This window comes from Alligator mississippiensis, chromosome 1 (genome assembly GCF_030867095.1).
Source record: "Alligator mississippiensis isolate rAllMis1 chromosome 1, rAllMis1, whole genome shotgun sequence".
Lineage (NCBI taxonomy): Eukaryota > Metazoa > Chordata > Crocodylia > Alligatoridae > Alligator > Alligator mississippiensis.
The window spans coordinates 85,328,499-85,616,856 of record NC_081824.1 but is presented as its reverse complement, the minus strand read 5'-3'; the positions used below and the strand labels follow the sequence as shown (position 1 = coordinate 85,616,856).

The 288,358-nt window shown below is 44.1% G+C and overlaps 4 protein-coding genes across 18 annotated transcripts; 2 read left to right on the top strand and 2 right to left on the bottom strand.

The window, feature by feature from the left end:
- Nucleotides 1-53,980: 53,980 nt before the first annotated feature.
- Nucleotides 53,981-62,918, bottom strand: PRDM13 (PR/SET domain 13). The gene is made up of 4 exons (XM_059732326.1): nt 62,749-62,918; nt 60,732-60,863; nt 60,524-60,644; nt 53,981-56,824 (listed from the first exon to the last, which is right to left on the bottom strand). The coding sequence occupies exons 1-4, from the start codon at nt 62,887-62,889 to the stop codon at nt 55,530-55,532; spliced, it is 1,689 nt and encodes a 562-aa protein (XP_059588309.1). The 5' UTR covers nt 62,890-62,918; the 3' UTR covers nt 53,981-55,529.
- A 16,441-nt stretch (nt 62,919-79,359) lies between these two features.
- TSTD3 (thiosulfate sulfurtransferase like domain containing 3) lies at nt 79,360-129,604 on the bottom strand. 8 transcript variants are annotated; one of them, XR_009463873.1, is made up of 8 exons: nt 129,458-129,604; nt 125,801-125,971; nt 124,109-124,268; nt 87,947-88,053; nt 84,573-84,665; nt 82,929-83,481; nt 80,721-82,204; nt 79,360-79,602 (listed from the first exon to the last, which is right to left on the bottom strand). XR_009463873.1 is itself a non-coding variant. In XM_019486381.2 (4 exons), the coding sequence occupies exons 1-4, from the start codon at nt 129,576-129,578 to the stop codon at nt 105,004-105,006; spliced, it is 468 nt and encodes a 155-aa protein (XP_019341926.1). In that variant the 5' UTR covers nt 129,579-129,603; the 3' UTR covers nt 104,351-105,003. The 8 variants fall into 8 exon arrangements, 2 of the variants coding, with proteins under 2 accessions (XP_019341926.1, XP_006276134.1); XR_009463872.1 differs by having other exon boundaries at nt 79,360-80,818; nt 82,095-82,204; XR_009463870.1 differs by having other exon boundaries at nt 79,360-82,204; nt 82,929-82,999; nt 83,230-83,481.
- On the top strand, nt 95,519-117,990 carry CCNC (cyclin C). Its single transcript, XM_006276065.4, has 12 exons — nt 95,519-95,674; nt 97,976-98,082; nt 102,030-102,114; nt 102,627-102,696; nt 103,441-103,492; nt 106,398-106,453; nt 108,185-108,220; nt 109,731-109,822; nt 113,000-113,067; nt 113,511-113,590; nt 115,628-115,746; nt 116,676-117,990. Exons 1-12 carry the CDS (start codon nt 95,643-95,645, stop codon nt 116,728-116,730), a joined length of 852 nt encoding a protein of 283 aa, XP_006276127.1. The 5' UTR covers nt 95,519-95,642; the 3' UTR covers nt 116,731-117,990.
- Nucleotides 129,605-143,122: 13,518 nt separating the features above from the next.
- On the top strand, nt 143,123-280,152 carry USP45 (ubiquitin specific peptidase 45). Of its 8 annotated transcripts, none has more exons than XM_059732264.1 (18): nt 143,125-143,211; nt 158,598-158,707; nt 159,708-159,724; nt 169,221-169,324; nt 172,746-172,846; nt 193,686-193,834; nt 202,735-202,830; nt 205,540-205,670; nt 241,275-241,362; nt 251,388-251,469; nt 252,484-252,575; nt 258,136-258,192; nt 259,377-259,523; nt 263,231-263,918; nt 267,235-267,332; nt 272,269-272,355; nt 272,768-272,921; nt 274,989-280,152. In XM_059732264.1, exons 2-18 carry the CDS (start codon nt 158,608-158,610, stop codon nt 275,117-275,119), a joined length of 2,322 nt encoding a protein of 773 aa, XP_059588247.1. In that variant the 5' UTR covers nt 143,125-143,211; nt 158,598-158,607; the 3' UTR covers nt 275,120-280,152. The 8 variants fall into 8 exon arrangements, with proteins under 8 accessions (XP_059588273.1, XP_059588247.1, XP_059588253.1 ...); XM_059732249.1 differs by having other exon boundaries at nt 143,126-143,211; nt 159,708-159,877; XM_019486383.2 differs by having other exon boundaries at nt 143,126-143,274; nt 159,708-159,877.
- Nucleotides 280,153-288,358: the final 8,206 nt, after the last annotated feature.

Genomic DNA, 288,358 nt, shown 5'->3' with positions numbered 1-288,358 from the left:
TGGAGGTAGTAAATCTACGGATCAAAATGCACAAACAAATATGATTTTTAATTCTTTCTATTAGTTCAGGCTTGAGTCTACTCTATAATCATTCAGGAGATGGAGAAATGAATAGTATTAACAAGCAATGAATAGTACTATCAGGCATCAGACTATCTGCAGCAGCACAGAGCTTGGCATGGAATAATTTACCTAATTACAAACAAATTCTGAGACTGCTGCACAGGCAATAATCATACAGTTACCCCATGTGCAAAACAGACCCAGATTATTTTAGTGCAGGACTTGGAGCTACTGAGTCCCAGTGCCATTACCACAGAACTAATGCTTGTCCCTAGTGAAAGGTACAGGGTCTAAGACAGCAAAGGCAGACACTGGAGGAAGGACCAGTGAGGCATAGCTCCTGATTGATAGCCAAACTATTTCTTCATACGCTGCAATTTGCAAACCTCTAAAAGAGAACATTTCAGTTAAATTTTCTTTATATTGCTAACTGTTTTCAGATGTATACTTAGCTGAGAAAAACAATTCCTGAGAAATAATAATTATTTCTAGTTATTCGTTTCTGTGAAATAAATAACTGATATTTGAGTGGGGATCTGGGTACTGAAACCAGGAGAGAGAGAAATGTTATTAACTGATTTTAATGCCATGGTTACATCCTTTTGCCCAAGAAAGCCTGGACTTGGGCTAACCTAGAGGAAGCCAAAATTTCACCTGACTATAATGGTTATGAAAGGGAGATTAATAGCACTGACTCATGCCTTGTACATTGTAGACAAGGCCTGCATCCCCATCCCACACAGGCCAGCCAGTGAACCCCCATGCCTTTCTGCGGTCCCGCTGCTATTCTAATTCAAGGCCTCTATTGCCTGAAAGCTGCTAACAGTCAGATGGGTGCCACATTATGTGGTGGGTTTTTATGTCAAGAAATATGAGCTGTACTGTGAAATCCAAAATCCATTTGTATATGTAATGTCAGTCAGTATTAAAGCCCAAAGTATCCAGAAGGAACAAATGGTGCAAAAGGATGAACTATCTGACACTATTGCTTAAAACCTAAAAGAATTTTTTTTAAAGGATTAACTTTCAAAGAGTCACCTCTCATAAATTAGCTTACTAAAGCAAATTAACCATTTTAAAATGTTTTCTTCTTTTTGCTCCAGCATATTTAAGTCAGGACAATCCTGTATGTACATTCCTATGGTATGTAGTGCTGTCAGACAGACCTTTAGTGTCGAGGTATGTCTTTCAGAGATGCATGCTTACTTGTGAGTCTTTGCACAACTTTACTTCCTGGATCACAATGGGACTGAAAATGAAATTACTAAACGACAGTCAGAGATTCTGTACTTAGAATATGTCTATCACAGCCCAAATCTAAGAAGTTCAACAAGGGAGAGAGTCTAATTTCACAAGATTTTCACTCAGCTTGAATACAACTTAAATAACTTTATACTATACCCAAGCTTTTTGAGATTCACTTATCTTTAACACTAAATTACTTCACCACCTATTCACTCTATGCAAGTCAGAAAGTAAAAATTTTAGTGTCACCATATTCCTAGACTTCCTGCTCTCCTCTTTCACCTACAGAGGCCACATCAACACGAGATGCTAACTGCACAGTCGCTACTGCCCAGTCATTTAGTGTGTGTATAAACAAGTACTAAATTACTTCACAGTAACCTGAGTCACTGTGCAGTAGCACCAACAAACATCTTTTTTTTTGATAGCCTAATACTAATGTGCAGTAGCATTGTGTCACAGTTTTTCCCGCACAACAGTACTGCGCAGTAGTATCAGGCTACTGAGAAGTCAGCTTCTCGTGTAGATGTGGCCAGAGTCACTTAAACTGAACAATCATGTAGTGAAAATGTAGGACACGGCACAGTTCACAAAGAATGTCTTTTGGACCCTACAAAAAAAATAACAGGCCAGATTATGCCTGGAACATGTGAAGTGGAATGTAAAGAATCCTGACAAAAGGGCCATGCAGAATCTTAGTCCTTTCTTGGAAGGAGGGAGCCAGGTTTGAGTAGGAGACTTCAAGAGATGGGGAGAAGTTGATGCCACAGGCTTCCCCAGGCTACGGAGAAGGAAGCACTGTTGCAAAATCCTAAGAAACAGTTTAATAGTATCTGTTATCTCTGTTACTGAAGACTGAACCTTGGATCTGCCAGTGCTTAAAGTTTTAACACTTAAAGAAGTACTTAACTTTAAACACCCAAGTAGTCCTACTGACTTCTCTGGAAATGGAAATATGCTCAAATGTTTCTCCCTCTGTGCCTGATTCACAGAAAAGAACACATTCTGAATGGTAGGTTGCATGCATTCCCCACTTCACACTGAACAGCTCCTGATGGATTGAAGTTCCTCCTGAGATGGAGCATGCTGCATGCAGCTTTTCAATGAGCCTGTCAATCACAATCTGCCCCTACATGTTTTAGTTCATCATGTCTGCTGGTAATTATTTTTGGCAGGTACAATTTGAAAATAGCACATGAAAAGAATCAGTCAATACAAAATAGAAAGAGTTTTATTTGTATCTAACAAATATGTAAAAAAATAGAATCTGATACAAAGAAATGTAATATAATAGGGCATTTTTAAATCACGTCCATACAAGAAAGGAAAACCCAAGGCAGAATGTGAATTAATTAACTCTATTGCAAGTAAGTTATTATTGTAAGAAAAGTCAATGAATTCTGATCAATGTGTAATCATTCACTGCTTTCAGAAAACGTGCACTATTTTAACTTTGATGAACTTGACTAAATGGTACGCTGTCTGAATAGATTCTTATTTGTGAGGGTCCATTATGTATTGAAAAAGCTTTAGGTATTGAATAAACTCTCAGGGCCATAGTTCCAGACCCCTACTAGTCCTTTAATAATATACTCATTATCACAGAGGCAAGATGTTTGTGATGGTTTCCTTAAGTCTATATTTCAAAGCATGAGACTAGAAAACATTTTATACCATGTTTCACAAAGGCATCACTGGGCAATTAACAACTTGAAAAACAAATATTCAAGAGTTTGTGGATATACAGACTTTAGCCCTGGCCTTATATACATTCAGTTCAACAAATTTCAGGTCTGAAGAGTATTCTTCAAAACTTAATTGCCAGATTAAGTTGATCTCCAATTGTGAATCTAGTCAAGAGAAATCAATATCCAAAAATGAATCAGAGAATATTCAGTGTCTTTTCTGAGCGAAATATTCCAGGTCAGTGTGAAAACTTATGCATGTCCATGCACCATTGAAATCAGCAGAGGTTCTTCTGTGGACTTCAATATGAGCATGACTAAGTTCTTAGTATGATAATTCTGCAGACTTAGAAATACAAAATATTTTTTTTGGTACAAGTGGGAGAAGCAGCAGCAATAAATAAAGCTGTTTTATATATGAAATTCCAAAAGAATGCGTAAGCAACATCATTCTTAATGCACCAAAATAGAATTTAATGGGAATATTGCCACAGGTATCAAAGAAGCAGAACCAGACCTGAGGATGATAATGTCGGTGTGGGAAAGGTCATAAACAAAGTCAAATGCTTTCATATTAGCAATCGATAATTTAGGCAAATTTGCAAATTTTCCATCAGTGTGAATTTTAGTAAGGAAATATAATGTATTCCCTTCACTTTATCATTTATATAGCACATTTCAGCAGCATATTTATTATAATTGTTATTTACACTAAAAATCTAATTATCCTGCTAAATTAATTCATTGTATAAAGGAATCCTTGTTAAGAAGTAGCTATGTTAGAAAAACCTAGCTTCTGCAGAACAGTTTTGCAGGATATTCCAAAATTTCAAAACAGTTTCCACTTTTCAGTATATAGAATGAACTTCTCATGTGAACATTTTCATGACATTTTATCAACATTTTTTACCAAAATTAGTGTGTACTTACATTTACTAAAATAGATTTTTACTAAATAAAACTATGCAATATTAATAATCGAGCATTATTTCAATTTTAAAAAAACAAATATTGGTTTGAATGCCATAGAAAAATGAAAATTTTTAAGGATTTAAAAATGTTTTCAAGAAAATATTCCACTTTCAACTATTTTTAATCAGGAACTTATCTTGTGCAAATATTTCCACAAGTTCTAGCTCAAAATATTTACACAAATGATTTAGGTTAATAAACAGATGGTTGAGAAAAAGTCTGAAGCTAAATATTTTTTAATGAAGTGGGGTTAAATGTATCAGATTGTTCTTGTTACTGACCCTACATCATAAACATTTTCAGAGTGTTTGAAAGGGAAATAGGATAGAATAAAAAGAGAACCATTAGAGAAGGCTCTCTGTTGCCACTTACCAAAAGAACAAGCATCTAGGTTTTAAAACCAGAATGAAATCTTGGCCCCATTGATTTCAACTGGCAGGTTTACATCCCAGTATAGGGGAAACCAGCTAACCAAAATGTAAAAAATCATACATTGTATTTTAAAGTACATTATTATGTTCCTTTAAAAAAAAAATGTTATTTCATGCATACTTGCTGGGTAGTCTTGTGTGCCATAAACTGTTTTTTGTTATTTTCGGAAATGTTTGAATTTCAAACTATTACATACTTTGTTCAGATTAATTTCCCCATTCCCAAAAAGTATCCAGAAGCATAAGAGCATAAAACTGATGATCTCATATATTATTTGCCTTTTCAATCAATAAACCAGTTTCAGGTTGTTTGCTATCCACTATAAGTGACATTTTGGGTTGGTTGGTTGGTTTTGCCGGAGGCTAGTCCTAAGGACCTGGCTTTATAAAAATATCTCACACTCAGAAGGAGGCTCTCAGCCCTGTTGTGGCACCGGCATCTGCTTTGTGTGCGTAGATGTGCAAAGAAGCTTAAGTAAGTGTGGGAAAATAACAACTGCAGATCAGGGTTTGCCATAAGGCAAGACCTAACACATAGCTCTTTCTGGTTCACCACAAACAGATGGAATAATACATAATAGGCCTGGGCTAAAGGTCTTCTGTTCTATTCTATTTCTTATGAATACACAGTTAAGATATTACCAAAGTTTAAAAGGAAACACTTTTGAAGGAAATATCTACTTAATTGCGGGGCCTCTTGCTGTTAATTATTTTAATTAAAAAATGGCAAATGCAATGCTTAAAATGTGTTCATTCCATTTACTTTGATATTGATAAATTCATTTTCATAAATTTGTAGAGCAGGGTTATCCTGTCACAACAATGAGCAATATTTGATTAGCCAAATGCACCTCCTGCAGCCCAGAATATATGGGGGTTATTTGTATGGACCAGCAACAAAAAAAAACTAGCTATGGTTCCTTTATGGTATTTCAGCCCCCACATCTTCATGTCAGCTGGCTCTCCTAGGGACTCAAACAGTGGTTCTCAACCTTTCTTGTACCAGGACCCATTTGTAAACATCAATGGCCAGTCCTGACCCAGTGCCCCATACTCCTGTCCCACTGCTCCCCACCCCCAGGCCTCAGCCCCCCAGTGTGGGGCAGCGGGGGCGCAAGCAGCCCCTTGCAGGCTGGAACTCTGCCGGCCTGCAAGAGAAAAGCCACGTTTTCCCACATTTTTTCCTTTAACATAGAAAGTTTGTTGATCCATTTTTTAAGTTTGTTCATGACCCTTTCATATATTCTTGCGACCCACTTTGGGTCATAACCCAAAGGTTGAGAAATGCTGGACTAGGAGATCAAACAGGGAGAAGAGGTGTTACCTCTGCTGTGGGACTGGCCAGTGAGGCTCAGGTGAAACACATTGGCCTCCACATACCTAAGGGAAAGGTATGTAAGCCCTTCCCCTGCAGCTAAAGCTTCTCTCATGCTTACACCAGCAACTTACACCACTGAAACTAGTGCAGGATGGTGTAGGGGTTGGTATCCTGTGGGCATTCTGCTAGTTTTTACCCTTACAGACAAAGTAGCTAGGGGTAGGGGTTATCACTGCAGTTCTAGGGTCTGATGGGGTAGATCAACAATGTCACAATTTAGCAGCGTGCTTTTCCTTTCACTTCCATCATGTTTCAGTCAGAGTAGTTACACTGATTTCAGTGGCATTATTCTTGATTTATATATGCCAAGACAAAAGAACAGGTTCACTGTCTTCTCGTGACTTGAATGAAAATAAATATCCTTTACAAAGGAGTGAGTTTACAAGTGGCAGCCTCCCAATTAGCACAGGCAACAACAGTCCAATTCTGCTGGCTTCTATTAATTTTAAGGTTGTGATCTGTTCTGTGTCGTTAGTTTTTTGTTTGGGGGTTTATTTTCTTTTTGGAGGGGGGGCCATTGTTTAGGGCAGTGATTCTCAACCAGGGTGCCTTGAGATCCTTTCAAGGAACCCACAGGGTGTCACACAATGTTAGCAAACATAATTCACAAGATAAGGCCAGAGAGTACAAATGGAAATTCATGATGTTAAAACATTGGTAAAAATATTCTGCCTGTCATGGTCTTTCTGACTTCTTTGCAACTGAAAAATTGCTCTAGTATTTTTCTGTAGTCAAAAAATATGTGAAAACTAGGAACTGGCATTTTCTGAGAGGTGCCTTTGGTCTAAAAACATTGAGAACCACTGGTTTAGGAGTTCTTGGGCTATGACACAGCTAACTAAAGCAAACGTGTAGTGGGAGTGCTGCAGTTACACTGTTTTCAAACTCAGGTGATGGAATCAGCCTAAGCTGTTAAAATATGTAGTACTAAGCAAGGTAAAATAGCCATATTCAGCACTCCTTTGTGGAAGGAATGAGTCAAACAAACTAGAAGGGAGTACAAGGATGTATTATACAACAGCACCACAGGTAGTAGTCACCACAAACCAGATGTCTAAACATTGTCAAGTTTTGGGTTTCATCCAGGGGAAAATGTGTTTTTGTTGTGGGGAAAAAGGGGGATGGTATAAATCAGGTCAAAAGAGAGTTTTAAGAAGGATTTGAAGGAAGACAATGATGTAACTTCGAATATGGTGTCATAGCATGAGGTCCCCAGGGATGGCTGTGATGCCCCTAGGGCTCTTTGATAGTGTCAATTCTGCCCAGCAGGAGCTTTCTTTGCTCACCTGCCATGTCTTGTTGGTATAAATAAATAATAGGGAGGCTGCCCACAAGTTTCTGTATGGTCATGATCCTGTTGGACCCCTCAAAATCCTGCAGGTTCTTGGACCCCTTGTTGGGTCCCGCTCTAAGCTGGTTCTTCACAGAACACCCCAAGCCTTAAGGGCTAGACATGTAGCTCCAATGCCTCCCCTTTACCACACCCCATGCCTCAGAGGTGGTATATGAACATCATCTCCCTGATAAAGTCTTGGCCCACCTCAGGCACCTGTTGTCACTGGACTCTGGCCCCTGTCACTGTGCCCTTCTGGCTCACTGCAGCCCTCTCCAGCACTGGGGATCTACACAATAGTGAGTCCCAATGAGGCCTCCTCCTTCCCTATTAGCCATCTCCTAGTCCATTGGTATAAGAGACAACAAAAAAAGCCCCTGGGCTACAACATAATAATAATAATGGAGGCCACACTCTGCCCTTTGAAGAAGATAAACTTCTCTCTTATTATTGTGTGCCTCCTAACCCCAGGTACCCTATGAGCTCTATTAATCTTGCAGGCAGTAGCCCAATCTATCAAATGTCTCTAAGTAGTCCTTTCCTGCAAGAGCTCCTTCCCCTGGCAGCTGCCAGAGAACTAAACCTCTGCCAGCCCCAGCCCTGGGGCTTATATGTGCCCAGAGCCCTGCCTCCTTCCAGTCAGCTGACTGGGTATAGGTGCCAGCTAATTTCCTCATTAGCCTGCTTCCATGGCAACCTGCAGCTGTGGAGCTCTGCCTCAGCTCACCAGGCTCTCTAGCTAGGCTGTTTCTGTTACTAAAGGAACAGGATCACCTGAGTACCCTGCAACAATGTCTACACCACAATGCTAGCATGCCTTGATACATTCACATGGATCCCACCACCCACTCCCCACTCTCTCATATTTATGCAAAAATCTATACATTGATATCTACAGGGACAAACTCTATAGCATATGATTGTGAACTCATTCCCTGAGGAATGTGCACAAGACTCACAGTCTTGTGTTTTATAATAATTCCTAATGGTGAATGCACAGAGGATCTTCTTAAGTCCCTGCCTCCTAGGAAACTGAGCCTTATGAAAATAAATGATATGCTGTCCTAATTAAGCAGACATAATTAAGTAATTCCACTTAATAGAAGATAAATGTGGCTACTGCTAAGCAGTTAAATACATTTAGCCAGATGATAAATAGGTGTGAAATTCTAAGGTCCAATCTTCTAGCATGCAAACTCCTAAATAAAAATTAAAAAGTGTGTTTTCCCGTGTACTTATTTTGGCCATAAAAAATGCAAGGGGAGATCTGAACATGGTCATAGTTCCTATTTGTTCATTCACCTTGCCATGAGTGGCAGTCTCTGCTCAAGAGAGGCTTTGAAGTTGAATGGCAAGTTTCCAGAAGTACAGAAAAAAGGTCCACCAGTAGTACTACCTGCACTATCCTGGCTCAAGATAATGCTAAAGGTCCCTCACTTTTTTCTACCATATTCATACAGAATTTTTATTTGTTTGAAAGCGTGAGACTAGCCATAGGAAAGGCATAAAATGAAGATTCTTCCACAGTGTTAATGATATTGCTATGCTAGCTCCATCTCGTGAGTCTTCCAAACAGGTTCATAATGACAAGCAGTCTTCAAGTCTTCAGACTTCAAAATGGCTGCTGCTATTGACTATGAACCTCCTTGAACTTTCGAAGAGTCATATGAAGAATTGTCAAGAGCTACAATCCAATCCAGCTAGTATCACCAGTTACATTTATTTTTCTGTTTGTACCAGAAGAACGTAAATCTATAAAATACTGCCATTGGGAGAGAGTGGCAGCAGCACAGATATCTACTAATTAACAATTTCCCAGACAGATTTGACATATGTATTTTAATAACATCATTCTTTAATATTTTACTTGCATGTCTTCACAGAAGATGAAGTATTAAATAGGTATCAGACAAGATGTATTCTTGCCAAATTCTCTTGCAACAGGAATAAGTTAGCTTTCTGTATATTAAAAAACCCATATTCTTTAATATGGGTTTTTTAATATAAAATAATATAAAATTCAAACTTTTAAAAATATAGCGGATGGAGAAGTGCATAGGATACATAAGACTTCTGAGCGAGTATGCCTGAAATAACATTTTCTTTCAAAAAGTAACATAAAAAATATGTTAAAATACAACATATGAGTTTTACATTTTAGTTAGCTGGTTCCCCTCTGCTGAGATGAAAACCTGCCACTTGAAATCAATGGAGCCAAGATTTCATTCTAGTTTTTAAACCTGGATGTTTGCCCTTTCGATAACTGGCAAAAGAAAGACTTCTTTAATGATTCTCTTTTTATTCTATCCCATTTCCCTTTTAATCACTTTGCAAATATTTGTGTGTGGGTGGACTACTAATTTACATTGCATGCAATGTAAATGATATGTAATACAAAATGTAAATACAAATGTTATGTGTTACCCTCTGACGCAAAGCACACTAAATCCATACATGTAAAATAAGGAAGTATTTCATATTCATGTGTATATCATATTCCATCTTGCTGCAGGGTTATAAAATCTTGTCGTCTTTGGGTTCCAACGTTCTTGTCTCAGTTTTTGTTTCCATATTGTGATCACTGAGGCCATATTTTGCAGCATTCTGCATATGTTTGGCACATTTTGCCATAGTATGTCTGCTATGCTCAAGCAGCTACATACAGTGGAAGCTGTAACGATCTTATTACAGTAAGATTTTTTTTAAATCTGTCTATAAAAGATTGTTTTATGAGGGTCTGAAAATAAGTTAGTATGGATGTTTGGTGTCAGACATATTTTGAATAGAGTTGCTTTCATTACAGACTACATGTTAAGTTATGATTTGCCTGGGTGCATGAGCGGATCGAGGATTTTGAAAAGGGGAGTGCAGATGGTGTGATACATCCTCACATATCACAACATGTTTTCTTCACTTAAAAAGAAACTAGAGGCTTTACTAATATGCTGGGGACCTAAGGCTATATTATTCAGTTTAAGATCAAAGCAAAAAACAATTATAACTTTATTGGAATGTGCAATAACTGGATATATCAGCTATATTGTATAAAAACACAACAAACTAGGAAAAAATAATAAAAAATCATTAGTCCTGTAGTTATTAAAATAAAATTTCTCTCTCTCTTTTAGATTCATAAAACAATATCTAGCCTTCTTGAACATCTTCACAGTGTATCCAGTGCTTCACTGAAAGTTATTTCCACACCTAAGTCAATGTTCACCTGCGTTAACATTTCCACACCTGAGTTAATGTTTTTAACTAGAGTTAGAAACAGTGTGCAGAGCTGTGAAACAAAAGCTAGATCACCAGGAGCAACTAACAGACAGAAGAAAGGATAGATTGGTTCATCAAGGCCATTAAAAAGGAGCAAGGGTCATTAACACCTGTGGAATAAAGTGTTTAGAAGGAATCAGGTCGATTATAATGAGCCACGGAGTCAATTGACTCCCCCACTGCTGCCTGACTAGAAATGTTGCTACTACTACCAGGCATTTGGTTTTAAACTTTGGGAATCAAACAGGGGTGCAAGTGTACCAGTGCCTCCCCTGCCCCCTCCCCTGCTCCCTCCCCCCATGACAGGACAGAGTATGGAGAATGCCATACTGGTAGACAGAGTATGGAGAATGCCACCATCTTTGAGGGGGAGGATGGCATGAAGAAGGTTGATCGCAACCATCTTAAAATGCAAGGCGCACCCATTCCCATGAGCTTTTATTAACCTGTAACACTTAGACTCACCTTGAAATCGTGGTTCTATCTTACATAAATCTCATAGATTCATAGATTCGTAGATGCTAGGGTCGGAAGGGACTTCAATAGATCATCAAGTCCAACCCCCTGCATAGGCAAGAAAGTGTGCTGGGTTCAGATGACCCCAGCTAGATGCTTATCTAACCTCCTCTTGAAGACCCCCAGGGTAGGTGAGAGCACCACCTCCCTTGGAAGCCCATTCCAGACTTTGGCCACTCGAACTGTGAAGAAGTTCCTCCTAATGTCCAGCCTAAATCTGCTCTCTGCTAGCTTGTGGCCGTTATTTCTTGTAACCCCTGGGGGCGCCTTGGTGAATAAAACCTCACCAATTCCCTTCTGTGCCCCCGTGATGAACTTAAAGGCAGCCACAAGGTCGCCTCTCAACCTTCTCTTGCAGAGGCTGAAGAGGTCCAGGTGCCCCAGTCTCTCCTCATAGGGCTTGGCCTGCAAGGCCTTAACCATACGAGTGGCCCTTCTCTGGACCCTCTCCAGGTTATCCACATCCCTCTTGAAGTGTGACACTCAAAACTGCACCTGACCAGCTGCAGTCCAACTGTGGTCTGACCAGCACCTGATAGAGGGGAAGTATCACCTCCTTGGATCTGTTTGTCATGCATCTGCTGATGCACGATGAAGTGCCATTAGCTTTTCTGATGGCTTCGTCACACTGCCGACTCATGTTCATCTTGGAGTCCACTAGGACTCCAAGATCCCTTTCCGCTTCCATGCCACCAAGCAGGTCATTTCCTAGGCAGTAGGTGTGCTGGACATTTTTCCTCCCTAGGTGCAGCACTTTGCATTTCTCCTTGTTGAATTGCATTCTGTTGTTTTCCGCCCATATGTCCAACCTGTCCAGGTCTGCTTGTAGTTGTTCCCTGCCCTCCGGCGTGTCCACTTCTCCCCACAGTTTTGTGTCATCCGCAAACTTGGACAGAGTACACTTCACTCCCTCATCCAAGTCACTGATGAAGATATTGAAGAGTATCAGTCCAAGGACCGAGCCCTGCGGGACCCCACTGCCCACACCCTTCCAGGTCGAGACCGACCCATCCACTATGACTCTCTGGGTGCGACCCTCTAGCCAATTCGCCACCCACCGGACTGTGTAGGCATCCAAGTCACAGCCTCTTAACTTGTTTAACAGTATGGTGTGGGATACCATATCGAAGGCCCTCCTGAAGTCTAAGTATACGACATCAACCCCTACTCCTGTGTCCAGGCGTTTTGTAACCTGGTCATAAAAAGAGACTAGATTAGTCAGGCATGATCTACCTGCTACAAACCCGTGCTGGTTTCCCCTCAGCATAATTTGCCCTGCTGGGCTCTCACAAATGTGAGCCTTGATAATTTTTTCAAAGACTTTGCCTAGGATGGAGGTGAGACTGACTGGCCTATAGTTGCCTGGGTCCTCCTTCCTCCCCTTCTTGAAAATGGGGACCACACTGGCCCTTTTCCAGTCCTCCGGGACCTGGCCCGTGCGCCAAGAGTGTTCAAATATTACCGCCAGTGGCTGTGCAATGATGTCAGCCAGTGCCTTCAGTTCCCTCGGAGCTCATCCGGGCCTGCCGACTTAAAGGCATCCAGTTCCTCCAAGTGGCTCTGCACCATCTCAGGGTCTACGCATGGCAGTTTGGTGCCTTGCTGCTGCCTCTCTACAATCCCAGTGAGAGCCTTGTCCTGCCCCTCACTTAGGAACACTGAGGCAAAGAATTCGTTGAGGAGTTCAGCCTTGTCCCCCCTGTCCATCACCAATTGCTTCTGCCCATTTAGTAGGGGTCCTATTCCTCCCTGGGCCTTCCTTTTACTCTCTATATATCTAAAACACAATTTTTTGTTATCCTTTACTTGGGATGCCATCCTCAGCTCCATGGTAGCTTTGGCCCGTCTAACTGCCTCCCTACAAGTGCGAGCAGAGGAGGTATACTTCTCTTTGGTAATCTCTCCCCGTTTCCACTTTTTATATGCTCCCCTTTTAGTCCGCAGGCTGCCCTGGATTTCTCTGGTCAACCAAGGAAGCCTCCTGGCCCCTTTCCCTCTTTTTCCTCTCATTGGGATCGTCTCCCTCTGTGCCCGAAGGATCATTTCCTTAAGGCACAGCCACCCTTCCTGGGCTCCCATCTCTTCAAAACTCCTACTCGGCAGTGCATCCTTGACTAATCACCTGAGTTCATGAAATCAGCTTTCCTGAAGTCTAGCACTTTCACCCTACTAGTTACCTTACCCACTTGACGTCTTATGGTGAATTCTATTATTTGGTGATCACTGTTCCCCAGGTGACTACCAATCTGTAGGTCCCCTACCATATCATCCCCCGTTGCCAATACCAGGTCCAGTAAAGCATTCCCCCTAGTGGGACCGTGTACCTCCTGCATCAGGTGGAGGTCCTGTACGCAGGATAGGAACGTGCATGAATGGTGGGACTTTGCTGTCTGTGTCTCTTCAGAACCTCCTGCAAGCCATGCAAATTCTCTCTATTTAAGTACAAACTTATGCTCTTTCTTAACAACAGTCCCCATACATGTTAATGACTAAGGTTTCTGGCATTTTAATGCTAACATAAATATGAAGTGCATGACAACTGCACTATAACTGAATAGACAAGGTTCTTTGGGTGAATCTGACATCTTTTATTAGACCAACTTAAATATTTGGGGAAAAAAATTAAGCAAGCTATTTTTTTTCCAATTATTTAAGTTGGTCTAATAAAAGATATCAGATTCTCCCAAAGAACCTTATCTGCCTATGTCCTTAGACCAATACGGCTACAGCCTACACCCCTAAAACTGAGTAAGACTTCACAGAATATTTGTTATGTGCAAACACACTTCCACCTTAGTCAAATACTTTTTTGCTTTGGGAAGATACCTGGGAAAGTATGAAAATCATATCACAAAACTAGTGCTACAAGAGAGATATTTTGTCATGGAATTCTTTTTAATATTCGTTGCTATGCTTCCTTCTCCCCCCGGGCATGACTGCGTTACCGCCACAGGATTCCAAAACCTTAACACTTATATGTACTTTAGAATTGATTTCTTCAGATACTATAATTATCAAGCTAGTAAAACAATGTGAACAGAATTTTTAATTTTACATTCTTCTTGTAAGATATAGAAGGATTTGTTCTAACCTTTATCATCAAAAATACAAACACCTAGTTTTTCCAAAGCCTGCTTTGATTTTTTTAACCTTGCTGTGTATCAAAGTGCAAGGATGAAGCTTTGTTCCTGCTGTCAAGACAACCACTGCCTCTTCAGCAAAAGAAAAAAAATCAAAGACTTGCAGAATGCCAGTTGAATTTGGACCTGAAGGCCGCAGTCGCTAAGCACACCTGGTACTCCCAACAAGAGGAGGATATTCAAGAAAATTGAGGCTTCAAATGAGCTTCCACCTAACAAGCTATAATTTCTCTTCATAGAGTGGAGGAAAAATGTCAAAGGAGAATTCAACAAGATAGTCCCTTTGCTAAATCAGTGAGGAGGCGCTCAAGATGATCTTCAGAATGCAGCAAGACAAAAGCCTCATTACATATAATTACGACTTACCAGTACCACAGATTGATAACAAGCTTCCTCTGCCAGTCTTATCCTACCATTATTAAAAGAGGTGATTAAACTAATTAACAAATCAACTTTTCTGTGCTGTATTGAATTCTTGACCTCCAGCAAAATAAAACAAGGTTAGGTAGTAGAGGGATTAAATAGCAACCTTGGGACAACACAATGTCTAAAGTTTAACAACAATACACATAAGGCATACAGGATAATTATTAGTTGTTATATATTTCAGAAAACTAATCAATATACATTGTGTCATAATATTACAGGGCATGATGCCCCCAGCTGTGTTACAGTTTCTCTAGAGGTGATTAGGGTGATAGGTCCTAGACCTCTACTTTACTTAAACTGGTTCCCCATGGCATCACTATAGTTAGAATAAGTCTCTGGCTTCAATACCTCCACTTCTCCCCAAAGTTAATTCAGTACTTCCAAGTGAGATTGGATCGCCATTAAAGATTCACCACCTTGGAAGTCTGACAACCAGCAGATATTTGCAATGACACTGGGTAGACTTTTCAAAGGCAAGACCTTATATTAGTCAGCAAGAATAGCTACAGAAACTTTTGAGTTTTCTTTGCCAAATTAACCCAAATGCATAAGTCTTCTATAACTGGTCATGTGCCCCTTGCTTGCAATTAAAAGGGGCATCTTAGCACAGACTTAAAAAATATACCACATACCTGCAACAAGCCTCCTTGGCCTTGAAAGCCAAGAAGGCCCCACTAAGAAAGCCCCAATCACATTGATTGTGTGGGGCGGGGGGAGGGATGGGGGGGCTGGTGCCTCTTCCTCTATTTCTCTGGGCAGAGAAAAAAATGGTTGGATCAGTCATTATTACCATATTCCAAAATGCTTTCATGGGTGTCATTATTAAAAGTTAATGCTCTGGTCATTGATCTCCACGGTATCTGCAAAATAGCTCTGAAACAAAAATTCATAACAGTCTAGAGATGTCTATTAGGGCTGTGTGAAATTTTGCCAGCTGTTTTGTTTCGACACTGTTTCAACCAATTTTGAGGTTGAAACAGCAAAATCAGAACAAAACAAAGGCTGGCTGTTGAAATAGCCTTGAAACAAAATGAGGCTAGTTGAAACATTTCAAAAGTTGAACATTTAGACCATAGGCTGGGAATAGGAAGTCAGTCCATATCAGCTGATTTCCCATCCCCTGTGCAAGATCTGGCAGGGGACGGGAAGTCAGCCCAGCTAGGCTGACTTCCCAGCCCCTGCACTAGATCCCCATCCCCGGCTCTAAATCATGCCAGGGGTGGAAGGCAGCCCAGATGGGCTGCTTTCCCATCCCCCACCACACTAGATTGCACTGGGGACAGCGAGACAACCCAGCTGGGCTGCTTTCCCATCCCCTATGCTAGATTGCACTGGGGGCGGAAGGCAGCCCAGCTGGGCTGGTTCCACATCCCCTGTGCTAGATCGTGCTGGGGGCAGGAAGCAGCCCAGCTTGGCTGCGTTCACATCCCCCATGCTAGAATACACCAGGGAATGGAAACGCAGCCCAGCTGGGCTGCCTTGCCACCCCCGGTGCAATCTAGTGTGGGGGATGGGAAAGCAGCCCAGCTGGGCTGCCTCCTGCCCCTCACATGATCTAAGGGAATGGGAAAGCAGCTCCCAGACCCCGACATGATCTAGCTCTGGGGAAGGGTAGTCAGCCCAGCTGGGCTGACTTCCCATCCCCAGCAAAATGTCAAAACAGCGTCAAAACAGTCTTTCTGTTTTGACAGAATGAAACAGCTGTTTTGACTCAAAATGAAATTCAAAATGGAGCACTGTTCCGTTGAACCATCAAAACTCAAGGCAAAACGGAACAGTGCTGCTTTCCACAGCCCTAATGTCTATGTGACCCAAAACATAAATCCTTATTGTTATGCCATGATAGTGTCTCTGGAAAGAAGTTATCCTCTCGTGGGTAAACTGTGTTACCCCCATTTTCATAAAACAGAAATCTCCCACATTCTCCAGAACCTTAGGGTATATACAAGTGTTACATTTAGCTCAACCAAACCAGAGCTAGGTCAATCTTAATACCTGCTTGTGGAAGAGTTCAAAGAGTTTATGCCGGCCAAAGAATAGTGCATCCAATCTAAGTTAGTTCACCTCAAGAGATACAATAACTTTGATCAAGAAAGTGTTGATCTAATCTGGGAAGGGGTTAACTCAGTCTAGCAAACACCCACACATTTGCTGCACAGCTGTTCATCCCAGCCCTGGAGCTGTTCCATTCCTATACCCTGATCATGCTGTTTTTAGCGCCCCAACCCCTCCCCAAAATGGTCAACCTCCACCCCCCACAGGCCTGCCAGCCCCTATCCCACCCTAGACCCACCAAAACCCACCAGACCTGCCAGAGAGGCAGAAGGAACCTGCCTACCTACTATCACCACTGACACTGTTCTGGGCTGAACTCAGCCCCCACACAGCCTAGCTGGAGTGGGACAGGAGTTCCCCTCACCTTTATGGAAATTGACACCTGACAATCTGCAAACTTTTTTTAACAAACAAACTTTTTTACTGACATATGTTCTACATAACATAAATATAATACTTCTGCCAAGCCCTGGATGGTAGTGACAAGAACAGTATTCAAATTTAGGGGTTTAACACCCACCATAGTAAAAGATTTTGGTTGTCAGTAAAAAGTGTGCAGGTTGTAAGTAAAAAAATATATATTCCGAAACCCCCCAACCACACCCTGCCCCCACCCCAGCAAAAGAGTAACAACTTTTTCAATGCCTGGAGGTAACAATAGAATACTGAGCACTGGACAGCAAGCAGAGACAGGCATGTGCAGAGGGAAGGGATTCTTACCATCTGGGGTTCTCTGCTTTTTTCACTTGAACAGCAGTCACTGCTGAGGCTTCCACCTCCATAACCTCATGAGCTCCTGCCACCACTACTGCTGCTACACTCTGAAGGCAACTCCTGCTGCCCTGTTTCCACCCCACCTGCTTCCCCCAGATACACTATGGGGAATAGGGAAGGCCAGGCTCCTAGGGACAGCCAGGAACTGTGCAGAGCTGCCTTGCTGTGGCAAAGACTCCTGAAGGAGTCATGCTGGTATCCCCTCATAGTCAGGACCTGGGGCTGATGCCCTGCTCACCCCACCCCAGTTAATCTACTGCTTCACCATCCTTACTCCTGCCAGCCCCACTCCCCCTGTCCCAACTCACAACCCCTTCCACTGTCTCTCCCCTTCCCAGCCCACAGCTTCATCCTGGCTCTACCATCAATGTGAATGGCTGTTAGAGGCAGAAGATAGACAAAGAGACCTAGCAGCAGCACATGGCTAGAGATGGGGAAGAGGTCTAGCAAGCTCCAGTGAGCCAGAAACCCCTGACGAGTTCCATGCAGAGTGCTGCACTCCCACTCAGACACCTGGTGGCACTGCTGTGCTCCATCTGTCTTTCAACACTGCTTCCAGCTATTTTCCTCTGATGGAGCTTAAAGCTGCCATGGCTTTGTGTTTTTACTGAAGGCAATTTTTTTTATGGATTTTTACAAACAGGCATTTTTAGAAAGGAGTTTTTATGGGCTGTCTGTAAATGTCTGGACAGTTGAAAATCCTGTCCAGAACCCAGGGGATGAACGTTGCTGCTGCTCAACCCCTCCCCCCCAGCTTTTCCCTTGCAGCCAAATTCAGTGATGGACAGTGAGGGAGGTCAGCTCCAGTGTTCACTCTCTGAGTTCCAGAGATGCATTAACACAGTTTCTAGCAGCTGCACTGATGAACCAGTGAGCTCATAGAGCTGACTTCACATGCATCATGTGGCTGCACTTCCCCACACATGCACACTTTCCTCGTGATCTGCCCAAGGCTGTGTCCACTTGCTGTATCTCATTCTAATAGAGAATACCTCAGCACAGCTTCTACATCTCATTTGGGGTTTGGCCTACAGCTCTGAGCACTGAGGAAGCAATGAAAACATATTGGAAGACTGATCTTATCATAAGAATATCCAAGAAGAACCTACCAGTTGATGATCCAGTTGTAGTTGCATGACTAAAAAGACAATTATGAATTCTTCAACTTTATTTTCAATTCTGTAATGTTTATATAACCAGAACTTTGTCTTCGTAGTACAAACTTTTCCAACATATAATCTGGAAGACTTTTATACTTTGTTTTGAATTCAATTTTAAAAGGAATTCTGGGTGTCTCTACTAGATTTCTGTCTCCAGAATTACTCCAATTACTGTTTCTCATAATGCAAAATATTTTTTCATCACCAGGGACTATAAAGTATCCTAGTTTTTAATCTTTTTTTTTACTCTAGTTGCTGACACTGTGGTATTTTATTGCCGTATATAATACTGAAGGAAACAAGCAGAATAAATTCAATACTCTGCATTATAGCAACTTCCATGTGCAATGTTATGAGACATCTGCTAAGAGGTATAGAATCCTAGTTCTATTGAATTTGATGGAAGCTTTGCTACTGAATTCAGAATAGTCAAGATTTCACCCAAGAATGCTACATTTTTGGCACAAAAAGCTAGATCCTATAAGGTGCTCAGCACTCTCACCTCAAACCAGAAAAACACTTAAAGGTGTGCCTAATCTTAACCATGCAAGTAGCTTCACTGCAGTTAGTGGAACTATACACATGCTTTGTAGAGCTGTGTGAGGCTTTGGTCGCCAATTTCATTTAGAGGCAATTCGGCCTGATTTGAGGGCTGAATATCTGAATCCAGATTAAATCAGGAGACCCATTAAAAGCTCCAAATTGATTTGAAGCATTCAAATCGATTTGGAAAAGATTTGGAAAAGATTCAGAGATTTGGATCGGCCGGGGAGAGGTAAGCACAGCTGGGTGGTTCTAGGTTCTCCCGCAGCTCCTCCAGCTGTGCCTGCCTCTCCCCCAGGTGAAGAGAGTCACGGGGGAAGCCTACATGGCTGCCCTGCCCAGCCCCAGCCTCCCAGCACTTGAAAAGAAAAAAAAAGCCCCTCACTCACTGGCTGCAGCAGTCACCCGAAGCCCAGTAGCACTCAGCCCCAGTGGCCCCAGCTCCCAGATAGCACTCAGTGCCCTGCCAAGCCACGCTGAACCCATGCCATGAGGCAGCTGCCACACGGGTACCAGGCAGGCGAGGTGATCCCTGCTGCCCCATGCTGCATGGCAGGGGGGCTCTGCTATGATCACCCAGGGGCCCTGATTGCCTCTGCTGCAGCTGGTGAATGCAGAGCTTTTTTTTTTTCCTTCAAGTGCCAGGAGCCTGGGGCTTGGCAGGGCAGCCATGAGGGCTTCTCCCATGGCTCCCTCCACCTGGGGAGAGGCAGGCACAGCTGGAGGAGCCATGGGAGAACCTGCAGCCACCCAGCTGTGCCTGCCTCTCCTAGGATGATCCAAATCACCAAATCTCTCCGAATCAGTGCCAAATCTTTCAAAGCCGATTCAGCCAAATCAAATGGGGACAGTGATTCAAATCACCAGATTGAATCACTGTCCTCTGAATCAGCCAAATCCAAATTGAGTAATTCCCTATTTGCACAGGCCTAATGCTTAGGAAGTTAAGCCAAGCACATTCTTTACTGCTTTGCTGAACTGACCCACAGCATCCAACTAATTTACAGAAATGATTACTCTATTATCTTGAAGTAACATTTCTTTGCTCTTTTCACTAAGCTCTTATACTACATATTATTTGGACTTTTTTGTTTTATTTGGATTTTCTAAGAAGGTGACATGAAATTCTACTCATACATAATTGCGACAACTGCAACCTCTTCATGTAAGAGCAGAACAATTAAGTACTGTACTTAAGAATATGGGTCAGAATTCTTTTCCTGTTCTCTTAAGAAGGATTATATAAACTTCTCTCATTTAGTATAAAATAAAAACAAAAAAAGCTAAACAACAAAACAAAAAACCAACCAAACAAACCTTTTATTTCTTTGTTTTATTATTCATATTTGAGTCTTTTTAGCTGTGAATTTAAAGAAAAACCTTGGAAGAAAATTAAAACTTCTTTTTTAAATGCATGACAATTTGTTGATATTTCCAAGCTTTTCAATATGACTGCATTCAAAAATTGAATGTGCGCTGTTTAATATCAAGCAATTGTTTTAGTACCATTTCAAGTGTCTCACTGTGTTCATGTTTGCTAATTAAATGTTTTATTGGACAATTACAGCCTAAGTTGTGCAAAACTTCATCTGCACCTGCTTATTCTATGAAAAGATGTCCTTGGACCATCTCCAGTATATTAAATGGAAAACCATTTGTAGAAAATAAGACAGTCTTTTACCTGTAGGCTTTAGCATGAGTTACTATGTATAATAGTCACCATTCACTGTCTAGTTACAGCCCATAATATGAGCATTTCTATAAGATAAAAGGGGAGCACCATTTGAACTCTGTTCAGGTATATAATGATCTGATGCTCTTGACATATTGATAACTAAGTCCTGTTCTATCTCCAAAGGGCTGTAGGGTTGAAGATAAAAGCCTTAAAAAGGCCCCATTCTGCTATTCAGATTGAACAGAAAGAGTCAGAAGGGACAGAAGGGTCAGAATCCCTGCAGAACCCCACAAGACAAAGTTATATCTCTCATTCATTAGCATCTATATGAAGGATTTGGGATAAACATTGGGAAAACATAGGCTGTCAGCATCAACACCATTCAAACAACACATAGGTCTGTATCATATTTATATGATACCATCTCAGCTTCCCAGGGCCAGCAACACAGAGACAGCTGTGCAGGGGCCCAGAGAGCCAGCATGGGATGCAGCATGTCATCCTCATCATCCTCCGCATCAAGGCCTGGCCCCACCCACATGTGGACACCCATGCCATCCACCCAGGGCCCCAACTGAAGCCTGGAGGAGATTGGTAACATTGTGGTACTCTTGGGCCAATGTAGAGGTCCAGAGGCAGTTCAACTGGGGCAGGCCTTCAAAGGCCCTCATTTATGAGGCCTTGTCGGGTGGAATGTGGCAGTCAGTCAGTGTGGCAGTACCACATGAAGGTCAAGTTTTCGTGGGCACAATGAGTGGCCATGACTGACAACAATCATCAGTCCAGTCATGCCCATACAACCATGCCTTTATGCAGCAACTGAGCAGGATTTTGGTGCCCCAGGACCCAGGCCACAGCCCTGCAGTTTTTGACCCCACCTCACTCTGAGCCCTCTGGTGACCACATCACTGGAGGGATCCTCAGGCACTCAGCGCCCTGCCCTATCCAGCTCTCCAAGTGCTATATCCACTAGCAGGTAAGGGAGCCCTGGCCAGCGGCTGCCTCAGCTGCTGCATAGCCCCAGACCCCACCACGAGGAACGGCTGGCTATGTCACCACCAACCATCAGTAGTGCAGCTTCTCCCTGGGGGTGGCCCCTCACTGGGTGCTGGCCCACCACACACCACAGGCTGAGGACACCAGGTACAGCCAAGCACCATCACTGATGAGGAGGCCCACTCTGAGCCACCAGCCTCACCAGCCCCGGATATGTGGTAAGTCCTGCACTGGGGGGGAAGGCCCTCCCAGCCTCACTCTGAGGAGGCACCAGGAGGATCAGCAGCAGCACAGCATAGTGACTTGGGAACCCCTCAGCCTGCACAAACAGCTCATCGCACACTGCCTGGGGCACACACAGCAGGGGCATGCTTGAGGCACAGCAGCAGTGTGATGAGGGGCTGGCCCTGGGGTGCCTCTCCATAGGGGTCCCCAGCAGGGAGGGTGGGAGTGTGGCCAGCACCTCACCCCATTTATCTGGTAGCCCCATGCCCCCCAAGCCCAGGAGCTGGGGGCTGGGCAGCAGTGCAGCAGAGCTTTTGGCCTGCATGAGGAGAGGTGGGGAGCAGAGTCTGGAGCCATGGCAGCAGGTGCTGCAAGCAGCCTGGCCTGTCCCACCCTGGGACAGGCCGCAGGGGAGGCAGACTGCCTAAGGCCACCACCCAGCAGGCCACTGGCCCCCAGAGAGCAAGCATAGATGTGGGGTTCAGCCTGACTTACCATGGTTCCTGGGCCCCTGTGCACAGCCAACCCCTGATCTGAGACTGGGAAGTGCACAACCCCTGGTGCAGAGCATCTTATCTCTGAAATGTTGCAAACTCACAAAAGGTTTCTGTCTCTTGCCTCTGCAGGGCCAGCATCTGGATGTTGGAGAGAGGCCATCAGCCCCAGCAGGCATGTTGGCTTAGGGTTGCCGCCACTCAGCACTGGAGCCATCCGCATGCACCAGCTGTGCCAGTGGTGCATGCAAGACTGGATCCTTCTGCTCCAGTGGCTGGTGGAAGTGGCCAAGGAATGGGAGGAGTGGACTCCCGCCTGGTGGGAGGAGGACCTCGCCCACCAAGAAAGGTGGTGGGTGGAGTATCTTATCTGGGAGACTGCCCAGAAGGATACACAGGACTGGGCAGAGTGGGAGTTCTGTGCTGAGCTCCTGGCCCTGGAGCAGGAGTGCCTCAAGCTCCTCAGGCAGCAAAATGCCATTCAGGCCCAGGCACTACAGGCCATTGACAATGACCGCCAGGCCCTGGGTGCCAACCTGGGCCTGATGGTCTTGTGCATGCCATCCACTGCCTGGCCCCTACCTCTACCACACATGGCCCTTGGTACCTGCCTACTGCCCCACAGTAGGCCCCTGCCTGGGCCTGGGAGCCTCCCACCCACAGAAGCCCTGGCCCAGCTCTCTCCCTGGGTGCATCGCTACCCATCTGGGCCCAGGCCTACCACTTGCCCCAGCTGCACATAGGCATGGATCCAGAGGTGCCAATAGTGCCACAATGGGATGCTGGCCCTGCTGGCCCTGGACTCTGGCAACCAGAGGGAAAGCTGCCTGCCCCAGAGGAACACCGGCTGCATCGCCCATGAATGAGCCTTCCACCTGCCATGGTTGCCACAGCCCCCAGGCCCATGGGGGAATAGCCCAAGGCCAGGGTGCTGGCCACCTGCCCTGAGCTCTGCCCTCTAGGCACCACCACCCCACAGCCCCCCACTCCAGGCCACTAAGACAGACTCAGATTCTTGTACATAGTTTTGAAACTAGAAAGAGGGCTTTTTATTGTTGGTGTGTGGGGAGGCTGGTAGAGGGGCTTTGCTTGTAGGGAAGGGAGGGGGATCCATTGGTTGAGGGTGGAAGGGGCTCAGTGTGTTAGGGAGGGAGGGGAAAGGGGGCTCTATGTGTTGAGGAGAGAGGGGGGAAGGATGGGGGTTGGTGTCATGAGAGGAATAAAGCTTTATTGTTTCAACATGTGCCTGGCATGAGATTGACACTGGGAGGGTAAGGGGGTCTGTGGGCAGTATAGCAGGGGGGCTAGAGTGGGGAGTGCTCCATGAGGTGGTCCACCAGAGCCTCCCACACCTGGTGTTCTGGCCCCCCACTAGCAGGTGCACCTTTTGCCTGAGACCTCACCAGGGGGGAACCACTGCTGCCGCTGCCACCACAGTTTGTGCTCCCACCAGAAGGTTGCCTCTACCTGGCAGGCCTCCTCTACCCAGGCCTCCTGGAACAATTCTCCCTGGGTCTCACAAATATTGTGCAGCACACAAGCTGCAACTATGACCCAGGGCAGGTTGTTCTTGGTCACTTTGAGACTGGCAGTGAGGGAGCACCAGCAGCATTTGAGGTGGCTGAAGGTGTGCTTGATGATGGTGTGGTTCTGGCCCAGGCACTGATTAAAGTGGGCCTGGTGGGGGTCCAGGTGACAAGTATAGGGCGTCATCAGCCACAGCAGGAGTGGGTACTTTGGGTCCCTGATGAGCAGGGGTGGGATGATGATGGCACCCAGCTGCAGGTCCTTGACTCCCAGTATGAAGAGCCCGCTATCCACCAGCACACCCAGTCCTGCATTCCTGAACATGAGGACATCGTGCATGTTTTCTGCCCAGCTGGCACTCACATGGGTGAAGGTCCCCTGGTAATCTAAGACTGCCTGCAGGACCATGGAGTGGAAAACCCTGCAGCTATAATAAGGGAGGTCTCCACGGGACGGCCAGGTCACTGGGATGTGGGTCCCATCCAGGGCCCCAGTACACTGGGGGAACCTAAGTGCATGGAACCCTGTGATCACCACCTGGGGATCACAGACATGGAGGACGGTGTCTGCCAACACATTCTGCCAGCACACTGCACAACTCCAAGATGAGCTCCCCAGCAGTGGCCTCCCCACCCCAAACAAGTGTGCCACATACCGCAGGCTGGTGGGTGTGGCCAGCTTTAGCAACAGCAGGGCCTGGCACATGCCAATGTCCTGGCACTCTAAGTGGGACTGGAGCAGGTCAATGAAAGTAGCCCGGATTATCCTAAAGTTGTCGACCCACTGCTAATTGTCCCAGTCCTGTTGTAGCCACCAGTGCAGCAACCAGTGCTGGCTGGATACTCTATAGCAGTGATCCTCAAGCAGGGTGCTGTAGCACCCAGAGGTGTCTTCCAGATACTTTGAAGAGTGCCTCAAGGTGCAAGGTGATAAAAGAGGTGTAAGGAAATAAGTAGAAAAGGGAGGCTCAAGCTCGTCCATGACTGGCCCATCCCCCACTCCCACTGCCGTGCCCCTCTACAAGGAAGGAAGCACTATAATAAATAAATTAGCTCTTGAAATTATGTGCCACTCAATTCACAAAAGTTATGGAAGGTTATCCCAAGTTGAATGAGGGATGCCTTGAGTTGAATGAGGAATGTTTCAAGTCCAATAAAGGCTAAAAACCACTATTCTAGGGATTGCTGAAATGCTAAATGAATAAGGATGAAGATGTAAATGAGGATAAGCATTGGGCAACAACTGGGAATGAAGATACAGTGATGAAAATTACCACATATGAGGTGGAAGCAAAACAGATTGTTTACTGTGATAAAACTGGAAGTCCCAGATAAATCTCCTTCCTAGAATATTGAAAGAACTGAGCCAAGGAATAATATCTTGTCAAGAGCAGATCTTCAATTAATCTGTCAATCTGGGGTTAGCATGCTATAAATGGAGATGAGCAAATGTATATCCAATGTTCAAAAAAGGGGAAAAAACAACCTGGGAAAATGCAGGCCGATTAATTTGACCTTTGCAAAGTATTACAGTAGGTATTGAAAGAAAAAGCAATCACTGATATGAAAGTAAATAGAAAACTAAACAAAATATAGCATGATTTTATCAAACGAGATTTCTGCCAAAACAATCTGTCATCCTATCATAAAAGGATATCTGACTTAGGTAAGAGAGCACTGCAGTCAACCTAATATATCCATACTTAAGCAAAACATTTGTTACTGTGTCTCTCAGAAAAAACATGGCTAATCTGGAGAATATGGTAATTAATACCAACATGTAAAGTGGATAAGGTGGTGGCTAAGAGGGAGATTGCAAAAGGTTATGCTGAAAGCAGTTACCAGTGGTATTTCCCAGGTGTCAGTCTGGGGTTCCATCATGTTTAACAATCTCAATAGCAACTTCTGTGCAACAGCTACACAAGTGCTCGAGAAATCTGTAGATGACAAATCTGGGAGGTCTTGCAAATACTGAGCAGGTTCTGATTATTATACAAGAAAAATTAGATAATCTTGTGGAGTGGAGTAATAAAACTGCTCTGAAGATTAATAGTATGAAGTGCAAAGTCATGTTCTTAGGGACTAATACAAAGAACTTTTGCTATAAAATGGCAACTGAAAGGCTGGGGCAATGGAAGACATGTACTTAACTGAACATAGAATAATCATGAGCTGCCACTATGACACAATATAATTTTGGAATGGTCGCCTAGGGGGCAGGGAAAATGAATTGCACTAAAATATTTAGGTTAACTAGTTTGTGAGGGGGGTTGGGGTGTTCTTAAAGCAATAACCAGTACACATAATAAATACATGATTTCAAGTATTTGGTTTCATCCTAAGGAAGATGTGGGTGGTCTCGTGCAAGTCCACATTACAGGGCTTCTGCTGCATTTTTCCTGGACTCTGCAGGTCCAGTTCCTCAAGAAAATCCATTATTTGGTTCCATGATTTCTTTCAAACTTCCCTGAAGCTGGGCCATTGGCCATAGCTAGAAATGGGAATTTGGCTGGAAGGATAAACAAGCCCTGCACATCTGCTCCTCCTCAAACTTCAAACATCTCAGGTGCCTGGCTGAAGGATCTTGTTCAAACTGATTGGTCAGATTAGTAAGGATCATAGGCTTTTGCCTTCCTGTTTACCATATATCTATCTAGTGTAGATTACAAATATACTCAGATGGCCCAAACAGTTCCCTGCCGCTTCAATGGCCAAGGCATTTGCAGTGCCCTTGTCTTCCGTGCTCTTTACCTACAGCATGCTGTATTTTTCCTCATATCGGGAGTTTTTATGGTTGTAATGAGTGTGAGAGGAATCAGAATGAACAGTTGTATGGCTGTTTTTGGACACAAGATATGTGAGCACAGGGGACTGAACTCAATGGCCCAAAAGGCTCCTTCTAGCATCCAGTGTCCCTACACTTCTGAAATCTAAATTAATCTTATCCAAAATAAATTAAGGAAGAAAAATTAAATTAAATTCTCTAAGACTATCTTGATTAAATGAATAAAGGCCTTTGATTAGTTCTTGGAAACAAAGCATTACAATGGCACAACACATCCAGCCTTAACAAAGATAGTTGTCAGTTTTTCCTAGAAGAGGTTCAGAAATACAAATAACCTGAGACCAAACCAATACATTGTGATTAGAAGAATGATTAAAATAAAGCATTCCCAGTTCCTTTCAATAATGGCTTACAAACAAATTAGTTTATGGTAAATTTTGGAATAAAGTCAATGAAAAATTTTAGTGGTTTGCTTTATGGAAGGCAGACTGTCAATCTGGAAATTACAGGTTCAATGATATGAAACCACTGTTATCAAATAATTTTTCTTGTGGTATTTATCAAGGTAATACATATGGTTCTTTTGGAAGAGATAAAATCTTATTTATCTTATCAGAAGTTTAACACTTGGCTTCACAAGATCTATGGTACTGATATGGATAAAGAGCAATCCTGTAAAAGAAGATCACTTAACAGATCTCTTTCAGAAGGCAAAATAGCCAAATAAATAGGGTAGAAAACTAAGACCAATGGGGGGTTTATAACTAGGGGCACAGACAGAAGTACAGCTCCCCGCTGTAACCAAGAGTACTTTGCAGGAAATGTTTTGAGTTACAATGACCCCCCAGACCAAACAGAAGTTCACTTTCAGTTTCAGTGGAGAGGGGAATCTAGCTGCTGTATTGGAGCCCCCCTCACCAGCTTGGTGGAGCTCCAATACACCAACCTGACCCTCCGGTGGGGGCTGAAAAAGCCCCAGACTGAACTCCCTCTTACTCCTTTTTCCCACTTTGATTCTGAAAACAGCTCAAGGCTGGCAGGAAAGCAGACAGATGTTACAGAAGACACTCTTTTTTGAAGTATCTTCATCCAATGAGGGTTCAGATTTTTACCCAGTCACCTTTTTTTAAGCAGTTTGCAGCTGTACACTTGTGTTTGGTCACAGCTCTAGACCACTTTCTATGGCCAGATTGGGTGAAAATTATTTCTGTCTGAGCCCTAGATCTGAATCAGAACTGGTAAGAATGTACTATTTCCTACTGTAACATCTGAGTTGCCAGGATTGCTTATCCTTCATTTTTCCCCTGAACTGTAGTCAGAGTGATGATTTTTGGCTTTAACTGCTGATGTATGGGAGCCAAAGGTGACAAAAACAATTCACTAGTAACTAAGACGGTAGTACAGTACCATCACTTGGTGCATTTCTGGATCCCCTTCCACATAGAATGCCCTAATCAAGCTAGTATGCCAGGACATTGCATTCATGAAGTTCAGAGTTCTTCTCAAAATCTACTACAGTCCTAGAAGAATTTATCTTAATAATAATTACTTGGAAGGAAAGTAATTGGGGTTTGTTGATGCAGCAAAGGGAAGGTAAAATTTAAATTGTCAGTAAGTTTAAGCTAAAAATGAGAAAACTTTTTAACCATCAGAGAAACAAGGATCTAGAATGGCATTTCAATAGGTGTAGTGGGCACCAAAAAAACCAAAAACCTGGTTACTTTTAAAATGGTTTATAATAGGAATTATATAACATAGTCACCTACAATAGCAGGGTACTGGGCTTGATGACCTTGGGAGCTCTTTATATTCCTGTGCTCTTAAAAACACAACACTACCAATACAGTTGGTATGTCTATCACCATTACTATTTTATGTTTTCAATTTAATGATTTTGCAGTGTTTGTCCATTTTTTACTCTTTCAGAGTGCAAGCATTTTAGACCAGTGGCTGTGTCCTCTTATCCATTTGGGACATTGTAGGCAAATACTGAAAACATGCAAAAACTATACTAAAATATTAAGGTGGGAATGTCAAATACTCAAAAAATAAGGAATTCCAGAACTTGCTTATAAGTGTAACCTTAGTTCAACCTTCCTTGTGTGTATTCAGTATAATGGCCTTATCCACCACAAAATAGAAAATCAGTAAATATGACTGAGGAAAGATTGAACCTAGCTGTCTTGGATCTCAATGTAATGTCTCCCCTAAAAGAGAATGCCCATTTTAAAACACTTGCTTCATTCACTGATCATCCTTCATAATGAATAAAACTGTAACATTGAAGAATATTGTAAACAATAAAGGGTTTGTGAACATGTAATTAAAAGCTATGGTAATGCATATATACAAGGTGGGCTGAATGAAGTTAACACGGAAAAAGCTGAGACAACTCTAGATTCTTCCCGACTCATTTCAAGCATTCTTGGAGGTTAGGGGGATGGGTGCTTCTAGCACTATGCATCTGAAATTCAGTTTAAATACTTGAAAGTCTACCCACAAAGAAGATAGAGAAATATTATTTTCCCTTGCAATAGAAGCCAAGACACATAGCAGAGTTTAATCTGCAGTAAAGCAAATTAAGATGTCAAGACAAAATTCCTAGTTATAAAAGCAGAATAACTGGCTGGGAAAGCTGTAGAATCTCCTTTACTGGAGGTTTTCAAGACTCTGACCAAGTATTTATCCGAGATAGTGTAGGAATAGCAATCACTGCATTTATGTAAGGGGCTGGTTGAGATCAGGAATATCAAACTAATCCAAGCCCTCAGGCTGGATCCAAACTACAGGGCTCCTCATGGGCTGGACCTGGTGGTGGCAGTGGTAGGGTTAATACAGCCATCACTTTCCCCCTTCTCCCTGTTTCTTCCCACCTTCCCCCAAAACCACCAACATACATCCCCAACATAGCTTAATTACTAGGAATTCAACAGTAGGCTCCATCCCCCCTCATCCTAGCCCCAAATTGCCAGCCCCTCCAACAGACCTACAGGCCAGGTGAAAAGACTCTGTGTGCTGGTTTTTTGACAACAGAGCATTAGGTAAGCTTTATCTGTGTTGCTACCACTCTACCTGCAAGAATAAATTCTGTACCCACTTCCTCTGGTTCTTGTCAGGGTCCTATCATGCTGAGGGATATATTTCTGTTGCCATGTCATTCAAGCGTGACACACACAGGAATGCAAGTGAGTGCTTCTTATTACATGGGCACCATCACTTTATATGGATCAAGTTTGTAAAGCTCTTAAATATCTTAAGGTCAGCATCCAAAAATTCTGGGCGCTACTCTTTTTACCTTTCAGGCTCAGTAAATCTTGCACTTCTCACTACAAATCCAGACTCTTTTTAAGCACTGCCCTTCTTCCTCCACCACACATGGAAAGTTAAACTTTTCCTTTTTGTTCCAATGATCACCATCCTTACTCAGGCTGTGACCACTTGGAAGTTTACAATAATCTCCTCTGCTTCAGCTTCACTATTTCTAGCAATGTTCACTAGGTAGGGGGAGAATACAGCTGCCAAAATTGTCTTCCTTGCTTTCCTTGTTCTAATTTATGTACTACATTTTCATCAGAAAGTTAACTTGAGTAAAAGCCATGTTTCCACCCAAAAATATGAAGCAAAAATAATGTTTCAATCTGATCACCACAGAAACCATAGGAAAAATAGGTCTAGATTGTCTAGGGTAACCCGCTCTTCAAGGCAAGATCATCCCTGTCTAAACCATCCCCCAAAAAAACATTTGTGTAACCTGTTCTTTAAAACTTCCTATGACAGAGGTTTCATAACGTAAGGCAATCCGTTCTGGTGCTTAATCGCCTTCACAGTTAGAAAATTCTTCCTAATAACTAACCTCAATCTTTCTTTTTTAATTTAAGGCAATTGCTTCTTGTTCTGCCACCTAGAGATTCAGAAAATAGTTGATCTCCACCCTCCTTAAAACCACGCTTTCGGTATATGAAGAGTTATTAAGTTTCCCCTTCAGTCTTCTCTTCTCTAGGCTAATACCCTAATTCATCCAATGTTTCTTCATGTATCATCATTCAAACCATCTAATAGTTTTTGCCAGCCTCCTTGGACTCTTTCCAAATTTCCACATCTTTCTTGAAGAACTCCAAATGAGGCTTCATAAGTACTGAATAGAGTGGAAGAATCACTTCCCAGGACTTAAATGTGATACTCTTGTTAGTACATCCCAGTATACTATCAGGTTCTTTTGCAACAATATTACACTGTTGACCAATATCCAGCTTGTAATCACTTTACTCTCCAGGTCCTTTTCGGCAGTATTGCAGCCTGGTATAGATTGTAGCATATAGACCACAGTCATGATTACCTCACCCCATAAGAAAGGCAAACATTTTTTCTGTCAGAAGCCATGTTGTAATTAGAAAAAGATAACCAATATATCATAAAATCTCCAACAATGACAAAGTTGCTGGAAAAAACATGAGCGTTTGTCTATATATTTTCTATTTCATTCTTCTTAAATCATGGCAGTTTCAGGTAATTGAAAACCGCCAGTTATTGTTAAAAGACAATTAAAAAAAAAATCAAGGACCATTTCTTCTTAATACTGGCAGATTTCCACTAGCTTGCTCAGAATTCGTGTTTCTATGGTCTGGGTTTGACAGACTAAGAATACACCCAGCTGGTTTTCAAACTAACATGTTCAATAGTCTGGGGAAGGGCTGAGAGACATGTCATAAAAACAGCTGCCTCTATCTCCCCAACCAGCCAGGAATAAGCTGAAAAGAACAAAACCTTGAATGAAAACACCTCGACTTTTTATACAAGGACAAAAGGTGGTCATTATGCATACCAGGAAGGTTCTTTTATAGATGGTAATTACGTATAAATTGGAGAGTTATAATAAAAAAAAAATCATTTCTCTCTTCATTTATTTAAAATGTGATTTCTGCAGCCATTATATAATTACTGGTATTTTTCAGTAACATTATTAAGAACAAATGTACTACTGTTTCTGAAATTATCATAAAGATGCAAATACTGAAAGTTCCTTATTAGAATTGGTTGTTCAGCATGAAGAAAGGAGAAGGAAAAATCATTTCTTGAAAACTGCAAACTGAACTTTTTTCAGTGATGAAAGAGGATCAATCTCTACCTTTTTACATTCAAAAAATGAATTATTCTTGTTATCTTTGACACATTATTTCAAGCTCTCCATTTTCCTCAGGTTCCCATCATTTCAGAAAATGTTCACAGACTAGTAACCCTGAGCAAGAAGTATAGGATAAGTAATACAAACATCAGAGACATTCCTGAAATAGCTCCCAACTATCACTTTTGCTCTTTCTCAGGAAGGATCAGTCCACCATTAAGAGAAATGTGATGTGATATATCACCGCTAGGTAGAGCATAAGTGTGCAACTCCTAAGATGCTGATAGCTGAGCAACTGTATGTAACACCTAACTAAAAGGACAAGTGAGAGGGAATGACCATTTCTTATATAAACAATAAAGGCTCTGACTGAAACATACCTAGAAGATAGAGCTAAAAAGAACAACAGTATCTCCTCTTCTTCAATGTGTTTACATACTGCCTTCCTGAAGAGAAAAGGAGCCTTTACCCTAGGGAAGTTTCTCATTGGATGTAATCCATTGTCTATGCCAGTGGCCCCCAGCCTTTGCTGGCCCACAGACAACAATACTAAGCAAGTAAAGTGCTGCAGGCAACATCATACTTTGTTCTATCTGTCAACATGTTTTAATTTTTTAATTTCCTTTGGCTATAAGCAATATGTTGCCCATATGGTCTATGCTTTTTCCAACATGGAAAAAGATGTGTGACTGCTAGTGAGACCTGAGGCTATTGATTACCTCTGGATATCTCACAATTTGCAGCAAGTTCCACTTCTCACGTCCTCTTCAAGCAGAATGTTGCCACCTCTTCACAGCAAAACTACAACCCCTGGTCAGGCAAACAGACAAGTATAATCAACCAAGAGAGGGACATTTTAATAATCAGGCTCCACACAGCAAGATCTTAGCCTATCCTTCATTTTTTCTTAGCTTCCTGTAGAATCTCCACTTATTAGAATAATCTTTTGAAGATAAGTGCTCTAAATTACTCTTGAAATCAGCAATCCCCTTGACAGCAGCAATCCCCTTGAAATCAGCAATCCAACAATTCTGAAATCCTATCCTTGAAATCAGCAATCTACTCCCTACTTTTTCCCACACACAAATGTCCATGCTGGGAAAACACACAGATCGCAACCCCTGCTTACTCCCCCATATAACTCCCTCTCTTCATGATGATCACTCACCACTAAGATTTAAGTCTTGCCCCTTGCTCTTCATCAGAAAGTAGGACCACACCTGTAGTATCCCAGAAGTCTGAAAGAAACCAGAGGCACCTCCACAACTGTGGCCTCCATCAAGAATCCCAAGTAACTCACATCCCAGTTTCAGCCATGTTACCATAGATTAACCATAGACACAATTTTCCCAGGCTGTTTCATAGAAAAAATAATACAGCCCACAACAAGTTAGGAAAGGACTAAAGTGCACCCCAATAACTCATCACCAGTTTGTCCATTTTCTTCCCCCTTCCTCTCACCTTAGACTCCAGACATGTGAAATGACAAGGTTTAGAGGTTGGTAGATTTTTGCCAGAGACATCTGAACCCATTCCTTTGCCCTGGTTCTGCACACAAAGTATCCCCTCCAAACATGTTGAAATTACCCCGGTGATGCTCTTTTCTCTTTCAGCGCAGGAGAAACTATAGACTGGATTTTTAGCTGGGAAGCAGAGGAAGATTAAATGTAAGCATCACCCTGAGAGTGAATGAGAAGACAGATTGTCAAAGCAAGTTCTGTTTTTCTTTTTCAAACAATGATTTAAGTATAGCTAAATACATATATTTTTTCTAACATAGAATTTCCCATGAAAACATCTGATCTTCCTTTCACCCCAGCAGTGAGATGCATTCAGAAGCTTCTGTGGCCTCAGAGATTCTTCAGTAGAGACCCCTTTCATTGTGTTCACATCAAACACAAAATTCATTTACAAATGAATGTCATTTTTTTCTTTGTTCTATTACAAAATGCATCTTCTTTACACGTAGAGTGCTTACCAGTTTTCTATAGCTGGTGTGGGCCATACTTGGTACCTGCTACTTGACACAAAACACTTGTATCAGCTTGTTACAGCCCTGAAGTCTAATTTGCCCAGGTACCACTTTCCCAAAGATAATTTTATATTAGTAGTACCTGGCTAAATTAAATAATCAGGAAAAATATTACTTGAAAGCTGAAGGAAATGAATGGTAGATTATTTAAAAGAAAATATTTATATTAATAGGAAACATAGGGACACACAAAATATCTAAGAACTTATAGTTTTTGAGCAAAATAGGTCAAGTGTATCCTTCTGGTTCAGAATTGGAAGTACTACTCCCCAATGTATCTTCCATTTTCCCCTGCAAAAGACCATGGAGGAATTTTGTGTTTAACTTGTCCCTTTAACTCACATTTAAGACCACCATTGTTTTGCTTTCACTAAGTTTTCACCTGAGGCTAACTAACTAATCAGAAACACATTTTTGGTTCCTTTAATAACTCTTTCTCCTTCTCTCACAATATCCAGATTCCAGGTATATCATAGTGGATCCTTCTCTACACCATCTCCAGAAATTATGTACACCACTTGTCTATGTTTTGGGTTCTGTATCTTTTGTCAGTTTCTACAGTCCCTTCCTCTCTGGTCTCCATTTCTTTTAACTTCCATCCTTCTGCATGATCTGCTACTAAAATCTACCAGTAAAACCTTCCTCTTTTCAGTATTCTGCCCTTGTCTTTCCTTTTATGGAATATTTTTGCTGGATATCTTTTGCCTTCTCTGTCAGAGTCGAGCTTCTTTCCCTTCACCTTCAGAGACAAGATATGTCCAAACTCTTTCTAAATTGGAAAAAAAACATTAGAAACAGATGAACAGTGCGAAGACATGGTCCTCTCCAAAAATAGATGCCACTTTGAAGATTTCTAGATTAATAGATTTGCTTATGAGTAGAGAACCTGATTTATAGAGAAAAGTGTATAAAACATAACAGAGAAAGTTATGGCCACAAATAAACTTATACCAGTGCTATCAGACAACATCACAAAGTATAAATGCTGGACAGTCAGATTTAACTGACTTATGTAAACTGAATCACTTCTTTGCTGAACAGTATTTTACTATAAACATTTATAGAACTGTCTGCCAACATGAAACCTAAATTCTAAGAAAGTTATGGAAGCAGTTGAAATTGTTGCCCTGTGGGGTCAGGCTAACTCTCAGGATCTCAATATTGCGCTATTAGACGGGAGGGTGTGACACAATTGCACATATACAAACACACATATCAATTAGGTGCATACACATGCACACATACTACCAACTCAGGCACATACACATCCAAACCAGCCTAAGCACATGCATACCTATCACCAATTCAAGCACATACACACTGCACACACCAAAAATTAGTCAACAATCAGTTGTCAATACCTACACGCTCCATACACATACATGGATTACTAATTTGTATATCATGCACACAGTGACATTTTATATATATATATATATATATATACACACACACACTCACCAGTTCACACACATACAACCCACCTACACATACACACAGGTAAGTTCCTAACGTGGATGGTACAGTGTGTGTATGCGTGTGCTTGGAGTACCTGGGATACTTGGGGGAAGGTTAAAGTGAGAGAGAGAGAATCAAAGTGTAGGGAGCAAAAGTTGCCAGAACTGGGATTAGAACCAGTGGACTACAGAGAAGCTGGCTGAGAAGCTAAGGCTTGCGGTTTACTTAATGTCAAGTAGCCCCGAGTTACTTGGGCTCACCTGGTGTTAGGGTGGAAGCAAGGAAAAAAGCCTGTTGGCAAGAAGGAAACAGCCAGGAAAGAGAGAGAGGCAGAAACCTGGGAGCTTGGGACTGGAAACTGAGGCTGACAGGTGAGAGATTGGGGAGCAGAAAAGTGGTGGCAAGGAGGAAACAGTCAGGAAACAGACAAAAACCTAACTCAGGGTTCCAAAATAACAGGTTTATTAAACAGACAACACACTACACTGCCCCATGAAGTTATTGGTTCACACATACACACACACACACACACTCACAATGGCAGCAGGAGAAAGAGACTCAGTGGAAGGGTTGGAGCCCAGGTGGGGAAGAGAAACAGAGTCTAAGTCCTTGGTTGAAGAGAGGGTAGGGGTGATAGCTACCAATCCAGGCTGGAAAGGGGTCTTTGTCCAGCAGGTGTTGTCCAGACAGGGGTCGCTGGCAGGGCCTCTGGGTGGATAGGTGGTGTGGCATGGTGCTGGTCCAGATGGAGAGGGTGTCCCAAGGAGTCAGTCTTCACTACCCCTTTTTATGGGGCAGACTACTTCTGATCTCCTATGGGGATGGCCTGTCCAGGCAAGGTCAGTCCTGTTCCAGAGGGCTGCAGGTGTTCTTACTGAGCATGTGCAGCCTTGGCACAATGGTGGGTTGCCTCATCTTTTGTTTCTTGAATGCTGAGGGTGGTTCCAAGGGCTGGGTCCCAGGTATTGGTTCTGATGGTTTGGTCATTCAAAGGGAGCTATTTTTAGACCTGCTGCCATTGTCTCTCAAGAACCTTCATTCATCCCCATTCATCCAGAAACCAATTTACACAGGAGGGGTAGGTATGAGTCATAGGTTACAACATCAGGGGACACAAGATGGAGGCTTGACATACAAGATGGAAACTTGACATGACTTATGCTAACGTATATATGTAGGCCTAAATCATATAGTATCAGTAAAACAGTAATATAGAACAGTCAAAATCAATATAAATATAATAATTATACAATATAAAGGAGAAAAAAACAAAACAAATACAACTTGCTACCAAAATAAAATGTTGAAGTTTATCCTATGTCTTAGCTCACTTATACTTATCTATAGGGAATAGAGAGGGAGAGAAAAAGTCAGAAATGGTTGGGGAAGGGGAGGGAATACATTTTAAAAGAAAAAAAAAAAGAAAAACTGAGGGTTTTGCTACAAAATAGTCTCCTTTGCATAAAATGAATGGTTTGTACCACAAAAGTTGTAGACCAGTGGTTCTCAACCTTTTAGACCAAGGTCGTCCCTTGTTAGATCCAAGGTACCCCTCAGAAAATGCCAACACTTACCTTTCACTCATTTTTTGACTATAGAAAAATAATAGAGCAACTTTTCTATGGCAAAGGACTCAGACATACCACAACAGGCAGGTCAGAATGTTTTTAACACTCTAGAGTCCAAGTTTCCCAGATTCTCTGCATTTATCTTGTGAACCATGCATAGATGTTTGCACACCTCACAATGCTAATATTGCATAGCTCTCCATCCAGGGCATTCTTAAAAGGATCTCAGGGCACCCTGGTTGATAACCACTGCAGTAGACAAATCAATGTACTAAGAGACCTTAAGATTTTAATGAGTTGTAAACAAGTACCTCAAGTACCACACCTTCCAAAACTGGTTTTCAACCCAATGAATAGCAAATTTACCCCATGTACAAATTAGGGTCATATATAGATCAACATAGAATTTATTGATACAGGTTCCATCTGTCCACATCTCCTCCCCTATTCAAGTGATTGGCCAGGTAAATAGAATCCCACAGTGCTTCATGGTCTGACCACCACCATCACAGTAAGCCAAATGCTCAGCTCTCCCCATTCACCTTAATTATTCTGGGGTCAGGGTACCGTGTGCTCACTCCTTTAGAAATAAGGCACAAAATTGTGATGCCACCATGGACCACCTCCTTATTGATAGTGATATCCAGCACCAGATATTTGTTCAAGCTAAGTAGGTGAACTTAAAGAAGTAGTGCTGAAACTTGCCTTCGATATTTCCTTACGCTCTATCCCACAGTAAGTAACCATCCCTATCCATCACTTCAAGACTTCAGCAAGCATTTCATAAACAGCAGCAATGAAAAACTAATGGAGTTTGCCCTGGCTTTCTCAAATGGGTATTGCCTTCGTCTGCCTCATACTTCACATAAATCAGTACCTTATCCTTCAAGGCCTGAAGAGTCTGAGGATTAGTGAGAGAGGTAATGAGTTTTGGATTCATGCTAACCCCACCCCACTGCTCACCTCACCCCCAGTGCCTCCCAGAAACTAGGAATTTTGCACAGGAGCCCCAGAATTCATGATCCCCCATCACAGTAGCCAGGCAATAAAACAAGGAGGGCAATGACCACCAGGAAAGCAAACTCATAATCACAGGTTCTCCTGAATCTCACTGGGGACATTCCCTGGCAATAAGTTCTCATAAATAATGAGAATTTTAAGTTTTGTAAAGCTAAGGATAGAAGAATGATTCCTTTCTACATTTCTTACCTTCTAGGGTCAACACATTCATTTGCAGAGTCCTCAAAATCTCCATTGCAGACTGTTGCCCACTGTATGGAAAGCATGAGGAAAAGGAAGACAACAAAAGAAGAATGGTGGAAAAGCTGGCCATCTTACTCAAGTGCTGCTCCAGGATGGAGTAGCACAAGAGCTTCTGTATGTGAGATCCAAACCAGAAATTCGGATCATTTTCAACCCTGACAATCTACTGTGGCAATGAGCAAAACTATGAGTGTGGGAGAGGTCATGGAGCTGTTGTAGAAAAAATAGCTGGAGAGGGATGCAGAGCAATAACCACTCACACTTGTCCCACCAAACCAAGTACTCAGAGGCAGAGTTTCAGCTTCTTCTGTAGCCCCTGGTGTTTCCCCAGAGGCCACATCATATACCTACTACCTTGCATGGTACAGGAGCATGCTCCTAATTATCCCATTTGCTGCAAATATACAAAAGCTCTCATAGTCCTCCAACCACTTTTTGGGAAACACCCAACCTCCTTTGACCTCTAATACCCACATGGACCTGCTGCCATGGCACTCCAAGCCTAAAGGCCCCGTGCCATGCAGTGGCTACCTCTTCTTCAGACCCTGAGTATCCAGAATTCGCCCATATGTTCAGCCCCACAGGGCTAAAAAGTTAATAATGCTGGGTTGATAGTCCACCAAAAATACTTTTCACATTTTAAGGCACTTTTTTTCTGATTTGTACAGTTTACTCATTTAAAATAGAAGCATGTATTCATTTAATGACCTGATCTGACCTGTTGGTGGCTTGATCAAAGCAATTGGCCAAGTCTTCCTTCCAAGGGTCCCCTGCCCTTTAGTTGCTGAAGTACAACACTTCCAATCATTCCTACCACCAAGACAACCAGTCAGCTTCAATTAACCACCCCTTCTCCAGTACCTTGCCCCTTGTCTCACAGATGTTGTGCAGGATGTATCAGCCCGCCACCATGGTGGAAAGGTAATGCTCTAATACACCCAATCAACCACTGAACTCCACCTGGCATCAAGACAGCCAAAGTGTATTTAACTGTCACGGTGGCAGGTAAGCTTTCCTAATTGAACACCCCAAGGAGGGCATAATCTAGACCATTGGGAATAAGGAAGGGATAACTACTATAGTTATCTCAGTGCAGACAGTACCAACAGCAAACATTTCTACTGCACCAGGAAGTCATGGAAGACCCTGGTATCTTGCACCTTGGTAAATCTCCCCACAGTGACGTGCATGAATCTCTCACAGTGATCCATGTCATTCTTCAGCACAATGCAAAAGTATTCCTTTCTACATACCCCAACCTATACTAAGGAGGACAAAGAATTGGAATGTACTTACCATGAATCAGGCCAAGGCAATTGAGGAACCCCATATAGGTGAATATATCAGTGATCTCTTGTGTGGTTAAGAAGGCTAAGAAAAGACAGGTGCCTTGTTGATAGCAATGCACACCTCCTTTGTGGAATGTCAGATCCAGCATGTGGGATTTAACCACAGAGCAGTAGCAGTCGTTGCCCATTTCCAAATTACTGCTGTCACCTGCTTCTCCATGTTCAAAGGGGTTCGTGTGTTTATAGTCTTCCTCTACAGCCCTGGGCCAGCTTTACACACAATTTAGAAAAATGGCCTTTCTCACCCCTGCTGATTATCCCATATCTGTAGCATTATCTTCATCCACTAGCGCATATTTTTCTTCTGTACCTAGAACCTGTAGCAGACACTCTGGAGATGGTCCCAAGGCAGGCCAACCTGATTTGGGTCCTAGATTTCTTCTTCCTCCAGCAGTGCTGAGCAAGTGATTGTACCATATTACATACCACATTGCTCCAACTATTCATCTCTTAGAGCTATACTCACTGCAGCCCGTCTCACACAGTTCTAGTAAATGACCTTTCTAGTAAGCTACTTCATACAGCAGGGCAATGTGGACAAGAGACACAATGCAAGTACAAATTTGGTGCTATGACACCATGTACCTCCCAAGGACCCAATGCCATTAGGCGTTCAACGTGGACAACTCTGAGGCGGTAAGTATCCATTCCTTCCTTTGTGTGACATGAAATGATGACAAAAACCTTGGTGGTCTTCCTGCCTGACCTGTGATGAGCAGAAGTAAAGGCCAGAGCTTTTTGTTTTCCTTGGATAAATTTCCCAGGAGATACAACAAGTTCTATTCCAGAAGGCACTAAGGAAGCAAGGCTAAGAGGGACACTAGAAAACCCATCTTCTTGCTATCTAGTGGTAAAACAGGTTAGGGTACACTCAGGCAAGCTAGGATTAGGTTGATCCAAGTGCTGATGTGTACAGACATTCAGGGAGGTTAAATAGGACAAAAAATAGCTAGCCGAATCTAAAGAATATCTGTACACATTTGGGTAAGCAGTTGGAAAACCCAGACACTCACCCAAGCCCCAGGACTACCCCCTACCTCCCCCACCACCACTGACCAGGCTATTTTTAGCCCACTCCCACTCCCAGACAGACAAACCCCCACACAACTCTGCAGACCCACCAGCCACCCCCAGTCCTGCCAACCCCCCACCACAGACCCACTACTCTCTCCAATCCCACTCTCCTCCTCCCCCACCCTAATTTACTTCATTGGGTTCCCAGCATGCCTCCTGGCACTGCTAAAACATCTACACAAGCAGAACCTGATCTATGATTATGTCTCTTAAAGTAAGATGAACATGTGCATGTACCCTTTATCACTACCTCTTAAGCCAGCAAAACTGAGAGAGCTGCATGTCTGTTTGCTTCTGCTGTGGTAGAATGTCATGTATAATAGAGCATATTAATAGACTGATGTGGTTCTCAGTCAGAGAAACAAAAATTACCGTGTGGGAGAGCTGTGGAGGCAAGGTTGATGGTTGTTAAGAGTATTCTGGGTAGCTTTGCACAAACCATCCCATTTGAACAGTTTTCTTGAAAAATTATGAGAACATCAGCTGCTGTTTTAAGCTTTGAAGAAGTCTCTAAATAAGTTTGCTGATTTTATTAATGGTCTTTAAATTCCAAGTTTACCAGAGACTGCTCTAAACCTTGGGTTATGGTACGGATAATCTAATTGTTCCTCAAATGGGAAATAAAGACACTAGATAAAACAAGTGGTACTAACTAATGACATTATCCTTATTACTAAATGTGAAGAATCACTTGAACATTTGTGACCTACATAACTTTTAGGTTCAGGATGTACTTAAGATCAAGTAATCACACACAAGGATTTCCAAGTATTTAATAGTTAAGTGGTGTGCTCTCACCATATCATTGGGCACCATTACAAATCAATAAACATTGTTCTTTCACTAGGGTCACAGGGTCAGGCAGAAGCGAAGTCAGTACAAAAGCTCTCACGAAATACATGGATTTGGATTAAATTAGATTTCATTTGTTTTCCCCAAAACAAGAAGGAAATCTCTAGACCACAAATAATAAAGAGATAAATGTATTTTCTTTAGTTGTAACCACAGTTAAGTAGTAGTTCATTGGTTCACTGTCTTTAAAAGTCTATGTCTGTTCACAGCATTCATCCACCCCTGAAAGCCCTAGGTCTTCCAAAAAATCTTTTCCTTTCAATACCCAACTGTAAAATGTCACACTTATTCTGCCACACATATAACAAAAAATGTTCCAGATTATAACTATCACTATACTGCACCATCATGGTCACTTCTAGTTTCAGGATGACAGAACTCAAATGCTCCTATTCCAAGAGTCCACAGCCCCTAGAAGCAGAACTTAAAAACATTTCAGACATTAGCAATATGGAGCCTGTTTCACTGGATACTTTAGTTTGCTCTACACTGAGCAAATGACAGTAGAGTTTTTTTCAGTAGATGAGCATGTAGGTGATTCACATGCCAACTAGCTAGTTCAATCTGACCCCTATTTGAGTAAATCTTCATACACAAAATATAAAACATGAATGCATGATTGGCCTGATTCTCTTCCTACTTTGTATGTTATACCAAAATAACTCCATTGACTTCAAGGGCAGAATCTTCTTTCATACTCTGCAAAAGGAGAATTAAAACCCCAAATCAAGGACTTTTTCTGCAAAAGAAAATGGATCCACATGGAAAAAAATCAGAGCATGGAGTAGGAAAAGAGGCAGCATGGGCAGAGCAAAGCAGGCAAGAAACGGACTAGAAAATGCAGACAGACAGATGGGAGCCAATTTGTGCAGGGCCTTGAAGGAAAGAACCAGGAGCTTGAATTTAATGTGGAAAGCTAAATCCAGAGAGGTACCTTGAAAAATGTTGTGCATGTGAAATGATACTTAAATGCTTTATCAGACTAGAGTTGAGCAATACTTTCATTGTCTTGCTGAGAGGATGATTCAGGTGATCCAAACCTCAAGACTATTTTAATTTTGTTTTCCCATCTGTGGAGTCATTATGCCACTATTGTGACTGAGGTCTTACTTCTGGGCAATTTCATCAAAAGAAACCCACCTGGAAAAGACTGATATAGACTATGCTTAATGATTAAGCTTTCATCAGCTATTTTAACAATTGCTTTTCTCAAGAGATTAAGAAAAATCTGTCCTTGAACCACAAAACCTCACATATATCCACTTTACTGATTCACAAGCCTAATAATTCTCACCTACACCCAACCAGTTAGAAACCCTGATCAACCCCACTTCCAGAAAGTAGATGATGGGTTAAAAACTGATGAACAGCTTGTACATATTTCCTAGATTGTTTTCCATTTGTACAGTAGAGTTCCCATCCCCCCACCTCAGAATATCTATAGCTAGCCACTGACCCCAGGCCCTGAGACTTTTCCTAGTACAGACGCTAGTCAGTACAAAACCACTGAAAAGGCTACAATGACAGTGCCACTTTTAACATGAGATTTGGGTATGGAGAATGAACTGCATCCTTCTAGCCCCTCTCCAGGCTATCCAAATCCAGATGTTCCTCTACAGAGCAGAACCTAGCAGATCCTAATGAAGGGTCAGAGCCAGTACCTACTATCTATAACAGAAGTGCCCATCATGAGAGCAGCCCAGGGTCACACCCATACAGGCCACAGGCCCCCTGGGCAGTATGCCACGAGAGCCCCCAGCTGTGCTGCAGGTGCCTCATCCCCTCCTACACCATATGAATGCCTCCCCTCACCATGCCGCATGAGTGACCTCTCACTGCATAGGGCTCTCAGGCTACACTACCCTATGCCCAAGGGCCAGAACAGGAAGTTCAAACCAAAGGAGAGAGGGGAAGCTCAGAGATCTTATATGGCAGCAGCTGGATTGGTGGGGGATTAGCACCTGGGTGGGAGCCTACAGACCATAAATTAACACATTGCAGCCTGGAGCCATCCCATGAGCCGGAAGTTGGACAGCCCTGACCTCTACAACATTTACAAGGTAACGCAGCTAGTATCTTCGAAGGAGCCTCATGAGGTTACCTGCTATATTGAATTTCAGTAACAGCTAAGCGCTTGACTTCCGTGGAATCCTTTGCAAAACTCAGCTTGCAAGCCTAAACTTGTCAGAGGACAGATGTATGATATAAGTAGAAGTGTCCATTTTCTACCAAATGTTTGTCCTGAGGGTGAAAGCAATGAGAAAGCAATGTTAGAAAGCCATGTGACAGCCTAGGCAGGGATGGCCAACCTGCAGCATGTGTGCAGGAAGTGACTCAGGCACCCTCTGTGTGTGGCATGTGGCAGATCAGTGAAGGAGCAGAAAGCAGAGCATCAGATCAAGCAGAAAGCACAGGGTAGGGAGCAGCAAGCTGAGCAACAGATTGGGCATGGGGAAGGGGATCAGAGTAGCACTCAGAGAAGGTGTGGCCCTTATCTTGTGGCACACCTGCAAAAGGTTGGCCCCCGCTGGCATAGATTATGGCAGTAGCAGGACTGGAGCATTATTGTAGCTATGATGTGGACCATCATATACAATAATGGATTTTGGGGAGGGGGGGTATACTTGGTGACCATTTGGGAAGAGACGTTAGACAAACCTTCAGGCATACAGTGAACTGAGGAAGAGCACTTTGCACCTGAAATTTTGTCTATGTAGTGTAATAAAAGACACTAACAAAAAAATCCTTGCCTTCTACGCTATGGCAGTCATGCACAATTCAATCTGTAGCTCTTTTACTTCCAGAGAGGGTCACTCCAGCATGATAGTTAACTAGCAAAAAAATAATAATAATCTAGCTCACACTGCCAATGTGCATCCTATACATCTGTAGATAAAAGGTTCCTTTTTGTTATCTGTGCTGCTATTCAGCTCCTTCTCCTTTTCAGTATATTTTATAAGTATTGTAAATAAAAAAGAATTCTGAATGTCTTGGAATAGGTCACCCTTCAATACACAGGAAGTGTCCAGAAAGGAATGTATGCAACAAAATGTACCAAGGCCAATGGCTTTCTGCAGATCACTGTGTTGCATAATGTATACATTGTACATGCCACGTCTTGCATCATACATTCAAGATATAAATAAATCAAATTGACATATTCACAATCTAGCACCATCTGCTGCATAAAACTGGAAGGCATTTTAAAGGTAAAAAGAGTCTGCTTGTTCCTTTTCATATATGATGAATTTTAGTAACACACTTAGTAACATACATATATATATATTTTAAAGCAAATTTTACTTTTCTTCCAAACAGCTTTCATTTTAAAATGGTGTGATTGACCAAACTAGTTTAAAAAGCAAGAAACAGGCTAAGAAACCTTTCTAATTAAGGATTTATGTTAATTTATCACTTTTATTACTTTATCAAAATTCACTTATTTCCGGGTTACCTAATTAAAAGCAAATACTGGGGAGTAGGAACTCCTAGGAAGTGTGGAAAATTAAACATATATAGAAGAGCTACACATTTCCAGAGCTAAAGTTGTTAAATATTTTTCATTCTGGTAATGCAAATTATTAGTCTGCTATGCAAAATACCTACTTACCTGCACCATCATATATTTGTCTAGAATTTTTATTTTACAAATGTTAAACACATGATCTAACTGTGCGGGTCAGGAGCGATCCGGGCCCTTTTTTGCGCCGCGCGGGCTGTGGCCAGCAGCCCGGGCATGCTGGGTCGGAGAAAACAGGCGGCACGCTAGAATTAGGCACGGACGCTTAATGGTTGTTTAAGATTGTTTACTTACACCGAAGATGGTCGCGGTGCAGGCAGGAAAACTTGCTTGAGTTGCAGATAGAAAAGAAGGGAGGCGGACTAGAGTTCCTTCCCGTGAACATTCTTCTAGCCCATCCGGTTGGAGGCTCTAAACGGTGAGCCCGTCGCGCCAACCGAAGAAAGTACTCGAAGTAAAGAGCTCTGAATAGACTCACACGAAGTTTGCTAGGCTCCGTGGATCCTTTTGCGCACAGGGAAGAGGGATACGTCGAGGATTGTGCTCGGTGTCAGGGAGAGGCTAGAGGCTGATCAGACCCCTGTTGCCTGCTTGAAATACGCTGGGTCCGATAGACTCTGCAGCGCTTAGAGATCTTCACACAGTGTGAAGCCTCCTCCTCCTGGTGTTCGTGGAGTCCTCCAACTTGGGCGGAAACCACTCAAGCTTTTTATATGGCTAGCAAGTCAATCACTAGCCGCCACGTGTGAATAATTTAGATCTAGCCAATGGTGGGGCACAAATTTGAATACGAATGGCGGGAACTCCTTGCAACGTGCATTTCTGTGCTGCAACAAAGAAATGCACCCTGCAAAGAAAGCTACTGGTGGCGGGAATTCTTTTGCACCGGGGTTCTCCTCTGCAGCAGAAAACTCCACCATGCAAAGAAGCTGCAATTTAGCGGGAACAATTTAGCAGTGCTGAAGCACTCACAAAACAAAAATCACACCCTTGGGTTGTGACACTAACAACAGGTCATTTCTGCTCAAGCTGTAACCAACATCTTGTCACTCATCAAATAAGGATTGGAAGTTTCTCCTTCCCATTGTAAAATTTCACTTTTTTAAAACTTACAAAGCCCATTTTGTTTGTTGGTCCTGAACTCAGCAAGCATATTTCATGCTCATTGTTGGACTCCTGGATGTCAAACTCAGGCACATGCAATCAACCAACACTTTCCACTAAAGATGAGTCCATGTATGGTCTTTAAACAAGAAGACTGAATAATAATACAACCACCTTTAACAGACAATTTCAGACACTGGCTAGGACACTAGTGAAGTAGCCATGTGTTCAGTGTACTGTCTTTTCCTTTGGGCAGAAATAAAAATAATTTTAGAAACTGCTATTTCTATATCAGAAGGTAAGAGCACAAACACCCCCATATTCAATTAGCTATTATTCTGTTAACTATACAAATATCAGTGCTGCTCTTGTAATCTATTTCCCCACATATGGAAATACTTATATAATAAGTATAAGCAAGATTTTTTTTTTTTAAAGAAAATTACAACCATATTATATAGGTCCACAGATTTGATAGGTCCACAAATCAAAGTAGAAGCAACTAGTCAAAAGAAAGAAGCTGGAAAATTTATATTTTAATGTAATTAAAGTTGACATTTCTAGACCTGCTGCTGAATGTGGCCATCTTGCTGAAAAGTGAAGAAATGTGAGTGGCCAATGCAAAAAGTTCTAATCCAAGACAAACTGGACAGTCTACTCTGACTGTATGCCACACTGTGCTTTAGTAGTCGTTGACTGACCACTGATTATATTAAACATATTAAACTGTTTCTTTTGACAGTTAGACCAGCATTAAATCAAACTAGAAGTTAACAAAAGTTAGATTTCTATATTCCCTTCATCCAAGAGGCATTGCATTCAGAACGGCTGCTTCCAACATCAGGCTAAAGAATACCCATTTCAATTGTTTTAAATGTCAGATTAGTTACCCTGTGAATTTGGGGCTAAAAAGTGGTCCAGTTGTCCTCACGAACTCTTGGCTAAAAGGACATTACTAAACTGGACTACATCCTGCCCTCAGTGTAGAACAGAATTGCTATTCATGCCCTGCCAAAGATTGTATATGGCTCCCTTGCTGATCTGTATATGCCTCAGTCTTCTTTTTATAGCCAACAGAGTGAGGGCTTTTTGTTTTGTTTTTTGAGGGGGGGATGTTTTCTTTTCTTAAGTATGCAGTTTTATGAGTAGTTGTACATTGATGACACTTTTCTAAAGAAAAAGACAGGAAGAGGCACAATTTCCTGCATGTGCCAACTGTAAAATAAGCAACAGTAGGTAGGACACTAACTCTGAAGCTCCTTTTTAAAACCAAGCGTGCAATTATAGTAGCTACCAAGATGTTAAGTAAAGCATAGGTGGTATCACTGAACAGCTGCCCTCTGCTTTTTCCTTCAGTATTTGAAGGCAGTACTAGTGGGTGCAATTGCAAAGGTATATGGATTTGTTCTTACCTAAGTCTAGAACAATGTTTAATGCATGTTTATAGCACCTCCCACACACACACACTTTTGGTGCACCTGACCCCACTAGCCCCTTCCTCCCTTAGCTGTGGGGCTTATGGGAAAAAAAAGCAGCACTTAGTTTGCAGAGCTGTAAAGTAGGAAGGTGGATGTTTTACACAGATAGATAGCATGGATTTGTTTTGAACTGAGCTTTTTTTCTGCATGGGGCAGCACCTTCCCTGTCTTATTGACAAAAATGGGTCTATTAGAAAGACATTTTGCTGATCCAGAGTTATATGATATATTGTGAAAAGACCATGAATCATAAGCAGATTTCACAATATATATATAAGCGCAAGTATGTGAGTGCAATTTTTTTTCCAGAAGAATACCCTAGTTCTGTGTTTCCCCCACACATTTTTTATTATTTACACTGAAGTCACAACAGTAGCAAAATGAAAAGATTATAGTTTGTTAACCCAACCACACCCTTCACATACATGAAATTGCTATTTTATTTCAAACAGAACAAAATGAGTTTCAAATTAAATCAGTACCATACGATACTACACAAAAGCAAATGAAAAAATGAGAATATAAGCCTTTTATTAACCTTTCAAAGTGTATCATTTTGTAGCAGAACAAAATATTCTAAAAATTTACAAATAAAAGCCTACAGTGCATCTTAAAATACCAAATAATACATAACACTAAAAAGCTATGCAAAGGAACCTTATATTGGCTCAAAATATGCCCTGAACTTTAGTATTTCAAAATGCTAACATTAAATATAGATGAACATGTACTTCAAACCTACTAACATATTTCTTCAGCTATATCTTTCAGCTGCTAAGGGATTTTCTTTTTCCTGTTCCTTGTAAAACAAGTTTATAAAATCCGACATGCTGTAAGGAACCATTTCTCATTGGATTGACTTTGAACATACCTGAAAGCATTTTGTTGCTCCTAGATTTTATCTGCTATGGTCCAGTGAACTCAAGCAAGCTTGAACCTGACCTTGACATGTTCCTGTTTACCTTAAGGTGATAATTCAGGAAACAACTGCTCACAGAAAAGTTTAAAAATCATTCCTTCTGCCGGTTTTAAGGGAAAAAACAAAAAGATTAAAAACAAGCCTTGACCTTCACCATTTCCTGACCTAAAGCTAACTGTTGTTGGATTTCTTTCTTCTCCATAACTTCTGTCACAAAAGACATTTCCACCTGAGGCTTTCTGGCCAATTTATTAGGTCAGGGCTTTTTTCCTTAAGATAATGCTTACCAATAAAGTGAATCATCCTTACAAGTAAACCTAACTGCTACTGCAAATGTAACAACTATAACAAACATATTTCCAGTGTATTTCTACACCAATTCAAAGACATTTATGCATATGGAAAGTAAATTATAGTACATTTTCGCATCATGATATAAGAGTACTATGAACAGATGCTTAATAATACCATCACATTTTCAAACTTGCAATAGTTTTCCAAGACTGAGCAATATATTTAATAGATCCATAAACACAGAAAAGGCAATATTTGGAAATGGACTGGTTTCAACCTGGATTATTATTTCTAGTTAAATACCATATCAGGCATCCCAAGTGAATTATCCATCTGGCTTCTTCTAGTGAAATCAAGGAGAGCGGGAAGATGTGTAACATTTTTAACTGGGTAGTTTTTAAAACACAAAGTGAAAACAAGAAGTCCTTAGGCCTCTACATCCTTTACACAGATAGGTAAATCCTTGTACCAGAGGTCCCAAGTGATCACTATATTAACCACAGTACAAAAACCAAACTACAGTTGCATTACAGAAAATTACCTCCATCATCTTATTCAATAGGAATTGATATTGCATCTCAGAGTGTTCAGTGTCATGGTCTTCAATAGATAATGCAGGTACTCAACATCACATCACTTGTTTGATCATGCAAAGTTGGGAACTTTAGAAATTTGCTCAAAATCATTAAGCAGGCATATGAAAAAGACAAAAATGAAATCCAGTTTCCCATGGCTTGGTACAGTAACCTATCCATTAATCTATGCTGCTTTCCAATATGTATACCATAGTCAACTTGCAACTACAATATTTCCTCACATACCACACCCACATTTTTTCTATGTGGTGTGGAATCGGGGTACATGCCTGGGGGGGAGGTGATTTCTGCACCAAAATAGAAGCATAGAAGCAAGGTAATGCTTTCCATCTGCTTCTTTCCAAGCCCAGCACTTAGCGGAGGCAGAGTCCAGTTTTAACCCTCTCACAACCACTGCTGAATTACAAATGCAGCACTGGCTATGAGAAGATTAAAACTAGCTTTTGCCTGAAGCAGGCAGTCTGTTCCCTGAGGTCAGTGTTCAGCCATGACTCCAGATTTGTTTTTTCATTCTGCCTTCCCAAAACAAAGTATCTTATTTGCAAGTCTGTGGTATGTGAGAAAATAAGATACGTTCCAGAGCTCCTATCAAAGACAGACCATATCATAGAGTTTTATGAACTGCAACTTCTCCATGAGATGGATTTTTTCAACCCTACCTAATAGATTACCAGGTAGCATATATAGAATTTTGGGGACATTTCTGCAACATGGCTAGGGCTGGTCAAAAAATGACCATCAAAACTTCTTTTCCATAACAAATTCTGATGTTGACACACAAGGTTATTTTTTCTATAAAGAATGTCTGCATCTGCAAGCCATGCATTTTTGGCTGAAAACTCAGAATTTCAGGCCCATTCTTCATCAATGTTTAAGAACAGTTTATTTAGCTTTTCATTATTCCCACTCCATTTTCTCCCCAAAACACTCTCTTACTCCTCTTTATACAAAACAAAATGTGAAAAACTGGTCACCTCAATCCCATCATCTTGAAGGAGAGAAAACAAACAACCAATCTGAAAAACAAAAGACAGGCCTCATTTCTAGCCATGAGTTCTAACCACTAGCAAACTCTTTTTTTTTTCCAGTACATAGCAATGGAAGAACAAAGTGATAAATAGGCTGTTTTGAACTCTGACCATCATCAGCTGGTCATAATGTGCAGTGTCTATGTGATATGGGACCAAAAGGAAGCAGGGCCAAACACTAAATGCGTGGAATAACATAGGAGTTGAAATCCACCCAGCCAAGGGCAAAACCATTTATATGAGAAGCTACCTCTCCTATACCGTGGACCTCAACCTTCTCCCAGCCACAGGGGCAGCTGCTGAACTTGGTCTAATTTCAGTTTTAACACTAACGCAGATAAACCTTTTGCATGCTGTGGCTCTCAACAACTTCAAGCCTTCCTATCCACAAGCTCCAAAGAGGACTTTCATCTGTGCCCTTGACTGCAACTTCTTTCAATGAGGGCACAAACATCCTACCAGCACATCTACACAAGATGCTTAATGTGTATTAGACTATGTTTGCACATTAGCACAGCTGGCAAAAAAACATGCTAATGCACTAATGCACAGTAGACTTTGTCTAATGCACACTAATGTCACCAAAAAAGCATTCATATGTGCTACTGCAGTAGCTCCAGTTATGGTGCATTTAGCACCTGTCATTACAAGGCACTTTTACCTGTGCTTGGGGGGGGCAGGGCCGAGTGGGGGAGTGTTTTAATTAAAGTGGCTCTAATTAAAGCACCTCCATATCTCATATATCAGTGTCCCCAGGCTTAAAAATGGCAATGGGGACATTTGAACTGAAGCTTATAGAATGAGCTTTAGTTTAAGCCACCGGCCCCATGTTTAAGAGCAGGGACACTGATACAGGAGAGGAACACAGGCAGCAGGAACACGGTAATTGCCAGACTCCACCACTGGATGAATCGAGTCTGCTCCCACCGGCTGCAATTCCAGGGCATTGGAGCAGCCTCCGGGTTCATGTATAGGCACTCACAGGTACTAAACTTAATGCACGCTAATTACAGCGCACTAATGAACGTGTAGATGGCCCGTCCATTTGCCCCTCTTCCCTTCCTGGCAGGGGGCCACCATTAGCAACTTCAGCTCTGAGATCTCAGAATAGGGTTTGACACCTGGCAAACGAGTCGCCCCCGGGCCCCTCCAAGCCCAGCGGGCACGCCTCTAGCTCGGCTTCTCCAGCCAATTAGGCAGCAGCAACCCGCAGGAGGCGAAGGGAGCAGCGCAGAGGGCGAGGCGCAGGAGCGATCCCTGCCGGGAGAGCTCCGCTCGCTGCAGGCAAAGCTGCTGCGGCTGCGGCTGTTACTGATGCTGCAGCCCCGGAGCTGCAGATCTGCCTCCTCCGGCTGGTTAGGTGACTAAGTGCACTGGAGTCCACACTCCCAGCCCGGCTTTCCACCGAGGGCTTAGGAGGGACAAACCAGAAGCTGCGTCTCAGCCCAGCTGGGTGGGTACCGGAGCGGGCAGAACACACACGTGGGGATCTCCGGTTTTCCTGTAGCCTGGTCCTAATAGCACTGGAGATCTCAGATCTGCCTTTCTGCTTACGGAAAGTTTCCTGATGGTGGGGAAGTGGCAGGGCTCAGATAAGCAGGCACCAGGAGCAGGTACTTCGGGGAAGCCAAACATCAGGGCTGGGGAAAAAAAACTAGCCCCAGCTTTGAACGTGGCTCAGGAGCCACTTGCGAGGAACCCGTGACAAGTGCGGTCCCTTCGTCCCTTTCTGCTGATCGCAGGCGGGGGGTCGAGACACTTGCAGGGGAGCTGGTATCTCACCGTCTGCGCTGAGAGGCATTTGACAACTACATCGACAGCCGCCTTTTTGTTAAGAGGCACGGCCCTGGTGGTATTAAAATGTGCCAACCCCACCACAAATCTCATGGGGAGAAAGGGGAAGGAAGTTGAGATCGCGGCTCACCGCACCAATCAAAAAAAAGCATCAGCCCTATAAAGTGAATGAATTTTGAAATAGCAACCTCAACTCGAATTCTCCACTTGTGCCCGAGTTTTGCACACATCGATTCCCCACTTTTAGAGGGACAGAAAATTAAGAGATCTGTGGCTTGAGCTTTTCCTTTGCCGGGGCGGGTGTGGGTTGGCTTGGCTAAAACGGGGTTGCTTTGGTTGGGTTTCTTTCTCCGTTCAAAGATTGCTCCCATTCTAAAACGGGGGTTCACAGATCATGAATCTGCAGGGCTGGCTGGCACCGCTGGGTTTTTGGGCTGTGACCAAAATGTGACCATTGTGTTTTATCGTTCAAGAAAACCCACGCTTCACCGATACAATCGTGGGAATCATCTCTGTAGTCGGGTCCGGTAGTCTGCCCTGTACTGCTCTAGACCCCGGGAGCTCCTTTTTCCCTCAATTGCCCACAAACAATCCGTGGGTGGAAGATGTGCTGCCCCGCTCCTTGCAGTGCACGCCGGGCTCCCCGTGCAGTGCTACACAGATGTGATTGGACTTCCCCCCAGCCGCAGCAAGCGTCCGATTTAAACCCAGGTCCCGCTGCTCCCAATGAGGTTAATGGCAAAAATCACTGGGAAGAACATCGGGATCCTCTAAATCCAGGGGACAGATCTTTCCCCTTTACTCCCATGGGAGCAGGATAAAAATCCCATACCAGAACCGCAGTGATTTGAAACATTGCATGTGAAACAATATCCCTCATGATGAGAAATGCCCGGCACCCTACATTCCCTGGCACTTTGAGGTATCCAGGTTGTAGCCGTATTGGTGTAGAGGCGAAAGCAATCAGGACTTTTGGTAGCGGTGATATCTTTTATTAGACCAACTAGATGTTTGCAAGAAAAAAAAATTATTTGCAAAAATAAGAATTTTTTTTGCAAACATCTAGTTGATCTAATAAACGATATCACCTGTACCGCGAGTCCTGGTTGCTTTTGGTACTTTTGAAGTACTTAACTGAAATTTAAGATTAAATTTCCTTTGAAAGAATTCAATTCTGGATAGTGTCATTTTGTTTCCTATTCCTGTTACAGAGTTGAATTAAGTACACAAGGGCATCAGCTCAGTACCGACATGTGTATTGCATAGGCTAGGGATCCAGTTATTTTCTTTGGGTGCTAACGCTTAATTTATTTAAAAATCCGGTGAGATTAAGTTGGCCTGTTTACTTACATTACATTCCTCTTGTAGATCCTCTTGTAGATCCCAATTTTTCCGACCCATCTGGGTAGGCAGGAGCGAGAACCCTCACTCCTCCCTATCCAGATGGGTCGGGGAAAAAAAATCATTCCCCTAAAATAAAATGTTAGGGTCAGGCCCCAGCGGGACAGGAGTTGCCCCTTCTTTCCCATCTGCCTGCGTGTCAACATAGCACAAAGATCGGTGGGTGTTGCTTTCAATGGGAGCCAGTCACCAGCAGAACTAAAGGGTTAATAAACTGCTCTTCCCCCCCCCCCCAGGAGTGCGTCTTCCTTGGGACATAGGAAGTGTCATTATTTCTCTGCAGTTTCATTTGTAGCCAATTTTGTTTCAGGCCGTCTGAAATCGGCTCTTTTCTCTGCTGAAATGTCAAACCAGCGGTGATTATAAACAGCAGCGTTTGCAAATCTTAACCGAGCACCTGAGAGTTTTAAATATACACCTTGTACCGATGGGTTTTTTCTACACTTGGCCTTGTATTTAAACAAATACACACACACACAAACGAATTAAAGAAAATGTGGGGGCACAAAATAGAGATGATATTTATTCTGGTTTAATCATCCAAATACTTGTTAGCGGTAAAATATTTTGAGGCCAAATCAGTTTAGGCCCTGAGCCAAAACCCACTGAAGATGATTAAGGGCCTGACTCCGAGGCGATTAGAAGGGGTTCAAAGCAAAAAGAGAAGGTATTGAAGACACTTGAGTGACCAACTAAACAAGCAGTAGTTTGTCAGTAACTTTTATTTTCTTTTTTTTTTTTTAATGGCATGACAAACTGGAACCAAGACCAAAGTACTGTACCCACTGTACATCATTCATTATAAAACAAACATACACCATAGTTGTAGTCTACCGAACAAAGAGTGCGTTCTCTTTAAAATGATACAGCGCGTGCTTGTTTTGAGATCCATGCTCTCCACAGTTATCTTACACGTGTGGCTCAGATAGGAACCTCTTATAAATAATTGCCACTGGATCAAACGGGGGGTGCCTGCCCCAGGCCGCGCGGTGCTGGGCGGGGGTCCTGTGCCTCGCCCCGGGGCGGCCCGAAGCCATTGCACGTCTGCAGCACCAGGGCCGTTGTTCATACCGAGAGGTCTGAAGGCAAGTCACGAGCGACGGGAACAAAAAGAAATGACATAGAAAAGAAGTGTTTCCAAAAGGCACGATCTCCTCCACACAAAGGTAACGATATTAAAAGAGAGAGAGAGAGAGAGAGAGAAAGGGGGAGGGAGGGAGGTGGCCACTCCAATACCACCGGAGCTTGCCCCGCCTGGAGTCGTGCTGCCAGCTCCGAGCCCGGACGCCTGCTCCATCCAGGGAGAGCGGTGGATAGAAGCAAGCGCGCACTTCTCTCCACTGCCTCTGGGCGGTGGGTTTGTTGCAAGACACTCCCCACCCTTCCTTTTAAATACAGCAGCCTCTGCCTAGGCAGAACTGGAGCAGGGAAGCCACATCGCTCTCCCGCCCCCCCCTCCCCGCCCGTTGATCACTGCACACACACTAATCATCCATCCCTGATCGCCTCCCGCACACAGTGATCACCCCATTCCTGATCGCTCCACGCACACTGATCCCTCCGTCACTGATCACCCCAAAAAAAGTGATTCCCCCCGTCCCTGATCACCCCACACACACTGATCCCTGCGTCCCTGATCACCCCATTCCTGATCACCCCACACACACTGTGATCCCCCGCTCCTGGTCACCCCACATAGTGATGCCCCCGTCCCTGATCATCCCCCACACACTGATCCCTCAGTCCCTGATCACCCCACGCACACTGATCACACCCCATTCCTGAGCACCCCACACACAGCGAGTTCCCCGTTCCTGGTCACTTCTGCACACTGATCCCTGCGTCCCTGCTCACCCCAGGAAGAGTGATCCCCCCGTCCCTGCTCCCCCCGTCCGGAGCGATCGCCCCATCTCTGACCTCCGCGCCCGCACCGACCCCCGCGTCCCTGGCCGCCCCAGGCACACAGCACCCGCCCCCAGTCACTGATCGGGGTTCCTGCTGCCGCTCTCCTGGTCGCTGGGGTCGTCGGTGAAGCAGACGTCCACGTCGCTCTCGTTATCAGTCTTTTGGTCGGGCTCCTGGCGCGGGTAGCCCGCCTCACCCCTGTCCTCGGCCGCCTTGCCCAGGCCCTGGCCCGGGTGCCGGGACTTGACGTGCCGCTCCAGGTCCCGGCGCCGCACCAGCACCTTGCCGCAGTACTCGCAGCGGTAGGGCGTGTTGCCCTCGGCGTGCAGGCGGATGTGCTTGTTGAGGTTGCTGGGGTCGCCGAAGGGGCGCAGGCAGACCTTGCACTTGAGCGGCTTGTAGCCCGTGTGAGTCCGCATGTGGATCTTGAGGCCGTACTTGCGCGAGTACAGCTTGCCGCAGTAGAGGCAGAGGTGGCCCGTCTTGGCCTTGCCGCCCGCCGCGCCGCCGCCGCCGCCGCCCGCCGCCGCCTGCAGCCCGTCCAGCCGCGCGCGGCTCTTGTCGGCCGCCAGCTCGGACAGCTGCTGCGTGTGCATGGCGATCTCGCGGTCGATGCTGGCCAGGGAGCCCAGCTCGGCCGGGTGCAGCCCCGCGGCCGCCGCCGGCCCGCCGAAGTAGGGCACGGAGTCCGGGTACTTGAGCAGGCCGCCCAGGTGCAGCTTGAGCGGGTAGTAGGGCGCGCTGTAGAGCAGCTCCCCGCCGTACACGGTGAAGGGCACGAGCGGCAGGCCGCACTCGCCGGGGTACGGCTTGAGCCCGTCCAGCGGCGGCAGCGGGAAGCGCTCCAGCGCCAGCCCGCCGGGCACCGCCGGGTAGCGCCCGGGCCCCGGCCCGCGCTCCACGTGCTTGAAGGCGGAGCCCTCGTCGGCCGCGGGCAGCAGCGGCAGCCCCCGCAGCGCCTTCAGCGCCTTGCCCGCCGCCCCTCGGGGCTCGTCGGCCTGTGTCTTGGCCAGCCCGGCCGGGCGGAAGGCGGAGCGGGCGCCCGGGTGGAAGGCCAGGCCGGGCCCCGCCAGCCCCAGGAAGGCTCCGGGGCCCCGGCCCGCGCCCAGGCTCATGTCCAGCGCCCGCTCCTGCTCCTCCTTGGCCGCCGCCCGCCGCAGCGGCCCCGCCTTGAGGGGCGCGGGTGGCGGCGGCGGCGGCGGCGCGGGCTGAGCGCTGCTGCTGCCTCCCGCGGCCAGCTTGTAGGCGGGCTCGGCGGGCAGGAAGGCCCGGCCGGCGGGCACCACGCAGTGGAAGCGGACGTGCGCCTTCAGGCTGTTGGGGTACTTGAAGGTCCGCCAGCAGTACCAGCAGATGTAGCGCTCCTCGCCTGCGGAGACACGCGCGCGCCGTCAGCGCCGGGCCCGCTCCGGCCCCCCTCTGCCCTCCCCTCGCGCCCCGGAGCCGAGCCGGGCCGGGCCGGGCCCCGGAGGTGGTGGCACTGGGCTGGGGACGGGACAGCAGCTGGGGCCTCGAGTCGGCTGTCGCGGGCCCATCTGTTGGCGCTCGCAGCCCCGGTGGCGTATGTCAGGGAGCCGGCTCGGCCGAACAAAGGCCGGTCTAATGATCATGAGCTCCTCATTACCCGGCCAGACAATCTTCCTATGCGTAGGGGCCATATGCAATGGCTCCTTTTCAAAGGACAATGCCCCGGGTGCCCCCCCTCCCCGGCCCGAAACATTTAGGCTTCCCTGAAGCGGAACAAACCGAAATGGCCCATGTTTGTGTTATGACTTCATGCTCCTTTAAAGTGCGAGGGGTTGGGGAGGAATCCCCTCGTGAGGAATAACTTAAACGCCCCGGCCTGTTTGATCAGCTCTGAAATAGGCTCCCTGCAGGAAACGGGGGGGGGTCCTAACGGGCTCTTTCTTCATCGCACAGCTCCACGTGTGCGGAGATTAAAATGCATCGGCTCGGCAAGGCGAGCTGCAGAGCATCGGCCAGCATGAATGCTCGCCTCAATCCGCTAAAACAAAGGCGGATCGGAGGACAGGAGCAAGTGAAATACTTGCAGATAGTTTTGAGGTGGCTACGATCGTATTAAAGCTCTGGGCTGGGTCCGAGCAGGCAGTAGCAGGTGTGACGTGGGGGCAAACGCCCCTAGGCTAAATCAGCAAGGGCAAGAGGAGCTGTTTTAGACATAGGGTTCAACCCCCTCCCCGAAGAAATGTAACCTCAAGCCAAAGAGAGAAGAGAGTGTAACAGGGTGGGATAAGTGGCTGGCTTCTCGCTGATTGAGTTAGCCCACTAAGCAGGCTTTTAAAATGGCATTTGGTGCAGGAATCAACCGGTGTCCATTCATTCATTCATTCATGCATGCTTTCATTCAGCATCCTTCGGGATAAAATAAAAGTCTCCCCGCGCCAGCCCCTCTCCTCCCTGCAACACTCCAGCGCGCAGTGAATGATGTTTAGCATTATGTGGTTTCTGTCATGCAGAACTCGCTCTAGCTCTCCTTGAAGTAGGTGGTCTTTATAGATCCATGCTGGAATTTAAAAGCGGAGGTTGTGTGTGCTTTTTCGCTCTGCTGGTCTGAGCTGAAGAGAGAGAGAGAGAGAGGCAGGAGTGTGCCAGCCATGGCCCTAATTGTTCAGCTGCAGCGTGAGACCGAACCATTGCAGTAATCCTATTAGCCTGCATTGAGATACAGGTGAATTAGCTTTAATTACTGACAAGCTCGCAGCTCTATGCTCTACCAACCCTAACAGAAGCCTCTGCCTCGTGGCTCTTTCCACAGAAGCTACGTGCTCTTTTCGGAGTAGCTGAAATACCACCTAAACCTCCTGCCTAATGCAAACATACTGCAATTTAAACTGACCATCACTACGGCAAGCTCATTATTTCCGACCCTACTCTGTTAAAATGAGCCTTGCTTATAATGTCAAGCCTAGAACTAGATCGTCTGTAATGAAGCAGGCTCTTCAACAAACAGCTAAGGAGAAATGTCTTCCTACGTTGGATGCTAGCCTCAGAACTAGTCACTTAACACATTTTGCTCTATTTCTTCTATTCTGATATTGCACCGATGCCTTTGAAAGTGCAGCTCTGGCGTTGGAGAAATAGCTTGTCTTCTGAAAAAGTTTGCTGCTGATATTCTATAGTCACTTTTGAATAATAATAATAATAATAGTTGTTGCTATTATTATTATTATTATAGAACATGCTAAGTGAATGTCTCACAGCGGGTCAGATTCCGCTGTCTTTCTCTTACTGGAGGACTGACCCCTCCCCACAAGTGAAAATGAAGGTGACAGCTAGAGACGTCCCAACATTTCATCCTTTAATGTATTTGGGTACGACAGAGGCTTCTCACCAATGCATTATTTTTTGTTACAACTGGTCAAATGCTACTAGCCTCCTCGGGTCAGAATCCTCTTTGGGTCTCAAGAGCTGCGAAAAAAAACTGGCCCAGAACCTGTCAATACACAAGGGAACTTCACTCTCTCTTCCTAGGTGTGCGAGTGGCATAAACTTAAGGTGCTCCTCATTACTGTAATGGTTCCTCTTAACTTCGGGGACAAGCCTGATCCTGAATTCCTTTACAAGTGCTCTTTCCCATCTGGGGCTGACTAACTGCCAGGAGCTGCTCAGCACCAGGCAGGATGGGGCCCTTATGCCTCAGGACTTCATTGGGATATATTATGCTGGGTGGTGAGTGAGTGCGGCATCCGGAGGATGGATGTAACCCTGGAGCGCTGCCTTGGAATACGTTTGTTCTGGGATCGGTCGCTTAGCATAAACTAATCTGCCCGGTATAACCTTTCTGAGCAGCTCTGAGTACAGGCACCAGCAGAGCCACCGAGAAAATCCTGGGCAAAATCGATCTGCAAAACCAGTCAGTCTGATGCCTGCCATGTCCCCGCAGAGATCGGCGTGACATCCTCGCTACGACCCAGCCCTGGCTTGGATGGCCGTGTGAAGGCAATCCTGAAGCCACGGCCCCCAGACCCGCTAGCTACCAGAGTCTGAGCACACGACAGACACGAAGCGGCATTGTGGCCCTACCTCACATTTGGAAAGATCCCCTGACGTTAAAGCCTCTAGGATATGTCTCGATCGCAAGCCCAGCTTCAAATAAATAGCCACATCAAACGGGCTGTCCAAGGCTGGGCACTCATTTCTAAAGCCACTGTGAATATAACCTCGCTAGGACAGCATTTGGGTCGGTGTACGCCGGCCATTCCCCGTTGCAAACCACTAAAGAGGAGCTGGGCATCGTCCCTAATTTAACACATGGAAATGAAGTCTGAGGCTGTGGCTGGAGTGCTCTGAGGTCGGCGGCTGTGGGTGCAGGTGGAATCGTTGTCTTAAGCCAAGGCCTTTCCAGCTGGGGTATTTTTTTTTCCCTCCCCTATCGGAATCATAAGATCCTGCTCCGTGAGCCCTACGGGACATAGTCCCACTGACGTTTACACGTGTTCAGAGCCAGCAGAAGCAGCTGGAGGCGGGGTTGGAGCAGGGGTCCCAATCCCCGTGTCCTGGGTGGGGAGGGCTATCTAAAGGGGCTGCCCCCGCAGGGGCTAGGGTTTCTCATCACTAGAGATCCTGGTTTTCTCTGATAAAAAAAATCCCCAATACTTTTTTATTAAAAAAGTAACACAAAATCCACATTATCTGTGATTAAAAGGAAAGACTACGAATATATATATATCTAGAGATATAGATATAGATCTATTAGTGGTGTTTCCTTTTAATCACAGATAATGTGATTACATCTATATCTATAGATATAGAAATAGATGTAATCACATTATCTGTGATTAAAAGGAAACATCACTAATATATCTATAGATATTGATATATAGTATTGTTTCCTTTTAATCATCGGAAAATGTGGATTTGGGGTTCCTTTTCTAATCCAAAATATTGGGGATTTGTTTCTTTATCAGAGAAAACTAGGATCCCTGCTCATCACACAGACGCTGCTCCTGGTCCATGTGTGGGGGGTAGGAAAGAGCCCCTGGGGTCGGGACAAAGCTCTGCCAGGAAGGGCCCGGGGAGCCTCCCGCCGTAGGCACTGCCCAGGTACCTTTCTCGTCGTGTGTCGGGGTGGCGGTGATGGGGATGTCGAACCACTGCGCCAAGGAGCTGGAGTACCAGACGGTCAGCTCCTCCCCCGGCTGCAAGTCTCGCAGCGCGCGGTAGAAGATCTGTGTAAAGAAGAGAAAGCGCCCTGAGCTGGCTGAGCCTGTGCCCGGCCACACCGCTCAGCACCCGCCCGGGACGGAGGGAGATACCTGTCCTCCTGGCAGATCCGCAATAGCTTCCAGTGTCTGCTCTTGGGAGCTCCTGGCAGCCCGGATTAACCCTATCCACTCCAGAGCGGAGCTGCCGGCTTCATCCACTAACTCCCCTCTCACCATCCGCACCTAGAACACAGGGGCAGCCGCAGTCAGTGCCAGCCCGGGCGGCGCAGCCACACAACAGAGAACCTGGCCCCCCTCCTCGCTGCCCACCCCGGCGCCCTCTGCTCAGCCACGGACATCCAGTGGGGCTGGACGACTGTCTGACGACAGCAGCGACAGTCTGAGCCAGGAGGGAGAGAGGGTGGCAGTTAGGTGGGCAGAACCAGAGTGTGCCTTCCGTCAGTAGCGGCCTTAGGGGAGGGCAAACCGGGCGACTGCCCACACTTTAGGGGGGCCCAAAATTTTGCAACAATGGGGGGAAGCTTTTGCAAGGAAGTGGCTCTATTTGCATTTTAACACTCGACTGTTTATCCAAGTTCCCCAAAGACTGTTTTTAAAGTTCTGCGATACATAGGTGATCAAAATTAAACCTCTAAGGGGCCCCAAATGACTCTCTCGCCCAGGGCCCCAACAACCCTAAGGCCGCCACTGCCCTCTTCCTCACCCTGCGGTCTGGATCTTACAGCCAGGCAGAGCCCTTTGCTCCGGGGGTATCTCCCCAGGGCTGAGCAAGGCTGCAGGATCCTCTCCAGGCTCTGCTGGCCAAGCAACGCATCCAGGCAGGTTGGGAGTGCGCAGGTGAGAGGGACCGGGCCAAGGCCTCAGCCGGACTCATCGTCCTTTGGTGCCCAGAGCCGCGGAGAGCCGCGGGGAAAGGGGGGAAGGAAGGAGGGGGGGAGAGGAGGGAGTGTCGGGGGAGGGATCTTTGCTTGGCCCTGAAGCCTCTGTGGTCCCATCCTTCATAATCTGCTCCGCCGCACAAAGGGGAAATGAAGTGCCCGCTCGCTCAACGACCGTGCAATAAAAGTCAGGGGAACAAAGCCGTCTGCAGAGAGCAACCAACGGAGCCAGATGAGAGATAAATTTGAGGGGCCTGGCAGAGCGTTTAAAAGCAATTAAAGGGCATTCAAGAGCCGAGCGGGACGCATGAGCCAGCTCCGCACCGGGGGCCTGGCAGAGCGGCCTCCGCCCCGCACCCGCGCAAGGCTCAACACGCGCCCGCCGCCGGCGGCTCCTGCCCGGCCGCGGGGTCACCCAGCCGGGTCGGGCCGGGGCCTGGGAAATGGGTGCAGCTCCCTGACCCCCGAGTCCTGCCGGCCAGCGCCCCCTGCCCCCACGGATCTGGCCCTGCCCGGCAGCCGGAAACCCAAGGGGTTCTGGGGAAGGAGGGCAGGGGCCCGACACAGCCCAGGGGGGAACAAAAAAAAGATGCTTGTAAAACCCAAAGCCGGGCGCCGGGCGATTAAAAACCAGGGGGATGCAGCAGCCGTCACGTCCACCATGGCTTGGGCTGACGTTGCCCGCGCGGCTCCGCGGCTTGCAGCCCTCACACCCGGGGGGGACCGGCAGCGGGGCCACGTCCCGGCGCGGCTACATGCAGAGAAAGAGCAGGCGTCTCGGAGCACAGGGGCGCTGGCAATGGCAGCGAGCCCCGAGGGGGGCGAGGAGCAGCGCCCCGCAAACCTGCGACCTGCCGCGACTCCCTGCCACCTAGAGCCAGAGGCGAGCAGCTTCCAGCCAGGCTGCGGGAGATGCTCGGCTCCCATCCCCTCTTCTCGCCTGGGCTCAACGGGGAGCTCAGGGGCAGGCACGTCCACTGGTCTCCGCAGCCGGCCGCGCAGGGAGCCGGCCAGGAGGGCTGGCTTGAGGCTCCAGCCAATGCCGTCAAGCTCCAAGGCGGAGGAAGCAGTCTCGGGACACTGTCTAAAAGCTTCCCGTTCTTCCCTGGGTTTAATCTGGGCTGGCTCTACAGGCAGGACGAAGGGAGAAGAAGGCAGCCTCTTCTCCAGAGCACGGATCCCCCTGATCAAGCCAGGTCCAGCGGTGCAGGAGAGCCCAAAGAAAATACCTTTTTTTTGGGTCCTGGTTCCCTGCGGTCTGACAGGTACTTGCCCAGTTTGAAGACGCCCGGCACAGGACCGAGGCGCAGTCCGGCCGGGATGCAGCTTTCTGCATTGACGCTGATGGCCGGAGCCCGGCTGGTTTGCATTGCTGCCTCTGGGTATAAGCGATCAGGAACCCAAACTACTTAACAGGGCTGGAGTGACAGAGACAGGCAGAGAGAGGGATGAACACAGGCGTATCTCCGCCCGCAGAGTGACGCGACGGTGTGTGCACGCCGGCTTTTCAATGGGAACAGGAGGGGTACCCCTTGGCACGCTGGTGCTCCAGGGCGCAGAGTTTGGTGAGAGAGTCTCGCTCTCCCAGCAGCTGCACAGCTCCCTCCGAGAGGGTCACATGGAGCCGTTCCCTAGCCCTCCTGCATAATCAAGCACTTTGAATGGCTAGCGAACAATGGTCCAGGCGACCTTCCCATTCCTAAAAATCCAATTTGTCAAGGGCAAAGAAAAGGCGCTGGTGAATCAAAGGTCTGGAGGGACCATTAATCCTCAGCATGGGGTATTGTCCCCGAGACAGTTACGATATTTTAAGTGACAAATCCACTGTATAATTTCTCCATAAATTTTGCTTCCTTTTATTGTTCCTCGACAAACCAGTTTTGGAAAATAAGTGACTATTTTAAGTCTACTTGGCTGATTCTTTTGAGGTTTAATATACTTCAAAGATTTTTAATTCTCTTCCCTTGGCTTTATTGTAAAGGAGATTAAACAAAGAGATGGGGAATGTTTTGAGGACTTGTTAACTTCTATTGATTCCTGGCGTGTGCCATACAGAAATTGGGCAGGTACTTGATGGGAAAACACCAGAAAATACCTACACTTAAAAAAAAGGCCGTGTTACCATGTGAGTCGATTGGTTTCAGGCCAGTCATCTATTTAGCTCAGCTTTGATCCCTAACTTTTACTTTCTTCATGGATGAATGACACGAAATATGAACCATTGTTGCTCCTTGAAGGCACCAAGCCTTGCATCCGCCAATGCGATGGGAATGGTTTTATTCGTGTTAGTAGGGAAATTCAGGAGGTGGCTCCACACGTTAACAGACACGGCAATATCCTAGAGGTTACGGCAGATCTTACGAGACCCCTGGTGCCTAGTCCTTCTCCACCTCCCTGCCCCATGTGCAAAATTGCCCTTTGCGGGTGCTACTTTTAAAAATGGGGATGTAAAAAAAAATACAAATAACCCCGTGCGTCTCATGGAAACTGTTCTGCTTTTCCAAAACGACCTGTATTTTCTCTGAAGAGTGATAATAGCGATTTAATGAGCCAAACACGAAGCACTGGGGTACAGCCCAGTTCTCAAGAAGGGCGTGCGGCTCATAAGAGCAGCTCGAGTTGTGGCAGGGAAGGGAGGACAAGTCTTTGGAAGTGGAATTTCCATGGGTATTTGGAGGTCTGGCACAGAAATCGGGATGCACACGTGTTAGCTAAAAGGAGCTCCAAATCGTGTTTTTACCCCTCTCCCTTTTACGTAGGGTTTTTCTGCCTCCTGCCTGGGATGCTGATCTTGAATAGGAGGCGGCTGAACATTTCTTGCTTTCGTGCCATCACCTACCTCCTTAATACACTTGGGGGGGGGGGGGTTTCCACCCGCCGCTGCTTTCCTTATTTTATTTTATTTTCGAGACCTGATCAAGAATGAAATCCGAAGTACTAGAAAAGCAAACTCTTAGCAGCAACACTTGTTCGTCCTTCGCTGCATCTCACGATAAGCGATAGATCATGGACTGGCTGCTACGCAGGGGATCGCCTCCGCATTTTCTCTCCTAGCAGGTTGCCGTCGATCGGAAGAGAATTGAAATGTTCAAGCTCGTATTTCGGAGCAGGCGTGAAACACTCGCCCTTCCCGGCAGTGGCACATCCCGACAGGGAACGGAGAGCGGGTAAAAGTGCCAGAGAAACCAGAGTCAAAGTAAAATCAGGTCGCTCAATCTGCTCTGGCTAAATAAGTCTGTGCGGGGACAAGAGACAACAGCACGGGGCTGGGTGCTGGCTGGGACCGCACGTCTGCCCGGGCAGTGATCAAAGCCGCCCGCAGCCGTCTATGGGGGCTGTTTCAACCTGCCATGGGACGTGCGGGTGCAGTTGTGTATCCAGGGACATTCCCGCACTTGCCGCAGTCCCCTTCTAACAAAGCTGCACGGGGGGGGGCGGCAGCACGCCTGGACCCGGAGCCAAGCGCCTTTGGCCCGGGATAGTTTCTATCTGGAGATCCTGGCTAAAGGGGTGGATCCTGGATGCCGCGGAAGAGCAGAATCAGGCCCTGTGGGATCAGCTAATTTAGAAAACTGGCCTAAGACAGAACTGAGTAGAAGAGGGGTAAGGAGACCGACCCCCACCGCCCCTGGCCCCGAGGTGTGGGCCAGGGGCTGAATGGATGCTGAGCACGGAGAAAAGGGACTTTTACTCGCACACCAGACGGGAAAGGAAGCAACATGAGCCCCTGGCCTGGAGTCAGGGAGGATCCTGGTCCTCCCGACTTCGGGCTGGCAGTGCTGGGGGGCATCTTCAAGGCGGGGACGGGGAAGATGATTTGTTTTCTCCTTCTTAGCCACAGTAGCCTGGACTGCAGCAGGGACGGGAGGAGGGGGGGGTGGAACTGAAGATGACCCCTTTGATCACCAGCATGAATAGGAGGAAAGGATAAACAAGAAGTCGAGGGCAATAAATTTAAGCCATGAACATGTCCCTGTAACCTCTGGCCTGGCGACTTTAGGATGACACCCAGTTTAAATTGCCAGCGCTGCAGAGGTAGGGAGAGGGCTTTTAAGGCACCAAGGTATCCTACTGCTCCATTTGGGAAGCCGCTCAGTCCCCTCCTTAATGAGTCAAAAAGCGTGAACGACACGCGAACAATTTTATCAATAGGACCATGTAAAGGCCGACTGTGAGGAAAGTTATTTATTAATATAGCCAATTGTGGCTGGTTCCCATCCACTAAGAAAAGAAAAGCCCTGCTCTGGAAGCATTCACACCAGTTCTCCAATTTTTATTCTGTCCTGTGGCTCAAAGTTGAAGTTCCCCAAGTGAAATAAATTGTCCACAAAAGAGGAAAGGAACCACATTTTCTTTTATTTTTCCTTCCCTAAAAAGGAAGGGTGAAACCGATCTAATGTGCCCACTGGAGCAAGATGCAGCATGAAAGGCCGGGTGTTAAAAGTAAAAGCAGCCTTTGGAGCAAATGGGATGGAAAATTAAATGAAATTAAATAGCTTGAACGACTGTATTGTCCCTTATTAAAAAGACACATTAATTACATGGTTTCAGCTTTATTCAAAGACAATGTTTAGGCTCAATCAAAACATTCCACTATCGCTTTTATAGACTTAAACCGGGCTGCGAGAAGCACCATTAAAGTGAAATAACTTTTGCCCAGAGATTTGATGAAAGATATTTTCCTCGGCAGCTCTTATTTAATGCCCACCGCTGAACTGCCAATGCCCCTGAGTAACACTTTGGCACAGTGCTCTTTTTGATTTAACAGGTTGCCCCATAATGAGGCATGAATGTTAAGGAACAACAGTCGTCCAAAGAGGCACAGTTGCAGAGAGCAATGTCCCACCAGGGAGCTCCATTCAAACCATCAAACCGCTCCAGCACAGAGAAGGTTCAACATTACATTCAAACCAGCATGAATGCCTGTATACAGGGCCAGCTTCATTATGTCGGAGAGAAACACAGAGGATGCTTTAACAAAATGCTGCAAGTTCATTCAGTAGTCGATATTCTCGCAGGAAAATGAAGCAGCCAGTTCCCGATCTGACCTCTTTTTCCCCGGTACCTTGCAGCCGGGTTTCCCATTGCAGATGATGGCATGTAATGTTACATTTCAAGACTGTACCGGGGGGGGGGGGGAGGCATTTAGCCACAGACTTATTACGTCACATTCCACCCGCTGACTGTAGAGCTCGGCGATCTGCGTCACACTCGAGCACTTTTTCACATCACAGGGCAAAACACAATTTTAACAGGGACCAGAAATGTCTTCTTAAATCACACTTTTTTTTCATTTGCTCTAGAAAATCAATACACAGTTTTGTTTCATAATTTGTCCGGATCTACCGTATTTCTTTCTGGGTTTCATGACTCCAGCACTTGCTACGCAATATTAATAATAAACGCTGGCAATCCAGCGAGGACCATTGGCGGAACGCGACAACCGGGGTTGAAACCTCCTAACCAGCTGTGCGGTGCAGACTAGATGCGGGTGGGATATTAAAGCAGCTTTTGAATAGTAATTACGGTTCTATGGGAACCCCAGCAGATGACATGATCTCAATTTGGGATTCTTATTCTTTAATTGCAGGCTTCCTCCCAGATCGGATTCAAATACATTTTAGTGCTACGTAAACATTCCAGTGTTATGGTCCCAGAGGGTTGGGTTTTTATTTTAATTTTTGTTTGCCTTTTTGTGCTTTAACCCGGCTTCAACTGGAAGCGAAATTTGCCACATAAAGTATTCAAAGTCTGTCTAAAGTTGCCTTTTAACCGGATTCCTTCCTCCCCCCTCTCCGCCTCCCCTCCAGCCCCCAGCGCATCTCTCGGTTCTTTCGGTTGACATGATGCAAATAAAAGTCAGTAAACTTGTTGCTGAATTGCAATGTTTCGGTGTACCTTATAAATTCATACCTTTTCTCCCGCGATCGCCTTAGAATGAGCCCCTGCCTCAATTCGATTTTCCTTGCTGTTGGGCACATTTAGGAGAGAGTCTATTTGTGAAGTTCATTTCTAGGCAAATGTATTCAAGAGCTGATTGGGATGAATAGGACCGGGTGTCAGCCGCCCCTAATTGGGATTAAAGCACTTAGGACCATATGCAGCGAGTGACAGAAATTCTCAGGTCTCATTGTAGTCAGACTTCCACCCGCTTGGTCCCTCTCCCTCGAAAGGAGATTTATAAAGATTTCAGGGAGAAACTGAGGAAATAAAAGAGACACAGAAAATGACCGGGCTAATGCCTCTCTGTGGGACTGCCGGCGCAGCCAATGTTCGTGACAGCTCCTGAGAAAAGATGATTAGAAAGAAAGCTGAGGAGACATCCCTGGACCCTGCTGGGGTGGCGACCAGGACCCTTGCACCGGCTCGCGGACAGACAGAGGCAGCACTTCTGGCTGGGGGTAGGGGGGGAAACACTTTGATCTCTTTTTTCCCAACCTGCACAAACGCTGCTGCGTGCATCCTAGGGATGATACAGGCATCCCCAGCTCCGGTGCCCGCAAGCCAAAGCCTAGCAGAAAATCAGCTTTAAAAAAAACAAAACAAAACAAAAAAAAACCCAAGAAGACCTGGAGGATCTTCCCGGGAAAGTAAATAGAAATAAACTGAAGGCAGTGGGGAGGGCGGCTTTGTAAGTCGCATACAAGGGGAGTGCGTCCGCGGGTGGAGGCCTGGCTTTGAATCAAGTGGATTTTTCGCTTGAGTGACAAGTAGCCCTGCCTTGGCAAGCGGGGGACAAGGATAGGGGCTTGGGTTGGGGGGCGGGGGGGGGTGCGATTCAAAGGCCATGCAAACCCATGGGAGGCCTGCCAGTGGCTCCTGCATCAAGGGTCCTTGATGGTTATGTGAGCAGGTCACTATTGCCGAGTCCGGGCGGAGGGACATGAGTCCGGATCGGCTCCTCAGGATGGCCTGGGACTGAGGCTGGAGGCAGAGGGCAGAGGCTCCGGCCGCAGAGGGAGGGGAAAGGCCCTGCTACATGCACCACACGGCCTCATCATTTCGTGGCCAAACACCAGCCAGCGGGTCCTTGGGCTGCTGCCCCGGGTTAGTGCATAGTGGGAGGGGAAGGCGCCCGGGGAACCCGCTCCTCTCACTCCCCCGCTGTCTCCGGGACAGAGGCGGTGGCAGGAGTGACAAGGAGGTTGTCACTCCCCCGCTATCCCCGTTGCCTAGAGGTTTCCTGCAAGAGCAAAATCAGTAAGTCTGGAAAACCTCGGGCCTCTGCGAGGGGGTAAACCGGATCAATGAATAAGGCAGGGCAGGCCATTGGAAATAGCTGCACAGACGCTGTCGCCAGGACACCTTCTGCAGCCCGGGGAGGACAGACCAAGGGCACCAAAGAAATGGCTACAGCTAGGCAGAAAGGCCCCCTTCCTCCGCCCCTCCGAGTGGAGAGGACAGCAGAGCTCTTGTCTGGCTCCTGTCTTTCAGGCCCTGGAATAGCACAATTTCCAGCTTGCTGCTGCTCCCAACCCTCCATGAATCCTCTTGGTCAATCCCTGTGACTTTGATCTACGGCCACCAGCAGGCCTACACATGCGCTTTAATGCCGATTACCCTATTTTAATGTGCATTACAGCATCACTAAAAAGTGCTATTTATGTGCATTAAAATATGCTAATGCACAGTAAGTGTCACTTTAAAAACATGCTCTTTAGTTAAAGAGCATTAAGAAAGGCTAATCCGTATTTTCCTAGTACCTCACAATGGAGGGCATTTGTACACATGCATGGGCCACAGCACCAGGTGCTTTTACAAGGGCCTGGCACTGCAGTGCATGCATTTGTATAAACTGCGAAATGTTTGTCAATGCTGAGAAAATGGTATGGTATGGCACGGCAGCCATTTTCTGTGTGCTGATGCGCATTTCGCTGCTTATATAAATGAATGGGATGCAGAGACAGGCACCTTGGCTTGTGTGCTCTGCAGACTTGATTTCCAGCTAGTCGGAACAGGCAAAGGTATGTGTATAAAGGACGTACTAGATATAATGTGCATTAACTAAAACGTGTTAATAAAGGTGTAGATGCACCCACTCAAGGGAGCTTTGCCATAGAGTTCAGGGTTAGCAGGTGTAGCTCCATGGGGTTAAGATGACCCACCCCAGCAGAGAGGCTGTGAGTTTTAGACGAGGGGTGGGAGGGGAATACCTGCCTTGGGAAAGAAACATATATATATATTTCAATTGTACTTGCTCCGTACATTGCAAAGCAGCCAGCACAGGCGCTGTGTGGATACAGCGGCCCCGAACTTGCGATCTAAGAAAATAGCTTCCCAGATCCCGCCGTGTCTACGGCATATACAGCTAGATCGCCTATGCTCTGGGCACCTGCGATCTTAATGGCAACTTGTCCCCAGCACTCGTACCGCACGGAGAGAATAAGGGAGCGGGAACAATATTACAGATGGCTGGGATTGATCCATATGCCCCAGCTCGTGAACTGGAGAGAGAGAAATTAGCCCAGGTCCTGCAGTCGCAGCCCAGAATGGGGTACCAGGCAATGGCTGGAGGTGGGTGAGAAATAGGCTGTAGCCTCAGAAGCAGCCTAAATACCAAGGGATACCAGTGGGCTACTTTTATTTTTTTTCTCTGTGCTTGTGTTTCCCCCCTGAACTCCGCTCTATCCGAAGGGGCCGCAGAGCCCACCCCTGGCTTGTCGTGACCTGCCTGTTCACTGTGTCCTGCGCCGCTCAGAAACTCGCTTGTCCTGAGGAAGCTGACCCTTTCCCCCGTGATCTGAGGTCAGAGCCTAAGAGAACTTAACAGCAGTTGTTGTTGAGGTCCTGAAATGTGGCTACGTGGGCGTGGGTGATGACAGTGGAGTCATATAGTCACTGCAATGACTATGCAGTTCAAGATCCACCACCAGCACCACTAATACCATGCACTAGATAACATGGACAGATATTGCAACTGAGAAGAGAACTGGGATCCATCCAGCCCTCTGTATGTTTCTCTAGCTGCCCAATACCTGTAAAAGTGAAAGGGATCCACCGCTGATAGCTCTGCTTGTGGGTGGGTGCTGTGCGACATGACAGCCAGATCCAAGCAGGTGGCCGCCCAGCCAGGACTCATCTGACTCGCGTGGGAATCACCCTGCAGTCAGAAGGTCACTCCTTGGGATCTTGGTTGTATCTTTAGGCCGAAGGTGTTTCCCTGTTGGTGAAAAAGAAGCATGTTATTGCTGCAGGGGTATAGGTTGTGGTAGCTGTGTTGGTATAACTATATATCCAAAGAACCGTGCCTTTTTATTGCTGCTACATTTTGAACACGGAGATCGGTCATCATAGAAAGATAATACCCCTCCCCCTGCAAGTCCAGTCAGAGGGGAGAGGCGCCCCTCTGCAAAACTGCGTTGTAGTCTCCCTTCCCCCCTAGCGCTCTGTTCGACACTTGGTGACCCACTGGTTCTTTCCCAGTCTCTCCAGTTGCCCGTCATTGCAATACAATGTTGTTTTTTTTTCCATGTCCCCGTTTGTTCTGCTGCCTATTGCGCTGAATGTTTGCCGATCGAACCATATACATTTCACCCAGATTAGTGCGCACCTCTCAGCGACTGCCTGGTAATCACGGACCTCTTAGCATGGCCCTTTGTGTGATTAAAGTTCGCGAGTGCTGAAGAATCCCGTTTCCTATCCTTGCCCACATTCAGTGGGAAACAGCACCAGGAATTCTGCAACCAAGTGATAGGCTGCAAGGTCAAATTCCGCCCCCGCCTCCCTCCGCTACCGCCCCTGGATTTCTGCAGTCAGATGGTACTTTTGTCCATTTAGTTGGAAAAGAATGTGAAATCATGATCTACACCAGGCATGCGCGCGCGCACACATACGCACACACACGTGTGTGTGCGCGCATGTGTGCATCATGTCATAGTAGGTATTGCCCTTGGTGGACAATTCTGAGCCTTGACTTTAAAGATATATATGTGCACAAATAGATAGATAGATAGATAGATAGATAGATAGATAGATAGATAGATAGATAGATAGATAGATAGATAGATAGATCTATCTTTATATCTATATAGATATAATACATATCTTTAAAGTCAAGGGTCAGAATTGTCCACCCAGGGCAGTGTCTACTATAACACTAGTAGGAAAGCACGTGGACCCCTTTCTTCACAAGTTCCAAGCTTGACCATTTTTCCTCACACTTTTCTTTCAGCAGGGTAGGAAGGGTCTTTGAGATGAGACTTAAAATCTAAACCTTTGCCATTTCCGGAGGACATCCCTGGATATTGTTCAGGGATTGTGAAGTTTGTCCTAATTCATGTCCAATGCTGTTCAGGGAATGTGGAGATTGTCCCAATTCATGTCCAAAGCTCCTGTTTGAAATCTGCAACTAGCCAAGTCCTAAGAGAAAGAGATCCTTAGAGATGCATACAATAAATAATGAACAGGCCATGGAGTTACATCCTGATGTGCACCATAATATCAGATATTGCCGAGATTGTGGGAAGAAAGTTTTCATATTGAAAAAAAAAAAAAAAGAAAGAAACAGAAGCACCAAAACCCACATGCATTTTCCTATTATGCTTCTTTCTGTCAGGGATGTGGACCCAGTCTGAAGTGTGTATATTACATTTGACCTTTGATGAACCAGTACGAACCAGTATGCTGATTATAAAAGCTACCTGCCAGCTCAATTAACTCGGTATCTTCAATCTACATTAGACTAAAACGCAGAATTGAGGGTTTTGCATGGGATAGACGCGTCCTTTTATTCCTTCCTGTTAAGCATAGTTATAACATTCAGTGGGGGTGGCTGAACTCAGGATCTCTTTGCACTTCATACTTACACCATATGTAAATGAAGACATTAGGAAAAATGCACCAGAACAGATGAACATGCGCCCTTACCTATGAAGAGCCCTTGACTTTGGCCACAGTAAACGTTAGTCCCAGGACATCGCCTGGGATACTTATAGCTGAAAGGATTTTGTTTAGTTGATTGACCAATTGATTGACCGTTAGCTGTCTGTATGCCATTCCTTTCACAGGCCTTCAACCTGTCTTCTGCCTGAAGTCTCCAGATCAGTTCTTGAGTCCCCTCTGCTCCTTAGTCCTAGGTCCTCGTCCTCTTTCCCACCTTGCCTCATCCGCGTGCTTTCCCCCCTTGCTCCCTTGAACACATCTCTGTCCACTCCATCCTCCTTCTTCTTTCCTTCCTTTTGGTTCCCAGAGAATCTTCCTCGGCTACATTTCAAGGCCTCTCCTCCACTCTCAGCCTTGGCTGACCCTGCTACCTTTAATAGCATTTTCACCACACTTTCCTGGCTCTTTTCTGACCTTTCGGACCTCTCTCTTTCCCTCTCTTGCTGTCCCAAAGGGGCCGTATCTTGCTTTCTCTTTTCTTCTCTGTCCACTATCCTCAGGCGCCATCCTTAGACTGGGCTATGATCCAACAGGAGGATGACCCTAAAAGAGGAGCAGTGACGAAGGCACAAAACGAGGAACCCAACATGCAAAGGGACCTGTGGAGATTATAGCAGAGGAAACTGGGGACAAGTAGGGGAAGGTTGCTACTAATAAATACACCTCGGGGAAGGGAACGAACAGCGTAGATCATACAGCTGAGCTGTAGAAATAAACAGGCCCCCCACACCAGGTCTTCCAAAGCCACCTGGTCCCTGGGATGTTCCGAGTCGCGCTTCATGCAACTACGCACGGTAGTTGCCAGGCACAAGGTGAGGACTGAGATCTGAGAACCTCCTCGTGGAAAAGCCCTGAGTGTGATGTTACAGATAGGACTCAGGGAGGGGCACAGCTCGAGTACACGAAAGGAGTTACTGCAGAAATTGAACCCCAACTGCTTGACTGAGTGCTTCGACACAGAGACAGAGATGTGAATGCATGCGCAAGCAATATCTGAGTGTATGTCGTGTGTGTGCATACTTACATTATACATGGGATATATACATCCATTATACATACGTATATTTTACTTGTGAGAAGGGATACACGCACATATACATATATATACTCTCTCACACGTGTGATACATACATACATACATACATACATACATGTTAGATACTCCCTCCTTCAGTAAAATTGTGTGTGTGTACATATACACACATAGGTATATACCCGTGTGTGAGATATATTCTCCTTCCTTAGGTAAAATTCCCACCGACTTCGCGAGAGGGAAGGAACAGTAGGAGGGCGCAGGGGGCTCTCTAAACCGTGCTTTATAAAACAGTGTCTCTGCCAGACATTAAAGATTTGTTGCTAGCTGGCAAAACAGCAACAAATGCGGACAACGAGCCTGATCCAAAACCCACCGAGAAGAGCAGTGGGAGCTTTTCTGCTGGCTTCAGTGGCTCAAGTTCAATGCTAAATATGTACAGGAAAAGACGCATAATGTCGGTGTAAATCAATATATATAATCCATAGATTATGCCGAAACGTAATTCAAATGTAAATTTCCTTCGGGTTTCACAAACTGATGAACAAATATTTGTGAACATGCCTATCTCTCTTGAAGTATTTTTAATAATATATTGCAAGATAGATTATGAAACGCTAACATATAGCTTAATATTAGAGCCATTGAGCTGACCGACAGCATTGGACTTTAGATATCTGCTTGACCCTTTGCGATGAACTGTAAAGAAGAATATTCCCAATTTGAACTCCTTCAGAGTACTGTTTCAGTATTCAACTATTGCTAGGATAGCTGTTGTAGCACCTGATTTACCAGTTAATTTGGGATGATTTAGCACCTACTAGTTATTTTGGGATGATTCCCATGCCTACAGACTACGATGGGAATATTTTCACCGATTCTTTAATAGTAGTCTACGCTCCGACAAGAGTAGTGCTTGGTAGAGTTGCGAGTCTGTTTCTGATTCTGATCCCGGCATAAAATTGTAGGAGGGTGCAGACAGCCGAAATGTCCTGTGAGAGGCAAGGGTTTCTTAGTGTGATATCTTTTATTGAACCCGCTGTATAGTTGAGATAGTCAGATAAGCTTTCCAATGCCATACATTCTTCTTCAGGTCTGACCAGAACAAGCCAAGCTATGTTTCAGGACAATCTCTGGCTTGTTCTGGTCAGACCTAAAGGAGAATGTCTCGCAGTCGAAAGCTTATCTAACTCTATCCCAACTAGACAGGTAGTCTAATAAAAATTATCACCCTAAGAAATCCTTGCCTCTCACATAATTTCTGGACCATCACGGGGGCACCATCACTCTTACACTACCAAAATATCCTGTCAAACTTTCCCACTCAGAAAACCCCTCTGCTATGTTCAGCTTGATTCAACCCGAAGTAATTCTCTATGCACAGCGTGAATTGGTTCCATTTTCCGCAGAAGCTCAGGAGCGGTTGTCATATCTTTTAAAATCAAGGTTGTGTTTTCAGATAATCATAGCTACAGTGTAAAGCCATTTGATTTTCTGATAAACGTTCATCCTGGGTAGCATGCTAGCGCAAGGAGATCATTCTCCTTGTTGTCGCCGTGGTGGGCAGCTTAGCTCCTACATAGACCTCCTTTCATTAATCATCGATACACAAATAAGCATCTCATAAAGAAGGAATTGCCATGTTGCAAACGGGGAAACTGAGGCACGCAGCAAGGAAATGAGTTGCCCAAGAGGCCACTGACAGAGCCATGAACATATAACCCCAGTCTCGTGAATCCCAGCCCCTGAACGCCCTCGTTGTAAATAAATGCGTATTTAAATGCTGGACTCAGAGGACAGTCAGCTTGATTAGGATTTCCCTTCTTAAGATCCCATTGAATTCAGCACTTGACTTGAGCAGAGCTAGGAAACCCATCGGAATGGAAGAGAGGGAGCGATGCAGAAATGGTAGCTGCTGGAAGGAAGATCTCTGCGCAGTGGCACCAGAGAGCAAGGCAAAGCTTGCTGGCTGGCTGGTAATAATCTAAATGGAGAAAGAGATAGGCTTTGCCAGTAAGAGGATGAAAGGGCTGGGAGAAAGCTGCCTTTTTAATGAGGAGATATTATTGAAAGGGGGGGGGTGTCATCATTTCCGGCTTTCTAAGACACGACTATCATCAGCAAGAACAAATAGAAGTTTTGCAAAAACCGAGCCATCAAAAGCTGTTTATTACACTCTGCTAAACATCCCCTCGTGGAGAAATCCTTGGGGCAGGGGGGAGGAAGCCGCTTGCTTTGCTAGGAAATGTGGCTCTCTAATTAATTAATTTGACAAACTGAACGTTTCTTCTCTGGTTGCTGTTTAAAGCGATTTGACTTCTTTAACACAGTAGAGATATTTGAAATAAGGAGCTAAATGGATGCACAGAGTAACCCAGGCTAACTCCGGGTTCTCTCTAATGTGCAGGCGGTGTGGATGAGCCGGTTTTAGGTCTTATTTTAAAGTACACGAAGAGGAAGTAGACTGCCTGCCCCTTTCTTGCTTGTCATATTTCTTCCAACTGAAAGCTGTATTGATTTGGACGGTTTTGTAGTTACGGAGCTCGAGCAGCTCATAGGTGTCATCTGTCAGGAATCATCTTTCTCGTAATTTATATAGTTTTATAGAAATGCCGTTGCCTCCTGTTCATTGTTGTGCCGCTTTTTTTTTCCAGGCCTAAATACGAAGATATTTTAAAATTGCGCCTGAACTGCTGATGGATCTCAGCCCCCATCCTGTCAAATGTCATTTCTGAATTGAGGTATTAGCATTTGTATTTAGAATAAAGAAGAGGCATTTATCTAGCAGTTGCGCGCTCTCTCTCTCTCTCTCTCTCTCTCTCTCACACACACACACACACACAGACGCACACACACACACACACACACACACACACACAGTAGCGATATCACCATCCCTGGAATTAGTATAATTAACAGGAAAGATCCTCTTTCTTATGGATGCTTCTACCACAAACCTATTTGAATATTTTTTTGCCAGTCAAACCTGCCTTCAAAACGATCGGATGTCAGTCAGCTCCTGTTTTAGAGTAATCTTCAGCTTGAGAGTCAAGCCCTGTCTTATCTATTGTTGCTTTTTCTCTCTTGGATAAGATATTTAATACCATCATGTTGTGTGCTGGACTGGATGACTCTGGAGGTCCCTTCCAGCCCTACCAATTTCTCTGCGATTCTCTCTGGTTTAAAGACAGCAAATCCCGCCAGCAGGAAGGAAAGGGAAATAAAGTCGAAAGCATAAAACACTTGGCTCGAGACACTTCATGACCTGTTATCAGTGGCCCTTGCTCACTAAAGCAGGCCCAATAACTTCAGGGGGGCTACTCGCATCTCTATCAAATATTCACATGAATGCCGGATTGGGTCCATTAAAAACAGTTTTACCACTGTTGTGGGGCGGGGTGGGGGGGACGACTGACTCAGAATAGGGCCCTCATGAAGCATATCTGCTTGCTTAAACCACTCTCGGCGGCTTTCCAGAGGCATTTTCACCATACTTTTTTCACAAGCACTTACTCACTCTTCAGCAAGCTGTTGCCACTTGCCAGTTATACTCCTAACTTTCCCCGCTCCCCCAAGTCGTGCTCCTCGCTTGCAGACTAATGCTAGTGGCTAATGCTAATGTCTAATGCTGCTGTCCTGGATCTTCTTACCCCGCAGCGAGTGGACGCCACCAGTCCCCGATGCTCTTGTTCGTGCGATTCTTTTCCGAGGAGGCAGGGAGATCAGGATCTGGGGATCCTGTACTCTGGGGATCAGGACTTTCCACCCCAAGTAAGTGGGTGTTTTCATCCGGTGAAGAAGGCAACATATCTATTATGTTCTAGACCAGTGGTTCTCAACCGTTTCAGATTGAAGGCACCCCTCATTAGGATCTAGGCACCCCTCGGAAAAGGCTAGATCTTATTTTTCACCCATCTTTTGACTATAGGAAAAATACTAGAGCAGTTTTTCTGTTACAAAGAACTCAGAAACAGGTCAGCAGGCTATGGCTACCCATGTGAAATCTCTGGGTTTATCTTGTGAATCATGCTCGCACACCAAGCAGTGCTGACATTGTGTAGCGCTCTGGGGCACCCTGGAAAGGACCTCAAGGCACCCCAGGATGCCTGGGTGAGAAGCGCTGTTCTAGATCAAAGGAAATCGGTCACAGAAGATGACGCTCCTCAAAGAGCAGGTTTGCCTTTTCGTCACATAGCACTTGGATCTGTCCCTCAGTGCGGTTGTCTGGCCCAGTTTGGACCTAGGAGGCCCCACCTCGAACCACTGTGGCCCGTTGCTGCTGCTGCAAACTAGGCAGGTCGCTCTAGTTCCAGCTGCACACGGGGGCGTTTGCCTGTCCAGTTCTGCAGTGAACTGACTGCTGGCCCCTGTTTTTGGGGTCTCTCGCTGCGCCCAGCCCCCGGAGCTGGTTTTCCCATGGGAATGTCATTAACCGTGACCTTGGAGTGGAGGCACAATGATACATCTCAGAATTCCCTATTCCAAGGTCTAAGAGGTGGCAGGCCAGGGAGGGAGGGAGATCGAGGAATCCAGCATCAGACACAAGATTTCTGCTAATTATTGTGGGTGTTGAATACTGGAGAGGGGAGGGAAAGAAAGAAAAAATAAACAGGCATAAGTTCCGTGCCCCAGGACTGGAGCCAAGGGGAGCAGCACTTCTTCCCACCATTTGCATGTATCAGTGAAGACATAAAGATAGCTCTTCATTGCTGCCCCTGTTTACCCTGAACCAATAGCCCTCCAAGAGGGAGGCAGAGCTCTACTGCAGTGTCACTTGTGCATTGCTCAGACCAGAGGCAGACAAGGTTTTTTGGGTAAATGCGGTATCTTTTATTAGACAAACTAAATAGTTGGGGGGAAAATGCTCTTTGCAAGCTTTTGGGCACAAACACATAGGCATCTGCTGGTGTTTTGTGTTCTCCTGGATGGAATAGAAGCCGCTATGCAAAAAATGCAGGTCTATGAAAATGCGAATCCATAACGCACTGCCACCTCTGTATCAGGATTTGGATTTACCCTATTTACCTTCGAAATCATCTTCGAGTAATGTGGATTTTATGCGAATCAATCATTCTGTTTAGTAAGCAGGGTGATGCCGTTATTCTGTGTTACAGGGACGCCACGGTGAGCCCTTCCCCTTGTCCCCGGCTTTCTGCAGGGACAGAAGCAAGTTAATCAGATCAATTAATTTTCTGTGGGCTAAACTTAAGTTCCTCCGAAGTAGTTTTTTTCACAACTGGAGCTGAAGAAAGGATTTTGACTTCTGCAGTGTGCTGTGTTTGAGACACATATTTCAGGTGTCGAGTGATGTTAGGATGAGAGTTTCTTAACAATCCTTTCCTTGCCATCGCAAAGACCTGAGTCAGAGCACCATGCCTTCCTCTCCTCCAGCTTGTATGCGGATGCCAACGTGTACATGCATGTGTACATGGATACGTGCACGAACATGTACATGCAAGCGTGAGTTAATGTGCAGGACTATAGAAAACAGTATGACACTGCTCTGAAACTGCATGTTTCTAGTTTATAGCTGAATCGTTTGTAAAAGATGCGAATGAAAATGAGACAGGCAAAGGTCGGGTCTTCTTTTGCAACTTTTTTTCTTCAAGCATGAGCTATTGACCATTTCATTAATGAAAATTCATTAACTGCTTTCTCTCTTTCCTAGTCACTTGTCCTCGGTCATGCTAGCGACTTTTCGGGACGGAGCTTCTCCTAGCCTTAGACTTGACCGCATGACACATCTGGAAATGACACATCTGGGAATCAACGTTACCAGTAAGCGTCGCAGAGAAACATAGTGTTATAAAAACAACTGTCAGGTCATTTGAAGGTTAACAAATACCTTAGTGAAATAATGCCGCATGCCGGGTTTTCGATAATCACGAAACAGAGCGGAAGAAAAGGGACCAACTCAGGCAAGAAATGTGTGCTCGTAATTGTATTTAATGTAACAAAAGCGACAGAACCGGTCTGAAAACCAGGCGTGGCTGGGAAATGAGGTTTGGCTGAAGGCGCAGAAGTTGGGAGGATGGCAGCATGTGGCCAGCACCTGGGAGATCGTGCCAAGCAAGTGACCGTCTTGATGCCTTCCCCCGGCTCTCAGTAGCAGCCGCCGCGATGTGCCTCAGCATCTTCTCCCAGGGGCCTTCCTGGACTTGGGCGTTATCTATTCAAAGGAGAAAATACTATTCGTGTTGAATGACAAACGTTGGGACACACACACACACACACACACACACCCAAGTGCAGCTACCGCCCGTCCTGTGCAGACACAGTCTCGTCTGGGTCGGGCAGCAGCAGAGATGCAAACTCAGCTGGGGCTGCAGGACCAGGAGCCCTTCCAAGCCAATGCAGTGCAGGATCTACTGGATTCCTCCGGGGGACTCTATAACATCGGGCCCACGGTGGACTATTGATTGATTTCATAGTTTCATAGATTTAGGGGCAGGAAGGGACCTACCTTACAGATCATCCGGTCCAGCCCCCCTGCACTTGGGCAGGAAAGACCGCTGGGGTCAGGTGACCCCAGCAAGATGGGCATCAACATGCTTATCTCCCCCCACATTGCTCTCGGCTGTGAATCCCCGGTAGTGTCAGGAGATGTTGTCGTTTCCCTGTCCCCATGGCAGTGCCTCCTTACCTGATAAGCACAGTTGTGCTCTGGGTGGTGTCCACAGCCTGCTCTTGGGAAATGCTTTCAATGGTGCTGAGCTGCTTGGGCCTGCATGGAACAGCCCCCTCCACCTCCCCCCCCCACCCCTTTCACAGCAGCTTCCTACAGCCCAGAGAGTACCGACAGCTAACGGAAACACAACGTGGGGAGTGGGGGAAGAGGATGGATCTTATATAAAACCGCTTCTTTCTGTGCCCCATCACTTGTTCGTGGCCATCTTAGTGTCCACAGCCACCTCCTCGTTGGTATGCCCGCAGATGGAGGGCAGTGCTCTTGTTTGCACTTTCTCTTGCAGTGCATTGATTTTCACTTGGAGAGATCCGCAACCGGTTGCAAAGGTGAGTACCTTGGATCAGATCCCACGGGGCAGCCCCCTCCCACCCCGTGCCAGGCTGCAGACACACATTGCTAACTACGGGGAGACCCTGGCAAAAGATGAAGCAGGAAGGAAAGAAATTGTCCACCCTCGCAAGTTAAATGAGGAGCTTAGAGGTCGCTGCTGTGTCTAGCGACTGTTTTTGCCAAAGTAGGGACCTCTTTCCCTACAGTTTAATACTGGTCTAGTCCAGAAGTCGCAAAGAGATGGGGAAACCTCACAAGATGAAGATGACCTGTGATCCTTCGGTGTCTCCCTTGTATTCCTCTTGGGTTTCCTCGAGCTGAGCCACGCGTGCTGCATGCCTGTTTGGAAGGGCGTCAGGCCCCGTTTCTGCAGTATCAGAAAAACAGAAGGGACAAGAAAATCACCGATCTGCTTACTCTAAGGGACAAAGCCTGCCCCCCTCCACCCCACCCTCCTGAATGTCATGGACAAGCTCCCCTTGACTTCAGCAGAGCCAAGCTCTCCCTTTCCCCACCAGCCCCTCCGCCCGGGAATCCTGTCTTTATTTTTGCCGAGATGGTTTGAGGCATGCACGAGAGAAGTTTCCATCGCAGCGTCAGGAGTAACGATGCTGCATCCCAGTGCAACACATCCTAACGCATGGCAAGCCAGGGCCTACTCCGTGTTTGGACACAAGTTGCATCTAATAAGAGGCTGAGGCTCAGTATGAAGGCGCTGCGTTGCACTGACTCCCGCCTGTCCGCCCTACCGGATCCGGCCCCGCTCCCCGAGGTGCAAGCTCTGCCGCAGGAAAAAGGCAGTATGCTCCTCTCCGGCCGGCGCACGTACAGCCTGAGACAGCCTAAATTGATGTGAAACTAGGTGCTGCATACACGTTTCAGCCGCAGACGCCTTAATGAGAGAAGGTGGGGTTAATTGCAAGAGCATCTCTGACCCAGAAACGACAATCCTGAGAAGCTACTGTGGTGGAATTTTGCCCATCTTTCCTTTTTTTTTTTAATTGATTTCTAAGTGCGGGTTGGGGAGGGGACTTTTCGGTCTAAAAATATCTCATCTGGATCCTCAGAGAAGAGGAGCAATGAGTAAGATTACGACTTGCAGTAACACCTCAGTCTCCCGCATTTACCTTATAGTATCTATCCGTATATTGTAAACTGAAGTGTAAGTGATCAATAGTGGTCACTACTTCACAGTGTTCTTTTATAGCCCAACGATAGGACCCCAAACTCTGTATTACATTCCACACTACGTCCAGATTAAGGCAAAGGAAGGAAGGACTGTTCTATTGCAAACTAATTTCTCCCTAAAGCCATGGTTCTTCTTCCCCCTCCCTCCCTCCGAAAGATCTGCATCGATCTAACCAGTATATCCGGACCTGGGACTTAATCAGCTGCCGAAGTTTTATTTCGTATATAAAAGTATTATTCATGAGCGCTCACTAGCACTTTGACAGGGGGTCATATATGGAGTCACCATTCCTCCAATCCACCTCCCTCCCTGCAAAATATAGCCTAAAAGACCACCATTACTAGGGGAAAAAACTCAGACGACTGTCACATTACCTAATTTAGTGAAATCATAACAAAGGGCTCCATTAGAAGTGACATCACATGAGCTGGAAGGGGTTTTCAAATCCACTTACACTTCTTTTGCAGTTGCCTATTTCTTCCCTGAAATGTCTCACATTCTCGGCATGTTCTGCGGAAGCTTGACTAAGCTCAAGAAATCTGGTTTTGTACCACTCCTCCGTGCCTTGGGGGGAAATTAAACAGAAGAGGGCAAACGCTCATGTTGATTGTCAGAAATGTGAGGAAATACCTATGTTTCAGCCGTTTGATGTATAAAGAAATTTCATAAACATGTTTAAGGCAATGAGACTATCGTCAGCCAGGATATGAAAGGGCACCGCTCCGTGTGAACAATAAGGGGGAAATGAACAGCTTTGAAAGAGGGGAACCAATATGCGGAGAAACCTCCTGAAGATGTCCGTATCTAAACGATTTTCTATACAATTTGTGGCAGGTGTACTGAAAGAAATACTTGTCTTATGAAGAAAGTATCTATCTATCTATCTATCTATCTATCTATCTATCTATCTATCTATCTATCTCATACATGCATGCATAGACAGACAGATAGATGAATACGTACATAAATGGATAGATAGATACCATCTCGATTGTATTTATCTATCCATTTATGTATGTATGTATGTATGTATCTCATACATGCATACATAAATAGACGGATAGAGGAATACGTACATAAATGGATAGATACTAATATAGATACTAGTATCTATCTATCTATCTATCTATCTATCTATCTATCTATCTATCTATCTATCCTGGAGGTGTTTATTTCTAGAGATGGAATAGTAAATGTATTAAGTATGTTGATCACGAAGGATTTTTTTTGGCTCAGGAAGGCCTGACAGATAATGTCATCCTCCAAATCCGACGAAGTATAATTTTACCTGCAGGTTCTTGGCTGCAATTCCTTCATCCTCTATCTGCATGTCCCTCAGAGCAGCAGCCAGGTCTGGGACTGAGCAGGAGACATGGACACACGCAGCAGCACTGTAGATCTGGTCCATCACATGTTCAGTGCCTTGTTTTGACAGAAGCCTGCGCGCCCGCACCCCCCCCCCCCGCACACACACACTCACACCCACCCACTCTCACACACCCACACACACGTGGCCATGTGAAGCAAGCCGGGGCTCCTGCCGCGCCTGCAAAGTGAGGTTAAGAGGCAGACCCGCTGGGACGACTCACCCTGTGCGGCCGCCCTCCGAGGGAAGGGGCATCTCGGCCTCCAGCCGCTGCTCCGGGCCGCAGCCCCGCGCCCACCCCGGCGACAAGCCCTGGCCGCTCGCTCCCCGTCCCTGCCCCGGGCAGACGCTGCCATCTGCTTTCACAGGGCTGGGTTGCGGCGCGACCCTCCCTTCTTCCCTCCCTCCATGGGCTTCCTCACCGAGCTTCTTCACGGACTGCAGCTGCTGGGCTGCCTTGGCCGCCATGGCTGTCCTGCAGGAAAGAGATCCCCAGAGCTGTGCCCAAAAGCAAGGAGGGCACGCTCCTACTATGGCCACAGCTCAGTAACCAGAGGATTGCCCATTCATAGGGCACCAGAATGGCTGGTGGAGGGATGCCCCTGAGATAGCCATGGCATGAGGCGCACCGCCTCATCCTAAGCAGGGCACTCACTGCAATGTGGCAGGGCCCCTGGGGAATTTCCCTTTTCAGTGACTAAAATGAGTCCTCTGATAGTCATGGTGCGGTGCGTGTGACATGCTGTGTGCTCCATGGTGCCGCAGTTCAGGACCCTTGGGTGTGTGAGGGCTGTCTGGCCTGTCCCCAGGACCGATGCTTCAGGGGTGGCATTGGGTTAGATGTCATGCTGTATGATCTGATGCAGTATTACACTCCATCCTACTGTGTGATAACTTGCAGTGCTGCGCTAGGATGGATTTTCCTGTTCTCAGGGTATCATAGAAAAACAGGGCTGGGAGGGACCTCAGAAGGTCATCTAGTGAGTCAAACTCCCTGCTCAAGGCAGGCCCATCCCTGTCTCAACCATCCCAGCCAAATGTTGTTCACTGGTATTCTGTGCTGCGCCCCTATGTCAGAGAACAATGAGACACACTTTTTTGGGTTGGGCTGACACACATGATATATAATGGCAGGATCCTTCATAAGAAGCTTGATGGTGCTCTTCTGTGAGGGTATGGCAAACTGGGTTTGATGCTTCCTCACAGTGTGGGGGGTTTTTTACTATTATTATATTACCATAGTTTGTAAGAGCCCCTGCTGCAAACCAGGGCCCTTCTGCTGGATGTGGTTTAATCCTTAGTCCAACAAGTTTATAATGAAAGCACTGGACTAGAGAAAACTGGTGAACCAATACAGCTGGGGAAGTAAAAGGAGACAAGGACAGAATCCAGGTCAGCATGACAGGCAGCAGGAAGAATTGTGGCCTTTTGATCCACTCTGTTGTACATGTGAACATGAGTGCCTATACAGCTGTGGGTGGCTGTGGTGTTGTGTGGTAGCACCTGTGTGGCCGTGGCAAGAGGAGAGTTCTATCTGAGAGCTAGCCTGTGGCATAGGGACATTACCCTTTGTATCTGCATATGCTCAGCAGCTCTGTGCAGCTTCAGCAGTGGCTCCTGGTTCAGGTCTCTCAGGACAGAGGTCCTCAGGTATGCATTCTAAGAGACATTGAGAAAAGGGTGGCATTTGTCATCAGTCTGTATTCTCAATGATTTGCTCATTCAACATGCTCCCAGTTACATTAGTCCTGCTGCACCAAGCCCTTTCTTTAGTTACTGACGACTGCATCATCAGTTGCCTTCCAGGGATCTTTCCATTTGGCTCTGTAAATAGTCTCTTATTTCAGCAAAATGAAGCAAGAGGAGCTTTTTTAAAGCAGCAGTTCTAGCCTGACATGACTGGCTCCCTTATGCACAGTGCTACTGGTGAGCAAATGATTGCTTCACATCCTGTATGGTGAGGTATCCTCAGACCCTACTCCCTTGAGCAGGAAATTGGGCCTCTTAGGGAAAGACACACTCCATGGATAGGTCTTTACAGCAATCTACAGTGTAGAGCAGAAATACTTGCATTAACATAAAAGGCGCACAGTCTAGCAACAGCTGTATGGAGTGCAGAACAGACTACTTGGCTCTGCTTCTCTAGGAAGCAGAAATATGTTGTATGATCTCACAGATCATTACACCAAGGCACCACCTTCACCACCTGCTGGGGCTCAGGAGAAGGGTGAGGGCTGCAAGAGCTACTGGGCCCCGGCCATCAGAAGCCCCCTCCTTCTGCCATCCCCCATGCAGCACACACCAGAGGGGTCATAGCTACAGGGAAGCTTTGGCAGCTCGAGAGGGACCAGGTGGCTGTGGCCCAGGAGAGGAGGGAGCTGCAGGGTGAATTGAGTAGGATGGCACTGGCAAGTAGGGAGCTGCTGCCCCCTGCTATAGTGCCAGTAGCTCAGGAGGAGGGATGCAGGCAAGGCCTGAACTCATGCCCCAGGTGAGAGAAAGGCAGTAGGGTGCACTGCACTTGCCTCCCTCTGACTTTTATTCCTGCTGCATCAACTGTCAGGCAATGGCAGCTGCATTTCTAGTCCAGCAGCACCCAAGGACTCACTTGACTTCATGACTCATTATAATCTACTTGAAAAGACTTCTCAGCAGGTTCAGCAATAAAAAGTGCAAAATCTGGCATTTAGGATGCAACAATCCCATGCACCAGTACAGGCTGGGGACCAACTGACTAAGTAGCAGCTGTACAGAAAAGGACCTGGGGGTTACAGTGAACAATAAGCTGAATATGAGTCAACAGTGAGCCCATGCTGTGAAGACTAACAGCATCCTGTGCTGCATACGAACATTGTCAGCAAATCTAGGGATGCAATTATTCCCCTCTATTCAGCACTAGTGGGGCCACATCTGGAGTACAGTGTCCAGTTTTGGGTCCCCCACTAAAGAAAGGATGTGGACAAATTGGAGATAGTCCAATGGAGGGCAAAAAAAATGGTTAAGGGGCTGGGGTACATGATTTATGAGGAGAGGCTAAGGGAACTGGGCTTATTTAGTCTGGAGAAGAGAAGACTGAGGTGGGATTTAATAGCAGCCTTTAACTACCTGAAGGGTGGTTTCAAAAAGGATAGAGCTAGACTGTTCTCAGTGGTGGCAGATGACAGAACAAAAAGCAACAGTCTTAACTTGCAGCAAGGAGAGTTTAGGTTAGATATTAGGAAGAACTTTCTCACTAGGAGGGTAGTAAAACACTGGAACCTTTTACCCAGAGAGGTTGTGGACTCTCCACCCCTAGAGACTAGACAAGGCCTTGGCTGGGATGGTCTAGTTGGGGTTGGTCCTGCTTTGAGCCTGGGTTTGGACTAGATGACCTCCTGAGGTCCCTTCCAACCCTAATTTTCTATGATTCTGATTCATTCTAAACTCTTCATTCCACAGTTAAGGACCCTCTCTTCTCTGTTCTGCAATGCTGCTGGCTGTTTGCTGTTCCTGGTAAATGACACATATTTCACAACTCTGCATATGTTTTAAACTCATTCCCAAGGTATATTTATTTTTGCTTCAGTCTTAACTGAGTAATCCAGCCCTAGGCCCCCAGCCTATTAGTAAAAATTCTAGTATATTTTAACTGGAAAAAATAGTGTTGTTTTCTACCTGATGATGCACCTCACCATTTTCACTCCCCTTTTCAAAATTCTACATTCACCCTGGAAAGAGACAGTGCCTAGTAGCAGACCTAGTGGTTCTCAATCATTTTAGACCCAAGGCCTCCCTCCAAAAAATGCCAGCACTTAGTTTTCACTTATTTTTCCATAGTCAAAGACTAAAAAAGCCATTCTTCTGTTGCAGATAACTCAGAAAGACTGTGGCAGGGCGGAAATGTGTTTAATACCATGGATTCTTATTTGAAATCACTGAGTTTCTCCTGTGCATCATATTTGCACACCTAACAGCACCCCGCATAACCCTTGAAAAGATCTCTTGGTTCTCTTATTGAGAACCACTGAGCTAACCACAAGCAGTGGGATGAGGTCAGCCCTGTGGGCACATGCGCTGTTTTCTTGCAGCCCTATTACCAGGCTGCTTCCTGAGAACATGAAACAAGGGCAAACAAAATGAAAGTCCCAAGAATCCACACAGGTGCTCCCAGACTCAGCTACAGGGGCTCTCACTTTTTATGAATTAAAATAGCTTTTAATATATTATATCAATTATACATATCACCCTAAACTTGCTAAACCAGAGGTGGGCAAAGTCCAGCCCGTAGACTGGATTGGGCTTGTGGTGGACTACATTTCCCAGCAATACCTGCAATGGCAGCTCCTTTCTGCTGCCTTGGGATCCAGCCCTGCTGCAAGGGAACCCTGGCCCAACTGTTCTACACCCACTGCCAGAGGAGGGAGTTGCGCAGGCAGAGGTCATAGCCAGGCAGCTGGGATGAGACACAGCAAGACAGGTGTATGGGGCCATGGAGACTCCAGGATCTTGTGGCAGTGACAGCACGGGGCAGGGCCAGATTAGAGCCACAATCTACTACCTGAATGCCCCTGTGATGGGCAAGGGTTCCATGGGCAAGGGCATGCAGGCAGAAGATCATGGCTCTGTCCTGGCCACAGCCCCATGCTGTCAACACCACAAGATCCTGGCCCCGGAGCAGCTCTCCACCCAGCTGTGCACTCTGCTCGCGCAGCTCCTGGCCAGTCCCTATGGAGACCCCGGAAGCATGGGGGCATGACAGCATGGGGCCAGGGCCAACGTAAAGCGCTGGTTCTGCAGGCCCTGAGCCACACAGGCACAGATTATTGGGAAATGGAGTCTGCCATTTTGACCCACCTCTGCGCTAAACAGAATGCACACAAAAGCTCAGAAAAATAAAACAGAACTTTTTGGATGTACCACTGTTATTTCACAAGCATGCAATATTAGAATCAGCCACCCACTTCATGTACTCTCATCACTCAACAATGGTTGAGGACACAGGTATAAAATCCATAATCCCTCTCAGTGCACATAAATGGAAGAGAATCCAAAGAAGACATGGTTCCCCCTGTAGGAGAAGGGAGAAGGTAAAAAAAATGTTAATTAGGGTTAAGTTACACCTTACACTTAGACTATACTAAGGGCACTTAAAACACAAGTGTCTGTGCATAAAAGCTCCTTAACTCAAGCTAAATGTTCTCTGAGTGTCTCAAAGTTATGCCACTTCAGGGGAAGGTTAACTCAAGCTACCTACTCATGTTAAGGTACTCAGTCTACCTTAACTCATGTTAAGGTACTCAGTCTACCTTAACTCATGTGAAGGTAACTTCAGTCTGCTCTATGGAAATAAAAGTAATTTGCAGGCCTCCAGCATCCCAGAATGCACCTCTTCCAGCTCCCCCCAGGCCCATTAGGGATCCAAGCCAGGTGTCCTGGCTTCTAGCCACTTTTCTGCTCCCCAGCCCTCTAGTGGTAAATCAGAAGTGTTCCAGCAAAAAACAGTATTAACTCTTAACATGCAACTCAGCATGTTTTAACTTTATCACTGATTAATATTTCACTGATTTAATATGGTCTAAGTGTAATGTGTAACATCATCCTTAATTTATGTATCTAGAAGAACATAAGATCTGTCAAAACAATACATTCCTGTACAGTCCTCCATTATGAAGGCTTCTCAATCAACTGTAATTAACTAAATATCAAGTTTTATCTAGTGCAGACCAAGCAAGCTCTCAGTCAGCAACCACTGGGTGTTCTACCAAGTTATAGAGAAATGTTCAGATAGATGGGGCAAAAGGTGGCCCCATGTGCTCTCTCTTTCAGAGAGTGTTCTCTGCCAAAGAAAGGTATGCTTTATGGGGAACTGCCCCCAGATGTGAGGGTCACATCCTGTAGGAGGGGGCATTCAGCAGCTCCCAAATAAACAACAGCTTACAGTAGTCCCCTGCAATCACAGGGAGCCATGAAATCCTAAAGGTCTGCAGATGTCCACAAGAACAATCCTTCACCACCCCCCGCAACACACACACACACACACACACACACACATACACACACACCCCCTACCTACCTGTCAGCCCTATAAGTCTTATGTCCTTTTTCACAAAAGACCAAAAGCCTCAAAAACTACAATGTGCCACAGGGAGAAAACAGGAGAAATAAAAGGTGCCACAAGTGGGGCAGAGAGTTTGTTTCCTGAGTCTCATCTTATTAAAACAAAATATGAAGAGTGACTGGTAAGACGTCTCAACAATCAACAGAAAAAAATCTATACCTTGCTTATTACATAATTAAATATAAAAGAGAATCGACAGAAAGGGAAAGAAGAAATCTATTATGGTTAGATACATGTTGGTTAGATACCAGTTTAGATTATACTTGAGTCTCCATAGTCCAAAGTGACTTTTACCCACTACTCATGTTTGGAACTTTCCCCCAGCTTCATTAAGCATGCTTAATGCATACTTGCCATGTGTCAGTATGGTTTATGTACTCCTCTGTGTCTGGCTCACCCACTAGACTTGCTAATGCCTCTAGACACAACTATACTATTCATTTTCTTTCTCTACTCCCACAAACCTTCAATAGAATTGTGAGACCTCGCAAAATTGCAATGGCCCTGATTTAAGAAGGCACTTAAGGAGGTTTCTTGAATAAGGGTGTTTTACCTTAGACACGAAAAGTGGGGCTTTAACTCTGGAAAACATAAATGCCTGCCACATGAAATTTAATGTTAGGAAAGCATGAGTACTGTACAGTATAAAGGATTTATGGGTCTTTTGTTCAGTCCTTATCAAGCAACACTTGTAGTTCCAAGTCAAAAGGAGTTTTTCTTAAGTAGAGAGGGACGATTAAAGGTTTCTCATGTTGATTGTCTGTTTGTTACCTATGATTATACAATTCTTAAGGTGCCCTGTACTATCATAGTATCTGGTCTCATAGAAAATACTACCTATGCCTTCTACAGTATAGGACCACAATATAGGCCCTCATAAAAACGTCACAATGTAATTACCCTGATTGCAGATTGAAAGAACTATTACAAAGGCAGATTGGAGCAAGAATGGCTTAAGTATTCTTAATATCCACTGGAGGTATATGCTTGTGAAAGTGACATTCTAGAGTTCAGGGGAAAGAGAGAGTTTAACCATTTGTCTTCACCAACCTATTCATACATTAACATTACTCCGTTTCCACCTATAAATAATCATTTTTCATTTTGGCCCAGTAAATTTTGCAAAAGATCTGTTTGAATTAGTGGGAATATAGGCAGGTATAATTCCATAAGTTGTAACTCCAGAAAAGGAGTTATAAGGAGCTCAGGGGCCCAGCTTGGACAGACCTTTGAATCAGGGCCTACTGCCATAAGGAAAACCTATACAAAGTGCACTCAGGGACAACAACATATATGGTCTAATTTCACTCTGATGTCATTTGTATAAAAGTTGAGTACCAACAAGATTGTTGTTCCCAATTTACATTGATATGAATGTGTGCAGAGCAGTGATTTTTACCCAGGATGCCGTGGTGCACTGGGCTGTCATGAGATCCTTTTAAGGGTGCCGTGAGGTGCTGCTGTACATTAGCACTGTTGGGTATATAAACATCTACACATTATTCACAAGATAAAACCAGAGACACCAAACAGAAATCCATAGTGTCAAAAATAGGAAGATCACAACAGCTCAGAATGAGTTCTTTGTAACAGAAACATTACTCTTTAATCAAGAAATAAGTGAAAGCTAGGAGCCTGAATTTTCCAAGGGGTGCTTTGAGTCTAACAAGGTGTGCCTTAGTTTAAAAAGGTTGAGAACCACTGGTGTAAAGAATCAAGACCTATCTATATTTAAAAAAAAGGCAGAGAAGAAAACTTAGTATATACCAATCACAAGAAATTCCATAGTGGTCTCAGTCCAAAACTGTGCTTGAACCTAATAGGAAATATTACTTCTGAGAGACTGACCCAATCTCACTGATGTCAATATTCCAAAAATATTAAAGTTATATGGAAGTACACGAAATAATTGTAAATATGGCAACATAACTGCTATATCCTAACAGTGTTGTTCTAAGCAATCACTGCCTTAGACCCTAACCACGGTGAATGCAAAATTTCATCACAGTGCATGGATAAGAGGAAATGCATGAAAATGCATGAAATCCAGGCAAAGTATTCCTATATAATGAAAAACAATAAAATGCCTGATTTCTTAAAAAAAAAGAAAAAAAAAAGAAAATATCTTCAAGATCCTGGTTGTCTTGTAAAATGATCAATTGTTTTCAACCAGTCTGTTTAGATCTTCTTTTCTATTCTCATTGAACATGCAAATGGTCATCAGACACTAGAGCATATCATTATTTTTTCAGGCTAGCCACTTTTAGAGAAGCATTATATATGGCCTTCTTCACTGGTCTTTAGTTTTCATTGGCGCTTGATTCTTCTCTCATTTACAGAAATATAAATCAGGAATTATTCTACTGATATTAATGAAGTTACATCTGTACAAAACTAAGAAAGAAGAGAATCAGGTCCATTATTGTTAAGAAACTCAAGAGTTTACCTACATAGGCAGTTTACACTGGTGTAAACAAGGTTGCATTAATATAAAAAGAAGGGTGTGCACATGACTTAACTTGCACAGGTGTAACCAATGAGTTGCTTCAGAGATGTTATTCTCTTTGGAACCAATAGTAACTTTACGCTGGAGTGATGTTGTGTGCCTCTGTCTGTGGTCCAGAGATCAGTCCATAGTATAAAGCTAGTTGAACAAGATTTTTTACAGGAAGTCAGCACAGACACACATTTTATCTCAAGCACAGACATCCTCACAGAAGGGGACACTGATGAAAGCAGGACTGATGATTCCTATCAAGAGGTTGTGCCTGACAGCCAGGAGTTTTTCATTTCAAAGGAGCTGGAGTAAGATCCTACACAAAGACTGAGCTGAACTCCCTGAGCCTGCCCAGCTCTATTGCTGAGAACACTCAGGCTACCAACAAAGCTGCAAAGGAAATGGCAGACATCACTGTTTGCTTTTTTATTATAAGTGACTGAGCAAAACCCTTCTGTGACAGAGAGCACAATGCAATAAACATGAAGATTCAGCCATAGTTCGTGGCCATTATGAAGAGGCAAGGTTGTTGATGAACATGTTCCAAAGCTGCCACTCACCTTCTACTTTTTCCCACCCAGCACCATGGTAGCCAGAAGCTTTTCCAGACTTTTGAAAACTCACCTGACTGGGAGCAAACATTCACTAGTTGGACCCTGTGTCACAGCTCATTCCAGTCTGGCAGGGAAATGACCTTCAGCACCCTCTCAAACCAAGGCCCCACCACCAAGGCCCAATGTTCCCACATAGCCCCACAGATGCTGTTCACCTTTGTGTACCTGTCCTCCAAGTTCTTATGTAAAATCTCCCTTACCCTTTAATTTAATCCACACTGCTTGTTCACAATATATTTTAAATGTTCCAGGTTTTCTACTCCTGGCACTGTTTGTTCTGGTACCACTCCAAGTCAGATATTGTTTAATTATAAAATAAATTTATTTCCACACATCCATCTGTGCATCTTTGTTTGCAGAATGCATGGGAATCTGAAGAGGTTCTACATAGCATGTCAACAATAAGCCCACTTTACCTGGAGGCCCAGACATGCATACTGGACATATACTAAAAGATACCTGATATTTAAAATGAATGAAAGTGCACACAGCATGCACAATAAATCCTGCTGATCAACTGCACAAGATCCTGTCAGTAAACTGACATGCACCACTGTATTTAAAATCCATAAAACCAACACTTCATAGCTAGAACATCCCCAAAAGCCTATCTAAACCATTATGCCCTTTCCTCAAAGTAGTTGCACAGGACATCTCAAATAATGTGTCCCAAGAATTTGTCATCAGTTAGGCTGGTCAAACTGTCATAAAAATCTCCAAACCAAACCAAACCAAACCAAATCAAACCAAACCAAACCACTCAGCCTTCAGCAAGGAGAGCAAGGGAGAAGTATGATATGGGGAAGGAAGGTGCCCTTGGTTCTGTTCCTTATTCCCAATGCTGTTCATGCATCCAGTAGTCCTGGGATAAAATGTATAAACACCATTGGGAGCACCACCACGGCTTCACAATTATTGTAGTGGCTGCCTCACAAGATACAAAGTTTTGCTCCCTCCCATTTACTGTTCTAGCCCCAGGACTTTTTAATTCCTTCCCTTCCTGTCTCTCAGTCTCAACAGGATGAATGCAGGATACCCTCAATCCGGCCTAGTGGCAAGAGCATTTTTCTGGGAAGTGGAAGAAATGGCTTTAACCTCCGCTCAGGTTCAGTGAAACCTGGCATGCAAGTATCCCATTTTGTGGGCAAATGCCCATGCCACTTGGCTTTTGGCAAAAGGGAAGTGGCTCCTTTCCCTCCTCTTCCATTGCCCAGGTAAACATCTCCACAGGGTTAAGACTGCCAGCTGATGAAGGCACAGACAGTGTACCCTGAGTTGGGGGCCAGAGCACAGGGATTTCCCTAGAATTTCCTATTGTCTGCCTGTAGATAGCTAAGTATGCCCTGGACACACACACATTGCACATATTTCAGGCTGCTCTATTTTTCTAGGGCAGTGATTCTCAATCAGAGTGCCACAGTAGCCTTTGAAGGGTGACGCAGAACGGGGGATAAACACAGGCTCCAGAGAGATGAGTGCAGGCTCATCAGCAGTGACTCCTCCACCCACTCACTGCAACACAGGTTCTTCCCTGCTGGCTACTCCTCTTTCTTCACAGCCCCTCTTCAAGCAGGTAAGAGCTATAAATGAAGTAAATTAGTTTTTGAAATGGGTGCCACTCAATTCACAGAAGTTATGGAGGGATCCTTCAAGTCTCAAAGGGTTAAGAACCACAGCTGTAGGCTACTGTTCAACTGGTACAAACCCCTCTCCCATTTTTCCTGTTGCATCTTTATCCCTTCCCATGCAGAGGGAGAAGGTGTCCTCCTTCACTCACAGTTGTCATTAAATTGTCCAGTATCTGGAATTTAATGGAGTCCAGCCCGGTGGCTGGTTCCGTAAAAGACAACAGCAGAGAAACAAGGAATTCCGTCCTATTAGAGTACCTGTTACCTTTATGGTAGAGTTCAACCCCTCTGAAGGTTGATCAGGCACTGAGAGGCTGTCAGTATAACTAGTTGGCAGGAAAGGCTGGAGTGAGAAAGCAAGAGTGCCAGCTGCTTCCTGCCCAAAATTTAACTGCTTATTCCAGGGAGTGTCAAACTCACCTGGCTTCATGAGCTGGATGAATGGTACAGGGCTCACCCTACAGACTGAATCATGCCCATCCATCCCCATGCCAGATCCAGCACGCTTGGTGCCTGCTCCAGCTCATTTGGGATCTGCGGCGAAGTGGCCTGGCATCGTGAAAGCTTAGCTGCCACCACAGGAACAAACTACATTGCTGGACTTCTCACTGTGCTGCTGGGGCTCGTTTTGCTGCTCTCACCCAGGCAACTGGTTAAACCAGTGAGAGCTGCAGCACTAGAGCCCAAACAGCACCAGATCTAGCTCTGTGGGTCCAACACCCCTGATTTACACTGCTACAACACACTGAACATTCATAGCAGCACACGCAGCACAGGTTTCCAACAGGTGAGTCTTGTATTAGCTCTTACACACTTACATCACTTTCACCCCCCACACCGGCACAGATTGTTACTTGGGCTTCAGCCCAGCAGAAGGGCCAGCAACAAGCAACTTTACATCAGGGCTACAGGGGCCCTGCCTGGCCTGGCAGCAGTGCTGATGGGTAGATGTGATGATGGTCAGATGTACACGGAGAAAACTCCCTGGGGCATCACTGCCCAGATCCCCTGGGATGGGTCAACAGCCCACTCCAACTCAGAGCTGGCACGAATCCCAGTCCCCCAGTCCCAGGCTCCCATTTCTAGACCCCCAGACCCAAACCCAGTCTCCCAGTTCCAATCCCAGCCTGACTCCCAATCCCCGTTTCAATCCCAATCCGCCATTTCTAGTCCCCCAGACTCAATCCCACTTTCCCAGTCCCAATCAAAGACCAGACTCCAGTCTCAATCCCAGCCTGACTCCCAATCCCCGTTTCAATCCCAATACCAGTCTGCCATTTCTAGTCCCCCAGACCCAATTTTAGTCTCAATCCCAGTTGCAAACCCAGTCTGACTCCCAATTCCCTAGTTTTAATCCCAATCCAAGTCTCCCATTTGTAGTCTCCCAGGCCCAATCCCAGCCTGAATTCCGATCCTCCAGTTTCAATCCCAATCCCATCATAAATCCCAGCGTCACCGTCCCAGTTTTGACAATTCCCCAGTCTCAGCCCCGTCCCCAGACGAAAGCCCAACCCGCGGCCAGGCGGAGGGGGCGGGGCCGGGGGCGGGGCCGAGCGCGGTGCACCCGCTCTTGGTCCCCCGTCCGGCGGAACCCGCGCGCTGGCGGCGGAACTCTTGTCTCTGGGCGCGTTGCCGGTCGGCGGAGTGAGGGCGCGGGACCCCGGCGACCGCCTCCTTCCTCCTCCTGCCGCCGCCACCGCTGCTGCCGCTCGCGAAGCTGCTCCGGCCGGGGGGGGGCAGCGTGGGGGTGGCGGGGCTGGTCAGCCGGGGGGGCAGAGCCGCCTCCCCCGAGCCCGCTCCATGGCGGGGAACTTCTGGCAGAGCTCGCACTAGTGAGTGGGGACCCCCTCTCCTCCCCCTGCGGGGCGCACGCGGCCCCGGGCTGTCGGGGGGGAGGCGGGGCGGCCGTTGGGGGAACGTCCCGGGGGGCGGGGGAGGGGTCCTAAACGCACGTGCGAGTGAGTGTCATGGGGGTGCAAGGCGATTCCCGCCCACCACGTTGCTGGTCCCTGCTGTCAGTGCCAGGGGGTCTGAAAACAGCCTTTCTGTAGCCCCTGGTTGTGGGGGCTGCCCATGGGAGTGACCCCAGGGGAGCCGGTCCTGTTCCTAATGGGGTGGTTTTGGTAGGGATGACCCTGCCTCGATGACCTCTGCAGGTCCACTTCTCTATGATGACTAAGCCTGAGCATGTTTTGCGTGTTGGGTCACCAGGGTCTTGAAACAGCCAGTCGTTTTCCTCTGCCTACTTGCTCTTTTGGAAGTCCTTTCATTTTTCTCTCTCTTGCTGCCTGGCTTGGGAGAAGAAAGCTGACTGTGGGCCAGAAAAGAAATCCCATGTTGGGAAAACTGGAAGGCGCACCAGCAGCTGATGGGTTTCACGTCGGTTTCAGGAGGGTGCATAACACACAGATGAGCTGCTCCCCTCTTCCCCCAACATGCACCAAATACACATGCAGGATCTGTGACTGCAGCAGCTCTCCAAGTCAGTCGCAACCACCTCTTCCTCCTCCCTGGGGGCTGTCTGGCATATTTACCAAAGTCTGGCATACAAAACCTAACTCAAAGGTCTGAACTCAAGTAGTAATACTAAGGGGGAAAAAATAACAGGGACCTAGGGCTAGTAATAGACCACAGTATGAATATGAGCCGGCAGCGTGGTGCTGGAGCCAGCAAGGGAAACAATACTCTGGCATGCATCAATCAATGCATCTCAAGCAAAACCAAGGAAGTGATTCTTCTGCTTTACTCAGCACTGGTGAGACTGCAGCTGGAGTACTGCATCCAGTTCTGGGCACCACCCTTTAACAAGGACATGGACAAGCCTGAGAGAGTCCAAAGAAGAGCCACCCATCTGATCAGAGTCTTACACAGCAAGCCATACAAGGAAAGGCTGAGGGACCTGGGATTCTTCAGCTTAAAAAAGAGAAGGCTGGGAGGGGACTTGGTAGCAGCTTTCTGCTATCAGGGGAGTACACCAAGTGAAAAACTGTTCTCCAGAGCACCTTTGGGGAGAACCAAGAGTAATGGCCACAGACTCTTAGAAGACCATTTCTGGCTCAACATTAGGAAAAACTTCTTCACAAGTTAGGGTGTCCAGACTGCACCACCTTTGGAGGGAGCTCATTCCACAATCGCCTACCCTGGAAATCGTCAAGAGGAGACTGGACAGTCACCTTGCGGGGGGCACCTGACCAAGTATCTTTCTTGCCAAGTGCAGGGGGGCTGGACCTGATGATCTTCCAAAGTCCGTTCCAGCCCCTAACAATCTATGAATTTATAAAACACAGCTGCTCAGTGGGTGCAAAGCCAGCTTTTTAAAACTTGTCTTGCAGTTTTTGCTTTTTAAAAAGCCGTTGCGTTGTTAAGGCTGTCAAAGGAAAGTCTTGGGGAATGCTTGTGTTGGTCTTTACTTAGTATCTAATAATCTGCACCGAGGTGCAAGGTGGCAAAGATACAACCTGCAGAAACATGTAATCTGGTCCATGGGGCTTCAGGAGGGATTGGGAATTTGGGGGCAGGGCAAGGAGAGACAGGGGCTACCACTGAATTCTGGCAGGTATTTCAGAGTATGACCAGGGACATATTTCAATGATGGCTGTGGTTCCCTGAGCTGATGCAGATGCTACAAGCCTTGCTAGAGGCCAGATTGAGCCATAAAATCCAAGAGAGATTTGACATCCCTTATCTACACCACAGAGAGGGGGAGAAGGAGATTTAAAAGCTTTTCCTGCAAAGAAAGTCACAGCGAATCAAATATATTTCCCCTATAGAAAAGTTGGCATAGAATGAGCTGTGTCCAAGTATCGTTAGCACTGGGTATATTGAATTTAAATGTGTGGCATCTAAAATAAAATCTGTATGTAGTATATCTCTCAGACTTTATTTTTAACTAATAACTAATGCATTTGACATTTTTAGCGTTGAGAAGGCCTCTTATTTCTGGTGATTATTTTTCCTCAAAGGGCCTGATTTTGAAAGCCCTAATGAGCATTCATTTTGCAAGAATGTATCTAGCATTACAAGACTCAATTAAAGGGATGCACACCAGCCTGTTTCATCCCCAGATATGAACTATACTTTATTTGTTCACAAGTCACTGTATAATATTTGTGAATTATTTTTTTCCCTCCTAGTTTACAGTGGATTTTGGATAAACAAGATCTGTTGAAAGAACGCCAGAAGGACTTGAAATTTCTAGCAGAAGAAGAATATTGGAAACTTCAAATATTTTTTACTAATGGTAAAATGGTTTTATTTTTGATTAGCTGTCTAATTTGGGTCACACCTATGTATCTGAATTCATGGTTCATTTACCTAGAGCTTCGGTTTCTCCTATTTTTATGTATATATTCTCTTAACGTGTTTAAAAAGTTATATTAATATACGCATTTGAAAGATGTATGAACTAGATGCAGGTATATTTCTCAAAGATGTTATGAGAGATCTTGTTAAGTTTTCCTTCCTATTATCAGTCTAGTAAAGTAGGTAACATTCATTTTCTCAGGCATTGAGGCAGAGAATAGGACAGAAAAGTTAAGTGTCTTTATTGCAGGGACGGGCAAACTCCACCCTGTGGGCCAGATCTGGTTGGCTGTGGATTCTTATTTCCCAGCTGCTCCTGCCCTCATGGCTTGGGCCAGTTTCCACGGAGACCCCAGTTGCACCTGTGTGGAAAGTGCAGCCTGGGGTTGCCCTGGAGACCAGCCTGAGTCCCGCTGGCAGCGCGCGTGGCAGAGCAGCGCAGGGGGCTGCTCTGGAGCCGCCGGCAACTTGTGATGGGGGCAGCTTGTTCCGGAGCCAGGGCAGAACTGTGATCTGTAGCCTGGATGCTCCGGGCAGGGGTGTGCATTGCAGCTCTACCCTGGCTCCAGACCAGGCTGTCATAGCTGCAAGGAGCTGGGGCAGAGCCACAATCCCCTGCTTGCATGCCCCTGCCCAGAGCATGCAGGATACAGATCGTGGCTCTACCCTGGCTCTGGAGCAAATTGCCCTCATCGCAAGTTCCCAGCAGCTCCAGAGCAGCCCCCTGCTCTGCTCTGCTGCATATGCTGCCCAGGTGGCTCAGGCTGGTCTTCGTGGCAACCCCAGCCTGAGCTTTCCACACAGGTGTGGCTGGGGTCTCCATGGAGACTGGCCCAAGCCATGAGGGCAGGGGCTACTGGGAAATGGAGTCTGGCTGCCAGGCAGATCATCCATTTTGCCCACCCCTGCTTTATTGGCTGCTGAAAAAAATCCATGTCACTGCTGGTGTTTTAGGCTGCTGACAGATGTGAACACCCCCCCCCCCCCCCCCCCCGGTTTACTGAAAGAAGTAGCACATTAGTTTGACCTTACTCCCCAGCATCTGTATAGATCAGGTGCTTCAGTGGGGCTTTTTGGCATTTCATCTAAAACTGTTCAATCAGCAATTAGATAAAAGCACCAAAAAAATCCCACTGAAGCTCCTGATCTATACAGATGTTGGGCTTGCCAGGTCCAGCTAATGTGATGCCTCTTCTGGGCATGCATTGAGCTCAGCGTGGAGGCGAGTTTAAGTAAAATGCCGTTTTTGGGTGTTGTTTTTTTGTTTGTTTGTTTTTTACATCCATAAAATGTTTAATTTATCTCCTATTTCTGGTTTTATTCCTTCTTTTAATTAATCTGTTTTTATTTATACTTATCAAAGTCAAAGTGCTCTGCAAAATAAGATGACAGATCATTTGGAGAGTTTAGCTTTTTGTATAGTACCAGAAACCTGATTGAGGACTGTTATTTATCTAATTTATTAATTAGCTTAAAGTTTCTTGAGGATAAAATAAAGGGAAAAAAAAAGAAAAGAAAAAAAGGATGAACAAGATATTTCATAATGCAACAAGACCTAAAAGGGAAACAATAGGTTAAAACCATTTAAAAAAAACAACACTTCCTTAGTTATGATATTAATATTAGCTTAGGTTATTAAAAGTAAAATACTTTGAGAATCTAAATGTTTTTGCCTTTTAGCTTTCCACTCCTGTTGGATAAAGGAAACAGCCGATTTGTCGGTTTCACTTTTGATGTCGATCCCTAACTGAGGTCCCTTCCGATCCTACCAACTGTGAAACTAATTAAATGAGTAACAGTCGCTTCTGCTGTCAAAATGTCAGCTTTAAAATAAAATGTGTATCAAGCCCATGACATCTTCCAGAGTTGGAAATTCATGGACTCCCATCTGTAGGATTGTGATTGTTTACAGTCCCCTTGGAGGAAAGAGTAGGCTAATCAGTTTCCCTTTCTGGTTTTCATGCAGTAGCAGAAAAGATGTAAAACACGCATTTACTTCTTATTCAGAAGAATATTTAGGATTAAAACACAACATTCTTCATTTAAAAAAAATATTTTGAATGTCTCAAAAACTAGGGTGAACTGATCTAATAGAGTTATTACATTTATTTAACTGAGAACTTCAGTTTTTGTGCTGACTATTAAAATTTCCAGCCTTCCCTTTCCCAGCATGTATAAGCTTCAGTTTCATTAGGTGTCTCTAGACCAGAGGTTCCCAACCACTGGGCTGTGGCCTGGTACTGGGCCACGGAGGGTTGGCTGCCAACTCACAGCACGAGCCCCCTGCTCAGACCCCTGTCTGTCCGGCCAGGCAAGCTGCTTCCACCACCGGCAGTTATATGCAGGGTTAAAGCTGGGGAGCAGGGCAGCCCCAGGAGGGAGACAGTGGGCTCCATGTGCCCTGTCCCAGTCTGCAGGTTGGGAACCACTGCTCTAGACACTGAGTAAATATCATACTCCCTGCCCCTGTCCCCCACTAAATCTCGCTCAGTTTTTCTCTTTGACAACGCAGATGGCTTAACCATTTCTTCCTGCAAAATAATCCTTCAGGATAAACAGATTTAGATTATTTTGTGTGGTTTGCTAAGTGGATTTTCCAGCACTGTAGGAGGAAGATGACTTTCTAGCTTTGTGGTCAGTTCAGGATGGACAATTTTGTAGTGGTAAAAACATCACAAGATTCACTGGAGAGCAAGTGGGTACCGAGATATTTACAGAAATGTTTCATACTGAAGTTTGGCCTCTTCCCTGGTGGCATTGCTTAGGCATGAACTATATTGTCATTAACAGCCTAGGCTCAACTGCATTAGTGCCATCTTGGAGGGGGTGAGCCGGATGGTCATGGATCTGGGCTGTTGAGAGAGGCTTCTCTCTGGCTGACCCTGTCACCAGTTACCCATGCTCTCAAAATCTGTGCGCCTCAAACTGGAGGTGTTTGTGTCCTTGACTTGAGGAGCAAGAAGTGTTTCTGTTGTCTCTGGGAGATTGACAGTGCTAAGAAATGTTATGCACTTTAACCAAAGCCTTAAATTGCTGCTGTCCTGATCTAGTGCCAGTGTTTGATATATAAATTAATTTATATTTTTAAATATTTAACTTAATACCTGTCTGTAAAATGTAGAATGCTGATACATAAGTGCCATGCTCAGCTGAATAACAGAAGGGGAGTGCAGGAAAACTAGCGAGCAGAAAAACCTTATGTTTCACTCCATAATTCTCTAATCCCATCCCTGATCTGTATCCCAGACTGATGCATCTAATGTGCTTGGCAACTTTCCTTTGCCTGGGAGGCCAAACAAGACCTACCTGCACAGCTGACACCAGGGTTGTTTCTTGGCCAGCTGGCAAAGAATGCTTGTGATGCAGCTGACTACTTCCTCTGGTCTCCCACCCCCTTCCTCTAGACTAAATATGTCAGTTCTTTAGCACCTGCTGCCACTGCCAAATACAGTGTAATATGTGCTGGCAGCTTTAGGCATTTGCAAGGAGTGTCTGCTTTGCAAATGCCTTTGAGTCCTATTTTTTTATTTAAAACATTTGAGTTTTAGACGGAAAAGTGAGACACCCAAACTTTGCCCCTCTGAGTGCTGTGTTGTCAACTTCCTAAGGAAATAACGAAGTAAATTGTTATTCTCATCTTTAAAGGTTCAGGCCACCTGGCCCCCAAGTATAGTATGCAGTGCTAGCCCCTCAGTCACCATGGCCTCATAGGAACATATAATCTTTGGATGGGGAAGTAACACATTTGAACTGAAAGGAGGGACATCTGCCTACTCTTCAGAACCCCCAAAATTCAGTTTCTCCTGTAGACCATACTTTGAGAGCCTCAGTATGTGGTGTCATCATATGAAAGATTGAACTCAAGTTTTTGTTCATTTTTTTAAGTTATCCAGGCTTTAGGTGAACATCTTAAATTAAGACAACAAGTTATTGCCACTGCCACTGTCTACTTCAAGAGATTCTATGCCAGGTAGGACTATTTACTATGATGGTATGAGAGTGAAGCATTTGTTAGGCAGATTTTCATAGACTTTTTGAAATGCAACTATTGCTTCTGGATGGTGTAAAGCTTTTATGTTAATTTTATGTTAATGTTAATGTTGGGTGCCTATACATGTACTCGGGTGTGGTGGGGTGGCATTTTAATTAGAATGGTTCTTGGAGAGCTGCAGCATCATGTGTATTAAGCCCCCACACATTTAAAAGAGGCTGTGGGACACTTTAACTAAAGTTCATTCAGTGAGCTTTAGTTAAAATGCCCCAGCAGCAATTTTTGACCCTGTGGGAGCTGCAGTGATACTAGAGTGTTCTAATTAGAACATGGAGCAGACAGTCTGCTCCAGTGTGTTCTAATTAGAATGCATCAGAGCATGTGCATAGGCACCCTTAGATTTTGCTTTTTGGAAGAAAGTGTGGTGGTCTTGGCAGACTAATCTTTCTTGTGCACAAAATGATATTTTATAATTTGTTATAATATTTCAGATACTCCCTAAAAAGTATAGATCCAGTATTAATGGCTCCTACATGTGTATTTTTGGCATCCAAAGTAGAGGTATGAAATATTTCAGTTTTCTAATGTAAAATTTTATCATGCATGAGGGAGATACTGCACAGTCTTATGATATTTTTGTTGTTTTTATTTCATATTTTGGGGTTCAAAGTTTTCTGTTTCTAGAGCACTACAAAAAATCCATAAGAGGGGAAGCAAGGGAAAAGTGATAGATTGACAGATGCTGTTCACCATCTTTTAGTACTTTGTCTGACTTATTGGCCTATCTTCTCAGCCCTGAAGGATCTTGAAGATTTTGACAGAATGTGTAGATTACTCTTCCATTTAATGTAATTTAACAAAAAAGTGTACAATTAAAAATATATTTTTAGTGGTTTAATTTCATTTTTTCTTTATTCCAGTTTCCAAATATAAAAATTCTACTCCATATTTTTGTCCCTGTTGTTGTTGTTACAATATTAAGAACAACAATACTGTGATTTAGATGTAGATATGAGGGTCATCAGAATTTACCACCCCTGGGCTTTTTATTTCCAGTTATAAACATTGTAGCAGCTATGTTCATTTTGAGAAAAGAATGTGTGCTGCTGTAATTGCTGTTTAGCTTTTCATAGACCATTCAACTTATTTTGATCACCAAAATGCTTACAGAGAGAGATAATATTTAATTAGAATGCAGTGTGAAGAAGCTGCCTAGTAAGAAACCCCAAGTAGTTTGATAAACAATGTGATCAAATAACATTTCAGTTGAAGCACCTTATTTGCTGTTGTTTTTTTTTTGCTCAGGAATTTGGTGTGGTTTCAAACACGAGGTTGATTTCTGCTGCTACTTCTGTATGTAAGTGTAAACATTGTTTATGCTGTATTAAGGAGTCCCTTCGAAGGTAGTCACTTAGTAAGGAAAATAATGCCTACCATGATTTGATGAGTTTTTTCACTTCACTCTGTAAAAGGGCAATCTGCTTAAATCATTTGTGCTTTGATAAGACTTCAGATTTAAGTGTGTATGTGGAAGAAAGTCTTTTCTGTTTATACTGCCATCAGTTCTTTTGAAAACTTATCAATCAAATATCTTTCTCTCTCAAAATAACCCCACCTTCATACTGAAATTAGAGTTGTGGAATAAATTAAAGGTGTAGAGCTTTTTTATTTTTTTAATGTCTGCCTCAATGATTAGTCCTTGTGGAACTACATTTTTTTGTAAAAAGTCCTAGCAAGCTCTATATTTTCTAGTTGTTTTTCTAATAACACCTTTTTATTAGAAAATTATATTCCTTGTTACAGTTGAAAAATAATTTTCATAGATGAATCAAGAGGTGGCTTTGTTTTAATAATATTAGTAGGTAAAAAAAGCAATTTTGAATTTCCCTCCTAATTTACAATTATTTATTTCATGCTTCTCCCTTCTTAGAGGTTGTCAACCAGGGGTACGTGTACCCCAGGGGATACTTTGAAAGGTCCCAAAGGGTACGCAGGGGTGGGTGGGGCCGCTGCCTCACAGGAGCACACCTGGGGCAGGGTGAGAGCAGCGGCACCCTTCTGCGGGCCGCACAGGTGCTGCGCTGCTGCTGTCACCCCTCCCCCCACTCACTGTCCAGCCACTCGCCACCTTCCCCCCCCCCCCCCACCAGCCAGCTACTTGCCCCCTCCCCCCAGGAATACACTTATTAAAAAGGGGGGTCACTGGGGTACATTTAGTAAAAAAGGTTGAAAACCCCTGTTCTATCTTATTATTGAGATCCTTAAAGTTAGAGACATGCAGCTGACCCACATGATCTAACCTAGAAGGTCCAGCTGTTTTACAGTCATCTATTTCTTAATACTCTGCTCTGCTCTTCAAAATGTAGGTCATTGAATTTAAAATCCCTTCTAGAGCTTGAGACGATAGGTGATTGGCTGCCTTTCTAGCCTGCATATATCACACCACCATGGTGACCTTGTGACAGTTCTACTACCAGGAACTGAGATGCAGTGCTGGACCTCCACAAGAATTGAGCATCATAGTGGTTTGCCATTTTGCATAAAATTCTTATCTGGGTGCAGATTTGTTATGGTAATCAGTGAGAAAAGTATGAACACAATAGCTATGTGTAGAGGAATAGATTTATTTCTTTATGTTGGACTCTTACTATTCCTATTCCCTATTTTTTTATTTTCTTAAATTCCTCAGCATCAGGACCCTACAGAGGAATCACTTCTGTAGTGCTTCCTTTATCCCTCTTAAGAATATTCCTCTGTCTTTAGGAGTGAGGACAAAGAACAATTTCTTTCTCTATATCCTCACAGTCTTCAGTCTGTTTTCAGGCTTCAATTAGCAGAGCTTCTTAATTATGCTTAATTATCACAGGTTTATTTATTTTGAGGCCTGTAGAGAAGAGAAAATAAGTGAAAGGAACTGAGGAGTGCTGAGAAGTCAGGCTGTTTGCAGATGTTAAAAAAAGCACTTTACTGGAAGCAGCAGCTTCTGTATAAATTAGGTGCATCAACAGGGCTTTTTGGTGCTTTTAGCTAAAGCTGATTCAATCGGCTATGAGATGAAAGTTCTGAAAAAGCCCCACTAAAGCACATGATCTATACAGACATTGGGAAAGCTGGGTACAACTAACGCGCTGCCTCTTCTAGGCATGCACTGGAACATGCTAAGTTTAAAATAAAGTGCCGTTTTGTTTTGTTTGTTTTCACATTTGCAAGCAGTTTCTGTGCCTTCCTCTTGGGAAGAGAGCATCTCAGATTGACCTCTAAAAATCCCTTTGGAAAGGCACTCTAACCTTGCAACTAATTGGAGACCTGCTCAGTAGAGAAGTGGCTCTGGCTCACTTTCTAAATCTTATCACTTTACTACAGTCTTTTGAAAAATTGGGATTCTTTTCATTATCCATCTGAAAAAGTGTGGTACCCAACTTAACAGGCAATTAAAGAGCCATACTGGAACAACAGTCTTCTGTAAGGTGAACTGCAGTGTCTTGCTTTTGTTTAATGCAGAGCAGCTAATCTGCAGTTGGGTCTGTTCCCTGCCCTGAATCAGGTAAAGGAAAAATTTGAAGCTGGGCCTCCCATAATCCCAAGTGAGTTTCCCAATGATGAGGATGGACAAAAATGCATGTGCCCATATACTCTGACACTTTGCTGGCTTTTTTGTGGGATTTACACACTCAAAGCACACCCCAGAATCAGCACCCACTGGCAGAAATATTTCTCCAGCTTTGCTTGAGAATCCCACTTAGGAGTTAGGGCTCCAAGCAGCTCATTAGCTGTGGAGCAGCATCAGTGCTTAGGCAGCTTTGTGAATGCTGAACAATGGAAACTTTGTTCCTCCCCGCTTTGCAGAAAGTGGTTTGTACAGTATCAGGAGCATGTCAGTGGTATACTTTGCTTATTAAAATAGGCAGGCGGGTGCCTAAGTATCTTTGAGGACCTGGGCCTCAGTCTTTATTAAATGTTTTTTTTCACCTTTTAGCCTTTGAACTATATAATCAGACTGAGAATCAGACTTAGACTTATAAGGGGAATTGTTCTTTTATAGATATTTTAGAAATCATAGAGAAGTAGGGCTGGAAGGAACCTCAAGAGGTCATCTAGTTCAACCATCTGCCTGAGTTGGGAAAGATCTTGTATACCATATATCAATAAATTGTTAAAGGCCAATAAAAAGATTTGCAGGTCTGCGTGCTGATGAATTAATAGAAATTAGTAAAACAGAATATTGGTTTAATGTTTTCATTATTTTAATCTCTCTCTTACAGTGAAAACTAGGTTTTCATATGCCTTTCCGAAGGAGTTTCCTTATAGGATGAATCATGTAAGTATATTGGATGAAACATCTTCATATTAACTTAGTGATGTGACTTTTAGCAATAATGGGAAAGTTTTCTTCCCTTCTCTATTCTCTTTGCCTTTTTAATTCATATGACTTGCAGTATACACAAAGGTGTAACTGGACAGATATGTACCCAGTTCTGCACAGGTCACTAACTGCATCTCCACTGCCAGTGGTAATAACTGGACCAGTACTGTGGTTGCTGCTAGTTTTGCATCTCTATTCCCCCCACGTCCTGCCTGCCTCTCATGTCCTCAAATCAACACCCAGGGCTATGGCCCCTATCCAGTTAGTAGTTATGTGTTGTACAGCTTTGTAATAAGATGCACTTAAGCGTATGTCCACATGGTACAAGACAGTTCCATGCAGAGATACCAGGATTAGCTCTTTGTATGCTAGCTCCAAAACAGTATAATTTCATGCATGGCTTGTAAAGCTTAACACAGTGCTGTATGAACACCACTATACTGTTTGCAGTTTAGGATCTAGTATGCACAGAGCTATCTGAGCTGTCTGCCTAGTGCAGCCTTGCGCTGGGTAAGCATATCCCAAGTCTCTATATTGGTGCTAAATTTTAGCAAAAATAGGCTGTGTCCTACCCAGATTATCCTTTGGAGACCATTTTTTCTGGTCGTGCATGGAGAAGTTAGTCATTCTTTGCAATATAAATTATAGATAAAATTATTCTTACCAATATGTCAAGGTATCTAAATAAACTTTGGATAAATTGTTGGGAGAACTTTCCTTTGAAAAATTCACTTGCTGTTTGGAGTTTGAGAGAACTAATTCTTGTATAGCTTGCTTTCCTTTAATAGGAACAAATGCTGTTAAAGGAACTGAATATAATATCAGTACTTAAAAAGTGATGGAAAAACCTAGGTTTTAAATTTATGCAGGTTACACAGAGTCCCATGTCCTGGGTTACCTGCCAGATTCACACATTCAAAAAACTGATATACATTAAGGATTTTTATTTTGTCCCCTTAGAACTAAGAAATTTCCCAAGTTTTTTTTAATTTTAGTTTCTACTGTCATTCCCAAGGGGCAACGTGTATTTCTGTACATTCCCAACAACTGTGAATAAACATGAAATAAAAGATACTACTAACTTCTAATCTCAATTTAACTTCTCCTTTCTTCATTTTACTGCTATTCAGTATGGCTGGCAAGCCAGATGTTATCTCTGCATCTTGATTTACATTTCTTGGGGCAAAGTTCTGCTGCTTTTTCAAAGACATAGCCTTATAGAAAAACATTTATCACACTGCTAATCCGGTTCTTGATGATACAGCATTCAGTTTGTATAACTGTATTGATAAATCTAGGAATGGTTTAAAGGAGCTGATAACAAAAAATACTTGGATAAGATGAAGTTCCCTTCATATATACCTGGAAAATTACATAACTGTAATGAAATATTTGTTTGGAGGTTGGTAACTTACTTTCTCACGGTCCTCAGAAATAAGTTTCATCTTAATGTAGTGAGACAGTTGACTAGCTAACAATGTTTTCTGTTATTTTTCTTAAGTGGGTTGTGGTTTGGCTTTGAGATTGGTGAAGGTATTGGGGAGAACAGTTTCTTGTAGAGTTTACAGTAGGTATAAAAAATAAATATAAAGAAAAGTGTATGGGTTTGGATGTTGATGAACTGTTCCTTTTTTTTTCCCTATTGGGCAGGTATTGTTGCTTACTTCAGTTTCTATTTCTTTACAGATACTAGAATGTGAATTCTATCTCTTAGAACTAATGGTAGGTGGCTTTCTTTTTCATTATCTAGTCCTTGTTATCTAACAAGAGCATGCTTGATCCTACACTGACCTGATTTTTTTTGTAACTTGAATTTTATGATTTGGTGTTCTGTTTGTCTACTTATGAGGTATACTTTTTCCAGAGGAACTGAATACTGTGACCCTCTTATGTGTAGTTCTTGGAACTGCTCAAATAGTAAATTATTTTGTCAGTGCTTTATGCCATCAAAGCACGATACCAAGGCTGCTGCGACAGATTTTCAGTTTTTGTAGGATGCTGACAAATGTGGGGTGGGGGGGAATAACTGCACTTTACCAGAAGAGGAGCCATGTCACTTTGACCCAGCTTACCCAGTGTCTGTATAGATTGGGCACTTCAGTGGAGCTTTTTGGTACTTTTATAGCTGAATCAGATGAATCAACTTTTATCTAATAGCCAAGTCAGCTATTAGATAAAAGCGTCAAAAAGCCCTGTTGAAGTTCCTGATCTATACAAAATTTGGGTGAGCCAAGTCAAACTAATGTGGTTCCTCTTCTAGGCAAGTGGTGCATTTGGTGCAAGGGCACAATGAGCTTGAAAATAAAGTGCTGTTTTTGGGTTGGGTTTTTTTTTTTCCACGCCTGTCAGCAGCCATAGTGAAGAGTGAGAAACTGAGGCAAAGAGATTATAATTGGACAGGGAGTCAGCTCAAAAACCACATCTCCATCTCTTATTGAAACCAACAAATCCCAGAAAGAGAAGACAAGGACTTTAAATATACAAGGTTATGAGAGATGTTTTTTATTTGTAAATATATGGATCATTTTAATGGTTGAGTTAACTGCAGCAGTTAAATGTCCCCATTTTTTTTAAGTCTAGCTAGTGTTTTATAGCTAAAATTTCTTAGAATATTGTTTCCTGTGCTGTGGTTTGGGAATGTCTTCTCAGCATTATAGTTTTTTTACCTTGCAAGGCAACTATTTACAGAAAGTTACTTTTTTGTAACATGATATTTTTGATTATTTCAGATATAGTGCAGCTAATATCAGCACATACATTCTGCATCTATTTAATTGGTCATTTGAGTTTAGTTGGTTCCTCTTTGTATGTTCCAACCTTAATGTGTAAGGAAGAATTTAGAATAGTGTAGCTTTTTAAAAACCAGTGTTGGATTTTTTTTTTTGTTTTGTTTTCCCAGCAAGCTTCTCATGTATGGTATTTAGTAACAGACTGTTTTCTGGCAGTGTTCTGTATTTCCAATAGGGAATTATGGGTTTGTAAGCAAACAAGGTTCAGTGTGCTGCAGATGTGTCACTTTGTGTCTCTAAGGGGAAAGGATGTTGACAGACTGGCAACCATGCTGTATAATGGTATTCTAGAGAGAGCACTGTCCTCATTATGACAGAGGTGTCATGATGCTTATATTTGAAAAAAAAAAAGGGGGGGAAATGAACCACTAACTGATTTCACAGTACAAGCCATGTGATCATTATAAATGTTTTAATTTTTTCTTCTTTAAACTCATTTCTAGGATTGCTGTTTGATAGTGTATCATCCTTATAGACCTTTGCTCCAATATGTGCAAGATATGGGCCAAGAAGACATGCTGCTACCCCTTGCATGGTAAGAGACAATAGTTAATAGTGCATCCTTTCAGTAGGAAAGCTAACTTTAAAACTATTCTGAGAAAATTATGATTTGCCTATGTAGACAAATGAAGTTGCACCAGTTTATTGATGCAAATAAAGAGTGCATACATAGGGATTATTGCTGGTTTAACTAAAACTACTCTTTTAAAGTGTGTCTATATTGCACAGTGCAGGGTAGTATTGAGATACTTGAACTAGCTTGGGTTTCAAAGCAGTCTGTCCTGGTCAGCATGGCAAGTTAGTCTGCATGGATGGAATTGTATGCCTCCAGTCTCCCAGCATTATGACGTGTAGACATACCCAGAGTTGTACGTATCACTAAATGTTGACCACGAGTAGGGAGCACTTTTCCTGCTAATTATTGTCAAAGATGGTTTCTCCTAGTATTTCTGATGTATTCTGCTATGTTATTGTTTTATCGTTATATGTGAACATAATGAAGCCTTTTTTTTTTTTAAGTAATCAAATTCAAATACACAATAAAAGCATTGCCTTTGACTCTTAGATTATTTGTAGAAGCCAGGACCTTTTGGCCCCTAAAAGACATTACACTTAAGACATGATTAATTAGTTAATCACATCTTAAGTAATAACCTGGCCACACATTCATTCAGTTAATGGCATGATAAAATGAGGATTAAGTTAAAAAGTTATTAATTTGTGTAATAACTTTGTGGCTGGTTCCCATTGTACCATTAATTGAATTATGTGGCCAGTGCTCCCAGCCTCTGGAGCATTCTGGATTCAAGACTACCATGAACTCCAGAAGCTTGGAGCTCCAGTCAGCTGATCAGAGCTCCCAGCTACAGGAACACTCTTTTGCTCTTACAGCTGGGAGCCCTGATCAGATGACCAGAGCTGCCAGGTATGGGAGAGCACCATTTGCTCCTGCAGTGGGGACCCCAGATCAACTGATCTGGGCTTGCAGCCAGGGGAGCACAGGGAGCCAAGTTTTCTGCCAGAATCAGGCTCCCCCTACAGTGGCAAATAGCGCGATGGGATTTGATGCTCAATCCTAACATCACAGTTCCTGCCATGCATATGTAGCATAGCAGGAAGTGCAGTTGTTGGGATCGGATCCCATCATGCCTTTAAATTAATATTTAAATTAATATTTGTCAGGGACCTTTGATTATTTAAACACTGCCATGAACTCTGCGTGATTTTAGACAAATTTCTTAATTTTCTTGCCTTTGTTTTTTCCACTTTACAGATGAGCTAATACTTCAACATTGTGAAGATTAATTTTCATAATTCAAATAGTATATGTTCAAAGCACTTTGCAACGTGGCATTTTTGAAGATTCAAAAATATACCATAATTACTTGAATGTAAGACAGGGTGTTTCCCCCCAGTCAGCACTGCGGGGGAGGGGGAGGTCTTCGTTTTATACTCACATCCAAGAAAATCTAATTAAATACCTTGCCTATCATTAAAGTGCTGCCAAAAGCAGTATGTGCTCAATAGTAGCAACCAGCTATGAGATTGATTAAAGGCAACCAATACTGAGCATGACTATAAAACACCTGGCCTATATGGGGCACACATACTATGGGTAACCTACCACAAAGAATAGATTAGTGCAGCATATCTGAATAAGATTATGTGATAAAACCCATGTGCTCAGTCCCCCTAACTGTTGACTTTTTTTCAAATCATGGTGAGCCAATACACTGACTACATTTCAACTTCTTCTTCATTCCTCATGGCTGAGCTGTGCTTTTCTTCCCCATTTCCAATCATTCCTGTTTCTTCACTAGCCTTCAATGTCTGGCAAACAACACCAAACAGGGCCCCAAACAGTTCTCCCAGAATACCTCTGCCACCTGTTATGCATGAGTAGTGTGGCCTTGCCCTTTATGAGGTGGCGCTGGACAATGTTTCCCTGTACCTCACCTGCATCTACATTTTTGGAGGACCCCAAGACTCATGACTAGAGCTGGATGTTCTTGTCATGAGTAGGAGGCTAATTAGCACATGGATCCTTTGTGGGGGTTATCTGGAGTACAGACACACACTGAGTAGTGCTGAGCTGTGAGGGTTACCGTGGCTGGAAACACTGTTGATTCTGCTGGGCCCCAGTGTAATGAACTGTGTGGTAAATCATGAGTCTTTTGGCTTTGGACTGAGTTGAAATGGATTTAAATGGCAGTGTGTAGTGGAGGGTGCACCCCTTTCTAAATGTAGATAGGACTCCTTACAAGAACCTCATAGTTAGCCTCCCACTAGCCAGTGTCCAGTAGGAAGATCTTGGCTACATGCCTACTTTATGGAAATGGGGGACTCCTTTCTAGCTTGCTCCTGTGGCTATTGGCTAAGGGCAAGCAAGACTCAGGGGCATCTGAACCTCAAGCCTTCAGGCTTGGGCCTGCACATAGGATGCCTGCTGATGGATTTGGAAGTATCTGAAGCCCCAGGCTGAAAAATCTGGGGCGGAGAATATTTGCCGGTTGCAGTGCTACATATGCTGTTTGAACGACTGTGTGTGTTTATGGAATACCTGTGTTAAAACTTGCAGCAGCTTTCAAAAAAAAGCTAAAATGTATCAGTCTGGATGAACTAATTCAATGAATATCCATAATAATTTGCCTATAAATCCATGCTTTCAAATTGCCTCTCACTTCCATGTGCTCAGGGAAAGCAGGGTCTGCCAGTAAGGGTGGGAGGGAAAGAGCTGCAGGGGGAAGAAGTTGGGAAGGCAGTGGGGAAGAGGGCTGTCTGACCCACCCCAGCTGCAGCAGTGGGAGGGAGGGAGCAAATTCAAGGCAAACCGCCAATAATTAGATTCCATATCTGGAAAATTGGAGCACATTTATAAATGGTCCATATATTCTAATTATTGGGGGGTTGCCTTATAATCAAGATTGTCTTATATTTTAGTAAATAGGGTACCCTGATCTGCACTATTAGAAGTAAATAATTACTGTGATCACATGGAAAGTAATTAAAGGGTCCAGGATAAAAAATATGTACAGATGTATATTATTGTTTGTGAATTTTCCCCACCTAAATTTCTCTCTAATTCTCTTTATTTTAAAAGTGAAGATGAAAAGATGTTTGCATGACTAATAGACGGAAGGGGTTTTTTAAAGAAAAATGGGATTAAAGATCAGAACAGTACAATGACTATTTACTATTTTTGTTTGCACAGGAGGATAGTGAATGATACGTATAGAACAGATCTTTGTCTGCTGTACCCTCCTTTCATGATAGCTCTAGGTAGGTAAGAACAAATTAAAATAATTCATCATACAAAAGTAGATCCATTTTGTATAGTCTTCCTCCATGTGCATTTCTTAGTATACAGTGGATTTTCTAAAATATGTTGATTTGTTTGCCATCTTCAGCTTTTTCAGATGATGGTGACAGTGGGGAGCCTATAACATGAAAATCTATTTAGGTAACTGGAAAATCTAATCCTGAGCTGAAATCTTGAAAACTGACTTGGGCATGTTAAAGAGGGAAGCAGAAAAATTCAGAGGGAAATAATAGCATTGAAATCTGTAATTGATTCATATTCAAAAATCCCCAATCTTTGTTCATTACTCGCATCTCTATTTATATTTAGATTTGTATCCAATCCTATCCAGAAGGGCTCAGGAGTGTCTTAAAATAAATAACAAGTAACCCACAGTTAAAAGGTTCTGTTCGTTTCTCTTCAGCTTGCCTCCATGTGGCCTGTGTTGTCCAGCAAAAGGATGCAAGGCAGTGGTTTGCTGAGCTCTCTGTTGATATGGAGAAGGTATTTATTTTTTCTTACTTGCCACAGACTGACCAGAAATTGTCATGAATATTATAAAACAAATAACTTGCATGCCTGTTGTATAAGTCAGTATTCTTGTTGTGAATACAGTAAGCACCATTGAACTTAATCACAACTTTGGATGGGAGACCTTCAAAAATAAACAGGTGTTTCAACAAGAGGATTTGGTGATTTGCCAGTTGCATTCTGCCCTCTAAGCAAGTGCTCAAGTACAGGGTGCTGCTGAAGATCCCATCTTTCAGATAGGGCATATCATCAGTCCTACCTCTTGTGGTGAATAAACAGCCTGTGACATTTTTCAGAAAATGAGGATGTTAGTTTGGCGTGCTTCCCAAATGGGTGGGTAATTCTACGTAATTCCTTCTGCAGTTCCTGTTCCTGACACTCGATTATCCTTTAAACCTAAATCTAGGTAGTATTGCTATGTGTAAAGCATGTTGGAACCCTTCAGGATGATGGGCACTATAATTCCAAAGCACAGGATCACACCCAGGTGAATTATACTGTTGGGTGCCACTCTGTATAGCACAGGTTCAGGGTGTTGTATGTGCAAGTTACTGGTAACATGAGTTGCACAGGACAGAAAACAGGAAAAATATCCTGCATGTGACACCTACTACTGCATCTGCCAAGTTACTTCTGCTATGAACATGTTTATATATTTAAACCAACCAGTTCTGATACAAACATAGTCCATTAAGAGTTCCCATCAGTATCACAGTGTTCATAGCCAACTGACTGGTTTTAGCAATGTATGCTGCTGCTTCATTGTATTAAAAGAAATGGGGGTGGGGGACAACATGAGCCTGGGTGGCTAAAACATAAATAGTTCTGACTCGAGATATGAGTGCTCCTGCTGAAGGCTGCTGACAGTTAATCAAGATGTAAATGTGTACGTATTTATTCAGACTGGAGAGTCAAAGGACACTTCCAGTAGCTTTCCAGGCAAAATTCAGGGTGCTGGTTTTGACCTGTAAGGCTCTAAATGGCCTGGGCTCTACCTACCAGAGGAGCCGTCTTCTACCTTATACTCTGCCATGATTCCTAAGGTCAACCAAGAGCATCCTCCTGCCGGTACCATTAATGCATCGAGTTTGGTTGGCAAAAACATGCAGGAGGTTGTTCTCAGTACTTGCCCCTTAGCTGTGGAATTTCCTCCCTCATGAGACCTGCCAGAGCCTGGAAACACTGTTTAGCCTTCTTGTTTGAGCAGGTGTTTAGCAAACAAGGCTGAGCTGTGATGCTGTTTAGGAGAGTTTTTCTCTATAGTTTATTTCAGTGCTGTGCTGGTTGTCATAAGTTACTTTGTTTTCCTGTTTTGTTCTTTTGTTTGCTTATTTTAGAAGTTATTTTGCTGCCCTTGGCAAGCCTCCTTGAACCGTCATCAGAAAAGCAGCATATAAACTGAACTAATTAATAGTAATGATGCATCACTCCTTTGTGTCCTGTTGGCTGCAGAAACTGGCATGCCTTAAATCATGTTGGCCCAGTGAGCTGCCAAACTCAAGTGGACCTCTGAAAAGTAAAATATTGAGATATGAAAAGTAAAACACTGAGGTTCACCTGACCTTTTACAGTTAATATGAAAAATATTTGTCTACAATTTGGTTACTTACACTTCTCTCATTCTAAGGTTTCTAGATCACCTGTGATTTGCAGAGCACTTGCTAGTAATCCACAGTGGGTAGCTGATTATAGATCTCCAACTGCTGTAAAAAGCCTCAGACAAAACTGAAAATGCATTCTTAACACTTTTCAAAACAACTAATGTGTTTGCCCAAGGGGAAGGGAAAGCGGTCTGCATTATTCTGAATGGCAGACTGTTTATGATAGAAAATCCTTCACATCCAAGCTAGATCAAGAAAATATCTGTTGAAATGGAATTGTTGAACTAAGAGCAAAAGTTACTTTGATACAGAGAAATCATTATGCTCCTTGGTGATTACATAGTTGAATTGATAGTGACAAACAGAAAACCACTACAGTATCTGATCTGATCTATTTTTTTTTATTTAGATTTTAGAAATAATCAGGGTTATACTAAAATTGTATGAACAGTGGAAGAATTTTGATGAGAGGAAAGAAATGGCTACTATTCTTAATAAGATGCCTAAACCAAAACCACCTCCAAACAGGTACTAGATATTTTTTTTATTCTCTTTGTGCTGAAAAATACATTTAACTAGACTTTGCTCTTAGAAAAAAAATGAGGAAAATTTACAGTAAACTCTAGTTGATGGATAAAGGGAGGAGGGACTCACAGCACGGAATCAGAACAGTGGTGAATGAAATCCTAATAGACAAATATTCAAATAAGTAAATTAAATAGTTTACTGTACTTCTGAGGGTACAGTATGTATTTTTACAGTACAGATGTTTCCATGAGAGAGACTGCCTTGTACACTAATTAAAAAGTCAGGTACAAGGGTAACCTCTGCATCAGGGTTGATAAGAGAATGTTTGTATCTTTTTAACAATTTAAAATGTCTTATGTAGGGAGTTAATCGAATTGAAGACGCTTTCATTAAATTAAGCAATAAAAGGAATTTTGGTACCATAGTACACCATAGCTGGGAAGACCTGGCTCTTCAAACTGTGCAGGTATAATTCCATGCATAATTTGCTTGCGCAGTTATTTATGATTGGACGTGCAGATATGATGTGAACTGTCATGGTTTCTGTAGGTGTAAATTGAATTGGCAGCTGGACACGAGTTTCTTACATGTGCAGTTTTGAATAGCAGTTTCTTCACTGTGTCTGTTTCACTTTCTGGTGGTATTATTTTATTTAGACATGTATAACTAATACATTTACAAATAACTAATACATTTACAAATAACTAATAAATTACCAAATAACTAATAAATTTACATTTTATTTTTATAGAAGAAAGTTAGGGAGGTAAAAGAAGGGCTTTGAATTTTTGTTTGTAATTAAAGTTGTTTCTCTTGAAGAGGTTTTTAACTGCCATTTTATTGAAAAGTGGTTGTTTTTAATAACGTTTATGATGTAACCAATATTAGATATATCTGCTGTCTGAAAATGTCTCTCTCCATCCAAACAGTGAAGGCGAACAGGGTCCAAATGGAAGTCAGAACTCTAGCTATAGCCAGTCTTAAGACATTCCAAAGAATTTTATTATGGACCACATTGGATCAAGACATATTGGGATCTTTCCTGCGTTCATGAAGTGGACAGAAGGTTTCAATAACATCTTTAACAAAGAAGCTTGAAGAACGAATAGCTTGTTTCTGTCAAGCATATTGAAAACTTTTCCTTTAAAGATTGCGTCATCCCTTTGAAGCCAGAACAGATATATTAAGATTTCTCAATTTAAGGAATAAAACTCTGAACAGAGCTGCAAAACATTAATGCTATTCATTTCAATATGACTAGTTTTAATTATTGGTTTTGTTTGCTTTGTGAAAAATATAGCTTCCCATTAAAGTGACGTGTTTTTTTTAAAGCTACAGTAACATGAAGCCTGAGTGTAAAGGTATTAAGGACCCCATGTCCTTTTCATTGTGTATGTCACTGAAGGATGGCATGCTATATACTAATTTTTTTCATTACGTAGTTTGTTTTATAGGTAATGGGTACTGCAAAAAGCAAAAGTGTGATCCTTCAGAAACAACTGACAGAAGTCTACACAGAATGTTACTTGTTTCAGTGAAAACAGGAGAGCAATTAAATTCCTCTTCTAGACTAAAGAGATGCCGTTTTAATCAGTACATGTAGCTTGGACATTTTTGCAATGAAACTTAGTAGCCCAGCTTACCAGAAAAGTGCAATATGTATAGTGTACATTGTGGACATTTGGGGGATAAAAAGTTTTCTTAACCATTTCAAATATTAGGACATTTTTTAAAGTACTTATATGAATGATTTGCAAGTAAATGTACTGTACAATCCAATTAAGTATTTTAAAAGCAAAGAATCAAAATCAAATCTACATAAGACTATTTTTATTGTAGGGGTTTTTTTTGTACAAAAGGTATACACTGTTAGTCTGCCTTCACTGTTAGTGTAAATTTGTATGATTCATTAGAAAGTTTGTGTTTTTTCTTTTGAGAGGAACAAGCTTACAGTGAGCTTCATGCTGGTGGTGTGTTTTATGTTTATATTTTGTTTTACTGCAGTGGGATTCTTTGGTTACCTGTTTGCTGGAGAGTTTCCTTCATCAAAGGGCCATATCTTGCATTCCTTACTCAGGCAGAACGCCCACTTAAGTCAGGACTTGGCTGAAAGATTTTAGACTTACAGGTTTATTGATTTTTAAGGGTTTTTTTCCCCCAAAGAATTTATGTACAATTTCATTATCAAATAAAAATGCCAATTTGCCCGATTATGAAATTGAACAATAAATGGAAGTCCAGGAACTTGTTTTGTCCGATATCTTTTTCCAAGGTGCAGTTACATCATTACACATTAATACTGCTCTAAAACAGAGAAGAAAATGCTTGAGATGCCTCATTCCATGGTGCTTATTTAGTTCTAAATGTTGACCATTTCAAAGAGAGATGTTTGCAGTGATTTGTCATTCAGCAAAACATTACCAAAGTGTGTATTGTGGGGGGGGGGGGAAGGGGGAAGAGGGATATGCAATCAATTAAGCTCCTTGAACTTATTTCCATTGGAATTATTTTTATAAAGCATATTAGACACAAATTATGAAACCCCCTTGACAATGAAAAAGACAAATGTATGTATTCTACCCTTTGCTATACTTATTCTGCTTTACCACTCATCTGTCAATCAATGTATGGGTCAAATTGCAACAGAAAACAACAAAGGTAAAGTCACTCTTCTGCTCCTTGCAGTTGGCTTTTTCCTTTTGTCCCACTGCAACGTGGACTTGATAGATAGGAATAGATCAATGCAAACTGACAACCATATGCAGTTCTTAAACACTTACTCCTGAACTAAAACATTTTTTAAAGTAATAGTCCTCTCACTATAGAATAAATGCCTAGGACTTTTTAGGTTAAAGAAAAGATGACTGAGAGGGCAGTAAGATAGTGAAGAGTGGTGTGGAAAAAGCAAAGAAGTATTTGCTGTTTCTTCTAATGATAAAATTAGGAGATATATGATGAAATTCTTAGATAGCAGGTTTTAAATGAGCAAGAGGAATGCCTCCCCCTCCCTGCCACCTCAACATGTAATTAAATTGTGGAGCTCATTGACATAAAATGTTGTAGAAGCTCAGAATTGTAGAAGCTCAAAAGGAGGCTGGACATATTCATGGAGGGTAGGCTTATCAGTGGGTTTTAAACATATGGTAGTTAGGACTTCCTAGGTCTTTGCATGCTGGAGTCTGTTTAAAAGAAGGGGGGAAGGAGCAAGGGCAGGAGACAAATCAGTCTGATAAGCCCTACTTAAATAGTGTTTCCCTTAGCATGCACACTGCCACTATGAGATAAAGATGGATGGACCTGTGATCTGACCCAGTGTTTGGAACATGTTGTATAACATTTGTTTTTTCCATGTAAATAGTTTAGAGGTATAGTTTCACCACTGCAAAAGTTCATTCACTCCATTAGACAAGTATCAATTCTGTATGCAGTCAATGACTAATCCTCTAACTGAAGTGTTGTCAAGACCCTCTGCAGTGGCAATTAAAGGGAAATGGTGAAAAATAAATCCCCTGCCTGAAAGGATTTATTTTGGAAGGGTAGAAATGGGAAAAGAAGAGTTGTTTCACCACTTACAGCCCTTTCCTTTACCTTCTCTAGCTATATGTCTACCCCATTTCAGATTACTTTTTAAAGGACCTGTCCCTAACTGACTTGGTACTTCAAAATTTAGATTTGAAAAAACTCCCAAACCCACTAGAAGAGGGCTTATACTAAATAGCTTCTGTTCAATCCTTGATAAAAGTCTGCAAAAGTAAACAATTTCATAGTGTGATCTTATCTTGAGGTCTAGGTCAAAAGAACTTCTAAGATAAGGCATATCAGCTTCCCTTCTTTAATATGTGGGGATGGCTAGCTTGGTTTCCCTGTAAATCTTGCAGAAAGGGATGATCTGCTAAATTATAGGAAGACCCAAGCTATGTGCAGATCAATCTGTTAACTTTCACTGAATTTATAATTTAGTTAAGACTGGGTTAATACAAACAAAAAGGCCTGCCCCTGCAACCTAAGTAGTAAGATACCACACCTGGGAAACAAGAAGATGGGGTCAGAAATTAATCCAAATCTGTTTTTTGGATCTTGCACCTGATTACTGAGCAAATTAAAAGGGGTGAGCTATTTTGTTGGAAAAACAGATGGAGTAAAAACTAAGGTTTCACCATTATGCCTATCATATCTATTGTCTGTTGGGAACTTCTGCGGCATTGGGGCTTTCACTCTGATCCTAAATGGTGTCCTGACTAGACACAGCCAGAGGGGCTGACCAAACGATGTCCCTCCACCAAGCTTGCTTAAGTTCTTATCACCACTTGAAATATGAGATATGGGTTCCTGCACTTACCCGTCCTTTTCTTTCTCAGTATGGTTTCTTGCTTTTTTTTCTGTTTATGTCTGGTTTAATCTGATCAAGATTGTTGTGAAAGCAACACAGCTCTAAGCTTGGGCACTAATAGCCTGATGGTGGTACCAGCTTGCCAGGCCTCAAAGTGACTGATAAAACCATGCTAGGCTTTGGTTTCTCCAGCAGCAAAATTACTAGGGATAGCAGCTGCATTTCCTGTCTTTGCTGTTCTTTGCTCTCATTTCCACTTTTGTAGGTGTACTCTTTTGACCTTAAGGAAATGAGATTGAATTCCAATACCACTTCCAGCCTCATTTTGAGTATTTCTCTCTCTTCCCCAAAAAGGATAGTAACTGAAGACAGCATTTAAAAAACTGTCAGATAACCAGTGGTGCTATGTAAAATGCATATGCACTCTCCACTGCAAAGGCTGGAATACAAGGACTCTCCTCCCCCAGGATGTCATAATTAACAAACTACTCTCCTACCTAGTGAGAGGTTTGGGTTTGAGGCTCCTCAGCCAGGGAAGTGAGATGTTTCATGAGATGGGTGAGTACTTCAATCACCAGGCCATCATAAAAAGGGATTACCTAACCTTCACTAAGCACTGTGTTTTGTATAAAGCCAGGTCTATTTGTTGTGCTGAGAACAACTGGAGCCATAACCTAGGTCCCAGCATGCTCAGTCCTGTGAAGACTGAGGTACTTCTACTTTTGCATCTGCAAAGAACTTCAAATACTAAGGGAACTTTAAGATAAAACAAATCTGGTGCTACAGCTGTTCGATAGGAGCTGAAGGGAGATTCAGTTTTCTAGTTTACGACGTTATACTTTTCTGATAGAGCCCCAGCCAGCACTTTCCTCACAATTAACAAGAGGTAGGGCTGTTGACTTCTATCATACAGAGAAGACTTTTTCTTTTCCTCCCATTCCTCCCTCTGTAGGTAGAAAGAATTAAGAGAACCGGTTACTAACTGAGGGGCCTATGATTTGCGCATCGTGCTGTTAAAACAGCAAGAAGTGACCTTGCAATTGCTACATAGTAAGAGTCCACAAAAAGTTAAGATATCCTGTACTAATACATTGTTAATTCACACCCTTGCCAACTTTACAGTTTATGTTCCCAAATTGACATACTCGAGAGTGAAATATATACTGCTGCATGAATCAAGAAGCCCTTCCTCTTCAGTTCGATAATTTAGACTCCCCTCTGGGAGAGAAAAAAAAATGTTTCCTCCATGAGCATGTATCTTTTGCACCTCACTTTTCAAATCTGAGTGTCAAGTATCAATGTAGGGACTATGGCATGAAACATGCCTGTCGTACTGATGAAAGGAGCATCCAACTAAAATTGTAATTATTTTTGATAAGCTAGTACAGTCTCTATGATGGTTATCAGAGGACACCTTTCCTAGTTAACTGACTGCCAAAAGCAGAAGCCTAAAGGGCCAGTACTGCACTCATCTGTCCTGCTCTGGCTCTAGCAGCAGGGAGGACAGAGCAGCATCAGTTTGCTGCTGGGGGAGATGTCACCTCCATTTTCTACCACTACTGTCTATGTTGAGCAGCCAAAACACTCCACTGGTCTTCAGCAGCAAGAGAAGGAAGTGACATTTCCCAGAGAAGCATTGAGCCAGTTGCTGCTCTTACAGCTAGCACTGTCAGGTAGTTCTCTGCCTAGGCCCCCACCCAGCACTAGAACTGGAACAGGGAAGAGACAGGGGAGTAGGAGGGCAAGGCAGGGGGAGTGAGGCATCTAACAGCTCTATTCCAGCCCCCACTTCCTGCCTTTACATAGTGCCTGAGGCTCATGTCCTGCTCACTCACCTCTCCTTAAGCTACTGGCCAAGAGCATTCATTGGTGGTTGTAGCTTGTAACTATACCAGTGATTCTCAACAAGGGTGGCATGGCACCCTAAGGTGCTAAGATATCCTTTTAAGTGGCATAGAGTGCTGTGCAATATTAGCACTGTTAGGTGTGCAAACACCTAGAGACAATTCACAAGATCAACCCAGATATTTCAAATAGGAATCCACACTGTAAAAGGCATTCTACCCTTTGTGGTCTTTCTGAGTTCTTTGCAACAGAAGAATGGCTTTATTAGAGTTCACTTGTCTTTTCTGACTACAGAAAAGAGCTGGCATTTTATGGCTGGTGTCTTAGTCTAACAAGCTGAGAACCACTGAACTACACAGTGCAGTATAAGAGAAGACATATAAAAGCTTAAACCCCATCTTCCATGGAAACTCGGTGGGGATTTCTGTATATCACCCTTTGTTTTCATGAGAAATCCCTCCCTAAATCAACACCTTTACCATCAATGAGCTTATACCCCTAGGTTTTTTTTCTGATATTTCTCTTTTATAGAAGCCCTATGCCTTGTCTGCATTCTGTAGGATTTTCTGTTAAAAATCTATGCTCATGTTCTTTAAAACATTCTTGAAATATTTCACAATTCCTTCAACCAGGTATCACAATTATCAGATTACTATCTGGTATACAGAAAAAGAAAGACCTGTACTTATGTTCTCGCTCCCCACTTAGAAATACTCAGCTTATTAAGGAGCACTGCTCTTTTCTTGCACCTCTGACAGAACAGAAATGTTCTTAAAAACTACTGTACGTAGGCTAGTACCAAGTTGTTCTGAGAACTACTTTTCCAACTCCAATAAATTATATGGAATCTGACATGGTTCTAGATATATTGTTCTTCAGAGAGGACAAAGTAAGCAGTACTACATGTCACCATTAGTTTAATACTGTAGTTATGATCTCATGTGTTATGGTGCAATATGAGTAGAAGAAACACACCTTTCAGTGTACAACATGTTCAAGTTTTATGTTAGTCTTTACCTTTAAGCTCTCTTTACATAGTAGTTCCATTGAACATAGGACTAAAGGTGAAGACTAGTCCCCTACAAAATCAACAGCTTCTTCTAACAGCATCTATATACATGATAATTTTTATATACAAAATAGAACAGATTCCCTTTCACAATATATTTTCCTAAATTCACTGCCTATTAAAACAAACATTAATGATTTTCTAGAGTTCTTAGAAGGCTAGAGAACAAGGTAGATATACATCATTAGTTTTTCTCTAAAGGTTCATATTCTCTCCACTCCTCAAAGCCGCCTGCGTAATGCTGAACTCTGAAAACATACAGAGGATAGGCAGTATTATGGAAGTGCTACTGATGATAATCTTGTGAAAAAGGTTTGGCTAAAGGAAAGAATAAACAGAAAAACACAAACCAAAAACACAAAACATCATATGTAAAACTGCATTACACCAAATGACAGAATTCATTATTACGAAGTAGAATCTAACTGCTCCTGGTGTCAAGGAGCAAAATGCAAGGAATGAAATGGCAGTAAACCTCAACTACTTGATCAAGGGTTGAAGTTGGGGAGGAAAGGCTCAATACTTGATCAATTAGTTGCTCACTCACACATCCCAGATGTTAGGTTTAGGAGAGGATTAGATAGCATCTAGGTCCACAAAGAATGCCGAGAGTTTTATATATCAGTTAAATTCCCTCCTGTCTTGGCATCAAAGTAACAAGAACTCTGCAGGCCAAATACAGCTTTCAAGTACACCTATGGTGCCTCAGCTGTCTTCAAGTTATACGCTTCAACTAGGAGCTCAAGTGTATTCTGAGGACATATCATTGAAGGCAATGGGCTTGCACAGGTGACACTGCAATTTCAAGTTAGCCACCAATTCTGTTAACATGCAGGAAAGCAAGACTGCTTATCCTCCCAGAGCTGTTCTGATTCTACAGAGGTAATAAATAGTGAAAATGATGTATTGTATCAATAGACAGTGAGAAACAGCCAAATAGAAGTCAAACTGGAACATGAGTACTGGTCATCCTATTTCATCTTTCACATTTGAATTTCCCGTAACAATCATCTTGTAAGGCTCCAGATGAAGATTCTACTTTTCAGCAGGAGCCCTTTCATTGAAGAACATTAACCTATCCTTTATACAGGAATTTACTTGGACTGCAGTTAGCTTACCTGCTGAAACCCAAAGACATGGCAATATCCAATGCTCTCTTGCTTCTCACTCCTGCCATGCAGGAGAAGACTATGTGGTCCAATTTAGCAGGCATATCTTGATTGTACTGCTCTTTGAAGTCTTCTGGGTTCATCCGTAGAGCTTCCACAACTTCACCCACTGTAAGGACATGCAAAGCCTCATTTATGTTTAATCAGGGGTGGGCAATTATTTTGGCTGGAGGGTCACTTAGCAAGTTTTGGTGAGCTGTCTAGGGCTGCACACGCAAAAACTTTCAGAAGATATCATTTTAACTAATTATAGATTTAAAAAAACAAGTCACATACTAAAAATCAAACATCTACTGTATTTTAATTTTATTTTAAAAATAGTATTTGTCCTCATTTTTTTGAGTAGTGTATATAGAGGCAATTGCGTAATAGCTCAAAATAAAGTCTGAGCTACACCCCAGAATAAAGTCTTACTCTTGTATACAATGTGGGGTGTATAGGGAATTGTATGAGCTGTGGGGGGTGCTGCCTGGCCCCTAAGTCTGGGGAGCTGGCTGGGGGGGAAGAAGGGGGAGTAACAAAGGGTGGGCAGGGGACACATGTAGCACAGCTCGCCCTGGGTGGTGCAGCGTAGGTGCGGTTCATGGCTATCCCCATGACAGTCCACATGGGTCCGAGCCCCATCTGCTCCTGCCTGGGGCATCCCATACCGAGCTTCCTCCTGCACCCACCAGCCCTAGCACCAGCCAGTGCACACAGGTTCCCGGCCGGGCTGCTCCTAGTGTGGCTGCAGCTGCCCAGGTGCTGCTCAGCTCCCCCCATGTCCAGCAGCTCCTACCCACCCAACACAATGAGCAGCCACCTGCAGGCAACCAAGTGGGTGGAAGGCAGCTGGAGCTGAAGCCCCACCCGCAGAGGCTGGAGCCACCCACCTGCAGCTGCCCCCCCCCCCCCCCCGAGCAGCACAGCAGGGCAGGAGGAGCTGCTGCTACAGGCCAGCAGCAGGGGCAGGGGTGCCAAGCCACATCCCAGTAGCTGCATCCAGACCAGAAGCCCCACCAGGAAGCAGCTGTGTGTGCTGGCTGGGGCCGGGGCCGGGGCCGGGGCCAGGGCCAGGAGGCATGGATGGGAGTGTGGCATAGGCTGCCCTGGGTGGGGCTCACCCCATGCAGAGCGCTGCAGGGACAGCCACGGGCCATGTCCAGTTAATTGGTGGGCACCCCCTGCAGGCCAGATCCAATTAGTTGGCAGGCCGGATCCAGCCCACAGGCCACGTTGTTCGTTCACCCCTGCATTTTAATCCATGAAGGAGTTTGGTTTGTGAAGATTTCTAATAATTAGTTTTTATAAAGTCATCACTAGACAGCTGCTTTTATTTTGGAGTTTCCCCCACATGCCCCCACTGCTGATTGGCAGAGGGGAACTATCGCTTGCCGCTTGCGCCTGATGGGCAGGAGGTGAAAACCACAGCCACAGTTTCAGGCGCGGGTGGTGAGCAATGCTGTCCCCTCTGCCAATCAGCGACAGTGACAGTGGCAGCAGGGAGGGACACACGGTGGGAACTCCAAAATTAAAGAAGCCTTAACGCCACATGCTTCCAATGTGAATTCCAGAGATTCCTAGTGATCACTACTTGTTTGCAAATTTGTTCTCAGTGGTCTTTGACCTTTTGACTATTTAGTCATGTTTATGATCACTTACATGGTATATTGATGGACCCAGGGATTTTTCCAAACTTGCCAATTTCCCATTTCTCTCGGACATCAATATGAATGGTTTGGGATTTTAGGAGGTCTTTGAGTTCTTTGTAGGAGACACTGTGATCAGCAGTAGTGGAAAGGTTATAAAAGATCACATTTATGCTCTTCAAATCTGGGAGAAAAAAGGATAATTATCCCATCAAGAACTGGAAAAAGATCTGACACTTTCATGCACTCTTATTTGTAACACTTTTTAATCCAGGAGACTTGCCACTGAAAATTCTCTAACATCTATATTTGCAAGTGTCAAGGGAGTCCTTGAAAAAGAATTTGCTTTCTACGTTTGACTGCTGTTAAAAAATAAATTCCATTTCTTTTTGCCAGCTGAGAAATCATGAAGGACAGCTACTGCAAAAATTAGTGAAGCTTTAACTACAAAAATGCAATTTATTCTTTGTTAGTTTTACATTAAGGATTGTGCTCTTTGGTACAACTATTGCTCCATTCGCATTTTAACAGAATTCTGATGAGGAAAGAGAGTTAAGCAAAAGGTAGGGAAAAGTGACATCTTAGGACGCGTCCCCACGAGTACACATGCGCAGCTTGCAGCACCGCAAAATACATGTAGCACATGCTAATTTGCTGCACTGCTAATTTGCAGCGTGGCAGTGTTTTTTTTGACCCTGGGAGATCCCAGGGTCAAAAAAACATGCCACTAATAAAAGTGATGCAGCACACATAGCAACAGTGCATGCTGCCAGAAAGAGAGCCTGGCTACTGGGCAGGCTCCAAGCACCTGGATCGCTGCCACTGCTGCCCTAGAAGGCCCCCAGGACAGGCTGCTGGGTCCAGCCCAGGTGCTGGCCCTAGCTTCCCTTACCCCACCCAGAGCAATTTACTGCACACCCGAGCACGTGTGCAGGGGTGTGCCCAGGGACAAATAGCAGCAGCACAAATATGTGCCACTGTTATTTGTCCTGCAGGGAACATGCACCACTGCACATGCACACTCATGGGGACATGCCCGTAGAAGCTTACTGTTCGAAAGGTATGATCTTTTGTAGGCAACAACATACTTCATCAGATGTCATTTGAGGAGAAACCAGAGCTCTGGAGTTGCTTGTTCTACCTGCAAATTCCCAGCACCAAGGACAGCAGGAGAGTTCTACTACAGTAAGTTTGGCCAATTAAGGGACTAACTAATAACTGGGGTTCAGCTCAGTTGGATCATGGAGTACTCATTGCTGTCATCTACCCAAAGTCTTAATCTCAGCAAACGTGTCCTTTCAGTTAGGAACTTGTATTTTTATGCTCTCATAAGGACTCCAAACTTACCTTATAAAAGGGATCCCCAAATAACTGCAAAAAGAAGCACTTTCAGGCCCTTTTACACCAGAAAGCAAACACAGGAATAAGACAGCTTCATTTTTAACCTTGTTGCCTTGAAAGGATTCATAATAAAAACAGGGATGTCCTGTACAAGTACCCTGTATGGAAGCAGAGTTCTATGGCCAGTTACAGGGAAACCGAGGATTTAAAATAGATTTTTCTAACACTTCTTTCTGAAGACAGAGGTGGTAATCTGCACAAGTCTTCAATAATCAGACAGAAGGTAGCATAGGCTTGTCCAGCTCTGGCATGGACGGGGGGCACATACAGCACTAGTGTGCGGCCACCATGTCACACTGTGTGGGCTGCATGGTGCAGCATGTGCACCACTGTTGTGCTTCCTGACACACAGGCTCCTACCACCAGCACACAGAGCCCTAGGATCCTCCCTCCCAGGTGGCACACAGAGGCCCTGCCCCACACATGGCAGCAAGAAAGGCAGCTGCTGGGGCCTGTAAGCCACAACCTAAGCACTCAGCACTCCACAGCCACCTTTGGGCTGCCTTGAGCTAGGGCACAGTGGCCTGTTGGGCCACATGTAGACGAGCATGGGCATGTGCTTGCAGCGGCACAAATAGTAGCAACTCAAATTTGTGCCACTACTTCGTGCTGTAGTACCTGTCCCTGCACATGCCCTTTGTTGTGGGCCATGCCCAGGTCCTCCCAGCTCCTGGCTGGGCTCCATGTGCTACAGAGAAGGAGGGAAACTGGACGGGGCACAGGGTGCCTCAGTACAGGGCTAGCTTGGCAGGCAGCCCCTGAGCTGAGGCACCCTGCATCCCAGCCAGCCAGGGAGCAACACATGAAGACGGGGGAACAGTCATCTCCATGCGCTGTGGAGGCCCTGAGCTAGGGTGCAGTATGCCTCAGCTCGAGGGCTCCACAGGCCACCTAACTCCATGTGCCACTCCCTAGCTGGGGCACAGTGCCTCAGTGCGGGGGCTCCCTGTGCTGAGGCACGAAGACAGGGGAATAGCCAGCCCAAGGTTGCCTGCTCCCCAGTCTTGAGGCACACTGTGCCCCAGCCAGCGACTCTCTGGCTGCCTGGGCACACTGCACCTCAGCTCAGGGGCTCTGCAGCACTTTGTCCTGGCACACAATTTTGGCATGCTTTCGGCTGCTTTTTGGGGGGGGGGGGGGGGGGGGGGGGGGGGAGTTTGCTACTAGGAAATCCCAGTAGCAAATGTTGTTGGCATGCTACAACTTAGCAGCACTGCCCATGGTTTAACATGTAACGTGCAGTTTGTGGCTCCACAAAGAGGCTTGTGGCACCACAAACTGCACATGCCCATGTGTCTGGATATGCCCTGGATATGCCAACTGACTCAGTGGCCTGATCTTCTGTAGGCAACTACCCCCTTCATTAGGGCCAGACACAGGCATGAGTGACCTGAGTGGCTGCCCAGGGACTGGACAGAAAGGGGGCCCGAAAATGGTAATTTTTTTTTATCATCATCATGTCTGACAAAGCGGGGGCCTGATACTAAAACTTTGCCTGGGTCCACCAGCAGTCTAGGTACGGTGCTGTCCTTCCCGGGATGCATCAACAGTGTGTGCCCCCGGCAGAAGCTCGGCGGCAGTGACCAGGGGAGCTCCTGCAGATGCTGCCAGCACTGTTGATAGCAGAGGTGGGGGCGAGCACCAACCAGGGGTCGGCAACCACCCGCAGGTGCCACTGGCAGCATTGACAGCAGCCAGGGGCGATCACGGACTGCCCTTAGACACCCCCAGCAGGGTGCCAAGCAGCAACTGCCTGCAGGCACCACCAATACTGTCAGTGGCACCTTTTTGCAGGGGGTGCACTGCCACGTGCAGGAGGTGCATGTGCACCCCCTATGTGTCACCCCTGCTGGGATGCCATCTGAGGAGAACCAGAGCACCCTTTGTTTGGTTGGTCATCGAACCTGCCCGGCCTCTCCAGCTAAAACCAGACAACTGGTTTCACCTGGGGTGGATCAGCCGGAGATCCAACTTGCATCAGAACAGTTCACACACACACACACACACACACACAGGGCGTATGCAGCAAAAATCTGGAGGTACCCTCCTCGTGCCAAGGCACCCTGTCAGTTGCTACGGGACAAGGGGCTGGGGTTTGCTGTGGGACAACCCCTCCCATTCCAATCAACCCCCGCTGGCCTGTCTTTAGCCTCCAGGCCCACTACAAGCTGGCGCTCGTGGGGGCTCCAGCCTGGTGTTGCTGGTAAGGGGAGGTTGCTCTTATCGGGCGTCGCTGCAAAGAAGCCTCCCCCCGCAGCGCCGCACTCACCGGGCGCTGCCCCCAGCCGCGGGCGACAGCGGGTGCTCCCCGCAGGGCCCCTGCAGCTGCCGCGGCCGCGCGGGGCCAGCACGGCCCAGACGGCCCGGCGCAGCCCGCCGCAGCCCCGCATCGCCCAGGCGCCCGCCTGTGGGGAGCGCGGGCAAGCAGGAAGCCGAGGCCGCCGCTGCCGACTCCACGTGACCGGACTCCGCCTCCTGCGCGCGCTGCTGCCGAGTGGAGGAGCGCGGCGGCCCCGGCTCGTGAGGCGGATGCGAAGGGAGCCCTTCGCCCAGCCCTGGGCGCAGCAGCTCGCGCACCCCCTGCATCTCGCGGCGGCTGCACGTTTCCGCGTGGAAGGGGGCACCTCCTGCGGTAACAGCTACAGGCTCGGCCCTTGAGAAGCTTGTTTCTTCCGGCTGCTGCCTAAAAACAGGTGGCATGGGAAAGGTTTAGGTAAGAGGGGCAGGTTTTCCCCGCGCAGTGAGCTCTTCTTGCCTGCCTGCCAGAAGACAATCCTGACAGAAGGATTGTCAGCTCAGTACTTCAACCTCATGACTTGACAACTAAAAGTCATTATTAGCTGGGCTTAAAAATAGGTGTTTAAATTTGTTTCCACCCCCCCACCACCACCTTCTGCTTTTTGAGCCTTTCCAGAGGCTGCACCTGCCCAGCTTGGGAAATCATCATCATGTAAAAAAACATTAAGTTCCCTTTTCACTTCAGGTTTTAAATACACTTTAGACTTCACTACAATGTGTCATAGGTAATGCACAGGGAGGGCACGGCAGGGCCCATGCCTGCCCTGAGATTGGCCCTTGCCAGCTGGGGAGTGGGGGCATCGAGTGAAACACTAGCTGGTCCCCCCCACCCAAGATTGGTGCTAGCCGGCACTGAGAGAAGTGCCAGTGGCACTGGGAGAAGTGCTGGTGGCACTTCCAGTTTTGCCACTGGCAGTGTGATTGGCCACTGTGGTCCCCTCTGTCCGGATCAGCTGCTATTGGACACCCCCACCCCTCCCCCCGTTGGCAATCAGCCACTAGTGCCCCCCCAGACTCTGGAGGTACTAATCGCCTATGAGTGTGGCCAATATATTATATGATATATAATAAATATATAGTCCTAAGGACAGTGCCAAATTTAGGCTTAAGCAAATTAAGCTACAGTTTAGGGCCTCACAATAAATTGGTCTTTAAATTAGAAAAAAAACCTGACTCAATATTAAGTTTTATAATATCTGTTGGTAAATAAAGGAGATATGGGAAAATGATGCTCTAAATATGAACATTTTTGTTCTAACAAAAATATACATACATTGGATTATTTTTATCATATGGGGTCTCTTAAACGGGACAAGGAGGTCCAGGTGAGGGGGATTCCCTGCCCTCCATCAGTGCAGACCTCGTGAAGGAACACCTTGAGAGGCTGGATACCTTCAAGTCAGCCAGCCCTGACAGTTTACACCCCAGGGTACTCAAGGAGTTGGCAAGCATCATAGCCCAGCCTCTGGCACGGATCTTTGAGAACTCCTGGCTCTCCGCTATAGTGCCCGAAGACTGGAAGAAGGCCAATGTGGTGCCTATCTTCAAGAAAGAGAGGAAAGTGGATCTGGCAAAATATATGCCCATCAGCCTGACCTCTATCCCAGGGAAGGTCTTAGAAAAGTTTATTAAAGAGGCCATCCTTAATGAATGGGCCAACACCAACATCCTGAGGGATAGCCAGCACAGGTTTGTTGCGGGTAGGTCTTGCTTGACCAATCTCATTTCCTTCTACGACCAGGTGACCTATCACCTGGACAAGGGAGAAGAGATTGATGTCATATATCTTGACTTTAAAAAAGCCTTTGATCTGGTATCCCATGATCACCTCTTGGCAAAACTGGCCAATTGTGGCCTTGGGTCCACCACAATCCACTGGCTGGGAAATTGGCTCCGTGGTCGGACCCAGAGGGTGGTAATTGACAGAAGTCAATGGTCATGGTGCCCGGTGACCAGTGGGGTCCCCCAAGGCTCTGTCCTTGGACCCATATTGTTCATCATCTTCATTAACAATGTGGACACTGGAGTCAGAAGTGGACTGGCCAAGTTCACCGATGACACTAAACTCTGGGGTAAAGCATCCACACCTGAGGACAGGAGAGCAATCTAGGCTGACCTAGACAGGCTCAGCAAATGGGCGGACGAGAACCTGATGGTGTTTAACACCGATAAATGCAAGGTTCTCCACCTTGGGAAGAAAAACCTGCAGCATCCTTATAGGCTTGGCAGTGCTACGCTGGCTAGCACTGTGGAAGAAAGAGACTTGGGGGTCATGATTGACCACAAGATGAACATGAGCCTTCAATGCGATGCTGCAGCTAGTAAAGCAACCAAAATGCTGGCTTGCATCCATAGATGCTTCTCAAGCAAACCCTGGGACATCATTCTTCCCTTGTGCTTGGCCTTGGTGAGGTTGCAGCTGGAGTACTGCATCCTGTTTTGCGCTCCACAATTCAAAAAGGATGTGGAGAAGCTTAAGAGAGTCCAGAGAAGAGCCACATGCATGATCAGAGGTTTTGGAAAACAGACCTTATGATGGCAGGCTGAGAGCTATGGGGCTCTTTAGCTTGGAAAAGCGCAGGCTCAGGGGTGATCTGATGGCCACCTATAAGTTTATCAGGGGTGACCAGCAGTATGTGGGGGAACGTTTGTTCACCAGAGTGCCCAAAGGGATAATGAAGTCTAACAGTTATAAACTACTGCAAGACCGTTTCATGCTGGACATAAGGAAGAATTTCTTTACTGTCCTAGCCCCCAAGGTCTGGAATAGCCTACCATCAGAGGTGGTTCAAGCATCTACGTTGAACAACTTCAAGAGAAAATTGGATGCTTATCTTGCTGGGATCCTATGACCCCAGCTGACTTCCTGTCTTTGGGTTGGGGGCTGGACTCAATGATTTTCCAAGGTCCCTTCCAGCCCTAATGTCTATGACATCTATGAAACTCGACATAGTTTAGGGCCTCAGCATGTCATAATCCCACACTGCCTAAGGATCTCATCCTCATGTTATCAGTATGCCTTTAGGTAAATTCAGAAGTACCTCCTCAAGGAAAAGGTATAAATCTGCCTTGCCCAAAAGATTTATTCAGGATAAAGCAAATCTAAGGCACCTGTGGTACAATCAATCTGCACAGATCTGATTGTATAACTTGAACAAAGAGGAGAGTTTCCTAGGACATATAGCTGAACCATTTTGATACTCAGTTCCTAGAAGAAAACCTGTTAGAAAAAAAGTAAAGCTTCTTTCTTGCTCACACTTCCATGTGTGCTCAGTATAAGCATTTTTCATGGTCTTGTTGCAATCCATGATGGGACTTCTCATTGTAGTAAAGTTGAGCACATAAATGTCTGCAGGATCAGTGTCTGCACTGTGCAGTACATAATTCACCATTTTCCAGAAAAAAATCTTGATTTTACAAAAGTGAATAGCTTTGTAAATAAAGGCCCATACCCTGAAAAGAAGCCAGTACCAACTACACAGAAACAAATCGGACGTTTATTCAGTGTTTTCATATTAACCTGCCTTAAGTAACGCATGTGCAACTTTGGTTTAAACTAGCTCTAGTTCGTAAGTTGTCAACATAATCAATGTATAAACATTATAAAACTATTGCACACTTTCATCGATAATAAAATATGTGTTGAGTCAGTAAAGCAGAATAAATCAACAACTTTAGATCTGGCTGTTGCCTTTTAAGAAGTGTAGCAGAACATGTTCCATGAGAGTATACCACTTTTAGATTCACCTCTTAGTTAGTATGATCCCCACCGCTGTTTGACATGTTTTGCCTTAAATAGCTAAATCATATTTCTAAATGAATATAAAAAACAACTGCAAGAAATACACAACAAATAAAAATATGAAGCCAATTAAAATAGTGTAAAATTGTACAAGGGATTGATTATTTAACATAATGAGATAGATAATTAATATTTATTATTATTTGTTGAGAACCAGAACAATATTGCTGTCCCAATGAGGCTACCATGTAGAGAAACTATATAATTGGCAATTCAAACATATACATTTAGGTAAAAAGGCCGCCAGCAATGAGCTTCTCTGCATATGATGGGCGCCTGGCTGCCTAGCTTGGAGGGTGCTGGTAGCTCAATTAAGTTCTGACCTGCCTCCCACTTTCCTTTGTGTTGGGTGGGGCAGACTCCCTCAGGTAGTGGGGAATTCAGCCAGGCAGGGAGGGAAAGGGAAAGGATGGGAAGAGAGGACCCGGCGTTCCTCCGCAGGTGGGGCCCTTGGCTCCAGGTGTACAGCCCAGGGGTGGGTGGGTGAACTGGTGCAGGAATGGGTGGCAGAGGCACCCCCTCCACACCCCTGGCCCATCTCCCTGTATGGGGTTTACTGGGCGGGTGTGGCAGGCACGTGGTACAGGTGATGGACTGGGCTACCCAAGCTGCCAGATGAGTCTGAGGCTAAGGAGTGTACCAGGACCTGGCGTTGGAGCCCCGAGGGGCCCTCTCCTGACCTACATGATGGGTCTTGCCAGGGTCCATCAGGCCCAGGATCTGGTCTAGCTGTCACTGGAAGGGCATGGACCTGCAAGCAGGCCTTGAGCAATGGTTGTGGTCCCTGACTCGGACCCACTGTGTCTGCAGGGCCTTGACCTTTATGTGGCACTGTTGGCTGGAGTGCTGGTGGCTGTGCTCCCGGATGTGCTCAACCATTACAATGCATATGGGCCTTGGTTCTCGTGACCTGGTCAAGCTACCACTGGACCTCTGCATCACCCTAAATTGCTATAAGGTCCATGGTCTTCTGCTCAGTCCAGTTTGGCTCCTGGGCCACCGTCTTTACCGTCAGGAAGGCCAACATGGGGCAGGGCAGAGTGGAGAAGTCAGACCGGGGCTCTGGGTGCCAGTGTCAGCTGCCATGTGCCTACTGGCATGGGGCATGGTGCCTGAGAGGCAGACTCTGCCCATCAGGAGTCCTGGGTGTCACAGCTAGGGTCCACAGGGGTGTAGGGTCCAAAACATACCCACAGCAAAGGGGCACAGAGCCCACAGGGTAATCAGGTGCTGGTACGGGCCCCAGGGGGCAGAACCAAGGTCCACAGGGCTGCAGCACCTGGCACATGCCTGCACTGGTGAGGCACAGTGCCCAGGGGGTAGGCAGCAGCTGGCACAGGCCTCAGGTGTCAGGCCAAGGGTCCAGAGGCCTGTTGCAGATAGCCAAAGAGCTGTCCCTGCCACGTGGCTGCAGAAACTGCCAGCCATGTGGCTCTGCACCAAGCAGGAGGCTGGCCTCTTGCTGGTGCAGCTGACTGGGCACAGTTTGCACCCATCGTCAACATCTACATGTGCACTAACGCACATTAGCTTAAGGCACCATTTTCCTAGCACCTGTATCAGTACTAGCAAACAGCACATTAGACTAATCTAATGTGCAGTAATTGCCGTAAATGTGTAGATGATGATGCTTTAGTGTGTATTAGATTAGTCTAATATGCAGTAAAGCATCTCATGTAGAAACACCTGCTGGGTGCATCTACATGTGCATTAATGCGCTTTTACTAATGCACATTATATTTAGTACCTCCAATATGAGGTACTAAATAAATGCGCACGAGGCTCTGCTAATGCACAGTAGTACAAGTGCTTGCTTTTTGGGTGACATTCAACGTGCAGTAGCCTATTCTACTGCACATTAGTGTATTAGCATGGTGTTTTTTACATGCCACTTTAATGTGCAGTAGAATAGGCTCCTGCACATTAAAGCGCACGTGTAAATGCACCCACTGTGTTCTTAATGTATTTAAGTCTATTAGAGTTAAGCCCAAATCCAACATTAAATGGGTAAGTAGTATTTAGGACGGTTTACAAGGATTGCAGATCCTACTCCTTTGGGACAGTACATAAGGTCCATTTATAGTGGCTCTCCTCTGGACCCTCTCAATGCTAGCCACATCCCCCTTGAAGTGCAGCGCCCAGAGCTGGACGCAGTACTCCAACTGTGGCCTGACCAACACCGCATAGAGGGGAAGGATCACCTCCCTGGACCTGCTTGTGATCCATCTGTAGATGTGCGACAAGGTGCAGCTAGCCTTGTCCTGACCACTTCCTCGCATTGGCAGCTCATGTTCATCCTGGAGTCAACAATGATTCCAAGATCCCTTTCTGCCACTGTGTTGACAAGAAGGGTGTTCCCCAGCCTATAGGTGTGTTGCTGGTTCCTTCTCCCTAGATGCAATACCTTGCACTTGTCTGTGCTGAATCCTATTCTCATCTGCCCACCTCTGTAACCTGTCTAGATCTAGCTGGACTCTGTCCCTCCCCTCCAGCGTGCCCACCTCGCCCCATATCTTGGTGTGGTGTTGTCAGCTAATTTGGACAGTCTGCTTTCCACCCCCACATCCAGATCGCTGATAAAGATGTTGAACAGTACAGGCTCCAGGACAGAGCCCTGGGGGACTCCACTGCCCACATCCCTCCAGGTTGAAAATTGTTAAAAAGAGATGGTAAGACAACCCTCCCACCTTTTAGCCCAATAACCTAATGATTAGGGTGCTTGTCCACAAAGTGGGTAACTTAGCTTCTAGGCCCCACCCACCTTAGAGGATTTGAACTTGCATTTCACTTCCCAGCTGTGCTCTAGAGACTAGGCCATCAGCTAGGATTCCACTCTTCACCCCGCTTGTTGAAGTTGGCCTACTGGGAAGTCAAGAAGGGAAAATCTATGAGGAAAGAGCTCTGAGTTTTGACCCAGACCTACTGTCTTTTGTAAGGTGTTTCTACATTTTAGAATGGTTAAAAAAGATAGACAGCAAATAGGATAGCATCTGTCTGCCCTAGTAGAGCCAGAATGCCCCCCTCCTCCTCACACACACTTTTCAAAGCAGCTGCCAATCTATGCTTTTTCTAGATTTCTCTCTTGGTCCCATATATTTTTCCCTCTTGGCTGCCCAGTGGGAAAGTTTCAACAGGATGAAGATTGGGGGTGCCTAATACATGATTTGGTGCATGAACAATGTGTGCCCCCCACGGCTGGGGGGCCACAGCGGCAGCGGGAGCACAGCGGCAATTAGTAGGGGAGCTCCTGCAGATGCTGTTGGCGAGGGAGGGGAGGCACCGACCAGGGGTCGGCAACCACCCACAGACACTGCTGGCAGCAGCCAGCAGGGATCAGCAGCGCCTTTTTGTAGGGGTGCACCACCACAATCAGAGGGGGTGCACCTGTGTGCATCCCCTATGCATCGCCCCTGGTTTGGTGGAGCAGGCTCTTTGTTAGGAAGTCGGAGAAGGTGATTCAAACCCTCTCTTGGGGACAGGGCCAACAACTTGAGTTTCCCAGACTCAGGGAAAATGTCTTAACCACTAGACCAGGAGAGCTCAACAGGTTCCCACTCTCTATTCTAGACTGACAAAGGGTATTTGTACCCAAAAGCTTGCAAAGAAGAATTTTTCCAACTATTTGAGTTGATCTAATAAAAGATATCAGATCTACCCAAAGAACCTTGTCTTCCTTTGTCTGGTGTCTTCAGCTGGGAAGGCCCTTTGTTCAAGCTATTACCTATTCCCTTGACACCTACTACGAGGAGCTCTAACAGCAGCCTATAGTCTATTGCTCTAGGATAAGTTGGTCAGTTGTCCACCCCAGATTCCAGTATAATATATATTGGTGTACAAAACTGCTATAAATTACATCATTATAAATAAACGGTATATTCATACCCTGAGTACAGTGTAAGAGGGAGCTGGTGCAGAATGGTTACTGATTTGCATTCTAATTCACAAGTTTTACCACATTGACAAGCTCTTAATTCTCTGCAGGATTGGAGCTTATATAACAAACATTTTTCTATAATTGTATTAAGAAAAATGTGATTATGTTGTATCTGCAACTGCAAGATATTTCAGTATAGTTTTGTGACATGTTCATGTTATTGGAAGATTTTCATGTTGAAGCATTGCTAAAATTACAGATACTTTAAAAATCCTTTATTGTAATTTGTCTTATCCCCTTGGTACTTGTTGTTATGTCAATAAAGAGTAGTGTTTTTCCCCATTCACAATGGGTGTAAATTCTGAGGAACCCATTGTTGACTTTTTAATTAAGAGAGTTTTCTTACACAAAACAAATATATAATCTTTCCCAGTAACTAAAAGTGTGACAAATTGAACCTGGCATATACAACTGGTTCACTAGTTGCCTTTCTGCCGGCCTTTCCATATGGCATCCTTTTTGACAGACATTTGCAAAACTGTCATTTACAGACGAAATAAAAACCGTAACAATTGGTTGCAGTTTTATATGATTTTTGGCTTTTGCATGACATTGGCAGGAATAAATAAATTCTGTGGTTCCTATTTTGAAATAATCTGCAGGTAAGTAGTGAAAACAATGCACAAAGATATTCTCTGCAATAGAAGCATTCAGATTTATACACATACTTTAATAGACATAGATTGAATGTATATTATATGAAAGGCATAGGCAATTCTCCTGCTAGGAGCAAGAAAGGTTCCTGGCTAGAGGGTCTTGCCTCTCTGCTGAGGGTCAAACCAAATGCCAGATTTGGGGTCAGAAAGGAATTTTAATCCATGGTCAGATTGGTATGGACTGTGAGGATTTTTGCCTTCTTCTGCAACAAGGGGTGTAGCCCTCTATCCTGGACCTCTTGAGCGTATATTGACATTTTATAGAAGCAGGACATCACCTACCATGGTTCCCTGACTTTGCCTGTGGTAGGTTAGGGCATTAGGTCTATGTTATTGTCATATTGAATGAAATAGTTTGAATGTTTGTAAAGGTTGCCCATTAGCCAGTTTCAGGAAGAAGATAAATCTTATCTCCTTATCTAAGTCATTGTTTTGAGACTACGTGCAAAAGGTCCTGACTTTGCTTAAAGTCTTAATTTAAATTTCATCTTTAGAAGTCTTTTACAAAGAGAGCAAATATCCTGAATTCCAAGAGATCAAACCCTAAGGCCTTTTGACCAGATTGGTAAGAAAAGGGCATTTGCAGTGATATGGAAGTTTCCCAAAGGTAATTTAAAATGCTCAACAAAGGCAAAAGAATCTGTTGAGTAAGATCCGAGCCCAAATTTGGGGGTAATGACAGGTTGAGTAGGAGGAGCCCACTAATGGCAGCTCACTCAATAAAAACTGTAACTTACTGTCCCAATTTGGAGGTGACTATATTTGTAGAACAACGAAGGAAGAATCGCAAGTATAGCCCGGGTCAGACTGATCACCTGAACCAACCTCTCTGTGAACACGAATCTCTTAGTTCACGCTGAAGCCGCGGAGCACCTGAAAGGGACTGAAGGAAGGGGACTTAGTCCTATCACTGCTGAGGCCAGCCTATTGAATTGTATTGCTGAGGCGAGCCCATTGAACCGTACTACTGAGGCCAACCCATTAAATTGTACTACTGAGGAATGAAACCATATTTTGGTATTTGGCTTCTCGGAATTCTAGGATTGTAAGTATAATATGAAAAATAATAGTATTGATTCAAATTTAACTTTTAGTTGTAATTGTAGTTGTTTTTGTAACACTAATTCTTATAGTATTGTTTGGGAAGGAAGTGCATTTGGAGCATTGTTTCTGATATATGTAATTATTGTGTTTTAATGTTTGTGGTGTTTCGTAAAGCTAAGCAGTGTTATATACGTAGCAAAGAGTTTTAAAATAAAATTGTGTTGTATAAATTGTGTAATCATTGTGAAATTGTGCAAACAGTTAACTACTCCCCCAGCCAGTGCATCAAAACGAATCAGTAAATTGTGTGGGATTTTCTCTATTCCATAACCCACTAGAGACAGTTATGTTAGGGTTGAAGGTAATCTTATGTACAATTTAAATTAGGGTTGCAGGATGGTTTGGATAGAGATGATCCTGCCTCAGGTTAGGGGGTTGAACTAGATAACCTCTGAAGGTCCCTTTCAGCCCTACTTCTCTATGACTCTATATGGAGGGTATCGTGGTCATATATTAATTTCCAGTATTCATTTTTCAGGTAAGAACAGAACCACACAGACAGAATACTAACTTGTTAGAGGTGAGAGTGCTCCATCAGGAGTCTTTCTAAAAGTGCAAGGCAGGGAGTTAGTGAAAGGAGGCTCCAGTAGTCCAAGGGATGAAAAAGAGGAATGGGAAACAACTTCCCTAAAAGGATTCCCTGTCATATTTATTTAATATTGTGTGACAATACCCACTTAAAGGCACTGTTCCCAGTCTCTCCCATTCTTTTTCCCATTCTCCTCCTCTTCCCCCATGGTACTACCACTTATTGCCCAGCAGACTCTATACCCCATGAGACTTCCTCTCTGATTTCAACTCCCGTCTTCCTCTCCTAACTTTCTCTGTGGATAGCTTCAGTTTCCATGTTGATGACTCATCTACCTACTTTGTTCCACATTTCATTGCTCTCATTTTGTCATTTGACTTGTGCTGCCTTGTTCAACTCTTTCACTCATTTAAAGGGCCATTCACTTGACATGGCCTTCATCAAGCATTGCTCCCACTGATCTTTGTGTTGCTGAATTTCTCCTGACACTACCTGGTCTCTTTCATCCCCTCCACATCTGTCATTCTGCCTTAATATGAGTTCCACTCCATCAGTACTGATGAATTCTTGTTTGCTTTTGGCCCTCTCCTCCCTGTCTTCTCTTCAGTTTCCTCCATTGATCTGGTGCTGGTTTTCCCTAAGCCTCTTTGTCCTCTTCTGCCTTATCACAAAAGATCCCCACCCAAGCTGTGTCTCACTCCCAACATTTGCATCCACTGCTCCTGTTCATGTGTTGTAGATTATTTCTGGGAGAATTCCCGTTACCAGGGTGACTTCCTCCACAACAGATCCATTTTCTCTCTGTTCAGTTTTGCCACCTTCCTTGCTAAACAATTCTACATCTATAATTTTCACCACCCTTTCATCACTTTTGACTCAGGTCTCACCCTGTACTTTCCATTTGATTCCATTTCTTTTTCTCTCTCTAAATAAAATCTTGCCAGTTTCTGCCAAGAGAAAATGACAACATACAATATGACTTTCCCCATGTCCTTGGTTACCTTCTCCTTTCCCTTCCTATAACTCTCTTGCTGCCTTCCCTGTCAAAGACAGAAGTTCTGTTCAGACAGATCTGCTTTTCCTCCCTAAATCCTCTATTTGTCTCAGTGATGTCCCTGATGCCTTGATCTCCTTGATGCCCACTTACCCTCTTTTTAATTTCTCACACTTCTCTAGCTCTTCTCCTCATAGTAAAAGCATGATTCCATTTCTTCCATCTTAAAACAGGACAATACACTTGGACCTTGCTGCCAACTACTGTCCTACCTCCTTTCTCTATTTCGTCTATAACGGGGTGGGAAAAATGGCAGATCAGGTCAGCCACCTAACTCCACTTCCTAGCAGCCCTTACCCACACCGCTGCAGCCAATTTCCACAGAGACCCCAGCAGTGGTGGGGTCATGACAGTGCAGAGCCAGGGTTTCCACAGAGACTGGCCTCAGCAGCGCTGGCAGGACACGCAGCTGGGTGGGGAGATGCTCCTGGGCTGGGGCTGGGATCTTGTAGCAATGACGGCATGGTCTGGAGTTGGGGCAGAACCACAATCCACTGCCTGCACACCTCTGCCCGGGGAGTGTGGAGAGCAGATTGCAGTTCTTCCCTGCCTCTGGACCACGCTGTGACCCCCACAAGATCCTGGCCCCACAGCAGCTCCCCGCACAGTTGTGCGCCCTGGCAGCGCTGCTGGGGCCAGTGTCCACGGAAACTCTGGCCCTTCACTGTCACAGCCCTGCCACTGCTGGGGTCTCTATGGAAACTGACTGCAGTGACATGGGCAGGGGCTGCTGGGAAATGGAGTCAGCCGCAGGCCTCATCTGGCCTGCAGGCCAGACTTTGCCCGCCCCTGCTTCGTAAACTCACTGAACATACTTACAATCTACATCTGGTGCTTCCTCTCCAGTTCAGCTTCGGATTCTTGCAGTCAACTGAAACTGCTTTTCCCCAGGTCTGTAAAAAACCTCATTAGCCAAATCTCAGAACCAGAACTCTGTCTTTATCATCACTGACTGTCAGCCCTGTGCATTCTGAATTCGTCTTCCCATGGCTTCAGTGATTGCATCATCTCCTGGTACTCTTCCTGACTCTCTAATCTTTCCTTTTGTGTGTCCTTTAGAGCAGTTTTCTCATCTCACCCCTCATTCACTTTCCACAGAGGTTCCCACAAGGTTTTGTCCTTCCTCTCCTTTTGTATCTTTATCTCTAAATAATCTCATGTCAAATTCAACCATCATCTGTATGTGAAAGCCTTCCTGATCTACCTCTGCTATAGACCTGCCTCCTCCAGCCAAAACACAAATTTGACCTCTCTCTCGCTGACATCTTCTTGTGCATAACTAGCCATCAGCTCAAGCCCCAAATGGCACAAACAGAGCTCTTAATCTTCAATCCCAACCCTTGTCCACCACTGCTACTCTGGCCAACAACATCACCATGCCTGTCACTCAGACCAATACCATGGGCATCACCTTTGACTCTTGACCTCTTTGTAGGATGTCACATCCAGGCGGCCTTTGTGATTTCTCCCATCATGCTTATGGTGGGAAAAAGTTCCTCCTTGTAAACAGCTGCCAGGAGTTTCTCCCCACCACAGTTTTGTCTTAAGAGCATAAGAACTGCCATTTACTGGGTCAGACCATAGATCTACCTGGGCCAGCATCCTTTGTCACACAGTGGCAGAGAGTGGATGCTGAAAGGGAGAGTGGACTGGGTAAACAGGGATAGACTAGAAAGCAAATAGGGGCTTATTATTCACTGTCTCTTTCAATACAAGAACTAGGGATCACAAAATGGAACTAGTCGATAGTAAGTTTAAAACTAACGAAAGGAAGTTCTTTTTTTTACACAACGTGCCATTAAAACACGGAACTCATTGCTACCAGATGTTATAGAAGCTCACCGTTTAGCCAGATTCAAATCGGGATAGGACAAATTCTTGGAGGAACCGGGCATCAGTAGCTATTAAGCATAGGAAGTAGGATATAGGCTCTGAACCAGTACTTCCTAGACCTTAAATGCTGGAGGCTGCAAGGGGTCCTACCCAGTTCACTCTCCCCTTTCAACACCCACCCTCTGCCACTGTGCGACTCGGGTATGGTTCTTTTGGTGGTACTGAAAATGTAGCCACCGAATCCGTACAAGGTGCAACCCCACCACTTCAGGATGTAAAACACATCCGGTCACAGTCGGCGCGGGCGACAGCGTCGTGGATCACATTCTCCAGAAAGACTGCCAGCACCCTGCAGGCCTCCTGAGGCCAGCAACCCCGCTTCGCGCTGCCATGGGCCGGCTTCACGATGCCCTGGACGTTTTTACGAAGAATGCTGCCTTAGCGCCTCTTTTGCCCGGCCCCTCGCCCCTCTTTGCCGCCACCAGGCACGGTGGGCGAGATGGGGCTAGGCCTGGCGCAGCCAGCGGCAGTTCTTGGGCCCCCTGCTCCTCTCCCACTCGCAGCCCCTGGCTCCCGGGCTCAGGCGCCGCTCAAGCCTCTTTCGTGGCCTCGCCGCAGCGCCGGCGGCAGCGCGATCTGGGCCCGGGCAGCCGCCTGCGGGGTGCAGCGCCCAGCCGAGGAGCAGCCCGGCCGGGGGCGGCGGGCGGGGCCGGGCAGGGCGGGCCGGGCCGGCGAGGAGCGGCCCTGGCGGCGGCCCAGCGTCCTCCGCTGCTTCCTGCCGCCGTCGCGGGTCTGCGCGACTGGAGCCGCTGCGTGAGTGCGGGGCCGAGCGCGGCGGGAGGGCCCCGGCCCCGGGCAGTGCCTCCCGCGCGGCAGGTGCGGCCGGGGTCGGGCCCGGGGCCTGGGGCCCGGGAGGGGAGGGGAGCCGAGCAGAGCAGAGCGGAGCGGGGGTCCTGGCGCGGGGCTCCGGGCCCGAGCGAGGCTGCAGCCATGTACATGTTCAGCGCCGCGCGCACAAGCGCTGCTGCAGGCTCAGGCGCTGCTGACATGCTACATGCAGGCAGAGCACACGCGCAGACCCAGGTGCCGCACGTGCAGACACCCGACAAGGAGACCCAGGCACGCTGCACCTGCACACACGTGACAAGGAGACACACCACACGCCACACACATTCTACAAGGGGACCCAAACACACTACACGTGTAGACACACTACACAGACATGCTGCAAAGAGACCCAGACACACTACACACGCAGACACGCTACACATGCTACATACATTCTGCAAGGAGACCCAGACACACTACACATGTAGACACACTATAAGGAGACCCAGGCACGTGTACATGTACAGGCATGCTACCCAGGTACACTACAAGGTGACCCAGACGTGCTATACACAGACACGCTACACAGGCACGCTCCAAGCAGACCCAGGCATGCTGCACGTGCAGACTCACTATACAGGCACACTCCAAGCAGACCCAGACACACTACATGCAAAGACTCAGTACACACAGATCCAGACACTACAGGCTCGCTACACACACATGCAGACCCAGACACTACAGCACGCTACATGCAGACGGATGCGACATGGACTTACTACAGATGTCACGCTGGCACTCTATACATGCTCTACATACTACAGACACACTGCATGCAGATGAATACTATAGACACTACACACAGACATACACTACAGACACACTAAATACACTAAATCCTTTTTCCTTCAGACTTCTCACTTAGCTTTTGTCATGTTGTGTTGTCTCTGTGGACATTTCTTTACGTGCTGGGGCATTAACTGGGTAGGGAAAAAGATGAATCAGCTTGGAGTGAAAGGACGTGTGTCCCAGCCTCCTGTTTTGGGAATGGTCCTTATGAAACTTGGTTTCCTCAGCCAGTATTTTTCTTTGTTTATTTAAAAATATTTAGAAGAGGGGCCCTTTTGTGGGGACAGGCCCCTGTGTTTGTTTGGTGATTTCTCGTGGAGTACAACTGTATAAAAAAGAAATACAGTAAAATAAAATAAAAAAAACCAAATATCAAATTGTGAAACTTTACCTGACCTGGAGTAACTTCTTCATTAGATGTTTACTAATATGGGAACACTAATGTTACAGTTGTTGGATTATAAAGTAGATGAGAATGTAATTAAGATGCTTCTCTTCACTTTGTACTGGCCAGATTGATAGGAGCATTCAACACACTTACTTAAAATGGCCTTTCTTTCATGTACCATGATGTCCATTACAGGGACATATGCTTCCCACTGTTGTGACATCTCAGCATAGGTTCTATTGATGAAGCAATGCTGAGCATACTTCTTTGTAGCCTGATAAAACTGTTACCATATCTGGCTGAAGTACATGGAATTTTTATCTTTTATTTGGAGTTCACTTTTTTTATGATTGATTGCTGGTGCATGGATGAAAATCCACAGAAGAGAAACTCAGCTAAACTCTTAGAATTATGAATGTGGTACATATAGTTTAGGTTTTGTATACCCCAGTTGTGAGAGCATCCACTACCTTGCGCTGTCCCTATGGTTAACCCCTAATCAGAGACTAGCATAATTCCCATAACTGCATATAAAATATAGGCCCTCAAAGCTGATTAAAATTCAAGTATTTGTGCAAAGTAATTTGGAGGACAGTTTAAAAGCTGTCCACTGGATCAGCGTGTTTATCTACAAAGCTCACAATTTCATGAGTATGTAATGCAATCCTTCAAAAAAAACCCCCCAGTATTTTCTGTTTTGTAAAAGGGAGGTAGAGTTGTAGTACAAATATATGCTAGGCTCATTGCAGACTTTGCCTTATAAAGTTGCTCTTCAGTTTTCCTCAGTTGCAAATATTTCTTTAGGAAATTTTTCAAAGCTGGTATTCAAAAGATTTGTTTGCCCTTGAGTTCTGCCAAAGTATCGTATCTGTCTCAAGGATTTTGCTGGTAATGTCAATCCCAAATCACAAATAAGTTGTTCTACTTCTGACATATGTCATAAAAACAAATGGGGCAGTCTGCTTGTGGAAAGAAAATGAATGTAATGTTATGCTCTAAGCAGTTGGTTTTAACTTTCTGAGGGAGAGCACTAATAATAGCACCTGGAATTTTTACAGCACTTAAATGTTTTTAATTGTTCTACTGTCATTAATTACCAAATTCTCCAAGCAGCTGTAGGTAAATATTCTCATTTGACCATGGTTTGCCTCTCTGTAAACTGACATGCCTGGGGTTGCACAGTGATTCAATGGCACAAAAGATTTTAGCCTGTTAATGCTAAAAAGGGGGCTGGACTCAATGACCTTCTGAGGTCCCTTTCAGCCCTAATGTCTATGAAATGTCTATGGAAAACTCTTAAGGCCTAACCACTTAACTGTTACCTTTTGTGGGCCACAGCATACTACCCTACAGTTCCTGTCCCAGTATCTTGGGCTCTCCATGATTATTATTCCTCTTTCACCTTGGCCAGTTCTCAGGGTTGGCAGCTCTTGCTCTTTCTTTCTAGGTGTTCCTGCAGAGTGTGTCCCCTAAGCTGTCACTGAACAAGGAGCAACTGTCTCAAGTTGCACCAAGGGAAGTTTAGGTTAGATATTAGGAAGAATTTTCTCACTAGGAGGGTAGTAAAACATTGGAACAGGTTACTCAGAGAGGTGGTGCAGTCCCATCCTTGGAGGTTTTCAAAACCTGGCTAGACAAAGCTTTGGCTGGGATGATCTATTTGGGGCTGGTCCTGCTTTGAGCAGGGGTTGGACTAGATGACCTCCTGAGCTCCCTTCCAACTCTAACTTTCTATGATTTTATGACTTTCATTGTGTTCTCCTTCAGCTTCTTGAACCACCTCTTTTGGGTTGTCTTTGTCCTATTGTTACAGTAGACTCTGTTCTCTTGCCTGTCTTGTTTCACATAATCCACCCATCTTGGCTTTTCTGTGATGGTGGCCTGCATGTACCACGGTTCATATTGCTCTATCACCTGGCCAGTCAGCTCTCATCTTACCCAGTTGTCATCTGAGTATTCCTATTTTGTCAGCATAAAGCAGTTGTTGTTCTCATTTTCTCAGCGGTCAGCATTCTAACCCTTATGTCCTCCTCATGTCCTGGCTGGCTTATTCCTGGTTGTGGCACATGCTTTGCTTTTTAAGGGCTTGCCGTGACTACATAGCAGAATTACAGGTGACCACAACATGTTTCTAACAAACTAGCTCTCTCCTTATTCACCTTTAGTGGGTTTTTTCTGTTTTCCTTTTGGCTGGAGTAGGAAGTAGAATACTTTACTTTTGCTGCATGAATTGGACCGATCTAAAATCAGCTATAGGAGAGACTAACCTACATTCTGCAGCAAAGTGTTTGCTCATTTTGGCATTGTATATACTTAATCCTTTTTATTTGTTTTGGTCATAAAACAGGTTGTGGGCACTTTTGTTGTCAAGGCACATCTAATGTGTGTTAATAATTAGCACTTTCAGCATGAAGGACAGGCAGAACAGAGTCTTGATGAATTCAAAGCATGAAAACTGACAAGCAGGGCTTAGCACAGGCAGATGGATCAGGTTGATTGATGAAAGTGGGAAGTACTCTGGGATCCATTACTGTCATCAGGAAAGTTTTATAAGATAAAGGCAGAAGGGTCTACTTAAATTCTTGTACAAAGCACAGCGGTCTATTATCCCTCTAGGACTATAATGTAATGTCACTACTAGTATATGAGCTCTCGTTCTGGTGTGGGATGTGCCTCTGGGCCAGAAGAACTTGGATGCGACACTTTCAGAATTTCAAACGACAGTTTCCAATGAAAAAAGTGTTGCTGCCACTACCAGTCAGCAATTCTGGTCCTTTTACTACTGTAGCAGGCAGTGAAGGCCTTGTTTGCTCCAAAGGTTTTTATGGCTGTCATAACACTGAAAGTCCTGAACTGTTGATTGATGACATCGTCCAGTTGCTAGCCATGATAAATGTTTGTCCTACTCTGATTGGATGACATTTGATCTAGTAATGAATTGGGCAAAATGCCACAAGTAGCTATGAAAAGCCACCAAAACATACGTACTCGTAGCTTGTGTCTTGTGTCGGAATGTGCAACAGTTCTACAGCTCTTGTAGAGGTAGTATTGTTTGTATGATAGATTGGTTCAGAGGAATACATAGTTCCTGAGATAAGAAGTTCATAATGCCTCTGTCTCCCAAATGCAGGTATGGAACATTGTGACTTCCTGAGTAAGTATATTGAAGACCTCTCCCCTTATGGGATCCTGGTGTTGAACGTTCTGCAGCAACAGCTGTGTTCTGCTTAGCTGAATACTATATTCAGTTTACTTTTTGCTGTCTCACATTTTCAGTGTCTTTTTTACATGAGACTATATTATAATAGTTGAAAGCTTTTGATAGTGGGAGAGGAGACATTTGGTGCTCACTATGCCTGAGAAGAGATGAGAAGCAGTTTGGGATGAACATGTTAGTTGTAGCATGTTCCAGCTTAAGTGCACAATAATTAAATAGTTGACAGTACTGGTTTTACAGATTTTGTAACCAGCCTTCTGAGATGAATGGAGGCGCTTACCATTCCTTCAAACAGTTGCTTTGGATTGCCTGCCTGCTTTCATGTAGTTACACTTCAGTTTACATTTGGTTGATTATCTTAATTTTATTTTGTACAAGCAGAGTGTGAGACCAACATTATTACCAGTTTACCTATGGAGTTGATTGACTTCCCAAGGTTATTAGCTTCCCTTGTTGCAGTTGGCTATACTTTGTGGTCACACAGCCTGTGTGTTTATACAAGAGCAGATAAATCCATTCTCTGGCAACAAGAGAGGTAGGTTGTGCCTTAGAGCCGAGCACAGTCAGGGAATGCTTTGTAAAGTTGTTAATCCTGTCTAGGCCAGGTGCCAGTGACGCTTTTAAAATGTGTCTAATTAAAACCTGTTAGCTAAAATGTTTAAACCCCCCCAGCTATTTACCTAGTGGTGATGCCTAGGCATTCTCCATTCCCCACCCCTCCCTTCTTTCTCTTCTCCCCGCTTTTCTTTCTCCCCACCCCCTTTCATCTCTCTTTCACTGGTCAGCTATAATATAACAGTCTGAAATATACACTAAATATATGAAGTTCATCCTTTGCTGCATAACACTGAAAGATACTGTAGCTTTATTCCTGTCTGACGTGGAAGCAATTCTTGAGCTGCTTCTTTTTAAATATACTGTACATAGGGGTAAGGAAATAATTTGAAATTTCAGTGGTCTGGAGAGGTTTCCTCTCAAAGCCACCTAAAGATAGAATCATAGAAAGTTAGAATTGAAAGGGACCTCAGGAGGCCATGTAGTCCAACCCCCTGCTTAAAGCAGGACCAGCCCCAACTAGATCATCCCAGCCAAAGCTTTGTCTAGCTGGGTTTTGAAAACCTCCAAAGATGGAGTTTCCACCACCTCTCTGGGTAACCTGTTCCAGTGTTTTACTACCCTCCTAGTGAGAAAACTCTTCCTAGTATCTAACCAAAACTTTCCGTGTTGCAGCTTGAGACCATTGCTCCTTGTTCTGTCATCTGCCACCACTGAGAACAGCCTAGCTCCAGCCTCTTTCAACACCCCCTTCAGGTAGTTGAAGACTGCTATTAAGTATGTATGGAGGACTTTCATTTCCTTGGGTGGTAGTGTTGAGGTGATGTTGTGATGGTCCAGGAGATGTACAAGAAGTAAGAATTCTTGTGGGTGATATCTTTTATTGGACCATCTGTATGGTTGGTACAGGCATAGGCAGAATTTCAGGTATCACAGTACCCTTTCTCAGAGGGATAATAGGTAACATTTGCATATTGCTTTTATCTTAGGATTTTGTATGGCTGCTTGGTGTCTGGGCTTCTTCCACATAAAATGGATCTAATGGTGATAGACATACCTTAAGAGCTTCACTTTGTGGCATAAGGCAATAGTATGAAGGGATCTCTAATTTAGCTTTGAATATACCAGCTCCAGATCTAGAAGCAGAAAAGCTTGTATTAGCAGAACACTACACCTAGGCTAATTGACTTTCTCTCTTTCTCTCTCTCTGCCTTGTACCATATCAGCATACACTTAATGCTCTCTTTGGATTAGATACAAATTCCTCTGTCTTATTTTCTAAGAACCTTCTGCATGGGACCCTATGTGCTTTGGCTTTTTTACTGTTGAGGTTTTGGGGTAAGAGGTTGGCTGCCGATGGGAATGGCCTTCAGGTTACAATTTTAAAATTTTATCAAGGTGGATGGAGGCTTTTGCAGTCTTTCTAAAAGGTGGTCATTATTTTACAAATGCATTTTTTCTCTTTTATCTATGTATGTACCTTTCTTGCCTTGCCACCAGTGTCTGAACAACTCCAAAATATTTAGCCTCATGTTGGCTGATAGGGAAGTATTACCTCCATTTTATTGTCAGGGAATTAAGGCACAGAGATGCAGAGCTTGAGATGTTTAATTAGTATTGTTTTAAAACTGATAGGATATATGTGGCCAAATCCACTGCACTGCTCTGAAGTAATTTATTTAAGAGTATAAGAATTGCCGTTTACTGGATCAGACCATAGGTCCATCTTGCCCAGTATCCTGTGTCACACTTTGGCAGAGGGTAAATGCTGAAAAGGAAGGTGAACTAGGTGTGGCCAGCGTTTTTCCCCCCTGTTCCTCTTCCATTTGTAGTCTCCAGCATTTAAGGTCTAGGACAGGGGCAGGCAATTATTTTGGGCAGAGGGCCGCTTACTGAGTTTCGGCAAGCCATTGAGGGCCACATGACAGGCAGCCCAGGGCAGATTAATATTAATTTTCTAAATTTTTTAGGAGCCCCACAGGCCGGATAGAATGGCCTGACAGGCCTCATCCAGCCCCTGGGCAGCATTTTGCCCACCCCTGGTCTAGGAAGTACTAATTCAGAGACTGTATCCTTAACTCCCATGATCAATAGCTACCGATGCTCTGTTCCTCCAAGGATTTGTCCAATCTCTATTTGAACTGTCAACTTCTACAACATCTGGTGGCAATGAGTTACACATTTTAATTGCATGCTGTGTGAAAAAGAACTTCTTTTTGTTAGTTTTAAACTTACTACCTACTAGTTTCATGTTGTGACCCCTAGTTCTTGTATTGAGGGACAGTAAATAATAAATCCCTTTCTCTTTGCCATTTAGTATATTATAAACCCTTATCATGTCCCTACTCAAGCTTCTCTTGTCTAAACTGAATAGGCCTAGTTTCTTTAGTGTTTTCTCCTATGGAAGCCCCTCTGTACCACATGGAATCATCCTTGTTGCCCTTCTTTGGGCCTTCCCTAGTTCTTCTATACCCTTTCTGAGATGTGTGGACCAGAAGCGGGCACAGTATTCAAGGTATGGACACACCATGGATTTTTAAAGGGGCATGATGATACTTTCATTTTGTTTACAATTCTGTTCTTAATAATCCTTAATATTTTGTTTGTCTTTTTGATGGCTGCTGAGCATGGAGTTGATGTTTTTTAGCAAACTGTCCACGAAGACTCCCGGATCTCTTTCCGGTGCAGTAATAGCTACTGTAGAACCCATAATTGTGTAGGTAGGGTTTGGGTTTTTATCTATGTGCATCACTTCACACTTCTCTACGTTAATTTCACCTGCTATTTAATTGCCCATTCACTTAATTGTAGAGATGCATTGATACATCGGTTCGATATTGGATCGGTACCGATATAAAGAAAATTGGCTGTATTGGAAATTGGCCCATTGGGGCCAGTTGGTATGTCCCTTGTGGTGGGAGGGGAGGGGTGAGGGAAGGGGTAGATGCTGCCCAGCCGGGGCAGAGTGCAGGACAGACCTGTGGCTTGTCAGGGGGCAGAGGCGGCTTCTGCCACTGCGCGCACCCCAGGAGGGCATGGGGGAGGTGTGTACCCCCCCGGATCTGTTCAGGGCAGGGTGGGCAGGCTGCAACTGAGGGCTGCACCAGGGGCTAGACTTGGGGCAGGGGCTATGGAGTGGTTTGCAGCCACCCCAAATTTGCCGTAGCTCCCTTCCAGTGCCACCGCATGCCCGGCACAGCTCTGGCTCTTCCCAGTGCGTGGGGGGAGGCAGGGGTTGAGCCAGGAAGAGCCGGGGCCATGTCAGATGCGTGGTGGCAGCACTGAGAGCGAGACTACAGTGAAATCTGCAGTGGCTGCAGCCCCTTCCGTAGCCCTGGCCCCAAGCCCAGCCCCCAGCGAGAAGAGCCTGGCACAGCTCTGGCTTCAGCTTGCAGCTGCAGCCTGCCTGCCCCGCGCAGATCAGGGGGCACACGCCTCCCCCCGCCATGCCCTCCTAGGGTGTGTGCAGCGGTGGGGGCCAACCCTCGCCCCCCTCAACAAGCTTCAAGTCTGTCCCGTGGTCTGCTCCACCCTGGCTGGGTAGTCCCTGCCCCTGTCCTCTCCCTCACTGCGGGTGGGGGGGGTGTTGATCTGTCCCCCCATGCTTGTTCCCTCCCCTTCCACCACAATGGACTTACCAGCTGGAGGCAGCTCTCCACACTGTATTGGAAATTGGATCAGTATCAGCCGATATGCCTCCTTAAAAATCGGATATCGGTATCAGCCCCCAAAATCTCTATTGGTTCACCCCTGCTTAATAGCGCTAGATCCTTCTGTAGTTCCTCACAGTCTGCCTTGGTCTTTATCACTTCGAATAATTTGTCCAAATCCCCAAATTTGTCCACTTTATTACTCACCCCCTTTTCCAAATAATTTATGAATATATTAAACAGCATTGCCACTTACATGGAGCTAATGCAGGAGCTGTGGAGCCCAGTGCAGCTGTTTGCAGCTTGCCTGCTGTTTGCTACAGCTGCCCAGAGCCCAGGCTGGCTACAAACAGCTGTGCTGGGCTCCTGTGCCGGGAGCAGGGTAGAGACCGGGGTTGTGCTGCCTCAGGCCCCTCCTCCACTGCCTGCTCTGAGGAGTGCGTACACGCACCGGTACAGAGCTGATGCTGGGGCTCTGGAGCCTGGCACAGCTGTTTGTAGCCTCCCGGCTGCAGCTGGCCCCAGCTCTGGGTAGCTGCTGCCAGCCGGGAGCCTGGGCTGCTCCCAGCAGGCAGCTGGGACGCTGCAAACTCTGCTGGGAGCAGCCTGGGCTCCAACAGCTACCCAGAGCCAGGGTAGCTGCTGACAGCCACAGAGCCCAGGCTGGGGGACAGGGGGAAGCAGGGCTGTGGGGCAGGGGCTTTGGGTGAGGGGCACAGGGCAGTAGGACTGGGGGGCAGGGGCTCTGGGTGGAGGGCATGGGGCAGCAGGGCTGGGGGGCAGGAGCCTTGTGTGGGGGCAAGGGGCACAAGCAGGGCATCCTGCCATGCACCCCCTGCCCTCATTTTGTTTTTCTGGCATGCTGGCACTCCAGCACCTTCCAAGGTAGGCACTGTGGTTTTCGGCACTCTGACCAAAAAACGTTGCCTACCTCTGTAGTAGAGACTGAGGCAAGTGAAATGATGCAATGAAAAGTGCTTTTAGAAGTTAAATAGATGTTCATACCTGCTCTAAACTCATTGTTGGGCCTAGCGTTTTACTACTTCGTAATACTTTTATTTTTCAGGTGACATAATTACAAAAAGAATCAAGTTAGTTTAAATGTTAAACTTAGTTTGAGCACAATATATTTACCTTTCAGTATCTAAATATGAATGTCATGAAGAAGTTGCTTTTTATCTAACTACTCTTGTGCTAAATTTGACTTGTTTAGAAGGTCTACTATATAAAGCTTGGTCAAATTAATGTCATTCTCCACTTTTACCTTGCATTGGTTATTATTACTGTGTGTCAAATTTGAAACTTTTCAAATTAGCTGTCCAAGCTGCTTTTAAAAAAATTCAAGTGCCTGGTTCTGGAAGTTGTTGGTGAGGCTACCAGGTTAATTAACGAGGGGATAGCACTAACTCAGGTCATGGGCCAAAAAATGGATACACTGGTACAGGGCAAGACTGGGATGTAAATAGGAATCAAATAGTACAGGAACTGATGAACAAGCAGTCAGCAGTCAGTTGTCATCTTATGCCTCAACAAGAAGGTAGAGATTAACTCGGTGCATGTCAAAGCGGAGCACATATCCCAGAATTATTTGTGACTCCACTTTCCCAGTGCAGTGTGGGATTCCTGCTGCAGTTCTGGGTAATAGGGTTGAAATGTTGATGTAGCTGTGATAGTTCATATCTGAGTGGCAAGGATTTTTTGGATACTTTTTATTGGAATAGTTGCAGAGTTGGGAGTGCAGTTGGCCAAACTTCTGGGCTTCAAGTGCTTGTCTTCAGGTCTGAGGAAGAAGACTACACAGGCTGAGCTCACTGTCATAGAAAAGACGCTATGCATGCAAATACAAACAGTCTGCTTGGAGGGGTGGAGGAGGGCTGTGAAGTAGGAGTGAAAAGGTGTTAACAGGAACATTGCTTAAAACAAAATTAACTCAGTAAAATAGGCAATCTAGGTTAGTGGCAGAGGGAGACTATTCAAGAAGGAGGGAGTTCTTACCTGTGAAGTGGAGGGACATTATTGGCTGTATTCGTTAGGTTGTAATGAGCCATAATGTCATTGTCTATATAAATCCAGGGGGGTTTTTTACCATAAGAGTTAGGATTTTCTGTTCCCAGGACCATCTTCTAGAGGTGTTTTGTAAATTCCCCTTGAGTACAAGAGTTGCGACATTGGAGAGGGAGTGGTTGTTCTGTGAAAAGTGTGCTCCTACTGGTTTTCGTGCATCTCTTCCCTCCTTTTTTTTTTTTTGTGTGAGAGTTCATTCTGGTGCATAGTTCCTGTCTAGTTTTGTCCATGTACTTTCCATTAGGGCATCTGGTACACTGGATAACATACACCATATTCTGTGATGTACATGTATAGGAACCATGGATTGTGATGGATGCCTTGTGAGGGTGTTCACTCTTGTGGTACTGGAGATGTTTACTTTTGACAGATTTTGCACTTACTGTTGAGGCAGGGTTGTACCACATTTCGAGTCTGTTGACTGCAGGGGACTTTGCTTCTGATGGTGAGTTGGGCCATGTTTCGAAGTAGTTTGAAGGCCAGGAAGAGAAAGTTGGGAATACTTTCCTCATGGTCTGATCTGAATGGGGTGAGGTGACAGTAAAATTGTTCCAAAATAATGGTTAATAAAGCATATTATGGAAACTGGTGCACTTAAGATTAATTTTAAAAAAATTATTATAACCTTACGGATGTATGATCGTAAGTCCTTATTTGGCAGATGTGTGTGCAACTTAATATATTTTCCTGAATTCAGTGCCACTGCTTACATGCTTAAAATTTTACTGGTAAGTATTTGCAGGATCAAACCCTTAATTACAGGGAATTGTTAATATTCTACTATTCAAGAATGGTATGCCATTTAATACAGTGTAATATGATCCACCATATAATACTGCTTTTCCTTTCTCAGAAACAAGGGAGGAGTGGTGAAAAGAAGTGATGAAAAACCAGTTTGGGTGGGACTTACAGGCATATCTATTATTATTATTATTATGCAGAGACATGGCTTTTTTATTTTGAAGTAAATCTCTAGTTAAGGTTGCAAAGAAAATCTTCAATGCATGAAGTAGTCTGACTAATGCAAAGATATTTCCTGGGTTTATGGTGTACCTGAAACAGTAGCTTTGAGGTGTAAATTGCTTCACTCATTTCAGAGGAGACATTTAGATATCAATGCCGATATCTTGAATATCGATAATTAGGGACCTATTTGAATTGTGGTTTCACAGTTTTTTCAGAAACTACTAAAAACGGTGGTTTCCACGATCGTCACCAAAAATGGCATTGGCTATGATTTCCCAGGAAGTCGACCAAAAAAAAAAAAAACAACACTTAATAAAAATTAAATGCTGGCTTCCCAATGGGAGCCAGCATTTCTCACTGCCTCTGTAGTCCAGCCTCATAGCCTGCCTGGGAGGGATAGGGGCCTTCTGGTGGGGTGGCACAAATGTTGGCTGGGGGGACAGCTGCCCCCATATGCCTCTGCCAATCATTGATGAGGGGTGGGGCTGCACAAAGGGCATCCAGGAGTCAAGATGGTGGGCACTCCCTTCCCCCTTCTCCTCCCAGGGCCTGTCTACCAATCAGCACCAAGGGCTGGGGCCACCACAGAATAACCGTGAAATCAGCTCTTCAGGCTGTGACCAACCCATGAAAATTGGTTTCTCTTGGTGTGAGTTAGGTAGGTCCCTATCAATAATGTCTACTATTCCATTCTTTGCCAATGGAGGTAAGAAAGGAAAGGGAATATTTTTGTCATTAAGATCAATAGCAGTATATTCCAAAGTAGGAATGAAACAAAAAGCTAATCAGTGGACATAGGAGATTGCCTAAGGTAATTTTGGAACCATTGGCTATCCTCTTTGAGAACCCATGGAGGTTTGGTGATGCCGCAGATGACAGGAAAAAGGCAAATATAGTGCCCATCTTTAAGAAAGAGAAAAAGTAGGATCCAAAGAATTATAGATCAGTCAGCCTGATCTCAGTACCTGGAAAGATTGTGGAGCAGGTCCTCAAGGAATCCATTGTGGAGCACCTATAAGAGAACAATATAATCAGGAACAGCCAGCATGGATTCACCAAGAGCAAGTCATGCATGCCTAACCAAACTGATTTCCTTCTATGATAAAGTGACAGCTCCGTGGATGAGAGGGAGAGCAGTGGATGTGATGAAAGCCTTGCTAAAGTCAGGGTATGGCACTGTCTTCCACAAGGTTCTCATTAACAAGGCTCAGGAAGTATAGATTAGTACTTTAAGGTGGATACATAACTAGTTGGGTCATCATACTCAGCAACTAGCCCTCAATGACTCAATGTGTAGTTCGGAGGAGGTATAAAGTGGGGTTCCCCGGGGTCTGTTCTGGGTCTGATGTTGTTTAAAATCTTCATTAATGATTTGAATGATGGGATTGAATGTAAGCGTAGCAAATTTTTGGATGGCACCAAGCTGTGTGGAATTGCAGACACTCTCAAGAATAGGGCTAGGATCTAGAATGACCTCTATTGGAGAAATGGTCCATAGTCAGTCAGATGAGATAAGTGCTGTGCTTGGGCTGGGGAATGACTGGCTAGGTTGTAGTATTGCAGAGAAGGACCTAAGGGTTATGGTGGACCATAAGCTGAATATGAGCCTATCATGTGCTCTTGTTACAAAAATGGCCAACAGCATCCTGAGTTGTAATTACAGGAGTGTCGCTTACAAATCAGGGGAAGTGATTCTTTTACTCTGTTCAGCATTGGCGAGGCTCACCTGTAGTTCTGTGTCCAGTTTTGTGCCTCACACTTCAAGAAGGATGTGGACAGTTTGGAAAGAGTCCAGTGCTGAGTAACAACAATGATCAAGGGCCTGGGAGTCAAAGGGAAAAGGCTGAAAGAATTAGGATTATTTAGTCTGGAGAAAAGAAGATTGAGGAGGGATTTGATAACAGTCTTTAAATACCTGAAGGGTGATTATAGAGGGGATAGAGATGGACTTTTCTCTGTGAGCATAGTAGACATGATTAGGAGGAACAGCCTCAAGCTATAGCATGGGAAATTTAGGCAGGAGATTAAGGAAGAGCTTTCTGACTATGAGGGTGGTCAAGCATTGGAACAGGCTAACCAGGAATATGCATGCTTGGCAACTTTCAAAAGCAGGTTAGACAGACACTTGGCTGGGATTATTTAATAAGGGATGCACTGGTCTAGAGCAGGAGGCTGGACTAGATGACCTTGTGAGATCCCTTCTATCTCTGCTTTCCTGTGATCCTGTATATTACCACATTTACTTGAATATAAGGCAAGTTTTTTTCCCCTCCAATTAGGGGAAAAAAAGCCCATCTCCTATTTGCATATGAAGCAGAGGGGGTAACAGGCAGCTGCTGTGGCTCTGACTCTGGCACTGACCCAGGGCACTGAGAGCCTGGAAAAACACACACACAGACACACACACGAGAATTATAACAAATTTATGAATTTTCCATAAATGGAATTAATTATTGAGGGCTCATCTTATATTCAGGTCATTTTATATTCAAGTAAGTATGGTATGTTTTAAGGTAGCTAGGTCTTTAACCAGGTATAGCTCAACTGCAGGAGGTTGTAACTGGTTTTATTTTCCTGAAACTGGGCTTAGCTTTCAAAGCTTTAGAAATGTGTCTACTGCACGAGTGAGAATATCTATATGTTTTAGGGGGGCGTGTGTGTGTTTCAAATGGTTTTATAAGGTCTGCATCTGCATTAGTGACCTGTTCCTAGGATGAGTACTAAGGAAACTGTGCCACCACTGCTGTAAATCAGATTTTTCTAAATAGAAATTAGTTCAGAGATTTCAGCTGAAGGGGTAGTAGTTCCTGTCACTGTTGCTTCATGGAAAATTCATCATGTCAGATACAGATCATAACCTATGTTGAAAGAGCAGTCTGAAGAAATGCAAGATATTTATGTGGTGAACTTCTATGATGAATTTTTATCTGAAATTCATTAATTAATATCCTGATTTAAAGATAAGGAATTAGTGCTGCAAGTATGTGAAAGGGCGCTGACAGAAGTGATTTGTTGTGCAATCAGTCCCTTGAAAGCCCTCTACAGCTGTGTCCTGACAGAAGTGCACAGATGCAGAACGCTTTAAAAGTGTCTAGTTGTGGGACAAATTAACCCTTATTTAATGAGGGTTCAAATGAAGGTGCTTCAAAGCAGAGCACCTTCCTTAATTTCTATTCTGCCCTGTGCGCAAGCTGGGTAGATCTCCCCTCCAATCAACCCGTCCTGCCACTGTAGTGCAGGCTGGGCAAACCCTAGATGGAGGTCCCTTCCCTTTCCCCCCCTCATCCTGAAGACAGCACTGGAGCGGGGGAAGAAGGGAGGGGGGCTATGGAAAAGACAGGCAGAAGTGGTGCTAACGAACTGTGAGTACTCCATAGCAGCTTGATCTTTTTTTCTTAAACAATTATGGGATTGCTGACTGTGTGGCTACACATTACATTTATTTCCAATTTATCAAATCATTTCTGAGTGTGTACATTTCTGAGATGTTCATATTTCTCAGTGCAAAGGAGCTGCAGCTAGTTGAAAGCTAAGCAAAAATATAATAAACACTATATATAATCTGTGAATTATTGAATGTGAGTACTTGACTTGCTACCCCTATGCTTTCAGAGTTCAGACCTTAACATTGTTTGAAATATAAAGGAGATAAAATAATATTTATTTTCCTCTCCTTTCCCAGTAATTAACAGATGCGGGTGAAAGATCCATCAAGGGCTAACCCTGAGAAAACCAAGAGAAACAAAAGGCCTAATAAGCCACAGGATGAAGACTCTTCAGATGACATTGCAGGTAAATTATGCAATATTTGTGTAATATTTGACCATCAAACCAAAGGATAGAAAATAATGTCCATATGCTTTTGATTAGTCAGCAAAGCAGGAGATGCATGTGGAAACAGTGAAGTGTTGGTCAGATTTAGTAACAGAGATGGTTACAAACAAATATCCCTGGCTTGCTGAGTTGTCATTGTACTGTGCTTGGTAAATTGGTGCAAATACTAATGAACATGAGGCTGTATTTATGGTTAAAGGAAATACTTGTTGTAAAGGTAGAGGTGCAGTGAATTAGACTATGAGGCCTTCTTTAAGGTAGGAGAGGTTGGGCATGCTGCTGTTGACGTCAACAAAACTAAATTTTAGGTAATGTTAACAGTCTTGACATGGTTGCTAAATATATTTGTTCTTAGATGTATCATTTTATGGTGGTGTTACATTCTTAATTTTGGGGTCTTTATTAGTTGGGAGAGTGGCTAATTGTTAGAGGGAACAATAACATCCTTGAGAAGCATGTACAAATAGATGCCATTTTTTGGATCTAATTTATCTTACCCTTCAAAAATACCATAGTTTGTAAGGCATAGTTTATGTAACTATAAAATATATTAGCTTGCTGGTAACTAGCATTTTTTTTTAATGTTGATGGCAGGAAGCAGGTTTTTTTTATCAGTCAGTTCTAATAGTTGCCTGCCTGCCTGCCTGCCTGCAGAGTAATATTTGTATTCAGCTTTTGAGCTGAGCAGGGATCTCTGAGTGCAGCTTCTGAAAGCATTCAAGGTGTATCTAGATGCTTGGTATAGTTTCTGAGTAAATGCATTTTACAATGCATCATTTTACAGTGATCACTGATCCACAGAAAAGAGTGTATAAAGTATGAATATTGTGCTTTTAAAGCCCTTGAAACCTTGCCAATATACTTAGATGTCAGAAACTGGCCTTTTAAAGTAAGTAAGTAAATAAATAAATATTGCTTTTAATAGCATGGCTATGCACTTTTATCTCTTATTTTGTAGGCTTAACCTGCCAACATGTAAGTCAAGCAGTGGATGTACATCTTGTAAAGCGGGCAGTAGCTCAGAATGTTTGGTCAATATGTTCAGAATGTTTGAAGGAAAGACGAATAAGCGACAGAGAACTAGTAATGCCTTCTGATATATGGCTGTGCCTCAAATGTGGTTCTCAGGTAAGCAAACCTGCATTGTAAATTTACAGCAAGATGCAGATCTTTATCACATGAGAAGGTACGCTAGTGCAAATCCTTATTCTGCACAGAGCTTTATTGGCTTTAGTGGAAATAAATATATTAAGCCTTTAATTGGGGATCCATGTGTTTTGGGGGATTTTTGTCTTTAAATTCCTTTATGGAACTGGGGTCAAGAATTCTTGATTTTATGATGCCTTGTTTTTCTCTTAGTATTGTCACTGAAGATCCCCTCTGTATTAGAATTTAAAATGCTTTGGACAGTTCTGGCTTTTGGAGGCTGTGAGGATTTATCCTTGATCTATGGAAACTTTCCGTGCAGAACTTTAAAGGAGGACTACCTGCCACCTCACCTTCCAGTGTATGCTCTATTCCAGGGGTGGGCAAAATGCGGCCTCGGGGCTGGATGCGGCCCGCCAGGCCATTCTATCCAGCCTGTGGGGCCCCTAAAACATTTAGAAAATTAATATTAATCTGCCCTGAGCTGCCTGTCATGCAGCATCAATGGCTTGCTGAAACTCAGTAAGCAGCCCTCTGCCCAAAATAATTGTCTGCCCCTGCTCTATTCCTTCCAAATGTTGGAGCAACGGTTCAGAACTTCTGATCCCCGACCTTTAATTTGCTGATTTTTTTTTCTCTACCTTCCCCCTCCACTCCCCATAATAGAGAGAGTTTATTTTGTACGAATTGGGAGGTAGCTTTGCCATAGTTTTTCTTTCTTCTTCCACTCCTAATAATAACAATAATAGTAAAGATCTCCTGGTTGGAAGCTTCAATATCATGAACTGGCTTTCCTGATAAATGAATAAACCATCATAATGTTTGCCTTGCCTCTCTCCCTTGCTTGTGGAGAAAGTCCTTACAACTGTTGAAGCAGACTTAGAACAAGTTCTGAACCCTGTCCCTTGCTTGTAAAGTGCATGAAAACTTATTTTGAAACAGCCAGGTAGCTTGGAGGGAGGTTGCATACTTAGCTTTTGCCAACAGCTGCCCAGCCATTATTTTTAGTAAGGCATTCCACAGTTCTCTTAGACCTCTCATAAATTACATCACCAGGATGAGGAGAACTGATTTCTTCCTAACATTTATGTAAATCGATTCCATTTCTTAGAGAAGAAAACTATTAGTAGTGGACTCCATGACTTATCTTCATTAATTCTTATAGTTAGAATATGTAGAATTGTGAGCAGGGGGCATGTCTACATTTAATCAAACATATGCACTTGATCTGGCCACAAATTTTCATAGTTTTCATAGACATTAGGGCTGAAAGGGACCTCAGAAGATCATCAAGTCCAGCCCCCTGCACCAGGGGAAGGTAGTCAGCTAAGGTCACAGGATCCCAGCAAGATAAACATCCAATTTTCTCTCGAAGGCGTTCAGAGAAGGTGCTTAAACCACCTGCGATGGCAGGCTATTCCAGACCTTGGGGGCTCGGACAGTAAAGAAATTCTTCCTTATGTGCAGCCTGAAACGGTCTTGCAGGAATTTATAACCATTCGACCTTGTTGTCTTTTGGGGGGCTCTGGTGAACAAACATTCCCCCAGATCCTGGTGAACACCCCTGATAAACTTATAGGTGGCCATCAGATTGCCCCTGAGCCTGTGCTTTTCCAGGCTGAAGAGTCCCATAGCTCTCAGCCTGTCATCGTAAGGTCTGTTTTCCTGACCTGTGATCATGTGCTGGCTCTTCTCTGGACTCTCTCAAGCTTTTCCACATCCTTTTTGAATTGTGGAGCCCAAAACTGGATGCAGTACTCCATCTGCGCTTTCACCAAGGCCTAGTACAATGGGAGAATGCCATCCTGGGATTTGCTTGAGTAGCATCTATGGATATAAGCCAGCGTTTTGCTCACTTTACTAGCTGCAGCATCACATTGAAGGCTCATGTTTATCTTGTGGTCAGTCATGACCCCCAAGTCCCTTTCATCCGTAGCGCTAGTCTAGCACTGCCGAACTTATAAGGATACTGCAGGTTTTTCCTCCCAGGGTGGAGAACCTTGTATTTTTCAGTGTTAAACACCATCAGGTTCTCATCCGCCCATTTGCTGAGCCTGTCTAGGTCAGCCTGGATCGCCCTCCTGTCCTCAGGTGTGGATGCTTTACTCCAGAGTTTGGTATCATTGGTGAACTTAGCCAGTCCGGTTCTGACTCCAGTGTCCACATCATTAAGGAAGATATTGAACAATATAGGCGCAAGGACGGAGCCTTGAGGAACCCCACTGGTCACAGGGCACCATGACAATTGACTTCCGTCAGCCACCACCCTCTGGGTCTGATCACGGAGCCAATTTGATGTTGCAGTTCAGAGAACAACTCACATGTCTGCTCAGTTAATCTTTGATGCTGCAACGCTTTCCCCACAAGTGGGAATCTGTACTGACAATGTTGAAGTTGTTCACCTGTACTCTTCCCTGAGTAACTTGTCAGTACACAAACATATTTTTCTACCTTTGTAGCTTAGACTCTGAAAAGTGAGGCTGATTCTGGAGAAATAGAAGGCATGGGGGATACATGTGGGGCTGAGCAGCTGTGCATAACTTTTCATGGAACATTCTGGGGGCCAAGAGAAGTCCACATGCCTTCTGAAGTCAAAGCTCGGCAATGAGCTCTGGGCTTTGTGAATAGCACAGATGCTTCCCATGATGGTTTTACTTTTTTGTACCAACAAGGTACTTTTTATATACCAGTCGCTGGTAAATAAATTCTTTCTTTAGATTCAGAATTGAGTTCTAGAGTTATACAATAATTTTAGGCAGCTCCTGGTGCTCTTAACCCCTGGATTGTCCACACACTAACACCTGAAACTAGTTTTAAGTACACTTTAGGCAGCTTAAAGTTATGCCACTCCAAGGTGGCATAATCATTGCCACTATGATGCTCTACTTGTGCATCATAGTTCAGGGTAGGTTTATCTCTGAACCATGTTACCCAGCTTATGTTTCATTAAGCCAAGGCTGGGCTATTATTTGGGTCTGCAGGCTACACAGGCAGTTCTGAGGAGCTGCCATTGACTGGGCACCACTGCTCTCCCCACAACAGCTTGGAGCCTACACGCTCTGTGGCTCCTCCCCACCACCGCCAACACTGCACAGCCCCAGCTTCAACCCAGACCTGCACCGTGCCAGCTCTGGACTCACTCTGGCCGGAGTGAACCAGCCGGAACCCACATGCACAGCCCCACCCCCTCCCGCCTTGTGCCTGTTCCAGATCACCTACCCACACTGAGCTGCTGCCCAGCATGGGGGAAAAGCGGCCCCTCCCCCTCACTGCTGCTGGGCCCTTCTTGCTGAAGCTGCCCAGAGCCCATGCCTGGACTGCCCTGTAGCTCCTTTTCACCACTGTTACCATCACCTCCAGGCCATACATCAGGGCAGCGGTGGCAGTGCAGAGGAACTGCAGGGTAGCTCAGGCATGGGCTCCGGGTAGCTTCAGCAAGAAGAGCCTGACAGCAGTGAAGGGGACGGGCTGCATTTCCTCTGTGCCAGGCAGCAACTTCTGCCAGCTGCCTCTGCTGCTGCTCAACAGGGGCAGGCAAGTCCAGAGCAGGTGCAGGGACGGCTGGGGTCAGAGCATGGTATTATTGGTGCAAGTCCAACAATACCATGGGGCTGGGGCCAGCAGCAGTGGCAGTTGGAAGAAGCTGCTGCAGCCTAGGCTGCCTAGAAAGGCAGTCCAGCTGCAGAGCCGCCCCAGCCTGCTGTATGCCCAGGGGGTGGCGGGATGCACCACAGGCCAGATGGTGCCTGGGCTAGGCGGGACTGAGAGACCCGCTGCGGGTCAGACAAAGTCCCTCCTGTAGGCCATATTTTGCTCACCCCTGCGTTACGGTGTGGCCAGACTCCACAGATGAGCTGTCCAGGTTAGTCCTTGAATATCTCAGGATGCAGTGTTCCCTCCCCCCATCCACCTTTGAGGACTAACTTTTCACCCACTGAACTGCAGAAAAGGACCTGGGAATTACAGTGGACAATAAGATGAATATGAGCCAGCAGTGTGCACTTGCTGCCAAGAAAGCTAATAGTATGCTGGGCTGTATTGGTAGGTGTGTTGCCAGTAGGTCAAGGGAAGTGATTATTCCCCTCTGTTCAGCACTGGTGATGCCATATCTAGAGTACTGTGTCCAGTTTTGGGTCCCCCACTACAGAAAGGATGTGAACAAATTGTAAAGCATCCGGCAGAGGGCAGCAAAAATTGTGAAGGGGTTGGGGGACATGACTTACGAGGAAAGACTGAGGGAACTGGGCTTGTTTAGTCTAGAGAAGAGAAGACTGAGGTGGGATTTAATAGCAGCCTTCAACTATGTGAAGGCTCAAAAGAGGATGGAGTTAGACTGTTCTCAGTCTTGGCCAATGACAGAACCAGGAACAACAGTCTCAAGATGCAGCAAGGGAAGTTTAGGTTAGATATTAGGAAGACTTTTCTCACTAGGAGAGTAGTAGAACATTGGAACAGGTTACCCAGAGGTGGTGGAAGCTCCATCCTTGGAGGTTTTCAAAGCCTGGCTAGACAAAGCCTTGGCTGAGATGGTCTAGTTGGGGCTGGTCCTGCCTTGAGCAGGGAGTTGGACTAGATGATCTCCTGAGGTCCCTTCCAGCTGTAACTTTCTATGATTTCATGAACTCTGTGGCCTAGGGGAGTGGTTCTGGCACCAAGCCAACTTCTCCTCCCTCCTCCAGGGGTGTGACCTTCCTATCCCCAGGAGCGCAACCCTGTGCAGAGCACATGGCAGCTATCCAGGTTGCAAGGAACAGACAGATCTAGGAGTGGGGGTCTCTGAGAAGTGGTGGGGGAAAACAAGGGAGGAGGCCATATTGGGTTGCCATGAGCTGAGGCTTCCTTTCTGGGACAGAGGCAGTAGCTCCCCAAAATATGCCTCCCTTCACCTTCCCCCCCTCCAAGCCACCCCAGGAAGCACAACCAGCATCCCCATACCCCAATTCTAAATCCCAGTGTATTAAAACATGAGACCTTCTTTAATTTACTTACTCTTTCTTTTTAAATCCTTTTTTTACTTCTTTTTATTGTAACCTTCACTGGCTGATTTCTTTGATTTTACCTCCCTTCCCCTACCCCCATTTCCTTTCCACCTCCCATTTCATTACCCACCCCATTTCATTCACTCTCCACCTACCAGCTTCATGTTTCTGACCCCTCCGACCCATTTCTCACCCCCCCCCCCCCCCACCTAGAGAAGGGATGTCCTGGCTTACCAGTCCTGTAGTGGCGATTCACAGCTGTACTCTTCATCAGGCCCCTGGCCACCAGCCCTTTAGTGGCAAGTCACAGCCGTGTATGTGGGGGACAGTCAGAGCAGGTTTTTAATCTTAAAGTGCGACTGCTCCAAACTTCAGCTAGTGCTAATACCAATCAGCATTTGAGCAGCTCACAGTGCAGTGTGTAACAGGTTCCTTTGTAATTAGGTATTTCCTTTTTGCTCAATAGACAACTCAACTGTTTAAATATATTAAAAAAGGCATTCATCTCTTCTTATAAATATACTGTTTGGTCATAAAAACCCTAAATAGCAGTTCTCAGTTATGGATATTTAAGGTAAAGTTTTCTTTCTGACTTTAAGAAGAAAAAATACATGTAAAAATGATTTACTAAGCATAGTTCATAGTTCAGCCTCACCCTAGGTTATAGTTTTTAATTAATATAATGTTCCTATGTTGTTTTTTCTCAGCATGTTTCCTTACTTTGACTGAAAGGTGACAGAGGCAAAGTTGTGTTTTTGAGATTTTTGGAGTAAAAATGTACAAAAATAACTATTATTTTATGGAAAGTTTTACAAGAAAATCTTTTCACAAATCATGTTGAATTAATCCTTCAGTTAAGAAGAAAAAGATGTCAGAATGTAAAGAGAAATGGGGAGTGACTCTAGATGCCCTTGCTGTTTTGGTGTCAAATACAACAAATGCCCACATCCTGGTCCGAAAGAAGATAAGGGCATATTCTAGGCCCAGGGTGAAATCCTGATCCAGGGAAATTAATGCAACAACTCCATTGATTTCAACAGGCTCAGGATTCTACCACTTGTCTGCATGTACTCCACAGCTATTTCTTTCTTCAATCTTGTTCTTCTCATCTGACAAGAGGGCACAGAAAGATTGCTGGTTCACTGTCTTGTCTATTGTACAAGTCTCTTTTGATACATTAAGACTTTGATTCTGCATCAGGATGTGCTAGTGCAGACCTCTGTGCATTGAGTTCCACTCAGGTCCAAGTTAAGGGGAAAAGTTAATGTCTGAGTTAGGACTGTGTTGGACATGATACAACACAACTGTTTAACCTGATAATTGAAGCATCATACATCAGCATAGTCAACAGAATTTCAAACCATGGTGACTCCACAGCTCAGCATTGCACAGTATGTGTGTGTGTATATACTACAGATAACCCCCCACAAAGGATCTGTGTGCTCCCCTCTCATGACTAGAGCTGGGTGTTCTTGTCATGAGTCCTGGGATCCTCCAAAAATGTATATGTAAATGAGGTGCAGAGCCACCTGATCTGGTTCCATTTCATGGAGGGCCAGGCCATACTAATCATATGCCACAGTCTTAGAGAAGGGGCAACAGATGGATTATGGGTGAATGGTTTGGGACCCTGTTTGGTGACATATGCTATACATTTAAGGCTGATGAAGAAATAGGAATAATTGGAAATGGAAATGAAAGGCGCAGCTCAGCTATGGGAGTAGAGGAAGTTGGTATTCAATGTTATGGCTTACCATGACTTGAACAAGAGTTGGCACTGATGGAAACTGCACTTAATGGGCACTACCATATATTTTATTCAGATCAGTTGTACTAACTTATCCTTACAGTAGGCTCCCATCAGTTTGTACTTTGTAGTCGTGGTCAGTGTTAGCTGTATTTAATCAACTTCATGCTTGCTTTCTATTGCAGAGCACAAGCTGCTTTTAGCAGCAGTTTAAACATAGACAGTATCATTAATATGGTTTTCTTTTATGTGAATGTAAGACAAGAGGCTTTTTCCCCCAATGCTGATTGTAGGGAAAAACCTTGTCTTGTATCTGAGTAAATATGGCAATTGAAAGAATATAGGCTACTTTGAGCCTTTCTGGTTAGGGCAGGATGTGAGCCTAAATAATAATAATATAGAATATGGACCCCTAATTCTGAGTGAGATCTGCAAACCCCCCATCTACCTGTGTAGGCACCAGAGAGTCTGTAGGCCCCCATTTGGGTCAGTAGAGTTACGTGGGTACCTAAAGTTATTCTACTGTATGCATCCAGAAACTTAGCTGAGCAGGACGTCTAGGTATCTGTCTTGCACCAAAATCTGTTTGGGATTCATGGAGTGGGCATCACTGGGACTAAGTCACTAAGGGGTCAGATCAAGTAGGTGTGTTTGGAGTGTGTTTAATACAACAGCATTGAGTTCATCACAAAACACAGCAGTCATAACTGTTTCATTAAAAAATATGGCCAGTGGTTGTAGTATCCAAATGTTATATGGTAACTTAATGGCTAGAACATTTCTCTGGAAGTCGGAGACCCACTTTCAAAGCCCTCCTTAGCTTGAGGGGGTTCAAACATACAGCTCTCACCTTTCAGGATAATGCCCTAACCACTAAGAAATGGATTAGGGTGAGTGGAGACAGTCTACAGCCTTCCCAATGAAGCTGGACCATTGTGAAAAGGAGAATTTAAGATTCATGGGGCCAGAACAGAAGCCAGCAAGCATTCCACAATTCTTAGAGCATGACTCTAGGCTAGTGATGATGGCAGCCCCTGGTGGCAGGGGAGAACTATGTCCTGGGTCTTGTTCCTAACAGCGTTTACTATTTTATTCAGTGACAGATTCAAGATGCTCCAGACCTGGGAGCAAGATTGGAACCCATGACCCTCTTTTCAGGGAACTGTCCTCAGGCTTAGAGAGTCATGTAACTTCTTGCACATGCTCTTTCTCTTCCTTTTATACTCTCTTGTATGCACTCTGTCTCTCTCCCCCATTTGTTTTTGCATTCTTTCTATCCAGTTTCACAGCTTCAACAGGAGGATGCTGAGGAAAATGCCAACATCTCATCCAGATCTCTAGCATTCTCCTAGAAGCTGGTAGCTTTCTTTGAATCTGATTAGGCTGAGGAGTACATAGAATCTAGGTCTCCAACTTCCTAGACAAGCACTCTAATGAATAGATTGGACTTCTCCTCCTTCTCCTCATTGGCAGCCCTGCTTTGAAAGAAAAGTGTGATCCAGTTGTTCATACATAAAGACATAATTTAGGTTCCTATGACTAAAAGAGGGTTCCAGGTCATGCACTCTAGTTTCATGTTCAGGGCTGCAGGTAGGCCCCCAAGTCCATGGCAGGTAAGATTTCTGATCAACCCATTTTTTGGAGTTTCCTGCTCACTAGACTAGGTGTGTTGGTTGTTTTTAATTTTTTTTTCCCAAGCATTGTAGTACCTGGGTCTCCATTCATTGATAGAAAATTTGGATACTTAACGTGGGTTTGTGAATTCCACACCAAAAACTAGGTGCCTAAAAGAAGGCAGGGCAGAGCGGCATCTTATAGACTAGGGGCGATCAACCTCCAGCCCCCGGGCTAAATGTAGCTTGTGGAGTCGTGGCATCTGCCTCACGGGATTGGGAAATTTGACACCAGGAAAGCAGTGGCAATTAATGCCACCACTCTCACCCACTGCCAAATTTTCAAGCCCTGAACGGCAGATAGGAGCCAGGCTATGTTCCCTTCCTCTCACTGGATCAGAGCTGGGCCATGCTTTCTTCCCACCATGTGACTGGATCTGGGCTGGGCTGCCCCCCAGCTTCCTCTGGACACAGGATGGGGCCTCTCTGTGCTCCCCTCAGGCACTGGATCAGGATCACCAGTCAGATCCAGCCCATGGATGGACTGGGCACTGCCCCTCTGGCCTGCCAAGCAAAAAGTAAGAGCACCACTGTTACAGACTAATTTAGCAAGTCATAAGTTTTCATAAGTGACAACTTACTTTGTCAGGTGCTTTCTTCATCATAGCATCTGTAAGTTGTTCCTTACACAAGCTTATGCCTCTCTGAATTCATTAGTCTAAAGTGCTACTCTACCTTCTACCTGACTTCACACTAATATAGCTAACTACTTCTCCCTAGGTGCCTAAAAGTTTAGCATGACATTGCTGAGCTTTGTCAACCCTTTGTGTCCCATTATGGATCTGATCTTTAGTGCAAACTGTTTTCCTATGCAGATGTCAGTAAGTGAATTCAAAAGAACTTTGCTTTGAAGAAATAGCTGTACTTTTCTTGAAAAACAAATTTATAAATGAGATATAATATTTTTTTCATGCTCCCATTTTCAGGGCTGCAGTCAAAACTCGGAAGGCCAGCATTCTCTGAAACACTTTCAGACATCACACACAGAGCCTCATTGCATTGTGGTAAATCTCAGCACATGGATCATATGGTAAGATGGTGTAGGGGGTGTTTGTATATGTAATTCTGAATGATATATATTTATCTATTAAATAAACATTTCAGCTTAAATAAAGTGCTGTTTCTGAGAAGAAATTGCACAGATAGCTATGATGAACATGTCATATCATTCTGTATGAAGAAAAAGGAGGATCTTTGAAGATTAGAAGTTCTTTCTTGTACCTCCTTTAGTCCTCAGAACCATACAGTGTTCCTTAGAATCCTGAGATCAGTCAAAAACAAAGTAAACTCATTTCCAGTCTCTTTGGTTCATGTGAATGAGATCTACCTTACTTTTCTTTCTTCCTCCTTCCTTCTTTTCATTTCATACCAAAAATGGACCTCTTTTCACTGTACAGCATTCTTCTGCAACCTGCACATTTCTTCAGCATGGAGTACATGTAACTGTGTTCCATTAATGTGTGTTTATGAGACCAGCCTGTAAATCTGGAAGATCCTGATAATACTGTCAGATTATAGCTAAGTGCTGAATCAAAGAGAGGTAATAAATGTAACTCTATACAACTATTTAAACTGGAGTATTTTACTAATAGTTTTTTTCCCTTTATGCTTTTTCTAGTGAGGACATTGCAGCTTTTTCTTGCCAGTTTCATGCCATTAGTTAGCCCTTCTGGATATGGCTTTTTTTCTGGTGGAAAAATACATTGCATGCCTTCTTCTGAAACACCAAGGCCACCTTTCTGGCATGCGCATCACAAATTAGCCCTGTAGCCTCCCCAAGTGCCGCTACAATCCCCTTCTCCTCCTCAAGTTGTTCTGTTTTCTGTTCCCAGCCCTATGCTCCCTACCCTGCTCCCTTCCTTCTTCTTCCTTCTCTGTGTTCCCTGTCCAACTTGCTGCTTTGCTTTCTGATTCCCACCCTGTCTACCACTGTGTTGCCAGTCCTCCCTCCAATCTGCCACATGCCACAGATAAAGGCCACCTGTGTCATTTGGAGCACCCATGCTGTAGGTTGGCTACCCCTGTTCTAAAACAGGGCTTTCCAAGTTCTGGGTAGTTGGGGGCTGCATGCTACGAGGGCTGCACACCTGGGGTCTTCATGCCACACAGGCAGGCAGGCGCTCCACCCAACTCTCCCCTACTGTGCAGCACAGACAGCCCAGCTCCTGCCTCTGTACACACAGCACTCCCTCTCCCAGCTGCATGCAACATGTACCTGCAGTGGGGGCAGCTGGGCTCCTGTCTTTGCCATCTATGCAGCTTGGACACTCCAGCTCCCTCCCAGCCACTAGGGTAGAAGCGACGGGAAGCAGGGGGAAGTGGTGGACAGGTGGGAGCTTGTGGGCTGCATACTAACCCTTCAGGGCCACACAGCTTGAGTCTGCCAGTTGGACAGCCCTGTTCTAGAAGAAAATGTGTTAGTCTTTTTTATGAAAGGCAGGAAAGACAACAGGCCAGTTACATTAAATCATTTCTACTAATAGAGATTTTGTTCTCTACTCACACTTCATTATAAGTGGCATCACACTAAATTTGATTAATTTGCTGTATTAGATTGGTTAGAACATTTGGGGATGTTTCTGGAGTGGTTACTTATTACTTTGACTTGCACACAGAATATAGTTTTGTAATGTCCCCCATATTGCCACAAGAAAGGATACCAACCACTTAGATTAGGGGTTGGCAGCCTTTTGCTGGCCATGGCTATGGGTTGAAAGTCTCTGCCCCTCAGCTCCCTTGCCCATCAGCAGCCAGCTGCCTGCACTCGCCTTGGCCACAGATACCCAACCGCCCTGCAGTAAGGGCGCAGATGCTGCAGAGCAGCAGGCTGCACAGTGGAGAGAAGCGGCTCCATGCCACCAATCCTTCATTCTGGCTCAGACCTCTTTGTGGGTCAGATCCAGCTTGCACGCTGGAGATTACTGACCTCTGGCTTAGACACAGCTCTGCAGAACTGACTGGTCTTGGCCATAGTGTTTGTTTTCTTTTTTGCTTCTAGCTTCTAAATTCAATTCAAAGCAGCAAGTAAATAAATACATAGATTTCTACCAGAATTTACATTTTCTATGTTAGTAATTGCTTTGGTTATCTATTAAATGTTTTGTTGTGACAATTAAGATAAAGGTGAAATAAGTCCATGAGACAGTTTTGCTACCAGACTGTAATGCACATAAATGAAAAGGCATGAGAACCTCTGACATAAGATATGTGAATATAACCTTTAACAATAATCAAGTAGTTTTTCCCTTTTCCCCAATTTAAGTATGAAACTAGCAGTAATAAGATTTGACATGAGTCATTTACAATGATAAAGGAAAGTAACATTGAAAATACTATTTAAGGGGTGGGGGGAGGGGAGGTTTGCTTTGTTTTGTTGGGGCAGAAAATAGACAAAATGGAAATGGATGAAAGCATGTAAAACAGTGTCTGCATACAGTAGGTATGAACTATTCCGACCAGGAGATCTTATAACATCTTCACCTCTCCTGTGAAGTACTAATTCTCATTTCCACCTAGGAGAAATTTTACAATCTTTCATTCTCCTATGCCTGAGGAAGGGTGTGTGTGCCCGAAAGCTTGCAAATAAAGAATTTTTTTTTGCAAATATCTAGTTGTTTTATCAAAAGATATAATCTCTGCCACAAGTTTTGATTTCTTTTGGCTGTACACTAATATGACTGCAACCTGTGTCCCATTTCAGCTATGCGTGCCCATGTATACACACACGCATGCTCACCAGAGAGAAAAATTCCTTCTCGACCCCAGGTTTGGTGATTGATGTGGCCATGAGCAAAAAAGTAAGATCCTCTAGCCAGGAACCTCTGAGGTTTCTAAGTATTTTCAGGGAAACTGGTCAACCCAGTCAAAGCCCCCAGTTTACTGGCTCTGGCCAGCACCCAGTAATTACGGGGCAGTGGAATAAAACTCTAGAAGTCAAAAAAGTATTCATGAAAGAGGAAAAGTAATTCTTTCTAGGTCACTGGTGATAAGCAAAAGTTGCGAAGTATGGTATTAAGAGGCAACTGGGACAGTGGGAGAGTAACTTTTCTATCCCAGCATGAGGGTTGCAAATACTTGAATCCACATCCAGCACATTCTGAAAATATGAAAGAGAACTCCGTGCCTCAGAGCTCATAATTTTTGGCATCAGTGTATTTACAATGTATATAATTCTGCGTGTGAGCAGGTCCATTGATTTTGATTGGTTCTATTTATGTAGTAAAATTGCCCAGGTGTGACCTCAGGACTAGAGCCTAACTAGACAAGATATCAGACAGTGAGAGAAGAGAAGTTAATACTCATTGGTATATACTGCACTTTTGCTTTTTGGTATCTCCTTACAGCTAGGGAACTGAAATGCTAAGATTGAACGGTTTGCTCAAGTTTGTTAGATCTGGGAAATGAACTCACATTTCCTGATTCTAATCTGTTTCCTTTGCTTGTTTGTTTAGGTGTTATGAATGTGATGAAGAGCTGTCTACCCATTGCAACAAGAAGGTTTTGGCTCAGATAGTTGACTTTCTTCAAAAGCATGTTTCCAGGACTGAACCTAGTAAGTTATAACAATCTTTATGTAGAAATAGCTGTAATTGCTGCTGTGCTCTAGAAAGAACATTTTTAAATTCTGGTTCATATTAATGAAGGTGGCAAACAAAGAATGTTGTATAACACAGCTGGTGGTCTTGCACAAAAAAAAGTCTCTCAGTTGTTTCTAAACACACTATTTTGCTTCTAGAAATGTTACTGCTTTTGAAAAAAAATACTTTGGGCACTGGAGGGAATTCCCTAAAATTCCACCTTTAGAAGTCTATATGTTAGTTTGTGATGAAGACAATTTTACTTTCGTACTGAGGGAGGATAGATGAAAGTACTTGGTAAATTGACTATCTTATTGAAATTCATCACTAATTGGTTGAGTTTTTGTAATGCAAATCAACTTTAATTTGTGTTGTTACATATATTTTATTTTAAATTATATTTATATAATCATGTCTTTAAATACCTGTTACTATTTGTTTGTATATAGTGCTTTTGGTCCATTGACTCATGTGAACTTATCTGAGATGATGCTTACTTTTGCTAACAGTTACCAGGGTTGGGACATAAGAAAGTAGTTAATGTCTCTTCCTCATTGTACCTATATAATGGAGATAATAGGATAATTGGCTTTCACTAGTCCCTTTTGAAAACAGAGATGAATAATGCAAGGACTAACACAAGGCTTGGCTGCAGCATTTCAATGTGTTGGGGCTGTATTCGATTTCATAGAAGTATGACTTTGTTGGTGGGGTGGGGAGGACACATAAATGCATTTCATTGTGCATTTCCAGCAGAGAATAGCTGTATAAGGTGGTTAGAGATAGGATTGAAATTTTGTACTCTTAATGAAGAGCAACTATATGCTCCCCACTATGCACCCTAAATGCTGTTAGTTTTAATGATTACTACATGCTTTTCAGCTAGAAACCTGTGATGGTCTTAGGTTTGAAACTTATGGTTTTAGACAGCAAAAATCCATGCTTTTAGAAAACAAATTTTACCTCAATTACAAATTGCACCCTAGTTATTACATTTTTAGAATGTAAACCTTCATCATGATTTTACTTTTTGCATTTCTCTGATGTGGAAGAAAGAAAATAGAGTATTCCATCCCACTATTATTTATACTTTCATTTTCAGTTTCTTTTGTCCTAGTGCAGTGATTTTTCCAGAATGCCAAACAATCTTATCTTTAGCAGACATGCAAACATGATTCATAGGATAACCCCAGAGATTTCAAGGAGGAATCCATAGTATTAAAAACTTTATGAACTATTGTGGTCTTTCTGATTTCTTTGCAACAGAAGAACTGCTCTACTATTTTTCTGTAGTCAAAAAATGAGTGGAAACCAGGAGCTGGCATTTTCCTAGTGGGGCACGAGTCAAGTGAGCAATTCCTGGCCTATGAAGGGGTGTCTGGAGTCTAAAAAAGTTGAGAACCACTGACCTTGTGAACTGCTGTGGTATTTTGATTACATATTTTTATTTTAATACTGTAATATTTATTTCAAATAATTTAATGGAAATTAATTCAGTTTGTTTCAGAAATGCTTGTTTTACCAATTTTGGCTAAGAATTTCAGGAATGATTGGTGATTCTGGATGCCACAGATATCATGTTCTCAATTTGAAATACTTTTGAGAAATGTGGAGGTTTGAGAGTATGGGTGGTCTGTACTTTCTGACAGTTAAGAACATGAATAACATCTGCCATTATCTAGGTCAGGCTATAGGTTCACCCGGCCTGATATCCGGTATCACACAGTGGGGAGACCCCTAGGGACTGTGGGTCTGTTTTCCTATTCCTGGTCCATTAATGCATTTGGGCAGAGTTTTACTGGGCAGTGCCCACTGACTCCATGGATTCATTCAAGGGCCAGTGGGCACTTGCCGGTCTACTCTGCTCACTGTGCCCCCTTGGTGCACTCATTTTGAACTTTTGGCTTTCACTCCTGTCCCTTTTTTGTTTTGTATTTTTCCCAAGAGATCAGTGATGTGCCCTTAGCAGCCCCCCTCATCGAGAAGGACTTATAGCTCTACTTGGTATGCTTTGGCCCGTGTTCTGGAACGGCACATCAAAAGGCCTGTGTCACACAGTGCCAGAGCAGCTGAAAGGGAAAGTGGACAGTATATGACCAGAATTCTTTCCACAGTTCCTCTCCCACTTGTAGCCTCCAGCATTTAAGGTCCAGGTAGTTCTGAATTCGGAGGCTGTGCCCCTAACTCTCATGCTCAGTACTGATGCATCTTTCTTCCAAGAATTTGTCTAATCCTTTTTTTAAAATCTGGTTAAACTGTGAGTTTCCACAACACCTGGTGGCAATGAGTTCCACACTTTAATTACACACAGTGTGAAAAAGGACTTCCTTTTGTTAGTTTTAAACTCACTGTCTACTAGTTTCATTTTGTGACCCCCTAGCTCTTGTATGGACAGAGAGAGTGAATAATAAATTCCTATTTACTTTCTCTTCAGTTGGTTTCCTTTGAGAGACCATAAACGGAACAACCAAAATCCCCATTTGACTTTCAAAATGTTGATGTTTGTTAGCTTAAGGTAGTCCCAATTATACCTTTTTAAAGGGCCAGAAATTCATAGTAGAGCTAGCTGAAGTTTTTTCAGTGCATGCTAAGTTTACTGAAAAATGGAAATTGGGGGGATAAAAGTATTTAAGAATTTGGGGTGAATTAGTGAATAATTTTAGCTGAAAAATGGAGGTATATTTTTAAAATGTATATCAACTCTTTCATTTTTGGGTTGGAGTAAGGGTTGGAGCTGCAGCTGCTGCCTGCCCCTCCGTTGCCTTTATTCACCCATCTGCCCTCCCCACAGCATTGCCTCTGCCCCCTGCCCTCCACCACAAGTGGTTGCTCTGTCCCTATCCTGGCCCAGTAGCAACAGTAATAGCAGCATTGGCAGCAGCTCCAGCCTGGGGTCCCTCTCTAAAGCAGCAGCAACTGCTGTGTGGTCAAGCTGGGGCCAGAGCAAGTATGTGCTCTGTGTCTCAAGGTGGAGCAGGGCCAGAGCCATACAGTATGCGGTGGGGTGGGGTGGGGGGGCAGGCCCTATGGAGGGGAGCAGTGGCCCACAGGTACAAGCTGGGTGGGGGGCAAGGTGTCAAGGGGCAAGTGTCAGGGGTTAGGTTGCTTGCCTCACCCTACCGCCTTCCTCCCCCACTGCCTGCCTCCACATCACTTACCGCCTGCCACTGTTTTTCCCGCTGCAGTGTTGGGGGGTACAGCTGTAAGTGACCCTCTGATAATCATCCCAACCGCCCCTTCCAGGTTCTTTCACACTTTTTTCAGACCTCCCCCTCCAAAGATTTGCTGGTTTGTGTTAATTGGGAAGAGGGACCAAGTTCTGCCATGGGCAACATTCAACAGGTTTTCTTTATTGAACACAAGAAAAGTTTAGCATCTGCTACATTTTAACCTGAAACACATTGCTTCCTCGTGCACCCTGCACTCCAGTGTGTGCCCCTGGGGAGAGTTGAGCAGGGGAAGGGAGGCCAAGCAGCCTGGCTTTTGGGCAGCACTGCCCAGGACACAGGGTCAAAGGAGTCTGGGGCAGGGAACCCATGGCTTGGTGCTAGGGCACAAGCCTTCAAATCTGTCCAGCCCTACTCATCTGGGGAGGGCTCCCAGTTTTTAAGGGTGAGGAGATAGTTGGCCAGGGCTTTGCAGATCTAGACTGCCTGCCACTGTTGGAGGCTGGCACCCCCAGCATCAGCAGGGTGCTTACCCTGTTCCCTATCTGTGCTATGTATGCCTCAGCTGCCATGCCCAGACTGTGCACTTTGTCTCCTCATCCAAGGCTTCATGGAAGACCTCCCACTTGCCCTCCCCCCCCGCCCCCCAGGTCTCTCAGATGTTGTGGAGGACACACGCAGCGACAATGAGTTATGTCGACTCTGAGCACATTCCACTGTCATGTGGCACTAGCTTAGGCAGTAGTTAAAGTGTTCCTTCTGTCCATCCAGCTGCCCCCCCATAAGACTTCAGCAGCCAGGGCACGAGGGATAAGTCAGGTTCCTGACAATGGGGAGGGGGGTGGGAATGATGATGTCATGGATGATGAAATGGGGATTCCAGGAGCGTAGTGTCAGAGATCAGAACAGCGCCAGCAGCTGCTTTTTGACCCCCCCCACCGGAGCAGTAAAACTTTCGCCCCGACAGGCAAGTAATTAATGGATGGAGTGGAATTAACCAGGCACAGACGCGTGTTGGTTGCAGGAGGTTGTTTACTTACGTCGCCCAGATAGTGATGTGCGATGCAGGCAGAAGGCTTGCATTGTTTACATTCGAGTGTGTGTCTCAGGTTACAATCGACCGTGTGACGAGATACCGTGAACAACCGGACGAGCCTGCAGGAGGGTTAGGGTATGTCGGGACCGCGATGATGGGGAGTGATTAGTGGTTGATCAGACCGCTAAGTTACTCCGGTGCATGTGTTCAGAGTTCTCCGATTAGAGCGGAAGTGCAAGCTGGTTTTGTTTACACAGTGACCAATTGATTTAAGCCACGTCATCTGGTTTGTGTCTGAATCTCCAATTATACAGCAGTTTTCGCTAGGGATTTATGGCAGGGATATCCCCTTTCACCCTGACCAGTCTTAAGTTTCGTTTCTTGTTTGTGACGTGGGCATAAATTATATACAGCTCTCCGCCAGGATTTTGTTTCAGGAGTTTCTGGCAAGGATTTCTTTTAACCCTTAGTTGACTACTGTGTGCAAAATGAGGATGGTCTGAATGGTATCTCTTGCTAGTGGCATGGGCACTGATTAACTGGGTTGTGACACATAGCACTTCCTCTCCATCAGCGGGGAGTTGCAGAAGACACAGGTAGGGCTGTCCCTTAGGGGGTGGGAGGGGGGAATCTGGGTGACCTCCCCGGGCCCTGCGCTTTGCAGGGCTCCACAGAGCTAGGAAGAGTGGCCGTGGTGACTCTGTCACTGCCACCGGCTTCATGTCCGGCTGCTCACTACTCCCCGGCAGCGGCTTCTTCACATGCAGGGCACACAGGATCAGGGTGGGGGCAGGGCCCAATGCAAGCTGATTTGCCTCAGGCCCTGCACCCTGCTCAGGTCAGCTCTGGACACAGGTATCATGGGCACTGCCTAACCAGCCGACAAAGATGTGGGTGAAGAGGCCCTGGTGGTTGATGACACCCTGCAGGACAACAGAGATGTAGCCCTTGTGGTTGGTAAACGCCTGGGTGGCCTGGGCTGGGCAGAGGATGAGGGTGTGAGTGCCATCCATGGCCCCCATGCAGTTGGAGAAGTCCATGAGGTAGAAGTCGGTGACCACCTCCTGTGAGTTGGCGAGGCAGAGGAAATGGTTGGCTAGGACATCCTGGATGACCAGGCACACTTCCCAGATAGCCACTCTGGCCATGGTCTTATCCATGCTAAACTGGTTGGTGAGGTAGTGGTAACTGCTGGAGGTGGCCAGCTTCATGATGACAATGGCCATCTGCTTCTCTGGAGTGAGGGATGGTCACATGTTGATACCCTGGCAAGCAGTGTGGTGGGCCATCTAGGCAATGATGTCCATGAAGGTAGCTCTGCTTGTGTGGAAGGTTTGGACCCATGCTTTGTTGTCCCAGGTGCCCAGGATGATCTGTGCTTATCAGTTGGTGCTGGTGATGCAGGCCCAGAACTGGCGCTCAATGGTCTGCAGAGGGTGCAGGAGCATCCCAGTGTCCATGGTGTCCTGGGTGGCCTCGTCTTCATCAGTCATGTAAAAGTCAGTGGCCCAGCCCAGGACACTTGGTGGGAACAGTGTGTCGTAGATGGACCTACGCAGAATAGTCAGGTGCTGGGTCAGGGTCATGAAGGGGCATGCTGTTGTGACCTGCTGCCATATCATGTCCACATGGGCGTGCGTGATGACCTGCAGCCTCCAGTGAGAGTTGCTTAGGGTGACAGGAAAGATGTACTGCAGCTCCTGGGTTTCTGTGCTTGGACACAGGTGGCAGGATGCCATGGCAAGCAGACCAGGACATGGAGGCACATGCAGCTTAAGATGAAGGGCACTCAGTCTGGCTCTTTCCTGCAAACCTTGGACTGTGCATAGGGGTGGGTCTGCAGTAACAGGACAAGGAGTTGGGGGTATACCTGCCCATGCTGGCAGCCAGTTGGGTGGTCTGGGCACTCAGTCTCCCCTCACCTGCTCCAGCCACGTGCCCCATGGGTCCTGCCCCCCATCTCTCCCAGAGCTTATTCATTATGAAGCAGTTATCTTTATTTTTCATTCATTTTCACTGCATTACTAAACATCATGTGCTTTAGATAAGAACTTAGGCATGAACACAGTTAAATTAACGGTAGAGAATATTTTACAGATATTTTGTGTATTTTCTCCTATAATTTTGACGGGTCATGGGGTTCCCTTGGTGGGTTTGGGAGCTAAGGCTGGGCCTGTGCCAGAGTGTGGGAGCTCTACGGGGCTCAGTGTCTGGTGTGTCTGTATATCAGGGGATGCTTCGTGATGGGGTGTAGGGGCACAGCCCAGGAACTTAGATGCTTCTGTGTTAACTCCCTCTGCTCCCACCCCCTGCCCCACCTGCTCTGGGCTGCATGCTGGCTGGAGCCAGGGCTGTGCAGACCATGAGGGAAGCCTCCTGCCCTACCTGCCTGTTGTGGACTATGTGCTGGCCAGAGCTGGGGCTGTGTGGACCGTGAGGGAAGCCTTGTTGGTTCCCCCCACCTCCTGCCTGCTCCTGGAGCTGCAGCTATGCAGACAGGCTGTGTGGGCACTTCTGAGAGACCCTGGGTGTGCGGCTAGCTAGGCACTATGCTGGAATGAGCCGTGTTCCAGCATACTGCTCTGCGAAGGGGGTTAACAGGGAGCCCACAAAGCATTCTGGGATCCCGGAGGACACAGACCTATTCTGAGTAGAGGGAATCTGGTAGAGATGTTTGATAGACCAGTGTAACCTAAACCAATTAAGTCTGATACTTCATCCATCCCGGTCTATCTTAGATTGCGTTCTGCTGTTTTTAAACCAAATGTGCCCTGAACTTCTGTTCTGTTACAGGTTTAGACCAGTTTCTAGTCACTTACACTGGTATATGTGTAATGTCTGTACCTGGCCATAATTTTTGGACCAGCATGGCTACATCACTCTTACACTACTTACTTAATTCAGAGTTCTGAAAATCAAGTTTTGTTGTTGTTGTCTGAGATGCAGGTATTAAAGTGAATGAAGTGTAAAGATGTGAAGCTGGTTATGATTGCATTGTGTGTGCAAAAATAAGCTGCACCTTACAAGTATTTATGCACAAGTCTATCTTTGAACATGTGAACAATCTGACTAACTTCAATTGTTGACTTGACATACGCCAGATCAACACTAGGGATCTCAATATTGCGCTTTTAGACAGGAGGGCATGATACAAAATTATATACACACACACAAACTACACAAACACTCTATGGGTTCATACAAAACTATACATACATACACAAACATGCACTTTCATGGCTGTATGTTAACACTAGGGAGCGTTTGGGTAACTTGGTGCTAGGGTTACTCGAGGTCAAGTCGCCCTGGGGTTACTCGAGGTCACTTAGGGCTGGGGTCATTTGAGTTCACTGTGCCCCAGAGTTACTCGGGGTCAATGTACCCAGGTTTACTCAGGGTCACTTGGGGTTGGGGTTACTTGAGGTTACTGTGGCCCCTGAGGTTACTTGAGGTCACTGGGGCTCAGGGTAACTCGAGGTTAATTGGAGTAATTGAAAAAAGGAAAAACCAAAAGGCTGCAGAGCAGAGGAGCAATGCTGGGGGAAGCCGACACAGAAGCCAGGGCTAGAGCTGGAGTGGAGAGACTGCGGGGGAGCTGGGGAGCCAGGAACCGGGTCAGGGAAGCTGTGGGTGCTCGGGAGAAAGCTACGTGTCCTGGGAGAGGCTGCTGGGGAGCCAGGAACTGGGTCAGGGAAGCTGCAGGTGCCAGGAAAGCCTGCAGGGGAACCAGGGAAGCTGCGAGTGCTGGGGAGAGGCTGCGGAGGAACCGGGTTGGGGAGCCAGGAACCGGGTCAGGGAAGCTGTGGGTGCTGGGAGAGGCTGCGGGAGAGCCATGGGTGCTGGGGGAAGAAAGTGAGGAGCTGCTGGAGGCGGTGGAGGCAAGCCAGGAGATGGGGGGACGCTACAAGAGGTACCGGTGAGATCGGGAAGAAGGCAGAGGCGGCAAGGCACACCAGGGAAGCCGGTGACGGGGAGAGAGGAGGGGGGGAAGATCGGGGAAGAAAGCAGAGGAGATGGGGTACGACAGGAAGCCAAAGAATGAAGAGGGAGGCAGGGAAGATTGGGGAGAGAAAGCAGACACAAGCAGGAATGGAGAGAGAGATCAGGGAGGGAGTGAAGAGAGAGACAGAGATCTGGGAGAAGGCAGAGGTGGTGAGACACAGGTGGGAATGGAGAGAGATCAGGGAGAAGGCAAAGGCAGCAGGACACAAACGGAAAGCCAGGAGGTCAAGGAGGAGGAAGAGGGCAGCAGAGATGGCGAGACACGACTGGGAACAGAGAGAGAGAGATCGGGGAGAGAAGGCAGAGAGAGACAGGGATCAGGGAGAAGGCAGAGATGGCGGGACACAAACAGGGAACAGAGAGAGATAGGGAAGATGGGGGAGAGAAGGCAGAGAGACACAAGCAGGAATGGAGGGAGAGATTGGGGAGGGAATGCAAAGAGAGATAGGGATCAGGGAGAAGGCAGAGGACAGAGCACAGGCTAGAGCTGGGATACCAAAGAGAAGGGCCGGGAGGTCAGCGGAGAAGGATAGAAAGCTGAAGCTGGGGGGATAGAGACGGCAGAAAGGAATGAAGCCCAGAGGGAGGTGAGAGAGATGGGGATTTAGTTGGGAGCCTGCAGCAAGTTATTGGTTCCTACACACACACAACAGTAGCAGGAGAGGAAAGGCCTGGTGGAGGGATTGAAGTCAAGGTATGTAGGAACAGAGTCCAGGTCCTTTGCTTGGGGAAGGAAGGTGGGTGATAGCTACCTATCCTGGGCTGTGAGTTGATCCTCTGGCCAGTCAGGGTCTTCTCCAGCAAGGCGTTGTCCAGAGAGAGTTGCCAGCAGGGCCTCTGAGTGTATAGGTGGCATGGCATAGTGCTGGTTCAGATGGAAAGGGCATCCCAAAGAGATCACACTCTAACACCCCATTTATAGGAGTGGGCTACCTGTGTCTCCTATGGGAAGGACATGTCCAGGCAAGGACAGTCCTGCTCAAATGCATACATGCAGACCCAGGTGTCCTCATTGTCTGGTGGGATTGCTGGTTTCTGTAGGGTCTTTGTCTTCCAAATGTTGGGTTCCTGTAGGTTCTTTATCTTTCAAATGCTGGGTCTTGTCTCTGTTCCTGGGTGAGGTCTGTGATTCCTGGGTGAGTCAATGCAAGGCAATGTTCTGGTCATTGAGTTGATCATTCAGTAGAGGCCTGCTACCATTGTACCTCAGGCACCCTCATTCATTCCCATTCATTCAGGAACCAATTTACACGAGACTGGTTAGACATGAGCCACAGTTACACAGTTACAATAGGTTATACCTGGACAGAAGACACAAGATTGAGGCTTGACATACAAAATGGAAACTTGACATTACTTTACAGACACAGGCCTAAATCATATAAATTCAATATAAAACAGTAAAAATCAATACAAACATAATAGGAACATAATATAATACAATATAAAACAGTAAAAATCAATACAAACATAATAGAACACTATTTACAATATAAAAGGGGCTTATTACTATAAGGGAGTATAAGAACTTTTCTTAGTTTACCTAGTACTACTTGTAATCACTTATAAGGGATAGAGAGGGAAGAGAGAAAGTCAGAAATGGTTGGGGAAGGGACGGGAATGTATTTTTAAATAATAATTTAAAAAAACCTGGGGGTTTTGCTACACAATTAGATCATTCACCTGCTTAATCCTAAAATCATATGCAAGTGTTTATAGAATTGAAATCTTAAATATCATAACACAAAAGAATTGATCTTGCAAAGTGGCCAACTCTTCAGCCCTGGCCTAGCAAATGCATACTTATTTCTGTTCACGTGCCATGAACTTAGTGGAACTAGAGATGCTTATGTTAAGCATGTGGTAAGCACTTTGAATCAGAACAAGAGTGCCCAACACTGAAAGATGGAGTCCCAAGTGGCAAAAAGAAGAAAGAGTCCCTGGTTGGTCGAGTTGTGGTTTCAGTTTGGTAAATTAGCATAGTTGTTGGAAGAGGCTAGTGGAAGCTGCTGACTTTATGATACATACTTTGCATATGTGAGAATGGAGACTTCTAAATAATTCAGTCCTTTTAGCTATAGTAATTTTGTCTTTCATTAAATGTTTATGTAATTCAATGTCAAAACTACTAGTACTTTCACTAAAATAATTTAGCTTTCAAAATAGCTTACTATATACCAGGGGTAGGCAACGTTTTTGGCCGGAGTGCCAAAAAACCCACAGTTTTTTCCTTGTAAGGTGCCAGAGAGCATGCCAGAAAAACAAAACTGGGGTGGGAGGTACATGGCAGGATGTTAACAAATATATATATTTTTTACAGTAAATACCAGGTTTCTAAACATTATAAACCCAGTGACAATAAATAAAACTTCATATACTACCTTTGTTCTTGTGTATTCATTTTTGGTTAACCATGTTGTGATGAGAGAGAAAAAAAAAAGAGAAAGAGAGAAAGGAGAAAAAATGAGAGAGAGAGAGAGAGAGAGGAAAAGAGAAGAGAGAAAAAGAAAGAGAGAAAGAGGTAAAGAAAGAAAAAATGAAAAAAGAGAAGGAAAGAAAGAGAAAGAAAAAAGAGAAGAAATAGAAAAAAGGGGAGATTGAGAAAAGAGAAATAAAGGAGAGAAAAAAGAGAAGATAAGAAAAAGAGGAGAGAGAGAGAAAGAAAGAAGAGAGAAGAAAAAGAGTGTGTCTGTTAGTGCCTATGTCTCTCTCTGCTACTGGCTGTGGCTCGGGCCCGCTGGTTTAGGGGAGAGGGAGGCAGCAACACCCCAGCAACAACCACCAGAGCCAGGGACCTCGGGCCTCCCTGATGGTCCTGGAGCAGGAGGAGCCCAGGCCCAGGGCTGGGAGGGAGAACCTGCCTGGGGCTTGGGCAGACAGATGCCCTGTCCCACCCAGGCGGAGGCAGCACTGGGGCACCAAGGCACTCAGAGTAGGCTTTGGGTGCCATGGGGAAAAACAGGTGTGGGGGGAGGTGCAGTGGGCAGGCTGGCCTGGTCAGGCCCTTGGGAAAGTGGCAGCCGGAGGAGAGTAGGGGCTGGGTGAGAAGTGGGGGCTGCCCTCGGGCTCTGCAGACTTGGGCTGCAGCAGGCTGTCAAGGGTGCCCAGTGGCACCCAAGGTGGGACTTGGCCCAGCCCCACTTGGCCCATGCAGCTCCCTGGGCATGAGCTGCAGCCACCCTGCCCACGAAGGGACGCCAGGGCAGGATGCTGGGCTCAGGAAGCTCCCAGCTCCGGGGTTGGTCTCCCTGCGCACCAGGCACAGAACAAGCAGGCTGGAGCTGCCAGCGCCCCCGGGCCGCAGGAACAGATGTCGCTGGCAGTACTCAAGGCCCAGCCGGCCGGGATTCTCCAGCACAGCGGCCCTCTGCAGTGCCTGCCTGGGCCCCGGCCTCATCCTCCTGCAGCTCCTCTCTAGGGGCCAGGCTTTATTCTTGGCAGGTGCAGCCCGGGGACAGGAGGGGCAGTTAACAGAATGCAGACGGCATCCCTGTTTGTGCTGTCCTCACCCTTGTTGCTGCCATGTTGCTGGGACCTGTGGCTGCTCCGGAGAGGCTGGAGCAACAACTTGAAAAAAAAATTTTTTTTTGAACAATTTATTCGCACACCACCTGGCATGCCAAGGAAAATGTCTCCATGTGCCACTAATTGGCACGTGTGCCAGCAGTTGCCTAACCCTGTTATATACCTTTGCTGCTCTTGAAAACCAAAAACATAAGACACTGGTAAAGATCCTGACTGACATCCAGTTCAGCTCACATTATACAAAAAATAAAACATAATTAGGTTAATTAAATACAGAAATTATAAATCTTCTCTTTTGCGGATACAGCCAAGACTTTTATTTCTTGTCAAATATTAAATTTCACCTTAACTCTTGCTCTGATCTGAATTCTTATTGAATAGCTCTGTTGATTTTTGACTGCTGTTTGCCTGGATTTTTTAAATTTCTTATTTTATATTTTATTTTTTTATTTTAATCCTTAGGTGTAAGGCAAGGAAAAATGGTTTTAAATAAGTAATCTGAAAACATTAACAATATTTTTAACAATAAATAATAAATATTTTATTTATTAATAGAATAAGCATGAGCAATCTTGCAATACTTGCTACTTGCATTCTGCTGTTTTCAAAATTTTCAAATGAATCTTGTGTTTTTCATTTCCTTCCTTCCCTGTTTCTTCCTGTCTGTAAATAAGCTTACTGAGGTGGGGAAACACTGCCATTTAATTTTCACAATGTGATGTGGCAGTACTAACAGACTTCACAGTCTAATATCAGTGTGTTTTTGTTCCTTGACAACTGAGTGGCATCGTGCTTCATAATCAAGATATTATATGGAGATATCTGAACAAAAACAGTATGTATATAATATTAGATTAGATTTTCTCGGTTTTCCATGATAAAAAACCCATTTAAAGTAAAACACTTTAAAATTTGCAAGGCAGGGTTTATAGATTTTTCTAATGAATGCATCTTGGAGAGTAAACAAAAGCAAAATGCTTGTCATTTGGTACTAATGTGGTGGAATAGTGTGGCAGCAGGATCCCTGCTTTTTACTCAGTCTCTCATAAAGATTCAACTTCACTTCAGCTGTAAAAATGTGCAAATTACATTACTACTACATGACTGACTTCAGTAATTACATTAAGCGATTGTGATGAACCCCAGTGCTGGGTTCCCAAAAGAATGCTTGCAGCTGTGTGATTTTCGCATCTGATCCTATGGTTTGCTGTATCCAGCAATGGTTCTCTCGTGCGCACATACTTTCTTCCCCCCACCTCCCCTTTAAAGAAGTCTGTTTGGTTAAGAGGTCATGTTGGGCACAAGATGGAAGAATAAAACAAGATTGCTTTCTAGGGAGTACCACCCAGAAATTTGTTTTGTGGAAAAGGTTAGCAGGCCAGGATGATTTTCACAGGAAGGCAGGTGCAGCATTGTCAGGATGGCACACTTGTGAGCTTCACATGAACATAATGCACATGTAGTACACAGAAGCCATGCTGAGATGCTGCTATCTGGGTGTTTGCTCATTTTGTGGTTTAAAAGAAAGTCTTGTGGGCCTGAAAATAAATAATCAGTATATTCACCCTAAAGAAAGAGAAAAGCAGTAATATAAATGGAGTCCAAAGTTTGAAATTCTTTTTTGGACCAGTTGCAAGTTGAATCTGTCACAGATGATTGTTCTTTGCGTGGCTTTGAAGGGGAACAGAAAAAAGTTAGAATTAGTTCTCAGACTTTCAGTTGCAGCCAGTGCTGGGGAGGCCAAGCAGTGGATTTGTTTTTTTGCCTGATGAAATCAGCTTTCCTGCGCTACTGAAGTAGTTTCCAAGTGGATGGAAATTGAGAGCATGATTTTAATTTTAACAGATACAATCAATGCAGTACAGCTTTTGTAATAGATGGGAGAACCAAAACCTAGAATTCTTACATGAGTAGTTTATATTAACTTGTAGAGAAGAATAAGACTTATGAATAATTACCCATATTCCACATTTGTGTATGTACCTTTACTGCTGGTAGTTTTATGCTGAACAGTATTAAACATTTTTAAATGATAGCTTTTCAACTGATTTGTAATATGCATAATTCAACATGTAGAGTGAGAGTAATGCAGGGTGTTGATCTGCTTTTGAAAAGATGCTAAATGTGTCTTTTAAAAAAAACAATTCTTCTGTTGGCCTGAATTTCAGTTTGATAAGTACTTATCTGTCACAGAGGGAGCATCGTTGATTATGCAAACAGATTACATTTTGTAAAGAAATGAGAGTGGAATTTTTCCTGGAGTTGCTGTTACAAACAGCCCACCCTGAAGAATGATTTGGTTTCTCAGTTCTTTCTCTTTCCCTTTCCTGCTATAGTTTGCTAGTGAGGAACAGTGCACATAATCTGAATGTAGAGGATTAAAATTGGTGATTGAATAGCTGTACAATATGAAAGAACCAGACATAATTATCGGATTATAACAGAAGAAATCTGTAGTTTGCATTCTTTATTCCTTACATTCTTACAGTGCTGAAAGAAAAATTAGTCTTTTAAAACATAAAATTAGCAACCATTTCAGAAGAGAACAGTTTCTTTATTCTAAGGGTTAGGTTTTCATGATTGTGCAACATTGAAAACTAGTTTTATTTCCTTTTTTTAAAATAAAAAGGAACGCCAGACAATTTAGTAGCATTTCATAATGCAGCATGATGAGAACTTTGTAAAGAAAGGAAATCTATTAACCTTGCTTTTACCATGAAGGCCTTCAGCTGAAGTACCAGAGATATATTCAATAGAAAAGGCTTGACCTTGGGATAAGAGTGCATATTCCTGGAACACTCATTTTTAATTTAAAAAAATGTATTGAAAAGATAAACAAAAATGTTTACTCCCCCAGCTGAAGGAAGAATTGAATGTCATTTATGTTTCTGCTTGCATGCCATCTGCACTTCCAGGTACATTTATGTTTCAGGAAGAACATTGTAGAAGCATGTGCATATTGCAAGTATTTGAAATATAATCAAAATAAATTGATACAGAAGCAATGGTAAGTCTTTTGAGCCTCTAGTACAAGTCAGTACTTCAGAGTTACATTGTTCCTTAACCTTTGGACTAGTAATTTTTAACCCACTACACAATCTGAATTATTATTTGTATTGCCTAATGTCTCAGAGCACTTGTCACTGAGCAGGTCCCCATTGTGCCAGGAACTGTACAAACAGGGAAAAAAAGATGGTCCTTGCTCCTGAGAGCTTATCTAACAAGATTAGAGATAGTAGATCGCTAAGACAAATAGAGGAGCACAGGGAAATAGTATGATAGTATCCAGGATGGATAAAAATCAATGATTTTTTAACAATTCTTTTTTTAAATCAGATTTTTTATTTAAATCATTTATTTAATTTTTTTAAATGCTTTTTAAAAAAACAATAAACCTATATAAAGATAGTTTTAATTTAAGATATGTTAAAACTCAAAGATATCTTCATGGAATAGGGATTATAACATCTAATTGTATACTGTTTGAGATAATATATTCCTGTAACCATTTTAGAAAAGTTTTAAATAAGTCACAACAGGCCATGAACTGTATTAGGGGCCCAATCTTATGGGGTTCCCAGAGGCTCCTTTATAGATTAGTAAAGATTAAAGAAAACCACTTTGTCCAATGGGACTCACTCAGTCTAGAAGAGCCCATTAAGCATCTCTGTGATTCTTAGTTTGTTTTCAAACTGTGGATTTGTCTCCAGCATAACATCCTTATTAACAGCAGTATATGGAGATGAGAAATAACAGATCTGAGCGATTAGCTACCCATCAGCCCTTTTGTCTCTCTGCAAGTTTGTGTAAACAGGGTCAAACCCTTACCCCTCTCTAAAAGTGCAAAGTTTCAAGAAGTTAAATGATTAAGGATATCAAACAACAAGAATACACTTTTTGTTTTAGAAAAGTCAAGGCTTCCTGACCAGTGATTTAATTGATGATTTAAATCATGATTTTAATTGATTTCATTTAAATCAAACCCACCCTGATAGTATCAGTTTGCATGATGGATGTGAATCATAGTGCATCTGCCTCATAACTGTTGTCAAGTTTTCTATAGGCATCATGACGGAGACTAATTTTAATTGGGGATGTGGAGAGAGGGTGATAGAGTTTTATGGAATTTGACAAAAGCTTCTTCAGAGTGTGAAGGGCAGCATGGGAGAAGGAAGGAATGAACTTGTTTGGAAGTGATGATTTTAAGTTGGTATGGGATGCATGTTGATCTCCAATCTGAATGAGATGGGTGATAGGGAAAGAGGGGAATGAGAGAGAGGGTCAAAATGACAGTGTAGGAAAACTCTTTACAACAGCTTTTTGGATGGATAGTAGTGGGACAAGACAGCGTTTTTCAAGGTGAGAGAAAAGGATGTTGCACTAGTTGAGATGTGGGATTAGGGAAATCAACAGATGTCATGGTTGCCCCAGAAGAAAACCTTTTGTCCTGATGTCCTGGCATCCTACAGGCATACAAGTCCACTGTCCTGCTTCAAGTCCCTCTAAAGTATGAGGTATAATATATGCTAATGCCTTTTCCTGGGACATCACTGTATGTGTCTGTAATGTCACTGTGCTTTTTCCTGGGACGAGCTGGTCAGGCTGTGCGCTTTTCTGATGGAGGAGTAGCTATGCATCTTGGAAGGGCAGCTTGTGTAAATGACTGGGCTGTGCCTGTTTTGGTCCAGGTCAAATCCCAGAGAATCAGGCCCTCATCAAAAGAGACATCTATTTACAGTCTATGAGAAACTGGATGAGAGTTTTAGCTAAGTGGGTGGTTAGGAAAGCCTGTATCTCAAAGATGTTGTACAGAAAGAATCTGCAAGGTTTAGTTACTTTTCTTTCCTAAAAGATGAATTTTAATATTTGTCACATTGGAACAAGGATAGTTTATAAAACAGCTTTTGTACTCAAGTACCTTTTTGAATGGGAAGGATCTATTGTACATTTAGCCTTGGGTTATTTTTCAATAGAGCCCCCTAACTCAAGTCTATAGAACTGTTAACTGTCAGCTCTCTCAGTCCTTACCAGTGTCACATTAAGTTGGCTGGAGGCTGACTGACCAGCTCTTCATGTGCCCACCAAACATATCTGGTCTTACCAGCCTAGCAGCGTCTAACTCCCATTTATTGCTGACCTTGGGACTCTCAAGTACTGAAGTATTAATCACTGAACCTTTTAAGCTGTAGATTCTGCAGTGTAAAACCATGCTGTCATAGCCACAGAAAATGAACTAGATTAGGGGTGATGCCTGTATTGAAAGTGTGGTAAGTTTACAGGTGTGTTGAGATTTTTTTTCAATAAAAGTTTGGTTTGTTTTTTAAATAAAATGTCATTGAGAAATCAATACAAATGAAAAAGTATTTAAAATATCTCAGGAGAAAATAGAGGGGTTTTTTTGGATAGATCAGTAGTGAAACACATGCCACTTTTATTCATTTATTGGTTACATTTGTAACCCCTGTAAATATATGATAGTCACCTGCATAATTTTCTTTCACTGTATTTTATCTTTACGCGTTTGTGGCCTAAAACAAAACTGGCCACTTTTGTTTTGTTTCTGCCTTTTAAAAAATGTATACATGAGTTTCAGCAGAACCTTGCTACTTGTGTGAAGCTGCCATTTAACCATGAAGTGAAATGCTTTCATTGAGTTTGCCCTGCAGATATGGTCTGCTGTGGCAGTGCTGTCCATATTTGGTGGCTGTGCAAGGAGAGCCAGGTGGTGCTGCAAAGCATAGCACAGTGAAGCGTGGACAGATCTAGGTTTGACATTTGTCGTCCTGTACTGCTAAGGGGAAGAGAAAAATCTGCTTTTCCATATGCTTATGCTTTAATTTTTGCCTGCAGTTTTGTCCAGATGGCCTTGTGAACATTGTTTACTTTAAGATGCTGTCCCAGATGTTTTTGAATGCCGATGGATAAATGCAACAACTGTGGTATACCGATACACAAATTACTTACACAGTTTTGGCTTTTTTCTATTTAGCCATCACTTCTTTTTACATACGGTATACTTTTATAAGTGGGTGGGGGTGGGATACAATGATTATACTAACTTTTCAAAACTGAACAATGCCTTCAATTTGTGAGGTATTTGAAGATATTTTTCTCTTGTCAAGATTTTTTTTTTGCTTTAGGATATTTTATATGTATGAAGCAGTATCAAACACTGTGGCATGTATTTTGTAAGTATATCAGTGAGAAGGTATTGCTGCAAGTGTAGCTTATTTGTGAGAGTCAATTTTAGTTATGATGGACTCCAAAACCATTTGTCTTTTTTGTTGTATTTTTACAAGTGCTTTTTGCTGTATTCTTGTACTGTCTGAAGTTTCCACACTGCTGAAATACAGAATGTTTCAAGCTTGCAGACTGTATCTTTGAGAGTATTTTAAGAAATATTTTCAAATGGCAGGTGCCTCTAACTGCATTTAGTCCCACTCAGATATTTCTTGAAAAATAATTTTGCCTTCATAGAGTTATGGGGAGCATACAAATAGTGTCAAAGGCTTGTTGTTAGCCACAATATATGTTTTAAATTGCCTCTACTCAAAATTTAATTATATTTTTCCATCTTGTAAGCAAGAAAGTACCAAGGAGTGTACATAAAACAACCTTTTGGCATGAACATTTCATTAACATAAATAGGTCTGTTAGTTATTTCTCAAGAACACTTTAATGAGATTTCACTGTATAACTCATTAAGACAAATATATGAACTCATATGTCAAGATGTAGATTGCAGCATCGCAGTTCTTGGCATCTATTAAGTCCATAACTCGTTTACATTGACATGCATTGTTAATCAATACTTAAAACACTGCAGATGTCAGTAATGCTCATATTTAGTACAGCAATTGTGACAATATGAAAGTTGCTAGTACAATTCTAGGCTAAAATAGTGTATCTCAAGTCTTTCCATTTCCTCTAGGCTACAAGTTAATGACTATCTAACTTTACTGCCCCTTCTCTATTTAAGTAATAAGGCAAACTGGAAAATACAAGAACGCTGCACTGGTAGCATACTCCATTATGGTTATTAAAGCTTTTGTGTCTTTTTTGTTACGTTAAAACAAATAATATCTTATACATCTGGGTTTTGCTTAACAGATCCTCTGCTGCATTGGGAAGTGAAAGGAGGGTGTAGACATGTCATCTGGGAAAACAGATGACAACTCATATCCAGCTGTTGAATGGGTTGTTACAAGCCAGTTTGAACAAAGTACAATAATTTATAGAGACTAGCAATACTCAGGTGGAAGTTTTTGCTTGTCTGCCTTCAATGCTCTAAAAAAGCTGAGTAGTTACTACCATGTGGCCTTTTTAGTGTCTGTGTAATGCACCCACATTTGAATACACACATACTGGTGTTTCATTTTAATCATGGATTTGGGGGTTTTTAATCAGAGAACTGTGTTTTTATCACAGAATTTGTGATTTTTAAACAGAGAAAGCCAGTATCCATGCTCATCAGAAATCCAAAATATCATCTTGGACCTTTGTACAACCTCAGTTAATAAAACCAATTTGGAAAATGGAACCAACTGGGCACACCAATGTGTAAAAGTGCAAAAGAAGTTAAATACTTGCACAACGTGCAAAAATGAATAATAAATCGAGCCTGTGGATGGATTGAATTGGCTGAAAATAGAGTACAGGGTAACAGCTACGATCTACAAATACTTGTACATCTGCTTACACATTAGTAGGCCCACTGAAGTGAGTAGGAAGGTTCCTGTACTTTAAGTTAATTAAGTGGAAAAGTATTTGGAGAATCTGGACATATATCAATACTTTCTGTTGGAGACTAGTACCCCAATAGTCTATGGACTGTGCATGTATATAATAAAAATACATATGGCTTTAACAAACTAGTATCTTATTCTTACAGCTGTTATTTTGATGATTCATATGGTGTACTGATTTAAACCAGAAAGATTTAAACTGGTGATATAAATCATGACTTAAATCAGCAATCAGGAGAGATCTTGAATTTAAAAAGTGTTCTTATACTTTGTAATCATTTTCCTTGGCAGGTATGGTTTAGTACTGCTTTTTACTAAACAGAAAGATATACTGTGGCTGTTCACATTGAAACACCTATATTGCTTCATGTTTATTTATTCCATTTTTTAGTTTTTATGTTATAGTATACTATTGATATTTTACCCCAAAATTGCATTAAGCTGCATTTGAATGAAAATTGGAATTGAAGTGCACAAAACACTTTAAATAAAACTATCTAAAATATTAGGGATACATGAAGGGAAAGACTTTATTAGACAATATTAGGGATACGTGAAGGGAAAAGTAACTGATTTATTAGACAAAGAAAGTATTGTCTGTAGTTAGTGGATTGAACTGATTGTTTCTGATCTTCCCGGCCTTCAGTATTTTAGAGCTAGTACATCACAGCCCTTCTAAATCATTTTTATTCATGAGTTAGGAGAGAAAAAATGCCTTATTGGTTTACAAGTTTCACTTGCTTCCCTAACAGTGAACTGAATTAATAAGATAAACTGAAATGAAGAAAATACTTCCTTGGCAGCTACAGAGGTTGCTGCTGCTGTTAAAAGCTGGTTTAGCACTTCAACAAATTCCGGCTCCAAGGTCTTAGGCAGAGAATTCCTCCTTTTCAGTGGTTTGACTTTTTAAAAACTTTGGTATCAAATGTGCACAGGTTTTGCTGAAATTAAGAAATTCCATTAATTTTGGTAAGTTTAAGCCTTAATTTAGGTTGTCATAATTTCAGGTTCAAATATAAATGGTTTTTTTAATGTGGTTTATTTTAAAGACAATTTTAAAAACATTTTTAAATTATTTTTTATTCACCGATGTAATTAGACATTGCACCAGCTAAATTATTTTTTTCTTACATGCATAGTGTTGTTTAACAGTCACATATTGCGTATTAAAGCCTCTCTTTTTTAATAAAAAAGCTAACTTGTTTGCTACTAATTACTTTATATCTAGCTGTTCAAATAGATAATATTTTTAAGAAAGCAGTACTTCATGGTAAAACTCTGAATGATAGATATCTAACTGTACAGACATCAATGATATTAATGTATAGTTTAATTTTAGGTTCCTCCTCAAAAATCATACGACTTCGTGAAGAAAAGAGTGACACAAGTGAAATATTGAAAGGAAAAGGCTCTGCAAATGGTGCATTGATTCCTGTTAAAGGAATAAACAATTTAGGGAATACGTGTTTTTTTAATGCTGTCATGCAGGTAAGATGCAAAAACAATAGAATTTTTAAAATAGTTAGTTTGTAGACATATTTAGCTTCATAAAGAGGTTCTTTATACTTTCAGTTTTAGCATTGCTTTTTGATGCTATTTTATGTGTTTTTTTTGCAAACCCTTTTCTTTTTCCCTCCCATACCCCAATTGCTTTTTCAGTAAGAAATGAACAATCCCCATATCAGCAGTATTTTGCAAATGAACAAGAAAATGTCAAGTATAATACACAAGATTTGTAAGTGGGTTGTATAGCTACCTTCATTTCTAATTCAACAATTATTTGCAGCTCAGTATTAGACAGCCATGAGTAATGCACTGTATTTATCCTCCTTGTGGGTGTGAAAAGGGTGTTTTATGCATAACTTAAGATATTAAGCACCAGCACTTTGTCTACACACAGTAGGTGTACTGTTTTTATGGTGCTGGATCTTTCCCGTGCAGATGCTAGTATTCTATATTGAAAGTGCTTCTATTGGTATTTCTTCTCAAAGAATGGGAACTGTACAGGTATAAGCATTTATTTCCCAGTATTCTTATATCTATTTTAGAGCTTGTACTGTTACAGCTAACTGCGTGCGTGCGTATGTGTGTGCGCACACATGCATATGTGTACCCATACACACACCCATATTTACTTGAATACAAGACAAGGATTTTTCCCCAGAACATTATGGGGGGAAAAGCCCCTCATCTTACAGCTGTATACATGGAAACCTCATTGTACACAGAGACCTATCATTAAACTGCTGCCAAAAGCAGCATGTGCCCAGTAATAGAAACCAACTATGAAGTTGCTTAAATACAGACAAAACTGAGCATGACTATAAAACACATGGCCCATATGGGACAAACATACTAATGGGAACTTTTATTTATTTATTTTACAAAATTTTATTAAAAAACACACATTACCTTACACTTCCAGAGCTTCACATATTGAGTATCCTTGTTTTACCAAAACTTAATATTGCAAAAATAACTACAGATCAAAAGCATACAATATATATTAAAACTGGGGTGCACCAGGAGAGAATTTGTGGGTCAATACCCAATGTGTGTTTTTTTTAATAAAATTTTAATAAAAACACACATTTTATTAAACACACAATTTTATTAAAAAAGCACACAATGGGTGTGTTTTGGGTCAATACTAATGGCTGATTTTTAACAAGCCATATTGGCCAATACCAATCCAATTCCAATATGATGCAGCTGGGCATCATGGAGAGTGGTGTCTGGCTGGTAAGTCTTTTGGGGGGGGAAAGGGGCAAGCGGGGAGGGAAGAGGTGTGGGGGGGCAGATCAAGTCCCCTGCAGTGAGGGAGGGAGTGTGGCTAGGGCAGGGGCAGGGGTAAGTACTGCATAGCTGGGGTGGAGCAGGGGACAGAGCTGCGAGCAGCTCATCTGGAGGGGTGACTCCTGCCACTGCACACACCCCGGGAGGGCATGGTGGGGCATGTTCCCTTGGATGTGCATGTGGGGCGAGGGTGTGCTGCTGCTATGGGCTGGGGCCAGGGCGGCGCCTGGCTCTTCCTGGTGGAGGGCTGGGCTCGGACCGGGCAGTGGCAGTGCTGAGAGGGGACTATGGTGAATTTTTGGAGTGGTTGTAGGCCCCCCCCTCCATAATCTACTCCCAGCACTGCTGCCAGCTGCCTCAAGTGCAGCCTGGCCCAGCCCCCTGCTGGGAAGAGCCAGTGCTGCCCCTGGCCCCAGCCCACAGCAGCAGCCCACCCTTGCCCCACATGCAGAGCTGGGGGCACATGACCCCCATGCCCTCCTGGGGTGCACGTGGCACCGGGAGCCCCCGCCTCCCCATGCCTCGTAGACAAGTCTCTTGTGGCTCCGTCCCCTGCTCCACCTTGGCTATGCAGGACCTGCCCCAGGCCCACTCCCTCCCCCACTGTGGGGGCCTCGATCTGCTCTCCACCACGCCTCTTCCCTCACAACAGGTTTACCAGCCAGACCTGGCTGCTCTCCACGCTGCTGGGCTGTGCCCCTGGCCATCATAGCTCCTGCTTCCCCACTCTCACACCTGTAGCTTCTGCAAGCTACTGGATTGCCTTTGCGTTCAGGAAGCCTTCTATTTTCCTGCCTCTACACTGTTTCCTGCCTTTCAGTCTCCATTCCTGATGGCCGCCCATTGGCGACGTGTAGGGGGTGCATGTGGGTGCATGTGAACCCCCTGAGTATGGCGGTGCACCCCCTGTGGAAAGGCACCACTGACACTGCCGAAGGTGCCTACGGGTGGTCACTGAACATAGGTCGGTTCTTGCCACACCCCATACCCCCCCACCACCAATAGTGCTGTGGCCACCTGTGGGAGCTCCTCGCTTGCCATCACCACCCTCCTGCTGCCGGCAACACCACCACCACCTGCAGGAGCTTGCCATGCCCCGCCAGCCTCATGGGTACGTGGTGTTCATGCTGCTGCCCAAGGGCATTCATGGATGGATACTGCTCTCCAGCTCTAACTCTGACTAATTTCCCTTGCTACCAGATTTCTTTTTTGCCCTGTACTTTCTTCCTTTTCCCTCTTGAATTCCCAAGCTCTTTTACTTATTCCATTTCCATTCCCTCTGCTTGTTTATTTCCCCATCCCTCCCTCCCACCTCCATGTCTGTGCACTCTGCCACTCCCCCCTTCCCTTCTTCTTCTGTTTCTTCTTGCACCATCTCAGTCACAGATATCACACCCCCCTCTTTCCCTGTTCCGCCCTCCTGTGGAATCTCCTCCACCATTCCTGTCTCTGTCTCAGCCCCCCTTCTCTTCCTTACTTTTCCTTTCTGATTTCTGCCATTCCTCACAGAGTCTGACTTTGCTTGCATATGCTTTGGAACACCCGTGGCATAAGTGACCCTGCCCTCCACAGAGTGCATTTTAGGGATTCTAGGCATTCTGCTACTCTGTGCTCCATCCCTTGACACTAGAAACACATCATTACGAGCCATTTTGCATATATGTGCCCTCCTTTCCACATTTGCTGCATTTTTTGGTTGCTGAAATTAACTTATGAGGCCCTGGTGTGCTCCCACCTGGACTACAGATGGGAGGTACATCACCCCACTCAGGTACCTCTCGTCCACTTTTAACACTACATGCACCCACCATGCCCCCATCCAAATACCATATTTGTCACTTACTTTGTTCACCCACATTACCTTGTGGCAGTACATTTCCATCTACCTTCTTATGTTATCCTCCTGTATCAAATCCAAGTACATTCTAACTATAATCACCCTTTCTCTTGATATTTCACCTGCTGTAAATCTGATCCCTCTTAAATCTTCACTCCCACTTTCCTCTGCATATTTCTTCCAAAAGTTCCCATACCCTTCTCTGTTCCAAAATGTGAAATCCCACACCTTCCAGTTTTGGTGTGCAGTCAGGATGTGTAGGTATTCCACCTGCAGTAGTTCTTCCAACAAGTCACATCTGCTCATCTCCAATCTTGTCTCTGTCTTGTTGCTGACTACTGTCGCTTTTATCAGCAGCCTTCAATCATTACTGAAGTCCCTTGTTTTCTGTGTCTTCTTGCCATGCCGGGTCTTCAGTGCCGTGCCACTTCTGGTGAACATTCCATCATCCCTCTGCCCTTTTCTGTCTCTTGCTCAAAGTGCCTTTACTTGCTGTACATGTTCCGTCTCCCATTTACTCCTCCCCTGTCATCCCTCTGTGATCACTTTTGTCTCCTCTGCTGCAGCTGTCATCGCTGCTGTCAATGTTGCTGCCATCTTCACCTTTTGTTTCCGTCTCTCCACCTTTGTCCATTTGCCATCTGTCTTTGATGCTTCTTTTCCATTTTTCGTTCCTTTTTCTTTTTCCCTGCTGCTTGTCTCTGCTGCCATTGTTTGAGCTTTGGTTCTTCTTTGGCCCTCCTTATACCACTGATGCTCTGTTGACTACTTTTTCTGCCTTTGAGGCATTGATCAGTCTTTCCATGCTGATGGGAACCTACCATAAGGACAGGTCAGTGCAATGCATCTGAATAAGATGCATGGTGATGCCCATCCCCCCCAGCACCGACTCTTTTTCAAATCATGGTGAGCCACTCTGTTGAATGTATTTCAACTTCTCCATTTCCAGTGATTCCTGTTTCTTTACCAGCCTTAAATTTCTGGCAAACATCACCAAAGGGGGCCCAAAGCAGTTTACCAAGAATCTCTCTACCACCTCCGCTCTCAGGCTGTCACATATGATTAGTCTAGAGCCAGATCAGGTTGTCCCATGCCTCATCTACATCTAAATTTTTGGAGAATTACAGGACTTGTGACAAGAACACCCAGTTCTAGTCATGAGCAGGGGTCTAATTAGCACATGTATCCTTTGTTGGGGGGGTGGGGTTGGAATACACACATATACTGAGCAATGCTGAGCTGTGCAATTGCCATGGCTAGAAACGCTGTTGACTCTGGGGCCCAGTCCAATTAACTGTATGGTAAATCATGAGCCTTTTGCATAATTTGTACTATATATATTATATATATTTCATAGATTTCATAGACATTAGGGCTGGAAGGGACCTCGGAAGATCATCGAGTCCAGCCCCCTGCCCAAAGGGCAGGAAGTCAGCTGGGGTCATAGGATCCCAGCAAGATAAGCATCCAGTTTGCTCTTGAAGGTGTTCAGTGTAGGCGCTTGAACCACCTCCGGCAGCAGGCTGTTCCAGACCTTGGGGGCTCGGACAGTAAAGAAATTCTTCCTTATGTCCAGCCTGAAACAGTCTTGTAGTAGTTTATGACCATTTCACCTATAATATATATATATATATATATATATATATATATATATATAGGTGTGGCTGAATTCAATTTTTATTTTTTAATAATTTTGATGGATAAAATCTATCTTTATTTTTAAGCATTTATTTCAATTGTTATTGATTTAATTTTCTGGATTGCACAAAATTAGAAATGTTTTCAATTTTTATCAGTTTACATTTTCAGGATTGTGTGGAGCAGACAATTTAATAATGACAGTGTACTGTTAAAGGCTTTATAAAGTCACATGCAAAATATAAAAAGTAAATATTCATAAATCATACCTGCTTTAAATCCTTCTGTTAATTCATCAGGAAAGAGCTGGGTGAGCAGGGACCAGAAGAGGAGGGTAGCAGCACTCTCAGAGCTCTGGGAACATATCCTCCATCCCCTGTACTTAACTGGCCCAGCCCAGCCTGGGCAGGACCCTGCTGACACTGGGCTGGAGCCTTGAATAATCTAGGCTTTGAGTAGGGGTTTATCTCCCTCTAGCCTGCTCTTTGCCCCCTACTGAATGAGCAGCTAATTGATGCCGGTCATTAAGCTAGAACCAGCAGGTAATTGCTTAATTGATGAGTCATTGTTTTCCTATTTAACCTCTCCACCCTCTGTCCTTCCAGTTTCTCTTTCTCCACTGTCCAGTAATGAGTAAGTGTTTCCTGCTACAGTCCCCTTTCTATACATTTAAATTAGTACCGATGGAAATAGTTTTCCATTGGCCTATGAATGTGTGGTGAAATCAATGTTTATTAATAAAAACCAAATTCTGCCAACCCTGTATATATAAGTAGGAACAAAAGTGCTGTTTGAAAGTGTGTTTGTGGAGTACCTGTGCTAAAACTTGCAGCAGTTTCAAAAAAGGTAAAATGCATCAATTCTGGATGAACTAAGTCTATGGGTACCTGTAGTAATTTGCATATATGCAATTTATTACAGATATGTTTATTTCAAAGTCATTTTTTCAAATTTGTTCTACACTTTCATGTGCTTAGGGAATGCAGGGTCTGACGGTAAGGAGGTGGAGACAAGAGCAGTGGGGGGAAGAAATTGGTGAGGCAGAGGACAAATGCGCTATCTGACACCCAGATTTATTTTCCCTACTGTAGAAGTGGGAGGAAGACAAATTCAAGGCAGACCTCCAATAATTATATTATATACCTGGAAAATTATAACATAAAAAAATCCATATATAGAATCTAATTATTTGGGGGTCATCTTATATTCGAGTAAATATATTATGTATGTGGGACAGTGTATAAAGTTATAGTCTGTTGTGGAAAAAAACACGCTGTAGAATTTGGAATCAGGTCAGGTAGAAACTTTATTTCGATAGCTATCGGAGAGAGACCCTTACAGGAAGATTTCTGCTGTGGCCTCTCTAATTCACATCCTGGGCAATCAACCTTTTATAGATTCAAGACAAAGGGTTGCCTAAACTAACTTTTCCCGCCTTGTGGGAAAAGACACACATCTGTCTTGTGTCCTTCAAGACAGTTTAATTGTCATCTTCCTCTTATCTAAGGAATTTCTCTCTCCCCCCTTGAGGCCTTAGCTATCCTTTGCTTCCACAAGTCCTTCTGGAAATAGTATATCAATACAAAATCAAAGTTGACAACAGGCCCAAGAAATTATAATCTAAAATTATTTAAAAACATAGCTTCAGAAACAATTATTGAACATTTTTGTGATATAAATGTAGGGATGTAAGAGTACTGTATGCTCGATACTTATTAAAAACCAGAGTTGAAATGGATAAATACTAAAATAAAGAATACATTATTTGTTATATAGAAAAAGGAATAACAACACGGGCATAAAGACAGTTTTTGAAGTTATAGCTGCTTCTTGGAGAGGTACCAACTGTGAGACCTGCTTCCCCTAAAGAAGACTTTTACAAAATTCACTGGGGTCTTTGTTAAATTTACCTTTTGAGTATACCAGGGGTTTTCAACCTTGTTTACCAAGTGTACCCCTTCTATCTTGAAGTTTCGGCTCATGTACCCCTTTATATTTTTTTCTTATTTTTCGGGGGGGGCAGATCAAGGCCCTATGGTGAGGGAGGGAGTGAGGCAGGGGCAGGCGCTGCTCAGCCAGGTTGGAGCAGAGCAGGGCATGGTACGTAGCTGTAAGTGACTTGTCTGGGGGGGTGTGGAGATGGGGGTTGGCTCCCACTGCTGCGCATACCCCAGGAGGGCGTGGGGGGGCGTGTGCCTCTGGATCTGTGTGTAGGACAGGCTGCTGCTGCTGCTGGGGGGGGGGGGGCAGATTGAGGGTGCAGCTGTGGGGGCCGGAGTGGGGCACGGGACTGAGCCGTATTGGGGGGACGACTCCTGCTGCTACATGCACCCCGGGAGGGCATGGGGGGCATATGCCCCCAGTTCTGCGTTCAGAGGGTGGGGCAAGCTGCCACTGTGGGCTGGGACCGGGGCAACACCAGGCTCTTCCCGGCAAGGGCTGGGCCAAGCTGTGCTCAGGGCGGGCGGTGACCACTGGAAGGGGGGTTGGGGAGGCTGTAGTGAATTCTGGAGTGGCTGCAGCGCCCCCCCCCCCCCCAGCCCTGCTCCTATAGGGCCCCACAGTGAGGGAGAGAGCAGGGCTGGAGCAGGGGCAGGGGCTGCCCAGATGGGGTGGAGCGTGGGACTGAGCCACAAGCAGCTTGTTGAGGGGCTGCAGGGGGAGGGGGGGCATCTTCTGCTGCTGCACGCACCCAGGGAGGGCATGGGGGGCACATGCCCCTGGATCTGTGCGTGGGGTGGAGTGGGGTAGGCTGGGGCTGGGGCTTCACCAGGCTGTTCCCGGTGGGGACTGGGCTGGGCCGGGCCGGGAAGCACTTGGGGCAGGCGGCAGCAGCACTGGGAGACAGGTTAAGGCGGGCTACGGTGAATTCTGGAGTGGTTGCATCCCCCTCTATAGCCCTGCTCCTGTAGACCCCCACAGTGAGGGAGGAGTGGGCTGAGGCTAGGGCTGGAGCAGGGGCAGGTGCTGCTCATCTGGGGCGGAGTGCGGGACAGAGCCACAAACGGCTCATCCGGGGGCAATGAGAGTGGTGCCTCTCACCACTGTAGCACCCTGGGAGGGAACAGGGGGCGTGTGCCCCCGGATCTGCACACAGGGTAGAGCAGGCTGGGGCTCGGGCTCCTTCTGCTCTGTTCCTGGCAGGGGCTAGGCCAGGCTGCGCTTGGGGCGGGTGGCAGTGGCGCTTGGATAGGAATACAGGCGGGGCTGTAGCCACCCCAAAATTCCCCATAGCCCACCCCAACCGCCCCTCCCAGCACAGCCTGTCCCAACAGCCCCGCCGGGAACAGTTCAGCGCTACCCCAGCCCCAGTTCACAGCGGCCCACAGCCTGCTGCACTCCCGCATGCTGATCTGGGGGCACCCCCTGCCCCCCCACCCATGCCCTCCCGGGATGCATGCAGTGGTAGAAGCCACCACCCCCTGTGCCCCCTGGACGAGCCAGTTGTTGCTCTGTCTTTTGCTCCAACCCCAGCTGGGCAGCACCTGCCCCTGCTTCAGCCCCACTCCCTCCCTCACTACAGAGGCCTACAGGAGCAGGGCCATGGGGGGGGAAGGGGGGGGCGGGCTGCAGGCACTCCCGAATTTGCTGTATTCCCCGCAATTCCCCTCCCAGCATCACCGCTGCCTGCCCCAAGTGCAGCCTGGCCCAGTCTCCTCTGAAAAGAACCCAGCACAGCCGTGGCCCTAGCCTGACCCTCCCCACCCCATACGTAATTCTGGAGGCACGTGCCCCCTGTGCCCTCCCAGGATGCGCATAGTGGTGGGAGCTGCCCCCCTGCAGCTCAGTCCCGCATAGTGGTGGGAGCTGCCCCCCTGCAGCTCAGTCCCGCAGCCCCTTCCCCAGCCCTACTCCTTCCCCCAACAACAAATTTAGCAGCTGGACCCGGCTGCTGTCCATGTGACTGGAATGCGCTCCTGGCTGCCTGTGTGCTGTGCTACAGCTGCACACATGCAAGTAGAGTTCTGTGTACCCCCTACAATCCTTTTAAGTATCCCTAGGGTTATGCATACCCCTGGTTGACAACCACTGGACTATACCTAAATTTACAATTTGTAACTGAAGTTGTTTTATTTAGTAACTCAGTCTCTCTCTCTCTCTCTCGCTTTCTCTTTAGAACCTGGCACAGACTCACATATTAAATGAACTAATGTGTGAGATGAAGGAAAAGGGAACAAAGTTAAAAATCAGCCAAGTTACAGATTCTCAACTGGTAAGTGTTCAATAAGAGATGCAGTTTGTTTGTAAAGTGTAGTAAGAGAAGCCAGGATCAGAACAATGTCTCCAGAAAGGGCAACACAGGCCAGCACTAATTAAGGATGAACACATTCTCACTCCGCAGTTTCTTTTGTCTTTTAATATCCAACTAGTCTATGATCTCTATAACTGCCTCCTTTAACAAAATGAGTTATTGAAGAGTGAAATTTTAGGTTTTTAAACTGAGTAATTGCTGCAAGAAGTAAACCTTCTATTAGGTTTGCTTGATAACCAGTTCCAGAGTAAAGTGGAAGGAAGGTCCTTTTATGGGCAACTTTGATGTCCAAAAGAACTTGATAATGATGAAATTCATTGTTAAGAAGAAAGATAGCGTTAATTATGCTGACACTGAATAATTCATCCATGATTTCACAGTAGTGTATCTGGAGGACAATCAGATCCTTTTAGACCTCTCTTCCGTCAGTATTCCTTCATAGTTGAAAATAGCAGACTGAAGGTGAGGTAATATTCCAAAATTTGTCTAACAAAATACTGCAGATTGAGAATGAACAAAACAAGAGCTGAGCTATATTGTTTACTTGTTCACATGCCTTCTTGGTGTGGTTTCTGAGTTTGTGAAGTTAGTCTCCGTAGAAAAGGAGAGAGAAATGTGCTTAGATACATTGCGGACAGCACCTGAGGCTCTAGTGTCCTAATAGAATCATCCTCACATCATAAATCCATGCTATAAATTTAAGTGACACAAACCAGAAAGTAGCATGTGACAGATCCCAACCTTCTGAATACTAATTAGAAGCAAAACTATACCTGAAAACCATACAAATAAACTAGTTCCCTATGTTGCAGTTAGTAGTAGTAAATTTTACTGCAGTTTAGAGTTTATAATTGACAAGTCTCTCTTTCAAAATTGCTAGTAATCAACAATTTATACTTGCTTGATTCGGAATCTATTTTCCTTTTAATGGGCAAAAGTAAGCGTGTATTTCTTTCTGACTAAGATTCAGTCAGGTTACACTAAAATGCTAAGCCAGGGGTTTTTAACCTTTTTTTAACAAGTGTATCTCTGTATCTGTCTTGAAGTTTCAGCTCATGTACCCTTTATATTTTTTTTCTTGTTTTTAAGGGGTGGGAGGGGCAGATCAAGACCCCATGGGGAGGGAGGGAGGGAGTGGGGCAGAAGCAGGCACTGCTCAGCTGAGATGGGGCAAGGCGCAGAACGGAGCTGTAAGCAGCTTGTCCAGGCAGTGTGGGGAGGGAGGGCGGCTCCCACTGCTGCATGCACCCTGGGAGGGCAGGGGAGCATGTGCTTCCAGATCTGCACATGGGGTGAGGGCGTGCTGCTGCCTTAGGGGCAGGGAGGGGTAGATTGAAGGCCCAGTTGTGGGGCTGGGGCAGGGACTGCCCAGCCGAAGCAGGGCACAGGACTGAGCCACATGGGAGGTGGGGTGGCTCTCCTGCCACTACACACACCCCAGGAAGGCATGGGGAGCATGTGCCCCCAGATCTGCACACACGGGGCAGAGCAGGATGCCACTGTGGGCTGGGGCTGGGGTGGTACTGGGCTCTTCCTGGCAGGGGCTGGGCTGAGCTGTGCTAAGGGTGGGTGATGATGGTGCTGGGAGGGGGCTGGGGGCACCTATGGCAAATTCTAGAGTGGCTGCAGCCCTCCCGCCCCCCCCCTCCCCCTGTAGCCCCGCTCCTGTAGGCCCCCATGGTGACGGAGGGAATGGCACTGGAACAGGGACAGGTGCTGCCCAGCAGAGGTATTGTGTGGGACAGAGCTGCAAGTGGTTCGACTGGGTGTTGCGAGGGGTGGTGGCTCCCTCCACTGCACGGGGAGCGCGTGCCCCTAGATCTTTGCATGGGCTGGGGCCCGGGCTACTCTGGGCTGTTCCCAGCAGGGGTTGGGCCAGGCTGTGCTTGGGGCAGGTGGTAGCAGCGGTGCTGGTTGGGAGCTACGGAGGGGTTGCAGCCACCCCACACCAACAGCCTGCCACACTCTGCATGCAGATCCAGGGGCACGTGTCCCCCCCACACCCTCCCAGGGTGCATGCAGCAGTGGGAGCCACCACCTCCTATGCCCCCTGAATGAGCTGCTTGTGGCTCTGTCTCGCACTTTGCCCCGGCTGGGCAGCGCCTGCCCCCGCTCCAGCCCAAGCCCCACTCCCTCCCTCACTGCAGGGGCCTGTGGGAGCGGGGCTGTGGGGGGAGGCTGCAGCCACTCCAGAATTCGCTGTAGCCCCTCCAACCCCGTCCCAGCACCGCCACCTGCCCTGAGCACAGCCTGGCTCAGCCCCCACCCTGCATGCAAGTCCTGGCCATACATCCCCCAAGCCCTCCCGGGGTGTGCGTAGCAGTGGGACCCGCCTTCTCCCCCCAACATGGCTCAGTCCTGCTCTATGCCCCTCTGGGCAGCCCCTGCCTCAGCCCTACTCCCTCCTCCCACAACAAACTTACCAGCTGGACCCGGCTGCTGTCCATGTGGCTGGGCTGCACTCCTGGCCTCATGCATGCTGTGCTTCAGTGGAGCACATGCACATGGAGTTATGTGTACCCCCTACAACCCTTTTAAGTGCCCCCAGGGGTACGCGTACCCCTTGTTGACAACCACTGTGGTAAACCAATACATAAATTACAAGCTGTTCAATTTGTTTTCACTCAGACAAGATGTTATGTTGATACACAATTAAACTTTATTCCAAAGGATCCATTGGTGGTGAACCTTTCAAGCCCTGGACCTCTGACTTCTGCCATGTTCTTGTTCCTTCATAGCATGAGGGAGGCTGGAAAAGGTCCTCTTTCTCCCAAAATTCTGTTCAGCCAGCTCTGTCAAAAGTAAGTACTTTCAGCACCATGTCGCAAAGTGTGCCATCTCCAACACTTAAAAACATTAACTTCTTACATAATATGGATCAAACTAAAATATTAGCTATAAAATATCTTCATTTATCTAATCCTTGCTTTCAGTTCACCAGTATGCTCTGCTTTCCATTTTAAATTAATGAAGTGATAGGGCTTTCACCATTCTGAAGACGGAAACTTTCATCTCCTATGAATGTGGATGTTGTTCTTGTTGAAGCCAGTGGAAGTGGCATTGCCATCTGAATTTGTACATTCCAACCTAACATGTTATAGTCTGCCATTTTTTCAGTTATTCAACCCAAAATTTATTTAACTTAATGCCATTTTAACTGAAGTTGTTTGGGGAACTTTTTCCCTTTTGCTGTTAAAGTTATATGTATGTAACTTGCATGGATCCTTTAGTTGGCATTTAACTAAATCATACATGCAGTATTTTGATATTTATCTTTCCATATATTTCAGTCCTAGTATCTAATAACTCTTGTACTCTATTTTGATTTTTTCCGTTATTTTTCCTAATATATTTGACACTTGGGTACCTAGAGTTGAGGAACTGAATGGTATTCTGTGCATTGTTTCACCAAAACTATGTGGTAGGATCATCTCCTCCAAGTCTATGGCATAATTGATATTTTTGTGCATTGAGTCCTAAATAACATTGGTGCTGTTTATGACCATCATGTAACACTACAAACTCCATTGAATTTGGTATATGTTACCATGCCTAAATCTGCTTTGGCAACACTGCATTCCATTTTTTTCTTGTCATTGGATGTCTGTGTCTGATATACTTTCCCCTGACTGAATAACTTGGGCTTTTCGTTTTTTCTTTTTACAAAATGAATCTCATTTTATAGCTTATTTATTACTTATTTCAAGTACTTCTAAGGACATGATCTTGTCAGGTGTGAAGTAAAATTAGTGGGAGTTAAGGGCTCTTCATAGAATCTGGGTTCTTCTGGTTTCTTCATAGAATCCAGACCAAAATTTCTACTTACTGAATTTCTTCCCTCATTTGTATAAAAATCCACTCTCATTAGTATTGTTTGCAAATTTTACTTAGAGCATTTTATTCCCACTTTTTGGGGCGGCTATTAAATATATTAAATAAAACCCAAACCTAATGTTCAGACTTCTGGGACATCCCACTGAAATCTCTATTGTTGCTATTTTTTTCTGATGTTGTATTTTGTCAATTAGCATTAGCTTTTGTGCATAGCAGGTGGAAGAGCAAAAATTAGCAGGTTTGAATGCAAGAAGAAAGGTTTAATTAGACTTCAACTTTATTAACTCAGTTTACCTGGGATCCATTGGCCAGTAACTTGTTGTCATTGTTGTTGCAGGTTGTCATTTCCTAACCTTCTCTAACTGGTCCACATGCTGTTGTTGGGACCCTTCTGTCCCCTCCTCGCATGTAATTTAAGAGACTTGTGGGGGGTGGGAAAGGGTTGTTATCTCCCTGCTGTGCATTAGAAGCTTCAGTTCCATTCTGCAGCTGTACTAGAGGATACCTTCCCCTATGTCTGTTTCCGGTTCTGGTGTACAGACTCCTTATTGAAGAAATACTTGCACTGCTCATTTGTCAGCTCCTGAAAAGTGACCGCTTATTCCATCCAATTCCATCCCTGGGCTTCAATGGGGAAGACAGAAGTTCATATCTTATCCCATCAAATCTGGCCATAAGGGAAAAGTGATTTTCCAATTAAAAACAAAGCAAAAGAACCCCACAGCTCCTTAAGGCAGTCCCCTAAATTGCCAAAACAAAATAAAGTAGCAGACAAGGCCCCCATCCCCACCCCCAGAAAAAAACCAAACAGAGGGTAAGAGCTACCAATCTCTCCTCTGTGCGTCTGTTGGAGGGAAAGGATTTTCTATATCCTCTCTCCTGTGTGAGAAGCAGCTGTATGAGGCTGAGCCCCACTTGCCTGCTCTGCTAGTCAGATGGTGCCTCTTCCCTCCTCCTAACAGTGGTTGAGAAGCCTGAAGGGCACCATTACCATTTTTCCTGCCAATCGAAACAATGCCTTCCTCACTTTTGCAGTTGCATTTTATTGTAGCTAATGCCTTATGATTATATGCAACTTGTGCCAAGTTAGACTCCAAAGGTATTGCATTCAACTCCCATTGACTTCAGTGGGCCTTTGATCAGCTAATAGAAACTTTGGGAAAATACCAGAAAGGTTCCAGGTTTCCAAGATAAGTATATATTAGAAGTGACATTCATTGATCGTGTAAGATGTATGCAGGGGGGGGTTTGTTTGTTTTGTTTCATTTTTCTAAGAAAAAAGTCAGACTTTTACATTTGAACCCTATGCTATAATGTATTTCTTTGGCATTGGTTCAAAATTAAAAGGTCCCAGCAAGCAAGGACTTGAAGTACTACTGAGACAACATATGGCTCCAGATTGGAAATTGCTTGCAAGCCCTAAAGTAATGCGTGTTTCCTGGGGTGGAAAATGTTCACAGTGGTGCTTTTGTAGGTGTGTGGAATTGTGATTCAGTCAAATTGGCTTTTTTAAACTGCAGAAAAGGATCTGGGTATTATAGTAGACCACTAACTGACTATCAGTAAAGTCTTCTATTGATGCAAAAAAGGTAGTAGCACATTGCAGTGTATTGACAGAAGTGTTACGTCCAAGATGGAGTAAGTGATTCCTCCAAACCATTCACCACTGGTGATGCCTCACCTGGATCATTGTGTCCAGCTTTGGGAGCTGCACTTCAAAAGAAAAAAAGATGAGGCCAAATTGGAAGGAATTTAGCAGGGAATAACAAAATGATTAGGGGCCTAGAAAAGGAAAGGCTTAAACATTTGGGACTGTTTGGTCTGAAGAACAGAAGACTGTGGTGATATTAGGAAGATTATTCTAACTATGATGGTAATTGAGCACTGAAAGTTACTGCCTTGCAAAATTATGAAGTTTTTGTCATTGGACTTTTTAAGTCAGTTATTCTCAACCAGGGTACCATGATACCCTGGGGTGCGGCAGGATCATTTGAAGGGTGCTGAGAGGTGTAAGGAGATGTCCAGGTAGGGATAAGCCTGAGCTGTTTCCTACTCCCTGGCCCCTTTGCAAGGAGGTAAGCACTGTAATATAAAAATTAGTTTTTGAAATTGGGTGCTACTCAATTCAGAGAAGCTATGCAGGTGGTGCCTCAGGTCCAGTAAGGGATTACCCAAGTCCAAAAAGGTTGAGTACAATTGTTTTTAGTGCAAGTTAGACAAAATTGTCTGGGATGGTTTAGACTTGCATAAGACAGGATCTTCCCTGCATTCTCTTTGATGACCTCCTTAGGTCCTTGTGAGTCCTATTTTTCTGTTTCTTTGAGAACATCTGTAGAAATTCTGAAACCTGATCACATGTCTAAACATAAAACAAGTTAAATGACTATGCTGCAAATAAAATAAACTGCTGATTTTTTTATAGTGTCATTGGATTATAACATGCCATCAAGATATTATACATTAACACAGGATTTTAGTGCAGAATAATGCAGTTATAATAGTAGATTATAACAAGCCTTCTGTATTTCCTCCTTGCACAGTGCACAGAATACTTTGCACACTTCCAGTTTACTAAAAATTGTTGTTTTTATTAGAAATTGGCATTAGTAGGATTTTGTAGGGAGGTAGAAGAATTATTTTTAGATGACACAGGTGATCCCAGTGGGCCTTTTAAAGGCCAATTTTGTGGCATGTACAAGCAGCTTAAATGCCCTTTAGCACCATTTTAATGGTATGGCTGTCTACGCTGTCGGTAGCGTATTGCGCGTTAAACAATTTTGGGATGTAGGAAAATAAAACACCTCTGAGGTGTTTAATTTGCTACCAAACAAAGTGCAACAGCTGAAGAGGGAAGCACCGGGTCCTGTGCAGCTCAGGGGCTGTGCAGGCAGCTCGGTGGCAGCCCGTGCAGGTAGGCTCCACTGAAGAGGAAAAAAAAAAAAAATGCGAGCCTGTTTCTTTTTCTTTTCCTCCTCCCTGGAGCCTGTCTGCCTGCCTGAGCTGTGCGGGGGCCCAGTGCTTCCCTCCACAGCTGCGGGGGGGTGCAGTGCTTCCCTCCATGGCTGTGAGGGGGCTGTTGTTTCCCTCCACGGCTGTGGTGCCCCCTGGGACCGTCCATGCTGGGAGCCACCTGGGGGTGCCACCACAGAGGGAAGCATCGGCTCCCTTGCAGCTCAGGGACTGTTTGGCCTGCCAGCAGCTTGTCCCCTTCCCTTCCACCACCGGAGAGGCAGGTAAGGATCAGGCCTGACCCTTGTGTTCATGCCATGGGGTTTTACTTCGGTTTAATTCTCCCTAAATTGAAGTGTTTTTAAAAACCCACTGCTTCAATTAAAGGTGAATTAAACTGAAGTAACCCCCCCGTGGCGTGTATAAGCAGCCATTTTATTTCTAATATATTGTGTGTGGCAGAATGCCAACTCAGTCTCTTCCCCAAACTCTGCTATTAGGCTGATGACCTCTCTGACAATTTGGTTACCATGGTCACTGCAGAGGGCAGACACCCCTGGCCCCATCTTCTTCAGGTAATCCTGAGTTGTAACTTGAGCGGGATACATTCCTGAGGGAAGGGGAAACCTGCTCCCTCTGGCTATGTGACTGGCCTCACACACCTGGGTAGGGGGGCTTAAACTCTCTATTGTTCTAAGCAATGTCATCATGACTGGGAGGGGGATAGAGACCCTGCCAGTCTACCCGGTAACCAGTGGTGCATTTCAAATCAGTTGGCTGGCAGACAAGAACTGCTGGCCTTCATTGGATTAGGTAAATGAGGTTATAAGGTCTATATAAGTTAAAGACTGCCCAGGAGGAGGGGCAGCAGCCTGATGAGGACTCTCAGAGAAGCTGGACCATCTGAAACTTGCTCTCTCTTCTGAAACTCATGGTTGATGAACTTGCCTTTAGAGGGAATCTTCACCTGCCTCTGGATTATACTTGTGAATAAGCTACTTGAGATCTAACTAAATATATAGCATGCAGTAATATAAATGCGTAATTAAAGGCTACCGTGCCACTGTTAGCTCTAAGGGATTTCTCTGATATTGCTATACCTAGTACCCTATTCCAAACCTACTCCTCATAACCAATAAAGTCCTCCTCTGTACCTAGCATTGGGAGACTTACTGGGAGAGGATCTAAATTATGCCTTGGGGTCCCCTTGGTCTGGCTGACTAAGGGAGACCACGATTTGTGCTTCAGACTGAGGGGAGCACCCCAAGTTCTTACAGTGAGTCAGGTACCCTCAAGGACAAGGCTGAACTCCTCAACAAGTTCTTTGCCTCAGTGTTCCTAAGTGAGTGGCACGACAAGTCTCTCACTGGGGTTGTAGAGAGGCAGCAGCAAGGCGCCAGACTTCCATACGTAGATCCTGAGGTGGTGCAGAGTCACTTGGAAGAACTGGATTCCTTTAAGTCGGCAGCCCCGGATGAGCTCCATCCGAGGGTGCTGAAGGCACTGGCCGACATCATTGCAGAGCCACTGGCAGGAATATTCGAACGCTCGTGGCGCACGGGCCAAGTCCCGGAGGACTGGAAAAGGGCTAACGTGGTCCCCATTTTCAAAAAGGGGAGGAAGGAGGACCCGGGCAACTATAGGCCAGTCAGTCTCACCTCCATCCTTGGTAAAGTCTTTGAAAAAATTATCAAGGCTCACATTTGTGAGAGCCCGGCAGGGCAAATTATGCTGAGGGGAAACCAGCACGGGTTTGTGGTGGGCAGATCATGCCTGACCAATCTAGTCTCTTTCTATGACCAGGTTACGAAACGCCTGGACACAGGAGGAGGGGTGGATGTCGTATACTTAGACTTCAGGAAGGCCTTCGATACGGTATCCCACCCCATACTGGTGAACAAGTTAAGAGGCTGTGATGTGGATGACTACACAGTCCGGTGGGTGGCGAATTGGCTAGAGGGTCGCACCCAGAGAGTCGTGGTGGATGGGTCGGTCTCAACCTGGAAGGGTGTGGGCAGTGGGGTCCCGCAGGACTCGGTCCTTGGACCGATACTCTTTAATGTCTTCATCAGTGACTTGGACGAGGGAGTCAAATGTACTCTGTCCAAGTTTGCAGATGACACAAAGCTATGGGGAGAAGTGGACACGCCGGAGGGCAGGGAACAGCTGCAGGCAGACCTGGATAGGTTGGACAAGTGGGCAGAAAACAACAGGATGCAGTTCAACAAGGAGAAATGCAAAGTGCTGCACCTAGGGAGGAAAAATGTCCAGCACACCTACAGCCTAGGGAATGACCTGCTGGGTGGCACAGAGGTGGAAAGGGATCTTGGAGTCCTAGTGGATTCCAAGATGAACATGAGCCGGCAGTGTGACGAAGCCATCAGAAAAGCCAATGGCACTTTATCGTGCATCAGCAGATGCATGACGAATAGGTCCAGGGAGGTGATACTTCCCCTCTATAGGGCGCTGGTCAGACCGCAGTTGGAGTACTGCGTGCAATTCTGGGCGCCACACTTCAAGAGGGATGCGGATAACCTGGAGAGGGTCCAGAGAAGGGCAACTCGTATGGTCAAGGGCCTGCAGACCAAGCCCTACGAGGAGAGACTAGAGAAACTGGACCTTTTCAGCCTCCGCAAGAGAAGGTTGAGAGGCGACCTTGTGGCTGCCTATAAGTTCATCACGGGGGCACAGAAGGGAATTGGTGAGTATTTATTCACCAAGGCGCCCCCAGGGGTTACAAGAAATAATGGCCACAAGCTAGCAGAGAGCAGATTTAGATTGGACATTAGGAAGAACTTCTTCACAGTTCGAGTGGCCAAGGTCTGGAACGGGCTCCCAAGGGAGGTGGTGCTCTCCCCTACCCTGGGGGTCTTCAAGAGGAGGTTAGATGAGTATCTAGCTGGGGTCATCTAGACCCAGCACTCTTTCCTGCTTATGCAGGGGGTCGAACTCGATGATCTATTGAGGTCGCTTCCGACCCTAACATCTATGAATCTATGTCTACTAGGCCTGTGTTTCCTAGCAGGCGCAGGGCTGAGATTAGTCCAGACCCTGGGTGGTGGCGGCATTACCCCCAGGCTTGCAGGTGTGCTTCAGGAAGGGGGTTGGCTAGACACAAGATGCCCCCACGGAGGCACTCAGAGCCTGGAAGGTGGTTGGACAGAGTGAGGCGGGTGGTTCAACACAGGAGCACCCCCTACTGGCCTATGCAGATATCATTAGTTTTTAACCTGGAACAGAATGAATCCTGTTTTTAAACAGAATCAGAATGTACATAGCTCAAGATTGTTTCCTAGGATTGGTCCTAAAAATTGATGTTCAGAACTTTGAGGTTTCATTTGGTCGTTTGAGCTAGAGGGCTAGAGACAGACATTCAAAAAGCCTGATCCTGAATCGATTCAATCTTTGCAGGTTAGTCTAACCTAGCTAGGCTAAACTAGTTTGTAATTGCAGAGACATCCCCTCTAGACTGAAAAAAATCAGGCACATGCCCACAATCGCTCAGGCTAGAAGCCGGGGGATGCTAGAGCAGCCCTGCCTTCCCTTCAACAGGGCTGAGTTGAGGAGGGCGTGGTCAGGTTCCAGCAGGATGCTCTAATATCCCCCCTCTCCCCCTGAGCAGTGCAGCAGGAGATGTTTATGACCCTTCACTTGGTGTTTATCAATCCATAAAGAAAACAAAACCTCTCTCCATTAGTTGAAGCTCTTAAACAGCTTTTCCAAGGAAGGACATTAAGCTACCTGTTGATTAGCTCCAAAAAGCCTGTCTGCCTTTGTTGTCTCCCACAGCATGTACTGTAACCAGCATGTGGTTTGCTAGCTAATGCTGAAGTGTCTGCATATGGTAGAGGCAGGGGTGGGTGTGGGAGGGAATAATCCCTGCTTAGCAGGGAGAAGCCAGGCATACAGGCTCTGTTCCTGCAAGTCTCTGCCAGAGCTCTGTCCAGGGAGCAGAGGAGAGGGGCAAGCCCTTCTGTGGAGCAGAGGACCCTGCCCAGCCCAGAGAGCATGCTGGGGGAATCTGGTTTATCTTAAACCAGCAAGGGGTCTGAGACAGACATTGCATAAACTGGTTTGACCCAGATCAGTTAAGTTTGATACTACATTCAGCCAGGTTTATCTCAAACCAGCTTCAGCCATTTTCAGCAGGTTTATGTGCACTGTTCTGTTCTGTTACAGGTTTAAACCAGTTTCTGATCACTTAAACTGGTTTATGTGTAATGTCTGTCCCTAGCTGAGAAGTACATATGCAATTCTCATTGGCTGGTTGTGAATAGAACACTGATCTGATCTTTGTAGCATTAGCTGCCTCCTAAAAGTATGCAGGACATTGAATAAAACAAATGTGTGTGTTCTGTGGATATTTGGGGATGGAAGGGAAGAAATAGCATCCTCTATAAAGTTAGAAAAGATTAACTAAATCATCATGTGGGGGAAGTAGATTTTGTACCTTGGGCCCACCTTAGCAAAAAGCATGATCACTTGTCTTCAGGTGGGAGGATATTCTTAAATGACAACTGGTTTGTGGGCACAAATAACTCTTCAGTTAAAGCTGAAAGGAGTATTGCAACTGCACTAGTTTTAAGATTTTTTTTTAAGAAATCAGAGCTGCTATATTTTACCATGGGCCTGCATCTTAAAGTACCTGTGTAAAAAGGGAACCTTCTTGCTCAGGTGAGCAGCTCTTTTTGTTAATTAGTTACTATTAACTTCAGTTAATACTTACTCTTATTACAACTTTTTCTTTTTATCAGTCCAGGAGAAGAAATACCATTCTGCAAAACTTGGAGTCTTTTCTGATTCATGCATTAATAATAGCAGTCCAATACAGCCCCATTAGTGGAAGATTATGTATTCAGTTACATTAGTACATGCCACTGAAGTTTTTGTGAATAGTTACACAGACAGGTAGGACGGAGGGCAGTTTTGGCCCTCAGAATCCTTCATTATTGGTGGTGATGCACAAGTCAGAAAAAAATCTTTCAGCCAGTTTAGCAGTTTGGAGTGCTGAAAGTTGGGGGAAAGATCTTTATTGGTAGAACATTATAAACACAGGGCTCCTCTGTTCTATTTTACATATGATTTTCAGGGTACTACTTCATCTTTAAAGTTCATATTCCCCTTTATGAGTACCATTATAATGAAAGTAGGATATCATAACATGATCATGCAGAAAGCAGTGTAGGTTTGCAGCTTAAAGACAAACTAAAACAGAGATGCATAGCATAAGCTTTCTTAAACTGCAGGTTTACTTCATCAGATGCTATCTTCAGACAAACACAGCTAACTACCTCTCCCATAACATGATCATGACAGTCCTAACTAGTGAAAAGTCCCTGTTGCTGCAGCATTCTCAAAAAGCTGCAAAATGAATAGCTACTTAAGAGCCTTGTGGAAAGGAAATAGCAATGAATAAGCTTTGTGTTTAAAAGGGCACATGTAGCAATTGTGGAGCCCTTGCAGGTTAAAGATGCAACTGGCGCAAAATGTCGAGTTTAAAAAAAAACCCACTAAAACCAAAAAAGCATGCTTAGTACTTTTGCTGTAAAGGCCCTTCAGATTGTTTTATTCATGCAAACATCTATAGCAAGGGTCGGCAACCTATGGCATGCGTGCCAAACGTGGCACAGTTTTTATTGGCACACAGGCTGCTTTCTGCCCCTTGGGGTGGGAAGAGGCGTGCCCAGATTGAGCAGCACACGGCTGCCCAGGAACAGCCTTGTGCTGCTGCCGACCCCAGTCCTGGAACACCACCCAGCCAGGTAAGAACCCCTGGCCCCAAACCTAGCCCGGCCCCAGGCCGGGCCGGTAGCCATCCCTGCCTCAATGGCCTCGGCCACAACCCTGAGCTGCTGGCCGGCAGCCCCCAGCCTGCACCACCACCCCCACGGGCCCTGTCCACAGGCCCGGCCATGTGCTGCCGGCGGGCGGGCCCCAGCTGGCACCATTGCCGCTGCAGGCCCCACCCCAGTGCCAGCACTGGGCCAGGGCCGTCAACAGCATTGGGATGGGGCCAGGGCCACGGACCTGCATGGGCCCTGGTCCCATCCCGGCGCTACAGATGGCCCCGGCCACGTGGTACCGGCGGGCCCAGCCGGCACCACTGCAGCCACTGGGTCAGTGCTATCAGCGGTGGGATGAGGCCGGGGCCTAGGCCCATGCACCTGCACAGGCCCCAGCCCCATCCCGGCACTGCCAGTGGGCCCGGCCTCGGCCAGCACTGCCTCCACCCACCCCAGCCCAGTGCTGCTGCTGGGCCGGGGCTGTCTGCAGTGCCGGGATGAGGCTGGGCCCTGGCCCCATGTCGGTGTGCCGGCGGGCCGGGCCCAAGCTGGCATCTTTACTGCCACTACTGGGCCGGGGCCATCGGCAGCACTGGGATGAGGCTGGGGCCCAATCCCGGTGCTGAAGGCAGGCCTGGGCCCAGCCACGTGCTGCCGGTGGGCTGGGCCCTGCCCAGCACCTCCCAGGGCCATCTGCGGCACCGGGGTGAGGCCGGGGCTGGGGCCTGCGGACGTGCGTGGGCCCAGCCCCATCTTGGCACTGCAGACGGCCCCAGCCCTGGCCCCAGCCACGTGCTGCCGGCGGGCTTGGCCCCAGCCAGCACCACCGCCACCACTGGTCCCAGCCGCTGGCGGGCTGGGGCTGTGGACCTGTGCAGGCCCCGGCCTCATCCCGGCACTACCGACCATCCCGGCCCCGCCCACGTGCTGCTGCCAGTGGGCCCAGCCTCAGCCCTCGCCTCCAGCCCCACCCCAGTGCTGCTGCAGGGCCCGGGCCATCAACAGTGTCAGGATGGGGTCGGGGCCTGTGCAGGCCCTGGCGCTGCAGACAGCCCTGGCAGTGAGCTGGGGCTGGGCTGGGCCCAGACCCCAGCTGCAGCAGTGGTGCCAGCTGCCAGCAGGCCTGGCCCCAGCTCTCACCACCACCACGGGCCCCAGCACAGTGCCACTGCCAGGTTGGGGCCATCGGCTGTGTCGGGATGGGGCTGGAGCCAGGGCCCGTGAACCTGTGTGGGACCCAGCCCCATCCCAGTGCTGCTGAAGGCCATGGCCATGTGCTGCTGGTGGGTCCTGGCCCTGCACAGGCCCTGTGCCAGCTGGCACCATCACCACCATGGGCCCCAGCCCTGCACGGCCCCGGCCTCAGCCCAGTGCTGCTGCCAGCCCCATCCTGGCGCTAGCGACAGCCCGGCTGCATCCCCAGCCCCATGCTGCTGCAGGGCCCAGCCCGGTGCTGCCAGCAGGCCCTGGCCCCAGCTCCAGCCACAGCCCCATGCTGCCCATGGCCGGGCTCCAGCCCCAGTCCCCTGTTGCCTGTGGGCCCTGGCCCCAGCCCCATGCTGCTGGGTGGCCCTGGCCCCATAGCCCCAGCCCCTTGCTGCTGGTGGGCCCCGGCCCCAGCCCCACGCTGCCCACAGCCCTGGCCACAATGGGCGCAGTGTGGGCACCTGCTGTCTTCCCAGAGCCCAGGGCTGGGAGACAGCCAGGGCCAGGATGGGGAGGCAGCAGTTCTTTGCAGCCTCCCAGCTGCAGCTGGCCCAGGTTCGTGGTAGCTGCCATGGAGCCTGGGCTGCTCCCAGCAGCCGACTGGGAGGATGGAAGCCCTGCTGCAAGCAGACCAGGATCCGTGGCCATCAGCAGCTACCACAAACCTATTTTTCTGGCATGCCAGCACTCTGGCACCTTCCAAGGTAGGCATTGTGGGTTTTTCGGCACTCCAGCCAAAAAAACATTGCCTACCCCTGATCTATAGCTAGGGATTAAAAAATTTCCAATCAGAACTTGATTTTTCTCCACTTAATGCCAGGTAAACGTTAAAAGTTGTTATTTTGATAAGAACAGCTCTCTGTTTTCTTGCACTAGGCTGAAAAAAAGAGAGAGAGCAAAATTGCATTTATTTAATATAAATGAATTATATTTCTTCATCTAGAAAGACATGCTGTATATTTAGAACAGAAAACGTCTTGGTTGCAAATACAGAATTTGCTTATAATCTTAGGATTTAAAGGCAATGCTTTGCTTTGAAAGACTGAGATTATGGCAACAAAATCATAGTACTTGTATTTTAGACTCATCAAAACAGCTTATTTTTAGACTTCGTATCTTTCTTTTTGTGAAGCTGTTAATATAATAATAGTCAAGTCCCTTCTTTTATTTCTTATATTTTAGGCAGCCATTTAAAGCTGGGGTTGAATGAATTTACCAATCCGACCATCAAGAGTTGTAGTGCAGCTTTAGTAACCTGATAACTGTTTATAAAAGTTATTGTAGCCATTGGTCTGTTTCTCATTCAGAAAATCAGTCTTCTTCAGAGACAAGGATGTGGGGACAAAATTACTACTCAGGAGCATGTACCTGGTGACCTAGTAGAACTGTGTCATTTATATGTTCATATCCCATAGCAAATGAAGCTGAACAGTGGTAATTTAACCATTTCTGATGGAGGTGTAAACTGGCCTGGCTTAATTTCCATTTGCTGTGGGTTTGTTAGGAACAGATAAATAAAATAATTAAACTAGATTCAGCTGCATCATTGGAATCCACTCCACCTTTGAAGTGGTGTAACTGTTTGGTCTGTTTGCATCCAGGGAAACTATTATTTTTGCTCTTGGTAATTAAGTAGAAATATTTTTTTCCATGGTCATCTGTTCTGTATAAACAGTGATTTGAATCCAGTGACTGCTGAAAGGGGTGAAAAAAAGTCTAAAGAGCAGACGTTTTGGATGGCTTTGTTGCAATAAATTAGCCATGATAGACAGAAACTGAAACACTATATAAATTAGAGACCTTTAACTACTTATATCAAGTTTGAGAAATTTTATAACAGTGAAGGATAAAAATCTGAATGGGACCAAATTTGTTTGTAAAGTGCTGTAAAAGGGATGAAAATAAGACTCTGTCTCTCCTGTTTCTGGATGAAGATTTCATAGGTTCTGGGATCAGAAGGGAACTCAAAGGATCATCGAATCTGACCCTCTGCCAGTGGCAGGAAAAAGTGCTGGGGTCAAATGACCCCAGCCAGGTACTTGTCCAGTCTCCTCTTGAAGACTTGCAAGGTAGAGGAGAGCACCACCTCCCTTGGAAGCCCATTCCAGATTCTGGCAACCCTAACTGTGAAGAAGTTCTATCTGATGTCCAACCTAAATCTACTGTCTGTTAGCTTGTCGCCATTGTTTCTGGTTATTCCAAGGGGTGCTCTGGTAAACAGAGCATCTCCTGTTCCCTGTTGCCCCGCCCCCGGTGAATTTGTATACTGCCACAAGATCCCCCTTCAGCCTTCTCTTGCGGAGGCTGAAAGGGTCCAGGTCCCTCAGCCTTTCCTCATAAGACCTTCCCTGCAAGCCTCTAACCATATGAGTGGCCCTCCTCTGGACTTTCTCAAGGTTGTCCACATCCTTCTGGAATTATAGCGCCCAGAATTGGATGCAGTAATCAAGCTGCGGCCTGACCAGTGCCGCATAGAGGGGGAGCATCACCTCCCTGGACCTGTTTGTGATGCACCTATTAATGCAAGACAAAGTGCAGTTAGCTCTGCTAATTACTCTGTCACACTGATGTCTCATATTCATCTTGGAGTCAACAACAACTCCAAGATCTATTTCTGCCGCTGTGCTGCTGAGAAGGTCATCCCCCAGCCTGTAGATGTCCTGGTGATTCCCTCTCCCTAGGTGCAGCACCTTGCACTTATCCTTGTTGAATTGCATCCTGTTGTTCTCTGCCCACTTCTCTAATCTGTCCAGGTCCGCCTGGATTTGGTTTCTTCCCATCAGGGTGTTTGCCATGCCCCATAGTTTGATATCATCTGTGAATTTGGACAGAGTGCTTTCCACACCCTCTTCCAGGTCACTGATGAAGACATTGAATAACACCAGCTCAAGGACCGAACCTTGGAGGACCCCACGGCCCACATGTTTTGAGGTTGATACCGACTCGTCAACCACCACTCTCTGGGTATGACCCTTAAGCCAATTTGCCACCCACATGACTGTGTAATCATCAATGGCACAGCCATTCAATTTGTTTATAAGAATAGGATGGGATACCATGTCGAAGGCCTTCTTAAAGTCCAAGTAGATGACATCTACCTCAACTCCTGCATCTAAGCATTTAGTGACCTGGTCATAGAAAGAAACAAGATTAGTCAGGCAGGATCTACCTGCTATGAACCTGTGCTTGTTGCCCTTCAACATTATATAACCTGCTGGACTCCTACAAATGTGACCCTTGATAATTTTTTCAAGGGTTTTCCCAAGGATAGAGGTGAGACTGGCCAGTCTATAGTTACCTGGATCCTCCTTCCTCCCCTTCTTGAAAATAGGGACCACATTGATTCTTTTCCAGTCTCTGGGACTTCACCTGAGCATCCCAAGTTCTCAAACAGTCATGCCAGTGGCTCTGCTATGACACTGGCTAATTCTTTCAGCACCGTTGGATGGAGCTCATCTTCTTCCTTTGGCCTCTGACTAGAACAGGGGTGGGTAAAATATGGCCCACAGGCTGGATCCGGTGCACGAAGAGATTGCATCCAGCCCGTGGGCAGGTGCCCTCCAATTGATTGCATCTGGCCCACAGCACTCTGCATGGGGCTGAGCCCAATCCACTCCCACATGGGGCAGCCCACTCTGCACTCCTGCCTGCACTCCACAGCCCTGGCCCTGGTCCCAGCCAGCGCACACAGCTTCCCTGCGGGGCTGCTTCCAGTGCGGCTGTAACCACCCAGGTGGTGCTTGGCTCCCTTCCACCTCCAGCAGCTCTTCCTCTCTGCGTCTGCTGAGCTGCTCCAGGTCACGGGTGGAGGGGGGGAGAAGAGCTGCTGGGTGGTTCCTGCCCCAGTGCATCGGGCTCCAGTTTCTGTCTGCCTTCTACCCACTGTGCCCGACATGTTGAGCAGCCACCTGCAGGCAGCCAAATGGGTGGAAGGTGGCCTGAAGCTGGAACTCTGCATGCTGGGGCAGAAGCCCCCCAACTACAGCTCTGCTTTACATGCCCAGTCAAGTTCTGCTGCACGTGCCCCCTACCACCTACCCTACCCCCAACCTCGACTGGCTCCCTGGACCTAATGCACAGGAAGCACCCCCTCCCCCCCATACAAAAGTAACACTTTATTTTGAGCTATTATTCAATCACCTCTATATACACTACTCAACAAAACATAAATCAGGACAAAAAATATTTTTAAAATAAAATTGAAATATGTTATAGTAGATGCTTAATTTTTTTGTATATGATTTGTTTTTTATCTATAATTTGTTTAAATGATATCTTCTGAAAGATTTTCTGTGTGCAGTCCTTCATAGCTCACCAAAACTTATTAAATGACCCTCCAGCTGAAATAATTGCCCTCCTCTGGACTAGAGGAATCATTTGAGATAGTTGCAGGGTGACTTGTTTTTACTGAAACATCACCTGCCCATGCTAACTCACATAAGAAGATGTATTCCAAACAAACTTATCTGTACGGTAAAAGATGAGACTGGCTCCAAATATGTATGCTTTAGGGGTTTTTTGTTTGTTTTATTTTACTTCCTGTAACTATTAATTTAAATTGACTTTTTAAATGTTGTGATTTGAGGAATATTGAAGGCCTTATGAATTGGAATTATAATTCAAATTCTAATTAAATCTTAATTTTGTTTTACTTGCTATAATGAAAACCTAGAATCGTGTTGTTCTGGCCTGGAAATATCACTTGTTTGTTCAGTATTTAGAATTAACATATTTTTAATAACTTTCATGAATTAATATTATTAATTGGATTTCAATAAACCATAACCTGCCCTCCCCCATTTTTTCTTTTGTTATATCAGTATATTTTTAAAACATTTTTTGTCCCCTTTATTTCTTTATTTCTTAGGAACAATTCCTCAGGGTTTCTTTTGGTAAAGGTTCTTCTCCTGTTTATTTTTAACCTTTTGAGATGGAATGTTTATCTACCCTCACTTTCTTTCACTTGAGCTAAGTACAGACAGTCAGAAGTCTGAGGTTGAATCAATTCAGTCTTTGCAGGTTAGTTTAAATTTCAGAGATTAAACTGAGAAACAAGTAGGACACACATTTACTTTTGAATAAGGAAATGCAGCCACATGCCTGCAGTGGCTCAGGCCAGAAGCCCTGGGGCACTAGAGCAAGCCTCTTTGGCAGGTATCCAGCATAGACTGTGTGTTTGCTTCCTCTTCCTGCTGCCTCCAAGGTCTCTGGGATTTGCATTCCAGAATCACAGCAACAGGACTCTCCAGGGTTACTCATCACTTCCTCTTCCTGCTTCCAGGTGCCTCGGGGATTTGTAGGCCACAACCACAGCTACAGTTTCAGTAAGTTTAGCAGCGGGGCAGCTCTGTACTCTGGAGAAAGTAAGTTTAGCCCCCCCTCCCAGACCCCAGCCAGGGTTTCCCTGGATGGGGCAGTCCCTGCTCCTCCCCCCCCCCCCCCCCAAAAAAAAACAACAAAAAAAACCAGCAAAAAACAAAAAACCTTTCTCTGCTGGAACAGACAGTCCAGCCCAGCCCAGGGCTAGAAAACATGATGGGATGCTGAGGGACTGTGATTTAACTTGAACCAGCAAGGGACCTGGGACAGAAGTTTTATAAACTGGTTTGACCCAAATCAGTTGAGTCTGATACTACATTCAACCAGGTTTATCTTAAACCAGTTTCAGCCATTTTGAAACTGGTTTACGTGCACTGAGCTTCTGTAGCTTCTGTAGCTTCTGCTACAGGTTTAGACCAGTTTCTGAGTACTTAAACCGGTTTGTGTGTCCCTAGCCTTGAAGTTTCTTGGAAGACCTTTGTTACAGTAGTGTTAAACTGATGTTGAAGCCATGATGGTCCAGGAAGTATGTGAGAGACAAGGATCTTTTTAGGATGATATCTTTTATTGGATGAACAGTTTGTCCGATAAAAGATAACACCACAAAAATCCTTCACTCTCAGAAGATCTTTATCAAGGTTACTGTTTGTGCTTAACCTTTTCTTCAACACAAAAGTTAAAGGCAGGGGTTGCTGTCTCTTATTTTAGGGTCAATGACAACAAGGAATAATCATTCTCTTCTCTCAGCTTGGTAGAGGGGGAGCTGCCATTTGGTAGTCGAGTTTGACAATTTTGTGACACATCATCAAACACCCTTTGAAAAATTTTACTAAGGAGTTCAGAGAGAGAGAGAAATGAGACTTCATATTTCTGAAATTGTTAAAATTATGTGTTTTTAAATTATTGACCTACTGAAAATGTGTTCCCTAAGCCATTTAGCAAAAATTAATAAAGAGAAGAACATGGGCTTTTTGTTAAGTCTCTGCATTTGTTCTTAGTGTCTGAAGATATGCCACTTAGTCAAATGGTGGTTTTCTTGTTGTTTCAGTATGCTTTAAAGCACTGGAAAGACAGCAGTAGTGATTTGCCAAATATAATTACTAGCCAAAGAATCCGTTTGAGCTCAGCTTGCCTCATTAGAGAATGCCTGGATGTAAACTGGAATAAAGATGCCAGGTTTCTTTGTTTGGATCATTATTTTGAAGCTAGTGTCAACTGGCAGGTACTCTGAAATACTAGCCAGCTTGTTAGAACAGTGATGTATTTAAAGTTTTGTTGAAATTTGATTTTGCTATAAAGATATATTCTAAAATTGTTGGCACTGCTACCTGAAATAATTTAAAATAGACCGAAATAAAGTCAAAGTCTTCTTCCTTTGAAAAATAACCATAAAAGGAAAAACTGTATGACCCAGGGAATCCAGTGCATTATCCTCTCAGGAATTGGGGAAAAGAGTTAACATCCGTATTGACAAGAGAAGGGAGAAATGGCCACGTAGATGTGCAGAATTTTACCAGTTAGGTTTTTTGGGTTTTTTTATATATTACTTCTTTTTTAAGTATGCTGGAATTTTTTAAGATGTGTAGGAATTTGAAATCTTTGAATGCAAAAAATGATATTTAAATGTAGTTCTTAGTTCACCACACCATCCTATGGATCAGTGTCTCAGACCATAATTTATTGGCCTGCTAACAGATCTTTCTTCAATATGAGTTTATGAAACGGGCTGTATGATATACCTGCTGGTAGTAGTAAGGGATCAGACTCCATGATTCAGGAGGTCCATTCTATTCCTATGTTACTCAGAAAAGAATAGGGTGAAGACCCACTTTACTGCAACTAAATGGCATTTGAAAAAAACTGCATACAGTTTCTAGGATGTTTGTAAAGGTGGGGAATTATGAATGAGCCATCCCTGGATTTTGACCCTATAAATGTTAATATATTTTATATTATAGTCAGTTTAATATTTCACAAACCATTTTGGTGTGACAGTTACATAAATCTAAATGAGTGAAATGCTGAAGTGCTCTGAAGCTCATGATGAACTTGTCATTCTTCATATGTTTGCATCCACCTGCCTGTAAGGAGTATTAGAAGTCCAGTTGCTGTGTGCCAGTAACCATATTGCTGTCATGTGTAATATAAAGCTGATCCATTCAAACTTGATTCTTTTCCTGGATGTCCACATTGGTATATATGATTGTATAGGTCTGAAAAAAATTGTATTACCATGATCCTTTCCCACCCCTGCTCCCCCTAGGAAAATGAGCAATACATTCTTATCTAAAGGATCACAAGTTACATTATCGGCACAAAATATGATATGCACAACTGTAAATTACATCTGATGTAGGCAACCCTCCTGAATACTCAGATGTGCTTTTTCATGTTTATGTAGATTCATAGATTCATAGATGTTAGGGTCGGAAGGGACTTCAATAGATCATCGAGTCTGACCCCCTGCATAGGCAGGAAAGAGTGCTGGGTCTAGATGACCCCAGCTAGATGGTTATCTAACTTCCTCTTGAAGACCCTCAGGGTAGGGGAGAGCACCACCTCCCTTGGGAGCCCGTTCCAGACCTTGGCCACTTGAACTGTGAAGAAGTTCCTCCTAATGTCCAATCTAAATCTGCTCTCTGCTAGTTTGTGGCCATTATTTCTTGTAACCCCTGGGGGCGCCTTGGTGAATAAATCCTCACCAATTCCCTTCTGTGCCTCCGTGATGAATTTATAGGCAGCCACAAGGTCGCCTCTCAACCTTCTCTTGCGGAGGCTGAAAAGGTCCAGTTTCTCTAGTCTCTCGTCGTAGGGCTTGGTCTGCAGGCCCTTAACCATACGAGTGGCCCTTCTCTGGACCCTCTCCAGGTTATCCACATCCCTCTTGAATTGCGGCACCCAGAATTGCACGCAGTACTCCAACTGCGGTCTGACCAGCGCCCGATAGAGGGGAAGTATCACCTCTTTGGACCTATTCATCATGCATCTGCTGATGCACGATAAAGTGCCATTGGCTTTTCTGATGGCTTCGTCACACTACCGACTCATGTTCATCTTGGAGTCCACTAGGACTCCAAGATCCCTTTCCACTTCCGTGCCACCCAGCAGGTCATTCCCTAGGCTGTAGTTGTGCTGGACATTTTTCCTCCCTAGGTGCAGCACTTTGCATTTCTCCTTGTTGAACTGCATCCTGTTGTTTTCTGCCCACTTGTCTAACCTGTCCAGGTCTGCTTGCAGCTGTTCCCTGCCGTCCGGCGTGTCCACTTCTCCCCATAGCTTTGTGTCATCTGCAAACTTGACAGAGTACATTTGGCTCCCTCATCCAAGTCACTGATGAAGACATTGAAGAGTATCGGTCCAAGGACCGAGCCCTGTGGGACCCCACTGCCCACACCCTTCCAGGTCGAAGCCGACCCATCCACCACGACTCTCTGGGTGCGACCCTCCAGCCAATTCGCCATCCACCAGACTGTGTAGTCATCTAAGTCACAGCCTCTTAACTTGTTCACCAGTATGGGGTGGGATACCGTATCGAAGGCCTTCCTGAAGTCTAAGTATACGACATCCACCCCTCCTCCTGTGTCCAGGCATTTCATAACCTGGTCATAAAAAGAAACTAGATTGGTCAGGCACGATCTGCCTGCCACAAACCCGTGCTGGTTTCCCCTCAGCATAATTTGTCCTGCCGGGCTCTCACATATGCGAGCCTTGATAATTTTTTCAAAGACCCTGTTTTTCAAAGTAGCACCTCAGGCACCTAGACATTTGGTATTGTGCCCAAATATAAATATGCATGGTCTTATACAGAAGTAGGCAACCTAACTCATATTGTTTGAAACTGTTAAATTTGTTATATTTCAATATATAATCATTATATTTCATAACTCTTGGTACTATCTAAGGCTAGAAGTGCTTGTGAAAGAAAGTTTTTTTGAAATGCCAAGGGGGAAAGAGGAAAAGCAGGGAAAGAGAAGGTGGCCAAGAATGCACAGGTAAAGATAACAGAGAGATGAACCAAAGAGGTGGTGTCCCTTTTCCATTATTGAAGAGAAGCTGTGACTCCAAAAATCAAACTAAGTGAAATCTGGGAAGCAAAGGTGTGAGAAGAATCTAAAGGAGAAGTGTAAAATGTTTGATTAAAAAAAATTAGGAACATGACCCTTCAAATTATAAACTGTACCTTATAAGGTTCTAAATGGGCCATGTGTGAAATGGAGCAGTTTGTATGTATTAAGTATATAAGTGGGCATTTGAGATGCATTTCTAATCAAATAATAAAAAAAGATGTTAATTTTACTATTAATTTTGGGGGAAGTAGAGTGATGGGGTAGATAGGTTGAAAAGGAAAAAAAAGAATTGTCCATTTCTTTCCTTTCTATGGCAACTGTTTAGCGTCTGGTACTAATTCATCCACTGTTAATTTTGTTAGTGTTGCAGCTGTCAGACGTTTTGCTAGGACAGATTGTGTGCATAGCTACAGGGCCCTTCTGTTTGTTTTCCACTACTCTGAATATTAGGACTGCAGACTTCTGACTTATCTGGAGACTTAGTGATTGACACAACATTTATGTATTAAGAGGACATAAATATTTCCCATATTTATTATGGCTGAGTAATTTTTTCAGTGGAAGAAGTGCAGTTACTTTGTTTAGATCTGTGCAGCAAGTTAATGTCGTAATACTTGAGTGCTCAGAACAAATGAGTGTCTTTAATTATAGGAAAAACTGCTTGGTACTTTCCTGGAAAATGGATTAGTATTTGGATTGTTTTCCTGCATTAACACTGTTGAACAAGGATTTTGTTACTGGTGTCATGGATGGTGTTAATACAAGTTTTTTCTAGTGAGGAAGGGAGTGCTCTTTCCAAGTATAATCTAAAAAGGGAGGGATGCATTTGCTAGGGGTGGGGTAACTGTGGTAAGACCCACATGACTAGTTATCATTTTAGAGAGAAACCTTATAGAATGCTTGGATTATTATTCATTCATCATTATGACTGGTGAGAGAGGTAATGGTAAGAGTGGTTCATAGGGAGAAGAATTACCATTTTCTCTTCATTCTGATTAATCAATTAATTAGGAGTCTTTTATAGAGAAAAGGATTATTTTCCACAAGGACGACTTTTTTTATTTCAGAAAATTTTCTGCTTCTCCATCTGTATACCTTCCTAATTTTTTTAAAGAGTCCTTTTGTGTACTGCCCAACATGAGAGCATAGAATTGGTTTCTTCTTTCTTGGCTAGCTATAAAGAATTATTATAGGATATGAAACTTGTATGCTTGTGCCTGGTTGAGATTTACTGGTCTATGTCCTGGAACTCCACAACAGGGAAGAGGGGACCCATCTGAATATTCTTCTTGTGTTCATGTATGATGATATAGTGAATAACTTCCATGCAAAAATATACCAATAGTACATGTTAGTTTCAACTAAATTCTTCAGTGTTTACTAATCTGAAGAGAAGCTTAACAAAGCTAGGTGAATGGGCAAGATGAAGGAAAATTATAATTCTTCTTGGCAAGCTTATGATATGTTAGCAGGAATAAACTAAACTATTTGCACCTTTTCCTCAGTTGTAAATTTACTTTCTCCATTCTGGAGAAAAAAAATGTATGACGGTTTGGATAGCTTAATAATAATAATTATGTAGTGGAGATAAATAAAGCCAAATAATTATATTTGGAAACAACAACTAAAAATATGATGTTGTAATCATGTAGTTCAATTGTATGCCTTCACCTGGAATACTCATTTAAGCTCTGATCAAGCTTTTGGAAGGAAGATGGGCAAAAATACAAAAGAACATCCAGAGACAGGCAACAGAAATGGTTACAGGCACAAGCATGCTTTCACAGCAGAAGAAATAATAAAATTGAAGCTATTTTAATTAAAGAGGCGACCGAAGGTGGGATGATGAAAAAACACAAAATAAACAATAACACAGACAAGGCAAATTAGTCATATTCATTTAACCTTTCTGGTAATAAAAGAGAAACAGGGATATTTATGAAACTGGAAAAGTTAGGGAGAGACTGAGGAAACACTTTTTTAACTTGCCAAGTAATTGTTTGGAACTTATTATAAATTATCCTTCAGGCAAAAGTATACAGATTAAAAATATGTAGTTATTCCCAGTTACATAACAAGGAGCATTATTAGAAAGGATGTAAAGCTTCATGCTTAATGACATAAATCAACTACTAATTGATGAATTAAGAAAAACTTCTATGGACAGATTATTTCATAATTGGCTGCAAAAGGATCCATGTACTTTCCTCTGAAGTGTGTGGTGCCAGCTAAAAGGACCATTGACCTGAACCAGTAGAGCAGTTTCCTTTATGGGTGCTTTAATGGGTTTTTTTATCAGTAGACTTTCAAGTGTTTTATAAAGGAAATTGGTATTGTCATCCCTGTTTTACAGGTGGAAAAGCTAAGGCACAGAGAGATTAAATGATTCAGCAGAGGTTACCCAAGCTGGCCAATAACAGAGCTAGGAGTAGGACTTGGATCTTCTGTATCCATTCAGCCAGAGCATTGGAGGCTATCACATCTTTTCCAGTGACTTGTTGTATGAACTTTATAGAGGTTTTTTTTCTTTTTCTATTTGTAGGTGGACAGTAGAGCTGTGCGAAGCTTCAGTCCCTGATTCGATTCAGCAGAGATTCAGCCCAAGTCAGTGGCCAAGTCTCCAAATCTGAATCGAATCAAGAGACCCTTTAATCTTTGTGAATTGAATCGGAACCCTCCAAATCGATTCGGAGAGATTCAGAAAGATTCGGTGATTCAGATATAGACACAGCTTTAAATGTTTTTTCTAGATACCTCAAGTTATTAGGTGGCTCGTGAATGCTGAGATGGTGGGGTGGATGGAGTGTCCCACAGGAGCATGGGGGAGTGTCCCACAGGAGCGTCCCAGCACGCTCGGCAGCAGACCCAGAAGTGGATCAGAAGCACTTCCAGTCCACTTCCAGCTCTGCCGAGGAGCGCATAGGGGGGCACCCCTGCACCCCTCCTGCTTGGCAACTGGTGCCTTCTGGGTCTGGGGGGGACACCCGCACTCCTGTGGGATGCTCCATCCGCCCCAGCATCTCAGCGTTCACGAGCTGCACCTGGTACCTCGAGGTATGTAGAAAAAACATTTAAAGCTGTGTCTATGGCTGAATCTGATTCTCCTAATCAGCATCGAATCTCCAGATTTGGATTTGGCCGAATCTAATTGGGGACAGTGATCCGAATCAACGAATCAAATCACTGTCCCTGATTTGGGCCGAATCTAAATCGAATACGGCTTATTTCACATACCCCTAGTGGACAGGTACACCTACAGGCATTCTTTTTTCATTTTTTCCTCCCTCTTTCTCCTCTGTGCCTTATAGTCACAGACACATTTTAATTAACAGTTATAAAGACTGACTGATCTCATATAAAAATCCTGTTCTTCTGTGGTCAGTTGTGGAAGATTAATTCATATTTTAAAGGCTTACTAAAAGTTGAAGATATGGACTGATCTGCTAGCATAGAGGTTGCAGAATGCAGCAAGTTTACTTCTACAAGCTGTCTCCCCTTCATACATATTGACAGTTTCCAGATGCAGTGCCTTCCCCACCCCTTTTTGAGCTTGTGCAGTGACCACCTGTTTCCCAGAACCATTCAGTTTATCAAGCAGAATAGCAGCTGTGATCTTCCCATGTTGTGTGACCCAAAAGACACCTAGTATTTTCTTCTAAATTAGATTTCACAGTGAGCCTGCTTGCTCAGTTCCAGTAAGCCATGCCACCTTGCTTATAAGAGATAAGAGATGCATGTTTAGATCTTGGAACTTGTTCTTGCTTTGAGTGGTTAGCTCCATTTGTCTAAAAGTTAAATGGGACTAGTGATTTTTGGGTCAGTTTTGTGGGGGGGGGATTCATTTATTATACCTGGGAGTTGCTGCTTTTCAGAAAATGCTGAATTCCCACCTTCTGAAAAATCTGATTCCTGTAAGGTGCATCAATTGGAGCTAGTATAGGTATTTTTGAAAATGTAGGGACCAGATATCTCAAACTTTCAGATAAATGGGGTGCCCATCTGCAGCTCTGAAAATGCTTCAGTCTTCAATCACAAATTGCTGTGCAGAGATGATGATCAACTACTTATTTGTTAAAAATCAGCAAGTGATTATCCAAGCATTGATTAACTTGGTACTTCAGTTTACTTTGACATTGCGTTATTTCCATTCATAAATCAGATGAGTTTGATATCTAATGAAAGATTAATAATGTTTTATGCTGGGGGAGAAGAACATAGGGATTTAAAAGTAGTAGCTCACTGCTAAATAACAGTTTTGCAAATTAAACCAAATACATCATATATATTGGGTGGCCCATTTAAGCTCAGGATGAAAAAAAGAAAAATATTCTAGCAGTACTCAAACTACCTCATTACTTTAGTAGAGGATAAAAGCATTGCTGCCCAACTGAGTAAATGCACTAAATGTAGGAGGAGAACAGACCTCCAGAGGGACTCCTGCTATGCCCATTTAACTAACCTGGAAAGCACTTTAAATAAGGACTTTGGAAAACTCTAAGGTAAAATCTGTATCTTCTTGAAGCTGGCCAAATATGAGTATTCAGCCAACATTGTAAAAGTATGTTTTATTTGGGAAAAAAAACACATGTATTTATAAATCTAGTTATTTTTTCTCTTTATATTTTTCTGGTGATAGATGCATCAGGCTTTAGTAGTAATAAAAAGCATTTATGTAGAAAAGGATTAATATATATACTTTGTGACTATTTGTCATCTTTATAAACAAGGTATTTTAATTTGCAAGATTGAAGTTGATTTTTTTGCTCTTTTCACCTGACTGACTAGACAAAAATGCAGGTTGTCCAGGGTCTTGCAGGTTCTTCCAGAAGAAATGAATGAGAAAATGAGGTATTTTATTTCTTTGGCAACCCACACAGAGCTCTGGGCTGACATGGCTAAGCTGCTTTCAGTTTCCTAACTAGCTTGGGTTTTTCCCTGCTGCCCCATAGTTTGCAGTGTAAACATACCCATGCCACAACATCTTCTAAAACAGTAGCTAACAGAAACCTGTCTACCCATATATACTGTATTCAGGACAGAGAGATGTGCCTGTGACTGAGGTGGAGGTTACGGCTATTTAATAAAGTTGCTTAACTGTTTCTTAGAGCTAAATGAAGCACAGTGATTGCTTCGCCAGTTTGACTGAGGTTTATCTTTATACAGAGCAATTTACTATAACTGTGCTTTGAAAATTATAAATATGTCTAACATACATATTGCTGGACCTACCCATAAATGACCAGGAATAAATGAATTTTAATCTTAAAGTTGTTGCATATTGTTCTTTCACTATTTTTCACTGAAATCAAAATTGAGTGCTAGATCAAGCATACGCATTCATAAAAAGACAGGGACAACAAGAAAGTCAGTTTTTAATCCAGCTATTCTTGAATGACAGTAACTGTTGTTGGTCCTGCAACTGACCATTTTGGAGGAAAGTCTAATGACAACAAGCAGAATATCCTCTCCACAACTGAAGTTAAGCATACATTTTGCCTTGCTCATTGCGACTGAGTAGTTTAGACAGAACCAGACTGAAAAAAATAAGTGATGATTCTTCTCCATTTTTAGTAATCCTAGAAAAAATAGTAAGTTCTATTTCTTAAATATTTATTTATTGGTCATCATTGTTTCTAAGGTTTTCCAGAATAATACATTCCAAAATTTACCTTTCATCCAGAGAATTTGCCTCTAAAAATTAATTTGTAGAAAGCACAGGTGCAAGTGTTTTTAAAAGACAGTATACTATAGCCCCTCTTTGTAATATGGTTGAACAATGTTTAAAGCATAGTTTAATTCTCAAAAAGAAAGAATAGTTTAATTTATGATGGTTTTGAAAATGATGATTATTTATAAAAAAGAAACCTGTTTAACAGCAAACATATATTTCTAATGCACATTTTAATTAATTCCTAATTTACATTGCAAAAAAATGGTAGATAATCACTAGAAATATCTCTTTAGCTGATGTATCAAGATCAGTTGTGAAATGATAGGCTTAAGAAACATGCATATAGCTGTCACAGTTGTCCTTCACTACTTATGGCCATTAACAGGAGTTCAACCTGTTCTGTCATTATACTGCTGACACTGTACAACAGGTTGTAGCGCATTGGCACTGGCTTCCATATGTCAGCACATCTGTGAGCGGTCAATTCAACCAACCATCTTAAAGTCCTCCACTTTTGCCAAGGATCTTGCTTGAAGCATATTTTCAAGGAGACGAGAATGCACATCTTTTAGTTGTCAGATTTCTATGTATCAATGAAAATCAATTCTTCTAACCCCTTATTTTGGTTTATAAGATTTAGGAATCTTTTTTGCAAAAGTGTCATTGTATTGTTTGTTCTCCTTATATTCTTGTACCTCTTCCTCTCCACCCTCAAAAAAGAAATGAAACCCAAACTCCCTCATTCTAAGAATATTTCCACAGAGCATTAGAAATTTAGGATTGATTGTAGTATTATATAACACGTTACAGGCATGGATACCCAATTGCTCATCTATTAAGCAGTGTATTAATAATGACAGCACCTGTCAGTCACAGCGAAACAGCCAAACCTTGCACTGTAGCCTTGTAAAAGGCATTTTCCTAACACTTTGCCTTTAAAACAGTGCCCACTGTAGTCCCATCCTCTTTCTTTCTATATCTCTCTCCTCTTTCTCTTTTTCCCCCCCTCTCTATATGTCTCTCCTCTTTCAGTTAATCCCTTTTAGCTGTAATGAAGATTTAATTCACTATAGGAAAGTCTAAAAACAGTGTTAAAAGGACCCTCCTCTAGCTCTGTTAAAGGCTCCAAGAACTGTTGTGAAACTGAACTCTTAAAGAAACAGTTTTGTGTGATAGCCACTGCAGCAGTTCTCTCTTAAAATATTTTAGTCAGTTACTTTTAATAAGCACACTTAGCTTCACATTTTGTTTATTAATGGGGAAGTTATTCATGATTTTTCTCTTAATTGCTTTGTAAATCTGTCTCTGAGTGAGGGAGTTGTACTCAGAATGCAAAAGGATCGTGGTTTTGCCTATCTTCTATTTTATCTTGTTTTGTGTTGATGAATAGTCCTGTATTTGCCATCTGTGTGCACTGAAAACTGTCATAAGAATGCTAGCAATAAGAACCTCCGTTGAACTTGGGGTCAGGGGCCGCAATTAAGCACCACACACTTGCAGCACTTGGGACCTTCCTCTTGAACAATGCTAGGTTCAACACCCTTGTACAGTCCCAGACAAGATCTACAGGTAGATTTCCAGTCAGAGGCAAACAAAGGAAATCCTCCTGCAAATCATCCTCATGTTACCAGAGTACCTCTCAGCTTGCAAAAAGCCTTCACAAGAGGAACAGGATCTTACCTGGGGATACAGTTGTATCCACCTTTGGCTGTGCACATTTGTACAGTGAGCTCTCTAGCCTCACTGCCTCTTCAGTGTGGCTCCTGGCTAGAGCTACTGCTTTAGTGAAGTTCCAGGACCCAGGAGGCAGATGCCACTGTCTCTTCACCCCACACCTATCCTGGCCTGTTGCCAAACTCAGAGAGCTGACTCCATAGAGTTCCACAGCTCAAGAGTGTAGCCATACTGTTCCCATTCCCACTTCCCAGATCCACGCACAGAGAGTGATAAAGCTTCTGAGATTTCTCAACTTGGCAGAACCCAGAACTCTTGAAGACCCAGGTGTGCTAGTCCCAGTACTGATTTCTGCCCCCAAGATTTCTTGGCCTACAGAATCTCACAGTCATTTAAAGATAGCTATGTTACCACTGATGCACATGGATCCAGGGCATAAGAGATAAAGAGAGGAGTCCTGCCTGAGCTCATTTAAAAAAAAAAAGGTTGTTCAGTATTCCTGTCTGACAAGGGGCAAGCATGCTTATCAAAGATGCTTGCAGCTCTTGAGCCTGAAAAAGTATAGGGGTCATTATCAGCTCACAGTCTAGTACTGTACAGGTTTCCCTCGCTTTATGCTACATGCATTCCTGGAAAACAGCGCATAACTCGAATTCGCATAAAGGGAACCCATTTTACAATGTAACAAATAGGGATACGTTCCAAGACCTTGACTGTACTGACTCCCAGATCCATTTCTACCACTTTTACAAGACAATTTTGGTACTTACCAACAGCAGACAGTACACTTAAGGACAGGGTGGTGGTGAATGTTACCATAATGGGGATGAAAACTACAGAAACACGTGTCACAGACAATGAGTGAGGAGCACAGATCCACACAGATTATTTTTTGGTGTGCATCACTCCCACAATGCACCGCACAAGGCAGCTGACTACAGGCTTCTACCACACCTATCGCATAAGAGGGAATTTATCTCACATATAACGGATTTTTGGTATAAAAAAGGTCATCTCATGAGAGCAAATTCATACATACAGAACCTGCATAAAGTGAGGGAAACCTGTACTTGTGATGTCAATGCAGCCTACTCCTGGCACCATCTCACTTTACCTATCTGTCAGTGCTGTCGTGCTGTCCAGCACCAGACTTGTTCATGTCTGAAGCAGCACTGGCAGTAAGTGCTCCCCCTGACACAGATCCCATCCTCTCTATGGACAAAGTCTTCTTGTTCACAGAGACAATCAAGATCTGCAGATACCAGATAACCATCTCCTTCCCCCACCCTTTTGCCTCCACTGATACAGCACCATGAACATTTGCTGAAAGATAGATACCACATGGATTGGCTCACAAGCCCTAATGTTATCAGCAGAATAGCCTGTGGGATATACACCAGTGTTAGTCTGGCCTTAGGGTTTTTAATAGCTCCCACCACAATCAGAGACATTCGTTATCCAGAGTCCATGCAGAGGAATGTAAGAAGCATCGTACTGGGTCAGACCAATAGTCTGTCTAGCCTAGTATTCACTTGGATAGTGGCAAGTAGTAAATGCTTTAGAGGGGAGATTATATGTGCAGGGCATGTCTAGTATTCTAATAGTTATCAGTGGACCTGTCTTCTATGAATTTGTCTAACCTTTTTAAGAACTTGGCCCATTTTCCTTATTTTCCAAGACCACCATGAGGTCTCAGTGTCTGAGCAGGAACAGCTTCTCTACTGGAGCCAGCCTTCTTCTTTCAAGTCAAGTAAATATGGGGTACTGGTTGAAAGGAAATTTGAGAAGCAGGTTGGGTCCATGGCCTTTATCCCTTTGGTGAGGGGGCAGAAAGGAGGGCAGAGTTAGAGTGTATTCTGTTGTTATTACAAAGGCAAAAATGGCTAGTTAAAGGGGATATAAAACAGACCCTCACAAGAGACTATTGGAAAGCACATTGTGAAGCTATTTCATTTTGAAAATATCACAACAAAATATTTCAACATGTTGATTTATTTCAGTTTTTTTCTGAGTGAAACAGGAAAATAAATAACAGGAATTCAGAGCATGTTTTGGTCAACTTACATTTTCATTTTTTGATGAAAAAAGTTTCAAAGAAAAAATTATGCCAACTTTTTTGATTTCCCAGTTTATTAACTTCCAGTTAATGTTCGAACAAAATAACATGGCTCCTGCCATATTTTAAAAATAGATGACCTTAGTAAAGTATAAAAAGTAAAAAGTGCAAATGATAAGGATTTGCAAATTAGCATTTGATCTGCATGTATACTGTGTTACATAATTGTTAATGTTAATGTTATATATTCTTCTGCATGCTCTTGGTATGAAGTATCCAACACAAAATTGAGCAGTTGTGATGCAAGGTTATGGAAAATCTTATTATCTAGATGCCTAGAACCCCTAAAGACATTGCCTGGACAAGTGAAATTACTGTGTTCTGGACAAGCTGGATGATATGCTCTTAAAATTAGAAGTGTTGATTTGCCTTGAAATAGGAGGCTGTTAATTTAAACTAGGTCTTCTGTCTTGTTTTCATTTTAATGCTGTTCATTCCAATTAATCACTTATCAGCTGTTCACATATTTTGATTGGTTGCTTCATCAGAAAAGAATGTTTGCTATCTATTAAGTTAAATTTCACCCAATTATTTGCTTATCAACTATTAGCTTATCTTGGTTCACTGCATAAGCTGAAACTAGACAAATAAAGCTAAGGATCGATTAATCAAATGATGCAAAGTGCTTGGAAAGACATTTCCACTTGCAACAGACAATTTATGATAGTGTTTCAAGTTATGAAATGTGTTTGTAAACTGGAAAGTGGGTACACATGTCTTTTATTTTTTACATTAATAAGCACATTTTACCTTTTGGAAGCAATACTTAACATATTTCCTGCCATTAAGGACTGTATTGGCCATATTAGATCATTCGTTCAGTGACATGTCCAAGAGAAGAAGAACTGATTTGTTGCATGTGGGATTCTTTTCATTATTCACACACACCTGATACACTTGATAACATGCAATTGAATAGTAGTTGTTGTAATTTTCAGTTTATTTGCCAATGAGTCTTTTTAAGAGCTGACAAAAAAAATGGATGTGGCATGTTGAAGTGCAATGCTGTATTATTATCCCTCTGGAAAGGGGGGACATTTAATATGTTGACAGGGGCTGGTGTTAATAATCAAGTAATATTTAATGTGAAATAAAACTGTATTAAGAGTGAATAAACACACACAATCTTATTTACAATTCAAGATATCTGGAGACGAGTACCCTGTAGATCCAAGTTGTCCTATGACAGTTCATCTGAGAAGGATTCTTATAGCAAACTCATCACTCAATATAAGTATAGTCACAGAGACCTTTTGGTCAATTTTTGCTTTAGAAATTATTTCAGTTTTGCTTGAAGTCTTTGTTCGTATGGATTATAAATTTATGCTTAAAATAGATCCTGCAGATGGATTGTTGGTGTGAAAGTGATTTGTGGGGTTTTAAATGGCAACCATGATTTAGGCCACAATGTGTCTACTGTTAGATGAAGTGTTTATTTTGTATATGTCATCTGGTGTAACTTAGAAATACAAAAACAGTGAAAAATGCTGATCCAGCCTGAGCAAATTTAGCCTCTTTTGGGTTTATGAGGGAGATATTATTGCTTCTTTTTTTTTTTAATATTTGCAATAGACTCTTTAAGTCTTCATTTGTCCTGGATAATAACTGTGAAACCAGCAACTGCCAATGTTCTTTGTGTGTCCTTGTGCTGACTTGCAAGCTGGCTTGCCTTTTTTGCTGCTGATGCGAGACACCATGAAGGAGGACAGCTCAAAGGACGATATGCTGTGAGAGGACAAGGGCAGCACCAGATGTGTGTTTCCTAAAGCATGTGGATCCTTTGCTTCACAGATTTTTAAGTCCTAGAGACTAGAAGTTTGTTGGGAATAGACTGCAATTTTTGAGGTGCTGTTTAACATAGGAAGCATCTGGATGTAGTGCTGATAGGCAAATATTTGATATTGTGTGTCTAAAATCAGTTAAATGTTGAGCATAAAAATGGTAGCGTAAGAGTAATAGCATAGCTGGGATGGTCCAGAAGTTAGGCAAAAGGGAAGGATTTCTTAGGGTGGTAGCTTTTATTTGACCAGCAATGTCATCGGGATGGAATTAGACAAGCTTTCAAATGCAAGGCATAAAAAATTTCATCTTTTAGATATTCAGGAGCTGCTAAAGTACTGTGAGAAGTATAGACAGATGCACACAGTGTATACACACATCTTTTGTGTGTGCTCACATGTACTTCCTTGAAAATGTGACATTCTAACTATATATTTTTTTACCTCTACATATTTCCCAAGCCCTGTTCTTGTATCTAAGCAATACAAGCATTGAAAGAGGAATCAATTTTTTGATGTGGCCTAGGAGCCTAGATTTCCCCTTTCTCTCCACAGTATTATTTCATAGTGGAGTTAAGGTCATTTGGGTGGCTTACCTCACCATTTCCTTATCTTAAAATGTTTGAATAACCATTTTTTAAAATCCACATCAAGTCTTTTTATAGTCATAGAGTCTCTGCCATTCATTTTACCAAGATAGAAAATATGTGCGGTGATGATGTGTACAGAAGTCTCTTTTATTAACTTATTCCCCTTTCAAACAGTATGGCCTTTCTGAGATATTTAGGAATTTAAAGGCATTCTGGGTTCATCTATTACACTGTGTAACACTGCATACATGAATACATTTCTTATGGGTTTTGTTTCTTGTTTTTCGTAGGCTTTTTAAGGTTGCATAGAATCTAAAACTAGGTGCAGACATTACACTTTTTTCTGGTTTAGGTGGTCAAAAACCAGTCTAAACGTGTAACAGAACAAAAGTTCAGTGCACATAGACTGGTATAAAAATGGTGGAACCCTATCTAAAATAGACTTGGATGGATATAATGTTAGATTTAATTGGTTTGGGTTAGACTGGTATATTGAACTTCTGTCCCATCTCCCCCCTGACTCAAGTTAGGCTGCAGTCCCCCAATATCGCAGGAGCTTTTGTGGCTCCCCCACTACCCCCACCTCCCTGCAGGGCAGTCAAGCTAGCCATGGCCTGTGTTTGTCTGCTCTAGCAGAGTACCAGGCCTGCCCCGTCCCCAGGCAGACAGAACTGAGGCAGCAAAGCCTCTGCCCCTCAGCCCAGCATCCTACTCCCCATGCCCATCAGCTGAGCTGGGCTGGGCAGGCAGGGAATGGAGGCCCCAGCCCCGCCAGCCACCATAGTTGGAGGAGCCAGGTGGCGGGGGCTTTTCCCCGCCCATGCTGCCTGGCCCTCCTGGCCAGCCTGGCAGCATGGCTTTGCTCCACAGCCATGCCCTCCTGCCATGTGTCAGTGGGAGGGGTGGAAGCAGAGGGCCCACCAGCCCCGGTCCCCCCAGATCCAGCCAGAACAGCTGGCAGGGGCCTCCATTCTACACCCCCCCACCCAGCTGCCTGACAGCTGCAGGCAGGAGCCGTGGCTCGGAGCTGGTCTGTCAACCACACTGGGAACTGGGGGCAAGGGGTGGGGGAACGGAGCTTGCTGGCTTGGGTCCGAGAAGGCCAGGCTGGGTCTGTGCAATGAGGGCTCTGCTCCCCACTCTGCCCCCGGTTCTCAGCGTGGCAGACAGCTCAGCTTTGAGCTGCAGCTCCTGGCTGCAGTTATCAGGCAGTTGTGGGAGCAAGGGGAACAGAGTCGCCTGCTGTGCAGTCCCCCCACTGGCTCTGGGCCAGGTCTGCGCAGTGGGGACTCTGCTCCCCTGCCCCCAGTTTCTGGTGTGGTGGACAGCCCAGCTGTGAGCCATGGCTCCTGCCTGCAGCCATCAGGCAGTTGGGCAGGGGGTAGAACAGAGGCCCCTGCCATGCAGTCTCCTCCCAGCTGTTCTGGGGACCTGGGGGTGGGGAACAGAGCCCCTCATCTGTACTCAGACTTGGAAGGAGAAATTCTTTCACCCCTTCCCCCTGCTGGTTTTTACTATCCTGTGCTTGGCTCCTTGTGATCAGGCTTGAGAGAGAATGCCTTGCATTCAAAAGATTATCTAACTTTATCCCAAAATCATAGTTCAGTCAAAGATATCACTCTAAGATATCCTTGCCTCTCATATTGTTCTCATCTTATAAACTCTTTGGGACAAATACAGATTTTCTTGTTCAAACAGCCTAATCAAATTATCCATTAATAAATGGCTACCAGATAAAGAAGAATTTTTTAATAACAAGCCTAGGACCCTAAAAATAATTTTTATTTTGTCTTAAGTGATAGTATGCATTGCAAAAGGTTCTCCCATAGATGAAATGACCAAACCAACCAGACAAACAGGGTTTTAGAAAATGATTCTAAGATATAGGGCAAGATAGCAGTAACCCATGCAGGATGATTACAGTAAAATCTGGGAATTAATTTTCACTTCTATATAACTACTTTATTTTAGTCTGTGCCATTTTCTTCTTAGTTTTTTTTAACACTAAAGAAGTGCTGGCCTGTTAGTTTTCATTGGGGTAAGAATACTTTTGTTGAACTCTCAGGTCATGGATACAGCTTGCACCTAGAGGTACATACCACCAAGGGAATGCTTGGTTGTCTGAGCAGCATGATGGCTGCCTGACTAGGTATGTGCATACAGTGGGAGAGAGAAAATACACAGCTACAAAATTTGTCTGCAAAACAGTCTAACTGTTTTTGGTTTGCTATTTATCCTCTAGTTATGCCATAAGGTTATTAGTAATTTAAGTAATTTAAAAGAATTAAACATGAGAAAAGAATGAATAGGGCAATTTAAGAATATGCTGTTGGATCATGTGTTGATTTCTCTGTGGCCCTGGTCTTCAAGAAAGATACTGGCAAACTTTGATTGTCCCATCCAAAAGGCAAGGCAGTCAGTGATTATGTAGGCTCTGTACATAATAATGGGTCTTAGTTTGATGAAGTGAATGCAATTAAGACTTGTAAGAAGGGCTTACTTAAATCAGAAACAAATTGTTTTACATTGCACTTGCTATTGTCAGTGTGTGCCTGCTGCAATTTTCTGTTTTATGCCTTTTAAGCTTACAATCCTAAAATGGGTGGTGAAGTAGCAGACATGTAATATCACTCCTCTGTTAGCTGAATGATTCTTTGATTTAGTTTGACACCTCATCAAATGTTTACCACATATCAAGAGTTACTGCTGAAACTGGGAAAGATTTCCATTGATTTCAAAGTTTTGATACCTAATGGAGGGAAGGTCCTGGCAATTTTGATATTAAGAATTGTCTAGTGCTACTGTGGCTACTTATTTTTTACTTACCCTGTATTCATAATTTGTGTACTTTGGGTGTGTCTACATGCTCATTAATGCACCGTAATTACGAGAAGAATATATGAGCATGGTCAAAAGTGTAGGTATTCTGTTCTTCTCCAGACACTTCTGCATGGTTTTTAAGTCCCAAAAATGCAACTTATGCTCAGATTGACAACTGTGTTCTTGCTCATGTAGCCTTATGAATGTGAGTAGCTATGTGCACACCCAGGAATCCTGTGTGTAAGTGGCACTCTGGAGACTTAAATGACCATGTAGATGACCAAATCTAGTGGTCCTGGTATCCACAAAAGAATGTCCCTGAAAGCATTTGATTTTTTTTTCCACCATTTTACTGATCTTCATATGGTTTAGAAATACATTTGGATCCTCCTGACTTTCAGTAATTTAATGTTATATATTTAATGTTAATATTTTTTTCAGAAATGGAATAAAGTGGTGTGTAGTAAATTAAATAATATAATATCAGATGTGGGTGCGCTCCGAGTTGGTGACTGACATTCCTAAGCTAGCTCATCAGTAGCATACAGCTGCCTTTTAGTAGTAGTAAAGTCATTTTAAACTTCTACTTTTTTCATAGGGCCCCTCGGTTTAAGGGTTTCCAACAGCAGGATAGCCAAGAGCTTCTCCACTACTTGTTGGATGCAATGAGAACAGAAGAAACAAAGGTAAAATCTTTATATATTTTCAGGGAAGTAACTTGGATTAATTTTAGATTGAATATCCATGTTTTAATTTACTTCATATTCTCTATGTCTGATTGGTACATACATTGCTGAGGTTTGCTTCTACCACTAAATGTAAAGTTGGCTTCTGAAAAGACAGTTAAATTGATGCATTTTCACTTAAGTATTTCAAAACTGCTGATTATAAGTAAGTTGTCACAATTTTATATAGTAACTTTGGTTAACAGTATTTTATGGGACAGTTGAAACTCCAAACCTGTCTTCACCATTCTGCTGCTTAGCTGTGGAGAACCAACTTAAGATTTGCCCCTGAAGTAACTTCTTACCCTAGTATACCTTAGTTCCGCCTGTCTCAGTCGAGGCCTTTGCAGCTCCAGTAGAAGCCATCTTACCAGATGATGACTTGTACTCTTCTAGGTTTGCATAAAACTGTACATCCTAACTCCCCTAGGTGTAACTAGCTTGTAGATATCATTTGTTCTGAAATCACACTGACCATAGACAATTACTAAGATATAAGAAATAGCAAAAAGATCTATTACATAAGCAAGAAAATCACATAAATAGTAAGAAGATTGAAAGAGACATATTAGAAAATAACCATAAAAACTAGAGTAAGATCTAATCCTACACTTCTGACTAAAATGTAGCATCAGTCTCTCACTAGAGGTCTGTATCGAGCAGCTTTTCCTCCTAGAGGAGGAGTTCTCAATAGAGAATATTTTTCTATTCAATGGTCAGGGATCATGTATATAGTATTCAGATAACTTCCTCCCCAAAGGTGTGCATCTGCCTGAGAGGCCAGATGTTATCACTGATTTACCATTATAGCTAAGGAATATTTGCATTTCTTATATATAATGGTAAATCACATCTCTATTGTCACAACCCAGTGATTTTGGTGCCTCGGCATGGTGGAGTTTTCCCGCCACATGAGAGCCTCTTGCAAAGTAAGAGGTTTTCTGTTGCTGCAGAAAACCCCCGGTGCAAGAGAGTTCCCGCTATTCGAATGTAAATTTGTGTCCCGCTATTGGCCAGCTCTAAATTATGCACACGTGGCGGCTAGTAATTGGCTGGCTAGCCGTTTAAAATTTCGCGCGACCAAGTCGGAGAACTTTAAGCACGCTGCAGAGTGCTTCTGAAGAGATCTGACTTGTGGCTGAGCTAATCGATAGACTGATCACCTATCGATTCTTCTCCCTGTCGCCGAGCGCAATCCCAGACGTATCCTTTTCCCTGCCGGCCCGATTTGTAGACGGACGTGCTGGCCTGAGCCCTGCCAGCTGGAACAACTAATGTAGTTGTTCAGACGACCGGACCATTTTCGTCGCAACAGCAAGCGACGTAAGTAAAGTTTTACAACCATAAAGCTTTCTCGGCCTCTCTATTCACCAGCCCGCCCCGACAAACGAGTAATTATTGAATCACCTCTAGTCGGCTTTGGCCATCTGAGACATGTATTACCATATTTATCTGAATCCTTGATGGCCCTGAATTTAAGACAACTCCCCTTGTACAGGTTTCCCCTTCTTTATGCTGTACATGTGTTCCTGGAAAACAGCCCATAACTCAAATTCGCATAAAGGGAACCCACTTTACAATGTAACAAATAGGGATACATTCCAAGACCTTGACTGATACTGATACTGATACAGTACCTTGACTGGTACTGATTCCTAGACCCATTTCTACCACTTTTACAAGACAATTTTGGTACTCGCCAACAGCAGACAGTACACACAAACACAAGGCACTATCATAATGAGGATGGCAACTACAGAAACACGTGTCGCAGACAACAAGCGGGAGCACAGATCCAAACAGAAGACGATATTTTGGTGCGCATCACTCCCACAATGCACTGCACAAAGCAGCTGACCACAGGGTTCCGCCACATCGATCACATAAGATTGAATTTATCTTGCATATAACGAATTTTTGGTATAAAAAGGGTCATCATATAAGAACAAATTCGCACATACGGAACCCGCATAAAGTGAGGGAAACCTGTAATTAGATTCTATACATAGAAAATGTATAAATTTGTTATACTTCTCAGTGTATAGTATCTAATTATTGAAGGGTTGTTTCCTTGCAAAGCCAGCGGATCATGGCACTCAAGGGAGCCCGCCCCAGCCCCAGCCCTGGTAAAATCTGTGGGCAAGGAAGGAGCCCCCCAGGGGGCGCTTGCCTGCCTGTACACAAATGCCAGGAGCTTGGGGAATAAGCAGGAGGAGCTCATCCTCCTGCTCAGTGCAAACAGTTACGATGTCATAGGGATCACGGAGACCTGGTGGGACTCCACCCATGACTGGACCACGGGGATAGATGGCTATACCCTGTACAGGAGGGATCGTGTAGAGAAAAGGGGCGGGGGTGTAGCTCTCTATGTTAAGGAAAGCTATGCGCCCCTGCAAGCCGATATTGGCGACCAGGGTGGACGGCTGGAGACCCTCTGGGTTAAAATCTGTGGGGAACACGGCACAGGGGACACAATGGTGGGAGTCTATTACAGACCTCCCACCCAAAGTCCTGAGCTAGACCAGGAGTTTGCCCAGGAACTGGCTGAGGCAGCTTGCTCCAGGACCATGGTTGTCATGGGTGACTTCAATTACCCAGACATCTCGTGGGAGGATCGCTCAGCAAAATCTGAGCGGTCGCAGAGCTTCCTCTCGTGCGTGGATGACCTCTACCTGGCTCAAGAAGTCTATGGGCCAACGAGAGGCAAAGCGCTGCTCGACCTGGTGCTGGCTACTGGGGAGGACCTAGTCGACGACCTAGTGATCGATGGGAAGCTGGGTGACAGCGACCACGAGCTGATCACCTTCACCATCCGCCGAAAAGCTGGCAAGTCGGTCAGCAACACGCAAGTCCTTGACTTCAGGAAAGCCGACTTTGACAAGCTCAGGAGGCTTGTCAGTGAGGCCCTAAGGGACTGTGACCGCAGGGAGAGGGGAGTTCAAGAAGAGTGGTTGCTCCTCAAGGGAGCGATCCTCAATGCACAAACTAAGTCTATTCCATCTCGGAGGAAAGGCAGCAAGAGGGCACAGCAGCCCCCCTGGCTCTCCAGGGACCTAGCAGACCTCCTGAGGCTAAAAAAAAAGGCCTACAAAGGATGGAGGATGGGAGTCACCTCCAAGGAGGATTATTCTGCACTGGTCCGGTCCTGTAGGGAGCAGACCAGGAAAGCCAAGGCTGCAACTGAACTCCAGCTAGCTTTGAGCATCAAGGACAATAAAAAGTCCTTTTTCAGATACGTGGGGAGCCGGAGGAAAAGCAGGGGCAACGTTGGACCCCTGCTGAACCAGATGGGGCAACTGACAACTGACGCCCAGGAAAAAGCCAACCTATTAAATAGGTACTTTGCGTCGGTCTTTCATCAGCCCCATGGGACGCCTGTACCTGCTACAGGGCCGGGAAGTCCGGGTGAGGGTGATCCCCTGCCCTCCATTAATGCTGACTTTGTGAAGGAACATCTTGAGAAGCTGGATACCTTCAAGTCAGCCGGCCCTGACAATCTTCACCCCAGGGTACTCAAGGAGCTGGCGAGCATCATAGCCCAGCCTCTAGCGCGGATCTTTGAAAACTCTTGGCACTCTGGTGTAGTGCCCGAAGACTGGAAGAAGGCCAACGTGGTGCCTATCTTCAAGAAAGGGAGGAAAGTGGATCCAGCTAACTATAGGCCCATCAGCCTGACTTCTATCCCGGGGAAGATCTTAGAAAAGTTTATTAAGGAGGCCATCCTTAATGGACTGGCCGACGCCAACATCTTAAGGGATAGCCAGCACAGGTTTGTTGCGGGTAGGTCTTGCTTGACCAATCTCATTTCCTTCTACGACCAGGTGACCTATCACCTGGACAAGGGAGATGAGATTGATGTCATATATCTTGACTTCAAAAAAGCCTTCGATCTGGTGTCCCATGATCGTCTCTTGGAGAAACTGGCCAATTGTTGCCTTGGGTCCCCCACGATCCACTGGCTGGAAAATTGGCTCCGGGGTCGGACCCAGAGGGTAGTCATTGATGGAAGTCACTCATCGTGGTGTCCTGTGACCAGTGGGGTCCCCCAGGGCTCTGTCCTTGGACCCATACTGTTCAACATCTTCATTAACGATGTGGACACTGGAGTCAGAAGCGGACTGGCCAAGTTCGCCGATGACACCAAACTTTGGGGCAAAGCATCCATGCCAGAAGACAGGCGGGTGATCCAGGCTGACCTGGACAGGCTCAGCAAGTGGGCGGATGAGAATCTGATGGTGTTCAACGCCGATAAATGCAAGGTTCTCCACCTTGGGAAAAAAACCCCGCAGCATCCTTATAGGCTCGGCAGTGCTATGTTGGTTAGCACTATGGAAGAAAGAGACTTGGGGGTCATCATTGACCACAAGATGAACATGAGCCTGCAATGCGATGCTGCGGCTAGTAAAGCGACCAAAATGCTGGCTTGCATCCATAGATGCTTCTCAAGCAAATCCCGGGACGTCATTCTCCCCCTGTACTCGGCCTTAGTGAGGCCGCAGCTGGAGTACTGCGTCCAGTTTTGGGCTCCACAATTCAAAAAGGATGTGGAGAAGCTTGAGAGAGTCCAGAGAAGAGCCACGCACATGATCAGGGGTCAGGGAAGCAGACCCTACGATGACAGGCTGAGAGCCCTGGGGCTCTTTAGCCTGGAAAAGCGCAGGCTCGGGTGATCTGATGGCCACCTACAAGTTTATCAGGGGTGATCACCAGCATCTAGGGGAACGTTTGTTCACCAGAGCGCCCCAAGGGATGACGAGGACGAATGGTCACAAACTACTACAAGATTGTTTCAGGCTGGACATAAGGAAGAATTTCTTTACTGTCTGAGCCCCCAAGGTCTGGAACAGCCTGCCGCCGGAGGTTGTTCAAGCGCCTTCATTGAACACCTTCAAGATGAAACTGGATGCTTATCTTGCTGGGATCCTATGACCCCAGCTGACGTCCTGCCCTTTGGGCGGGGGGCTGGACTCGATGATCTTCCGAGGTCCCTTCCAGCCCTAATGTCTATGAAATCTATGAAATCTATGAAATTGATACCTTACCACCAATACTGCAGGTGGTGGGGGGACACTCAACAAGGAGGGGAGTAGTAAGGGGGCAGGTGGCAGGGTGTGGAGGACAGGTGGTGGGGGAAACAGTGCGGGGGCAGTCAGTGGTAGGAGTAGTAAGAGGTAGGCAGGAAGTAGCAGGTGGTAGGGGACATTTGGTGTGGAGGCAGTTGGAGGGGTGGGCACCTTGTCCCCTACCACCTTTCCCCCCCACTTACCTCTCCCTTGTGCCTGCAGCCCTTCCTGCCTTCCACGTGTCTTCCCCCTACACTGCTTGTGCCCCTCCCTGCCAACAGGCTCAAGTCCCCATCCTTCTTCCCCCCCATCTTCCTCTCCCCTGAAGCCTCTGCCCCTCCTTTGTGCTTACTGTTGCTCTGTGCTGGTAAGCTCTGTCTACATTCAGGCTGGGGCATAGAGCATGGGGCTAGCACCTCTGCTATGGGACAAGGCTAGGGCCATGCTCCATGGTCTAGCATGCCTACACTAGAGCAAGGGGCAAGTGGGGTTGCAGTGAGGGGAGAGAAGCAGCACAGGTTGGGGAGCACGGCAACTGTCTGCCCCGCTCCCACCTTGTGCTGGAGTCCAAGATGAGGGGCTTCCCCCCTCCCCCATGTTAAATGGGGCAAAAAAACTTTCATTTTAAAATTGAATAAATACAGTATGTATAGATCACTAATCCAATATCCTTAGTAATCAATTATTCAAGGGAGTTATAGTTTCTCTTCTATTCTGTTCAAGAAGTGGAAACTATCAAATCTCTGTTTTAAGTGTTAGTTTCTTAAAATTGGACTTCTTGTGTCAAAAGCTTCACCTTTTGAAGGTAAACTTCATTTTTTGGGGGCTGGGCCTCTGCCTGACCTGAACCCCCTTCTCTAGAGTATGGGGCTTTTTTGTACCTTCAGTACAAGATGGGGATAAGCACACTCCATCACTTGGGCTCACTAATTTGCTCCAAACCTGGAATTTCACCAGTGAAGCTGCTCCAAATGTCTGCTTTTGATCCCATGGTTTCTGGCAGTCCTGAAAGTAGATGCTGAAGCTGCTTTATTGGTACACTCCCAGTTCTAGGAGTATGTCAGCAGGCATGGGTGGACAAGGCATGCTCAGCTCTGTCCTTTTTGGGCTTCACTGCTGCAGTAGTATAGGCCAGCCCATGGATGCACTGAGGCAGCCCCTGTTAGAGTTGTATGCTGCAGTATTCTGTTGTGTATTGGACATGATGGGACTATTTTTCTGACACTTGACACTTCTGGCTATCCGTTAATCCATGTCTTTATCGATTAAGGACCAGAATCACAAAGGGACTTGAACATGGTGAGTGTTCCTGCAACAGAAGTTAGGTTTCCTGCTCCAGGAAAGGAATTAACAACTTCAGGTGCCTCTGTTCCCTATGCTTTAAAGAGAGAGAATCAGGCTACGGACATACAGAGTAAAAGGATTCCATCTTATCAGCTGCTCTGTAGTAACGGCACATGTGCATGCCCTTAAATTGCAGTTAGTGGAAGTTAAACTGTGGTAAGTTACCACAGTTGAGCTTCCACTTACCCCAGGATAAGAGTAGTGCACACTGGTAGTCATCACAGAAGTAATGACACCTGGTTTAATTAAATCCTTCCCCCTTTTACTCCATAGAATGCACTGTAAAGGGTGAGACCAACCTTCATTTGCCCAGTGGCAGAAACACTGTACAGAGTAGTTTGTAAAAGCAAGTATTTCTTAATGTGTTCTGTTACTAGTTTATTTAGCACCTTACCTTTTGAGCACTAGAGTGAAATGTGCAATGCTCAGCATGCCAAACAAGGGAGGATGCCAAAGCCAGGCAAAAAGAAACTCTAAGGAGAGGCAGGTATCTGATGAAGTGAACTTAGTTTGACAAGAGCTTATGCTTTCTCTCTATATACGTCTTATTTAGTTAATTTATAAGGTGCATATCTACCCTGCCTCTTCCCTGGATTTAAGTGCCTAAGTTAGATGCCTGCTTATGATTGGGATTTACGGATTGAAACCCCCCACATATAATCAACTAATTAATTCCTTCATGACGGGCAACTGGCTTGCTCTTAAAATGTGACCAAAGGAGGGGAGGTAGTAGTGTACAATACCTTAGTAAGTAGAGCACTTATTCAGGTTGTGAGACCTATGTTTTAGGCCTTTCTCAGCCTGATGGAGGTCAAACCCACAATATCACCTCAGAAGAGTGCCATGACCTCAAGACTGGGAAGGCACTCCTTCCCTCTCCTTGTTGAAGCTGAGCCACTTAAAGGTTTTGTTTGGTTTTTTTAATGTTGCAGCAGGGGTGGAAGTTACTATACTGTTCTTCTGGTATAAAATAATTGAAAATGTTTCCCTCACTCTTGATGTGCAATAAAATCAAGGGAAAGCCTTTTAAAGCAAATATTCAGATGCTTTCTTCCTCCTGAGGAACAGATTAACAAAAATATGAGAGTAAATGTCATTGTTATCATTGGATGTGCTGTCCTTATGGTGGTATCAATGTGCATAGTTACTCGGCCTTTAAATAGTTTTACTAGAAATAGTAGATATTATAAGTACAATAAAAGAACAACATAACATGTTGAGAAATGTTTTCTCTTATGAATTGGTCTGTGCAGTAACTCTGTCACCTTTGTCTTTGGGTAAGTGAAGGTTGGCCCCACCCTTTACTGCAATTAAACCCCCGTTTTGCCATAATAGTGCATTACTATGAACAGTGAGTCTATCACCTCCAGGCTGCGCAGCAAGGGACATTATGACTAAAAGCTCTTTTTCCTCTCTCTTTCGGGTCTATAGATGGTGTGACAAACTGAGAATGTCAGATCTGTGGATCTATTCAGTCTTGTGAGCATTGGACAGTTGTGCCAGTCAGATACAAGCAGTAGCAGCATTGTCTGTCATGGGAACTCCACAGCTGTTAATCGTGCTATTGTTATGGAGTGTCACTACCATGTGTTTTTTGATTGAAGAAAGCCTACAGCAATATGTCTGCCACCAGAATCCTTTAGAAATGATTACAGCCACTAACCTTTCTCTTTCATGCTGCTTTTAAATGTGCTTGCTTTTGAGTGTAAAGTTTAGGTAACAGCTCTACTAAAATTGCAGCTAAGCACTTGATTGTGTACCTGTGGAAAACCTTTTATTTAGCTGAACAGTCTAATTGCCATTTCTTATACATCCTGCCCTGATTAATTTTGAAAGCAGAGCTACTTGGTCCTCTGATATTAATATACTATGTTATTAACATGTATTTACAGTATATATTATAAAAGCCTTTTCTGGATTTACATAATTTTACATAAATTTACTTTTTTGCTTGCCTCTGTATGTGTCTTATAAAATGGTTCTTTTAATTGTCCTGAGATTTTTGTCTGTTTTTGGTGGTCTGAAACCAACATCAGATTCTTTGGCATTCTATTTTTTCTCCATATCTTTCTAAAAGTACATGTATGTAGATATGTATGTAAATAGACTTTTAAAGTGAAAGGCTGTCAATACTACAATCAAAATTACACAGTCTGTTGTTTCCAGCAGTGTGTGCTGGAGATTGTTTCACACCAGGGTTTGAAGTAGCTGAACCCTGCTGCTAATTGATTAATGTCTGCTGCCATTGTTAGCAGCACCCTGACCATTCAGGGACTATGTCTTTCTTTGACCTAAATAAATGGTTCAACGCACTAATCCCAACAAAAGGGGTTGCTTATGGCCCTAAACCCATTTATGGTGTTCAACTTGGTGAATTACCTATTGATTAGTCCTTTTAGTATATTGTTGGCTTTAAGATGAACAAAGAAGGGCTTGGGATGGCAGGAGATTAATCGCAAGCCAGGTCATATATTCATAAGGTAGAAGTATGACTCTAATCTGTGAGTGGATGAACTGGAAATTGAACCTCTAAGGATATCTTCATTATAGCATTCTTTTTTTCATATGGCCTGAGTGGAGCATACTTTGCTGTTGTAAATGTGAGGAATATTTTGTTAGTAGATATAAGGGCTAATATGTACAGAAATGTTGAAGCATCAGAACTCATTTCTAGAGTGGTATATTAGCTTAATTGTGACTCCAGTGTCCCTTTTACCAGATACAGTAATACAGTAGAGCCTTACTAATTTGCACTACTGAGCAAGTACATTTAGTAAGGGAGAATTAATACATTGATAATGCTGATTACTTGACAATCATTTAGTTTATAAATACTTTATAGTTTCCTGGTAAAGGTTTGTGGTACAGTTTGCATCTGTAGTGAAGTCTTACAGTATGAGGCATCATTACCATAAATTTATTTATTTATTTTTTGACTGAGAAGTGGGGAAATTTACCATTTTGATGCGCAAATTACACCTTAATGTTCAAATGTGTTTAATGTCCAAAAATATATATTTTTAGAATTGTTTTCTCCTCAGTACACATAGGTAATCCTTGTATGCGTTAATAGGAGTTTTTCGTATACCCATTGAGGTATGATAACATAAGTTAGTACTAAAAGAAAAAAGAATATAAGTTTAGTACTTTCTAAACACAATAGTAGAAGAATGAAGTTGATTTGAGTAAGGCAGAAGTCTAACAAATGGTTATAGACTTTAAACATTTTCTATATTCTTGTCAGTCATTGTAGAAGGAAGCAGTTTCTGCATTGTCATTTTGCTGTTTTCTTGCCAAGCAATAACAGAAGTGAAAATCATGTTGACAGCATAATCTCACTGTTCCTTGATAAATTCTTTATGAACCTAAAAGTGGTCCCTTTTTATGGGGAGATAAGTTTTTGAATGTTAATTACGAAAGTTATATATTAGTTTGTGTCATATAAAAGCATGATCATATAATTTTAAAATCTTAGTAAACTATGCTTCTTTCTAGAAATAATGGAGAAAAAATTCTAATCATTTTTAGATCTTCTTAAACTGCTTATCACCTCCTGAAAATATATATTTGTTTTAATAGCGGATACAAACTGGTATCTTAAAAGCATTCAATAATCCAACCACTAAAACAGCAGATGAGGAAACTAAAAGAAAAGTCAAAGGTATGCTACCTCCTAATGAATCACTTAAAAAAAAAAAGCATGTACAATTGTTCAAATGTAATTTTTTTCAATATTGACTGTCTGTTACAAACTGGAGTTCTAGAGCACTGTGCGTGGCTTAAGTAAAATTATATTATCTATTATTCTAGTGCCATCTAGTGCACACATAAAATATAGAAATTCTTGTATATATTGGCTTGCTTCCATTTGTTACTAATATCGCTCAAGAATGTACAATTTAATTTTACTTTTGGAAATATATTCTTTTGCATCTTCTGATCTTTTTGTATTGTGCAACTATTGTATCACTCAAAGAGAGCACCTGGAATGTTTCATTGATTGAATTATTGACATCCTGAGCATTTTAAGAATATGAACACAAAAGCAGTATAATGATTTTTGCAATAAGGGCAAGATTATTTTCCAAATCTGAGCTTTTTATTTATATAAGTCATTGTTACACGTGCTTATTAGTTTTAGTCTTACAGCCCAAACATACTGAAGCTTGTTTGAAAGATTAGCTTTTTCCAAATCTGTAACTTGTTCTTGAAAATGTAACATAAAACAAAATAAATATTTTTTTTGTTATTCTTTCAAGTTTGACAGTTTTAGAAACTATCATTTAGAAAACATATCAGTATGTCTGCTGCTATAGTCCCTGCTTTGGAACAACAGAATATTAAATAAATAAGGCTGATTACTTGCATTCTTTGTTAAAAAGAAAATCAGAATTTTTGTTTAAATCCTCCTCTTGAGAGATGCAGCACTATTCTGATACAGCAGGGGCAGAAGGAGAGACTGAATGAATTGTATCACTGAATAACTTCTGTAAATATTACGAAGTGTGCCATATTAGCAGTAAATGATTTATTACATTAATAGTGTTATTATGTGTTTTGTATGTAATTCATACATTGTGTTTTTTTAACAATAAACCATAGAAACTATTATGTTGTACTTATACAGTGGCATTGGATTTGTTTTTTCACATTAAAAAAAGCAATGTTTTTTCAGCATATGGAAGAGAGGGTGTGAAGATGAACTTCATAGATAGGATCTTTGTTGGTGAATTGACTAGCACTGTCATGTGTGAGGAATGTGAAAATGTAGGTATTTTGGAATTCAGTTTGATATGGAATAGATCGCATATTGATTTGTTCATATTGTTTGGAGTATAAAATTGTATTTTCAATTTTATACTTCGGTTTCTAAAAAAAAAAAAAAGATGTTATTGGAGATTTCTTAGTAACATGGCTTATTTCATCCTTAAAATATTCTTTGTATACATACAGGTTTCCCTTGCTAACCACGGGGGTTAGGTTTTGGAAAGTTCCCGTGGTTGGCAAAACCGCAGTTGGTAAAACTAAAGGCTTATGGGGGAAATGGGATCAGGGACTTGAATACTGTACAGTATAGTGTATAAAAATAATTTTTACTTACCTTTAATACACGGGGTCAGTTGGGAGTAGGCACACCCCTAGGGGCACTTAGGTTATAGGGGGTACTTGTCAGTGGGCGGGGAACAGAGCGCACCCAGGGTGTGGCGGCAGCATCTCCCCCAGCATGTTCACCTCCTACCCGGGGGAGAAGGAGGGGGAAGGAAAGGGGAGGGACATGTCAGACATCCCTGCGCAGCACACCGTAGCACTTCCCCGCCCCCACCTGTCTGAATGGTGTGGTGGGGGTGTTTTGTGCCCACCTTCAGCAGCACACGATTGGCCAGTCAGCAGCCTGCAGATGGGATGCTAGCCAGGCCGGGTTGTGGGACAATCGGAGCCCAGCAGCAGCGGGAGCCACCTGCCTGCACCCCTGGATGAGCAACTGGGCTCGGATTGTCCCACAATCCAGCCTGGCCGGAGCTGCAGTTCCTTGCCACCCTGCTTCCCTCCCCCGTGGCCTGGTGCAGCAGGAAGCAGAGAAGCTGTGCGGGGATCTCCTCACCCACCACTGCTCGCCCCACGTTGCCCTGGCGATGTGCCTCCTACACACGGGGCTGCATTGAGGGCAGTGGTGCAGGGCTGCGCCCCTCAAATCAGCAGCAGGCACAGGAAGCGCATCACCAGGGCAGCATGGGGTGAGTAGCGGTGAGTGAAGAGATCCCCGCGTGGCTTCTCTGCTCCCTGCCACACTGGGTCATGGAGGAGGGCAGCAGGGAACAGCAGTGAGCAGGCCTGCTGTTCCTTGCCACTGCAGGTAGGGCAGCTCCCCGCCACTGCACACACCTTTGGTACAGCTTGGGGGCCACCTCTGGCTGGGGTAGCAGGGGCTGTTGGGGGGGAAGGAGAGGCACAAGCAGGGCCAGGGGGTTGGTGGGCTGATGCGTGGCCACAGAAAACGGTGGTTACTCAAAACTGTATACCGTGGTAACCAAAACAGTATACAGAATATTAACTGTGGATACTCAGAACTCTGGTTGGCGAGGAAAACCTGTACGAAGGAGTCCTATGAATTAGAAATGGCTTAAATGCTGGTAGTAGTTTGTACCTAGCTAATTTAAGTTTGGAGGTTTCAAATTTTACAATTGTCCTGGAAATACTGATACCATATTTAATACAGCATTTCCCAAACTTCTGAATGTTGAAACCTATTTCAGAAAATGAAAATAATCACTAACCCTGATCACAACTCAGCCAAATCTTGGTAAAGAAGTACCTGCCCTTAATCTTTATGTCTTCCATGGCCTGCTGGTTATTCCTTTCAGACCTGGTCTTTACCTTGGGAAATGCTGATTATAATTAATGGACATAGAAAAATAATGAATAAAATTTATATTTTAAAATTTATATTATAGAATTGATATTTGCTTAGATTATCCTAATTTGAAATACTTTTAATTGTTAACTCAATATTTTTAACAATAAGTAACTATTAATATGCAATAATGTTTTATTATAAATAAGTGGTTACTGTCATCTTTACAAGTGTCTGTAACTTCATAAGGATGACAGTTTTTTGTTTTGATTATTTTGCATGGATTACTTTCATTGAACTTGTGTTTGAGTTTTCTTTAAAACATACTTCATAAACAAAATACATAATTCGGTATGAATAATTAATCTCAGTTCTGCAGTGTCAGGTAATCTCCCCTTTATGATGGGCAGATTATACTGTAGTTTGTTTCTTGTATCAATGAAGAACTTCACCTGCATGCAATTTAGAAAGGTTAGGAGTTAAATGTACTGTATCTTGCTTTATTCTTAGATTCCATCCATACTCATCAGGACTTCGCTAGTCAACCATATTTAAATGAGGTTCCAGCTCAGTTTTCTTTTCCAGTAGTGGCAAAAAAAGCTTTTGCTTATTACCTCATTTTTACAAAATACCATGCTATAAAAGCTTTGCTTATACAGTATCCTGCTGACAAAAAAGTAACGTATTTAAGCATAGATGTAGTTAGGGCAGTTCTAATCCTCATCTATCATTCTTGATCACCCAGAAAAATGCTGGGTGGTTTAGAAAAAAGAAATATTGTGGTCCTTGGTACATGAACTACAGCAACTAAATTTAATAGGAGACCTGAAAGTCATGAACGTATAAAGGGGAAATGAGGGGAAGGCTAATAGTAATAAGAAAGCATGATAATTCAATACATATGTATACTTCTTAATTTTTTTTCACTTTATCTTCTCCTAGTTAGTCAGAGGTAAGTTTCTAGAAGTCATTTGTTGGAATGGATGGAATTTAACAAGTAGGTTTGTGGGGGTGGGACATTTCAGACACCAGAATATGGGAGAAGGCATATAGAGCTCCTATAGACATGCAGGGAGCCGGCTCCAACGTGCTGGAAATCCAGCACGTTGGAGCAGACTTGATTAAGCAAGTCTGTTAGACCATGGAAATAAAACGTTCCAGTAGACTCTGCCATCACATGTATCAGCATGTGCGCACTGAAAATGGTAGTGGGGCACTTTGAACTAAAGTTCGTTCAATGAGCTTCAGTTCAAAGTGCCCTGCTGCTATTTTTCAGCGCGGGAGATGCTGATACACATGATACACAAGTGCTTTTAATTAGCGCAGCTCACTAATTAAAGTGCCCCCTGGCACCTCCCAGAGCATGTGTAAAAATCCCATAGAGTCCTGTGAGAGAAAATAACTATGTAGGTAAGGTAGTTGATTATGGGGTGCCAGAAGCAAAATAGAATGTTAGAATAAAAATACATATTTTTTAAACACCTGATTAATTGATTTCTCTATGCTGTTGCCTTATTTAATTTGCAAGTGCTCCTATTAGTCCAGATGCATAACTTGAAAAAAATATAGCTGTTTAGCTTTAGACAATAAAGTAGTTACATGACTTAATCTGCTTGAGGATATAGATTCATAGATTGTTAGGGGCTAGAAGGGACCTTGCAGATCATCGGGTCCAGCCCCTGCCCCCGCTCTAGACAGGAGGACATCAACTGGGGTTAGGTGACCCCAGCAGGGTGACTGTCTAGTCTCTTCTTGAAAACCTCCAGGGTAGGTGACTGCACCACTTCTGTAGGGAGTTTATTCTACAGTTTGCACACCCCGACTGTGAAGGAGTTTTTCCTGGTATTAAGCCTGGAGCAGCTTTCCAGGAGCTTGTATCCATTGGTCCTGGTCTTACCAGGGGTGCCCTAGTGAACACTTGTTCACCGAGCTCCTGGTGCACTCCTCTGATATAGCGGGAAGCCGCTATCAAGTCCTCTCTCCACCTTCTCTTCTTTAGGCTAAAGAGGCCCAGGTCCCTCAGCCTCTCCTTGTATGGCTTGCCTTGCAAGTCCCTGATCATACAGGTTGCTCTTTTCTGGACCCTCTCAAGTTTTTCCACATCCTTATTGAAGTGCAGTGCCCAGAACTGGATGCAGTACTCCAACTGTGGTCTCACCAGTGTTGAGTACAGCGGGAGTATCACTTCTTTAGTTTTACACTAGTTGCATCGGTTGATGCATGCCAGCATGTTGTTTGCCCTGCTGACCACCACCTTGCACTGACGGCTCACATTCATACAAAGATCAGTCATTACCCCTAGATCCCTTTCGGCAATGGTGCAAGTCAAGCTGTCACCACCAAGCTTGTATGTATGTTGAGGGTTGTTTTCCCCCAGATGGAACACCTTACACTTGGAAGTGTTAAACTTCATCTGGTTCTGGTCTGCCCAAGTCTCGAGCCTGTCCAGGTCTACCTGTATCTGCAGCCTATCTTCTGACGTGACCACTGCCCCATAACTTAGTGTCATCTGGAAACTTGACCAGCAAGCTTTTCACTCCCCCATCCAAATCATTGATAAAGATGTTGAAAAGCACTGGTCGAAGCACGGACACTTGAGGGACACCACTGGCCACTTTGCACCAGGATGGCACAGATCCATTCATGAGAACTTTCTGGGTCCTACGCTGTAGCCAGTTTCCCACCCACTGAACTGTTGGGCAGCTGAGCCTACAATCTTCCAGTTTCCCCTCAAGGATATTGTAGGATCCTAGATCAAAAGCCTTTTGGAAGTCTAGGTATATAACATCTACCACGTCTCCTGTGTCTGGGTGGTGAGAAACCTGATCGTAGAAGGAGATGAGATTGGTAAGACAAGACCTACCTGTGACGAAGCCATGCTGGCTGTCATTCAGAATCTTACCTTCTGCGAGCGTATCGCACATAGATTCTTTAATGAGCTTTTCCAGGATTTCCGCTAGGATGGAGGTTAGGCTGATTGGCCTATAGTTGCTTGGGTCCTCCCTCTTCCCCTTCTTGAAGATGAGCACAATGTTGGCTTTCTTCCAGTCGTCAGGGATTTCCCCTGTGCACCACGAATTCTGAAAGAGCTTTGCCAGGGGTTCCGCAATGGCCTCAGCCATCTCCTTCAGCACTCTCCGATGGATTCTATCCGTTCATGCTGACTTGAAGCTAACTATGTTACTTCAAATATGACTAAACAGAATATTGCCATTTTACCCTCTTGATATACTGTATTGCAGTATAGAATACACTTTTTAAAACAAAGTATTTCTTCTAAAAATGGCCTATGTCTTAACTGCAAGAAAAAAGAAATAAAAAGCTCTTATGTACCATACACGATGGTGATACACATGACAGTCCAGGCACTTTTAATTAGCATGGCTCTCAGAGCCTTGCTAATAAAAGTACCCCGCTCTCCCTCAGCCTCCTGGAGCCCATCTATAAATGCCCCTGGTTGCCAATGGCTTCCTATCTGACTTTGGAACTCACTTTTAAAAAAGGACTTGCTATGCTGTTCAGCTTGCTCTTGGATCAGAGACAAGATGCATCTCTCCTACTTACTTTCTCAGCTCTTATTTCTGCTAATGGAGAGCCTCAAGGCAGGGTAGGGGGAGTACTACTGGGGAGAGAGTTGACTCTTAAGGAGTGGATGGGGAGAGATCTACCTGTGGAGATTCCCCTCTATGTGTGGATTCAAGTTGTATGACCGTGCCCATTGTTTTTCTGTGCTGCAGTTCACTGTGGCATTCTCCATTATGTATTAAACCAAAATGGAAATCAAAATTAGCTTCAAGTAAATATTTAATGAAATGTTTATGGGAAGTTCTTCATTGTAATTAAATAGATCTTGCACAGGCAGTTAGCTTCTATGGGTTTTTGTAGTATTATGATGATATGATAAAACATGGAAGCTGCATACTAGAATACTAATAAAGTTCTTTGTATTTTATTTGCTTTTTGTTTTCCTTCAAGATTTCCACAGTAAAAGAGCCTTTCATTGATCTTTCACTTCCTATAATAGAGGAGAGGGTAAGATGCACATAAAATATTAAATTTGAAAGCAGTTTCCATGGAAGCACTTTTTTCTTTACATGAAAATGTGTATGTGTTTGTATGTACTTAGGTATAGACACATGTGACTTGAATTTATAGCCTAAAATTACGAATATGCATATGTAATATGCTTATATAGTTAAATATTTACATACATACAAAATATATAAACAGTGTTTATAATATTAGATTAGATTTAGAACAAAATATATTATTTAATCAGCATATAGTTCTGAATTTATTCTAATAATAACTTTGCCTGTATACATACATACATATACTAGTAGTTTATTGTTAGATATGACTAAATACAAATAGATTTCAGGGGACTTACATGTTTTTTAAAAGGTCATATGAATGCTGGGGGAGAGCATTCACTACTTAGTATAATAAAGTTACTTAGGCTTGAAGGCTAAAATAAAATGACTTTTTAATCCATGCTGGTACATGTTATACAGATTTCCTCTTGGACATCAGGTGAGGCATTTGAACCCCAAAAGGACTTTCCCTGTGAGGGAAAGTTGACAGCATTTTTACCATCATCCTTCTCCATGTATTCTTCTGGGGAAAAGCAGCTTAATTTGTAGTAAATCTGCCTGAGAATGTGTGGGCTGAGACTTGACTCCCCAAAAGGATTAGATGTCCAACTCCCATTGAAGTCAGTGGGAATGAGGCATTCTAAAAACCTTTAGGGTCTGGGCTTCTGTGGGTGCCTCTATACAAGATCCTGAATGTGCAGTAGACTAATTCTACTGTGCATTAACGCGTCATGGCAAAAGTTGTGCTAATGTGCAGTAGAATTAGTTTACTGCTCATTAAACTGCATAACAAGACTGTGTGCCTTTGCTACTACGCAGTAGCTCCGGCTACTGTGCATTTATGTAGTTCCTCATATTAGAGGTACTAAACTTAATGTCCAGTAGCAAAGGTGCATTAATGCACTGTAGATGCACCCAGTGTCTTCCTGTTCACATATCTGCCCTGGGAGTGGTAGTTTTTTTGCTACAGGAGTTTCTTGCTGCCCTTAGGTGTTACTACAGTTCTGTTGGGGCTCTCTCTCCAGTTAACAAAATGTGACTTTCTTTATTACTTTACAAAATTGCAAAGAATTGGAAAAATGTAATTATATACTACTTCTCTTCAATGATATTGTTTAACAGGTCTCAAAACCTGTGCCTTTGGGAAGGACAAGTAAAGGTAAAACCACACAGGAAGTGGATTTTGGTCACTACAATTGCCCTTCTGTTACTGCTCTGAATAACCAGCAAGCAAAAATCACTAAGAAACGCTCGTTAACAAAAGATAAGGTAAGCATCTGTGCTGTCCAGTAATCTTCAGATTGATTAGCAGCAAATTGTTTACTTGTGGATTTACAGATGTGGGAATTTTGAAAGTCTGTATTTTTATGGGCTGAATTGCAAACATGTTAGAAAACATACAGAACGTTGTAAATGCATGAACAAATCGGTTACTGGAATGCCATAATTCCATCATTTAAATGTGACCTCATTAGAAGAGAGAACTTTTCTGCAGATCAGTTTTTTAATTCATTCTTTTTTCTTTTATTACCCTCCCCCACCTCTTACTGTCCACTAAGTTTGCTTCTGGCTGCAGTCACAGGCCCTGTAATGCTGGCCAAGAAAGCAGACATGTCAGTATTAGTGCCATTTGGTGGATCAGTTGGCAGGGAGTGCTACAAAAGTAGTACAGCCAACCCAGTCTCCCTAGAGACAGAGAACATGATTTTCATGATGCACTCAGCCTCCAGGGCCTGAGAACTATAGTTCAGCCCCTTAACATGGTCTTCCTGATGGTGGCACAGCATTCTGCAGACATGCCAAACTAGCAAATACTGAAGCTCTTTCCTACTTCATGTGCCCTTTTTTATTATTGCACAAGAAAGCATATATTTTTGGTTATCAGAGCTTTGCAGAGGAAGGGAGATCTGTGATACACGTGGTATACAAGTACCAATGGTAAAGATAAAATGACAGGATATTGATATTATTAAGGTTCTATGTGTTAATACATGTATTATGTGCCTTCTTATTTTATATATGACCCAACATTAGATTAAGTCCTATCAGCATTGCCCTTGCTGGGTTCTAAACAGTCTTCAAATGGGTATGAAATTATTAATAGTACTGACAGGAAATTAGTACCACTAAGATGATTCCAGAGATGCTCATTAGCATAACTATGAGTCTAAATTGTATAACTTTAAATAGAGCACTAATTTAATTTTAGTATTATAAGTCTGAGTTAGACAGAACTCTCCAACGTAGTGCAGGAAACAACTGTGCTTTCATTGAAGGTAGCTAACAATAATTATAAAGTTACTAGTGTCTAATTTGTGAGAGCCTGTGGTTCAGAAACTCATTAACTACTTTTCTTTTGGACCATCCATCACCACTGTATTATTATGGTTTTCTTTCTGGATATTTGAAGAGGTACTAAATATCCTTATTCTCCTCTGAATCACTGAATCTCTCTGAAACAGGGGATTGCCAGTTCCACATACCATTTGTTTCTATTCTGTGCGTCTAGCCTAGGATTTCAGAAGTCTGTATCTGGAGCTCCAGAGGCACTTGGAAACCATCCATTTTCAGCAGGAAGGCATCCAAGCACTGGTTGCCAGGCCTAATGCTTTTATTCAGCAAACTAGACTTAACAGGTTTAAGGGCTTAATGAGTGCTGTTTGCATAATATCCACGAGTTCTAATAGGAGTTAGTGACAATAGGGAATTAGTTTCTTTGTATAACTTGTAGAAATAAACTTCACTGGGACAAGAAACTTTTCTGAGTAGTGGAAAATAGCACGGTGGGTAGTCAGTGGTTTTTTGTTTGTTTTTTATTTCTTCTTTGCTAAATAGCACAATTACTTCCCAGTTTAAGGCTCCAAATCACAAAAGCTTGTCCCTGTCTAGGAGAACTTTTGGGAACATGCTTGATTTCCATTAACTTCAGTGGATTTAAGTATGTACTTAAAACTTAAAATTGAGCATATGCTCCAAAACCCTCTGACTCATGCTTTTAACACAAACAATGAACGTGAAGAAAGCAGAGACAGTAGCATAGCGCTAGAGAATATGCAGGAAAGATAAATGAGACTGAAGTATAAAAAAGAAAGGTGTAATAGAAACAGTAGAAAAGATGGAAGGAAAAAAATATAGGCATTCATAATGGTGGGAGATAAAGGACTAGATCCAAAACCTTTTGAAGTTAACTGGAAGAGTCTTATGGGCTTAACTGGAATTTGGATCTGACTGAGAAAATGAATTAGGAATGAACAGAGGAGTAGGTTGACTACAATTTTGTGTAGATACCAGAGAGGCCAAAAGAGGCGGGAGGAGGGGAGAAGAGAAAGCTGAGAGATGAGTATAAGTCTACTAAAAACTGGCCTAATGATGTATTTTCTTGTGGGTGAAAGGTTATCCTCTTCTTGCCTCTGGCTCTTTGACTCAAAGTTTTAAAAAAATCCATGTGCAGATACTGAAACCACATACAGATGATCAAAAATAGACCTATCACAGAAAAACATAATAAAGATTATAAAGATAATCCTTAACACATTTACAGTGCTGCAAGAATAAAGTAATCAGTACAGATTAGGTGAATGAAGTATATGGTAAAATATTTTAAACTTGGCTACACAAAGTGTTTTGAGATTAATGCAGGTGTGAGCAGGTATCAGTTTATCATCACTTGAACCTCCATCTTTAAGCGTGTCCCAACCTAGAACTCTCTTCAACCCACTCCAGCAGTTTCCAGGGCCTACTCAAGCAACAAACAGCCTTGCAACTCCTTATCACCAAAACCAGCCGAGTCTCTCCTGTGATCACAGCCAATTGCAACCATATTATCATAAGTAACTACAAAAGATTAGGATATTAGAACAGTGGTTCATATCTTTTTGGATTCAAGGCACCCCTTCCTGCACTTGAGGTACCCTCCATAACTTTTGTGAATTGAGTGGCACCCGGTTTCAAAAACTATACGTTACAGTGCTTACATGCATGCCGAGCATGGAACGCAATGCCATTTTGCTCAGTGCATGACCGCCAGACCGGGTTCTAAGCAGCTGCTGCCAGCCACGGAGACCAGGCTGCTCCCAGCAGGCGACTGGGAGGCTTCAAGCAGACCAGGTTCCTAGGGCTGGCTGCAGCAGGGCATGTCAGCACTCCAGCACCTTCCGAGGTAGACATTGTGGTTTTTTTGGCACTCTGGCCAAAAAACGTTGCCTATCCCTGCTGTAGGTTTTTACAGTAGTTGTAAGAGATTGTCCAGTCATGGACAAGCCTGAGCCTGGCTTACCTGCTTAGCTTTCTGCTTATCTCCTCATACCTCATAGTACCCTTCAAAATATTTGAAGGCACCCCAAGCAGCACCCTGGTTGAGAATCACCGTATTAGAACAAAGATGAGAAGAGGCAAGTGATCCCAAATGGAAAATGTTGTGAACCCTTTTTCTTTTTTTCAGAATTTGTCTGGTAAAAAACTGGTTCTCTCTTCTCATAAACAGGCATTTTTATTAACAATTTTTAATATTTCTGAATTTTAAAAACAATTCAAAATGTCTTAAAACCTAGGTTCCAAGCAAAGTAGAATTTAGTTGTGAGGATGCAATCTTAGTATAGGTCTGTGTGTGCTAGTTTTTCATTGGCAGCACAAATTATTAGTCTAACTGATCTCTCATTCTAAGTTCACAAATCAAATATGGAATCCTTTACCATGTATGGATCAAGTTATAATGTTATAAAGTTGATATAATTAGAATGGGTAAGATAGATGTCACTATGGATCTGTTGCTGCCAAATATATAAGTTTACATCCAAACACCAATTTGTCTAAACAATTTAAAGAAGTAGGGTTTTAGAACATGGTGAAACCAGATCAATACAATACAGGTCTTTATTTTGCTTTGAAAATATAAGTTATATTTGCTGTTACTTTAGTTTCGCAAATCTATTTCCTCTCTCGCCTCTATTTTTGAAATATTTCAATAATATTTGCAGAATCAGTTAAATTATGAAAGACGTCTTTCCAGAAAATCCTCCTCTGGTGGGGAAGATAGAAGTCCTGTTATCATGCATGAAAAAGATGATAAGCTTGAAGCAGAATGTGGCTCTGGAGTTCTGTATTCAGAAGACACAATTCCTGAGTCTGCAGTAAATGGAAGTCAGACTGAAGGCAGTGAAAAAGATATCAGTTGTTCTGAAAGTAGTGTTGATGCAGACAGCGAAGCCTCGGAAGGCGAAAGTGCTTCTACACAGTCACTTTTTGGCACATCCAGTAACACATCTGGTTTGCATGTCGACCGGCTTAACCATTTATCAGGAAATGTCAAACCACCAAACAGCAAACCAAGCGATAGTCACAATGAGGTGGCTGTTATCACTGCCATATCCAAGCTCAGCCTCAGCGATACTGTAAAAGAATGTGAAGAGACCATCACTGGGGATTCACCATTAAGTTTGTCAAGCAATTCAATGTTTTCAATGGAAAAGTCCCCTGTGTCCAAAAACCCCCAAAATGCTTTTCAGACCCTTTCTCAAACATATTCAACTAGCTCTAAAGAATGTTCTGTTCAGTCCTGCCTCTACCAGTTTACATCTGTGGAGCTGTTAATGGGGAACAACAAGCTTTTATGTGAGAGTTGTACAGAAAGGAAACAGAAGTATCAAAAGAAAACAAACTCCACAGGTAATATACTAATGTTTGTTGAAATATGTTAATAAGTTAAATATATTTCCTTTCAACTGCTTCCTTGCTCTAGTTGTCAATGTCAGTCTCTGTTGAACTGCATGGCCTCCCTCTGGTGGTGAAATAAATAGCTGTAAGTTTCAGTTAAAGTTGGTGAAACTAAACTTTAATACAAAGTAATTGTATACACATGTAATTTGTATACAAATTTGATACTGGTTTAAATTCAGATTCAGAATTCTACACTCCTTTGGTACAACCTGAATAACATAATAGGACTGTTTAACATTTGATAGGTTCAGCATTTGACCTATGATTTTTCATATTTACGAAGTCCCTGACAGGCAAAGAATAAATGTTTTAATATTCAGTGCTTGAAACCCCACTGCTCGGAGAAATCCTGTAAGTAAGAATGTGTGAGTCAACAAAATAGGTTCTCCTTTGAGACGATTGTCCATAAGGGCCTTTTCATTATGTGAGTGTACATGCACCGAATTGGAAGCTTGTTATCTCAGTAGTATGCATTGGGTGTACAATAGACACAGTCTGCCCTCAGTCTATGCCAAGGGGATAAGGACACTGGCTTCTGAATTCCTCTGGACTACACTGGCTAGAGTTGGAGCAATTATATCAGCTTTAGCTTGGGGCCTACATACCTTCCTTGTGCTGCAAGGGCTTCTTCATTTTTTGACTGTATTTTTTTCATTATTTCTATCCCTTAGAAAAGATGAGAGAATTTTTTTTAGTCTTCTTTCTTTTGTTGGGTTTTCTGCCCTTTCCACCCACCCCTCCCACACACTTTAATTTTTACTGCACCATGTAGCACCCCAATATTCAAAAGTTGTCTTCCCCTTGTTGACTGTCTCCTGTACGTACTCCTGTAAGATAGAGGCCACTTTCCTTCTATAAGTATTAAAATCTGATGTTGTGTAGAACCCTGGATTTTTGTGATTTTTCTAAAAAAATATAGAGGTAACATGAGCAAGCATTTACATGTATGTATAAATATATAAAAGAATTCTCCCCAGGCTCACACAACATGAAGAGATCAGGTTAAAGTTTGACCCTATTCTGAAAACTGCCTCTACAACTGGAATTCTCCAGTTCCATTTCTGTAAGGCAGCTTGTTCAAGTAGTCAGGACACTGCCCTGAGAGTAAGAGTTGTGCAAGGGTTTTATTTTTCAGTTCAAGAACCAAATAAAAATATTGAAGAACCATTCAGTTCTAATTCTACTACTTTTTTCATTTTTTGTAACCAAAATAAAATAAAAAGTTGATTTCATATCATATGACAAAGTTTACATTCAAGCTGAAATGAAGTAAGCCACGCACATTACATTTAAGATGCGATTAGCAGGTTAATCATGCTTTAAATGGTAACCTGGCCATATGTTCAAATTAATTTAAGGCATGAAGTCCCCAGCCTTAGTTCTTGCCAACACCCAGTGCCTCTGAGGAAGCTTAAAACAACCTGACACATAGTGCAGAAAAAGGGTTGGGGTGGGGGGACATGGGGTGTACAGAAGCAACCAACAAAACCCAGAAGCATGGGAAATGCCCATGGTGGAAAATTGGCATAAATATGCCTAGAATAGGCAATTGCACACATGGTTTTCTGACCTCCCTGGCTCTTGGGGATCCCAGGATCAAGGAGCCTTTCCCTGATTCTGAGGTCCCCATGCACTAGGGATATCAGAAAACCATGTGTGCAGGTGCACACACAGAATTTTAAAGGACCCAGCACAACCCAATCCCAGGACTAGGGAGAGGTTTCCTGATCCCCAAGTCCCTATGCTCCAGAACCTGTGCTGCAGTGCTGGGCATCATGCATGGTTTTCACTTATTGAGCAGCTGCAACTCGATCTTGGGATCTCCAAGCACTGGAACTGGTGGAAACCCTGTGTGGTGCCCAGCTGGATGGTTTTTACTCATGCCTGCATACCACGACCACACACTCAGATTGCAGCAGCCTGATCCCAGGGTCCCTGTGTGCTGGGATCTGTGAAAACCCTGTGTGTTGTTCAACTGATTGTCAGCTGGGGCCAGGGACTAGACTGAGGCCAGTTCCAGATCCTTGTTTAGTTTCCAGTCCCTACTGACAATCAGATGATTGTGGACAGCCAGGTTTCAACTTGCTGGTGCAGGGGGATCCTGGGCTCATAATCCTGGGCTCCTCTTTCACTGGCAAGTAAGGTGAGATTGGGATCCAATCTATTCCAAAATTGCTTGTCAGCTGTGTGTATGTGGCATGACAGGAGGCGGGATTGTGGGGATCACAAATTATATCTCATCATATCTTAAAATGAATGTCTGTCAGTGACCGTATAATATTGGATGCTTAAAAGAAAGCAAATGTTATGAGGGGTTAGACCAGGGCTGACAACCTATGGCCTGTGGGCCAGATCTGGCCCTTGGCACCATTGGATACAGCCTGCAGACTAGGGCTTCGGCATCACAGTAGTAGGGGGCTTTGGTTGCAGGTGTTTTCTCCATGCTCCTGCAGGGACAAGCAGTGAGGGTGTCCAAGTCCTAGCACCCTCCTGCCTCTACTCTGGGGTGGGACATTCCAGCCTGCAGCTGGAAAAGTTTGCCTACCCCTGGGTTAGACTCTTAGATTTAGAGTTGCTTATGATGTATTCCCCATTTTTTTCATTTGTGTATCAGGTTGAGGTCACACAAGATCTTAACATCCTGGGTTCATTTCCCTCATTGTTCAGAGGATTTGAACCCATTTGCCCCACCTTCCAGAAAATTGGCGATACTACCAGGTTATAGGGTATTCTAAGGGTGTCCTTCAGTCCCTTCTGCCAAACCTGTCTCACTTTCTATAAAATGCTTATTGAGAAACAAAGCAAGACAAAGCTGCCCCCCTCACAGCCCTAGAAACTATGCAAATATGCATTTGTTGTTGGTCTGTATAATAGACATTAATGATGTTGCTTATTCTAGCTAGTTGAAAGATCATGGTGGTAGCCAAGAGCTGGTAGAGTTGGGTATTAAAAATAAGATAAGCTAAGGAGTGTTCTTCCTTCCACTCCTGCTCTGACTCACGCTACAAAGTTCTGCTTAGACTTTTTTTTAAAGTGTATTTCATGGTATTATATTCTTAAATACACAGCACAGAAATGTTGTTCAAAAATTATTTTTTTGCTGGATGTAAACAGTAAAATAAATTGGAATGTCTTCCTGAGGAAAAACATTGCAACCTAAATTCCTCTTTTTTGGAATACTTTACTAAATGATTGTATTATTCTCTATTATCATTTTGCTTTTTATAAATTATTGTTTTATAATTTGTATGCAATCTCTTTACAGAAAAGAAAATGGAAGGTGTGTACACTAATGCCCGGAAACAACTGTTAATTTCTGCGGTTCCTGCCATTCTTGTTCTCCATCTGAAAAGATTCCACCAGGTAAAAGTCCAAGAGACTGTTGTTTTAAACTTTTCAAATCAAAAGAACATTCCATAACATACAGCCTCTACCTAACTGAGATTCACAGAGGTAACTGTTTCACAGAGGTATGTTAGGACTATTTTTAGGATGGTTACTTGAAGGAGTCACAGTGGCAACAATCACTGTGTTAACCTGCTAATGCTTTGTGATCACAGAAGACACTTACCAGGCCTCAGTATGATCCTGTAGATAGGAACATCAACTCCCATAATAATATTCGGGGGGGAGGTGGTTGCTCCTAGCTAGTTCTTTTTCCTGTTTCTGTCTTCTTGGGCATGTCCAGACGAGTGTCTTATGTGCCTGTTCCGGCATCTCAAACCAGTTTCAGATGCTAGAAGAGGCACCCTAAGAACAAAATAATGTTCCCTGTGCTGCATACTTGCAGCGCAGGCTCTAAATCTGATACCTGGATTTCCAGGTATCAAAAAATAACACATAGGGAAAAAAGCAACATAGGGCATGGTTCTGCAGCATGCCCTGAGGCAAGCAGAGTCTGGGTCCTCCAGAGATGCTTTGGCATCTGGCCAGAGCATCTCTATGGTGCTTCTGCTGCCCTAGAACACTGCATTAGCGTGCAGGGCAAACAGGAGTGGGGCAAGGCTGCGACATGACCTGGCCCTAGGCGCTGTCCCAGGTAAGCAAGGACTGGGGGTGGGGGGGCTGTGTAGTTTCTGGCAGGGTTTCTGGGTGTGTGGGTGGGTGTGTCAGGGGGATGTGGGATGTGTGAGGAAGCGGGGGGGGGTTGGGGAGTGACTGGATCAGGTTGGGCCACGCCTGTTCTCCATGCACAGACCGCAAGTGAGGCAGCTCTGCCAACATTGGGAACTGTGTGCTGCAGGGAGTGGGTGTGTGGTGGCCCCTCTCAACTCCTCCCACAAACCCCACATCTACCCAGACACCCCACATACCCCCTACACCCACCCACACTCCTTCCCACTGCACTGCTGCAATCCCCACATCCCCCCATCACACACCCAGTGTGTCCTGCTGCTAAACGCAATGAGACCTGCTGACAGGAGCTGTGGCTGCAGGGGCAGCTGTCCCCACATCCTGGTTAGCAAAGGGCTCAGGGAAAGCTCTAATTTTTCTATGATAAGAAAACCAAAAACAAACATCAAAACTTAGATATTTAGAATTTATTTGATGATGATGATAGAGGCACTGGTAGGCTTCCAAATTGCTTTAAAGTTGTAAATTAAATCAATAAAACACTTCCCAACTAATCGATCTCTCTCTCTCTCTCTTTTTCTCTCTCTCTCTCTCTATACATGCATACATACGCACACACACACACATATATATATATATATAGTGGTCTTTTGTTTTAATTGTGGAATAACATGGATTTTTGGGGTATTTTAAAGAGTGAATCTGGGATTTTTTATCAGAGATTTTGCAGTTTTTAAATAGGGAACACCAGGATTTCTGCTAGTGGGACTAGTGGCAGGACCCAGGCAGAGGAGCCTGCTCAGGGCTGGCACCTGGGACCCAGCTGGAGGGCAAACAAGGTGGCTGACCTCCTGGCCATTTGGGGCCAGGAGGTCATGCTTTGACAGTTCAAAGGAGGCCACCACACTGAGAACACCTTCCAGGCAGTAGCTGCTCAGATGGCAGGGCAGGGGCACACATGGCAGCAGTGCTGTACAAAGGCCGACTGTACAGCCATGGGCCCCTGATAGCTAGCCCAAAGGTGCAGACAGCTCTGTTACAGTGCCAGTGCCACAGCCCAGGCAGCCATGCAGTCACAGTCCAGATCTGGCAGGCATGCAGACATGGGGCTGATGGTCCAAGAAGGTGGATGCTGTCACAGGTGGCAGTTCACAGCCAGGCAGCAGCCCCTGCTGCCAGGCTGCTGCAATGGATAGAAGGGCTAGGGTCAGCTTCAGGGCAGGGCCGCTGCAGCAATCCAGCTGGCACGAGGGGCTAGTGTCCCCAGATACCAACTGGCTGGGCCTGAGAAACTGCTAAGAGCAAGTAGCCCTGAGTTGCTTGGCAGGGCAGCTTTTTATACTCTTGGGGCTGGCACAGGTGCTGACCCCAGCCTCCAGCTCCCCCTGGCTACAGATCTGGGAAGAGCTGGGCAGGGTCAGTTTGCCCCAAGTAGCACAACTTGCCCCACACTAAAGTGCTTGTTCAGGAAAAAATCCCTGGCACAAATTTATGCTGCTCTTATTTGAGCGGCTGCAAGTACACATGCATGCATGTGTGGACTTGCCCCTTGTCTAGTTTCTTGGCTTCTTTCCACATCAGAATCTGAAGCAGGCTGGCCAGCCATGATTTCAAGGAATTTAAAATGTGAAAATAAATGTAGAAATGCCTAGATGCCAAATCCTACTCTTACCAGCCTTTTTCTCAACTTAAAGGAGCCTAGCAGAAGTGTCTAATGTTAACTAACTTTTGCTAGAGAAAAAATACCTTCCAGTACAACATATAGAACAAAATTTGCTTAGTATGTTAAAAAATAGCTATTTTTCCTCTCTTGAACCAAACAGAGTTACCTGTCTGTCAGACTGCTGTATTTTTCATCTACATTCCTCCGCATTAGAATACTTATAATTGTACTAGTGTCTTTAAAAGAAGCCATTTTTTTTCAAATAGTAGTTACACAGTGATAATTAAGAAGCAGCGGGAACAGCACAATAGGTTGCATCTGTACTTAAAAATTTTGTGATCGGAGTGGACAGAAATTGAAACTTAAAGATTTTTTTTTTATTTGAATTTTTATCTTTTTTTTTTTTCCTTTTTAAAAATAAACTTGCGTAAATTTGAAACTGGTAGTTCATGTTCAAGCCTAGATGTATTCATCATTTAAACAAAAAGTAATTTTTCAAGCAAGTATAGATTTTTTTAAAATTTTGGCAGCAAAGTCAGATCACTGACGTGATGGAAATCTCTGGCTAAGCACCTGGAACCAGAGTTTGCTGTGGTGCTAAACAGCTTTTGATAGCAGCAGCATCTTCTGCATGGAAAACATTTTTTTAATTGCAGTTCATTGAACTACTTCAACTTAATGGGGAGTGTTTTTAAAATTGAGAAACCAAGTTGGAACAGAAAAACTAGGAAAGCCTATGTCTTCCAAGTTATGCATAAAAAACAAGGTGTAAGAGGACCACATCTACTAGTTTTAAAATCTTGAAGGACATGATGACCAGAAATTAGTTTAACTCAGTAACTACAGGCAGTAATATTTTATTTAATAACGCAGTTTTAAATGCAAAGCATGTTTAGTTCTTATTTTTTTCTTCTTTATCCCTTACCTTCAAAGTAGTTTTATTTAATAGAAACATTCTTCAAAATACTGCTTTTTATTCATTTTAATTCAATGTCAGTTTCCTTCCAATACAGCCTGATACACTGCTCCTGCCTGAATAAATCTGTGTTAAGTTTAACCATACTTAAATGTGTATGGAGATAGCATATACTCCTGGTTAGCAAAAAGTGTTATTAAATTTTACCAGCAAGTGACAATTAACCTTTCTTTAGAAAAATAAATAAAAGGCTTTCTACTTTTTAATTTAGTTCATTATTGAAATCAGTGGTCTAAATCATTATGCTCTAAATCAGTTCAGTCAGCATGTTATACCAGTAAGTATAAGTTCAGTATAAATTGTAAGCATAAATTTTTATGTATTTATCATAAATAAATTATTTTGTAGCATGCATTTTGCTGTGAAGTATATTCCTCAACCACACTGTTTGTGTCTCTGGAGCTTGAGTTCTAGTGCATCTCTGTGTGCATACTATCTAGGGAGCTGGTAGCAACTGCTTTATTTAGATTTCTTTACACTTTCCAATATATGAGCTCCAGTATATGAGATTTCCTTTTTTGCAAGGCTTTAACACAAGGGTATGCAACCTCCAGCACAGGTGCCAGAACGTGGCATACGAAAGTATTTTGCTTGTCATACATGCCTCAGGGTGAACAGCGGGGCTGGGGTTAGGACTAGGCAGCCACAACAAAGATCGGGCCCCTTGCAGCTCCCCCCACATCCACCCCGGCACACCAACATCCTTGAAGTCGAGGTTGTGGGTATTTTTGGCACTCTGCCGAAAAACATTGCCGACCTCTGTTCCAGCACCTCCAACGTTTGCAGCTGGCCTTTTAAAATTTGGCAGGGAGAAAGAGAATGAAAATAGTGTCTTTTGTCACGAAAATTCCATGTCTGTGGCAGTGAGATGTAAACTGTTGAAAACTGCTATTTCCTTTGTGAGACTTGCATTATGCAGGGAAAAATTGGCAGGATGCCAAAATAATAATTTAACATGAATATTCTAAAGGTTTGGGCCTGTGCTTTTTCATGGCGGGTGATAGGGAGTTAGTACAATTCTGTGTAACAGAATCTTACCTTTTATTCTTTGTAAAATCAAATAACGAGAAATTGCATTAACATTTTTTACCAGGTTACTTTGGTTACAAAGTCAAACACTCAAAAGTTGAGACATGCCAAATTTATGGCTGCCCTGCACCTTAAATATGGCCTTCTATGTCCATGCAATATGATAGTCTATGATAATATTTAGTCACATCTGTTTTTCACAGCACCGTTTCTTTCACTGCACAAGATGAATACACAAAGAGACAGAATAAACATTGCATGGTCAACTGCAGATGTGGTATTGCCTAACTTGTGAGCCACTCTACTTCTTAAACAAACATTTCTGCACTATTTTTGTGTGTAATATGTACTATGTTGAAACTAAGTGAATGCTTATATTTGCATTTATTACAAATCTTGTTTTCAGCTTTGGCTTTTCACATTATTTAAGGGTATGGAAAAATATACTCTTGAAGTGGTTTCAAAAAGTGGGGGGAGCTATAATAGCAATATGCCTATGTATAAAAGACAACCATGGTAAAATATTTCTGTTTACAATCTTTTTATCTTTCTTGGAGGCTGGTTTGAGTCTGCGGAAAGTAAATAGGCACGTGGATTTTCCACTGGTTTTAGACCTAGCACCATTTTGTTCTGCTTCCTGCAAGGTACAGTATATTAGAAGTACATTTTATAGCTTTTTAGTTATTTTTCAAACTAGTTTATTGTAGATCTGTATTTGTAGTTGTTATGGATACAAATAAAACCAGATTATTTTCTCTTGGAGAAGCTATTGATTTAATGTTTCCAGACATACCCTAGAATGAGATCCTAAACTACTGTAAATTGGCATCGAGTCAGTGCATCTGTAGACATACATTAGACAGCAGTGCTGTTAAAAAAAAATGATTTAGTTATTAAACCAAACCTTTGTTTCTTAAATTAATTTAGCAGGGCAAAAAGCTGTTTATAATTACCTGTTCCTTAAATGTTACATAGGAAGATTATTGATTTATGTTATGATAACCCACTATGTAAAATAACTCCTTTACTTTTATTTTCTGTGGTTTTGTAAATAAGAATGTGACAGATGGAGCAAAAGTTCTATATAGTCTTTATGGAATCGTAGAACACAGTGGTTCAATGCGAGGTGGTCACTATGCAGCATATGTGAAAGTCCGATCACCCTCCAAGAAATTACTGGAGCATATTTCTATCAATAAAAATGGTCTAGGTATGTACAAGAAACCTTTTTTCCCTCTTCGAGCAAACAGAATTAATCATTTACTACATTTCTTCATCCAATTACTACACACGCGTGCACACACTTTGTATTTACCCAAATATGAGGGTTTTTTTCTCTAGTCAGCAAAAGGAAAACAGCTCCTTGCCTTACATTCACATACAATGGAACTTCATTAAATACAGTGTCTGTCATTAAACTGCTGCCAAAAGCAGCATATGCTCAGTAATGGAAACCGACTACGAAGCTGATTAAATAAAGCCTACATTGAGCATGGCTATAAAATCTATGGGCAATATTGGACAAATATACTGAGGGGAACCTACCACAAAGGATAAGTTAGTGCAGCCTATCTGAATAGAATACATGCTAGTGACCATTGTTTTCAGCCCCCCTGTAACAAATGGAGCTCCCAGGGCTAATCATTAGCCTGCCCACTTGCCTAGGGCTAACCGCCCGCCTGTCTTTCCTGCCACGCCTTAGATGGATCATTATGATGTTCCCAGGTGAGAGGCTGCCCATTTAATTGTCCTGATGCCAAGGGTTTATACACAGCTCCAAACCTCCCCTTATACTGTGTCCCATGTCTCGCAGCTGGCATCCATATCTATCAACACCCTGGTCCCTTAGCTGGACCATCCCTTGGCCTCTCTTGGCCTAACCCTAGTTGGCCTCACCCAGCCTATCATCCCATACCCACACACTGGGCTCTCTATCCTGTGCCCCCGCACTGGGGCTTGTCCCACATGTAGCTAACATCCCACCCCCAATTTGGGGCCTCAGGCTTTACTGTGGACCTGTGCCCTGCTGCAGGCGCCTTTCTTTAGCCTGGACCTCACCTTAGGCCTCACTTCATGAGCCTGGGCCCTGTGCTTTTATCTTCAGGGTGTGCTCCCCTACCCTTTCCCCTTCATGGGGTAACCCACAAAGTGATGGGGGCTGAGGCTTTCTGGTGCCCCATACTTGCCTTTCACTGGGGAGGCACAAGTATGGCATTTCCTGAAGACTACCCCACTACTGATAGCCCCACCACACTATCCAGCCCCAGCAAAATGTAGTTTTAGGTCATGCCCCAGCGCCAGGAACCTCCACCATCCTCATAGTTCCTGCCCTGTACCTCCAAGATGTTCTGTGAGCAGCAGCTCTAGCCAGGTGATGCTCCCTCCAGCAAACTGCTGGCCCACTGCTCTTATATCCAGCAGCTGGGCCCACTTCCCAGTCAAGCGGTCTCCTGCTGGGCATGTAACACCTGATTGAAAGTACAGCCACCTGCAGGCTGCTCTGCTGCCTGCCCACACCCCTTTTACTGACAAGCACAACCTGTGCATTGTTACACCCCCTTATCGCCAGCTCCTTTTCCAAATCGTGGTGAGCCACTTGAATACATTTCAACTTCCTCTTCACTCCCACAGCTGAGTTGTGCCTTTTATGCCCATTTCCAGTGATTCCTGTTTCTTCACCAGTGTTAATTGTCTGGGAAACATTACCAAATGGGGCCCCAAACAGTTCACCCAGAATCCCTCTGTCACCCCCTCTCTCAGCCTGTCTCATATGTTTAGTGTGGCCCTGCCCTCCGTGAGGTGGCCCAGAACATATTGCCCTGCACCTCTTCTGCATCTAAATTTTTGGAGGAGTCCAAGACTAGTAATGAGAACGCCCAATTCCAGTTATGATTGTGGGGCTAATTAACACATGGATCCTTTATGGGGAGTATCTGGGGTACACGCAGGGTTACCTTGGCTTGAAAAGCTGTTGACTCTGCTGGGGCCCCATTTGAGGCCTGCTCAGTGAACTGTGTGGTAAATTATGAGCCTTTTGGCTTTGGACTAAGGCATTCCAAGATGCATTTAAGTGGTTACAAAGTAAAAACAAAACAAAAACTTGATACCACTTAAGCCTATTCAATATAAATGTGATATACATGAATATACATCTAACTCCTGACTAATTGCTGAGTTTAAAGGTATTCTGCCACTTCCCATTGGGAGGCACCAATTGAGTTGTTGGATGCTAAAGATATAAGGCAGTGAACGTTGACTTTTTTGCTTTATATTTCAGGTTTAAAAGAAGCTGTAGGAGCATCCACAGGACAATGGGTATATGTTAGTGATGTCCATGTACAAATGGTTCCCGAATCAAGAGTACTGAATGCACAAGCTTACCTGCTTTTTTATGAAAGAATATTATAAGAGTGTTCATCAATTTAATTTAAAAATTATAATGGTTATTTAGTCTATATTATTTAAACGCTGCATTGGCTACAGTACCTGCAAGTATTGTGCCTTTATCTGGCCTCTTGTAGAGAGCTTACCCTATGTTGAATCTAAATATCACTCAAGTTTATCATCTATATCTAAATGCCTCCTTTAAATATGCACTTTGTCTTGAAAGTTCCTAAATTCAGCTAGAGAGAAACAGACTTGAGTGGATCTGAGATGTGGTATAAAAATACTCTGTTGAGGTCACTGGAAGGTTTGCTGTTGACTTCAGCAGAGCCAAGGTGTTAAAACAGTAAAGAGTAAAAATGAGATGGGTAATATTAAGTGCCTGGGTTCCTTGATGGAAAGTAATAATGCAAAATGATTTACCTTCATTGGGATTTAGCCCAGACCAGACCAAGGGCTGGGTTAGATATTTGAATTTAAGGATTCTGCAGAACAAAATGGAACTGATTAGACTGTGATACTAGACTAAGCAGCTGGAAATCAGTGAGATCCTCACTGAAATGACAGTGATTGGATAATGTCACAATGTAGTTTTCTGATATACTGTTATGAAGCAATTTAAAATATAGTGTCTGCCTGTTAATGCTTCCTGATGATGAATAAAGTATTTAAGGTGTGAATACTTGTAAACACCATTTAATATGCTTCCTCTGAGCCACTGCTGATTGGCATTAAAAAATACCCTGGTATAAACACGCCATAAATCTATTGTTTTCAAGTCTAATGGCTTAATATATTTATTGGGAAATAAGAGAATTACAAATAGTTCTATATTATTAAACACTCATTTGCTGTTTTTTGCTACACATGTAAAGTTTATTGTGAGCTTGTATGAGAGTATGAATGGAATTGTTCAAGGACGACAGTAATTCTATTACTGTTAGTTCTGAAAACTTATTAGTTCATCTGTTACTGATTTATGTTTCTCACATAAGGAATAAATTACAAATTATTTTTGTATTGTGTGTGTGAGTAGAGTGACAGACAACTCAGGTGTATGTGACAACTCAGGTGTATGTATCTTCCTTTTGTAGTCAGCTATGTCAACTGTCCGAATTTGCCAGTAATATTCCTGCTGCTCTTGGTGTTCTGAAAACTTACCGCCTGCAGCACCTGTGCTGCTCTTTTCCCAGTTCATAATAGATGATGATGGTTGTCAATGTTTGACATTAAAATTATTTTTTTTTCACATTTTCTTCTAAATAATCTGTTAATGTATTTTAGCAGCTGATTGTTTATATCAGGTAGCTCAAAGATTACAACCCATCCATCCCAAAAGTACCTGTATTTGGTAAATAAGCTTTCACTTCTATTTCAATTTACTGTTTTCATCTATGGAAACATTGTGTTTCATGGTGAAAATTGCCAGTCCTCCAAGCACTACCAGCCTTGCCACAGAACTCTCAGGACTTCAAGCTGCTATAGCAGATTTCTGGTAACCATCTCTGTGTATAAGGATGTGCATCCTAGAAAGCAGGAGACTCTACCATGGCTATATAGCTCAGAATCAAGAAGCAGCAGTTGGTCAGGGGGCTTTGTATTTCATGGCCATATACTATGCCATGTGAATCTACTTGTTGAATGGCAGGGGGCTAAATAACCATAATGTATAGGTAGTAGATAGAGGGAATCTAATGGCCAGCTGGAGCATTTAGTCAAGTGGGATTTGTCAGGTAACAAAGTTGAGGTTAGGTCAAAATTAGCTAATATACGTTAGCTAAATCAGGGCTGTCCAACTCCTGAGTGGCTGGGACCCATGTGCCACATGGAACATCCCCTTCTGTCTCAGTCCCTCCACACGCTTTGCCTGGTAGCACCCAAGCTGCAGCTGGACCAGTACCCTCTGCTGCCTGCCTATGTACAGAGGTTTCCTGGCTCCAAGCTCCCTACCCTGCCCTGCCCCAAGTGTTCTAGTTCTCACCTGCCAATCATGGGGGGGAGTGCTACTGCACTGCCACTTCCAGCAGCTGCTTTACAACAGGCCATTCCTCAATGGGGCTGTGTCGTGGTGTAGGGGAACCCCGGTGCATGACAACTTGCAGCTCCCCACACACACCAGCTCACACGTCCACGGGGCTGCAAGGAGCCAGGGCGGGTAGGCAGGACATGGCTTTTGCCATTGCAGGAATTGCTGCCAGTGTGTGTACACATGGTGCGCGTGTGTGTGTGTGTGTGTGTGTGTGTGTGTGTGTGTATACACACAATAGCAGAAGGAATGGGGGAAGTGGTAGCTGAGCAGGAGCCTGTAGGCTGAGAGTTAACCCCTGAGCTAAACCATTTTCCTGAGATAGATTCAAATCAATACCCTTTACCTTAATATAGCTGATAGGCTCCCTTGAGGATTGACTTTTAGGGGCCAGATCCTATTCCATTTATTGAGTGTCCAAATGAATTTAGGCACCTAAGTGTGATTCTTTGTTCAAGTCTCGGAAAATCCATTAATGCATCTGCTTTTGTAACACACCAGCATCTTATTCTAAAAGTGAATCACAAAAAAAGCAGCAAAGAGGAGGACCAACCCACCTTTTTATTAACTTTTTCAGGAACCAGAGCAGAATGTCATAGAATTGCATGTAGGCACTTAAGTCCACTTACACACCTAGTAAGCAGAACAGAACTTGGCTTTAAGTGTCATGTTCTCCCACATAAATAAATATAAAATGTATTAACCTGAGTCTACATTAGGAAAAAGTTAATGGTTACTTTGTCACTCACTAACAGATTAACTAATCTCCACACCTTTTCTAGCAAGCCACACTGCTTATAGAGAGCTGCTCTTTTTTTTTTTGCTTTTATTTCTGTGTAGTTGGTCAAACCTCTGACAGTCCTCTGTGGGACTCCCAACAAGCAGCTGGTGCTTCTTGAATGCTAAAAAAGAGAATCTACTCCATAGAGCATCCTAGGCTTATACACCAGGGTTCGGGAGCTGCAATATATAAATCCATATTAATTTGCCACATTATTTTTATCCAAATGCTATTTCCTTGGGTGTGAAAGTGAGAGAAATCTTCTTGGCCCCTGTTTGCTTCTCCATTTGGTTTTGTCTTGGGGTTTTTGTTTAGTTTGTTTGGGTTTTCTTGGTTGTTTAGTTAGTTTGTTTGTGTTTTCTTGGTTGAGGTGGGCAACTTAGTGCTCCCTTTCCCTGCTACCATGCTGCTTTCTCTCCCTTTTTAATCCCCAAGTATCCTTGTTTGTGGGTTTTCAGTAGTTGGTGCTTTATGAATTTGTCAAATGCTTTGAGATATCTTGTGAAACTTTGAAATTCCACCCCTGTAGACTTTATAAATAACACAAACTGAAATCCTAAAGACCCAAGAAATGAATGTGTCTGTATCTACTAGCAAAAACAGGATTTCTAAATATTTTCAAGTAAGAGTTTTTACAACAGAAATTAAATGCCTGAAGTTTATTTTTAAAAAATTGCCTTCTGAAGGCAAAATCTAACCTTAAGTGATTTAGGGGAGGTAAAGGGAATTTGGATGCATTTGCTCAAATAGAAAGAACAGTTAGCAAATCTGAACATTAGTTAGAAAACGGCCATTTGGGTATTTTAACACCAGATGGCACAGCTGTGTAATTGCTCTCATGAAGCAGAATTTTCTGAGGATATATCCTGTAGGTGTGACATTAATTTTTCACTGCAGAGAGTTGGTATTTGGTTGTACTCTTGCATATCTACATACATTTGCACACATATTTACAACTCTATATGAACAGGACACCATCAAGCTGGTCACTTACAACTGTTTGACTCCTGTCTAGTTTTACAGTGATGTTTTACCATTCCTTTTAAAAGCTTTTCTATCCCATGTTACCACGTAAAAACACCAAAAAGAACAATGGGAAACTGATGGTCCACAAAGGGTCATCCTTGGAGTAAATAAATGGGAGTAATCTTTAATTTCTTTCAGTTGTAATAATCCTTAGGAGGTGTTTGTTTCAAAGTAAGTTGTTTTCAGACTAACATGATTTTTAAACCGATGGTGTCCCTTTAAGGTGAATCATTTTTCTTGCACAATCTTTTGGCAAAAGGAAGACTAGCAGATTTTATTTTGTATATGCAGTGATAATCTTAATTATAACTGTGTGTTTTTACAGTTACTTGGGTTATATAGTGTTTATATAAATTGTCTATGGAAATAAAATTATTTGTAATAGGAGAGAAATACAAGAGTATATATTTTTAATCATCAAGTATATTTGAATCCATTTATCGCAGCTTTTTGTTTTGTTCCATGATGTTTATAATATAAAATATCAATACTATTTGCTTTTTAAAAGTAAATGGAAAGTCCCTGCATATTCTGTCTGTGAAAGCATTTATTTTGATTATATTTATTTAAGTGTAAAATGTTTATCCCATCATTTATGGTTGTGTTTAACTGGTTTCTGCACTGTGTAACTTGAAACTGTATTGAGCTCCCTGTAGTTAGACCCCTGTGCCTGCACTCAGACCCATGTTACATAGTTGGATAACTCGTACCCTGATTAAGACTCTGATTCCACATGCATTTGTGTGTGTGAGTAGTCTCATTGCATTCAAATTATTTGCATGTATAAGAGGTACAGGATTATGGGTCTAAGTAATAATAATAATAAAATTTGTGACATACTAGTTTGTTTAGGCATAACGTTAAGGGGAAAATACATCTTCAACTTGTGAATCATTTTTGTTTTTCTCCTTTTCACCAGCTTTTGCTTTAATACAAAAGCTTTTACTGTTATTTAGGTGGATATTTAGATGTTCCATAAGAGCCTTTTTAGGTATTTAGTATAAGTTTGGAATGCTTCTTTCTTTTAAGATTCTATTTGAACGCTTTGTTTATAAACTAATAATACTGAATTGCATTGGTAAAATAAACAGCAAACTAGGTATCAGAAATCAGTTTTTACAGTTTGCTTAATGTTGGAATTTTTTTTTATATCCTCCAGCACTGTATCAAATGCTTTCACATATAAATTTTCTCAGAATAAAGCTACTGCCTGATTTCTATACACTTTTTTTTGCATTTACAGTGTATATTCTGTACTTGACATACATGTGAATAAAATATTTAGAAAACCTTAGTAAGTTCCCCAAATGTTTAGAAGGTAGATTGTACATGTGACTTGCTAAGAGGCTGTGTCACTTCTCATTAAAGAAAGCTAAATTAGTATCTGTTATAGTCTATGGGAGGTTGTCACTCAGCAGAGCTGGAGATATGCCAAGTTGTTTTATATGGAGCCTATCACTGGGCCATGTGCTATTAAGTTTGATTTGCTCTGAGTGGGCTGCAGTGCTGTCTCTTTCTTTGCCATCTCTGAAATCCTTCATGGAAACAAGCTCTATCTGTGACCAGAGGTTTTAGGCACAGGACCAGTGCTGATTCACAACATGTCTCAGGCTCCCCAAAAGCTTAAGCACACCTTTTTTACAGAGTTCTGGTTGTGCAATCTGTCTGAATTTACAGTCCAACTCTTCAGAGAACATGTGCTCATTTAAGCAAACGGACACAGTCTTCACATTTGGTAGAATGAGCAGTAAAAAAGACAGTTTATGAATGGCTTTGTTTCAATTTCCTCACAAAGAGTGCTGCTTGGGCTTTGGTTGGACTCCTTTAAGGAGTCCATGATCTCCCCTGCCGCACATGGCCCATTCTCCAAATCATGGCATCTTGTCTTAGACATTTTTCTACTTCTTCTCCTACAGCTGTTCCTGCAATGAGTTCCTCTGAATTCCCCTGCTCTGTGATCTGCTGTTTAGGTCCATCCCCTCGCTTTCCATCCTTTCTTCTGTTCCTCCCAAACTCAAGGTTCAGACTTAAAAAAAATAATTTATTCTGTCTTTTAGACTCCTCCTAATAGAAGTTAAAAGGGAAATCATTGTTTGGTAGCCCTGTACAAGGTACCAGAATTTCTCCTGTTTTCCATGGTTAGCTAAGTATGGAGACAGAAGATAAACAACCTTATATTCAAAATGGAGTTGTTGGTGTGAGACATAACCACAGAATCTCTAATCCTAAACAGTTCAGACCCCATACAAACTCAAGAAAAAGAAAGAACCTGCCAGTATAAAATTAGGTAATCACAGATCAAAAATGGTTTTCACCTGAGGGATCTCAAGAACAACAAGGATTTCTAGGCTCTTCCTAAATACGTTGGACAGGAACAAAAGACCAAAGAAGCCATGGGGCCATTGCTTAATAGCCAGGGTGAGTTATTAGCTAAAGTGCAAATACAGAGCTCCTCAATATCTGTTTTGCTTTTGACATGATGCAAAAAGCTCCAACAGGACAGCTAACAAAAATAAGAGAGACAAAAGGCAAGGGCAATGGTCATGATAACTAAAGACACCGTCAGCATAGGTGGTGGAAGAGGGGGCTAACAAGGCAGTGGTAGGGCTGCAAGACAGCCTAGCCATGGGCTTCTGGTGGCTGCAGCAGGGGTAGGGAGGGAGTGGGAATGGGAATGGGGTTGGGACGGGCAGGTGCTGCACAGCCGGGGGGGCAGGGCATGGAATGGAGCTCATCTTGGGGGTGCAGGGAGGGGGGCTACAGGGGGAGGCTGCAGCCACCCCAGAATTTGCCATAGCCCCCTGACCCCCCTGTCCAGTGCTGCCACCGTCTGCCCTGAGCATAGCTTGGCCCAAACGCCCCAACTAGGAAGAGCCCAGTGCAGCCCCGGCCCCTGCCTGCAGCAGCACCCCCCCCCCCCCACAGATCTGGGGGCACATACCCATGCCCTCCCCCAACAGTGAAAGCTGCTACCCCCTCCCTATGCTGGGCGCCTCCCCCCCAGACAAGCCACTCGCGGCTCCATCCCGTGCCCCATTTGGGGGGGCTGAGTGTGTGCGTATGCATGCACGTGCTCAGCCCCCCCAAATAACTTGTTTTCCCTCTGCCTATGACCAGAGAGTTTTTATTAATTTGAATGAATTTATGTTGGCAAGACCCAGCAAAATCATCTCAGAGTGCTGAAAGAACTGGATCTTAAAGTCATTGGCTTGATTTACAAAGACATTATACCTCTCTAATTTATCTATAAAGGTGCAGATCTACCCTGCCTTTGGCTTGACTCCAGACTAACATGCCTAACTCCCTCTCTTTAATATTTACAAAGGCTCAATATGAGTCAGCAATGTGAGGTAGTGGCAAAAAAATAAACTAAAAAAGCAAAGATAATTTTGGGCTATATTACCAGAAATGTTGGGTGTAAGACTAGAAATAATAGTACTACTTTTTGGTGCTGATTAAGCCTTATTTTTAAGCATTAGGATGCAGTTTTAGACTCCACATGATTAGAAGGATGTGAAGTAGGAGAGGGTCCATAGGCAGGGAGCAAAAAAAAAGAGGTTGGATGTTAAGCTGCATGAGGAAAGGCTGAGAAAATTAGGTATTCTTAGCTTGGAGAAATTTGGGGTTTTGATAGCAGTTTTGAAATATTGGAAAGGCTGCCACAGCAAAGAGAGAAAAACTGTTCTCCTTCGCTGCAGAGGGCAGGACACAAAGCAGTGGCTTTAAATTGCAAAAAGATAGATTTCAGGATCAGATGTCACAAATTTTTCCTCATTGTTAGAACAAGACAACAGTAGAACAGAGTGCCTAGTAAATCTCCCTCTTTGGAGATGTGCTAGAGGAGGCTAGATAAGCATGGGACAGGAATGATTTAGATTTAGCATCTCTGCATTCATACAGGGGATTAGACTAGATGACCCTGGAGGTCCCTTTCCATCCTATGGGTGCATCCAAATGAGCCCGCATGTGCCTTTTGCTACATCTCAAAGCACTTTGAGACACCACAAGAGGCACGCTAGGAAGAAAATAACGTTCTCTGTGCTACATATTTGCAGCATGGGCTCAAAATTTGATATTAAAAAAAAACCCGCAGAAAAAACATGGGGCAGGGCACAGCCCAGGATTGTGCCCTTAGGCAATCGGAGGCTGGGGTCCTCCAAACAGACACTCTGGTAGCCGGCCAGAGTGTTTTTATAGTTGCCCCTTTCCCTGATGCTGCAGCACGCTGCCACTGCGTGTGGGGCAGCCTGGACCAGCGCAGGCTGCAGCCTGATGGGACTAGGCTCCATCCCAGGTAAGTAAGGAAATGGGGGTGGGGAGGATTGGAATGAGGCAGCTGTGTGGGTGCAGGGGACTGTGGGTGTGGGGAGAGGGGGAACTGCTTGGGAGGGGTGGGTCTCCCCCGCCTGCCCTCCACATGGCCCACAGTCCCATCCCCTGCAGTTTAGTGCTGCCTCTTTCAAACAAAGCGCACATCAGCTAACATTCTACAAATGTAGTTAGGTCAAAGTGTGAATAAAACAAATTTGGAAAATTTAGACATGGTGAATATACCACATAGTCATCATCAGTTGTTGTAAATCATAGGGCATGGCCACACATGCAGGCACATGCGCTTGCAGCAGCTCAAATAGGAGCGGCACACATCTGTGTTGGGGATTTATGCTTCACTGCATGTGCCTGAGCATGCACTTTGGTGTGGGGCAAGTTGTGCCACTTGGGGCAAAATTACCCTGCCCAGCTCCTCCTGGATCTGCAGCCAGGGGAAGCTAAAGCCTGGGGCCAGCACCTGTGCTGGCCCCAGCAGTATGAAAACCTGCACTGTTTAGGAATTGCAAATACTCTGATAAGAAACCCAAATTCTCCTATTAAAGTACCCAAAATAGTGTTCTTCTGCTATTAAAATGAAATGCCACTATATAGAGAGAGATCAGTTGGGCAATGTTTTATTGATATATTTACAAGTGTAAACCAATTTAGTGGGGGAGGCTGGGGGAGTTTGTGGGTGGGAGTAGGGTTTGTGCGGGTGAGGTTTGGAGGGATGTGGGGCTTGTGCAGGGGTTTGAAGTTTGTGGCTGGGTATGTGGGTGAGGGGTTTGTGGGGGTGGCTTGGGGAAGTGGGTGTTGTGGGTGGATTGTGGGAGGACTGTGTTTGGGAGTTTGTGGGGGTGTTGCTCAGGAGGGGTGGGTCCCCTGTCCCCCCCCACAGGGTACAGCCCAACCACCTAGCACACAGACTGCCCCCCCCCCACTGCAGGCCCCACAGCTCCCTCCATAGAGCCACAGCTTCCTGCCTCAAGGCCACAGCCCCCCCCTTACAGGACCCACATGTGCCCCCTGCATGGCCCACACAGCCCACATGGCCACTAAACATTACATTACCATTTTTCTAAACTTCTGATAAAACTTCCTTTTAAATTGGGCTAGTTTATTAGATTGCTAGTGAACTTCTATTAATTAACTTTTAAATGGAGTAAAAGAAATTTTATGAATAATTTGTTAAAGAAAAAACACCATTATATAAAGTTTGTATATGATATACATTCCTGGAGATGCTACCAGCTATACATTTGATTTATATAAGTGGCACCATTCAAACCAGTGAGTCTACTTGTGGTAGTAAATACTGTATTTTGATTGTGTTCACAGTCTCAAGTTAAGTATCTTAGAGATAATAGCCCTATTTAAAAAATTGTTGATCATAAGTAGTCAAGTCATCAATTTTACATTTTATCTAGAAGATGCAGACTATCAAAACCACTTAAGAATTGGCTGCTGCTACTATAAGGTGTATTTGTTAAGCAACGTTAGGTAGTTGAACAACAAATTATAGAAATCACTGAACACAGTTATAGTTTGCTGATGTGATGAAGAAGGTTTTGACCAGAGTGGCCTCTTGCTTCAGGTGCAAGTGGAAAGTACTCCTCCTTCAAATTACCTTAATTTAAACATAATAAAACAAGAAAACTAGTCTTGAACAAACACTACTGCTGAAAACAGTATTGTGCCACATCTTGGGGGCATCTACAGAAGACATTTAACGCACATTAGACTTAGTCTAATGTGCATTAATATCACTTTAAAACCATTTATCTGCACTAATGAGCAATAGTGCTGATTACGGCACATTTAGTACCTGTTATTCCAGGTATTACTCTACCTGATATTACAGGTACTAAACTTAATGCGCTGTAATTATGGCACATTAATGAATGTGTAGATGTGCCCTTTTTGTAGGTTACTTAGTCACAGCAGTAGACTTGTATTGGATTCTGTAGATGGCATTTTATGAAATGCTGGAGAACTTTCAATGGGAGAGTATAAAAGATTTATAATAAACTTAGCTTTGAAAGATTATGCAGAGGGACCTCCTCATGTAGGCTTTTTTGGGCTGGCAGAAATCCTCTTTGGTCTCCCAAGTAAAGATGCTCATTTATGAAGGTAATTCACTCTTTTGTGCACAGTTGTGAGACTGGATGGGGAGCATTCAGGCACTTTGCCTGTTGGGAAGTGAGAGAAAGGATTCTCTGCAATGCTACCCTTACCTCATTTTTCTTGGTAGCATTGAAGTGACCGAATTGCAGGGAGCAAAATCTGGGACACAGTCCTGAATCCCCCATGGAATTCTAGAACTAAAAATAGTTTACCCAAGTGCTATTTATCATAGCTGCCATGGTGTAGTGCTGCATTCTCACAGGGTTGTGCTGTGTCTTCTCAGCAGACACAATAGGATTCTGCCTGGAACTGGTCTGTCCCACTTTTTCAAATTTGAGATATGAGTCCCATGTCAGAGAAGGATCAAAATGCAGCCCTGATATTCGAGAATGTCCCAGAAAATTGAGGCTTCTTGGTCATTTTACTAAGCTTACTGAATGTTGGTTGCTTATTTTTATCCCAACAGTTAGAACAATAAGCCATTGTATATCAGCCTGTGTACAGTAGCAGTCAGGGTTAATTTAGTACTAAAATGTATGTCTAGAATGCTTTCCTCGATACAACACCATACTTATGACAATAGCACTTACAGTTTGTTTCATAGTTGGTAGGGTCAGAAGATGGGAAAGAGTACTGGGGTCAAAAGACCCCGGTGAGGTGTTCATCCAGCCTCCTCTTAAAGACCCCCCAGGTAGGAGCTAGCACCACTTCTCTTGGAAGTTGGTTCCAGATCCTAGCCGCCCTGACAGTGAAGTAGCGCCTCCTGATATCTAGCCTAAATCTACCCTCTGCCAGCCTGTGACTGTTATTTCTAGTCACTCCTGGTATTGCTCGGAGGAACAGGGACTCCCCCAATGCCTGCTGGTCCCCCCTGACTAGTTTGTAAATGGCCACTGGATCCCCCCTCAGCCTTCTCTTGTGGAGGCTGAACAGGTTCAGGTCACTTAACCTCTCCTTGTAGGGCCTACCTGACTCCTGATCATGCAGGTGGCCCTCCTCTGGGCCCTCTCCATGTTGTCCACATCCCTCCTGAAGTGCGGCGCCCAGAAATGGATGTAGTACTCCAACTGTGGCCTGGTCACACAGAGGGGGAGGATCACCTCCTTTGACCTGCTTGAGATGCATCTGTGGATGCACGACAAGGTATGGTTGGCCTTCCTGACCACTTCCCCACACTGTTGGCCCATGTTCATTTTGGCATCAATAATGACTCCAAGATCCTTTTCTGCCTCTGCACTGACGAGAAGGGAGTTCCCCAGCCTGTAGGTCTGCTGCTGGTTCTTCCTCCCCAGGTGTAACTTGTCAGTGTTGAAACCTATCCTGTTCTCATCTGCCCACCCCTGTAGCCTGTCCAGATCTGATTGCAGCCTATTCCTCCCTTCTAGCATGCCCACTTCTCCCCACATCTTAGTGTCATCTGTGAATTTGAACAGGGTGCTTTTTACACCCCCGTCCAAGTCACTAATGAAGATGTTGAACAGTGCAGGCTGAGGACCGAGCCCTGCAGAACCCCATGCCCACATCCCTCCAGGTCGAAAATGACCCATCCACCACCACTCTCTGGGTGCGGCCCTCCAGCCAAACGAGTGACTCAATTGACTGTTGACGCCACAGTCCCTTAGTTTTTTAATGAGAATGGGGTGAGAGACAGTATCGAAGGCCTTCTTAAAGTCCAGAAAGACTATGTCCACTGCTACCCCTGCATCTAAGGATTTTGTGACCTGGTCATAGAAGGCCACCAGGTTAGTCTGACAGGACCTGCCTCTAATGAACCCATGTTGGTTGCCCCTAAGCATAATCTCCCCTGCTGGCCCCTTACAGACATGTGCCAGGATAACTCTCTCAAAAAGCTTACCCAGGACTGAGGTAAGACTGACTGGCTTATAGTTTCCTGGGACCTCCTTCCTCACTTTTTTGAAAATAGGGACCACGCTGGCCCTTTTCCCACCCTCTGGCACCACGCCAGAGCACCATGAGTGCTCGTAAAGCCATGCCAGAGGTCCCGCAATGACCTTGTACTTCACTTATCTCTCTCAAATGTCTCATATAAACTGGGCTGACAGTACAGCCAAAGAGACTGTTGCACCAGACAGAATGGAGTAAGCTTTCTGGTAACAGATCCAAACTGAAGAAGTATATTCTGAAAAAGTGATACATATTCAAGCCAGTTAGAGTGGCCATTGTTCCTTTTTTATACCAAACTGTCCTCTTTTTAAACCCTTTGTCCCCTGTCCCTTTTTAAATGAGGAACAGATGGTAAAGTCCTGTTTTCAGTTAATTGGTGGAAATATGTCAATCATTTGTCCTCCTAATTCTATTGGCTGTGCCTAGAAGTAGGGCAGTGCATAGCCAGGAGGAGAAGGGTTCCCAACCAGCTAGGAAGGGAGCCCCTCCCTGCTGATTGGCCAAGGAAGCAGTGGCCCCACCCCTCACCACTGATTGGCTGAGAGGACCTGCCCCTCACCAAGCTGTTGTCCTGTATTCTGGGGCTGCATTAGTGATCACCTAAAAAGTCTGTGGACTAAGTGCCAAGGATGCTATTTTCCTCCCAACTTTGCACCAGGCTGCGTCTTAAATCCTGTTTTTTTATGACTAATATTATTACCTATGTAATAGGAAGATAATTTCCCATCCCAAAACTATTACATGGCATTGCTCCATTTGTTAGTAAAATCTGGTTCTTCATGGACTATTAGCAATAGAAAAGACCTCTAAGGTTATGTACACTGTAACAGAGTTCATTTTCTACATTTACCTGTCTTCTGTCAAGTCTAATTTTAAACGATAATTGCTGCATTTGCTCTCATAGAAGACTATGTCATGGCCTTATGGTCCAGAACATTTCTCCTCATGTTCATTTTTAATGCTCTTAATTCTGCACTTGTAACACTCAGTTTACTATTTTATAATCCTCTTAATAAAATTGCTCACATCTACCAGAAAGGATGATGGAAGCAAGATTTGTTTGATTGGTATCTTTTATTAGATCAACTTT

Coding starts and splice junctions, on each gene's coding strand:
- PRDM13 (XM_059732326.1), bottom strand. CDS start 62,889: ATGCAAACCAGCCGGGCTCCGGCCATCAGCGTCAATGCAGAAAGCTGC. Junction 60,864..62,748: donor AACCAGGACCCAAAAAAAAG/GTATTTTCTTTG, acceptor CCTGTGTTCTAG/GTGCGGATGGTGAGAGGGGA. Junction 60,645..60,731: donor CGGATCTGCCAGGAGGACAG/GTATCTCCCTCC, acceptor TTCTTTACACAG/ATCTTCTACCGCGCGCTGCG.
- CCNC (XM_006276065.4), top strand. CDS start 95,643: ATGGCGGGGAACTTCTGGCAGAGCTCGCACTA. Junction 98,083..102,029: donor TCAAATATTTTTTACTAATG/GTAAAATGGTTT, acceptor CATTTTTTTAAG/TTATCCAGGCTTTAGGTGAA. Junction 113,068..113,510: donor TCCTTTCATGATAGCTCTAG/GTAGGTAAGAAC, acceptor GTTTCTCTTCAG/CTTGCCTCCATGTGGCCTGT.
- TSTD3 (XM_006276072.4), bottom strand. CDS start 129,578: ATGCGGGGCTGCGGCGGGCTGCGCCGGGCCGTCTGGGCCGTGCTGGCC. Junction 124,269..125,800: donor TGGGTCCATCAATATACCAT/GTAAGTGATCAT, acceptor ATGTCCTTACAG/TGGGTGAAGTTGTGGAAGCT. Junction 123,239..124,108: donor ATGTCTTTGGGTTTCAGCAG/GTAAGCTAACTG, acceptor GTATGTTTTCAG/AGTTCAGCATTACGCAGGCG.
- USP45 (XM_059732249.1), top strand. CDS start 158,608: ATGCGGGTGAAAGATCCATCAAGGGCTAACCCTGAGAAAACCAAGAGA. Junction 258,193..259,376: donor TTCCTATAATAGAGGAGAGG/GTAAGATGCACA, acceptor ATTGTTTAACAG/GTCTCAAAACCTGTGCCTTT. Junction 259,524..263,230: donor GCTCGTTAACAAAAGATAAG/GTAAGCATCTGT, acceptor TAATATTTGCAG/AATCAGTTAAATTATGAAAG.